The sequence below is a fragment of the Dermacentor silvarum genome, chromosome 4 (assembly GCF_013339745.2).
Source record: "Dermacentor silvarum isolate Dsil-2018 chromosome 4, BIME_Dsil_1.4, whole genome shotgun sequence".
NCBI lineage: Eukaryota > Metazoa > Arthropoda > Arachnida > Ixodida > Ixodidae > Dermacentor > Dermacentor silvarum.
The window spans coordinates 179,978,502-180,266,859 of NC_051157.2; the positions used below are offsets into that span (position 1 = coordinate 179,978,502).

The 288,358-nt window shown below is 47.8% G+C and overlaps 1 protein-coding gene and 1 pseudogene across 1 annotated transcript; one reads left to right on the forward strand and one right to left on the reverse strand.

Annotated features, from left to right (window-relative positions):
- The first annotated feature begins 60,525 nt into the window (after window positions 1-60,525).
- Window positions 60,526-238,711, forward strand: LOC119449083 (protein regulator of cytokinesis 1-like). Its single transcript, XM_049666243.1, has 11 exons — window positions 60,526-60,603; window positions 66,211-66,466; window positions 75,805-76,038; window positions 194,617-194,784; window positions 195,199-195,348; window positions 197,148-197,298; window positions 199,304-199,533; window positions 213,340-213,483; window positions 218,061-218,285; window positions 228,070-228,183; window positions 238,152-238,711. Exons 1-11 carry the CDS (start codon window positions 60,572-60,574, stop codon window positions 238,296-238,298), a joined length of 1,851 nt encoding a protein of 616 aa, XP_049522200.1. The 5' UTR covers window positions 60,526-60,571; the 3' UTR covers window positions 238,299-238,711.
- A 41,236-nt stretch (window positions 238,712-279,947) lies between these two features.
- On the reverse strand, window positions 279,948-281,186 carry LOC125945069 (uncharacterized; annotated as a pseudogene).
- Between the last annotated feature and the right edge of the window lie 7,172 nt (window positions 281,187-288,358).

Sequence of the window (288,358 nt, forward strand, 5' to 3'; positions counted from 1 at the left end):
CCTCCATTGCAATAGCGTGAACGTCGTTTTAGAACTATCTGCAGCAGATACAAAATATTCAGTACAGTTTCTCCACGTGTCCACAACCGTGTGATAGCACTCACGAAATATAAAATGGTGGACACGCCACATAGTCAAACTGCGTTGGGCTTTTATACGAGGTGGATGAAAATCTCTCACGTCAGTTAGTGGGTAAAAAGATGGGCATATTCATTACGCCGTCACATTCCCAGGAATATAGTTTTTACAGAGAGACTGTTCATAATTTAACCAAGCAATGCAGTAGGATTGGCGAAGCGAACCGCTGATACATTTTTTCGAATCCAGCGACAATAAATTGATGCAGGAATACTTTTATCGACAACAGCGACACGTGACTGTGAACAGATTTAACTTCTAAAGAGGTTCCTTCTTGTTTTCCAGGGCGCAACCACAATAGGAGCGGAACGCCGCTCATATTCCGCGGCTGCCCATTCTGGAGGGGAGACGGCTTTCGGTGCACACGTGAGGTCGAGAGAAGGAGAAGGGAGGAGAAACCAAACAAAAAATCACGTGCCATTCCAATGCTATGAAGGTGGATTAATTAACAGCGAAGTAGTTTAGCACACGACATAGAGGTGACACAGAATTTAGATAAAAGGATATATCAGCAAATTTTATTTCTCTTCAGCGGCGACGGCGGTCATCCCGAAGAAAGACACACGCACACACACTTTTATTTTGATCAGCGGCATACATTCGCGTGGAAGACTACCGCTACCTCGGGCACCCGAAGAAAACCTGACAAGCGCGACGGGACCGCCAACGCCGGGAGCGCGGAAGGAAACTAGGCATGCAAGCGCTTGGAACGACGACAAACACAGAGCGGCGAAAGCATACACATGACCGACTCGGGTCGCGCAGCGGCAAATCTTTGAGAAACCCTTATTACAGCGGAGTTGTTAAGGCCTCGCTAGGTTGGTCTCTTGTCTTGCGCAGCATCCCCGAGCTGGGAGAGAGTGAAAGCAGAGCATGACACACCCTCGTGACACGCCAAACGACCCTGATTGGTCGACCGCGTGACGTGATCCGGCGCCGACGCAGCTTTCCCCGCACCTGCTCTAGTCGGGGAGCGGAGGTAAAGGGCACGATCTCGTACGCGTTCCAAAATAGAACGGAGGCGGTCCGTTCTTTAAGTCACGAAATAGGCAGTCTGCAATGTTCGCGAGAACGAGAGAAAGCAAACAGCCAATGAGCGAAGTGGAAGCCTGCGTCAGGCTTTTTACGTCTGCTTGGGGACCGTATAATATCTTTAGAAGCGTTTCTATCATAGTGAGAAATATCTGACTGTAATGACTGAGTAGCAAAATGTGCTGGTGTTGCTTTTCAAAGATTCAATTTGGAATGCGGAACGATTGAAACAAATTATTGCGGTTAATGTCTTGAAATGGCGCTAGGTGGCATCGCAGTTTTCGAAACATGTAGTGGTGGCGCTACCCACTACCCCGTTTCAAGCAAACGGCGCGACTTTTGAAGCGGTTGGTTCTGTCGAGCCGTTGCATGCGGAGAGCCATGGCGGAAAACGTGTCAGCTTCTGCACCCGTTAAGGGACCGCGCGTTTCCGAGGTCCAATGGGAGACGGTGCTCGCTTCTACGGAGCAGCATCCCCAGCTGGCTTTAAGATCCAGCGAGCTGGGGTCGGGCTTCACTCTTGTCGACCGGCGACGGTTGTGGCAGCAGCTGCAGTGTTGCCAGGTCTGGCTATATTGCCACAGGGTGTGGCACAGCAAGGGGACTGGAACAGAAGAGAACGAGGTTCGTCTCGGCATCGCGCGTCGACGCTTACGCTTGCCTGGATTCTCATTCAGCGTATATTCTACAGCAGGGTATACGCGACAATTTGGTGGAGCTTGCTGGGTACGCTCAACTTATGCAGGAGACCCCACCGGGCAGCAAGAACCTCGCCCCACAATTGGAGCTGACTCCAGTTCACCGCACAAGCCGGCGAATCCGAGGCCTTGCCCCTGAATATGGAAACCTCCAGGAACAAGGGATGACTGCTACCACTGCGAGTTCTACGGAAAGGGTGACACCGACCTACCTAACGGTGCTGAACCCCCAAGTGCCGAAGGCTTTTCATGGCGACTCATATGAAGACGTCGAAGACTGGCTGGCGGAGTTCGAGTGCGTGGCTGCGTGTAACGAGTGGGACAACAACGCCAAACTCAGGCACGTCTACTTCAGCCTGCAGGATGGCGCTCGCACATGGTTTATGAACCGCGAAAGTGCCCTGTCATCCTGGCCGGAGTTCCAGCGCAGGCTACTGGAGACTTACTCCAGCCCCGATCCCGAGAAAAAGCGGAGCGTGCCCTTCAATCACGCGTTCAAAAGCCCAACGAGAGCGTAACGATGTACGTGGAGGACATGATGCGTCTCTTTCAGCGTGCCGACCCGAGCATGTCCGAAGAGAAGAAGGTGCGTCATCTGATGAGAGGCGTAAAGGAGCAGCTATTTGGTGGTCTTGTCCGGAATACGCCCAAGACTGTTGCGGAGTTCCTCACCGAAGCCACCGCGATGGAGAAGACGCTTCAGCAACGGTCGACCATGTACGACCGGCAACTCAATGCCGCCTGAATTCCGGATACGCCGGTAGGCTTCGGGTGCGACGTCGCCTTGCTTTGCGAACTGATTCGCTCCGTGGTTCGCGACGAGCTGCAGAAGCACCACGGCACGTCACCACCTCCAGTCAGCTCCCTCGCCAGCGTCGTACGCAACGAAGTGCAGCAGGAACTGCAGGCATCTATTTCCAACAGTGAAGCATCACCCCTGCCAAGCGAGTCTCGGCGCAAGACTTATGCAGAAACATTGCTGAGCCCCGCCCAAGCTTTCGCACCTACTGATGTTGCGTCGCCAGTCGAGTTTCAGGCAGCGCAAGCCGCTCCGACAACCCCGCTACCGTACTTCGACGACCGCCGAACACCCATGAGGAAATAAGAGGTTTGGCGAGCACCCGATCGACGACCGCTGTGCTACCACTGCGGCGAAGCGGGTCATGTGTATCGGGAGTGCCCCTACCGACGACTCGGACTGCGGGGTTTTTCTATCGATTCGCCTCGACCTAGGTTCGGCCAAAGGCCTCCCGACATCGCAGAATTCCTCGACCAGCAGCGAAGGCCAGACACAATGCAGCGGCAGTCGCGCTCACCCTCACCGCGGCGATATTTCCCTGCTCGTGATACCACCTCGAGGACGACGCAAGGGAGATCACCAAGTCCACGCCGGGAAAACTGACGTCATCGACCTTCCGAGGCGGGGCCGCTGATACTCAACGCGCTGAAGACCTCGTATCGTCCCGACGACCGCGGAACAACGAAAACACAATGACCCCAGAATCAGTTCCCGCGAACAAGATTTCACTGGACATACCTGTGTTGATCGACGGCAGAAAGATGAGTGCACTTGTAGATACCGGCGCCGATTACTCCATTATTAGTGGCAAACTGGCGAGCGTTCTGAAAAAAGTTACGTTGCCCTGGAATGGGGCACCAGTTTGTACGGCAGGTGGCCACGTCGTCACACCGCTTGGCTTATGCACCGCCAGAGTAGAAATTCGCGGTGCTGCTTTTCTCGCCACTTGTCTGGTTCTACACGAGTGTTCCCGCGATGTGATTCTTGGGATGGACTTTCTCCGGGAATATGGCGCCATTATTGACCTCCGCGAGCGCTGCATCACTTTCTCGACACTAAGGGCAACAGCACAGACCGACGCCATTGGACGCAGATCGGCACTTCGCGTTTCGGACGACAGCATCACGATACCACCGCGTGCGAGTGTTATGGTTCCGGTTAAGTCCGACGAGCTACAAAACGGTTAAGCCATTGTAGAAGGCAACGTTTCTATGCTGCTGACCCAAGGTATTTGTGTAGCGCGAAGCCTTGTGGAACTTCGTGATAGCCAGACAGCGGTCCTCGTTACCAACTTTACTTTTGAGCATCGGCACATTTTTCGTGGCACTGCCGTCGCCTACGCGGAAGCATCAAGGGAGATCGTCGAGCGTTTTGCTGCTGAAGTGGACACAGACGACGGTTCGCTCAGAGACATCGATGTGAACTCTGAGCTTATGGATGACCAAAAGAGCGCACTGCAGGAACTCTTGAATGAATTTCGCGCGTGCTTCGCTCGGTCTACTAAGGTGGGCCAAACGTCAATCACGAAGCACCGAATAACGACATCCAACGACGCGCGCCCCATCAAACAACAGCCTTATCGTGTCTCGCCGAAAGAACGTGAGGCAATTCAAGCCCAAGTCAAGGAGATGCTAGCTGATGGTGTCATTCAGCCTTCGCACAGTCCGTGGTCCTCCCCGGTCGTTCTGGTCAAGAAAAAAGACGGAACGCTTCGTTTCTGTGTTGATTATCGACGCCTGAACGATGTTACCAAGAAGGACGTGTACCCACTACCACGTTCGATGACTCTTTAGACAGGTTGCGGCGAGCTAAATATTTTTCGTCTCTCGATCTCAAGAGCGGTTACTGGCAAATTGAGGTAGACGAACGAGACCGCGAAAAAACTGCTTTCGTCACTCCAGATGGCCTTTACGAATTCAGAGTACTTCCTTTCGGTCTCTGTTCGGCACCAGCAACTTTCCAGCGAATGATGGACACCATTCTCGCTGGTCTGAAGTGGCAAAGCTGCCTCGTTTACCTCGACGATGTGGTTGTTTTTTCGGCGACATTTGACGACCACCTGAAACGACTGTGGCAAGTTCTCGAAGCTATCCGTTTGGCTGACCTCACCCTCAAGCCTCAGAAGTGTCATTTCGGCTACCAGGAGCTGATGTTTCTGGGACACGTGGTCAGCGCGGAAGGTGTGAGCCCCGATCCCGCGAAAACTGCCGCTGTAGCCACGTTTCCAACAACGACCGACAAGAAGGGTGTCCGACGCTTCCTGGGTCTTGGTGCATACTACCGGCGTTTCATCGAAAATTTTTCGAAGATGGCGGTGCCGCTGACTCGCCTCACGAGGGACGATGTATCGTTCGTCTGGGCCGCAGAGCAGGAGACTGCTTTCACCGAGCTTCGACAGCGTCTGGTGTCAGCACCAGTTTTGGCCCACTTTGACGAGGAGGCGGACACGGAAGTTAATACAGACGCCAGTAGCGTTGGCCTTGGTGCGGTGCTTGTACAACGGCAGGAAGGAATTGAAAGAGTGATCGCATACGCAAGTCGCACGCTATCGCGTGCAGAGACCAACTACACCACCACGAAGAAAGAGTGTCTTGCCGTCGTATGGGCGCTGGCCAAATTTCGACCTTATCTCTACGGCCGCCCGTTCAAAGTTGTAACCGATCATCACTCGTTATGCTGGCTTGCAAATCTGCGAGACCCTTTTGGACGACTGGCACGGTGGAGTCTACGTTTGCTGAAGTACGATGTGACCATCGTGCACAAGTCGGGCCGCATACACGAAGACGCTGACGCACTCTCGCGCGCCCCCATCGACACTACCGACCAAGACATTGAGGACCACGGCGCTTTCCTTGGGGCCGTAAGCGTTACTGATTTGTCTAACGGCAGCGCGCAGACGACGCACTACGGCCTATATTCGAACATCTAGAAGGACGAAACCCATCAATACCGCGGCATATCGCTCGAGGATTGTCATCTTTTTGTTTACGAGATGGCATCTTGTATAAGAAGAACTCCGCTGCCAGCAACAACACCTACCCCTTTTGGTCGTTCCAGCAGACCTCCGTTCTGAAGTTCTGTTCGCCTGTCATGACGAGCCTTGATTAGAGTGCGCAAATCCTATTACTGGCCCAGACTTGCCGAGTGTGTTAAGCGGTACGTCCAAGCCTACCGTGAATGCCAGCGCCGAAAGTCGCCAGCTGTGAAGCTTGCGGGATTGCTGAATCCGATTTACCCACCTGGCAAACCTTTCGACCAGGTCGGCATGGATCTTCTGGGCCCGTTTCCCCTGTTTATCTTCTGGCAACAGGTGGATAATTGTCGTCACAGATTATTTAACGCGGTATGCTGAGACAAAGGCCCTGCCTCGAGGCACAGCTTCCGAGGTTGCCCAGTTTTTCATACAGAGCATCGTCCTATGGCATGGCGCCCCATCGCACGTCATCACAGACCGAGGAAAAGCCTTTACAGCACAGCTCATTGAAGACGTTTTTAAACTCAGCTGCACGACCCACCGAAGGACAACTGCCTATCATCCACAGACAAACGGCTTGACCGAGCGACTGAAGAAAACGATGACTGACATGCTGTCTATGTAGTACGTAGACGTACAGCACAAGCGTGGGACGAGATACTCCCATACGTAACGTTTGCCTATAACACTGCTACGAAGAAACAACACGCTTCACGCCGTTTTACCTCGTTTACGGCCGTGAAGTGCAGACTATGTTAGAAGCAATGCTGCCATGCGACAACATCGATCATCTTAATCTCGCCCAAGATGCCGAACTTTTCGTGCAACGTGCTGCTTGCTTGTCCGAGTGCACATAAAGAAACAACAGAGCATCGATGCGCACCGTTACAATCTCCGCCATCGACAAGTCTAGTTCCAACCTGGTGATCAAGTCTTGGTCTGGACTCCCGTGCGCCGAAAAGGACTGTCTGAGAAGCTTTCAAGTCGCTACTTCGGACCTTACAGAGTGTTGCAGTGAATTAGTGACGTGAATTACGAAGTCCTTCCTGACGGAAGCCAGCCTCCCCGACGTCGAAAACCGCAATCTGAGATTGTGCACGTTGTGCGGTTGAAACCGTACTACAGCCTCTAATATCCGACGTTTCCAGCCACTTAGGTTAGATTTGGTTGTTTGTCGTCCCTCAGTGCCTTGTGACTATAACGCACACAAAAGTGATTGTGACTGCAGCCTATGTGTTCGTCCTAGGCCATCTCGGCGCTCTCACGTCAAGCCTGTGTATGTTTTCCTTCTTTTTCATTTTTTTTTTTGAAGAGGGGGTAATGCCACATGGTGTGGCACAGCAAGGGGACTGGAGCAGAAGAGAACGAGGTTCGTCTCGACATCGCGAGTCGACGCTTACGCTTGCCTGGATTCTCATTCAGCGTATATTCTACAGCAGGGTATACGCGACAATATATAGCCAAATTGGGCTACAGGAAAAAATTTTTGGCGTCGACTTGGACGAGTTGGCCATGTGGCTATATTTGGGCTACTGAAAATCTGCGACTTGGCTTTGTTTGGACTATAAGTGGCGCCCTAATCCACGCTCCAGAGGTGGCTCTGATCGGGTAGAAGCAAATCTCGAAGGCTATATTTTAGCTGGCTTAGCCGGCCGGTGTGGCTGTGCGTATGTACGTGCGCTAAATGACCCCCCCCCTCCCCTTCCCTTCCCTCTCTGCTAGAGATGGGCAAAACGGCTCACTGCAGTGAGCGGCTCGGAACGGCTCCGCTCACTGAAATGAACCGGTTCATTTGAGCAGCTCACCGGTTCACTTAAACGTGTAACCTGTGTTATGCATATTCTATAGTTATGTGGCTTTGAAAAAAAACCATATATGCATAATTTAATAACCGTGTTATTGGTATTTTGGCTATGTTTAGAGAATATTGTTACATATATTAAAAGCGTGAATATTTAGTTGTAATCATGAGAGAGAGAGAAAGCGAGAGAGGAAAGGCAGGGAGGTTAACCAGAAGTCAGTTTCCGGTTTGCTACCCTACACTGGGGTGGGGGATAAAGGGGTTGGAGAGAGTGCAAAGAAAGAGAGCGAAAAAAAAAAGAGAGAGACGCAGGCATAGGTAACAAAGGAGGCGTTCCAATCACAGACGTTCACACAGGCCAGTGGACTTCAGGAACCGCAGGAGCGCTTGCACGGCATTCTCATGCGATGTTGAGCCGCGTCGATGTCGCAGAATTCTTTTTCCGATAACGGCTGGTAGTCCAACTGGTTCAGCACGACGGAGAGCGATTGTCTCTGCACAATGTATTGTGGGCACTGACAAAGAACATGACGAATCGTTTCCGCGTCTCGAAAGTTGTAAGTAGTTGTAATGAAGCTTTCTTTTGTGATATTGGGGATAAAATGCTTATGATACTGTGACAGGCAGAATGCGACGTACTTTTTTCAGAAAAAAATATGTAACTTCATCGTCATTACAGAGCTTGTCCGTGTTGTGGTACTTTAAAATCAACTTTTGTCAAACTAAGAACGCAAAATGATTGTAGATTATGTTTCAACTTTATTCATTTATTTACATACGTACGTTCACTATAATATGAGTAAGCTGTAACGCCATGCAAAATGAATGTAGAAATCATTTCTTGAAGTACAATACAAAAATCATACGAAAGATCCACAAAACTGCCGCACGTACCTTTCGTTTTTTTGTTTGTTTTTTCTTGACTGCACGCGCGATACTGGCGATCATGCCATCATACACCAGGACAAAAAAAAACGAAAAAAAAAGAAATGAAGTTCTATTACAACACAACAGATCATTGGCCTCGTTTTATTGAAGTGCTAATGATACACGCTCAGAAAATGCACTGAAGTGGATGTCATGGGCGATATTTTCATGACTACCCTAATTAGCACAAATGAAGACCAGGACGTAAACTGTACGTTCACCTCTTGTCGTTAAAGGGCCCGTAAACCACCCAGAGGTCGAAATTTAGTTGTGGCGTTGCAGTTGTGCACGAGTCTACAACGAACACGTAGCCGCGATAATTTTTCGAAATGGTGCCGTAATAGCGGAGTTACACGCGTTTCATGATCGAAAAACGGCCCTCGCTCGTTTCGCTCTTTCCTTCGCTACTCTTCTCATCGGCTGGTCTCCCCTCCTCGCCAAGTGCTTCTCGAAAGATCACGTTGCATACGTCATCGCCAACGCGCTTCTCAAAACACTGCATACTTACGGTCACGTCCACGCTAGCGGCACATACACCGACGGCGAACCGTCCGCCAGTGCCGTAGAACGTCTGCCGCGCGAGAGGTGTCCAAAGTAGACGCAGTTCGGCCGGCGCCCCGCCCGCTGCACCATCAATGGCCCAATCGACGACCGCGAACCTGCGCGCCTCCGCCACCGGCAACGAAAACATCAGCTGCAGCCGGGAGACGACGGGCTCGGCTGTGCTCGCATCGCAGCCGACGGCGCCGCTAATATCAGCGTATTTTTCTTCTTTCTGCACAAGTATTGCGAAGAACGATAACAACGATAATAAAATATTGCGGCTTGTGAGCGTCGGTATTTCATTTCAAAGCGCCATCCGTTTTAGCTTTGAAGGGAACCAGAAAAGGCCTCGCGACGATATCGGTGCCGTCGAGCGATCAGCGGCGGTGAATGTGCCGCACAAATGAGTCCCGGTCTCATCCTCTCTACGTACGGCAAGGAAATCTCGCCGTTCGCGAGCGAGAACCGCTGTCGAACGGCGGCCCGCGAATGGCAAACGGCGTGCGATGAGTTACCGTGCCGGTAACGTGGACTCAGCGCTTCTCGGCTACCCGCGGTTGCTGCGGTGCCAGCCCGTGTTATGTGAAGCGTACCGCTATAGTAAACTGTGTTGCGCGCACGTCTGGAAAGACCAACACTGTCGCACTCTATTCGTGCAGCTAATCAGACGGCTAAGCACGACTGTGTTGGAACGCGAGCGATTTGGCACTTGCGTTGCGGGCTATAATTACTGATTCGCAAGGGCGCACAAACGAGCAACACGACGAGGAAGAGCAGAAAGCGCGCGTACCTGCTAGCATACTAACCGGAAGTCGTAGTTTCTTGTTCAACCAATGGACATCGTTTCCGCAGTTGACACCACCAGATTCCCCCTGCTGACATCATGACGACCGCAGGGGATACCGGAAAGGCGAGGGAAGGAGAACGCCATTGTTTTTTTTTTTTTTTTTTGGCGCTCCCGCAGCGCGTAGCGCTGCAGCGATTGGCATCGTCGATCTTGACGGCATTCTGAACTCGATGCGCGTTTACTTGCAATGTTCAAAAAATATCTGAGGTGGTTTAGGGGCCCTTTAAAGACACGGAAGACCATCTTCGAAGTGTTATTGGACCAGCGCACGATGTGCGATCGGTGAGAGACGTGCGACATCGTTCGAACAGCAGCAGCAACGAACGGTACCATCCTTTGCCAATTAAAACTTCTTTACTTCTCCCCTCGGCGGCATCGGGTGCCACACCATAAGATGCACAAAAAACCAAGGGGACTGCTGCGCACACCACACACAGCGAGCGAGTACCAGTAGCGCGAGTCGGCCCACACTGGCCACCATTCGTCGGTCAGAAATTGAAAAACATCGAAACCCAGCAGAAGACCCAGCTCTGAACGGTTCGGCACTGCTCATTCAAGGAGAGAGAACCGGCTTCCTCACTCCGAAAGAACCGCCGCTCACTTACTGAACCACAGCTCCCTCGGTCTTCAAAAGAGCGACCCGCTGCCGAGCGCTCAGGACCGAGCCGGGTCTTTTGAAGAGCGAGGGAGCCGAGGCGAAAAGAGCGGCTGGCTCCTGAGCGCTCAGGAGCGAGCCGGATCTGTTGATCCGCTCTTTTGAAGAGCGAGGGGGCGGTTGTTCAGTAAGTGAGCGGCTACGAGCGGCGGTTCTTTCGTTCTTCAGCCGAAGGCTAGGGGGTGAAGACGACTCTTGCGAGGAAGGGTGGGAGGGCAGTTGCTTTCTCGTACCGCTAATAGATGGCGCGGAAGTCGCACCCAGCAGGAGACCCGGCTCTGACGGAACGCATCGGCACGGCTCTCTTAACGCGAGAGAACCGGCTCCATTTCTCCAAAAGAACCGCGGCTCATTTTTACTGAACGACCGCTCACTCGCTCTTTAAAAAAAAGTTGCAGTGGCTTAGCTCGGCTATGCCAGGATATACGTAGCGTTAGCAAAGGTTCAGCTGATTATTCTTAGCTTTCCTGGTTGTCTAGGTTGTCAAGGATTAGCTTGATTGTCATGCTTACTGCTGCTCCAATGACACACACGCAGTATACGTATTATGTGGCACATGTATATAGCCTTCTTCTGTTCATTCCTCCTACGCTCAACCGCTAATTGCCAGGCAACTACTTCGGGATCCGATGAGTCAAGCTTCTCCGTTCTTCTGCGCTGTTGAGCAGCATTTGCGCTCTCCTTCTCCATGGCTATACCACACTGGCAAACGCCAGTCAGAAGCACAGCGGCTCCAGCGCAGTGTCAGACGGCGACTGCACAGCGAGCGAGCGCCGGCGCCAGTGCGTCTACCACGGCTACGACGTCACTCCTCTGGAATGCGCAGACCGGCGGCGGTGAGTCGCGCGCGGCGGCGGCGGAGTGCGCGAGAGGTGCCGGCTCCGGTGGCTCCGGTGCGCAAGTCGTGTGACATCACTGATCCTTGCGCATGCGCAGCACGGCTCTTGATGTGCCGCGCGAAACGGGCTTGGCTAGGCCAGTGTAGCTAACGCTACAAAAGAGCCACTCACAAGATCCGGCTCGCTCCTGAGCGACCCATCTCTAGTTTACTCTAGAGCGGCAGAGAATCCACCGCGCGGGGCATCAGGCACGGAAAGGATGGCTGCTGCACCTGGTAAGTTATTGATCCTCAAGCTGTTAGACAAAATAAGCTCTCGTATTTTATTGAACTAACCGAATAAGCCATAACATGGCCATAGCCACTTTTATGCATGCCATAAAATGCAATGCAACTGTCGGAAATGCTGCATGCTTTGAGTGTTGCAGCGTCCTGTACGGCCACCACGTGGACAGCGACCACGTTGGGTGGACACCCTGACAACTATGTCGTCGCAGTGCGCACACAGCCTCGAACAGGGCGTCGAGATGTTCCAGGTTCGTAGATCCTTTGGTGTCATTTTGCATGAAGGAAATAAATATTCTTTATGCTCTGTTATTATAACTGAATCATGAATCTGGAAAACAAACCAACTTCGGATGTAAATAAGAAATATGCGTTGTATTGAGGGCTCGGTATCGTATCTTGCCAACGATCAACAGCGGGGAAAAATGTTGGTTCGCCCTGAAAAGGGCTATTTGGTGGTAAGAGATGCATTTGAGTAGATGACGGAAGAGTAGTTCCAGCAGGCCTTTGTCTGTCGAAACGAAGAGCGCATAACTTGTACACGACGCTCGATAGTGCCAAAGGAGGCCATCAGGCTTGTGGCTCTTCAATAGAGAGGGAATTGTTGTGCAGGTTGCAATTCTTGAGAACAGCAGCTTCCGGCCATGAGCTGGTTGCGAGTAATCAGCAACTCATGCCAACAGTTCCACCACGACTATTCATTTCAAGTGCTGCGGAGGATCGAACAATCCACCACCCGCTCGCTGTCATGGCAGAGAGGACGACAGCAGCTCAGGAGGGCATCCTGGAGAAGGTGCGCTCCCTGGCATTATAGTCGTGTACAAGTTTAGAAGACAGGAGAGGCCCCGCCTAGATGACCGAAGCGCAGGAGCCAATTGCCTGCGCGACTAAACAAATAATCCTGCTCAAAACATTGTGACTGCTTCTAAAACGCGTATTTCTCGGTATAAATAAGATTTGGGTATCTTGATGAGTGGTTTGGTAGAACTATCATGATGGAAATGCTACAGCACATGCCGGTTCGCGAGAGAAAAATAAATCCTTGCCTTCTACAACGCTGTGCGTCGTCTGCTGCGGAGCAAGATCGACGGCACCGCCGCACCGGGCATGTAATTATAAAGCAGTCGCTGGATTAATAACATAAGATTCATGTACACTGTTTGTGGGTTTTCACAAGCTTATTTTTTTAATGTGTTAGGCTTATTTTTTAATTATTCTGTTTTTTGCGGCTGCGAACCTGGAATCTCGTGAGTTCGCGCACGTTCGCGCACGGCATTCCGTGCCAGTTTTCCGCCATGGAGACCAGCGAGGTGACATCGGAACGCGATCCTTTGTTGCAGAACGAGCCTTGTGTCGCCTCGATGACCACACCGCCAAGGAGCATCGGCAAGAACAAGAGCGGCCACATCCTGAACAGCGATTCACGCAACATGATTTTCCACTGCTACACGTTTTGGCGTAACAGGGAGCCTGAACGCAGCGTCGAGGACACGGGCAAGTTTGTCGCCGACATGCTCGGTGTCAGCGAAAGGACTGTGTTCAGGGTGAGGGAGGAAGTTAAAGCTTCGCATTTTTCGGGTGGCAAACAGGCGACGCCCTCGCGAAAGCGCCCACGCTATGCGGAGAAGAGAAGACGCAGCGCGAAGTTTGACAGCTTCACGTCGTGCGCGCTGAGGTCATGTGTGCACGATTTCTTTCGCCGCAACGAGATACCGACGGTCGACAAGATACCTACCGAGTTCTCGGACCGTATGGAACTCCCATCACTAAGGCAGTGTATTGTACATACGTGCGTCGCCTGCTTGCCTAGATCGGCTTCAAGCACGAAAAGAGAAGCCGCAACTCGCTGCTTATCGACCGGTATAACATCACCGATTGGCGGAATCGCTACCTCCGTGACGTGGAGCGCCACCGGGCGGAAGGCCGCAAGATCTTCTAGCTGGACGAGAGAAGGGTGACGATGGGACACACTCGGTCGATCGTGTGGACAGACACCATGGTGCAGAAGCGCGGACGCCTATTCGCTCGACCAAATGGCCTGACGACGCGTCTAAAACAACCTTCTGAGAAAGGTCAGCGCCTGATCGTGACGCATATCGGCAACGAGGATGGCTTCGTCGACGGCTGCTTGGATGTATTCCGAGGCCAAAAGACAGGCGACTACCACGAGGAAATGGACGGCAATCGCTTTGAGGGCTGGTTCAATGACGTTCTGCAGAAGTTGCCAGCTGGTATCGTTATTCTTTTAGACAATGCACCTTACCATAGCCTGCGATAAGAGAAATTACCGACGACGGCCTGGAAGAAGGAAAAGATACAGGAGTGGCTCACAAGCAAGAACATCACCTATGGTGAAAGGATGATAAAGAAGCAGCTGCTTGAGCTGGTGGCATCTGTAAAGTCACGCTTTCTGAGCTACATCGTAGACAACGCAGCTGTAAGGGCCGGTTGCATTGTACTGAGGCTCCCGCCTTACCACTGTGAATTTAATCCCATTGAGCTTGCGTGGGCGAAGGTCAAAAATGACATGGCTGCGGACAACAGAGACTTCAAGCTGTCCACGGTCGACGCCATCATGAGGCAGGAAATCAAGCAGGCAACGGCGGAAGACTGGAGGAAAAGCATTCAGCACGTGATGGACATGGAGGCAAAGTTCAGACTTGGCACGTCATCGAGTGAACACATTCAACCCGTCATCATCCAGTTGGGTGAAGATGACACTGAAGAAAGCGACTCCGACTGCGAGCCGTCTGGCATTAAGCCACTCGACGAAGCATAACGGCTTCTTATTAACGAAAGAACAGCCCTTATTAGGGATACCAAAATTTTGCCGGTGGGTTCGCAACAGCCAACCATGCATTTCCTGACCTCTCAAATAAATAAGCAGTTTCATTTATGGCGTATTCCTTATAATATAAGCTCAATTCTGATAAGCACCGTCCTGCACACATCGTGCAGATTTAAGAAGTGACATGGAAATACATTTAAATGCTGGCATATCTGAATTGAAACACAATTCTTAACCCTGATTATCGTTGGCGGGCTCAAAATGCTCATTGGGGCAGCAACCATAGAGTTTGACGCGCCCCATAGTGAAATAGCAGAAGTCGAGAGCACCTTTATGGCTCCGTTAGCAGTCTGCACTGGAAATAACAGTCATGTCATAGCCAGGGCTGGTGAAATAGCAGTAGTCAACACGAAACTGACAGCCACTGTTAGCTCCTTGCACGCCAAAGCACATTCATGTGGTTGCGTTGTTTATTTTGGTTATCTGGCTCACACAAGTAATGCGAATAAGAGAACAAATATAAGACATCATTAGCTTAGTGAAGCCCAAAATGCTCATTCAGGCAGCCACCGTCGAGTTTGACACGCCCCATAGTGAAATAGCAGAAGTCAGAGAACGCTTTATGGCTCCGTTAGCAGTCTACACTGAAAATTGCAGTCTTTTCATAGCCAATTTTTAATTTCTTTATCTTACTTGGGCAAGTAACGCGAATGGAAGTACAAACGTGAATAACTTTGCTAGGATTTTTTGTCATATTTACGTACCGTAAAATGCTCAGCAAAGTTCAACGTGTTTTAGTGAGTCACTTTGTTCATTACAAGCCGTAGGCAAAGTGACGGCCAGATTCAGACAGTGATATTGGTGAAGTAATAAACCGTGAAAGTTGCAAAAGCTCTCACAGCACTGCTTTGCTGGACTCCATTTACTCGAAAACTTCGTTTGTACTGATGAAAGCGTCAAGACAGGAAACGATACCGCGCTGCACAATGTTATATATGTGTACCACCACATGTAACGGGCAGCAAAACCATCGGTTTATTAAGACTGAATACAACAACATAGCAAAGTGCTGTTTCACAATATGGCACTCTTTCATATGCACTTCTGGCAAGCTGCCGTATACACTGATGCATGAACACATTAACAGGGTTAAGAGACGAAGTTACTGTGCAAGCCATGTGATGCTTTTAATATTTTGTGTCTGTCAATGTTTCTGTTGTCACAGCTGATAGAACTTTCGTTAGTGCAAGTTGGTAAATCACGTTGCGGCAACAGCACAAGAAACTAGGTCAGAATAGTAGGAGAAAACACAGCAAGATGGCAGACTGAGGAGGCAAGGTAGACGAGAGAGAGAAAGGCTTTAATGACAGCCAAGAGCCCAGCCCTGCTATTCACAGGACTTGGTGCTTTGAATGAGATGAGTTTGTGAAATTGTAAAGAAATACATGGGTGCAGCATGCTTACAAGAAGAAACGCAAAAATAAAAGGACAGAAATAGGAATAAACACATACGTACGGAACCACTCGCATATTCACACACATGCACACAAACGCGATCACGAAAACTAAGATCTAAAATACTAAAAAGAGGAAATAACAAATATACACAAACACGCAAGAAAACACGCACAAATATTTAACGCAGACGCGAGCAGGACTATTAGGAGTCAATTCACAAGCAGCTGTGCCTACTTTATCGTACTTTTTTAATGTACATATTGGCTCTGTTGCCTTCACTGTCATAGGACTTTTTTACTAGCGACATATCACGACAAAGCGCAAAGCTGTGTTGTGGGAAAGCAAGTCGAGCGCTGGCAGCACAACTTACACGCGATTGTGTCACAGCAGGCATTCTACAGCTGGCGCGTGCAGTGAGCGAAGAGTTCTAAGCCACACAGCGACGCGAATTCATGCCAAGCTCCCGTGTAAGGGCACCAGTGTATCAGTCATAGTTTTATATTGGTACTGAGGCTGACATTAAGGAAACAAACACTGCTCCCAAACGCCTGACCGTTAATAATCGAATGACATTCGCTCAAGCAGCGCGCGTTAGTCACTGACTGTTAGCATTGGGGGAAAGCAATCAATAGACGGTGCTACACAACACTCGAACGACGCTGCCAGACGCTCGGCTATCTTATCACACTGCTGTCAACGATCAGTCGTTTGCGCGCTGAGCTGGCCGCAACGAATCTTTGCGTTGGAGGTTGTTTTCGCAAATCTTTTCTGTTGAGAAACTCGTAGCTTTGTTTCATCCGCACTCTCTTTTCTCGTTTACCCTGATAGTGGTTTTGCTCCATTAGTTCGCCACGTCCGACGAGAAACGCAGGGGCACAGTACACAAACACACCCGCCGCTCAAAGTAGGTACCAGACTTTGGCAAACTCTCCTCGTCGTAACTTCAATTAGGAGCAAAGCAAAACACCATGGAACAAACACGCACAATTATTGTTTGCAGCGGTATGTCGCCGCGGGATCCTGTTTCGATCCAGACGAAGCGCAGCGCAGCGTCACCGATGTTCGCTGCAATCTTTCTTCGCCGGCTCACGGCTCAGAACAAACGCACGCGGTAGAAATTGCGCTTCGTAAGCTCGTAATAATATTTCCGGGATGACAGACCACCACAAACAATTCGAATTCACTCTGACGAAGGGAGACGCACACAGCTGACACGACTCGGCCCCGTTCAAAGCGAGGGCGGCCTTGTCAGGCATGTTGTCCATCGGCGGGGTCACCAGCTGTCCGGCTCATGACGTCACCTGAAATGCGCGCTTATTGATGGAGGCTCGTGTGCACCCGCTTTTGAGGGGCAAATGCGCTGCCTTATAAAGTTGTGCCCGACTCTATAGACGTAGCTGCGCACCTGGAGCAAGAAAGAAGAAAGTAATTGGTTGCTTATTTTCACCTTTTCAATTTCATTTTATTCATTTATTGTGATATATGAGTTCCGTTTATTTTATTTATTTATTGTAGCTCAGTTTTATAAGTTCACTTAAATTTTATGCATTCATTGTTGCTTGCCTTTGAGTTTTAGTGTTTAAGTTCATTGTTGCCTTGTATAAGTAATACAGGAGGATTTTTTTTTTTTGACGAAAGCCGTAATGCGTGCACCCATTCTCGTTTCGCAGTATTTGCCTCTTTCTATTTGTTAATCCAGCTACAAAACCAGCGTGCTTTTTTTTTATTTACACATTTCAACGGCGCCTAGTCATTCACACTGGAATCATAAGTAGTTGTAGATTTCTGTGTATGGGTTTTGTACTGTGATATTTATATTGCTTCACTGTGTTTCGTAGCGCGCTGCACTCATTATGAAGCGTGACCGCTTAGCTTTTGCAGTGTGATATTTTCATTTCGGCACAGTGAGGCTAAGGTGCAACAACTACAATGTGGTCTTTTTCAGAGCACAAAACTAGTCACTCTTCGTGTTGCATAGTTTCCCAAATGTAAATGGCCATCATCATTGCACCACGCCGGTGATTGGTTTCCTCTTGCCTTCGTTCCAAGCGAGTCATTGCAAGAATAAGTTTCATGTGTGACACGTTCTGGGTGCTGTGAGATTGTAGAGCCAATTATTCATGTGGTATGTAATTCATGACTGGGAGCTTACCACTGTCGTTGAAAAGAAAAGTGTACAATCATTGCATTCTACCGGTATAAACATATGGAAACTTGGAGGTTAACAAAGAATCTCGATTACAAGTTAAGGACCGCACAAAGAGCGATGGAACGAAAAATCTTAGGACTAACGTTAAGAGACAGGTAGAGAGCGGTGTGGATCAGAGAACAAACGGGGATATCCGATATTCTAGCTGACATTAAGCGGAAGAAATGGAGCTGGGCAGGCCATGTAATGCGTAGGATGGATAACCGGTGGGCCATTAGGGTTACAGAATGGATACCAAGTAGAAGAAAAGCGCAGTCGAGGACCGCAGAAAACAAGATGGGATGATGAAGTTAGGAAATGTGCAGGCGCAAGTTGGAATACGCTAGCGCAAGCCAGCGGTAATTGGAGATCGCAGGGAGAGGCCTTCGTCCTGCAGTGGACATAAAATATAGGCTAATGATGATGATGTAATTTATGTTTCATCACAGCTGGCAAGTGCACTCAGCCTTTTACAATTATGATTAACCTGTTGCTTAGCATCGCACTACAATTCCTGTCGATAAATGAATGGTTCTAGTCAGTGAATCATAACACTGAGAAGGGAACGGACATAGCTGTCAAAGTCACACTTTCTTGCAAGGTCACGTAGATGTAACTGCAAGTTTTATGTGCCGTAGTGAAATCGAATTGCGTGATGCTGATGTTTCAATGCTCTCACATGTTTTGTTACATGTAGCGTGTTGCACAGGGTCGACCACATCTAAGGTCAACACCTCATCAGCATTCAAGCCGGTAAAACTACAGCGTTTATGCTACTTCACGGGTGAAGTAGCGCTCTGCGGTTGCCTTTTAATACATGTAATTTTTTTAATAAACGTCTTTCTCTCTCTCTCTCTCTCTATGATGTCTTGAATACTAGTAAGATGTTTACCTTAGATGTGCACAACCCTGTACAAGGTTCGTGATGTACTTGTCATCATAGCGTGTGATAAAGTTGACATTTGTATTTTTGTGCTGTTACGTAATTTACGTCTACCCATTTGGCCACGATGTGACGAGTGTAATGTTGTCACAACACCCAGCGTTAGATTTTTTTGTGTGTTTGAATCTCCATCAATAACGCTTTACTTGCTTGCCTCGTCTCCGTATTCATGCTTGCACGGAAGTTTTGATACACCTAGCAAAATAGGTAGCTAGCAAGCATATTGCCTCATTCCTACGAATGTACACCGAACGTCCCGAGGCACAGGATGCGGCGGTTGCGATCATTTTGGTGTGTTTTATGAAAATTGTGCAAACCATTTCCTGATGGTGAGCATAAGCACAGGGTGCCGATCACCCTGCTCCTATCAAGTCTGTCATGACTATGATGGGTCAAGGGATGTTTCCATTTTTGTTCATTTATTTATTTATTTATTTATCTATCTATCTATAAATACACCACAGGTTCCAATCGGAACATTAAGTGATGGGGGAGGAAGTACAACAAGAAACATCAAGAAACGTAAAGCATAAACAGGAACAAGGGAACGTTATTAATGACTAGAAAAATTCTATGCAATACCCACCACCTCTTTTACAAGAAGAGTGAGTGCAAATTCTCGCGGAATGTTTCACGGTTAGTGATGGAAACAAGGCTATGAGGAAGATCATTCCAGAGTGCTTGATGTATCGGCCTGTGTTAATGCTGAGGAATTGAAAGTTTTAGTTCTACCAAATGTTCGCGTGAGGCTGAGGTGATTATGAAGACGCCTGGAAGTACGTAGTGGGGTTACAAGGGGCAATTTGTGCTGTGTTGTGCCGTGAATGTACTTGTGTAACAGACATAACAGAGCCATTTTTCTGCGGGTATATAATGCTTGAAGGCAACAGACTACATTAATTATAGTGACACTGGAATGCCGGTCGTACTTGGATGACATAAATCTGGCGGCTGTGTTTTGTACTGCTTCTAACATTTAAATTAGGTAATCTTGATGAGGTGACTAGATTGACGAGGCGAATTCAAGCGCGGACGAACGAAGCTTACATAAGCGAAATAGCTTACGTGTGCTAGCGGGTGAGTGACTTAGGTTGCGACGTAAATAACCTAATGTTTGGGATGCTTTTGCGCATATGCTCATGATATGGGTTTCCCATGAAAGATTAGACGTGAGATTTAAGCCCAAGTACTTAATTGTCTGCGCCCGAGCCACTGGAGAGCTGTTTATTCTGTACGCAAAATTAGAATTTGATTGTTTAGGAGAAACAGACTATTTTGCACTTCGACGAATTGAGGGTGATTAGCCGATTGTAACACCAGGAATATACAAACTTCAGATCGTTTTGGAGGCAGATGTGGTCGTCAGGACTTTTAATAGCTCTATATATAATGTAATTGTCGTCAAAAAGTCCCATGCAAGAGGAAATGTCAAAGGGTAATCATTAATGTAAATTAGAAAAAGCAGAGTACCCAAAACACTACCCTGTGGTACTTATGCACTTTTAATATTCCAGTCTGAGAAGATTAGCCATAAAAGGCATGCGCCGTGGGTGTTTCGTTTCATGACATTTGTTTGTGGATTCTCTTTCTAAAGAAATCGCAGCTTCGCCAGAAAGGCGGAGCATCAATTGCGATAGCAAATTAGTAGAGAGCTGTATGGAGTAAGTATAATAGTTTTATTGGCTGCATAAACTTGACCACATTAGCTTACTAAATGAATTAACAAGCCTAGTGTCAGCGAGCACAAGCAAACATGAATAGATCACACTCGATGACCACAGACAACTACTGCCGCTGGCGTGAGCAAGCGCGGTGCAGCAGCGAGCGAAGGTTGGTGCGGTTTATCGCTTCAACGAAAACTAAGCGGCGAAATCACAGCGCACACAAAGGTAAGAACCGTGTGGAGATAGCTTTCAAGATACGGTGCGCGAGACAGCCGGAGCCGCACAAAGTACAAGTACGCAGTTGCTGGCAGAGTAGAAGCCGCACTAGAGCACTGCATTGGCGGTTGTTATCGGCCCGGGCCCGGTGATTGTAGAAATTAACCTGCCCGAGCCTGGCCTGGTGCCTTAAAGCAAGACCCGAGCCCGGCCCGAGCCCAACAAAAATTTTCACCTACCCGACCCGGCCCGGCTCGATCGCAAATCACGCCCGACGGAGGCCCCAACATAGGCCGTCTAGAGCAAGGTGTTTGAAATAGCAACAACCCATGTTTTGTTGGCGCATGCCTCGCTAACAAGTACTTTAACCTTCAGTAATTTATTTTACAAAGGTCTTCATGGTGGAAAAAATGTCACAGTTTCGCCCTAAGGGCGAAGCAATGAATGCGATAGCAACACAGCAATGTCATACGAAGTAAGGTGAGCGGCTTTGGTAGCAATATGAATTGTATTAAACATGAGCTGATTAAGTAAGCAGGTGTGCTGCGGCGTACGTAGACCGACATGAAGAGAGACTCGATGACCACGAGAAGGCGCGTGTGAAACGGTGGCGTTGATGAGAAGCGCTTCCCGTGGGCAGCGCATGCGAAGGGACACACCTGTAGCGCTGCACTGCCGATCGGGGCAGCATTGCATGTGTAGCGTGCATTGGGAATTGTGGCCCGACTATTACTAACTGAATGAACAAGCGTGGTGTGAGCGCGCACAAACATGAATAGATCACACTGAATGACTGCAGACGACTGTCAAAACGCTGGCAGCAAGCCCATACGCTGCAGCGGGCCCGTATGTGCGGTCTATCGCTTCAACGGAAACTGAGCGGGGATAAACTTACTAAATACTTCATACCAACATCCTGTCGACTATTGGCCACCGGTATTCAATAAAAATTTTATTTACAAACTTTCTTTAAGCGATGAATGAACATCCTTCAAACATTAAATGCAGGGCATCTTTTTACTTCTTAGAAACATCCTAGCAACTTTTTTCCTACTTTTTGCTGGTCGCCCTAGAAACATCTTTTTAACATTTTTCCAACTTTCTGTTGCTTGACCTAGAAACATTCTAGTAACTTTTTTCCTACTTGCTGTTCGCCCTACAAACATCATTGTAACTTTTTTTCCAACTTTCTATTGCTTGCTCTAGAAACATTCTTGTAGCTTTTTTCCAACTTTCTGTTGCTCACCTTAGAAACATCCTGGTGACATTTATCCCCTTTTTCCAGCATTTTTAAAAATTGTCTGGTAGTGTTCTGATGCAACTTTGAACATATAAAAGTATGTACCTGTTAGCAAAACACACCAATCTTTTCAAACACTTATGTTTATTTTCCAACCCTTTCATACATGCGCTCAGAAGCCACAAGCAAGCAGTGACTACAATGTGGTCTTGATATCTCCCGTGTTCTTGATATCCCTCTTGCTGCAAGCCTAAAGGAGGAAAAATGCAATAATAGTTAGTCTTATGAATTGTATCTAGACGAGATAACATGATGCAGTCATCCACAAGAATTTGACTTCAAATGACCCACAATCAGAACGAAGATTTCAACTGACTGCCTTGCCACACATACTTTGAATGGCATTCACACTTCTGGGGTGCTTCTTTTTGGGCGAAGTCCTTGTGGGCATTGGAACGCCACCCAAAAAGTGGCTGAAGCAGAACTGCTGCACATAATATGCATGTGTTACATGTAGGAATCGTACACTTGTGTAAAGTAGCCGTAAATCAGTTGCAGTAAATAAACTCAACGTTTTTAGAACAGCTTCAGCGAGATATGCCGAACTCAATAAATGCGATGACATGCGTAAAGCACTTTTTGCCTAAACCATGGCTTTAGGTGGCAGAAAACATTTTTATAGACCCTCTAGTGCACATTATTCACAGTTTGAAAACTCAATTTGCTAAAACCACAACAAATTATATTAAAAAGTGACTATTTCAATATTTCCACCAAGTGCAGGGCAGCTTGAGAATGAAGCAAGCTTCCTTGTGAAATCTCAGTCAATCCGAGATAGTGAGCAAGTGGTACCACAAACCACAGATGCACACATGCTCTGGGCAGTAGTCAGCACTGTTACCATGTCACCGGAAGCTTGTGTATTAGGCAGGTGACAAGTAATATGAAAGAAAAGGTAAAAAGGATTGTTTGCATTTCAGATAAGTGACAGCAAAGAACAAGCTTAATCCAATGTCAACTGGAGAAGAGCAGAGACACGCTGAAAAAAATGCCAATTTAAAGGCGAATGCTCAGTGTTCAGCTGCACTGTCGTGGTGGCTTGCAACTACTGCACTGTGCGGATTGTGGTGAATTAGCAGTTTGCGTTACCACCTCAAATTTCTGTAAAATACAAAGGAGACCAGCTTCCTGCTTGAAGCCAACCTGCACTTTGGGTGCATATTAAACTTGTCACATTAAAAGGTTATTGGTTTGTTATATGCTTGAGGAATTACCTTCTCCTACTGTGGCTAGGGATTCAGCAGCTACCTAATAAAGAAGAAAATCTTGCTGTTTGTATGCTAATTTTGGGAGATGAAGCACGGTACGCAATACATAAGTGTGACCGATTAGAGGGAACAATATAGGCGCACAGGCAATAGTGTGAGAAGTGAGCTTCATAATACTGCATAATAAAAATGGCAATATACACATCTCGAGACCTCATGCTCCTCAACGATTATCTTAAAAAGACAATCTGACTAGATTAATATACAGTCTGTACATAGTATATCTGCAGTTACTCAAGTCAGAGTTATATTTAGCTCAGAGGAGGCTAGTTAAGGGTACGTTCATTAAACTGAGGGCCCTCCAGATGACCAAAAGTTCATTGCAAGTGATTTGCCACTAGAAATCATGAAAATGGCACACACAGTAAAATTATTGCATAATAAAGAAACATATCCTACAACACACAAGGCAATGACAGTTTTGTACGCACCTTTGCAAAAGCACGCAGATCAGTTGCTTTATAGTGGTGCTCTCCAGCTTGCAGCAGTGCTGCAGGTTCCTGTGTGATGCCTCCAGAATCCGCATAGCCTTCTACTGCAACAAATGAATAATTTATTGCAATGTGCATCTGGAATATGAATTTCAGTGTAATACTGATCAGTCATATCAGTGTAATACTGAATTGCAAAGAGCCTCACACTAGCAGCTACATTAGTGTGCGTCTCGTACGAATCTGTCTTCATTATATCTCAGGAGGTTACACGGTTATGTTGTAACAAGTGAGATTCCAAGCGGGAATGCAGCAAACATAAGACTACCAGGAAAATCACCGGAACTCAAATATGTAATAAAGCAAAAGAGCATTGGATTATGATATATATATATATATATATATATATATATATATATATTGAGCACATGAAAAGTGTTTTGAACCCTAGGCCTTGTTTGTATAGCGATGGTATTCCTTGTCGCTCTTCGTCAGTGGTTTGACCGACGCGCCGCCCGTGTTATGAACTGGAATAGCTGGCCGTTCACGATGGGTGGTAAAAGTGACGTAGGATAGAGCGCAAAGTATCGCCACGAAATCGCAGCGCTTACTTTATTACTGCAAGGCACAGTCATTACCTATGACTGGAAGAGCTGGCATACTGTTCTTTAGATGAATATGTATATATAGTAAAAGCCAGCGTCTGATTGAGATGTCTCAATTAAAAAAAAACCTCGTCATTGCAACATCGGCGTATATCTGCCTTGCAATATAGAACACGACAGGTTCTATAGTTCAATATAGAATACAGACAGGATCTCGCGATGCGGGCCTTCAAAGTAAACTGTATACAAAAAAGTCTTCATACAAGCTAATATGTGCGCAAGCGTCAAACATAGCTATCCTGTGCCAACGCGTGAAGCCCTTGACACATCGACGTATACACACCTGCTGTGTACTCGCGAAAACGCTTATATAAGGAATAATTTTCTGCCGGGAAACTACCCAACAAACAGTAACTTTCAGTGTTTCCATAATTGTGTTCCCATTCAGTGAGAGCAATCAGACGGGGTAGCATACTTCACAGGAAAATGCAAGTACGCGATAACATCAACAGAAGCTTTCGTAAAATTGCTTACTAAATGTGCACAGAAACATGGACAACTTACGCTCAGAATGCGCTCTGCTCTAGTTACACAAAGCTCATTACATGAACCATAAGCTACAACAGCGCGCACAAGCACCAAACTTGCTTACCTTTCAAGACGTAGTCAGCAAACGCTCCTTCGTCTCACAGGTGCCGTGGCACCAACTCTGTTTCGGGCGCAAACACTGTAGAGCTGCCGATGAACTACAGCACCACGAACGCACAACCTCCAACAAATTCTTCCGTACACTGTGATGAAGCCCCAGTACCAGGCTTTTCACGAGAGAGCGTAGTCAGGTGGGAACAAAGGCAGCTCGGACGGGCGCTGTAAGACACTGTTGACACTGACGTATCGCACGGAACACACGGGAAACACACGGCATTTCACGAGCCCGGGGGTTGTGCGATGGTTAATGCACACGATAAGAAGCACATTTCGCCTAAGCACTTCTAATATAAAATTCAACTACCGCCTCACTGCAACGAGCACTCAAGCACGGCCAACGTGGTCCATACACTACAGCAACTTGGATTGGATTGGATTTATTGGCAACAAAACACTGCAGCAGCGCCGCACTGCGGGTAACGAAAACGAACCTACCTCCCCGATTTGTATCGCTTCAGGAGCATAGCCTTCGAGATTCGCAGTTGGCACTCAAGGGAAGTCGTAGCTGAAGCATGAGCCGATCCGCGCGCCGTCCGTGCGGCTCCGTCTGCTTGAAACATGGAGGAAGGAAAAAAACTAGGAGGGAGCGTCACGTGACAATCTTGAAACCTAGTCATAAAAAATTTAGAGGAATGGGATGATGGGAAATAGGCCCTCACGTGATAGGTAAGCGGTAGTAGAGTGACCTAGAATATAGCGGTAGATTTTACTCGGCTCGCTTCGGTGACTTCGGTTTCGTCTGCAGCGGGGGTTTCGGAATATGCGCACATACTCGGCGTGGCAAACGCGTGCCGAGGTTAGTGAAGGAATTCGAGTGTGTGAAGCAGTTGAGTCTCGCCGCCTAATTAGCAGGCAGGCGCCAAGGCTGTTGCGAACGAAGGCGTCGGTTAACCGGCATTGCGCCGAACAACCCGGGAGGACCACCTCAAGGACGATTGGTTGCGTTTCGGTGTGGTTTCAGGGAAACGAGGGAACCTTTCGCCCTGCAAACGTGTGAAGGCAACCAAGCCGCCCTTCCGACGACGATTCGTTGCGTTTGACGACGTCTTCTGGGAAACAATGATGCCTTTCGCCCCCGCAAAATGTGCACGCGATTAAGCGAGCGTACAGGGTCCGAAGCGACTGTCCCTGCGGGAAAAAAATGCGTCCCGTCTTGTGCCCAAGGATTTTACTGGCGAGCCGGAGACTCCGAACATATTTAGGGCCGCGCCGGCCCGTAGCGCAGTCGACACTGTTGTTCGAGATCTCCTCAAAGTCTTCGGCCTATTAGCAGACCGGCGAGAACTCCCGTCAGCAGTAGGCGCACCTGCGTGATGAAGTGTTTTGTGCCAGGATGCCCTAAACGAACAGAAAATCGGCGCGATGGCCTGTCCTTCCATAGGTAAGCACAATGAACGTTTCTTTTATTTATGAAAATAGAACTGCAATATTCGCGATCGTTAGTGACTACGTGCTCGTGTGAAATATAACTGACGAAATAGTGGTGCAATACTATTCAAGCCATTTTTTTCCAACTTTGTCATAATTCCCACTAAGCGTTAAACATTTATTTCTCTTTAAAGTACTTTTATCAGCTAGCGTACACTCCTTAAATGGTACGATGTGAAACTATTTATTGTCGAAGAATTAGATTTCCTGCTATAAAAATTATTATTGACTGAATTTTGTATGTATTTCTTGTGGCTGAAAACAATCAAAATTTCAATAAAACTAATGAATTGAAGAAACCATGAAGGATTAGTCTTCACATAACATACCAAGTTTTGCAATAGTTTCCAAGAACAATAATTTTGTAGAGAATATTCTGCTCGTAGTAACTCGGCTTGTACGTGAGTGCAAAGTTCAAACATCATGTTGCAAAGTTCAATCACTCCCCATGTTGAGGCTAAATATCATTTTTTTTCAGAAGATATGATGTTGGTTGCCATATTTTAAACAACAGATTAATAACAGTTGAGATGAAATAACACAGTTTTACTTTAAGTTACAGGAGTGAACATCATTTTCATTCACTTATTAGTAGTACCCTGAAGGCCTGGAGGCATTACAGAGGGGGCATTACATTACATTATGTATGTGTTACGGCTATATCTTTGATATTTTTGTGTGAAACATGCACTGCAAAGTTACTACAGCTCCATTTCCCCCGAGATTCAGTTAGCTGTATGTGTATTTTACAAGCACACTTAGATCAAAGATAGTTTTCTACACAAGGGGATGCGGTGTGTAGGGAAAGCATGCACAGGTCATGTGAGGTCTTTTGCATGACTCTGCAAAGGTTGTGTAAATGCATTCCACAGCAAATGTTATTGTTGGACCTTAAAAATATCTGGTGGGTTATTCTTTAACTGCAGACGCTTGCAAAGGACGATGCCACAGCAATGAGTCAACCTTAAAGTGAAGCAGCTACATCCACGGGTACATAACAGCATCAAGTTGAGCCAGTAAGTTGGTGCACAGATGTATGCAGCCATAATGCATGTTTCCAGTTTGATCATATCTTTTTCATGACTGTGGTAGATGTCCCCCACCATTGCTGAAGTGAAATATGCTTTTCTTATATTCAGGCAGGTCTCTCTCAAGCCACAATGGATATGGACATCTCTGAGGGCTTGTCTGATTGATGTGCTAGCAGAGGGTACTGCTACATCTGCTAGCGCGTCCTTGACTGATTCAGACATCGCTGATGAGCCTTCCAAAATCCAACATGTCCTGGCATGTTGGATTGTCGTAATGATCACAGAGCTTGCTTAAGACATTTTCTCACATGTATGCCTTGGTTGATTCATGTTCTGATCTGCTTTGCAAAAATCTGGTGTTTCCCTTTAATTTATATTTTGGATTTCACCTTTAAAGTAATTATTTAAGTTTCAAAAATGCATATGAGACTGTCATACGGCTTTTTGTAAGATGTTTTCGACAGATTTAAAAGATCTATTGGTAATGCTCAAAATGAAGACAAAGATAGAACTGTTCAACCTATCATTGGCTACATTACAGCCCTTTTTTGACAGAGGTGACAAGCATACTGCGTTCAAATTTCATTGTTAACACTGGCAAAAGCAAGTGCTAATGAATGAAAGCCATATATGCTACATCATAATCTCATTTTAGTCAATCTAAGATAAGTACAAGATAAGGAAAATAAAACAAACTGCAGCAAAGCAGTGTTATGCAAGATGAAAAACCACTTTTTTTCAGTAAAGTTGGAATAAGGAAAACACACTCCTCTGAATTATACTTCAGCCATGTCCTCTCATTACACACATAATTAACACCCTTGCTAGCTCCAACATTTACAACAGTAATAAAATTTATAACATGCCAACTGTGCTGGTAAGCTTTATCAACTTTTTTTGGGACAGCAGATAAAAAATACAGTATATAGCCGCAGCCACTGATCTCCCTAACAATGTCCTGCTTGCTGGTCATTATTGTGCTTAAATTTTAAATGAAGCCAATGGTGTCGCTATTAGTCCCAGGTATTAGCTTCAACTGTGCATCTGGTGGTTCGTTTGCACGGTCAGCGATTTCAAGTTATGTTGCAGTAAGCAGTCCCTCCTCATTGCACTTGGTGTATTTTGTCCAGTCTCCCAGTCCAAGGCCCTCCAGGACGCTCAAGGGTGAAGCTTCTGCAGCACTGCCTACACACAACCCAGCGATACCTCGAACAGCAAGGCATACTATGGTGAGGATAATACTCGACCACTACAATTTTTACATACTTGTTTCCTTAGGTAGCTGCAAGTGAAGTGGCATATATTTTCGTGGCAACTGTTTAATAGCTCAAGCAAAATAAATGTCACTCAGTGAACTGCACTTGGAAACTAACATTTATGATCATGGCAACCATTTAATTAATACTGAAACATTCATATTTGTTCGCAGCGGTATGAGTTTCCTCAGGGTTTGCATTAAACACCAATTATCGGCCAATAATCCCTTTTCAATTTTTCTTTTCCATTCAAATGACACAATAACTAGAAGATCAACAGGTTTTTGACAATTTTCTATGCTCTTCATATGTTCGATCGGTCACAATGAGCCGTGATATATAAGCTCAGTATATTTTGCCCACTCAAACTAAAAGGCTTCTTTAAAACATCTCTCATTGAACTATGCTACATTGGCCTCTTCTGTGTTAGTTGTTTTGTACTTCTACCTTTCCTGCCTGGGCCCAGATGGGCCTGCAGTATTTAGCAAATAAATAAACAAACAAAATTAAGTGGCACTAGCAAGCTCGTGTGGTTGGCAGTTTTATACCCCCACAGTTTTTAAGTTCACAAAAGTGTAAACGGAAACCGTCGTGAGCAATGTAATGACCTAAAATTAAGCATTATATTCTTCATAGCTTGCACAAGAGTGTATGCCACAACAATTAATTTGTTCTGCGTACGTGCTTTGTGTCATGTTGGTCGCTCATGCACCTGTTACAGCGCGTGATATTTTGCAGCCACAAATAGCAGAAGACGCACCTGAAAAGGCCTTTCTGAGGCATGAAGTATGGCGTTACACAATTACAAACTGCGACCAAGAAGAAGATGAAGACTCTACGGCAATCCCATCAACACCTTTTTCAAAAGATTGCTCATCTCGAAAATGTCATAGATTTATCTGACAATCGCATTCTAGGAAATGAGGATGTCGCCATATTGCAGAGTCTTGGTGGGGCAAAAAAAGACTTGCTCATGCGTCAACTGCCACATAAGTCTGGTGCCAGCAATGTACCCGCTTACTCGCCAGAGCTCAGGCCATTTGCACTGACTTTGCATTTTTATTCCCCTAGAGCATACAGATATGTACGAGCTGTTTTCAACACATGCCTCCCGCATCCAAAGACACTGTGTAAATGATATCAATCCATTGATAGGGCTGCTGACTTTTCAACAGAGGCAATGACTGCATTGGCTATCAAGGTAAAGCACGGCTCTCCACATTATGCAATCTGGTTGTGGATGAGATGGCCATTCAAAGTAGTAGTGTGGGATGGGAAAAGCTTCCATGGATATGTTGACATGGGCATTGATGTCAATGATGACAGCTTTCAAGTTGCTTAAGATGCATATGTTTTAATGCTTGTTGCAATCAATGGCAGATGGAAGCTGCCGATTGGCTACTTTCTAGTGCATGGCCTTGGTGGTGAGCAGAGGCGCAATTTGATGCTGCAAGCTGCTAGCTTCACTCACGAAAAAGGTGCACACATTGTGAGTTTGACCTGCGATAGCAGTGCAGCGAATTTGTCATTGCTGCACAGCCTTGGCTGCAAGATGGACCTGACTGAGCTGGATGCTTCTTTTCCACATCCAGTGACAAAAAAAGCTTTTCTTTGCCATGTTGGATCCCTGTCACATGTTGAAGCTACTGCGGCACACCCTGTTTGATAAAAAGGCTATTGTGATACGAACAAACAGTTCATATTGTTGAAACACATTGATGAGCTGCATGAAATCCAGTACAAAAAGGGCCTACATTTGGCAAACAAACATAGACAAGCACATATTACCTGGAAAAGCCAGCCCACGAAAGTCTCATTGTTGACTCAAACGTTTAGTCAATCGGTAGCAGATGCTCTTGGTGACTGCAGAGCTCAAAAAAATTCAAAATTTTCAAATTCCTTGCCAACAGAAGAGTTTATCAGACATGTCAACAATGCATTTGACATTTTAAATTCAAGACATCCAAGCCAAGAAGAATAGAAACGACCGCTGTTTCCTGAAAATGTGGCTGCTGTCACTGCATATGTCGAAGAACTTATGGCCTACTTTTGCTCGCTTAGGGAGTCTGCAGCTGGTAAACTAATGACAGGGACCAACCAAAAGACAGGCTTTATTTGCTTTGTGGTGTGCTTAGACAACCGTCCATACAACCACTTGGTTACAGAAAATGGCCTATTGGCATATCTTCCGACTTCCAAGCTCAGTCAGGACCACCTTGAGTTACATTTTTGCTGCAATAAAATCATTTGGGGGCTGCAATGACAACCCAACAGCAAAGCAGTTTGCAGCAGCATTGAAGCGTCTGATACTTCGTAATGAGTTCAAGGACATTGATGGCGGAAATTGCTTTCTATTGGGGCACATCGAAATTCTCTTTGTACGCTGCTCTGAAAAAACCATACTCCATCGATGTAATTAACCTCACTGCCCCTCAGAGAAGCCCTGCAGCCAGTGAACCACTCACAGAAGCAATTTTACAGGATCATGGTTACTCTGCTGACCCAGGCAATGTGTCTGAGCTTGGGTGCCTACGGCTCGCAGTACTGGAAGAATTGCTACACAAGTTTTCTCGTGGGTGAATTATGTTCATGATGGCCCACACAATTATTTCCTTTATCCATCAACTTCAGCTGTCCCACCAGGTTTTATGCTTTTTGAGTGACTTTGTAAAGTGCATATATTGTTCAAGAGCGTTGTATGCAGATGTCAAACTTTTATAGAGGGAAAATGTGAAACCTCATTGTAAATTCTGCAAGTACATGTTTGTTGTCTTGCTGAATGCTGTAGCTTGAATCGCCTGCATGCAAATTATGCTTAAACAATTGTTCTGTTCAACCCAAGCTAAACAGTGTGGACAATGATGGTAGGTTATCTGGCCTAGCTTTCACTAGAGCAAACTGTGTGATGACATGGACATGCTGTGAATGCTCTCAATGGATTATGTGTGAACTAGGTATACGCTTGAGGATGACAATGTTTTTTTAATGTTTATCCTGTATGTCTTTTACCTGACTTTTGTGGAAATTTGCCACTGCCACCTGGAATACCATTGGTGTTACTATTTAAATAATTTAATGTGCTCACTCTGTTCACTTGCTTTACAATAGCCTTTTATGATGCCAGATTCACTGTAACCACAAACATTTGGTGTATACCACTCAATGAATGTTTTAAATACCGTGAAATATTCATTCATTTGAGGTTCACAACGTATAGAGCCATCGCGTCCTAATTGCGGTGTGTTGGCTCAGTTTCGACGGTGCTAACTTTTTTGTAGGTATGTGATACAACATAAGCTTTGTTGTACATTTTACTTGCAGCAAAATGCATTGTATTTTAATGTTGACATACTTTGTGGGTCTGACCTCACATCAATTGTTTCAACTTTGTGAACTACCACTCTTTCTTTTAATTTTGCATATCTATTGCTTACTTTTCTCACAAGCACAATCACCGAAGCCTTTAGATATTTGTGAGGACAGCGCAGGTATAAATATTATACAATTATAGCCCTGTATTGCATACAAGGCATTGTATACTTACAATGCCTTGTTTTTCTTACAATGCCTTGTATATAGGCGTTGCATACAAGGCATTGTAAGCAAAACTGCAGCTACATTCAAGGACAGCTGATCCCATTGACCAGTTTTATTAAAGATATCAATACTACGTGTGATATAGTTTACTTTGTATAACATTATTATACAAATGCCCTGTGGCATACAAGTATGCTAATACTGATACCGAAGAGCAGTGGCACAATAAGTTTTCCTACTTGCTGTTTATAATTTTCTTTTGTGTATTATCTTTGCAATGTACTTCATTTAAATTATAAATGTGGCTTCCTTCTGTATTTGTGTGAAATCTTCTGGCTTCTATAGGTGCAATAAACACTGAATAAAAATGAAACAATTACTGTTGTCATAAAAATGTGCTTTCCATAGTACAAGTACACAGCAACACAATGAATCCACAAGTGCAAATGAATGCTGCCATTTTTCCCTCGCCGCTATGTATTCAGTTTTCATGCCGTTTCACACTAGCAGAGGAAGAAGGGTCCCCCTGGCAGTGTTTGATTCTAGGACATAATTATGCTGTGAGGCTATACTCGCATTCGGAAACAGCTGAATAAACTCTAGATAATGCACAAATGCCGTCGATTTGCTTTATTATATAACGAAAATTGATTCCCGAGGCGCGTCTCAACAGCGTCGTCGCACCACAGAATCTTGCAAAATAGTACACGTAAATCTGAATAAACGGCGATTACTTCGGCGTTTAGAATGCGGGCTAATGCTATTTATTTCTCTCAAAATGAAACACGCCCACCAGAGCCTTTTATTAAGCGAAAATGCGACAAAAAGTGTCCTTCTAGACATCTCGTTTCTTTCTAGGTGCAAGACAGCGGGACGAAAAATTAGCAAGATAATACACACCACAGCTTAAGGTGCACAACGGCTGATTTGACGAAACTTGAGTACGTTGGAAAAATAGACCACACTCGGGCGTCTGGACGGGTTTCGAGCCGCGAGCGCTGGCAACTCCACTAACCGCGGTGGTAAGCGCAAGTGACGCCTTGAAAATTTTCTGCCTTCATGAGTCAGACGCCCCAGTCTTGCTCCACGTTTCAAGGCATCGCATTTGAAGCGAAGAACGACGCGCGCAGTAGCAGAAAACCACCACCCGCATACGGGCCTCCAAGCCAGTGACGGCAGGCGCCACTAAAAGTTACCACGTACCAAACAATCACGAATGTTCCGGCAACCTTGGGGGTCTTTTCCGCCCCATAAGGCACCGCGCACGGGGCCCCTGGGAGAGGGAGGGGTGGCTTCAGAGGAGATTGGCTTGCCGAGGCTAGCGGAATCAAGTGACGCTCACTCCTAGTATTTTTTACCTCCATGGCTTGAAATGACGGACGGTCTACGGGCTAATCTGAGACTTACCGAGCACATATCCGTGATCACCGCCCATATACACGTTAATTATGGCGCCAAGTGTAGTGTTTTCAAGAATATGTGCCCTCATCTTGAATTGGTGAGACCATATTTCCTCTTAGGGTTAGGATTAAAGGTGACAAAACGTGGCGATGGCTGGCGTGCTACAGCAGCTGAAGCTTCGGCTGAAGTGCAACAGGCGTACTGCTTGCACGCACGCGTAAACAAACAGATACGGCCATGTCAGCTACACAACTGACTACTCAGTAAACTGACAATCGTAAATTATTCACTTGTGTGCCCAAACAAGCATTTACGGAATCCTTGCTGCCGTACAAATTCCGCCAATATATCAACACAACGATCACCCGTAGTTTTGAAAAGAAAGGCCTCTTTTAACAGCGACCGCAGGTACTGCATTTGCGAGAAAGCTAAGTTTTGTGTATAGTTTCCATAAAATAGTAAAGGAAAGGTTTCTCAAGAAGCCGAATTCCAAAAAAAAGGCGGGGCGGGCCCCTCGCCCCCACGCTGGACGCCGGAAGGGTTGCGATGCGACGCCGACGTCCGCCAGGACACACCTGACCGCGACACACCGCCCAGGCGTTTAACGCCGCCCAGGCTCAAACGTTTAAAAAATCAAAGACGGTACTCTACAGACGTAAGTATCCTCCAGCAAAGAATTTCTGAACTTGTTTCTCAAGTGAAAGCAAATGTACTGTCTGACAGGGGCCGGAACGCCGCGACGGCGATCTGCTGACCGCCGCGACGGCGCTGGCGCACCCACACTGGCGACGAGCGTGCACCTTAGTATCTCTTTTTGTTCACTTCGCTTAAGATTTTTTTGTACACTTCTCGTCCTGTATTTTTTCTTCTTCTTTCTTTCTCTCTTATTCATTTACTTCGGGCACCTATCTTCGCGGTCGAATTGCGGGAGCGGAGTTATCTCGTGGGCCGAAAATGGCGAGGTTATTAGCTTCAAGTAATTCCGTCTCCCGCAATCGATTGCTGGAGAGGCCGGCTGGAATGAGACCCGGTTTAGGGAAACGAATGATCACGGCGCATACACGAATACGAGTTACACACGGGGGGCTCATTGGGGCTATTTATCTCGCCCACCCAATTCCTCCATGGATGCTCTGGATGAATTACACAACTACCTTGTCGCGCATGTGAAGCCTGAGGATCAGTAAATTCTAGCTGGAGATTTTGACTTGCCACATGTTAATTGGACATCTTTCTCTTTGCAACAACCTAACTATAAAATTGGTGAAAGAATGATTGATATAGCGTTTTCTTTTGACTTGATGCAAATCTTTGATGAATTCACTCGAATACAGGCAAAATCTTGTTCAATTCTAGACCTCTTTTTCATTAGTGGCTCAATCTCTGCTCAAGCTAGCTGCTCTGTTCTCCCTGGAATATCTGATCATCAGGCTGTGATACTTACGCTTTCTGATGTTGTTTTAAAGGAAAATTGCAAGAGGGTCTTGTTCCCAAACTTTTCACGAGCAGATGACACTTCAATATTCGACTTACTATCATTTGAATTTCATTCTTTTTCGAGTTGCACTACTTATATTCATTATTTGTGAAGCGTTTCAAGGACCTTATAAATGAGTGTGTCGAAAGATTTGTTCCACGCATTGTAAAAAAATCGAAAGGAAAGAACCCCACGATTTCTCGGGAAACGCTGCAGCTGCGAAGACGGCTCAAACGTTTAAAAAATCAGAGACGGTACTCTACAGACGTAAGTATCCTCCAGCAAAGAATTTCTGAACTTGTTTCTCAAGTGAAAGCAAATGTACTGTCTGACAGGGAACGCTATTACGACCAACAAGTTCCGATTCTCATGTCTTCGTCTCCCGAGAGGTTCTGGAGTTTAATTTCGCCTAATACTGTGACCACTGATGTTTTTGAAATTGACGGTGTAGAAACTAGTGATTCCTCTGTTATTTCTAATGCTTTCAATGATCATTTCAAATCTATTTTTATGAGGGATAACGGAGTCCTGGAAACATTTCATGTGGCAAACCCCCCCCCCCCTTTTGGATATTGTCATAAGTGAAGAGGGAGTTTTTAATTTGCTTTTTAATTTGCACCTTGTTCGCCCGAGACGTTCAGTAGTTAAGGACCTCGTCCTCGATCTCCCGCACAAGGCTCTGCACGTGGCTGCCGAGGTCCGCGGGGAGCGCCGCCGCCACCGCCGTGTTCTCCGAAACAGAGGACAGTACCTCTTCGTCCTCGGTGTCGGCGGTGTCAGCCGGTCGCTCCTCCGAAGTCGCCAGCATTCGATCTATCAGGTCGCAGAAACGCGCGATCACCGAATCGCCGTCCTCCGAAACATCCCACTCCCCCGAGCGGGGCAACTTCCCAGCACTGGGAGGATCCGACGGGCACGGCGACATGACGTGGGTCTGCCTAGTGTTAGGCATACCTAGGCAGGCCCAGCAGCACCATGGCGCATACTCGCTCGGTGGGCGGCGTAAAACAGCCAACGTCCAAAATTAATAAATAACCCATTTTAAACCCAACCCACGCGTCGAATGGCCTCCCTATACGTTTAAAAACAACACCAGCTAAAAGTTTAGAAGCCGAATCGAAAATACATTTGATTTGCATGAAAATCCAAGAGAGCGATGTGCCGCCCAACCGAGCAGTAGCACAGGCGCTCGCTCCAAGCCACCCGCGTTAACCAGCACTTCCTTTGCCTCCGGCGTTCGTAGCTTGATCAGCCACACATGAGTCATATACAAGGGCCCTATACAGGTCACGTCTTTAGTACACCCAGCTCTTGAGCGGGTCACGGAAATCTTCGAGACGGTATGGTCTCCCGGCCTCGTCACAGTGTAAAAACAAACACTCCTTCATAATTTCTCCTGATGGCAAAGTCGGTAGTGCTTACCGATAACCCGGTGGGGCGACAAAAGACCTGTTACCATGACCAGACGCGGCCGCTGAAGCGTGGACTCTTGCAGAGCTCGACATGTTGCGTCCGAACGCGTCCGTGTCCAGAAGGAGACTGCGCTATAGACTCACGCTTGCAGAACATACATTTATGGGAACCATATGGTTGCACTTTACCGACGCAGCGATCCGCTGTATCATCAGATTTCGCAAGCGTGGAACTGGCTTAGTTTTCATCCACCTGAGAGTCTACTTATTTTGAAAATATTGCCTATTGATAACTATAATCTACTGAAAATGCAAATCCAAGTGATGAGACATGTAAGCTTTTGCATAGAATGAAGCGATTTTGCATCACATTCGGGAGCTGAGTTTTTGCACGCACACATCTGTTGACGGACACGAAAAATACATAGAAGCCTAGCCATAGATAGCTTTGCTCTGAAACAAGGAAGCATAAGACGCCAACAACCAATCGGAAGTGACTCTACCAACGCCCACGTGACATTTGAGGGTGCGCGTGTTTCCAAATAAACGCATGCGCAGAATGGATTGCCCTGTCTGGGTCGCCGAACAGGTCGCCACCTCTCTGCCGTTAACGACTGGACATCCATTCCTAATCTTTCCTGGTTTCATCAAAGCCGTCAGGTTGTTCGACGCCAACCAAATATCTTTGGCTGCTCACAGCGTTCTCAATAACAACAAAGTATTTCCTCACGAGTTGACGTGGTTTCCCGCCCACATGGGCGCCTCCATCGACGGCTTCGCCAACCCCAATGAACTGGCTCACACTCAGGCGCGAAGACTGATTCACCGCCCCGGCAAACGAGACCCCTCCCACTGCGGGGGGGAGTGGTGGTGGCGCCGATGGGGACCCGTTGACCACCTTTCACGAGATAACTTCGCACTACAGACTAGACAGGAAATCCTTCACGGATCCACACAGAAAATTAACTAGGAGGCAGGAGATAGCCCTTCGACTCCTCCAGACTGAATCCTTCCCGTCTACGGCCACCATGGCCATGTACACGGACATTTCACCTAACTGCTTGACATGTAATCAACTCGCAACCTTTTCTCATATAATGTGGCCGTGCCCCCGCTTACGCGTGTCCACAAGGAAGCATCACGTCAACGAGATGGACTTCTTCAAGTGCATCGCAATGCTCAGACCTTGCGCATCAACTCCGGGTGGCCAAGGGAGCCTATGAAGTGATCGGGAACCTTAGGTACCCGACCCCATCGCGGGCGATGCCCTAGGCGGGTTCCTAGGAACCATCTTCCCAGGACGCAAATATAGTTCATCTGCCTGTCCGTCCGTCCGTCCGTCCGTCCGTCCGTCCGTCTGTCCGTCCGTCGATCGGTCGGTAGGTCGGTTGGTCGGGTCAGGTCGGGTCTTTCGGGTTGTGTCGTGTCGTGTCGGGTCGGTCGGTCGGGTGGGGTAGGGTCGGTCGCTCGGTCGGTCTGTCTGTCTGTCTCAACGGATTGCCCTGCCCTGAGCGTGGAGAGGCAAAACAGGTGGCGAGGGCAGTAAGAGACGCTACTGTATATATATATATATAGATATATATATATATTATTTAACAATACTGCCGATCTCACAAGAGATCATAGCAGGGAGGGCATACATACGAATTCGAAAGAAGTACAATCAAGTCTTTTGTACAATGCAGAACGCTGAAGTAATCACTACATGAAGATCAGGAGTAACAATGCGACAAGTAGCAATGCGACAAATCACGACATGGCTACAAATTAGGACAATTACAATGGTAGCGTGTGCAATGATGCAATCAGGTTATTGAAACACAAAATCCGGGTACAGGTAAAAAAATGCAGAAATTGCTCAGCCTGTACATCTATTTCTACCATAGTTAGGAACATATCTAAAGATGAAGCGTTAGTAATGCAAGGACTAAGTTGGTTCCATTCCCTTATGGTTTGAGGGAAGTATGAATATTTGAAGCAATTTGAGTTGGAAGTGTATTCATTAAGTGTTTGAGAGTGCCTGTAACGTGTTGATCTAGAACGATTGTATGGAATTAGTCTAGACGTGTCAATGTTTATGTCACCATAGATTAACTGAAACATAAACTTTAGTCTTGCTAGTTTTGCCCGACTTTGCAGTGTTAATAACCCAGCTTTCTTTAGTAATTCAGTTGGAGAATCCGTTACCTTGTAATTATTATAGATTAACCTTACTGCCTTCCTATATATATATATATATATATATATATATATATATATATATATATATATAGGGTGTCCCAGCTATCACGCAGCAAGATTGAAAAAAAGAGCAACGGCGTTACGCGAAGCAAACCTAGTGCGTATTGTTTCCAGTACAGTGTAGCAGCCGCCAGTAATTTTTTTGTTACTGATATTTAATTAACTAATAGTATTTAATTATCTAACTCGAGAAGTACTGTCCTAATTATTAAGGCGTCAATGAGGCGTTTGTAAGCAACAACGTGAGGCATCTAACTGCGGTATTTTCAGCGCCGTACTAATTCCGTACTCTCTTTTTTTGAGTGATAAAGAAAGCCCGCGAAACATAAAAAATATCACGTGACGACGCTCCCACCCGCATCATAAAGGAGCGCCCTCAAGTAAGCTGATTGAAAGCAACGGCTTTTGCCTGTCGCAAGAGACAACACATCACCTTGACAATACCGTATGGAAGGATCCGCAACAGCAAGTTTCGCGGCATAGCAGCGATTTCTTCCTGTCAATTATACGTCACGCTTCTTATCCGTCTCTCACGGCTGAGTGAGCCACTTGATAAAAATGGTCCTTGATAACGCGGGCGAAGCCATGCTCTGGGGTGCGATCTTATACGCGTTATAAAATGGAACGGAGGCGGTCCGTTCCATCGAGCCACACACGATTGGTCAATTTGGTCGTCACGGTTCAAATTGACCAATCGTGTGCGGCTCACGGTTCAAATTGACCAAACGTGTGCGGATCGATGGAACGGACCGCCTCCGTTCCATTTTGGAACGTGTACAAGATCGCGCCCCTGATCACGGACGAAACCCAATAAGCAATGAAATAGACATAGAATACTTCAAAATACCAGCTCTGCTCGCACCGCATCGAAGGAGTGCATGCGCAGCTATACTTCGCGCCAGAAGCTTGCTTCGGACCAAAGCCAAATTAAAGTAAGGGCGTTATTTTTCATGAGTACGTGCTTCCAAAACAGGTTCATGGCAAAAAAAAAAAAAGTAAAATAAACACACTCGGAAGTGACCCGGCCACGTGTAGAGAAAAGACAAAACCGATGCGTTCAATTAAGTGATGTTCTACTGCCTAATGTTCCGATTTGGCAATCGGGACGTGAGCGAACAACAAAGGAAAAAGTCCGATTTCAGGGTTGCTTTATTATCGGTGCATTCGTAAGCACCGTTGAATACTAGCTATCGCTTATAGTATGTGTTCGAATAGGTCCCCTTCTGCAGCCACGCAGTACTGGGCGCGCTTTATCACATCTTCAGTGGCTTTTTTGATGACCGAGGGTGGGATTCTGCTGCAGACATCCGTTATTCTTGCCTTGAGCTCATCTGACGTCTTCGTCTCGGTCACGTAAACACGATGTTTTACGTAACCCCACAGAAAGAAATCGAGCGGAGAGAGATCAGGTGACCTAGCCGGGCAATGGACAGGCCCGTGCCTTCCAATCCATTGTGTGTGAAAAGTCGCATTTAGTCAGTTTCATGCTCGACTGCTGCTGTGTGCTGGCGCCCCATCTTGCTGATACCGCAGAAGGGGAAAACGTGACAGCGGGACTTCGCTGTAAAACCTATCCACCTCCCTTCAAGGACTTCGTCCACGTAACGCTGTCCAGTCAGTGTCTGATCTAAGAATATTGGACCAATTATACCACCGTCGTAAATTCCACACTACCCATTGAACACATTGGTGCCGAGTGCGCTTTACCCAGTGTGGATTGGAGTTACTCCAATAGTGTGCATGATGCCGATTTACCTGGCCATTTCTGCAAAAATTGGCTTCATCTGTCCAGATGACGTTGCTAAGAAAGTTCGGTGATTCATCGGATTTTGTGAGGATCCAATTCGAAAAATCTAGGCGATTCTGCAAGTCCTTCGCTTCCAAGCATTGGTGCAGGTTAACGCGGTACGGGTGAAAGGCCGAGTCATTTAAAATCCTCCAAACTGACGACTTGGAAATTGGTGCCTGGGCGGCCATGTCTCGCACGCTAGCTTGAGGGTTTGAGGCCATAAGTGCCAGAACATCCGCGCGTATGTTATGACTCAAAGATGAAGTCCTCTGCCACTGTTTTTTGAAGCTGCCGGTTTCTCGCAGGTTTTCATAATTTCTGATGATTGTCGATGCGTTGGGTCTACCGCCACACTTCCATGACCGATAAATCTTTGCGGCCTTCTTGTGTTGCCATTTGCAGCTCCCAAAGCAAGCGTCATGTTCGCCTTCTGCTCATTAGAATAAGACATGGCGACTGGGGCGATACAAAACACACCTTTAAACCCTTGCGCGGATTTCATCGATCAGCTTCTGCGGTGAGAGGTTCTGCGCAGAAAGAAAAGGCACCCATGCACACTATCTGCGCTAAGACAGCAGCTATCGCAGCTCGTTTCCAACTAACACCAAACGCGATGTGCTCCTTCGGTCGGGGTCACGTGGTCGGGGTTAAGCACAAACTCGGTCACGATTTCTTTCTTTCTTTCGTTTATTTCATTCTGGCTAACTCAGAGAGAGCTTGTTCGAGGGCGCTGCTTTATTATGCGGGTTGGAGCGTGGTAACGTGATATTTTTCATATTTCGTGGGCTTTCTTTATCACTCAAAAAAATTGAGTACGCAATTAGTACGGCACTGAAAATACCGCAGTTAGATGCCCCACGTGGTTGCCTACAAACGCCTCATTGACACTTTGATAATTAGGACAGTACTTCTCGAGTTAGATTATTATCTACAATTATTCAATTAAATATCAGTAACGAAAAAATTACTCGCGGCTACTACACTGTACTGGAAACAATGCGCACTAGGTTTGCTTCGTGTAACGCCGTTGCTGTTTTTTTAAATCGTGCTGCGTGATAGCTAGGACACCCTGTATACATATATATATATTTGTGTGTGTGTGTGTGTGTGTGGTGTGTGTGTGTGTGTGTGTGTGTGTGTGTGTGGTGTGTGTGTGTGTGTGTGTGTGTGTGTGTGTGTGTGTGTGTGTGTGTGTGTGTGTGTGTGTGTGTGTGTGTGTGTGTGTGTGTGTGTGTGTGTGTGTGTGTGTGTGTGTGTGTGTGTGTGTGTGTGTGTGTGTGTGTGTGTGTGTGTGTGTAGTGGGTTATATCAGTGCTGTGCTTACATGACGCCCACGATTTTACCTTAAAAACCTCGTCAGTTCGATTGCGAAATAAAGCGCAGGAAATGTCTGCCAGGAGCGACTCCATTGTAGTGCGTCCATCTCTTGAACTTTTAGTTTCGACTGAACAAACGAGGATATTTCTTTCCGCTTATAATGGGGAAATGAATTTACAGTGGTATATATATTGCTTTCGCGCCTTGAATTCGTCGACTGCTTTGTGGACTGTTCTTACATGTTACTTATTCCGTTAGCAAAAGCTAAAGCATTGTACGTCGTGGAATTAGTGCACTGTCTAGGGCGATGTTGCGAGCTTACCACTTACCAGCGTGAAGAGGCCTGTCAAGGAAACTTGAGAGGCATCCCCACTTAATTTTATATAACTGTGTGTAATATACCGCTGTTGCAAACAAATATGCAGCTTTAGAAAAGGAAGATCAAGACAACATAGAGGTAATGAATGAAACCGCAACTAGGTTGATCTCAGAAGCAGCAATTGAAGTGGGAGGTAGGGCACCAAGGCAACCAGTAGGTAAGCTCTCCCAAGAAACAAAGGACCTAATAAAGAAACGACAGAAGATGAAAATGTCCAACTCAAGAGATCAGATAGATTGCGCTGAACTGTCAAAACTAATCAACAAGAAAAAAGTAAGGGATATTCGAAATTATAACGTGGAAAAGACTGAGGAAGCCCTAAAATATGGACGCAGCATTAAATCAGTAAGAAGAAAGCTGGGCATAGGACAAGGCAAGATGTATGCCCTGAAAGATGAGCATGGTAATATCATCAGCAATTTCGATGACATAGTAAGAGCAGCGGAAGAATTCTATACTGACCTGTACAGTGCCCAAAACAGCCAAGCTACTTTCATTCAAAATGGTGATGAACCGGATACAGAGGCTCCTTCTATAACTAGCGCTGAAGTTAGAAGGGCCTTGAAAGACATGACCAGCGGAAAAGCTGCTGGAGAAGATGGAATAACAGTAGATTTAATCAAAGATGCAGGAGATAACATGCTTGAAAAGCTTGCGGGCCTTTATACGCAATGCCTCACAACTTCATGTGTACCAGAGAGCTGGAAGAACGCCAACATTATGCTAATCCATAAGAAGGGAGACGTTAAAGAACTGAAGAATTATAGACCCATTAGCTTGCTTTCAGTATTGTATAAAATATTCACCAAGATAATTTCCAATAGAATCAGGGCAACACTTGACTTCAGCCAACCAAGAGAACAGGCTGGTTTCAGGAAGGGATATTCTACGATGGATCATATCCATGTCATAAATCAGGTAATTGAGAAATCTACGTAGTACAATCAACCTCTCTACATGGCTTTCATAGATTATGAAAAGGCATTTCATTCAGTAGAGATACCAGCAGTCATAGAGGCATTGCGTAATCAAGGAGTACAGGAGGCATACGTGAATATCTTAGCAAACATCTACAAGGATTCCACAGCTACCTTGGTTCTCTACAAGAAAAGTAGAAAGTTACCTATCAAGAAAGGGGTCAGGCAAGGAGACACAATCTCTCCAATGCTATTCACTGCATGCTTAGAAGAAGTATTCAAGCTCTTAGACTGGGAAGGCTTAGGAGTGAGGATCAACGGCGAATATCTCAGCAACTTTCGGTTTGCAGATGACGTTGTCCTATTTAGCAACAATGGAGACGAATTACAGCAAATGATTGAGGACCGTAATCGAGAAAGTGTAAGAATTGGGTTGTAGATGAATATGCAGAAGACAAAGATAATGTTCAATAGCCTAGCAAGGGAACAAGAATTCAGGATCGCCAGTCAGCCTCTAGAGTCTGTAAAGGAGTACGTTTATCTAGGTCAATTACTCACAGGGGTCCCTGATCACGAGAAAGAAATTTACAGAAGAATAAAATTGGGTTGCAGTGCATACGGCAGGCATTACCAAATCCTGGCTGGGAGCTTACCACTGTCGTTGAAAAGAAAAGTGTACAATCATTGTATTCTACCGGTGCTAACATATGGGGCAGAAACTTGGAGGTTAACAAAGAAGCTCGAGAACAAGTTAAGGACCGCACAAAGAGCGATGGAACGAAAAATCTTAGGACTAACGTTAAGAGACAGGAAGAGAGCGGTGTGGATCAGAGAACAAACGGGGATAGCCGATATTCTAGTTGACATTATGCGGAAGAAATGGAGCTGGGCAGGCCATGTAATGCGTAGGATGAATAACCGGTGGACCATTAGGGTTACAGAATGGATACCAAGAGAAGGGAAGCGCAGTCGAGGTCGGCAGAAAACCAGATGGGATGATGAGGTTAGGAAATTCGCAGGCGCAAGTTGGAATACGCTAGCGCAAGACAGGGGTAATTGGAGATCGCAGGGAGAGGCCTTCGTCCTGCAGTGGACATAAATATAGGCTGATGATGATGAATATACCGGTGTATTACCAAATCCTGATTAGGAGCTTACCATTGTCGTTGAAAAGAAAAGTGTGCAACCATTACATTCCACCGGTGCTAACATATGGGGCAGAAACTTAGGAGGTTAACAAAAAAGCTCAAGAACAAGCACCGCACAAAGAGCGATGGAATGAAAAATGTTAGGCCTAAACTTAAGAGGCAGGAAGAGAGCGGTGTGGATCAGAGAGCAAACGGAGATAGCCGATATTCTAGTTCACATTAAGAGGGAAAATGGAGCTGGACAGGCCGTGTAATACATAGAATGGATAACCAGGGGACCATTATAGTTACAGAATGGATACCAAGAGAAGGGAAGCACAGTAGAGGATGGCAGAAGTGCTACTGGGCACGGTATTCCGAATCGGCTCGCCGCCGACGCGCAGATTCACGCTTGGCCCATCGGCGCGCTTCAAGATGAGCGGCGGCTTCTTCGGGTGTCCGGACCTTGTTTGGTCGTCCCATGTCAAGGCTACATGTACTCGCCACAAAGTCGACGAGAGTTCTGCCGCCGTCGCGGCGGCTCCGAGCTTTATCTCCTCGGTGACGTCATGACCAAGCTGCACCTCCACACTTGCCGGGGCGTGACTGGTCGAAACCTGCCGAGCCACCGCAAGAGGCGAGACTGCAGTCAGGGACACCACGTGCGTTCGGCGCGAACGCGGGGAAACGGGGCGGGGTCGGCAGCAGCTCTGTGCGTTGCCTCATTGGTGCTGCTACAATTTATCTCTCTCTCATTTTCTCTTTCTCTCTTTTGAGCATAGCACGCGCCACGCGCATGCTTTCGTTCCCTCTCTTTAACGTCCCATATCATAGCAACAAGTGCATGGCACGGAGAGGAGGCGAAGTACACGCCACTCCGCGAGGTGGTTGCTTGGCAAAGCGTGGTGACGTCATCGTTCAGTGAAGTTTCTTGTACACGCTCCAAGGACTGACGGTAGGCTTAAACACCTCCGCTGTTAAAACAGTACAATTAAGGACGCACTTTCGATCGCGAACGAGCCACATTAGCGAAGCTCATTTTTCGAAAGCGAAACGAGGCTAGCATACATTACGATGCTGGCATCCGTATACGTCAGTAAGTGTCATTTTGTATCTCCCATAAAGACCACTCAACTCGGAGTATTCCCTCGCAAACTGGCTGGCGTATAGCTGTATTATCAACCATGAGATCAATTCGCGTTTTGGGAAGCCGCTTTGTATCAAAGTCCAAACACTCTTGCTCCAGGTTTGACGTCGCGCACATGGCTGGCTGGAGCGTAAAGCGCCTTGAGTGTGAGGTCATCGCTGACGTGCGAGCTGTTCTGGTCGCTTGTGTATTAGCTGGAGCGAACGGTATAGGCTCCCTTCAATGGTCAGGCGGCGCAGCGATCGGCTCAGCCATCAGCGCCGCCGTGTCAGTTTCGCGAAACACCGAGGCGGCCACTTCTACGAAGGCATGCTTCTGCGGCGCTCGTTTGAAACAAGTCGGGCGTTCAAAACTGTGGTTTTTAAGGCAATTGAAAACATTGAGGCCCATTTTCGACCACCGACACTCGAGAAAGGACGTCAACTTTACGACAACAACCATATATATCGTGTCAAAAAAGTAAACCGGACGGACATCGCAGCAAAGTTCTTGTCACACCAAATAAAGCACGTTTACGACGTCGAACTCAAAGTAAGTTAACAAATAAATAATTTATTCTGCTTAAGTGGGCAAATACGGCCGTAAACGTTTTTCAACTATCATTTGTAGCTTCAGTATACTTCGAGTGTGCCTTGTTCATCACATTTGTCGAGGTTTTGGCGAGTTGGAAGGTCACTTGAATGATTGTGGAGCTTTTCTATCCTTTGACAAAGTACCTCGAACATAGTCTGGTGTTGTCATTCGCGCTCCAGTGTGAGAGGTCATCACTGCTGAAACATAACAGAGAGCAATCAGCTGACACTCAACACCAAGACTGAATAAATGTGTGCTAGCGTGCGCGAGAGAAGTGCTAATTTGCGAATACTCGATGTGTGCTGCGGTGCACTCCAGCCTTAGTTCTGTTCTAAACGCGAGAGAGCATCGGCATGAATGAGCCCGGTTTCAGCAGTCGCGTCTTGATCCAGGCGCAGAAAGGAGCTGCACGTTAACTTATTAATGCACAACAAGAACTACAGTGCGTACAAAGGCCCAACGCGGAGTGCTTACGAAGCTAGATTTGACACATAACGACTGCGCATTTGTTTCGGAGCGAGAATAGCTCAACAATTATCCAAACCAATTTACAAGAGCGGGAATCAGATCACGCGTGTTTATGCAGTTGTCGCTTTATTGTGCGTTTTCACGGATGCTGCCTTGTGTTTTTTTTCTTTTTATCCTTTTTTTAAGTTTGCGTTTGCGTCTTAGTTCATCAGAAATTCGCAAGAGCCACTCTTGACGGGCCGAACCGCGACGATCCACCTTCAGCCGCCGGGTTTCTCCCCACAGTCTTGAAGGGAAGCGGCACAATTTGATGCCGACATCCCCTTCACGGTTGTCAAAATACCTAAAACAGCAGTATATGCGCATGTTCTTTTTGTTTACACTTCTTACGGAGCAGCTGCCGAGTGGTCGCGGTGAATCCATTGAAAAATTGGATAAGGAAGCTTTTAGGCGCGCCTCAGCGCAGTACGGACCAAGGTGAAATGGCAGTGAGGGCCTACTCGCGGGTGCTCACCGCCGCTGCTAGGTGGCGCGACATGTACAGCCAAACTGCATTGCAGGGTGCCTATAGCTGGTTTGGATGAGTGTACTGTTGATCCTACGGCATATTTCTTTTTTCGTAATTGCATGTTGCGTAGCGGCCCCTTTCCACTTTTATTATGCTTCATCGCATAATCGACAGTGCTGCGGCAAAGCTAACTTTGTGCAGTGATGCTACTGGTGCAAAGCCTGCTCATGCTACCGAGCCTGGTGAACAACTCGTTAGGAGTGGACCCCTCATTAACGCAGCCAATCATGTTAATGAAACGATAACGTTTATGCGGTGTTTAACACCCAATTATGCAACGCTCTTTAGACCCTTGCTGGTTTGTGTTTGGGTAAGGCTGCAAAATGATGATTAACTATGTCAAACAAAGTTATATTTTAGATGTGACAGAAGCAGGCTGTTCTCATGTCCTTGTAATGTGCAGAGAAGCACTGATGGTGACTGGGATGCAGTTATACATTTGCCAAAAAGGAAGTAAAACTCCAATTCAGAAATAAAAGTTAAATAGCCAAAATGCACATCAATATCGCAGGAATGCTCCCGGCCAGACTTCAAGGTAAGTGCCAAGCGTGTCAAGTTTTACGTAAAACCAGCAGATAAATAGCATTTGGCTTCTGCAGTGAGCACTAGTGCTGACAAAGCTGAACTAGTTATATTGTATTCGGCGTAACCAACCAATTCTAGCACAAAAATGCTAACATAAAGGAATAAACAGTAGCAGGAGGTTCGTAATGTTACCCTGCGAATTACTCCTTGATTTGCATCATTTTAGTTAGGCGCAAAAACTGGAAAATCGAGATGAACTGCAGCAACGTATGCATGGTACAGACAAACTAGTTGAAAAAACACCGCATATCCACGGGGTGAATGATGATGAGTGGGTGAAGCTCCGGCGGGAATCATCGGTAAACCGTGAATCTTCCGTGTAATTCGCCCAGTCTCGCCGCACTAAATCGAACGATTGACTTCCACCAATGACACGCGCCATATGTGACGTCATTCCTATTTTATAACAGCGCCCTTCATTATAATTGCACCATCTCCCGCTTAAGGGGACGCTAGCACAAACGCGTTAGAAACGTGCAGTACTCTCTAGTAAGGGGGAGAGGCCACAGCGTCTTACGCAGCCGTTTACACATGCCGGAACGTGCACCGCGTTTGCCGACGCCATCACATGACTGCTGAGAGAGTATAAGCCCCGTATTCATAAACGCTCCTCGACTTGATCTTGACGACAGAGAACGCTGGACTGTCGAACAGAGAGGTTGTGTTGCGTCTCGCTCCGACGACCTCGCCTCGCCAGTCGCGCCTAGCTCTTCTCCCGTGCGGTCGTGCCTGCACTTCGCCCCGGCGTGTGCTGCACGAGCCGCGTGGCTCACCATCGTCGGCGACGTCACCTGCAGCCGCGCACGATTTGCGCGTCCCAACGCGCAACCTCGTGTGTTCCCTGCGGGCTTGTATCGTGCGACGAGTGGATTTGCTTCAGTGTTGTGCTCCGCGAGTGGCGTGCCCAACCCGACATCTGTGCCGCGTCCCCGGCTGTGCCGCCTCGTGCGCGCATCGCGTGGTCGGTGCTGTGCGCGCGACGTGCGTGTAGTGTGTTTGCCCCCTGTGACGCGCGGTTCGCGTGTTGACTGCGGAGCCGAGCGGCATGGAGGGCTTCCGCAGGCCAGGAGAGCGCCCGCCGCGCGCGGGCCATCGTCGAAGTGCGAGCGCGTCTCTCGCGACCCTTGTGCCCGTGACGCTACAAGCGCTGCGTCGCGTGAGCGAGGCGAACTAGAGGTGCGCGCCGCCGAGATCGTGGACGCGTGGATAAAGAAACAGGCCACCACCACCCAAGCAGCTGCCGCCGCGGCCGCGCCCGCCGTCACCGAGACACACGTGGCGCCGGCTATACCTTCCCCTCAGGCGAGCCTTCCCCCCTCGGAGCAGGACGCCACCATTGCTGCCATGGCGAGCACCCCGCTGCCCCCATCCGACGACGAGGAGGCCATGGACTCCTCCTCCTCGCGCAAACGCACGCGCGAAGCAGAGAGCGAGGAGGAGGAGCAAACCGGTCGCCGCAAGATAGCGCCAACCTTTCTCTTTCCCTCAAGAACCACTTATCATCAAGCTGCCGCCGCCGACCGCCCCACCTTGCCCGGAGAGCAGGGACGACGGCGACGCCATCTCCCGGCGCCCGGGGGACTCAGCCGCCTCCTCGTCACCGCCCGCGGCACGAGATGGCGCCCCCGCCGATCCGCCGGCTGCGCCGGCTTTCCTGCTCCCCTCGAGCACCAGCGCCGCCCCTCGGACGCCCGGCGAGTCGTCCGCTGCCTCCTTCGCGCTCTCCCCGAGGGAGGGCGCGCGCATCAACACGGTCGCTCCTCCGGCTGCCGGTGAGGCTGGCGCGAGCCCTGCTGCGTCGTCTGCTACGGCGGATGCTCGTGACGCGCCCGAGTCTGTGCCGTTGGGGCTCGCGCACGATCCCCGAGCAGACACAGCCCCAGCCGGTCCGACGCAGCACGGCCTCGCCCACCCAGCGGCGAGGTTTCCTGAAGGATCCCCCCCACCCCACTCTACCGAGGCAGGAGGGGAAAAACAAGAAGCAGAAGAAGGCGGGGAAAAGCTCTGCACCCAAACAGGCTTCCCCCCCTGCTGCCCCTCCGGCCCCGAGGCCCACTCTGGCGGGCTCCGGCACACCCACAGCAAAGGCTGCTGCACAGGAGACCCCGTCCACCCATGCACCACCAGCTGAGGGCTTCCACCTGGTGCTGTCCAAGGCCGATCGCCGCCGCGCAAGGGCACCAGTGAGTGCTGCCATCCCGGTGGACCCCGCGGTCATTGGCACGGCCCACTTCCGCCCATCTGTGGTGGGTGGCACTTTCAGAGGAGCACCACGCCTCTCTCTTGCGGCGGTGCTCTCAGCGCGGCCAGGTGTTGCCGCTGTGAGAGTCAATCACAGGCGCAACATCGTGGCCGCCGACGCCACCACCCAGAGGTGCTTGGAGGAGCTGCTGGCCACCACGGAGCTCCGGGGAATACCGGTGACTGCCCGGCAGCCTGCCGAGCGAGGCAGGAGCACTGGTTTTGTCCACGGCGCCGACGGCATCCCCGCAGACGCGGACCTGCTGGGCGCCATCGAGTCGGGAGTCCCAGTGCTGGCTGCTACCAGGGAGGCCGACACCATCACCATCCGGTTCGCGGGGCCGGTCCCCCCTGAGCATGTGAGCCTCTACAAGCTCCGGTTCAGGGTGCGGCCGTCCAGACCGCGTCACTGCAGTGCCAGCAGTGTGGCCGCTTTGGGCACGTGGCTGCCTCCTGCGACTCGCCATCCAGCTGCCGTCATTGTGGGAGGTCTCACGAGCAGGGTGACAGCTGCCCCAACGCGGCCCACTGCCGCAACTGCGGTGGCCACCACCCCGCAAATACTCCTGCCTGCCCCAGGTGGCAGGAGGAACGCAGGGTGGCCACCATCTTGGCAACTGCCCCTGCTCCCCTCTCCCGCCGGGCAGTCCGCGCTGGTGTCCGGGAGGAGAACCTGCAGGCCAAGGCCACCTCAACGCCTGTGCAGGGCCTGTCTTATGCACAGGCACTGGCCGGCCTCCCACAGGCGCCCCAGCAGAAGGCAGCCCCCCCCCCCCGGACGGCCCCCCACACCGGCCCCACGGAAGCAGCGACGCCAGCCGCCTGCCACCCCTGGGAGCGAGCCCACCACAGCCCCAGCATCACTGGCAATGCCTGACCCGGACCCTCGGGACCAGATCATTGCCAGCCTGCAGCTCGCCCTGAAGGCCATCGGGGAGATGCTGCCTGCCGAGAGCCCCCTCCGAGCCATCTGCCTGCAGGCAGTGGCAGTCCCGACCACAGTTAACCAGCATGGCTGATCCCTCACCAGCCACAGCTGGGAAATGCCGTCGCCACCCGAGTGTTCTCCAATGGAACACCAACTCACTGCGGCGGCGGCATGCAGAGCTGTGCGCGCACCTCCTGCGGTGTGATTTCGACGTCCTCGCACTGCAGGAGGTGTACACTGTGGCCGAGGACCTGCGGCTGCCGGGATACACGGGCTACTCTGGCGCCACCACCTGCTCGACGCAGAGCTGCACGGACGCTCCCTGCCTGGAGGGTGCCCACAAGAAGGGGAAGCCGAGGACTGCCATCTACGTCCGCAGCAGCCTGGCCCACTCGGTGACCCCAGTCTCGGACGTCGTAGGCGGCGCCATGGAGTGCTGTGCTGTCACGGTACGCCTTGACAGACAGGACACGACCGTGGCGAGCGTCTACGTTCGTCCTGGACAACAGTGGGACCCCTCCAGCCTGGTGCGGCTTGCAGCACGCCTCGGCGGACATGCAGTCCTGTGCGGTGACTTAACGCCCACCACACCGACTGGGGCAGCCGCAGGTGCACCCGCCGAGGCAGGGACCTCTGCAACGCCATCAGCCGAGCAGGCCTGGTGGTACTCAACAAAGGAGGACCCACGTACGTCCGCCGTGGGGTGAGCACAGCCATCGACCTCTCCCTTACCACCGAGCAGCGCTCCTATGACTGGGCTACAACTCCCGACACTTGGGGATCTGATCACTTCCCCATCTTGATCACCCCCGGGTGTGGGAGAAGGCCGAGGTCACGAACATACCACGTCACAGACTGGTCCCTGTTCAGGAAGCGCTGCAGTGAGTTGGAAGATGGCTGTGACCTCCTGAGTGCCATCATGGAGTGCGCCCAGGCAGCCACAGTCCAGTGCTCTGCTCTGCCCGATACTCCTGCCCCGGATCTGCTCCTGCTCAACCTCCGTGCGTCCAGGCGACGCGTGGAGCGCCGAGCAATCCGGACGGGCAATGCAGAGCACTGGACCGAATACAGGAGAGCGGATGCCCGCTGCAGACGACAGGCCAGGCGCAGAAGGAGCCAGAGCTGGGGGAGCCTCTGCGCCACCATCGAGAACCGCTCCAAGGGCCCCCTGGCCTGGCGCCTCCTAAAGTCCCTGACCGGCAGGAAGGTCAACCGCCACCCCGTCCTCGCGGTGGCTATCTCGCTGGGCATCAGCGAGGCGGCCCTGGCGGAGTTGCTAGCGGACCACTTCGCCCCCCCGGCTGCCCTCGCTGCGGCCATCCTGCCGGTCGGACTTCCCCCTGCCAACCCGCCTACCTGCCTGCTGGAGCTGCATCCGGAGTGGGCGACCAGCCAGATCGCGGCCATCTGCCAGGACCCACTGACTCTCCACGAGCTGCAGACGGCCCTGAGGAGGGGCAAGCGTCGCAGTGCACCGGGAGCAGACGGAGTGACACTACAGATGCTCCGCAACCTGGCCACCAGTGAGCAACGACGCCTGCTCGACTGCTACAACAACATCTGGTGGTCAGGACAGGTGCCGGAGGCCTGGCGCACAGCCATCGTGGCCCCCATTCTGAAGAGCAATAAGCCGGCCAACGAGCTGTCCTCATACCGACCGGTCTCTCTCACCTCCGCTGCCTGCAAGGTGATGGAGGCCATTGCTCTGGCACGGCTCGAATGGGTGGCCCGCGCCTGCGGGTTCCTCGCGGACCAGCAGACAGGCTTCCGGCGCCGAAGGTGCACTGCGGACTCCATCGCAGACGTCGTCTCCACCCTGGAGGACGCCAGGGCCAGCGGAGACCTCGCCATGCTCCTCCTCATCGACGTCAAGGGGGCGTTCGATGGCCTCCCACATGCGGTCGTCCAGCAGGCTCTGGACCTCCTGGGCATTGGCGGCAACCTGCGGCGGTTCCTGTCATAGTTCCTGAACGACCGCACCCTCAGGGTCCGCGTGGGCCATGCAAGGAGCACTCCCCGTCCGGTCGCAGCAGGCGTACCACAAGGGTCAGTGGTGAGCCCGTTTCTCTTCAACCTCGCCCTGGCCCGGTTGCCTGCTGCACTGCCGACCGACCCTCACTACAAGGTGGAGTGCTCCATCTACGCGGATGACATCGCCCTGTGGGTGCGGGGACTGCCGCAGTCAAGCCGCCACGTGTGCCTGGCCCTCCAGAGAGCCCTGGACACCACGGCCGCCTACCTGGGAAGCATCGGACTCTCGGTTTCGACGGGGAAGACGGTGGCCCTCCTCGTCCACCCGAGAGCAGCGGCACGGCGCTCAGCTCCCCGGCTGCAGCTGGAAGGCGTGCGCATCCCATGGAGTACGACTGTGTCGTACCTTGGGCTGCGCATCGACCACCGGCTAACCTGGCTACCGGCAGTCGGGGCCATGCAGACCCAGACCATCAGGGTCCGCAAGGCCGTGTCGCAGCTCCTTGCCCGTGGAGAGGGCTGCTCGGTGAAGTGGGCCCTGCGGCTCTACGAGGCGGCGGCCACATCACGCCTGCGGTACGCCCTCCCGCTGGTGGCGCTGCCGCCACGCCGCCTCGAAAAGTTGGAGCTGCAGCACCGGGCGGCCATCCGACTCTGCCTGGGCGTCCCCCGGAGCTCCCAGATTGCCGCTACCCTTGCGGAGGCTGGAGCATGGCCCCTGTCGCTCCTCTTCCTGCAGCAGGGGCTGAGGCACGTCGACCGCCTCCACCATGCTCCTGATGGCAGAGGCCTGCTGCGTCGCCTCCAGTCCCGGCCTTCCTCAAGGATGGGTCAGCTGTGCCGCCTCTACGAGGAGGTGGTTGGCAACCCACCGCCGAATGCGGTACAGCTGCCCCCACCGCAGAGTCCTCCTGTCCCCATCGCCACGGAGCTGCCCGGGATTTCGAAGAGGCGCTCGCCCGCTTGCGCCCTGCAGCAGACGGCCGCCTGCCTCCTGGACGAGACCCTCGGAGACCACCTCCTGGTGTACGTCGACGGTTCGGTGGTACCGGACACCGGCTCTGCCACGGCGGCCTGCACGGTACCAGCCCTGCAGAAGAGCAGGCAGTGTCGACTGCCCAGACACGCCAGCTCGACTGCAGCGGAGGTGGCAGGCCTCCACCTGGCCGTCGACCTACTCTCCGAGGAGCTTCCTGGGGTACCAGCGGCCATCCTCTGCGACTCCAAGGCAGCCCTCCTCGGCCTGCAGAGGCCAGAAAGCGCCAGCCTTGGAGTCGCACTGCTGTCTACCCGGCTGACAGCGCTGCAGGACGCAGGCCACCCGGTGTCCCTGCACTGGATCCCCGCCCACGTAGGGATCCCGGGCAACGAGGCAGCCGACACCCTGGCGAAGGACGCCCACCACACCACTGTGCCCCTCAGTCGGGTCGTGACGGAGGGCGACTTCACAGGACTGAGGCTGCGGCGACACCTGGCGACCCACCACCCAGACAAACGGGTGGCACTGGGATGCCCCCCACGACCACTCCCCCAGCGAGGCCTGGCTCGCAGGGAGACCTCGCTCCTTCTCCGGCTGTGCATCGGCTGCAGCTGGATGGCAGCACGCAGCTACCGACTGGGACGAGCGACGTCCCCGGCCTGCAGCTCCTGCGGGGAGCCGGAGACGATCGAACATCTCCTGCTGGCCTGCCCGGCGTACCTCCAGCAGCGGGGCCCACTCCTGCAGGAGTTCCGCCGCCTGGGCCTCCCCTCTGGCAAGGAGGAAGATCTCCTCTTCCCCGGCCGACACCACCTTTCTGCACTTCGAGGCGTCGTGGAGTTCCTTGACTCGTCAGGGCTCTCCGCACGCCTCTAAGGACATTTCTACAAGCGGGAAGGCCTCACGGCCTCCCACCCTACCCCGGGCCTGACCGGCCTGGCACAACACCCCTGCAGACTCTGCAGCACACCAAGGCCTTCCATCTCGGCCTGATACGTGCCGCCTATGCCTGCCGGTTTTGCTTCGCCCAGCCATGGCGACTCCACTCTATCCCTTCTTTCGCTCCCACTTACCCCTCCCCGTTGGCGCTGAGCCGTGCTCCCTCAAGGGCTGCAGAAGATAGCCCCAACCTTTCCCTTTCCCTCAAGAACCACTTATCATCATCACTTGAACTTGACTTGCCACCGCCTTCAACGCGTTTCGAGCGCGCTGCCCAAGGCGGTGGGTCCCCGGTTCGATTCCGCGCTACGGACACAACTTTCGGATTTTTTTAGGGGCGAAGCTCCTTAGGGTGTGGTCTGTCCCTCCTCTGTAGTAGTCGTCGTAGTAGGTAGCCACGTCTACTTTTATGAGAAAAAAAATTCCGAGAGTTGTGGCCGTCGCGGAATCGAACCAGGGACCCCTCGCTTCTGAACGCGTGGCGCTAACCACTACGCCACGAAGCGCACATGGACAGACGCACCACGATGGCAATACATACCCAACATTAACGAAAGACTGCGCGTTTCTAACGCGTTTGTGCTAGCGCGTTACGGCCCGTGAAGAAGCTGGTGTAAGACGCTGTGGCCTCTCCGACTTACGCCCGTATTCATAAACGCTGATGGCGTCGGCAAACGCGGTTCACGTTCCGGCATGTGTAAACGGCTGCGTAAGACGCTGTGGCCTCTTCCCCTTAGAGTACTGCACGTTTCTAACGCGTTTGTGCTCGCGTCCCCTTAAGCGGGAGATGGTGCAATTATAATGAAGGGTGCTGTTATAAAATAGGAATGACCTCAAATATGGCGCGTGTCATTGGTGGAAGTCAATCGTTCGATTTAGTGCGGCGAGACTGGGCGAATTACACGGAAGATTCACGGTTTACCGATGATTCCCTCCGGAGCTTCGCCCACTCATCATCATTCACCCCGTGGATATGTGGTGTTTTTTTAGGGGCGAAGCTCCATAATAGCGGCACCCGTTCGTCCCCGTCGTAGTAGGTAGCCACGTCGTTTTATGAATTGCTCAATAGATGGCGTTGTGCGTCCGTATATGTATGTATACCCATATATACATAATATGTATACGTATAGTATAACCGGAAGCCGACTTCCGGTTCCACTTCCGGTTCCGGTTCCGGAAGCTTCCGGAGAACGCTTCCGGCGTTTTATGAAAAAAAATTCCGAAAGTTGTGTCCGTAGCGCGGAATCGAACCAGGGACCCCTCATTTCCGAACGCGCGGCGCTAACCACTACGTCACGAAGCGCACATAGACACACGCACCACGATGGCAATAAATACCCAACATTAACGAAAGGCCGCGTTTCTAGCGCGTTTCTAACGCGTTTGTGCTAGCGCGTTACGGCCCGTGTAAGAAGCTGGTGTAAGACGCTGTGGCCTCTCCGCCTTACCTTCAACGCGTTTCGAACGCGCTGCCCAAGGCGGTGGCAAGTCAAGTTCAAGTCGAGGAGCGTTTATGAATACGGGGGGTATACTCTCTCAGCAGTCATGTGATGGCGTCGGCAAACGCGGTGCACGTTCCGGCATGTGTAAATGGCTGCGTAAGACGCTGTAGCCGCTCCCCCTTACTAGAGAGTACTGCACGTTTCTAACGCGTTTGTGCTAGCGTCCCCTTAAGCGGGAGATCCGATGATTCCCTCCGGAGCTTCGCCCACGCATCATCATTCACCCCGTGGATATGCTGTGATTTTTTTTCATAAAAGTAGACGTGGCTACCTACTACTACTACATACTACAGAGGAGGGACAGACCCACACCCTAAGGAGCTTCGCCCCTAAAAATTTGGGGGACGCTTAAGCTTCGTTTTTAAGAGTGGAACGCGATAGCATTCAAAGATCCCTGACTGCTTCTCACGCTTCCCGACAACTCCAGCTTAAGCAACTACTGGTTACCGGGAAACACTGGCGGCGAACGCTATGCACGAAGGCGAGCTTTCTGGTAGAAACGCGGCCTCTTGCGTGAGGCGATCCCGGAGATACTGCACAGCCGCGCCCAAAAATTGCATAATTTTCAGGTTTCTGTTTTATTGCGATAGCAATTATATGGACACTCAAAAGCAGATTTCTGCCGTCGGTGTCGCCGTCGCCGTCGCTGTGAGGTTCCGTATGACGTCAATGGAGATTAAAGCGTCGCCGCGCGCCGAACGCTGTATGTGCGAGTGAAAGGGCGCGAGGGACGCGCGCTTTCACGGGGAGTGAACGCACGGCAGAGAACAAACGCGCGTTCTGCTCTGTGCTCCCTTAAGGGCTGCAATAGTAGGCGTCTCTTTCCTCCTCTACAATCACCATATATGTAGAGCAAACGTGCCTTCTTCCGACGCACGAAAGGCCGTGGGGGGGAGAGGGAGGGAAGGGAGGCGACGTTTAGCTGCGGCACCAAGTGCCTATTATTGCGATAGCAATTATATGGACACTCAAAAGCAGATTTCTGCCGTCGGCGTCGCCGTCGCCGTCGGCGTCGCCGTCGCCGTCGCCGTCGCCGTCGCCGTGAGGTTCCGTATGACGTCAATGGAGATGAAATCGTGGCCGCGCGCCGCCGAACGCTGTATGTGCGAGTGAAAGGGCGCGAGGGACGCGCTCTTTCACGGGGAGTGAACGCACGGCGGAGAACAAACGCGCGTTCTGCGCCGTGCTTCCTTAAGGGCTGCAGAAGTAGGCGTCTCTTTCCTCCTTTACAATCACCATATATGTAGAGCAAACGCGCCTTCTTCAGACGCGCGAGAGGCCGTGGGGGAGGGGGAAGGAAGGGACGCGACGTTTAGCTGCGGCACCAAGTGCCTATTTATATGAGAGGCTCCAGCAACAGTCACCAACGCCGCACGCATTTTGAGCTAACGCGGGCAAAACGCCGATGGCGTCGACAACAGTTCTGCGTGTTGTTGCTACCAAAGCCGCTCACCTTACTTCGTATGACATTGCTGTGTTGCTATCGCATTCATTGCTTCGCCCTTAGGGCGAAACTGTGACATTTTTTATATCAGAGGCTCCGGCAACAGTCACCAACGCCGCACGCATTTTGAGCGAACGCGGGCAAAACGCCGACGGCGTCGACAACAGTTCTGCGTGTTGCCGGTGCTGCTGCATGTCCAAGTTTATACAGCTGATAAAGCTGCTATCATTACTCCGTATAGCTCTCTTCAAATTTGCTATCGCAATTGATGCTTCACCTTTCAGGTGAAACTGCGACAACTTTTTTGTTTCGTACTTTAAATATTTCAGTCTTAGAAGATTTAACATAAAAGGCAAGCGCTGTGGGTGTTATGTTTCATGACATTTGTTTGTGGATTCTCATTCTCAAAATTTCGAGGAATACCTTTGCCAAGAATGCAAGACAAGGTATGAGCAACATTAATGATAGAAGGTTGTGGCATACCTAAATATATTCGGAGGGCCTGCTTGGTTGGGGATGATTTTCTCCGTCACCCGCCAACATCACACGCCGGTGGCCGACGCCAGATTTTCTGCGACATGGGTCCCTTAACGCTATCGCTTGCTTTCTTGCTTGCTTGATCCTCTTCCGTGGCGCTTACCCACTACGGGGGATTGGCCAAGAAGCCGGCGGTTATAAGGGAAGGGGGAGACGGAAAAAACTAGACGAAAAATTAAATCAGGGTGAAGTATAGCGTTTATGATAATTTGGAAAGAGATTAATAAGGAATACCGGATAAAATGTATCGCTTCTTTAATGTGATTGACCACGCGAATAAGAAGGTTGTTCACTAGTCTCGGCAGCATGAGCAGGCTTTGCACCAGCAGCACCTCTGCACGAAATTTCCAAATGTTAGTAGGTGTGCTGTGTTCGCGCTTCAAAAGGGGAATTTTATTTGTTTCTCCACGTGGAAAGAGGTGGTGGCTTCTTTGCATTAAAACAAACGAATCTCGGAGGTCTTGCTTTCGTTTTTCTTATTAAATTGTAGAAACAAAATCGTTTCCTCACCGCTGCTTTGTTGTTCCTCAAATTACGCGAGCAGGTTTAATTTTATTGTTACGAATAATTATTTTACCACTTGACACTGTTATCTATCTCGTCTGAGAAAAAAGAAGCAGGTGGTGTTTAAATCCACGCTCCAGGGGTGACGCCCTCTGGATAAACAATTGCAGATCTTCAAGGCTATTGTTTTGCTGGTTGCATACGAAGGAAGCGAATGCGGGAGCCAAAATGTTGCTTTCAGCGTCTGCAATATGGCAAACATGGCCTTTGAGACTTGCATGCCTGCTACAAAATTTGAGCACGATAAAGGCAATGGCAAGTGCAATATCTCATGCCCCAATGCCTAAAACGCCTTTTAGACTTCCAAAATTTCTTCCGCCGCTTTGAACGAGAAATAGCGTAGCCTTTAAGATTTGTATTTAAAATGAAGAAGGAAACGCACGTGAACCTTCATCATCATCGGCAACACAGCAGGCAGCTCGGCCATTGGTCGACTCGCCCTTGATGCTACTATATAAGGCTGTTTACGATTATTCGAATTGTTCGGTTTCCGTGTCGAGGGAGCTCGTATTCCCTGCCGGCATATGGGCTAATAGCCTTTTAGACGTGAAAAGGCATCCTTTGGACGTAAACTTGATCACCTTGGTCAGGTGACCACCTTCGAGGCCAGCCAACGCCTCCTCTAGAAAGAGGAGGCGTTGGGCCAGCGCAGCCGAGGTATAGTGCCTAGAATATACTTACTAGTGTGCCGACCGCGGGCTTTCCGGTGGCACGGAGAATGATGCCTTCCGCTGGCGGCCACCAGACGGCGATAGCCGTACGGACCGTGCTATGCCGAGTGGCGTCTCTAGCCAACGCGCGCGTGTGCGACAGACGCCAATGGGCTGTCCCAACCCGTTTCGCTCTGCGGAACGTTGGTTGATGTGCAAAGTGTAATCGAAAGAATATGATTTCGTTGCACTTACAAACGATCGTACGCACAGTTATCATTATAACGCTACACGATACCGGGTGTTTCTGCGAAAAGTACCAATAAATAAATACGTGGTTTCCGAAGAAGTGTAACGTTTTCCACAGTAAACTATATATGCGACACATGTCCACAAATGCTAAATTCACACCAAGTTGTATCTAATTACCAGAAATTAAATTAATTACCATAAATGGTAATTAAGCCGGGCACATTTTCATGTGCGAAACAGCGTCGACTAATTTTGAACGAGCGCTCAATGTAGCAATTATTAAAGTGTTTCTCACAAGCGACAGCCACCAGAGCTATAGCCTTCAATCTGCCCTCTTATATTCTCCCACTCGGCAAAACGTTCTGGGTAAGCAGGCACGCTGAATAATGAGACTTGCTCGTTGTTTGAGCGGTATCCAGTTGTACAATATGGGACAAAACAGGTGCTGTCTTTACGCCTCGTTTTCTGCGACGACATCTCGGTTCCGTCCGTGAACAGACACAAGTGCGAACCACGCGCACAGAAAAGAAGCCCATCAATGACATGCGGAGGCACCACATGCTACTTGCTCGAAAGCTACAACGCGCCGCAACCGGTTGACTGCGCTTACGAACGCGCATCCGAAGTGCATCCGAAGCGCAAGCGACGCGTGATGCGCCGCTCGGTTAGCACGGTCTCAAACAGTGTCGCCGTCTGGTGGCCTCCGGCGGAAGGCATCACCGGTGGTGCCAGCGTCTCCCATTGGAAACGCCCGGCGGTCGGCACACTAGTAAGTATATTCTGGGCACTATAGCCGAGGCTCACCATGGAGAACATGGCAGGACTTGAACAACTCAGGTGAGCGCGACTGCCGTACTTGACGTTTTTTTGCGCTGGGCCCCAGTTTGGTTTTTCCACCGACAGTAACGTCTCTCCTTGCGTCACCGCGTGCTTGCTTTGCTGTTAAAACTGAGTAGCGGAGGATGGCTAAACGTATTTGACACATAATGGCCGTGGCTTTCGTCGATTGTACAGATGGCTATCAAGCATGGTTGGCCGGCCTCCAGGTGCGCTGCGAGGTCGTTACGAACGCGTTCGGGAACATTTTGATGCGCCCGGGCAATAGCAGTCAATCTTACGCCTCGCTTCACTGGATCGTCGATGTGTAGCATAAATGCGAATGAGAAAAACCTCGAACAGACCAGCAACGGCCGACAATCTCGCCGTTGTGCGGGTTCCTGCGTTGGCCGTTGAGCAGTTTCGGAGTTCGCGGTTAGCAAGGCTAAACTAGTCCGGCACCTACCTTTTCTAGCTTGCATGACGCTAAATGAAATAATGCACTTGTGTGACTTGAAATTGCTGGAGCAATAATAAAACGGGCAATTTGGCACTCCGTCGGGCAAAGCTTAGACACGGCGGAACTGTCGATCATCAAGTCTTACTGGCTGCTATTGTTAGGTATTAACTTCGCTGCTGCTAGGTCTTGGTTTAACTACGCATGTAGGAAGGTATTCGGAGGTACCTTCCCTTTCGCGACATTTCGTGTCACTAGCGCTGGACGCGTCGGCGCCTACGAGCGACGGCGTTCCTGGCATGCCACAAACGCAGGCAGGCTAACCAAGGTTGGCATAGTGCCAAGAACGGTGTTGCTTGCCGACGCCGAACGCGTTGGCGACATTTCGCGCGACTAGCGCTCGACGCGTCGGCGCCTACGAGTGACGGCGTTGCTGGCATGCCACAAACGCAGCCAGGCTAACCAAGGTTGGCACACCGCCAAGAACGCTGTTGCATGCTTGCCGACGCCGAACACGTTGGAGGCTAGCCTCTCGATATCAATCGGCCAGATTTTTCTTTTTCTCCTAGCTCAGCGCGCCGCGGAGAGAAGAGAGGGAGATGGGTTGTGGTTGCGAAGAGGAACAGGCGCTATTTTGGCGGGGGTCGGGAAGGCAGTGGGCCTCTTCGATTATCAGTCCCTGACAGTACCGGACTGCTTGGGACTGCTGTGGTAGGTGGTGGTGGTGGTAAAAAGCATTTATTGTGTGTACAGAGAGGTGTGGGCCCCCCTGTGGGGCCCTGCATACTGGGTGGGATCCTTAGTCCGGGACCCCATTAGTCGAAGCCGCCAGCCTGGCTCTCTGGACCAAGGCCTTTTGGGCCTGGAGGTCTGAGCAACCAAGCAGGGCTGCCTCCCAGTCCTCTCGGGTAGGGTTGGGGTTGGGGGTAAGGGCTGGATTACTTTGGCAGGCCCAGACCATGTGGAAAGTGTCTGCCACCTCCCCACAGTAGTGGCACGTGCCGGTGACCATTGGGTCAAAATGTTTGAGGATTGCTGGGCAGAGCATCGTGTTTGTGAAAAGCCGATAAAGAATGCGTTCGTTGGCCTTCCCCAGGCCCTTGGCGGGCGCTGGGTACATGCGATGTTTATCCTTATAATATTCTGAAATCTCCTTAAATCGAAGCAATAGTTCTTCCTCTAGGTCATTGGGGTTGTGCCGCATTCGATTTTGCTCGGACAGTTTTCAAAGCGCCGCCCACTAGTCCGAGTGTTGTCAGAAGCGCATTCGTTTTTTCACGGACCGGAAGTTCCGGACTGCCCGCGGACTGTTGGAGCTGTCAGCAGATGTTTGCTCGGACAAGCGCAAGTAGCTAGCAGACGACGGCTGTCTTAAAAAGATGCGCGCGGTGTTTGACGCCATGTTGTGAAAGATTCCGTGTGCTTCTGCGTACTTTGCGCGCTCCAGACGGAAACTACTGTGCATTGAGTTATCGCTTCTGTTACATCGGTGCTTTGTGTGTAGCTTGCTGTAGCTTTAGTCTTCGTGTTTTTTTTTAAAGAAAGAAGGACAGCGATCAGGCGCACATGCTTGCTTTTCTTAATGGGTTTCATGAAATCTGTCATGCTCATTGCTATATACGTACGCAGTAAGCAGGTAAATTTTGCTTTTCAGGTAAGTGAAACTAGTGTACGTGCAAGGAATCATATATTGCATGCGGCTATTTCACGCCGGTAGCTGGGGTGGTATACAATAGGAGCTTCGCGGACTGCTGTTGACATATATGTTGATCCCTTCTGCTGCCAAGTTCGAGCGTGTGGTTTTTGACGTGCAGGATTAGTAGACGGTGTACACGCGCTCTCTCACGCGTCGGGCCTCGCAGACGGTCTCGCGAGCTTTAAGATGTAGGCGGGTGCTTCCTGCATGAACAGCGACGTGACACGACCATGATTTCGGAGTAAGATCTCCACAGCAATTTTAGGGCAAATAAATATATTTCACCACCACCACGATTTTGCTTACGTCCGTGAGGGAATTCAACTTAAATTTCTCGGGCAATAAGCTGGCAAGCGCGACGTAATAAACTGCGCTTTGCGAAAACGTTCTACGCGCTCAGGCTACGATTACACAACCATTAGACTTCATGGTTGTGTCGGTCACGTGGCCTCTGAGACTGCACCATTTCGGAGGCCACGCTAATAAAAACGCTGGGTAGGGGGCTATCTACGAGTAACAAAGAACAGACGACAGCAGCCAGGAGAGTGACTTCCGGTCGCGGTGCTTCGACCGAAATCTCGGGACAGTCCCCGACAGCTGGATCACGTGACTGTGACGCGCTCTTCTGTCAGGCCTAGTCAGACCGGAAGCCGCGGACGGTTTGCGGACAGTCCGGGATTTCATAATCGAAGAGGCCCAGTGAGTGGCGAGGAGGAGACCGCGTGCGCACGCGGTCTCCTCCTCCTCTTCCGGGTTACAATGGCTACGGCGCTGCATTTTCTTCGCACGCACCACAAATTGCGGCTGGCTTAAACAGCTTCGCTATTAAAGATAGGAATATGTTGATACACATGCAGTGTTTTATGCTGCCCAGTATTGTGTTTTTTTTTTTTTTGCTTAGTTGACATTGCGATTTCTGAACGACTTGTGCTCGTAATGCACTAGCTTGGTAGAGGGCCTGGTGTTGATTAAATGGTCTTAAGATACTTGGCTATCTCACTGTGTGAAATCGTTTCACTGCGTGAAATTCCACATTATGAAGAGGTTTTTAATAAAAGTACAAATTGAGCATTGGGAACAATCAAGGATCTGGTTCGCGTACACGACTCTTTGGAGAGTGCAAGTGATCGCTGCATAGCCAGGAATTAGCTTGCTCCACGATTTAAATTCTCATATGTTATGCCCACACTATGACCGTGGGGATGAAATTTAGTGTACTTTTGTGCCAGTTCTATATTTAATTGTGCTTAGTTGATGTTTCGAAATATTCTATAACTAATAGAAAAATATTCATATTTACAATTAGTGACTATCGAATTTGAAGCTCAAATCAAATGGGGCATTGTTCGACTCATTACTCAAAAATCTTGGACATATAACCCCTAGTATACACAGATATTAAATGGCGAACCAAGCCGCCTTTGCAAACTCGGCACATATACAAAAAGTTGGGACTGCCCCGCTCAATACGGTACATTTTGGTCGGAAAGCAACGCAGAAAAGATATCGGGGGGGGGGGGGGGGGGTGTTTGGCCTTTATCAGCCTACTGCAATGTCTTGAATGAGAAAACCATTGGTGTGATTCTGTGAAGCAAGACTTACTGCATACATCGTCCTGCATATTTCGCTTAACACGTTCGAAAAAAGATATTGCGCTTACTGCTGCATTGTTCTGGCTGAAAGTTGCCTTTTGGAGTCGACTTTGTTTAGTGTAATACTTCCGACAGTTGATTGCCTGGTTTTTAAGAAGCATGCGCAATTTTGGCTTCACTTATGGGGACGCAAGCTGCTGGCGTGGCGGTGCAAGCACAAACTTGTGTTGCTGCCTGCCGGCCGTTGCAGAGAGCAGTCGTTCAATTAGGGTTGCCCGCTCCTGGAACACGCGGCAGCCCTTTGAAATGCTGCCTTCTGCAGCTGCCAGCAGACAGCAACACAAGTTTGCGCTTGCACCGCCACGCCAGCAGCTTGCGTCCCCATAAGCGAAGCCAAAATTGCGCATGCTACTTAAAAACCAGGCAATCAACTGTCAGAAGTATTACACTAAACAAAGTCGACTCCAAAATGCGATCGTTCTGCGAAATTTGATCCAGAGCAGTGCAGTGGTAAGCACAAAAATGTTTTATTTAAGTGTTAAGCGAGATTTGCAGCACCCTGTATTATATGTGATACATAATGCAGTTGTGGGCTGTTATGTGAAGAGAACGGAAATTCGCTTATTTGCAAGCGAAATGGTCGCAGAATCAAATGTTTACAGACTGTACTTTTTCTTTGCACCATAATGGCGATGAGTACGTCAAGAAATGAAAATGCTGGCCATGTCTACAGTAAACTAAGTGGGATACCTGCCTCACTTGAAGAGCTAATGGTAACAGCAGCGACAGATAACTCCAGTGGAATGAGAAACGATAGTTTCTCCTTGTGCCAAGCTCCTAAAGCCTCGGCAAAACGATATCGCATTAAGTGAAGCTTGCTAAAGGGTCTGGCTGAGATATTGTAGCTGTCATTTAGTCAACCAAGGAATCGGTCATAAAATTTCAAAAAACCTTGCGACATTTGGAGCAGTGAGCAATACACTATATTTTTACATTTTAGAGTTTTACAACAGCTGGAATATATTCGTCTGGGTTTTCGGCAGTTAAGATGTCTTCCTGTATTGGTCACAAAGTATACCCAACTACATGGTGCACAACCTGATGCTCGACAATTTCCTCTAATAAAATTACCATTACCTTGGGTTTGGCACCTCTGACGCAAGTGAAGGAGGCAGTAGAAAGAGACAATAATCAGTATAGACTGACAGCATATACTTTGAAATTTATATTTTTGTTAATTTCATGGTGATTGGTTGATTATTGAAACAGAAGTAAACTTAATTCTTCTTTTCTTCCTTTTTTTCTTTATTTTTGCTGAAACTGCCGCAGAGTTTACGTCTATGCATAGGGCGTTCTGGGTCAGTAAAATCCTAGGAACTTGCCAAGTTCAGATTTTGGCTGCTTCAGAATACAGTGTAGCTTGTCTTTACCCGTCCTAGTGGCATCAGTGATGACTGCTTGGGACAGGGCTTGTATTGCCCTGTCCCAAGCAGTCATCACTGATGCCACTAGGAGCTGGTAGGAGAGCTTCAAGATGGAATCCCCACCATTCTCGTCTGTTCTGAATAATTGCACCTGCAGTTGTTTTTAAGTAGCAGAAGCGTAACTTCCTAATACAGCACAAGTTATTAATCTCTTTAGCGTATCTTTAACGCCTAAGTGCTCTTGACAATCTAATAATGTAGCGAGCGATTGCCACTTTTTGGCTTATGACGACCGCACCTTGTCATGAATTCCCCACTCTCTGAATGGCTTGTAGGTGTTCCATCATCTGCACTGTAAAGAGCCCACGTGATGTACGAAGCTATCATTGTTGAGGTGCTGGAACAAGTGATGCCACATTGAGGTGTGCTTTAGCCTTACTTGTTTCTTTCTGAATGCAGGACACAGATGAATCGCCACATCTGCGAAATGGTGAGAACGAAAGTTGGTGAATTGACAAACTTGTGGTCCGACGTGGGAATAAGTTACGAGCCCACGCGAAGCCGGCTCGAGCGGACTCACGCCCACATTGCCACCCTGTTGGACCAGATGCTCGAGGGCGAAATTCAAATGCGGGAAAGGCTACTTCGAAACATCACAGAATTCAGCACTCAAGTGCAGAAGCTGTCGGTAGAGCTGGCAGTTCCCAGCTCTTCGGTAAGTTCATGCATATTTCTTGCTGCTTCCTGAAGGAACACCATAGAGAAAGGTAAATTATACTGCTGCAATATTGTTTCATATTTCTATTGTGATTCCTTTCGCATATAAAATGTTGATTGGTCATCATCATCATCATCATCATCATCAGCCTATATTTATGTCCACTGCAGGACGAAGGCCTCTCCCTGCGATCTCCAATTACCCCTGTCTTGCGCTAGCGTATTCCAACTTGCGCCTGCGAATTTCCTAACCTCATCATCCCACCTGACTTTCTGCCGTCCTCGACTGCGCTTCCCTTCTCTTGGCATCCATTCTGTAACCCTAATGGTCCACCGGTTATCCATCCTACGTATTACATGGCCTGCCCAGCTCCATTTCTTCCGCTTAATGTCAACTAGAATATCGTCTACCCCCGTTTGTTCTCTGATCCACACCGCTCTCTTCCTGTCTCTTAACGTTACTCCTAAGATTTTTCGTTCCATTGCTCTTTGTGCGGTCCTTAACTTGTTCTCGAGCTTCTTTGTTAACCTCCAAGTTTCTGCCCCGTATGTTAGCACCGGTAGAATGCAATGATTGTACACTTTTCTTTTCAACGACAGTGGTAAGCTCCCAGTCAGGATTTGGCAATGCCTGCCGTATGCACTCCAACCCAATTTTATTCTTCTGTAAATTTCTTTCTCATGATCAGGGTCCCCTGTGAGTAATTGACCTAGATAAACATATTCCTTTACAGATTCTAGAGGCTGACGGGCGATCCTGAATTCTTGTTCCCTTGCCAGGCTATTGAACATTATCTTTGTCTTCTGCATATTCATCTTTAACCCAATTCTTGCACTTTCTCGATGAAGGTCCTCAATCATTTGTTGTAATTCTTCTCCATTGTTGCTCAATAGGACAATGTCATCTGCAAACCGAAGGTTGCTGAGATATTCGCCATCGATCCTCACTCCTAATCCTTCCCAGTCTAAGAGCTTGAATACTTCTTCTAAGCATGCAGTGAATAGCATTGGAGAGATTGTGTCTCCTTGCCTGACCCCTTTCTTGATAGGTATCTTTCTACTTTTCTTGTGGAGAACCAAGGTAGCTGTGGAATCCTTGTAGATATTTGCCAAGATATTCACGTATGCCTCCTCCACTCCTTGATTACGCAATGCCTCTATGACTGCTGATATCTCTACTGAATCGAATGGCCTTTTCATAATCTATGAAAGCCATATAGAGAGGTTGATTGTACTCCGCAGATTTCTCGATTACCTGATTGATGGCATGGATATGGTCCATCGTAGAATACCCCTTCCTGAAGCCAGCCTGTTCTCTTGGTTGACTGAAGTCAAGTGTTGTCCTGATTCTATTGGAAATTATCTTGGTGAATATTTTATACAATACTGAAAGCAAGCTAATGGGTCTGTAATTCTTCAATTCTTTAACGTCTCCCTTCTTATGGATAAGTATAATGTTGGCGTTCTTCCAGCTCTCTGGTACACTTGAAGTGGTGAGACATTGCGTATAAAGGGCCGCAAGCTTTTCAAGCATGATATCTCCTCCATCTTTGATTAAATCTACTGTTATTCCATCTTCTCCAGGCGCTTTTCCCCTGGTCATATCTTTCAAGGCCCTTCTAACTTCATCGCTAGTTACAGAAGGAGCTTCTGTATCCGGTTCATCACTATTTCGAATGGAAGAAGCTTGGCTGTTTTGGCTACTGTACAGGTCAGTATAGAATTCTTCTGCTGCTTTTACTATGTCATCGAAATTGCTGATGATATTACCATGCTTATCTTTCAGTGCATACATCTTGCCTTGTCCTATGCCTAGTTTTCTTCTTACTGATTTCATGCTGCGTCCATATTTTACGGCTTCCTCAATTTTTCCCATGTTATAATTTCGAATATCCCTTACTTTCTTCTTGTTGATCAGTTTTGACAGTTCAGCGAATTCTATCTGATCTCTTGAGTTGGACACTTTCATGTTTTGCCGTTTCTTTATTAGGTCCTTTGTTTCTTGGGAGAGCTTCCCTACAGGTTGCTTTGGTGCCTTACCTCCCACTTCAATTGCTGCTTCTGAGATCGGGCTAGTTACGGTTTCATTCATTAGTCTATGTTATCTTCATCTTCCTGTTCTAAAGCTGCATATTTGTTTGCGAGCACCAGCCTGAATTGGTCTGCTTTTACCCTGACTGCCTCTAGGTTGGCCTGTTTCCTCTTGACTAATTTCACTCTCTCTCTCTTCAAATTGAGAGAAATCCTAGACCTCACTAACCTATGGTCACTGCACTTAACCTTACCTAACACTTCTACATCCTGCACTATGCTTGGATCGGCAGAGAGTATGAAATCTATTTCATTCCTTGTTTCTCCATTAGGGCTTTTCCAGGTCTACTTCCTGTTGCTGCGCTTTGGTAGTGGGAAACAAATAAGGGCCAGACTTTGTTTAGTGTTATGCCTGAGCTCAAGCACCAGTACATATGTGTAATGTCAAAGATTTCAGTTTTTTTATACTTGTGCTATTTTTCTCCTCAAGAAAAGGAGTCTGCTTCATATAGAATGAAATGTATTTCTTCTTTATTATTGAACAATTGTAGTACTGCCAAGCTACCAGAGTAGAGTAAATCTTTCACTTCAATGGTACTCTTTTCTGCAGAGCAGTTTTAGGACACGAATGAAATCTTACACGATGACTATCAATGACACTTGATATAAGCATTTACAAAGCATCTTATCCTTGTATGAAAAATAAAAAAACTACAGTGTTCCTGTTACGTGCATTTTTTACCCTTTCCATGTTTCTGTTTACATGTATGGGTCAATATAAGTGCAAATGTGTTGTGCTTGATACGTTGTGTTATGGCGATATTGTAAACTTATTCATTTCAGAATTTGTTCTATTTTTGATTCTGTAGCATTTATTAGTATTATAAAGGAGATTTATTGAGGTTCGTAGCGACAGCCTGTCGTAGGATTCACCGAGCACAGACCTCTCGCTTGAGCTTGTGCTGCGCGCTTGATGCTGCCGATGCTGCTGACTCTGCGCCGACGTTCGTCATGTTCCTTACAAGGGCCCCGCGGAAATAAAGGAGCCATCCTGGCTACTTAGTTGTCTGGAAGAACGATAGAAAGGTGATATGGCTTGAGGCGCTGAACGTGAACGACTTCACGGTTCCGGCGTCGCATGTCGCACGGCGGCGTGAGCGGCTCAACCAGGTAATTAACGGGTGATGTTCTCTCGAGAACACGGTATGGCCCGTCATACTTCGGAAGGAGTTTTGAAGCGAGCCCAGGCGTGTGGTGTGGCACTAACAACCAAACGAGGGCCCCCGGGAGAAAATTGGGAGTCGAGTTCCGGGCGTCGTGAACGGCTTTTTGATGGTTCTGGTCGTCTGAGGTGAATTGGCGGGCCAGCTGGCGACATTCTTCGTCGTGTCTGGCTGCTTCCAAGATCGGCAGGCATTCGGATGGGTCCTGCCGGTAGGGCAGGATGGGGTCGATTGTGTGCGAAGGATTACGGCCGTAAAGAAGGTAAAATGGTGAGAATTCGGTAGTGGCATGAGTCGTGGTGTTGTAGGCCCAGGTGACAAACGGAAGAACTAGGTCCCAATTAGAGTGGTCGGGTGAGACGTACATGGCGAGCGTGTCACCAAGAGTTCATTGAAGTGTTCCGTGGTACCGTTAGTCTGTGGTTGATAGGCAGTGCATTTACGATGAACAATAGCGCATGCAGCAAGCAGTTGTTCGATGATTTCAGATAAGAAGGTGCGGCCTCTGTCGCTTAAAAGTTCACGTGGACCCCCATGACGGAGAAAACGGCGTAGTATGAAATTGGCAACCTCCTGCGCTGTAGCATTTGGTAGAGCAGCAGTCTCAGCATAACGTATTAAGTGGTCTACCGCAACGATGATTCACCTTTTGCCGGTAGGAGTCAACGGAACTGGCCCGTAGAGATCTATGCCCACGCGATCAAAGGGTCGGGATGGGCATTGTAAAGGCTGCAGTTCACCGGCGGAGTTGTGCGGTGGCGCTTTGCGGCGTTGGCACTCATGACAAGAGCGGACGAAGTGGCGGACGAAATTGTACATTCCCCGCCAGTAATAGCGGTGTGGAAGTCTTTCGTAGGTCTTGAAGACTCCCGCGTGACCACCCTGAGGGTCGACGTGGAACGAGGAGCAAATCTCTGATCGCAAGGTTCGCGGAATGACGAGTAACCATGTGCGTCCCTCTGGGTCATAGTTGCGGCGATACAGTAGCTGGTCTCGAATCGCAAAATGAGGAACTTGGCGCCGAAGCGTGCGTGACTGGAACTTTCGACGTATCCGAGAGAAGGTCATGCAGTCCAGGGATCATCATGCTGTGCAGCAGCGATAGCATCAAAGTCCAGAGATGACAATGTGCACTCGCAGGAGGAGTCGTGACTGGCCTTCGGGGGAAGCGGTGATCGGGATAGCGTGTCAACGTCGGAGTGCTTTCGCCCGGAACGGTAAACCACGCGGATATAATATTCTTGAATTCGCAATGCCCAGCGGGCAAGGCGGCCCGATGGGTCTTTTAGCGTCGACAGCCAACATAGTGCGTGGTGGTCCGTCACTACGTCAAAAGATCGGTCGTATAAATATGGGCGAAAATTTCCAAGCGCCCACACAATGGCCAAACACTCATTTTCTGTTACGCTGTAATTGGCCTCCGCCTTGGTTAACGTGCGACTCGCCTATGCGACGACGCATTGTGTGGCCAGGTTGACGTTGTGCCAACACAGCACCAAGGCCTACAGCACTTGCGTCAGCATGAAGTTCGGTTGGCGCTTGAGGGTCAAAATGGCGAAGAATGGGTGGCGTCGTGAGAAGACGGCGCAAGGTTCTGAAGGCGTCGTCACACTCTGGAGACCATGAGGAGAGATCTCTAGAGCCACCAAGGAGCTGCGTGAGAGGTGATATATTTGACGCAAAGTTTCGAACGAATCGCCGAAATTAAGAACAGAGGCGGATGAAACTGCGTAGCTCTTTAAAAGTGGTAGGTTTGGGGAACGCAGCAACCGCACGTAGCTTCTCGGGATCCGGGCGAATGCCCTCCTTTGACACGACATGGCCTAAAATTGTGAGCTGACTAACAGCAAATCGACATTTCTTCAGGTTAAGTTGCAACCCGGCGTTGGTCAAGCCAGTGAGTACGTGCTGGAGGCGGAGAAGGTGCGTTGCGAAATCAGGGGCGAACACCACAATGTCGTCAAGATAGCACAGACAGATTTTTCATTTGAGGCCACGCAGAACATTATCCATCATTCTTTGGAACGTAGCAGGTGTGTTGCAAAGTCCGAAAGGCATGACGGTGAATTCATACAAGCCGTCTGGTGTAACAAATGCAGTTTTCGGGCGATCGGCTTCTGCCATCGAAACCTGCCAGTAGCCTGACCGCAAAACCACCGAAGAAAAAAACTCGGCTCCATGCAAACAGTCCAGAGCATCATCGATGCGTGGTAATGGGTAGACGTCCTTCAGTGTGATCTTGTTCAACCGTCGAAAATCAACACAGAAACGGATGGAACCGTCTTTCTTCGTGACGAGTACCACGGGAGAGGCCCATGGGCTTTGTGAAGGTTGAATGACGCCCCGACGAAGCATGTCATCGACCTGCTCTGCAATGACGCGACGTTCCGTAGCGGACACACGATATGGTTTTTGTCTTAGCGGTGAGTGAGATCCAGTGTCGATGTGATGTTCGACTGTCGATGCACGGCCAAGAGATGCTTGCGCAAAGTCGAAAGAACGGTGGAAGTGCTGAAGGATTGCGAGAAGTTGAGATCGCTGCGAATGTGTCAGATCGTCGGCGATGAATGGGCTGAACACATCTGTCCATGCTGAGTCGGCTACGGAGATGGCACTCAGTTCATGAACGGCAGTAGAAGGCATTTGGTCGAGGACGGAGACAATTCGTGTCGAATCAACCGACTCGACGTAACCAAGGCATTCGCGGCGGAGCAGTGATAGCGGCGATGAAAGATGATTGCAAATGGGCATCGTGCTGATACCGGCGGCGAGTTCAAGAGCTGCAAAGGGCACAGGAAGCGCTTTTCGGGTAACAAAGTGATGAGAGGGCATGAATAAGACCGTCCCGTCGGATATAGCACTACACCAGACTGGTACGAATGCTAAAGAGCACGGGGGAATACAGGTGTCTTCTTTCACGAGAAGTTTAGCAGCAGAATGAGCATCGACCGAGTACAGGTCACCAAGCTGGAAAAGTTCAATCTCAGCCCGAGCGCAATTGATGATGGCATTTTGGCGTGAGAGAAAATCCCATCTTAGAGTAACGGCGTGGGAGCACGATGAAAGAACTATGAACTCAACCGTGTATAAAACGTACTGTATTGTTACACGGGCTGTACAAGCAGCGGTAGGGCGAATGGGTTGAGCACTTGCCGTTCGAAGCGACAATCCAGGCAGAGATGTCGTCACTTTACCAAGCAAGCGGCAAAACCTGGCATCCATAACTGAAATAGCGGCACCGGTATCGATGAGGGCGACTGTAGCGACATCTTCGACAAACACATCAATGACATTGGCAGGTAAAGGAGGAGGACTTCGGCATGTCGACACTTGCGCAGTTCTTGCCTCAGGAACTGCGTCGTCTAGTTTCCCTCTTCGTTAGAGCCGGGTCGCTGACGCATAGGGGAAAGCGATCGGCGACGTGGGGAGGGTGACCGGAAGCGTTCGAAGCGAGGACGGCGATCAGTCTGGGAGCGGGGGGGTAATGGATCGAAGGGTCCGTAAGGCGCATTTGGATCGGGCGGCACATAGGACGCTCGTCGATCGTCATCGAACGCCTGCGATCAGCGGCGGCAGAACCTTGCGACAGGACCGGGATACCTACATGCAAAGCATACAGGGCGATTGTCCGGCGTACGCCACGGGTTAGAGACGGCAGTGCTGGCCCAGGGAACGGGAGGAGGAGGGCGGTGCACAGGCTGCTGAAAACGTGGTACGGGCGCACAGCGAGGGGCCATTGCAGCAACCGCAGCATAAGTTAACAGTGTAGCCACGGCATCCTGCTGGTGAACAGCTGGCAGCGCTTTCGTGACCTCTTCATGGATCACATTACGGAGAGGAGACGGCAAATTAGGTGCTGGCAGACTCCGGAGTGATGGACACCAGAGACAGCTGTCGTGCGACTTTTTCGCGGACGAAATCCTTGATTTGGGTTTTCAGGGAGGCTTGTTCGGGGCCGTTGGTCAGACTGCAGAGTGACGCCGCATTAAGTGTGGAATGTCGCCTTGTCAGAGCTCGCTGCTTACGCAATTCATCATAGCTCTGGCACAAGCTGATAACGTCGCCAACAGTGCGCGGGTCCTTGGCCAGAAGCATCTGGAACGCGTCATCATCGATTCCCTTCATGACGTGCCTAATCTTTTCCGCTTCCGTCATGGCAGCATTCAGGCGCCTGCACAAATCGAGGACGTCTTCTACATAGCTGGTGAACGTCTCACCCGGTCCTGTGCGCGTGTACGCAAACGCTGCTCGGCTCGCAGTATCCTGACGGCGGGTCCGTCAAATACTTCGGTAATCGACGTCTTGAACGCCGACCACGTTCGGATGTCCCTCTCATGATTCCTGAACCAGACACTGGCGACGCCCGCAATATAGAAGAATACGTAAGCCAGCTTCTCCGAGTCATTCCATTTGTTGTGAACGCTCACCCGTTCATAGGATGACAGCCACTCTTCAACGTCGTTGTCGTCGGTTCCGCTGACGATGGGAGGTTCCCGCTGGCGAACGGTGCCAGCGCAAGGGACGGGTGGCGATGGAAGAGTCTGCTGGTCGGCGTCCGGCATGGCAGAGGGTAGCGTCCGCGAACGAAGTTCCAGGATGGTAGAGTGGAACGTTACCTAGCACCTCCACCACTTATAAACGAGATTTATTGAGGTTCGTAACGACAGCCGGTCGTAGGATTCACCGAGCACAGTCCTCTCGCTTGAGCTTCTGCTGCGCGCTTGATGCTGCCGATGCTGCTGGCTCTGCGCCGACGTTCGTCATCTTCCTTATAGTACATATATGTTACAATGCTTATTAGGGCAACTGTTTCGTTTATATGATTTATGTTTTTTACCCAAGGGAGGTGTGAGAGCCAGTGTTTTTCTTTTTTTTCTCCCTCCCTCGTGTTTATCGAACATGAATTAAATTTCTTTGGAATGACTCGTAGGTGGGTGCTGCTTGATATGACAGTATCGGTGACTCCAAGTCTGGAATTTTGAGGCAGGGTTTAGCACAAAATTACCCTATCCTACATTTGCCAACCTTTTTCTTTATTTTTAGTCCTTTCAAAAGCGAGATGCACAAAATGTCTATACTGGTTTAACCAGGTCGGAACATGTGATGTCATGGGAAGGTGGCGCAGCAATATCTTGCTTGCTTCCCACGATAGAGTAATGAGTTTGTCAACATTTTAGAGTTTGCTAATACAGCTTAACCTAATATTTTGTGTTTTGTCTAAGAGATATGCTAAGTTAGTTTGGACAGCTAGATCATTCCATTTAAATGCTTACGGTTAAAAAATGTAAGAAGAATGTCCGAAAAATTCTCATCCACCCGAATGTAGGACCAGGACGAATTTTTCCTCAACTGCGAAGCGTTCTTTCTGAGAAACCTGTTTCATTTGCAGCTTCTTGTTACATTCGGGCAGATGACAATTTTTCCCTTTCATGATACTTGCTCCACCTTGCGCGATTCTGCAGAACTTATTTGCCATCGCATGGGAAAATAAGCAGCTTTTCTTTTCAGCCAGGTTTGCCATTTCAAAGCGCATTTTAACATGCCATGACAGTGCCTTGAGTACTGCTGTCACGTAAATTGACCTCTTTGGCTGGTTGATACTAAAGCATCGCCAGATTTTGAAATGAAATTTCTGAACTGGCGCAGTCAGAGTTGCTCTCAATACCCTACAGAGCACACGATTTTCACATAAAGTACGAATGCACTAGACATGTTGATAAGGCTGTCCGAACCATGCACGGCTTCAAGAAGTGCTCGCACTATGCAGGAAAACTTCCAGCAGGTCTTATTCCGTGCATTGCACCGGTATAGTATATAGCAGAAGGCACACGGTCATTGCACTGCAATAGATCTACGGGTACAAGGCGCAAGAATCGCGCCACACAGATATCCCATCATACACACGCAAAGAACCAGTCTGTATTGGTCTGTCTGCATGTCTGTATACTGTCCGTTGTAAATAAGACTTCCGTTGGGTCTATATGTGCAATGGTAGGAAGGACACGGACGAAATGTTCGTGTCCTTTCCAATGCCCCGTGTAAGTAGGCTGGCACTGACGTTTCCACGTCTGTTCTTCCTCAGGTCGACGATTCTCTCACGATGCTCGAGAAGGAGAGTGTCATCCGGGAGAGGCTGGAGCAGCTTAAACAGATCAAGGCTTTTCGCAAGCGCGAACGTAAGAAGCTGCGCTCCAAGGAGTGCGAGCTGTGCACCAAGCTGGGCGTGCCAGCTCTGGCCCTTTCCAACGCGTCCACTCCTACCGAGAATGACCTAGAAGAGCTGGAACAGCACGTGGCTCAGCTGGAACGAGAGAAGGTTCGTTTTTTTCTAGCGTCGTGGCATCCAAGGGCTGGGTCTGCAAAGGGACCTTAAGTGTATGTGTGTGTGAAATTGCATAGACAGTAGTGCAGGCGTGAAGTGTCAATCAGTGTTGACCGTCTCACGAGCAGGAAAAAGAGCAAATCCAGTGGCAGGTTCTATTACAGCAAAGTTGCTAATGGGCCCTTAACCAGGTTTGACCATTCTTAACAGACAAGCGTAGCGCATCGCCACGTGCTGACAATTGTGCCTACAAAATATTGCACCACCGCACACAGCGAAAATGACCGAAATTTCATGCTAAAACTCCGCGTGCCCTTACTCGCTCGGGAGCCTCCCTCCCAGCCAGAGAGTGAAGGCTGCACAAACAAATGTAATCATAAAATGCACTCCCTCAACGTCGCTCATTATGGCACGTGACTTTGGTAAGCCATCCAACGCAGGACATGAAATGCTGCCACTACAAGTGCACCGTGCAGAAAAAAAACGAACAAAACCAAGAGAAGTTAAAAAACGAGGCGGTGCTTATCGTGTGACGTGGCGCATTCCCTCAACCCCAGCATGGCAGAAGGCAGGAAAGGAAACATGTTTGTTGTCGCTAGTCGAGGCATGGTGCGGGTGTCTCTAATAATAGTCGCGCTCGTCTCCTGACGGTATGGTAACAGGGCATTCAATTATCTTTTATGTCCTCCGATAGATGAAAACTTCAAAAGTTCTTTCAGTGAAACACTCCTAGGCAAAAATTTGCGATAGGGCCTGGTGAGAGACACTTCAACTTTTTATTGCCATAGCAATTATAGGGACACTCCAGGCGCATTTCTGCGATCGCCATGATATTCCGTTTAAACTCCAAAGGCTATAATATTATCACCGCGCTCTGTAGGCGGTATGTGCGAGGGTGAGCCGGCGATCACGGCTCAGTCTTTCGCACGCAAGGGGGGGGGGGGGGGGGGAGTGGGAAGGAAGCGTGCCGTCTTACGTCTTGTGCAAGCCTCCGGGGGGGGGGGGGGGGGGGCGTCTTACTGCGGGCGGCTGCGCGCACCGCGCCTGGTTCGCTGTATCTCGAAAACCATCTGCGACGGGGACTGAGTCTGCCCTGCGCTGTGTTTTCACCACTTAGTTCGTGTTGATGCAAGCAGCCGTAAAAATGTACGGCTCACTGCATCACTGTAATTTGCTCACTGCTGGTGCAGCGCTTCCTCACTCCAGCATTTTGACAGAGTTTCCGCGGTCGTCAAGTAAGATATGTTCATGTTTGCTTTTCTGTGCGTGACACCATTCTTGTTAATTTAGTTAGTATGTCTATGTTGCAGCACAATTAATTCCAGTCATAAAGTGTTATATGCGACACATCCTAAATATCATTTACTTTCATCAGGGCTTTTGCTGTTGATGCACTATCTTGGTGTACACAGTTGTGTACACAGCATACGGCCTATAAAATTACTATCCTTGATTCGTATAGCTGTTCAATAATTTGCTGCCGCAATCAGTGCATAGCCATTTGGGCGAAACTGCAACTTTTTGTTACCACTAGATGTTTCCTCATTTTCGGTGCATTTATGTCTTAGTGTTTTATTTGTCTCTGATTATGCAGCAGGACGTACTTTTCCTGACTCTACAGGGAAAAAACTAATAGAAAACGCCTTGGATAGGATTCCCAGCATAGCCTGAGGCGTGCGATATCTTCTTCCTTTTCCCGAGGAGGTTAATTTTGCTGAAAAGTAGCAACGCTAGCTGTCTGCATTACTTAGCGCCTCTACCTTTGCTAAACACGAGGAGACACTACGTTCTCGGCCTCATTAAAGGATGCGCCTCGATGTCTTTCTTAACTTTGTATGTGAATCGCAGAGCACACAAGAACAGAATGCTTTGTATTCCTTGTAAAGCAGAGATTTCAACATAGTGATGCTTGCATGCACTGAATTTCGTGCACACAATTTGGAATGTGGGCTGTTCTTAAATAATAGCTTCCTGTATAGAGCCTAGTAATAAAGGCAATCATTGGAGATTTGCACAATTCAGATAAATTATAGATATGCCTGGGAAACCTTGTGCTGTGTCTTTTAGATAAATATTGTGGATTAGTCCTTCTCAATGGGGACTAATGAAAGGAAATTCGATGCAACGGTCGGTTAGCCTTTAACCAAAAGCTGCTTAACCCTTTCAGACGTCATTTTATCCTGTTGATCGAAAACTTACTTTCACCACATTTTTGCGTCTTCAGAATAGTAGAAAGTGTACAGCTGCAGAAAAAATTAAGAATTTTCAATTCTTTAGTGAGTTTTGTCAAGTTTACACAATGTGGACTCCATGCCAGAACTCACTACAGGAACATCAACTATTTTGTGAACTATTGAAAAGCTTCAAAAGCACTTATCCAGTCACTTATGCGATCGTTATGCATCACATTGTGAAAAACAGTGAAAGAAGTGAATCCGCTAGTTGCAACGACACACTCGTACCGAGCAATAACACGCAACCGTCTATTTTTGCACATGTTATCCAAAATTGCAGCACAATTAATTCCAGTCATAAGTGTTATATGCGACACATCCTAAATATCATTTACTTTCATCAGGGTTTTTGCTGTTGATGCACTATCTTGGTGTACACAGTTGTGTACACAGCATCTAAAAGGGTTAAAGCTACAGAAAAGAAAAACATACAGGTTCATTAGAAATTGCAGCTCCACAGTTTCCAAACCCATACACACCCAGAATTTGTCCTGGGTGTGTATTTTGCGATGTTTAATTTCATGTTCCATGCTTATTATTGGTTGAACTGTTCGTGGGGTTGGCTATATAGAGTGTTTAAAATAAATAGCAAGATGTTTCACAAAATTTACCGACGATTACAATACTCCCTAATGTGAAATTGGAGCGCAGCTTTATACCTATATTCATTTCGCGATATATTGGCTCTTGCAGACAATCGGTACCGTGCGGCACGTTGCAAACAGAGCGAAGTGTAGCACAACTGACTCGCTAATCTGAAGATAGCGAGAGCCACTGCGGGGGTGACACGTGGGTGCGAATTCACAGCATGGCGAAAGCATGCGGTGAAATAACACCACTACAAGTGCATCGTGCAGCAAAAAAACAAGAGAATAAAAAGGCCGCATATCCACGAAGTGATTGATGATGAGTGGGCGAAGCACCGGGGGATCATTCGGTTAACCGTGAATCCCCCGGCGCCTGCAAGCGGACCCAGAGGCAGCGAGAGCGGGGGAAGCCGCGGCAAAACGCCGGAAGCGTTCTCTATCTGAGGTTGGTGGCGCCGATGCTCTGTTCAAGCGCGAGCTTCGCGATCCCTCAGCTCCGGGTCCGCTTGCCGGCGTTGCCGTTTTGCTGCAGCTTCCCGCGCCCTAGACTCCGGGACCGCTTGTTGCCTGCGTCGTCGTACTGCAGCAGCTTTCCGAGCCCTCAACTCCGCTTGCAGTTGAGCCGCCACTCTCGCCTTTTCATACATAGCGGGCGCGCCGTTATCAGAAGCGACCGTTATCATCCATGGCTGAACAGAGAGAGAGCGCGCTTCGGGAACAAACGCCCTTGCACCGCAGCACCCCTAGCGGACTCCATGCAAACCAGAGCTACGGACGAGAGAGAAAGAGAGCGCGCGTCGGGAACGAACGCCCTTGTGCACCGTGGCGCCCCTAGCGGACTTCACGCAAACCAGAGCTGCGGACGACGGGCGACGAGGGATGTACAAGGCTCGGCCCTAGGATGCTTCGCCACTAAAAGAGGCGGTGCTCATCACGTGACGTGACGCAGTCCCTCTGTCCAAGCATGTCGTAGTAGAGAGCAAGACTGCGGCGACAACGGCTACAAGGTGGCGCCAGAGTAGCGCGCGTCAGACATAATGAAGCAAAGCGCTGCATGAGCGGAGGTCTGTCGTCAGCGGCTGCCGTGACTCAAGCCCACACGTCACCCACGTGCTGCCTCTCGCAAATCCCGATTTGCGAGGCAGTCGCGACACAGTTCGCCACGTTTCCAACGTGCCGCATCAGACAGATTTTCCACACCAGCCAATATATTGTGAAATTAAAACATATATAGAGCCTCAAATTTCGCATTAGGGAGTACCAATTATTGTCGATTAATTTTTCTCGCATATTTCTAGGAAAGAATTCACCACTTTCAGCAATGGCGCTGACTCCGCCTTTGTAATCTTTGCCATTGGCTTCCAAGCTCGGAAAGCATACTGCGCTGCACAAAGCCGGTTTCCGAAGCCGGCGTCGCCTCGATATAGCATTCATAAGCTGCGAAGCATAGGCGAAGTACTCCGGTGTAGCATGCAAAGAGTGGGAATAGGCAAGTGTCACGGGACACAGTATGCACAGTCGAACCCAGTTATAACAATATATTGGTTATAACGACTGCATTTCAGTGCATTTACGATTTTCCGACCCTCCCTATGGTAACTGCTTCCAGATAGTTTTATTGCGATAGCAATTATATGGACACACCAAAGTGGATATCTGCCGTCGGCGTCGGCGTCGCCGTGAGGTTCCGTATGACGTCAACGGCGATGAAATCGTCGCCGCGAGCCGTATGCTGTATGTGCGAGTGAAAGCGCGCGAGGGACGAGCGCTTTCACGGGGAGCGAACGCACGTCGGAGAGCAAACGCGCGTTCTGCGCCGTGCTCCCTGAAGGGCTCCAGAATTAAGCGTTTCTTCCCTCCTTTACAATGCGCGTTTACATGAATGCGACACTGGCGCATCGCATAAACAGCGGCAATGCGTAAACAGCGGCAATGCGATATGAAGGCGCATCGCAATAATGCGCCAGGCGAGGGTAGATTTACGGGAGCGAGTTGACTCACGCACGTGGCGCTACGTTCTCGGGATAGTTAAATGTGCTACACGTAAACGGCGTCGCATCGCCTGTCCTAAATGCGCTTGGAAATGCGATGAATCACCATATATAAAGCAACGTTGATATAGAGAGCAAACGCGACTTCTTCCATCGCGCGAAAGGCCGTGGGGGGACGGAAGTGAGGGAGGGGAGGCGACGTTTAGCTGCGGCACCAAATGCGTATTTATATAAAAACGCTGAGAGGAGAGAAGGTGGGTAAGATTTCCGACGCTGCTCGACTAGTATCCCGTTCTGATCTCGTCGAAAACCTCTGAGCCGCCCCCAGAGCCACCGGCAACAGTCACCAACGCCGCGCGCGTTCGGTGCGAACGCGGGCAAAACGCCGACGGCGTCGACAACAGGTCTGCGCGTTGCTGGTGCTGCTGCATGTCCAAGTTTATACAGCTGATAAAACTAATATCATTACTCCGTATGCATCTCTACTAATTTGCTATCGCAATTGATGCTTCGCCTTTCGGGTGAAACTGCAACATTTTCTTTTTAATCGCCGTACTGCTACAACGAATTCTTCGAACCTGGTCACGGTAAAAAATGGTCACACGCGAAGCGCCAAAGCACGGAAGCGCAAACTGGGCGCATGGCAGCTTAACCGCTACGGTGATACGGCCTTTGTAATGAGCAAGTGACCGTCTCGCGCGAATTTCGAAATCCGCAATGGTCACGAGTTTCAAGGGACGCCTCCAGGGCGGAGGCGTACTGCGTACAGCATAGCATGGTGAAGGGCATGCGCCGGTGCGATATCGGATGTCACAACGACGTCACTCTCGTTTTTGCACAATTGTCCGCACAGCACCATCTGCAGTAAGTCTGTTTCAACGATTTGGAACAACCATCTCTGTCTTTCCAATATGGGAAAAGCCGCTCAAGCATTCCTGTCGACACTGCCCGAGTCGGCGAGAATGCTGCACCACACATTGCCGTCACGCAACGTTGCAAAGGGTGGGCGGTTACTACGCCGTTATCAGGAGATCACGATTCAGCAGCGCAACGTTTACGCGTTGCTGTTGCTGATAATGATTTGCAGTGACATTTTGCCTTTAGAACATCGGTGTTGTTGTTTTTTCGCCCAGCTTTTGTGTGGCTGGCCCGCAGTAGTAATTCTGAGACTTTGCAGAATAGCAGCATGCACCAGTAGTTTCCGAAGTTTACGCTTCCGGCCAACTAGAATGCTTTGCTCTCGCATGCAGAATAGTCATGTTCCTCTTGGTAGTAAAACGTATCACAAGTTCTTTAATGAGAAATGGCGGCTGGGCTTGCAGTTTCAAAAAGACAGGTGATTGGAACCAGGCGCCGTTTTGAATAAGCTACACTGCGCCACATTTCATTTGTTAGATGGACTTCTCTAACGGAAGTTTGCAGCTAGGTGCGGAAACGCACCAGGAACAAATATGACAATGACAATGTGGTTTTTAGACCAAAGTGCTGCCGAATTGTAAATGCTGTTGTCAGCTTGAGTGCAGGTAATTTTGGAGCGTTTTTAAGGACGAGTCCGTATATAACGAACTATTTATATAATGACCACTTTTCGCGGAGCTATCGAGTTCGTTATAAACGGGTTCGACTGTATTGCTTAATTATAAACGCGTGCACCCATTATCACCTGTCGCAGTACGTGATTCAGTACATCACAGTATGTGGAAACCCCACGGAGGCGATGATGGCAAAAATTCGCTTGGAGTGTCCATATGCAGTAAGACCTCGTTGATAAGATTCCGTTGTGTACTGTTACTCGACGGCAACAACACAACATAAAGATGACTCTGTACAGTCACGCTTATTTTTGCCGGTTCATACGTTCCCCGGAAATGCAATCTTTAGGCACCAACATTCAGTAGGTTGCCACACTGCAATTATGTGATGTTTTTCAGCTGCTAGATCTTGTGTAAGCAATAAACTGCGCAAGGCGCGCGCTATCGAGAACAGCAGCCGTCCACCGCAGCAGCTTCCCCGCAATACTCGCTCACCCGCCTCACGTGAAAATGCTGGTGCGCACCAAGTTTCTTCCGTTACCACCAAATCTCCTCCCGGATCGTCGCACATTGCATTCGCAGCTGTCGCTGCCACCCTTATTGCGATAAGCATCTTCACTTGTATGTCTCACAGGGTGTAGGACGCGCCGCCGTTCTAGTGTATCTTGCCCACCAACTTAATTTCGTTTATATTTCCCGTCGCAGTCTTGAAACGCTGCGCAATAACAAAACGATAGTGTGAGTCTGGGCGCTTGGGCCCTACCAGCTCGACGCACAGTTGGTGTTCCTTATGTTTCAAATTAACAGCTTGTTTTCCTCGTTCAAGAGCATGACACTTTGGCCAATTCTTATGTCGCTGCAGCTTTCTCTTTGAAATGCAACATGACATTGCGGCACCATTTAAATGGACCCTAGTTGTAACGGAAGCACAGTTGGTTGGGAAACTGTTGTGCCATTTGGAAACATTTTCCTGAACCTCAAATGACAGAAGAGAGTCAGCTACCTGCAAAATTCTTCACATAACATTCATGGCAATAATGTGTGGGATGTGTGGATTTTTTTCAAATAAGATGGGATGATACTGCTCACGGATGCCATCAAAGTTGAGTCTTCCTTAAGCTATCGATCTGTAAAAAGTACTACTGATGGTCTCAGTAAGAAGTACAATGTTCTCACGAGTCTGCATTTGCAAGATGACGTTGCAGCCGATGTCCGCATGTCGTTGAGTAACATTGTTCTTTCCAGGCCATTCGCTCGTGCACACTTTCAACACTGCGGAACAGCGTCATCGCCAAGCTGAACCTGCTTGGTGTTCAGCCAGAAGCGAAGCTGGAGATCCAGATTGTAGAAGATCAGGAGGGGTTTATTCTCTCAAATAGCAACATGGACAAAGCCAGGGCTTATCTTGAACGAGTGAGTCAGATTGGTTGGACTAATCTCTGTTCACACCATAGGAGAGAATTGTGTCGTAGAGGCTGCAATTATTACTCCTTACATTCATTTGAAGAACTCCTGAAATTACAGGTAAACTTCAATATAACAAAGTTGGTAAAATCAGCACCTCACTTTGTTATATAATCAACAACCGATCATTCGGACAGTTAGTCACGCGAAAGATAGCACTGTGCCAAGAATGCCGTCACTTCTAGACATCGATGCATCTTGCAGTATAAGCGAAATTGAAGTCGCCTCTGAATAGGTCGAGCACATCTTGTCAACCGCACTTGATAGGTCCTGACTAGGCCGACCTGGCACCTTGAAGCTGCCACCAAGACATTCTTGGAGGCCTTATGTATGTGGCTTCTCTTTTGTGCTTGCATGGTCAGCTGAAGCAGCTGGAAGAGGCGAGGCGCCGGGAGCTTGCGGCCCTGCTGGACCAACTGGCCCTGTTTTTTGACCGGCTGGACATCCCAACCGAAGAGCAGGACCACATTCGGAACACCAACAGTGACCTCACTCCTGCGACAATAGCTGCGGTATGATGCTCGGTTTCCTTCGGCGCCATTTAGAACAAGGCTGTCGTGGCAACTATAACTGTCCTAAAGCATCGATGACAATAGGGCAGCATCTGAAATATATGCATGCAACTCTCTGAGGAGCCAAAGTTGTGGTGGTCGTGTGGGAAATTATTAGTTTCATTGATTGCTTGCCCAAGAGTCCTTGCCCGAAATTCATGAGTGGGTTGGGAGGTGTGGTTCGATGCTTTTACGTTGCGCATGTGCTAAGGGTCTCCTTTTTTGTCAAGTCACTGGTCTCGCCTTATGAGGGCTACTGCTGTTCTTTGCTGTTTGTATCAGGGCAGCAGAAAAAGTGGTTGGTCTATTATCCATGTGGGCAAATAGAACACACCATCACTCCCCTCACTTTAAGTAGGCTCTCATACGTGCTCTCCCAAATCTAGGTAAGTTATTAGTACAGAGGTGTAGCTTGTCCGGTAGTCGAGTAAACGTGGGCGGCAGTGGCGCACCGATGGGTGGGGGGGGGGTAATTGGGGGGTTGTAACCCCCCCCCCGCGAGGCCGACTTAACCCCCCCTTTTCTTTAACCCCTTTTCTTTCCTTACGCATTTGAGTATTGCAACTAAGATGTAAGACGCGCAATCGTCTGCACACTCGCAAAAAGCGCATTTTTTGACAATTTCCTGTGAAGATATCGAAATTAGTGCTGTTTAGATGGTATTGGCAAACTTTCAACCCCCCCCCCCCCTGGCAGAGATCCTGGGTGCGGTACTGGTGGGCGGACCGGGCGTTGGGGCGTTTTGTCGGAACCGTAAACGTGAGCGGTCTGTATGGTGCTGCCACCAGGTGGCGAAGAAATCAAACAGACAAAACACAGCTAATATTGCAGTAACCATGTGTATTCTTTCTTCTCTGCTGGTGTAAATTTTCGGCCGCAATACGATTACGCCACTGTAGAACATTTACATCAGCAGCGAAGTAGAATGCATTTGGTTACTGCAATATTACGTATTTTTTGTCTGTTTGATTTCTGCGCCACCATACAGGCCGCTCACGTTTACGGTTCCGGCAAAACGCCCCAATGCCCGGTCCACTCGCGTTTACCCGATTACCGGACAAGCTAAACCTCTGTAGGTTTTGACGATTTCCGAACCCTCATAGTGAAGGTCATTTGTATTGCCTCAGTCGTGGAGCCTTGATGTAAATATTGGAGAGCAGATCAATTTTGGCTTGATTGTGAAGTTAACTTGTCACTTGTGACCTGCTTTACTGCTTTACTGCTAAATGTCGACTGTATTTGTTAGTTCAAGAAAGCACCTCGCATTTTATTTGGAGCCTTTCTTTTCCTTTCACTGTGCAACATTTGATGGACTCAACAACCAATGCTTTGTGGGCAAGTGGACCCATGAACTTGCTTGACGTCCAACCACTTGAAATGCAACAATCACTTATCTCGCTATCGACACCAGCTTCCCAATTTCACTGTAGGGTGCACGGAATTACAATAGGATAAGCCAAAATCGTTGGGAAAGCCTGCCTTGCACCACCAAAGAACAGTGAAAGATTGCTTTTTATCAGATAACTGCTTCCTTCAGTACAGTAAAGCCTCGTTAGTACGAACACCACATTAATGAACTTTTTTGGAATCCCCTGCTTGATACCTTATAGTTTTAAGGTAAAAATATTTCCGTACTGCGAACTTCGAAATGCCGAACTTTGGACATTGCCACCAATGTTTTTGGCTTTACAGAGAAGCATGCACCGTGCCTCCGTTAGACCCACTCTTCCATATTCAAGTTAGCTTTAGCCACAAAGCGAGCTTCTACTATGCGCTTTGTGTTCGTTTATTGTGTGTGTAGTCGTGCTTTCGAAGGGCGCTGCCATATCACGTGCAGGTCCGTTCGTACACTAGCTGAGGCTAGTGTACGAACGGACCTGCACGTGACAATCCCCACTTCGGGATCATTTCAAAACGGCTCGCCTGACTGTTCAGCTGACACACTGTTACCTTGCTTCGCAACGAAGCGCGAGCATTTGCGGTGATGACAGACATGATGCACGCCTTCTCGCCTCGTCGATTCCGCGGCTTATTGGGCTGCGCTGACGGAATATCGGACCACGCGGGGCCTTACGGCACACTGCGTCGCTGAATAGTGGAAGGGCGCCGCCCTAAACCGGGAATGACCCATTGCAACGCGCGCCTGTGTGTCATCTGCCATCCTTAGGGTTGGCTGGCATGGAAAAGGCGTGCGCGAAAGAACCTGTGTGCACGCGTCGGCGACAGCGGTTTTCCTTGTGACATGCCGTTGTCACCGATTCGCGTGATCGTCGCGCTGCTTTCGAGGTTTTTTCGGAACTCGTGGAGTGATTATCGTAGTCGATTGGCCTTTCGAGAGGCGACCGCCCCGCTTTTCGGATGCGCCGATGCTGCATGCCAGCGTGCTTTTTTCTTTTTTCCTCAGGCGCCGTCTCAGGTTTCCCCAACTCGTGGGCAGCGGCATCCGCTTTCTACGTCTTGTCGTCTGCTAACCTCCTGTTCCGGCTGCCGGTAACTGGATACGCGGAAATCTAAGAATCCCCACATTTTGGAATATTAGTTCGTAGCACAGAAACATTTTTACAATGAAACCATAAAAAGTCGGCGAGGAAGTTCGTTAGTGTGCAGTTCGTAGTAACAAGATTTTACTGTACCGGCCTAGGGTTGATTGCCGCTCTCTGGGTCTGCAGTGACATATGGTGACGCAGAAATTATGTTACCGCGTAGATTGGACCGCACAATTTGACATTTTCCAGTATCATCATGAGCGTCGGCACAAGAATATATAATAGCTCGATCGTACAGCCACCAATGTTTTCGGATTTACAGAAAAGCATGCACCGTGCCGCCGCTTGACCCACTCTTCCATATTCAAGTTAGCTTTAGCTACAAAGCGAGCTTCTACTATGCGCTTTGTGTTCGGTTATTGTGTGTGTAGTCGTTCTTTCGAAGGGCGCTGCCATATTCCATTATTCCCCCCAAATTCAGATTGACCTGCTTCAAAATAAATTTTATTCTGCTACAAACTGCTCTAAAGCGTAATTTAACTTTCACCAAAAGTTGCACCAAAATTACTTTAGGCAGGCCCACGCCTGCTTTCATTTCATGCAACATGCATAACTGCTAATGTTTTTCGTTTTATTGCAAAATGTCGCTTTTTTAGATTTATTGTTTCGAAATTTCATTTCTTTTCTGTCTAGTTTAAAGCCGAAATTGATTTGCAAAGAATATAAATACAGTTGCTGACGGAATTTTTCCGGAACCGTCACATATTCTGAAGAACCTGCAGCAGTGACACCAAATATAGAATGAACAAATAACAGCGGCCACAGTTTGGGCTGCAGTCATGCGAATATTTCATGAATAAACTGTATACGGGTAGAGTGCCTGTCCACAGCATCTGTACGCAACTAAGATAGCAAACGGTTAATAGACAATCAACATATTGACTAATCAATGTTTAGCTGGTTTACTTAAGTTGTAGGATTTTTTTCTAGTATTTTATTATTTTTTTTGTAAATTCTAAGATTGACAGGCAAGAGCGCCTTTCATAAGACGCGAGTCGATGCTTCTAAAGAGCACAGCATTTCACCTTGCTTTCATCGAATGACGTGCATTGTGTGAAATTAGAGGCCTCCAGCCCTCTGCCAGCATGCTCACAAAAACGGAAGTTGAGCGATCCTTGGTGTGTCTGCGCTGCAACTGGTGTCAGGACGTGCTTGTTTGGCTGTGTTCTCACACTTTTCGATGTTCTCCTTGCCTTGCAGCTCAAGGACAAGCTGTACAACTACGACCAGATGAAGCGAGAGCGCCTTCAGGAGTTTATTAACCGGGTCAAGGACGAATTGCTGACCTGGAAAAAAAAGTGCTGTCGACCAAACAGTGTCGACGACGACGATGACTGTGAAGGTGGGCTCTATTGTTTGTACGCACGGTTTTGTGCAAAACTGGAGAAAGGACATTGTTCTCATTGCTACTGCAGGAGTCGTACAGCTGTGCCAATATGCAACATTTTCTACGTGCCGTGTTGCGAAATGTAAATTTAAATGCAAAAGTTTTGAATGGAGTGTTAGGACACCGCAGCAGATGCGAAGGTCGTGTTTAAGTCCAAGGACGTACGATTTAAATTCATTGGAAGCACCCATGAATGTTACTGCTTTTGTTCTGTTATGTGCTAAAGCATATTGGTAGAGGACTCGCTGCAAATATTTTGGTATGCGGTGGCCGTAGGGTTTACGTCCTTAAGCCTTAAACCATTTATGTCCCTAAAATAAATAAGCTGTTTAACACAGACTTGTACGTAACGGAATACATGCAATTAATTACTTGTAATTCAATTGCTTTTTTTAGTAACCAGTTGCTTTATTGACGAGGCAAGCTGTAACAAGCCACATAGCTAGCGTTGACAACGTGAATTTAGGCAAGAACTGCAGTGCAGCGCCCGAGATCATGCCGCGCAACAGCCTCCCGAATGTGCATTTTCAGACATGCAGGCGCCGTATGCGCGAGTGAAAGCGCACGCTCTCAAAGAGAGCGAACGCACGGCGGAAAGCAAACGCGACCGTCGCGCGATAGGCGCTGGGGGTATGGGAGGGAGGGAGGGAGGGAGGGAGGTGGTGTGACGCTGTGCTGCTTCACCAAATGCTTATCTTGCAACCGGGCGCAAGGGGAACTGGCCACTCAATCTCCCACGCGAAAGCAAGAAAGCGGGAAGGCAGCGCGGGAGGGAGGGGGGGCAGCTTCTCCTCTGCCAACAACTTCTCCTCTGCACAACTCCTCTGCACTTTGTGGTGCGGTGCAGTCGCCCGCACCGTCTCTTAAGCATCGCAGATAAGCGATGATCTCCACACGGCTCTGACCTTTGTATGCGCAGTGCATTCGCCACTCAGTTTCCGTTGAAGCGACCGCGCGAACAATTCGCCCGCTGCGGCGGCTGCGTTTGCTGCCAGCGTTTTGACAGTCGTTGTCTGCGGTTATTCGGTGTGATATATTCTTGTTTGCTTGTGCGCGCTGACACCACGCTTGTTAATTCAGTTAGTCCAAATGTTTCCAAGTTTATGCAGCCGATAAAACTACTATCCCTACTCCGAATAGCTCTCTACTAATTTGCTATTCCAATTGGTGCTTCGCCTTTCGGGCGAAACTGCGACATTTTTGGCAACGCTCATAAAGCCAGATTCACACGATAGACGTGATCATGGACGATTCAGTCACGTGAAATGTATGGGGTCACCTCGCAGCTAGTATTCACACGACAGGTGATGACATCAGATGCAGCAGGCCTCAGATGGGCAATGGCGACGGAGCAAACGCGACCTAACCAAAAATCCCACGGTGATTTGGCTTTCCGCCACATCGCGAAGCACTTCACATGGACCGAGGGAGCGCAACGGGAGCGGGTGACGTACGAGTCTGTCCGCTCCACGTGCACTATTCGCTAACTACTGAACACAAAATGGCAACCCGTAAGGAGGAGGAGGTTGGGTGACCACGCAGGAGGGGAGAAGGGAGTGTCAACACGCAGAGGTGGGGAGAGGGGCGGGGTTCCCTAATAGATAACGACGGAGAACCTTGCCTTGAGGTGTGGCTTCACGGCAGCGCGCGCAACTCGGCCATGAATGTGCATATTCATGCGCATCGTATTCTCGCACTCCGACTTTACTGTTAAATATCTTGAATTTTTGGAGCAGGAAATATGCAGGCGCAAGTTGGAATCTGTTAGTGTAAGACAGGGGCAGTTGGAGATCGCAGGGAGAGGCCTTCGTCCTGCAGTGGACATAAATATAGGCTGAAGACGATATGCGCAAAAATACGGTAATGCATGCCACTTTTCAGTAGGCTGGGCGGAATCGGAACCCACGCCACACAGGTTTCTCAAGGCCGCGGGCCTGTGAGCAGCCAAAAAATTCTCAGGGTTAGCATGCACCACCGCGCCACGCATCTCGGAGGCCATGTGCGCACTTCACGGTGCCGCCGCTAAATGGCACCTCTTGTCTAGAGAGAAAAAATGCTAGGTAAAAAATATGTATAGTGTCATGTAGTAATGATGAAAACGGCAGCACTGTGAATGACGAAATGAGCTTTTTATTGGGCAAGCTTGTGCCCACAAAAATAAGCTACACTCGAAGAACGACAGCAGCGAACACAGTCGGCGGTCAGTGAACATCTGATCGGGTGAAGCGTGTCAGCTTTTATTCAAGAGTCATCGAAGGTTCCAGAGTAAACGCTGGTGCCCGCGTGTATTCCAGAAAGTACTGCACAATTGGCATCGCGCATACATGCAATCGGATTACAGAAGGTTTGGCGACAACAGACAGCGGATAGAACCATCGATCACATTCGAGAAACGACCGATACATGCAGGCGCGTCCTGCGCTGAACCATGACATTTGTTGACTGTGATACGCGGTCACTCGAGAAAGATAAACAAGTATGCGTGACAAGAGCATACCTGAATAAATCAAGTAGGTTAAGTGATTTGTCAACGCGCTGTTACAAAGGCGATGCCATTTAATCATCATCGAAGCGCCACAGAGGATCCTGGATGCGATACGCGCCTCGTACATGATGCATTTCAGCAGTGACATTACTGCGTTGCTACATTGTTCCGATGCTAATCGCATTAACATTGAAATTTACTGTTCCCACAGAAATTTTTTTCTTCAGTTAAATACCTGGTGCTGTGACAGGACCCAAAATGCTGTTCGTGTTACTTCTTTCAATTTAAGGAGCTGTAATTGATGGGACTTCACTGGAATTGGCAAACGCTAGAAAGCGGCACAATGTGGGCCTGTGAAGTTTGATTTTTATAAGGCAGTTTTTAAAAACCGTGCAGGGAGTTTTCGAAAATTATAGAACTAGCGTAAACATTGCGATTACTTGATTGAGCTGCTCCAAAACTGTCCTTACAGCCTGCCCCCTTTTAACCTGCTCCAAATTCAAAATACTTATTCTGTACCAAAGCCAACATTATTCTGCTCGGAAAATTGCTCAAAAACTGTTTCATTTTCCCCACCTCTGCTACCAGCTGCTCATACTTTTTTTCTCATTTGTAGATCTCGCAGTGAGTACCTTGAGCTTTATTAAAAGAACAAAACATAACCATGAACGCGGAAAATCGGGTGTCCTGCTGGTGTTGGGCCAAATTGGTTATATTATACAGTCGACTTGCAATAATTTAAGCTCACACAGCTTGAAATCCTGTTTAACTCGAGCAAATCTTATCTGTGTAGTGGTGCAATTGCTAAGTGACAGCCTCGTATGTGGGACATACTTTGATCAAATATCAGTGTCACTGGGAACCCACCAGTCTTTCTGACAGGTAGAGGTGTCCCCTGGCCCAGCGCTCAGCTATTTCTAGGGATTCTCGTCTAAAAAGCGAGCCCCGAGAGATTAGAAAGGTTTCTGGGCATCTCTTGTCTCACCAGGGCTGTGGTAATGTAGTCTAGTATTTGCCGCTGCTGTGGGAGGCCGACAAGTGCTGTCACTTTGTACACACCTATCGGTAAAAGAAGTACAAGCGCACTTATGACCTGGTGTTCTTCAAGTGCGGGAGCTCCACACTGCGGAAGGACACCAACTTGATGAGAAATTGTTGGAATGGCTGCAATTCTTTATCTCATTGTTATCTCACTCTTATCAATGTTATCTCACTAAAAGGTAACAAAATTTTACATGGTGGAGAACTTTGCCTGGAGGTGTCGCTTCACGTCGGCGTGGCACATGCTGCTGTGAAGTCACAGACGGAGGTGAAATTTCCAAAAATTCTGTGCCCGGACTGCACTGTATAATTTGCTTAAATTGCAGTGTGCGCTATGTGCGCAGAAAATATTCTGCACATGCAAGCTTTGCATCGCCACAAATATGCAACTGTGCAATCAATGTTGTCACACGGAATCTGCATGTTCGGCATGTTCACTTGCCGACTGCGGTTCAACTTTCTGGGTTTTGTTCAACTTTCCGGTTTGTTCACTGGGGCACACAGCTGTTGCACTTACTATTACAGTTCTTGGCCATCACACTTGTGAAAGAGCTAAACAAAAGCACACGGCACAGGTTCTTTTGGCACTGTCCAGACTGGCCACACGAGAAAACATGGTCATAACACGTTGTCGTCTGCTGACTTTGTGCATTGTAACCAGGACTTCGTGAATGTCAGGAAGCTATCCTCTTGTTCTCTCAAGATAGCTTGTTTTTGGGCTGGTTGGTTTATTATTGGTTAGGACATAATAGCGCAAATATCGCAGACACAAGACCACACTGGACAACATTACGGACACTTCTGGTGCCTTGTCTTTTGCGCTACAGTGGTCTTTCAAAGATTCTTGTGGTCTGTATCTGGAATGACTTTTGTTCATGTTAGCCATGCGCCTTTCCAGATATCACCGAGCAACACCTGGCAAAGTTAGAAGATGAACTGAAGTCCCTGAAAAATTTTTATGCCGACAACAAGGGCATCATAGCCAAGGCGGAGCGTCACGAAGCCCTGTGGTTGCGATCTCTCGAGCTGGAGAAGCTTGCAGCGGACCCAGCTCGACTAATGAACCGCGGAGGGCGCCTCCTTCATGAAACCAAGGAGAGGCAGCGGCTGCAGATCGAGCTCCCGAGGGTATGTGCCTGCAGCTGTGGGAATCGGGTGTTGTGTGTACGACTTGGGGATCGGTGCGAGTGATGTCAACGCTGGATTAACCAGCCAGCCTACGGCCTAACTCACTTTTTCTGCATCTAGCGTACAACACAAGACAAGGACAGAGTGAAGACGGGCGCTACGTCTGTCTTCGTTGCCCGTCTTCGTCGGTTTTCACTCTGTCCTTGTCTTGTGTTGTGCACTAGATGCAGAAATGAACCACCAACATGCCCAGAGTTGCGTTATTTCAAGTTGTTTATATTCCCAAATCGTACAGGAGCCATCAGGGGAGCTTGTTTTTTATAGCAGCCACCAGATCCTAAAAAATGCGATTACATCGTTCATTACAAGAATATCGGCCAAAATTGCCAATGCCCCTTTTAATGCGAATAGCGTTCTTGCCATGGTCAGGCCAAATTTCTTTACGGCTGTTAACATTTGGTTCGGGAAGCGATCCTAATTGTGCGAGCGAGAAACGCCAGCAAGGGCAGCAAGAAACGGCACCAAGCACGGCACACAAACATGCGTCCAATAAAAATGGCAACCTGCCCGGTTGTGAGGCATCCAGCATGCGAGAACATTGCAAATCGTCTGTTATACAGGGTTCGTACGGAAACTGCATGCTGGCTTTTTAGTGTCGCTCAATGGATTGTGGTGGATAGCGATACGCAATGATCGAGGAGAGACTGCAGGCAGACTTGTGTGCGTCTGCCGGGCAACGGGAGGGGAAGGCGGTTTGGCACTCAACCGGGTCCCTCCGACAGTAATATATATATATATATATATATATATATATATATATATATAACGAACTACTGACACAACAAGCACTTTTCGCGGAACTGTCGAGTTCGTTATTAACTGGTCCGACTCTAATACATTGGGGGTTAAAGGGATAAATGCGTAACAGGAACTGGTGGCTTCGTTGAGATGCAGATATTTTTAATCCAAATGAAAATAGACTGTCTAAAGCAAGGGTTCTCCATTTCTGTTCCACGAATGGCATCTTAGAGTTCCGCGAGCAATCGGAATGAATTCGACCCAACCCGTCTTTTTTTCCTTTCCCTTCCACAGTTTATTATTGTCGAGAAATTTTGCGTCATGTTTTGGATTTAACAAAGCCATCGCACGCCATATACGGTATCGTCTGTGAGCAGCGATCGAGGTGCAGTTTCTAACACCCGAGGGGAAATCAAGTCGGGAGTTCTGCGCACTGAAAGCCACTTGTCTGCCCGGTCGACTGTTGTTGCCGTCAGATGATAGACACGCGGGACCCGTTCACATGTTATTTGGGGCTCGGGCTTGAATGTGTTGGCATGTTGCAGTTTCAATACAGGCCTGTTTGCAGCCGCAATGCGTCGGAAGATAAAAATGCTGCACAAGTGTTTCTGTGTGCACGAAGGGCACCTCACTGCAGGCCAGTCGACGGGGCCATTTAGGCTTAGTATTGCAATCTCCACTTCGAAGGCCATTCCGCAACGCAAGTAACAAGTGGCATATGTTTGCGAAAAATAAAATGAAGTTTTGTCAGTCCGGCACCTTGTTAGCGTGAAAACGCTGTTTATGGCATGCTGTGTCTGGTTGGTACGCGCTGAATTACGACGCACGGACCAGTGCACTAAAAAAATAATGCGTAAAAGTACCTTGTCTATTTATTATCGTCAGCTCATTAAGCCATCGATGGTTTTAAACAATAATGATCAGAGCCGTTGGCTGAATATACAATGTAAATGAGCTGTGCATCCGTGAACTAAGACTGTTTTTGCGTGGATTTCTGGATTGTATGCACTTATTTCTGCGGGTTATACGCCTGGAATTTTTCTTCTTTCCTGGCTGTTGTAATTGAAGGTGCGGGTTATACGTGAGAAAAAACTGTGTTGAATTTAGTTATTCCAGCATTAATTATATCAATGGTCAAAGCATGAAACGCAACAAGCTTTGATCATAGTATATTGTTGGACCTGTAGCATTGAAGTCACCTTGTCAGTGTAGCTCTCGTAATGTTCATTTCGTTTTCTTCAATGCATTGCTGCATAATGCTCCTACATATTGAATGTTTATCTAGTTTTGCAGTCCATGCTGGACACTTTACTGACACCTATGCACTATTTTTTTTTCAGTGTGGTATTCAAAGATGTTTTCAATTTTGGTTTCAGCTCAGACAAGAAATTGAAAAATACATTGCTACCAACAGCGGCAGGAGCGATACATTCGCGCGGTGGGGTAGAGACTTGCTCAGCCACCTGGATTCCCAGCAGCGCAAGCATGCTGAAGAAAAAGAGCGCGAACGCCTCGAAAGGGTGAGGACACTTGCAGCATTTGTCTTCGTAATCATATTATTTACGGGCAACGCTGAACAAATTCCATCAGTGCGATTGCACAGAACTCACTCTGTGCATTTCGCACTGCACTTGATTTTTGATCAGCCATGCTTTCTACTAAATATTTGCTTCATGTGGTACAACTACAACCTGTGTACAGAAGGTAGCCTCAAACTATTATGTGCTTTCAGTATGCAACATACAGTTTGTGAACGCAAGTGATGCGCTGCTATTGCTGTTTGCAAAAACGGGTCACTCTCCACACACCTAGGTTTCGTACAACAATCTCTTCACAATTAGCAACGTAAAATCATGAGAGTTACTGTTGCATTGAATCGCACGATGCAAACGATATCGTTAATATGTGACGCACTTGGTTGTAAATGTAAGGAATGAGCCAGCTAACTGTAGCCTTCGTAGCATTACCTGTGGTGCAAAGTGCACGCCCACCCACCACGCTGTTTCAAAAAAGACGCTCATAGTATCCATCCATCGATCCTTCTCGTGCACAGTCCGCATGAAGGTTCGCATGAAATGCCACAAAGGTTAAAACACCTTTGTGGCATTTGTATGCTTTAGATGACTTTAGGAGACCGACCGCCACTGTGCAACACATACCGTACATATGCAGTCCACGTTCGTTACAACGAACGCACCTACAACAAACTTTCGGATATAAAGGACCATACTTCAACCTTAGTTTTCTCGGCCTACTTTATTATTGCAACGAGGTTCGCTTTTAACGTACCATATCACAACGTATTATCGGCTACAGTGAACAACATTAGTAGAATTTTTTTTAATCGGGCGTATAAAGCGCTTTTTTGCCGTGTCGTCATGGGTTGACAAGACTTTCGAGGGTCAGCCGCATCGCGGCTCTCTCTCTCTCGCTCTATCGCGTGAGGGAGGGAGGCGGGGCGGAAGCGCGCCGTCATTTTCGCGCACGAGGCACGGTAGAGAGAGGGAGGAAGGGAGGGATGGGGGGGGGGGGTTACTCCGGCGGCTGCTGTTACTGTACGGTCGCCGTATCTTGAAAGCGATCTTACCTTGAAAGGACAAAGTGCACTCAGTGTTGGTAGCTTCGTATGCGCCGTGCCTTCGACGTTTAGTTCGCTCGCTGCTGCTGCCGCGCTTCCAGACTGCAGCGCTTTGACAGAGACTTTTCGCCGTCATCGAGCCAGATGTGCTCATGTTTACCTGTCCACGAGTGACACCGTCCTTGTTGATTTAGTTAGTAAGTGAATGTTTACCACTTTATACAGCCGATAAAACTACTATTCTTACTTCGTATAGCTGTATAGAAAATACTGGCAGCATGCATGCGGCACTTGCACGTTCGTCACTCACTCTTTGCAATAACGTTGTTAGACATCGCGACCAATGTTTCGAAAGTGAAACGTTTCTGATATTAGGGACTTCGGAAAAAGCAGACATAGCAACCATAGACGGTGGAGGTGTTGTCGGATTGCGAGGGTCCGTTGTAACGAGAGTCTACTGTATATTCGCATAATACACACCTCAAATTTTGCTCTAGAAATTTTTGTTTTGTTTTCGCCTGTATAATACTTGCACCCCTAACTTTGCTAATGTGCAGTGCTACGATCGAATGGCTGTGCTTTACTTTTCCGCAGAGACTAGAATCTTTTACTGTGGTACATGTGTTTAGAGCAAGCGCACTTAAATCTCGATGTCCTTCACTGTGTTGGAAGTACTTAATAATTCCGCATGAGAAATGGCAAGATTACGTAAACGAAATTCTACAGCCCACTTATGTAGGCTGCACATCAACACGAACGACAACATGCCAGGGTTGCACAGCGGCTTGGTCGTAGGGCTTGATGACTGAAAAGCTGACAACAAAGCTATGACGAGAGAATATTGGCAGCATACAAGCGGTAAGAACTGGCTGCACGCTATCACGATTGCTTGAGACCTAATGGATAGAGCGACTGCGATAACGCTCAGCCTGTTCTTACCACGTACTTGGGCCAGTGCCGGCACAAAGGCACCTTGCAGACTCGAGAGAGAGAAAAAAATGTCACAGTTTCGCCCTAAGGGCGAAGCAATGAATGCGATAGCAACACAGCAATGCCATACGAAGTAAGGTGAGCGGCTTTGGTAGCAATATGAATTGTAGTAAACATGAACTGATTAAGTAAGCAGGTGTGCTGCGGCGTAAGTATACCGACATGAAGAGAGACTCGATGACCACGAGAAGGCGCGTGTGAAACGGTGGTGTTGATGAGAAGCGCTTCCCGTGGGCAGCGCGTGCGAAGGATCACACCTGTAGCGCTGCACTGCCGATCCGGGCAGCATTGCATGTGTAGCGGGCGTAGAAAATGTGGCCCGACTATCACTAACTGAATGAACAAGCGTGGTGCGAGCGCGCACAAACAAACATGAATAGATCACACTGAATGACTGCAGACAACGACTGTCAAAACGCTGGCAGCAAGCGCATACGCCGCAGTGGGCGAAGGTGCGTGCGCTCTATCGCTTCATCGGAAACTGAGCGGCGAATGCACAGCGCATAGAAAGGTCAGAGCCGTGTGGAGATAAGAGACGGTGCGGGCGAGTGACGAGCGCGGTTGTTGGCAGAGTAGAAGTGCCCCCCCCGCTCCCCTCCGGCGCTGGCTTCCCGCTTCCTTGCTTGCGCGTCGGAGATTGAGTGCGTTCCGTCTCCGTGATAGCGCGCGTCCCCGCACGCTTCCGCTCGGGCATACGGCGCGCGGCGAAGATTTTATCTATACGGAACCTCACGGCGACGGCGACGGCAGAAATCCGGTTGAAGTGTCCATATAATTGCTATCGCAATAAAAACAACTGGCTCTCTGCAACAGTAACTTTATGCAGTTTAGCGGACTTTACGCAGATGTAATAGCAGTGAGTGCGCACGCAATGCACGGCTGGGCGCGGCACACTGCTGTTACTGCACGGTCCAAGTGAAGAAGTTTGTCTGCTGGCAAAATGGAAGCGCTGATCAGACGCCGATAAACTTTGACATGCCGATGAGTAAGATGGTTGAGGAAAGAGATGCATACAGCGTGCTTGTCAAAACAACAGGTGTTGAAAAGCAGCGCTTCATCGTGATGCTTGCGATAACAGTAGACGGCCGGAAGTGGTTGCGAGGACGAGCTGTTGTGGAACCATGATGTGAAGGAAGTGGACCAGTGAACTGTAAGACAGGTCTGGTGCTTCTGATGCGGAGTGAAGTGCAGTAAAAACGAAAAAAGCTGTTACTGTTTTACACTCGCCGTAGTGGCTATGCCGTTGCGCTACTAAGCCAGAGGGCACGGGATCGAATTCCAGCTGCATTTCTATGCGCGTGAAATGCAAGTACACCCGTTTGTGCATTTGCAAAGAACCCTAGGTGGTCAAAATTAATATGGAATTCCTCATTATGGCGGCCCTCATAATCAAATCATGGTTTTATGACGTGAATTTTGATTTTATTATTTCGTTTTTTTATCTAAGAACATTTGCGCTTACAAAAAGCTATGTCTCTCTTACCTTTACCTCTATGATGCGTACTGTCTGGTATTATTTGCTCTGTCTTCTTTATGCCCACTACTACAAATCTATCCAGTCGATGGCTGCTGGAGGAACTGTCTCTCGGACTTCCAGTTGAATATGTCCATTTCGGCGGAGTGGTCTGGACTGCTTTGCAGGGTAATCTCGGATTGTGATCCCCTCTTGATCTGTCTTTGGCATAAGACATCCACGCTCCCAATCCTCCCAATCTGCCATTGGGACAGTGTTGCTCCAAAGAGCAGAAACTAGGAGCACTGCAGTTCTCCCATTTGAATTCAGCAATACACTAGGTGCTTTGCGCAGTCGGAGATTTCATTGCATTGGGCCTTTAACAAAACAGTCAATGTTACAACATAGGTCCAATCAGGAGTGTTTCAATAACGTCTGCAATACACTGTGTTGTTATCGTCGTTTGTACTAATTCTGATTTTTACGCAATAGTACCTCCGCACATGCAGCATCTGCAAGGGAATATGCATTTGTTTTTTCACTTGCAGACAGCAAACCCCTTCTTGGTGCATTGTAGTTGTATCAGCCACTGTGCTGTTGACTTAGGTTCGCTTGCTGACTTCACCTGTAGGAGAGCCGTCGCAAAGCCACTCCCACAAAGTCGAGCAACGTGAAGAGGGCCCTCTGTGGGACACCTTCCGGCACTGCATCCAGGATTTCCCGGCTTGGAACAAGCAGTGCCACCCTCGGATCCAGCAGGCGCGGAGCCACACCAGCCAGCAAGAACACCCTGGTGGCGCACGGTGGCACACCGGTCCGCGCTGGCACTGCTGCCATTGCAGCTGCGAAGAGCACCCGGCGGCGCTCACTGAAGGCCCAGGTACGACTGGAACAAGCACCTTCTCCAAGATTATTCGGATGAACGGGGGTGGGGGCTTTATTTGTGTACTGCAACCCTAGTGGCCCGTTTTGGGGAAGGCACTTGTCTTCAAGATAAGGCATGATTGAATAAAACGTGCCTTGCAAAGCCGGAAGTGGCCTCACTGGTAGTGTTATGAAGTCCTTATGTTTAATCACTTACAGCAAGAAGGGGTGTGGTAAAAACGAAATGCAGTAAAAATATTAACAATAGGTGGTCTGTACAGCGTTCTTGATGTTTTACAGCGCAGCTGTACGCCCGTTCTGCGGCGAGCGTCGGCTTCCCTCGTAACTCAGCAAAATGAGCAGTGAGGGATGAAAGAGCGAATGCGGAGCACAACGGCGAATGAATGATGGCAATAGCGAAGAGAGTGCGAGGAGGAAAGCGGAGGGGAGGGTATGGTGAAAGCGCGAGAAGAAATGTGTGGTGCCACGCCAGACTGGCTCTGCGGCAATAATGGCTACGATATGGTGCCAGCTAGTAGCGCGCATCTGTTCCCTGATAACGCCCACGATACCTTATATGGAAACAAAGCACTGTATGGGCAGAGGACTGTCTATGGCAGCTGCTGTGAACCGTGCCCACGCGTAACACACACGCTGCCTCTCGTGATCTCCCGATTAGCGAGGCAGTCGCGCCACACTTTACTCCGTTTGGAGATTGTCCGCGCCAGCCAATATATCGCGAAATGAAAACACATATAGAGCTGCGCTCCAATTTCGCATTAGGGAGTATCGTAATTGTCGGTGAACTTTTTTTTATTCTATGATGAAGTCCATGGTCTAATGCGTAGAGCATCGGGCTACTGTGCTCTTCAAACCGAGTTCGAAACCAACCGTAGGACCAAATTGGGTAACTAGGTATGCGTGACTGGGAATGTGCCACTTTGCAATGACAAAAAAAAGATCCTTTAAGATTCTCTAGTGTTCGGTGAAATCGAAAGCAAGTCAGTTCTAGTCCGCACTTATCCTGCAGATCAAGGAGTCGCTTTAAAGGTACATTAGCACACCGACTTGCAGGCTGCGGTAAGTGCAGGACGGAATGCAAGACGGAGGGGCGAAAAGGGTTTTTTAAAAGGGGGTTGAAATGAAAAGATTTGTGAAAAAAATTGGTGGAATCCATCTCGCAATGACTGTCGACGCTAATGCGTTTTAGCATGGTATCAATATAGCGATACAAGGTATTGCCACTGTCGAAACAAATTATGTATGAGGAGTGTACTGCAGCAGGAGTGCTCTTTCGCGCTTTCCTAAGAAGACTCGGCGCCATCTAGCGCGGCCGCAGCGAAGCCTGCACGTGGCCTCCGAAATGCATGGCATGTCAATGCCTACGAACGCTGAGAAACGAGTCACGCAGCAACCGGACTCCTCTCTTGCGCTTCTTTCTGGACACACTGCGCCATCTAGTGGCACTTCCGAGAAGTCTGAACATGGCCTCCTAGACTGAGAAGCGTGCCAGCGAATTCTGAGAATTGTTCTCTCGCTTGCCGCATACTTGGTGCATTTGTGGCACAGCCTGCTAATGCGTCGGGTTGCTGTTCATGAGGAACCCTTGTGATGTCGGTTCGATTCTGTGCAGCATCGAATACATTTTAAAGGATCTTTCTTTTCACTTAAAAGGGGCACATACCTAGTTACTCAAGTTGGATTCATTCATCGAATACACACCTACCCAGTCCCACGTCTACAGGGACCCGTGTCGGTGGGAAAGAGGTTCATCGAAGAATACTCGGTGACCCATGTTGGTCAAATGATTGGTTTCAAACCCTCTTCCATTAGCACAGCAGCCGATCCTCCAGCCATACAACCACTGACTACCCAGTGACCAAGGTAGGCGCCAAAAGTGGTTAGGCAGAAACGTACATAGGTACATACACAGCCCCATTTGTGCTGAGCAGTATATCGCCACAGCAGCGATTTCGCGGGGTGTCGAACTCCCTAATCCTCGCCCTGGTTACGGACCTGATGTGCAGTGGGAAATGCGAGAGGGGAGACTGGCTGCATGCATATTTCGGCGGCGGCAAGATGGTGTGTCGCTACGTTGCTTCAATGCTAATTGCATTAACATTGACATTCTTTGTTAGGTGGATTCGGCCGGAATTTCATTGGATTAGCATTTTAAGCAAGCTCACGCACTTGCCGGGGTCTGTCGACGCATGCGTCCGTGGCGTAATGATTTTAATGTCGGGCTTCTGTACTCGAGGTCCTGGGCTCGAATCCTGATGTCGGACACCTTTAATAATGTTTATTCAATTATTTGTTAAGCAGTACTTAGTTTAAAATGACGAGTTTACGGAGCCACGAAGCCGCTTGAAGCCAGAAGGACGAAGTTTATGCAAATCGACGTACTTCCCATAATTTCCATGCTGGCTGAAACACCCCGCTTGCAGCTCCCGTAGGCAATACCCACGAGTAATTATTGTATGAAACTCCGTATGACATTCCGTAACGGCGATTTTCTAGCAGTGCCATTTATGCTATTCCTTTTCAAGCTTTTTGCGCTTTGTCAATGGTCAGAGCGATGCTCCGAATGCGTTATCAGCGAGATCAGTCAGTCATGAATGGTGGATGATAAGTGTGTCGTAGAGAGACCAGAAGGCATTGCCACAAAATCGCAGCCTGTATCTCTACTCCTTTCGTCTATCGGTAGGAACAGCATGACGATGGTAAAATCAACGAATGCAGCGAATCTTCATCGGCAACTGCTAGATCGACTAGGCTTTGCTAGTTCAGGTTTCGAAGAGACGCCGGCGATGTTATAGAACGAATATATTGCGATTTCTGCAAAACTCGGCAGCCAAAGTACCACTTGGTCGCACAGTGGACAGCAAGGCGTCTAAAATATTGGTAATCCTTACACATAAAGTCTTATGTGGCTAGTGGCGCCCCCACAGAACTTTCGGAGTAGTCGGGCGCGTCCGAATTATTGGTGTCAAAATAATCAGTCAGGGACTAAATTGTTTGATCAATAGAGAAGGCACAATCAGTTAGCCATGGCAGTGGAATACTTTGCTTGCTACAACGAAAACTTCCTTGTAGGCTGACATGTTCTACAGTTGTCAACCGACTGTGCGGAAGACGGGCTCGTTGAGGAGCATTGTCCTTCAACTCCTCTCTAAACACACTGCAAAGGCTTGTGCAACTGTGAAGCAACTCAAGTACAAAGTAAAATGACTGCCCGCCACTGCACCCTCACTGCAGGGCATTTTCAAAAGCCTGTAGTCCGTACATTCTCAATAGTAGTACGGCTGGCATCATTGGCTTTTGCAGTGTTTCTTGCAACCATTGGCACTGTATTGACTGTAATGGCTAATATGCATTTCGCGTGTACAGCTCATGTACTTTGAGCAGTTTCTTGGTGCGGGTAGCAATGTTTTCTCTTCTTCTTGATCGCTGCAGCAGAAGAAAAGTGTCAACAGCCGACAGCTGTTCAAAGGCAAAGGAGCCGACGAGGCATCCACCAGCACAGCCGGACCTGTGGGTGGGCTCCCCTCCATGGACAGCTTCGCAGTGAGTGCGGAAATGTCTGCTTACATTAGCTCGGCACATTGTGCAACAAACCACTGTTAACTTGAAGCTTTAAAAAGCGGAAAACATTTCGAGATAGGCAAAATCAAGAAAATAGAAACTCGCCGGCCACGCGTGACCTCGTGAAGCCTTTCGAAAATGCCACCAGCAATATTCTCGGCCACTCTCACATGCGCCGGCACCAGACACATAGGTGTCTACGAGCAATGGCTTTACTGGCACTGTGTACATGCTTGGCATTGAGTCACGACGATTGATCCTAATGCAAAATTTGAAGCCAGTCATTTGAGCCTAATCGGTCCCAAACTGTACTCTCTTTGTGGTAAAAATGAACTCTGCTACTTTCTGCATCATAATTGATTCTGCACAATTTCACTTCGAAGACGAAGCTGAACTGCGGAAGAGCGCAATTGTCATGCCTTTCGTAGACGCCCACGAACGACGCGGCATTTATGCCTCTCATCGTTGCGCAAGCATGAAGCGAGCGTCCATCTGAAAGCATCATCTCGCTAAAACGCTGTCAGCTCGCCTGCTGGCATCTCTTGGGTGCAGCGCTGGTCGTGGCTGTGCCTATCATATTATGCTGCCGTAATCACATTTATGTGTCACCGACAGTGTCCTAAATGAGAGGCGGGGGATAAGTAGAGCTCTGTAAATACCGAGTAGTACATTTTGAATCGAATGTCCGAAATTTTTAACAAAATTTAATGCTTGCAAATTTTGGGCAAGAAAATAACGGTGCTACACAAACTTAGCATTCATTGCATAACAAGAATGTAGCAAACTGGTAACAATAACATAGGTATACATAGAAATCGCGATAAATAGTCCTATCTTAATAAAGGGAACGCCAAATTAGTACACCAGCACTGATTACAGCTCAGTTATTCTAGTGGAACATCAGGAGCATATATTTTCTTATCTTCCGTATCAGAATTGGTAATGCCCTCTCCAGGCCGTTTCCTCGGGAAACTGGGGTGCCGCAGGGTGGCGTACTAAACTGTACTCTCTTTATTGTGAAAATGAATTCATTACGCTCTTCAATTCCATATACGTTGACGATCGTATAATCCCTCAATTTGCGAGCGACAGGTTCAGCTTGGCCTGAACAGGGTGTCGAAATGGGCGAATGAAAATGCGTTCAAGTTAAATCCGCTGAAAAGCTCCTGCGTCCTTTTCACAAGGAGGAGAGGCTTGGTTCCAGACGCTAATATTGAACCCGATGGACAACGTATACCTCTGCACTGAGAGCACAAATTTTTGGGTGTCATACTTGACTCAAACCATCCTTCATACCCCACATCAAATATATTAAGAATAAAGGTATAAAAACAATGATTATTCTCACAGTTCTTTCGAACACAACATGGGGTAGTGATAGGAAGTGTTTGCTAATACAATCCCGTCTGGGGGGGGGGGGATTATGGGACTGAGGTCTATCACTCTGCCGCACCCAGCGTGCTGAAGATATTGGACGCTGTTCATCATTTAGGGATTCGCCTGGCCACAGGCACATTCAGGACAAGTCCTGTACCAAGTCTGTACGTGGAATCCTGAACATCCTTGCTACGCAACTGTAAATGACATGACATGTGCTACGTTGTTTAGTAATCGCCCCACATTCAGAGAACCCTTCTCTCTGCGTGTTAGGAGGCTTAGTGAAAAAATGGATGTCTCGCTTCTATTATCGGGAAGCAGTCGCGGAAAGGGAAAACACTTTCCTCTAGCTTACAGACATTTCCCTCTGCATCTAGCAATGTTTCGTGGTAAGGAACCACTGTTCAACACGTTATCAGCCCCAAAAATTCGTAGCGTGGCCTCTCTTGAGCAGCCGCTGTTGCGATGGTGGCCTTTGGCACAGCGCACGCCTCCAGGCCCTTACTCTCGAAGGGCCCTGATGAGGCAGTAGTGCTAGTGATAGTCACATATTATAGAATATCACCTCTTCGAAGCATATCATCGTACAACATATCAGTGTACGCCTCATATATCACTGTCATAATTTTATTTAAACGTATATTTTACGCATTCCACAGCGAATGCTTTTATGCCACTTTACAGCCGCTTTACATATCGGTAATAATATCACTTGACATTCACCGCTACATTGAATACATCATACCATTGTCTGGCGCTCTTTGGCCTTCCGTTCTGGACGCTTTTGCCGCTCTTGTTGCTGTGATGCAGCTCTTTTATACAAGCTTCGCAGTCGTAGCTTGCGTAGATGCTAGCTCGATCAGGTTCCTTGTGGTTCCAAGCAGCAGGTGATTATTCCTGTAATAGCAAACCCCCAAAATCGCAGCCAGTGCTGGAAAAGCACACATGCCTGGGCTGCCCGCAGATATGGCCTAAGCAGTGTGGGCATGACGAAAATTCGCCTCTGACCAATGCGTTAACGGGCCACGAGCCGTCGCGGAATGCTTGCCGCTGATATGTTTGTACAGGTGGCTCATCAGTAATCGGCCCCGAGATAACGCGTGCCAGTTAGATGCCTCTCGAAGTGGCGTGAAGTTCATCGGCGGGTCATCATCCCGACATTCCCACATGCTTTCATACTTAATGAAATGCACGCTGCTTTTGTTGACGTTCCCTCTGTCCGTGTCACGATATCATTTAGATTGGTCCTGTCGACCCGGACTAACCTTGTGCAGACAGAAGTGGCCCTGGTCGACGCAGTGCTGTTCTGCAAATCTGTTCTGATGCTTGGGCACAGTGTGTGCAAGCCCCGCATCAGGTTAACCTCAGAGAGCGCTCGGAGTGACCAAGTCCGCTACCATGTCAAGTTGAGATTTCGAGATATATGGGTTCTAGCACAAAATAGATAAGGGGTTTCGAGATAAGAGGTGAAAAGCACATGCGCTGACACCATGGTCAGTAAGAAATTAGTCTTAGAACCGATATTTATAGTTACTCAGAGTTCAATTTAACAAGGGCTTAGTGTAACTTAAAGAGCTAACGATTGCCCTTCTGGCCGTGGATTAGAAACAATAACAATAACAGACGGCACAACAGCAGTCAGGATTACCGAGTAAAGGCTGATAGGTGATATTCTAGTTGAAATGAAAGGAGTACTGACACATTTTACAAGTTGTAGAGACAGGAAGAGAGCGGTGTGGATCGGAGAACAAGCGCGGATAGCCGACGTTCTAGTTGACATTAAGCGGAAGAAATCGAGCTGGGCAGACCATTAGAGTCACAGAATGGATACCAAGAGAAGGGAAGCGCAGTCAAGGTCGGCAGAAAAGATGGGATGATGAAGTTAGGAAATTTGCCGCCACAAGTTGGAATACGCTAGCGCAAGACAGTGGTAATTGGATATCGCAGGGAGAGGCCTTTGTCCTGCAGTGGACATAAATATAGGCTGATGATGATGATGATAAACTCTACCACATAAAAGGACCATGGTTACCTGTGCCCAGTTTCGAAATGCCGCTGCTGTGGTATCAATATGACACAAAGTTAAATTTGTTAACGTCATGTAGCATAAGCCTAGTACAGTACTATATAATAGGAGTGTGCAAATACTCAGTCGATTAGCGAACGTTCGAATAATTAGATTTGCGAATCAAATATATACTATTCAATTTTTCGAACATTAGATATATTTAGTACAGTGCCACATGTCACGTGCATAGTGGTGCCCCTGAGCGAGAGTTTCACTTCGTTCACAGCACAAAAATAGCACTGAGCCCGCACCAACTGACACGATAGAAGACTTTGTCACTCCAAGTGATCCCTGACGTCGGCCAGCAGGGATTGCACACACACAGCGCCATAACGCCCAGAGTGGCGCCTTATCGGCCGGAGTCACCTCTGTCGGTTCAAGATCCATCCGGGCCAACAGGACCGATCGAAATAACACAACACGTACAGAAGGTACGGCAACAGAAGCAGCCCATATTTCGTAAAGTACGAAGATCGTGCCGTTTAGAAGCTGATAGGCACTTGTATCGTGTTAGAATTGCTGTAACGAACCTCACACCGCGTCAATAACATCAATCACTGATTATGCAGCCGTATGAAAACACTAGGAACAAGCATTCCGCAACGACTTGCAGCCAATTACCACAACAGAAACACTGCCATGGTCATTGGGCCTAATCGGTGCTGCTTCATCGGGCATCGGTGACCGGTGTCCAATCGACACAGGTCTATTCGCAGCAACCGCACGGCCCTTGGAAAGCCTCGCAAATTAAATCAAGTGCACGGGACGGCAACAAAGTTGGTGACGGCCGCCATCTTTGCGACACACCTTACGGCGGCCTCTCGATCTTCATGCCGTTCGTAAACTCACGACGGTCTCTGTATGCAGCTACGAGCAACCCGTCACAAAACTTAGCTTTGCATTTACACGGCAAGCACAAAAGTGTCAGGACAGGTTGCGCGCATTTACGTGGGTGGCAAGCTGGGCATGGGCGAGAGCTGCTCGAACTTACTGTGACTCTCCAGATTTCAGAATGCCACAGGTGGCAAATCGGGCCAAACCTTACAATGAAACGGTGCGGATGGTGCTTGCTCCTCATCGTTAGCGCCGGCTACGCGCAGAGAAGTGTTCGAGTCGCGTAATGCCCGGTCCTTTCGTCTGTCGCGCAGATTGGCCTTGCAATCACCCAACTGCCGTAAAGTTGGTTTAGCCTTTCTGTATTTTAAAAACTGGAAAAAAACATTCCAGGCCATAAATAAAGGACTGCCGCAAAACACAGGTCCACTATTAAACTGAGAACCTCAATAGTATTCAGTAGAATAAAGCGTCACTAATTCATTAGTTCTAGAGGCAAAAAAGTCCGACTTGTTTCTATTCAAATAAAATTCTATTGATGAAAATAATATTTTCAAGACCTATCTATACAACAACTGAGCTGTAATCAGTGCTGGCATACCGATTTGGTGTTTCCTTTAAATAAGAGTAGACCGCACTGTAAATCTTGATGTTTATGTACATAAGTTTTAAGGATAGCTTGCTATACTTTCATTACGCAGTGCTAGGAGACTTCTGAGCATGTGCAGCACTGCATTTTCCTGCCCAAACTTTGTAAACTATAAATTATATTCAATTTGAAATATACTACTCAATACTCACATACACCTACCGTACTGGGTGTTTCAGCGAATATTTAAAAATAACTTGTGCAAAAAACTTAAATGCATAATCGACTAGTTAACAAACATTTATTAATTACCCTATGGCCCATATTGCAATTTAAAAATTCTAGCCGTGGAGTTCAGTTACTTTTGTGCTTCAATACATTTCTCTGCAAAGTTCCGGAATTATCTCAAAACTGGTGTCACCCAGACAATTCATTCCAAGTGGACCCACCTTGCGAACTCCACAGCTAGAATTGGTCAACTGCACTATGGCCCATAAGACAATTACGTTAACGTAATTAGTGCATTTTTGTGAATTAGTCGATATTCAAACTCTCAATTCATTTCAATATTTTGTGCAAGTAATGTCTGCCTCTTCGAATAGACCAGCTCATGAACTAGAATTGTGCTATCTGCAACAGTCAACCTTTAAATTAGTTTTAAAGTGTTCGCATAAACACCCGGTATAATGGCATTGCTGCAAAAAAATGAAGACACTGAGCACATTATTATTTCTGCACACTGGTGAAAAACAATTCTTGCAAGCCTTTAGTGATGCACGCACTGACATTGCATGTGCAAAATTTTTCCGCAGAGGCTACTGTATGTCTAGATAGTCTGAAACTGGCCTTCTTACGCAGTCGAAAATTTCTTTGCACTTTGCCTTTAATGTTTACTAACTACTAAACGATAAAAGCTTTACCGGACAACTGAAACTGACGCTCTGCAAGTGCATGTTCTTCTTCCACCTTTAGTGATCAGTGGGTATTGTTCGAATTTGTCAAAGCTACACCCTAGCGCGGCATATACATCAAACGTTGACGATTGTCTGCAAAGCACAGTAACATCTCGTTGATACGATCCCATTCTACGATCACTGATAAGATCATGTTACGTACAACTTCCCGGTGCCAACGTTCTGTACATCGCCAAACTGCGATTGTATGATACGTTTTCTGACTGCTAGATCCGATGCAAGAAAGAACGCACGTTTGTAGCGCACGCAGTCAGCAACAGTAGCCGCCCGCCGCGACAGCTTCACCGCATACTCGCCCACCCATCTCACTTGAAAATCTCACGCCGCGTTCACAGCTACCATCGCCCACTCTATTGCAATAAGCATCTTCACCTATCGGTTTCACAGCGCGTGGAGCCGTTTGAAGGATACTGCACGCTTTTAGTAGGCAATAACCCAAACGCACCACTGTTCCCTACTGCAGGCGGCGCAATGTGGGCATCAGAAGCTGCGCTCCCAGCCAGAGAGTCAAGGTCGCATGCACAAATGCCTCTCCATAAAAAACATTAGCAGCTACGTCAATCACCATGACATACATGACTGGCTAATCATCCAATGTGGAAAGCGCAACGTTGTTGCCATAAATTCGGAGTGCAGAAAGAAAGGAATAGAAAGAAAATGGAGGCGGGGCTCGACACGTGAACATAATGAGATTCTTCAGCTCCGGTACGAGAGAAGACGGTGAAGCAACGGCACTCGCAGGTGCTAGTCGGGGCAGGGTGTGTCTTGAGTTTACACGAATGCTTGCCTGGTGGTGTCATGGTAACGGGACAGTTGAACTTTTTATCCTCTACTAAGGAAGCAGTTTGAAAAATTTAGTAAAAGTTTTCTTAGATAACATCAAGCTGAAATTTGCAATGGTGAGGAACTTTGCAAGGCTCACTCTGGCTGCTGCAGTGCTTGCCCCGACACATTCACAGTGCGTGGTTTTGTGTTGGGAGCACATTGTGGCTATGAAACCACCGCGCACTATGCTAAAATGCTGTATTTCATGTTGACATGTACAGTAAAATCTCGTTAAATCGGATTTCATGGGACCGAAATAATGTCCAAATTAATCTAATGCCGAATTATCGAGGGTATCAAGAAAACAATAAAACAGATGCTTATTAAGTAAACACACCTTTATTTACTGAATGAATAAGAAATTCAGCTTCAGTTTTGCGCAAAAGCGGTGCGGAAGCTGCAATTCTCGTCATCTCGTGACTTATTGGCTTTCGTAGCTGTAACGGCCTCGCGACTTCCTTCGCAGCCCGGCCGCGGCGCACGTCTTCATTTGAGGCACGCTTTTCACTACGGCGCGCAGATCCCATTGTTTTTTCGCCATTGAGCTGGTCGCCAACAGACCGCCCGTCCACCACGAAGTAGCCGGTACTCTTCATCCTCGACAGCTTTTCACCGAGTCAAAACGGAACTACGCTTTGCCGCAACAACTGCGAACGCTACCACTGCCGATATCGACGCGATCGTGGATGGCGCCTACGCAGTTATGGAGACACGCGGCCAACGCGGTGTTATGCGCGGCGGTAAACGCTAAAATAAAAGCTTTAAAGGAACAAATGGGCACGAAGAATTCTGGCATTGCTGTCATTCACGTAAGATTTCCGCTGATGACTATGGCGATGCGGACTCCGCCACTTCGTTTCGGGGGACGCTAACGCCGTTTTTGTTTTTTTTTTTTTGCGTTGTGCATTTGCGACGCTCCGCGCTCGTCGAGCTCCGAGGATTGTGCGAATTAACCGATGGGCGGCCAAATACGTCCAAATTCACGAGACTTTGATTGCACTAAATAGTGCATGCGCCTGCCGGGACCAGAGGACGAGTCTGAATTATCCGATTTTCCTAATTAACAGGAGTCTTGTAATATGCATGCATGCATGCATAGCTACTTGTAGGTGTCTCACAGTATCTAGCTGAAATATATTCCATGGTACTATTGTACAGCTTCCGTGGCTGTAAAACGGCATTTCCAGGGGGGCAGTGAGGAAGATTATCTTGGACTTCTAGCGTTATTGAGATTCCAGTAGCTGATGACATTGTGCTTTCGAGCACAAAGTTGCGGCCGCATTTCGATGGGGCCGGAATGCCTAAAACGTTCGTTTAGGTGCAGATCTCCAGGTGGTTGACAGTAATCCAAAGCCTTCCACTAAAATATCCCTCGTAACACAATGTGCAATTTTAAGATGTTGGATGCCACAATTTAATTTTAAGAGTAAGCTGAATACCAGGATGTCAGGTTGTTTGTACTCAATGGCTCTGAAAGTAGGTTCTTTAAAAAAATTATAAAGCGATCATCTTGCTTCCAGTTGGAAACATTAAATAAGGTCGAGGTAATCCTGAAAGAGCTCTAATGCCCCAATGTGTTATAATGAAGTTTGGTCATTAATCCTTCGCACGTCGTTGTCTTGCAGCACTTCCTCACACAGGAAAGTGGGAAACATCTGACCAGCAGTATGCTGGAAACACAAAAATCGCTGCCTGAGACTGCTGCACAAGCTACTGGAGCACACATGGACTCGACGCTCACAGAGGAGCAAGCGCCTCCCTCATAAAGGCTCTCCCCGCCAAAAGCTTTTTTCGCCGCCGCTGACTCATCGCTCTTCTTTTTCGTTCTTTTTTTCTTGTTATTTACAAATTCCAGTTGTCTGTTCGCCGACCCAACTTTGTGCAGACACATTTAAAAATTCTTGACACATGTACATGTTTCACATGTGTCATCCTTTTAGAACTTTAGTTGTTCGGCTTGACGGCGACTCTCTGTACATTAACTGGTGTAAAAGTTCGTGGATATATTTCGCATGTATCATCAATGTTGCATATAAAAAAAGTCTTTATTTTTTCTGTAACTTTACAGAAACGGTGACAGGAGCAAAAGGCATCAAGGCCTGACAGAGGCTCCTGCTCCGTTCAAAAAAATTTGACAACAGCGACAGCTTTCATGTAGCACAAAAGTAAATACAACAACGTCGTTTTAAGATATTGTAACAAACAAGACAGCTTTGTCGACTAACAGATTACGTGATAAATAAACACTAGAATTGAAATTAATCACTACTTCGTGACATGTGAGACATTGGTATTATGTAACATACACTCGATATAAACATAAAGATACATCACAAATTGTCAACATAATAACCAGGGTGGAATGAATACTAAGTAAGATTGTACGGTGTTAGATCTTTAAACAGCATGAAGAACATATATAAAATATAACAGGTAGCAAGCAAGAAAAATTAACATGTAATTACAGCACGCATTAGATATATAATACGAAGTGAAAATAATCAGTTATATTCGATTTCTTTTTCAATTAACAAGACCTTGAAAGATTTCTTAGTAAGCATATTGTACTCTGTAGATCCCAGACGATTCAGCAAGGCCGAGATTTGATAGGTTACATGTTGTCTGCCATAATTGGTTCTCGTCCGCGTAACTCGAAAAGCTTTCCTACGTAGTGGATACTGATTTTGCGATTGTGACCCGTGGACATCAGAAAGTTTATTATCTTTTATATATTGTAATAACTTATAATAGTAAATTTGGGAGGCCTTTAATAGGTCATGTTTTATAAACAAAGGCTCTGTTCTCAAGTGTTGTGGCCTTCCGTGATAATTTTCGAAAAATCTCAGCACTCTCTTTTGTAATATAATAAGTTTATTGTAGTTCTGCGTATATGTAGTGCCCCATACTAATATACAATACGAAAGCCTAGAATAAAATAATGAATAATATAGCACTCTCTTTAACCAAACAGGTATAATGTCACTTATTTTAAAGAAACAACCTGTAATTTTGCTAAGCTCTGCTGTAAGGTTAATAACATGGGTATTCCAGGATAGGTCCTCTCTAAACCACACCCCAAGAAACTTGTGAGCTTGTACCTGTTCCAGTTCAGCCCCACGGAACATAACTGTAATTTTATATTGACGCGGTTTGTTAATTGGTGCAAATAATATGTACTTAGTTTTGTTGACATTTAACTGTAACTTATTGATGTGTAACCAATTTGATAGCCGATCTAAATACGTATTAAATGAACTTTGCAATTCTGCTATCGATCTGTCTGCAAAAAACACATTAGTATCATCGGCGTACATTATTATTTTTGGGAAAATGGTATTAGAGCAAGGTCATTAATATATAGGTTAAACAGTAGTGGACCTAATATGGACCCCTGGGGGACACCATTTTGAATTTTTAGTTTCGGTGACATTACTTTATTGACTGAAACATATTGGTATCTATTTGTAAGGTAGCTTTGGAATAATTTTAATGCAATACCGCGTATTCCATAATCATGTAGCTTATCTAAAAGCACGTTATGATTCACCGAGTCAAACGCTTTCCTTAAATCTATGAATAGCCCGATAGTGTATAGCTTCTGTTCAAAGTTTTCTATGATTTGATGTTTAGCATTCAGTAGTGCCTGCTCACAAGATCTTCCTTTCCGAAAACCATACTGCGCGTCACACATAATATTGTATTTTTTCATGAAACGTTCAATGCGGATATTTATGACTGTTTCAAAAACCTTCGATAATACAGGAAGTACTGAAATAGGTCGATAATTATTGGGACTGTGATCTGTACCTCCTTTATGTATTGGGCATACTCTAGCTACTTTAAGTGCATCAGGAAATATACCGGATTCAAACATTGAGTTAGCAATGTAAGCTATGGGGATAGAAATTATGTCTGCTACATGTTTAACTGGAACTGAAAGGATATCATCAATACCAGAAGCGGTATCATTGTTTAGATTTCCTATTATGCTGACAACTTCATTCATTGTTGTAGGCGAGAAAACAAGTGAATTCAGAAGTCCCTTTCTTTCCGTGTTCGCAGTGTTTGATAGATTAGTAGGTAGTATATATTCTCCACTACGTATAAATTGAGCATTTAGGGCTGTAGCAGCTTCTTCATCACTTAGAGTACCCTGAGCTGTCGTTACATTTATGGTGCTACTAGCTTTTTTCCTATTGGTTATATCATTAACAGCCTGCCAGACCTTCCTTGAATTATCTGAAATCCGAGTAAATAATTTTTCATAATACTGTAGTTTTGCACGTCTTAAATCAGTATTTAGCTTATTTCGATAGTCTTTAAACTGAGCAAGTTTAGTCAGATCTCTACTTTTAACGAAGGTGTGGTATAATTTGTTTTTCGTCTTGATTCTACTCAAAAGCAAACCAGTAACCCACAGTTTTCTATTCTTGTTTTTACGATTCCTACTGCATTTAAGAGGAAAAGCCAGGTTGTAGCAATGTTTAAAGCTGTCATGAAAATAATTGTACGCTTTGTTTGGGTCCGAAGTTGTCATCACCAATTCCCAGTTTACTTTTTCAATATGTGAGCGGAACGTTTCCAGTGACTTTGAATTGACGCTCCGATAAGAAGAAGCAGATATTTTAGTGTCCTGAGCTTTTACAACCGGCAGGAAACAGAAGACTGGCAGGTGATCACTGATATCTAGCGTCAGCAGACCAGCAGTAGCATCCTGGCAAAACATATTAGTGATCAACACGTCAGGCAACGTTGCACTCTCTGCCGTGATCCGCGTCGATAAGTTGATAAGATTTTCACATGCGTATGATTTGATTATATTCTTGAATTCTCTTGTACTTACATCGTTTCCAAGCATGTTAATATTCACATCCCCAGTAATTAAAAACATAGTGCCACTGCTACTTAAAAAATGTAAGAGATCTTCTGCAAAATTAAGAAAATGTCTCTTGCTGCCGCAGGGTGGCCTATAGATAACACAGTAGTGCCCGCATTTTGTATAAATAACGAGACATTCTACGTTTTCATTCGTGACAGTATATTCGTGTAATAATTCATACTGGATACAACTTTTGACATACATGGCAAGACCGCCACCGCGAGAGCAGTTTCTTATTAGTCCTTCATATTTATATCCATCAAATTGTGGTGGACTATCCCGTTCAGTAAGCCACGTTTCTGTGAAACATAAAATATCAAACTTGCATTTGAAGTTCTCAAGCGCCTCTTGCAGTTTTTCACGCTTATTTCTCATACTTCGTGCGTTCAAGTGAAACACCGATATCCATTTTTTATAACTTATATCACCATAATATGCATTAAAAGAGTCATAATCATGATAAGAGCAGACATTATGGCTGAGTCCCATCATGTTTGCATCTGCGCTATTAACAGATGAACCGAAAGTACAGACATCGGGTAGAGTCATCCTTGTTAATTATAGTGCTTAAAAAGCGCAAGGAGACTGAGGAGGCGCTTCACAGTTTACTTCAAGTCCTCCAAATCGCGCACACTTCTGATAACCACTGCACGTTCACCATTTTTCTTTCGCACCAACACCTTACCATTTGTATGCCAAACAAACGCATATCCAGCGCTCCTTGCCCAATCCTTAGTTGTAAACAGAAGTTCGCGGGAAAGTCGAGTCATATTCTCGCAGATGTACAGATTTCCACTTTCTTTCTTTAACTCTTTTTTGTTTGCAAGCCAGGAATCACGCTGTTCCTGCCTTGCAAAGCGTTATATATAACAGCATATAACCAGCATATAACAACCTTGTTCTACAGCACGCAACCACTATAGTACACATCTCGCAGCACAGGGTTGCTAGATGCCTGTGTTGGTTGAGGGGCTGCCACATCTAGGCTGGAACCGACGGTACTTGGCCACGTCGAGATTCTGTGAACCTTGCACTGTTGCGTATGCCTCAAGCGCTTACGTTTCAGTTTTTTGGCGTGTTCCACTTGCCTTGCTTGAATCTATGCCTCCTTGAGGCTCAGCTGAGGGTTCCTGCAGAGCTTATTGGTGAGCGAAATAACCCGCAGTCCCACTATGAAGCAGTCGCAGACAGGACGTTCCTCAACTTGAGCGGAGGGGTAGTTGCACCTTTTATAGTTTGCAGAGTTCCGTGTAGTAGCTGACCTATGTTTCACCCGGTCGCAGAACTCTTCGGTGAAACTGCGCCAACTCATAAACTTCACTGACGGGATGGATCAAATGTACCGTGAACTTCTTGACTACGACCGAGTATTTTTGTCTAGGCCGAAATTTTGAAGAAGCGGGCGAGCTTCCAGGTCCATGCAATACAGCAGAATCTGAACTTGGATATCTCCCAGCGCATGGTGAAGGTCTGAAGCAAACGCGTGGTCCTCGAATAGGTTTAATTAGATCAACCAGGAACCGTCATTTTCGAAGTTGAGTTGGTTGAGGGGCTGCCACATCTAAGATGGAACCGACGGTGCTTGGCTACGTCGAGATTCTGTGAACCTTGCACTGTTGCGTATGCCTCGAGCGCTTACTCTTCAGTTTTTCGGCGTCTTCCACTTGCCTTGCTTGAATCCATGCCTCTTGAGGCGCCGCTGAAGGTTCCTGCAGAGCTTCTTGGTGAGCGACGTAACCCGCAGTCCCACTTTGATCATAATTTTGGCAGCGGTTGTCTTATGCGGTCTTTCTGTTTTTTTGTGCAGTGTTTTTTTTTTGTGCTTCAAGCGTTAAGAAGAAAACGACACTGTCGAACGTGGAGAGCCATACAAAACTGCCTTGAATTTTTTCTATCGGCACATGCAGTGAGGACTATAATAGAGCGTCGATAAATGTCGCCACATTCGAGCACCCCCCCCCCCCAAACGAAAGGAAACTCGTCGCCCATTTTTGCAAGTGAAAGAGGAAGAAAGTGCAAGGAGTGATGCGCCCATTTCTCGACTGCAAGAGATGCCCTCATGCTCGAGCAGCCGGTTGCAACGAGTCGGTACGCGGAGCAGTCATCTTCTCCGAGGACATGATAGCTGCAGAGTGTGGCGACTATGAAATTTCGCCACCCGACTTGCGTGTAACAGGCCAGCTGGCAATGACAAGCATTCACGGCGATTCTCTCACCAGCAGCTGCACCATGAAATAGTTGCAGTCTGGTGGCGCTCTTTGTATAATAAAGATTTTATTTGAATTGTTCCTCCGTTGTTTGTCTGCAACAGTTGTGATGCGACATTCGCTGGGTTGCATGGCATACGTTCTCTCTCTCCATCACTAGCTATACAACCAGAATCTATACAAGTTGCGATTTTGTGCACCTTTATTCTTTTCACGACTATAATAGAGCGTCGATAAATGACGTCACATTCAAGCACCCTCCCCCCCCCCCCCACGAAATGAAACTCGTCGTCCATTTTTGCAAGTGAAAGAGGAATAAAGCGCAAGCAGTGATGCGCCCATTTCTTGCCAGCAAGAGATGCACTCCTGTTCGAGTGCAAAGAAACTAATTTCCCCACCTTTTTTCGTAGCCAGGCATAAAAATCACTTTATATATATATATATATATATATATATATATATATATAATATATATATATTATAGAAAAATTCGAAACAATAACTGTAGCTCACAATGTCCGAGTACGCTATTTCTCCGATTCTTAACTTTTTTTTCCAGGAAAATTGAGAATTGCCTGTGTGGTGCAATGAGAAATAAAAGCCCTGAACCACCTTATACGTGTCTACATATCCGCCATCACTCAGACTCGGGTATACGAACACATTCATAAAGCATACAAACGGTGCAAAGGTGGTCCAGGGCTTTTCTTTCTCACCGCACCACACAGGCAATTCTCAATTTTCCTGAAAAAAATGTTTGAAAACATTTTTCAAAAAAATAAATAGCGTACTCGGACATTGTGGGCTACAGTTATTGTTTCGAATTTTTTATACGACATGTTTCTGGCGGGAGGCAATTCATTGTCATTACATTCACTCTCTCTAGCTCTACCAAGACAGTGCAGCCACTAAAGGGGTCGCTAATACGGGCACCATAGGAGCCTGGTGCGTGCGTGTTGACTCTCAAGTTCGAATTATCTGGTGAAGGTCAAGTGTAGGATCAAAATAACGAAAGTTCGGGCCCGTACAAATGCACGCAGGTACATATGGACAAGTTCGAAATAACCAAAAATCTAATTAGTGGAAATCTACTGTACTTGATGTGCTCGTTGATACAAGTCATATAATTAGTAATATAATGAAGGAATCAAGAGGATGACTTTCCGGGCTCAGTGATCATCATCACGAGCTGAACGCATGAGATCGGCGTTCGATCACCACCATCTTGTTCTTCCTGAGTACTTTTCCGAGCTACTGCCTGTTTGTTAGATCGCCTGTTTGTTAGACTGTTAGTACCACCAGTTTGTTAGGTTGGTGCTGGGTACGCACATCTCCGGCAACCAGGAACTCTGATCCCGCACATTGCACTCGACCATGCAAGCTGACACTGCCCAACCGACGCCACCTCTCGCGGCCGCCATTTTCCCCGGCCCGGTTCGCCAGCGAGAACCCCGGTATTTTCGGGTACAGAAGACCAGGACGTCGAGGACTGGCTGACGTCCTGCCAAAAAGTTAGTGGACCCAACAAGTGGGGCGACGCTACTAAGCTTAGTACCGTGAACTTTTGCCTGGCTGGCGTGGCGAAGCTGTGGTATACGAACCACGAATCGGAATTTGAGAACTGGTCCGCTTTCAGAGAGGATATATCCGCCGTTTTCGGTCGCCCTGGCATACGGAACGGCTACGCACATGGGCACAGGAACCCAATGAAAGTTTTACCGCCTATATCGAGGATATTATCGATCTCTGCAGGCGCGTCGATGCTTCAATGAGCGAAAGTGCCAGAATACAGCATATTGTAACGCTTTGGTTTAGGCGAAAGGAAGAGGAGGAGGACGACGAATCTTTTCGTGCGGAGCGCAAAACAAAACCGATGCTGGACTGTTTTTCCTCGACTCTCATTTATCATCTGTAAATAAACACGCCTCATCCGTAACAGTTTTGTGGTGGACGGTGCTGGGTACTCAACCACGCAGCACGGTTCTGCAACCACCTGATCTACGCCGAAGCCGCCGCCTTGCTGGACTGCCGCCGTTGCCGCTGGTGGTCGACATGTCTCGCAGTGAAAACGGAACCCGGACTGTACCAGTTCCTGCAGCTGCAGCCCCTGCCCTGGTTACAGCGGCCCCTTTCGGAACCTGCTACAGCCGTGGCGGGTCCCTGGCAGCGTCAGCACCTCATAGAGCCTCGCACATTCGGAGGCAAATCTGGCGAGGACGTGGATGAGTGGCTCACACACTACGAACGGGTGAGCAACTATTACCGTTGGGATGCGGCAACTCAGCTTTCCAACGTCGTGTTCTTCTTAACAGACACAGCACTCGTGTGGTTTGACAACCATGAAGACACCCTCACGAGCTGGTATCGGTTCGTGTCTGAATAACGGAGTGTTTTCGGGACTCAGTCGCGAAGCGGAAGCAGGCTGAGCAAACGCTGCTGCAAAGCGCCCAAGTACCAGGCGAGACGTGCACGACGTATATTGAGGCTATATTGAAACTCTGCAAGTCCGACAACCCTCGCGGAAAAGCGCTCTTCTAAAACAGCGCTTGCATGTAGGCTCCCAAGAGATGAGGTCGCACGAAATGATTTACCTGAGATGCCTCCGCCAGTTACGATGCTCAAGAACAAAATACAAGTGGTAATAGATAAAGTATGTGCAACGCCTTTAGTGGACACTGGTGCAACCATTTCTGTTATGAGTCGTTCCTTCAAAGATCGCATTGGCAGCAAAGTTACGTTTTCGTGGCACGAATCGACAAGATTTCGTGGTGTCGGCGGGAAAATACTTCATCCTCTGGGAGTTTGCGTTATTAACATTTTGTTGGCCGCAAAGGTGTTCCCAACTGAGTTCCTGGTTCTGCAGCAGTGGACGCAAGAAGTTATTCTCGCGATTGACTTTCTCCAAGCATGTGGTGCTTTCATCGACTGTGGCAAGGCACTGGTGAACTTTCAGTCAGCAGTGAAGTTGTTCCTGCCCTCGGTGACAAGCTGCTGCCAGCGGAAGACACACTGGTTGTTTCCGATGAACTGACAGTGCCACCATGGTCCATGCGGTCAGTTGCTGGGTTCGCTTCCGTCTCTGGCATATCCCCCTTTGATGCCATCGTTCAACTTCTCATCGGTCAGTGTGCTAAGAAGGACATTTTAGTGCCTCGCTGCATTGTATTGATTAGCAACCGAGCCACGTTTTTGTGGGCACTTAACTGTTCGCCAGTGCCTGTTATACTTCCTCGAGGAATGAAGCTCGCTGTCTTTCATTACGTCATCGGAAATTCTATTGCTGCAGTTAACGACGACGAAGGTCATAAACGCTTGACTGTTTGCGAATGCAGTTGCTCCTACGAGTCGCAGATTCTAAGCATGGTTAGTAAGAACCTACGGTCACACGAGAGACAAAGATTGGTCGAGCTATTGGAAACACATGCTTCTGTGTTTGACTTCTGCGAAAAAGATAAGAGTCCATCTTTACCCTGTTCTCGAGCTCAGCACAGGATTGATACAAGTTCTGCTCATCCGGTCCGACGAAAACCTTATCGAGTGTCGTCATCGGAGCGGAATATTATTGCCGAACAAGTTCAGGATATGCTACAGAGGGCGTTATTGAAGAATCGTGCAGCCCTTGGGCAGCACCTGTCGTTTCGGTTAAGAATAAAGACGGCTCTTGGAGGTATTGCGTTGATTATAGACGATTATATGCCCTCAACAAAAAAGATGTATATCCACTACCTCGGATAGACGATGTCATCACTTGTGTGCATTCGGCTTCCTGCTTTTCTTCACTAGATCTACGATCAGGGTATTGGCAGACCCGTATGCATCCTGCTGACAAGGAGAAGACTACATTCGTGATGTCTTATGACTGTATCAATTTAATGTTATGCCGTTTGGGCTTTGCAATGCCCCCGCTACTTTTGAAAGATTTATGGACGCAGTTCTTCGTGGTCTAAAGTGGGAGGTACGTTTGTACTATCTAGATGACGTCATTTTCGGACGTACTTTCGAAAAGCATAACGCCCGTTTAAACCTCGTTTTATTAGACTCCGTCGAAAAGGCCTGGCTTGGTTTTGAATTCCAAGAAGTGCCGGTTTGGCGAACGACACGTATTAGTCTTTGGTCACCTGGTTGACAAAGATGGTGTCAGGCCCGACCCCCGGAAAATATAAGCAGTCAGTGCCTTTAAAGGGTCCCTGAAACGGTTCGGACAAACTTTGTAGACATGTAGGATACAGCTACAGTAAAACATTCGCGTCACAATTTAAGAGAAGCGTCTCGTATTAAGAGAGCTAGGAACGATTACAAGTTGCCCTCCTCCCTAGCCATGCATTTCCTCCTCAACTCGTTCGCCGAGTGATCGGGGCTAAGCTCCGCCTTCGCTGGCTCTACGTCATGTTGTGACGTACTTGTCGTCTACTTCTGGTTGCCTTGGAGCCAGCGCGCGAAGGCTCTCCAACCTCTCCGCTAGCCGCCCGGCCGTCGATCCCCTGCGCGAGCGATCAAGCAGCGTGCGTGGCGAGCGTTCTGTCGCAGCGCAGAGCGTGTCCGGTATTCCGGTACCCACAGGCGGGCTGGGTGTTTTGACGGATATCCAGAGGCGTAAACTAAAGCCCCGCCATACCGCTGTGATGAAGGAGCTTCGTAGACGTACGTGAGCGGCCTGATCGGCATGCACGGTCCAGCCATCTGGTGGCGCAGGGCTTAACCAGCCAAATACAGAGCTAATATTCCTGTAACCAAGTGTAAAACATTTGAAACATAAAAAGACAACGGGTTCAAGATTACGCTCCTGCCAAAAATTTGAGCCAGCAGCAAAGTAGAAAGAACTTGGTTACGGCTATATTAGTTGTGTGTTTGGTTGAGCTTTGTGCCGCCAGGTGGCTGCACCGTGCAAGCAGTTCACGTTTGCCCCTCCGTTCATCACGTAAAACGTGGTAAAAGGGCCAGTACACTTGCGCTTGCGTTCACCTCAATACCGGACAAGCCAAATTCTAGTGTGGCAATCCGTCGACGTGAAGTGACGGCCGCAAACGCGTAGTTGCTGGCGCCGTTTTGGATACCGTCAGTCATATGCGCTGCAGCCACTCCGCTCGTCTGCTGCCTTGCAGCGGGGCACAATGTCGCAGCTTGACATGTCGCCGATCGCGACGTTTGCAGCCCACAACGCAAGGGCGAAGCGTGGTGCTTAAAAGAAAGAACAAGGCCAACACTGACCGCGCAGCTCTCGTCAACACGGAGCACGTTGTAACACAAGCAGACGACACTTCCTGTGGGCCGGAAGTGCTTTTTGTGTATTGATAAATGTCCTTGTGCATTATCTTTCTGTTACTTTCTTTTTATAGAAACAAATTAACTAACATCTAAACTATTACGAACACCATTTGTTCACCATAATGTTGCCCTGGGCAGCCAATCGGAAAGCTGGCCCAGTGACGTATTCTGGGCAAATCACGTCATCTGGGCACAAAACTCAGCCGCTTGGCGTGCTGCAATCGGTAGCGATGTACATTTTTAAAACCTTGTAATAAATTGCACGCTTTACGTGGAGCGCTTAGATGCGACAATTAATGATCAGAAGGACCTACTTAACGACTCAGTACGTTTGTACAAAATCGTCAGAATCGTTTCAGGGTCCCTTTAAACCAACTCAGTCACGGAAAGAACTCCACAGCTTCCTGGGTTTATGCTCGTACATTCAATGGTTCGTGCCTAGATTCGCGGACATTGTTTATCCTTTGACAAGTCTCTTGCGAAAAGACAGCCCATACGAGTAGACACCTGAATGCGACGCGGCATTCTCTCAACTCAAGTTCCTGCTGACTTCAGAAGCCATTCTTCGTCACTTCGATCCGTCTGCTCCTACTGAAGTGCACAGTGACGCCAGCGGAATTGGCATCGGAGGAGTGCTTGTTCAGCGCCATAATAATTAAGCGTATGTGGTTGCCTATGGGAGCCGTTCTCTCAGCAAGACTGAACGAAACTACACTGTGACGGAGCAAGAATGCTTAGCGGCTGTCTTTGCTGTTCAGAAGTTTCGTTGCTACCTCTACGTTGCTACCTCTACGGTCACAATTGTAAACGACCATCATTCCTTGTGTTGGCTTGTTACCCTCCGTGACCCCTCCTATCGTCTAGCACGCTGGGCTTTGCGGCTCCAAGAATTTGACTTGTGTCCTACAAACGTGGAAGACGTCATGCCGACGCTGACTGCCTTTCTCGCCTTCCTCTGTCGACATCAGAGGATTACGCGGACAACCTCGACACCTGCTTTGCTACTATCTGTCACGCGTTTCCTGACGCCACCGTCTTCCAGCGGGAACAGCACAATGACTTATGTTTGGACCCCCTGTTCGCAGATGCCTGCAGTCCCAAGGCCAGCGGTCGCTATTGCCTTCGCGATGGACTGTTATACAAGACAAATTATTCACCAAGTGGAACGCGGTATTTAGTGGTTGTTCCCCAAACCTGCAATGTGACATTCTCCGTGTCATGCATGATGATCCGACGTCCGGCCATCTTGGATTCATGCGCACCTTACATCGAATACAGCAGCGGTTTTACTTGCCTAAGATGTGACATTCCACTAAACAATACTTGTCGAGCTGCGACAAGTGCCAGCGTCCCAAGCGACCCACAAGTGCTCTGCAAGGCATTCTTCATCCTGTAGCGCCGCCTACTACACCTTTCGAGCTTGTTAGTATCGACCTGCTAGGAACGTTTCCACGATCTTCGAATAACAACCGCTGTGTCATCGTCTGCGTCGATCACCTAACTAGATACGCGGAAACCGCTGCGATATCTTCCTCCACAGCTACTTGCGTCGCTGCCTTCTTTTTACGCTACGTAATCCTTCGTCACGATCCGCCTCGCTTAATCATCAGCGACCGTGGTCACCAATTCGTCGCTGACACCGTGTGTCACAGACCCCGCGAACGAGGCGCAGGCGCCGGACCAAATTCCAAAGCCGACTTATCAGCTTCCGAAAATAATCCCACGAAAGCAAGAACAATTAAGAATGGGCTCTCTGGTGCACCAGCGAACGCCGGTTGCTGTCTAAAGACCGAGTCCGAGCCCAGAGTAGCCCAGAAAATATATTCTTCACACAAGGCAGTTACACACACTCTTGCGCACTAACGCTAGACACAACACAATACAAATCAGATGGGTATTAACAAACACAAGAAAATAATTAACGACAAGCACTAGAGTCCAACACGTAAAGTACAAAATTAAAAGGAACACTAAGTGTCCAATCGTATTCACCCGTGTTGGTCTTCGAGTCTGACGATCTCGGCGTAGCTCGGGGCAAATCGCGAATGAACTTCTTCCGGAAATGCAGACGCTCGATGAACTCGTCGACTAGCTTGCCGGGGGAATCCCCTTCTTCCGCAGACGGACAGTCTTCACGTTACATCTCTGTACCGGAGCCGTCTGTTTCCAACTGAACTCTTCTGATTCTCAGACACCGGTTTTATACTCTCCGCCGGGGTTCTCGAATCTTCCTATCGGAGTCATGCTCCCGTAGCATAGCCAAAGCCTGGGAATCTTCTAGTCTTTTCTCGCACCTTCAACCGCCGCCGTCGGAGCGTCGTAGAGAGGGGGGGGGGTGATGACTCATTCCATTGGCGCACGCTCACGCTGTAACAATCTCTTTCTCGACTCGCCCGGTGAGAAGGTGTCACGGCGCACGCGTGTGCTCTCTCCCTCTCTCCGGTTACCATCGCTTCGTCGGTGTTTTAGACGTCTAGTCTGCATTTGAGGCGTCGACTGTTTGAGGCGTATGCGCTCTCCCCCTCTGTTGAAGCTGCCGTGGGGCCGGCGTGTTCTTTCGCTGGCTTGCGTGACACGCGGTGCGTGGTTTGATTACGCGCTCTTTGGTGACACTGCCCCCACTTTAAGAATATTATGCAATAATATTTAAGAACACACAAAAGAAGCGCACGCAAGAGCCCACTACGCACGAGTCCGTAAGTCCATAAATCAGTCCACCGCAACTCACACGTCACTTCACTCGCGATACATCGTGTCCAAACAAACACAAGTCACACATGTTCACTTAGACTACACAATAACACATCCCTTGTGTAACCAGTACACTTAAATTACACAGTAACACATCTCTCGCGTAACAAGTACACTTGTGCTATACAATAACACATCCCTCGCGTAACGATTACACTTGCACTACACAATAGCACATATTTCGCGTAACAAGGCAAACGAATGCAATATAGCATGTGCAACAAGTATACAAAACTATTACAGGGTAATTTACGGAACAGAACAAACAATGCTATGTTCATGATACATGAATAAATAAACAAACAATCCACTCATCAAAACACTTTGCACCAGACACTAATCGTCAACGGTATTTAAATTTGAATTTCCTATTCTTGGTTTTCCCATGGAAGGGTTCCGGATTGTTATGAGTCCCGGTCGGTTTATTTTCAGAATCGGACGTGGAAAGGTGCTGGAAAGGGCTTGCCTGAGCCTTCGCTCGAGTTCGGAAGACAGCTGCCACATTGTTCTCGTCAGCTGCTAATGGCTTTCCGCGTGACTCTTCAATCGATGATGTTTCGATCTTCGACTCTTCTTCCAAAGGTTTCGGATCGTCTGGGGCGCGAACTCCCTCGATGTTTCCATGAATTAGGTCATACAGTGGGCTGTCCATACAAAGAGAAGTGACATTCCCACTGTAGTAGGGGGTCTCGACCTCAATCTTGGCTTCGGCAAGTTTCCTAGCCGTACCATCGACGAGGTAAACTAAACTGGTTTCGCCTGTGAGCTCTTCGTCTTTAACTAAGTCCCTTCGCACGATCACTGTGCTGGTGCCGGTATCTCGTAACACTGTCATGAGCCAATAGGAAGAAAGAAGAAGAAAAAGCAGAAGATAAGTAAACAAGAAGACACGAGGAGCCGGTGGCAGAAATAAAAAAGAAAGAAGTTGGAAAATAAGAGCGTCCACATAAGAATACAATATGAAAGCAGAAGAAGAAGCGTAAAAGTGCACGCGCAGCTACGTGGCCAATTGGAGAAGAGACACGTAGCCGAAGGGAGCAGCCCAGCTACGCTCTGGGACGACGAGGGGCAGAAGGAGCTGGAGGCCGGACAGGACGGGTGGATCGCGGAGACGGCGCCAACCCAATGGAAGCTATTCTTCAGCTGCCGCGGCCACGACCCGCGAGCTGAGCGAACGCCTCACCGGAAGCCGGAGCTACAGGCTGACGGCGCCCCTTCCCGGATTCCCTGCAGCTACGATCCGCAGGCTAGCGGAGTTGACTGGGCGATCCAGGTGCCTCGGTCACCCCACCGTCCTGACCCTCTGACTATAGGCCAACCGTGGATCGAACGTCGGACACAGCGACGTCGAGTCTACGACGCATCGGCGGGCCCAACGACGTGTCGCCGGAAGCCGCGACGACGAGGTGACGTGGCCACGTCGAGGGACGCCATGTAAATATTTTGGACTCATCAATTCAAGGTAGCTGAGGCCTCTGGGGAACTTAAAGAATTAACTGTGTTGTAACTTGATTGTTTCGTGCTGTTGTCTTTGCCGTTTTTTTTTTCAATTATAAATGTTTGTCCTAAACGAGCGACTTGTCCCTATCTGTCTTTAGTCCACCGATATCCGTGACAAACACCTTAATTTGTTTTCCGGCCATTTTTCCGGCAAGTACAGGCGTTCCGTTATCGGGAAATTCTGGGTGTTGTGTAATCACCGCATTAACTAGCGGAATTCTTTTTCCGTCTCGGAGTTCTACAAAGTCGTCATTTGCGTCTTCTTGATGTTTTGACCGGACATAGACACAGGATGTTTGGGGAGCTTCTTTCACTCTGCTGCTACAAGTATCAGCATTGTGCCCAGTTCGCCCACATTTAAAACATTTGACATCATTGGGGCGCGTAAAATTGCTCCGGAAGTTGCTAGCATGGTGGTCCAGTCGGTTACAGAGATAACACCTCGGAACAGGCTTCTGAGGATTGCTCCTGTCATTGGATGTCGGTTTCCTTGCGTACTCTGGCTTCTCTTTTTTGATCTTGGAGAGATTGGTGCCTCCCTGTGCTTCCAAAAATTGGTCTGCCAATTCCAACATATCTTGAAGCGATTTAGCTTTCAGTTCTTTCAGATAGAGTGACAGGCTGGGGTGGCAACTGATGAGGAATTCCTCCTTGATCATAAGCTCTCTAAGCGCACCGTACTCCTGTGCAGTCTCTGAAAGTTTGGTCCACCTATCAAAATAGTGGCTGAGCCGCGCGGCAAATTTCGTGGCAGTCTCACCATCGGCAGGCTTTCCGGCGCTAAACTTATCTCGGAAAGCATCTACGGTAAACCTAAATCTCTTCAGTAGAGTGGTTTTCACCCTTCCATAATTAGAGGCATCCATTGGCGTCAGCCTACCATACGCATAAAGTGCTTTGCCACTCAAACGCATGCCCATTGATCCTCTGGCCAATTCTTGCTTTTAACAACTGTCTCAAATCTGTGCAGGTAAGCATCCAAGTCATGTTTCAGTCCATCGAATGCCACAAGCAGTTTGCTTGGGTTCAGACCGGAAGCTACTTTCTTCCCTTTCAGTGCTATCAACTCTTGCCTAGGCGGGAGCGTCTGTGCGCTGCTGCAAACGAAGTCATTCGAGTTCTAACTCGTGCTGTCTTTGTCTTTCTCTCTCAGCTATTTCAGCTTCTCGTTGTTCTTTTATCTGTCGCTCCTTTGCTTCTCTTTCTTCTTTTCGCTTCTTTGCTTCTCTTTCCTCTTTTTGTTCCATCGCCTCTCTTTCTTTTTTTATCTGTAGCTCCTTCGCCTCTCTTCTTTGGCCCGTTCAGCCGCTAGCTTCTCTCTATCTACAGCTTCTTTTTCCTTCTGACTAACCCACTTCCGTAGTTCAGCTCCGGAAAGACCCATCTTCTCACCAAGGGCTACTAATTTTTCGAGATCCATGAGGCCCTTCAAAAATCTAGCCGCGTGCAAAATATATCTGCCTAGATTTCAACTATCGAACTGCTCTCTGCACACAAGTTAGCGAAACGTGGTGCAACACTCAAAATTGTTTACCCTGGCAATGTACACGACCTTCGGCTCTTTCTACCTATTATGGACACACAATTTGCACCAGAAAGGTCCTGTCGCGAACGCCAGAAATATTCTCACAGACCCCGTGAACGAGGCGCAGACGCCGGACCAAATTCCAAAGCCAACTTATCAGCTTCCGAAAATAATCCCACGAAAGCAAGAACAATTAAGAATGGGCCCTCTGGTGCGCCAGCGAACGCCGGTTGCTGTCCAAAGACCGAGTTGTAGAAACACAACAAAATATATTCACACAAGGCAGTTACACACACTCTTGCACACTTAGGCTAGACACAACACAATACAAATCAGATGGGCATTAACAAACACAAGAAAATAATTAACGTACAAGCACTAGAGTCCAACACGTAAAGTACAAATAGAAAAGGAACACTAAGTGTCCAATCGTATTCACCCGGGTTGGTCTTCGAGTCAGACGATCTCGAAGTAGCTCGGGGGATATCTCGAAGAAGGAACTTCTTCCGGAAATGCCGACGCTCGGTGAATTCGTCGACTAGCTTGCCGGGGGAATCCCCTTCTTCCGCAGACGGTCAGTCGTAACGTTACATCTCTTTACTGGAGCGGTATGTTTCCAACTAAACTCTTCTGATTCTCGCACGCCGGTTTTATACTCTCCGCCGGGGTTCTCGAACCTTCCTATCGGAGTCGTGCTCCCGTACACTCTTAGCACGGTAACGTTTATGTTAACCTATAATTGCAAGTTACTTATAACATAAAGGTTACTCGGTGACTAAAAAAACTTGATCTTTGTGTTTTCGTGAATTTCCGTCGCGGCTAGAGGTTACATGTGCCGGAGCGTATATTTTAAAGGTTACTGCAACGAGGGTCTTATAACCTTTAGATTCTAACCTCTAAAGGAGTTGCCATTCGTCGCTTAGGGGACCTACTGTATGGAATGGAAGTTTACTTATTATTGTGTCGTATTGCGATCCTGATGTGGTGTTTTTAGCCGGGACTAACCTATACGATATGTTGTGCGGCCGAGGGAATGAGGCTGGTTGGACTAAATTAATATTTTATTGATACCAGTAGGGTTCTTCGGTTTCGCAATGTAAAAAAATTAAATCTTGCACGAGCGTATGCTCAAGATCAGACAGCAGCAATTCATTCGTCACTGATCTCTGCTGCATACGTGCCATTATAATTTAGAAGGAAACCACAGAAAAAGTGCACATACATCGGAGAATATTCTGGCAAACGATGTTTTGGCATGAATTATCACTACGGTTCAATGTGATGGAAAGCCCCCCGCTACCGATACAGGCATTTTAGGCTTTGGTATAAAACATAGACTTGTGTACCTGCACAAAACCTAAAAGCAGATGCATTATGGTGATTGAACATATATTTGTACCCAATATTTTTTCCTTGTGTATCAATGCTCCCTATATTCGCGTTTGTTTTATATTCTCTTCAAACGCGACACCCACTAACAGCGGGCGCACACTGAAGGCCGCACGTGGGTGCACGCTAGAGTAGTGTAAAAGCTCGACGACCGACAGAATCAAAGCGTCGAGCAGGCCGAATAACTAATCTGCAGGGCGAGAAAGATGCTTGGTAATCAGACTTACTTGCATACTGCAACTGGATGTTTTGCCACCGCGCTTTCTTTTGCTTCTGTTCTTTCTTTTTTTGTATTTTGATGTATAAGAGGGAGTGGTTGCTAAATTACAGCAAATGTTGGGTTCATTAGAGAACGCCAGACACGCACCACTTTTGCCCGCTCACTAACACGCGAGAAAGGCGCCGTTTCATTCACATGACAGCGGGAGACAGCCGCTCCAGTAAGGTCTCGTAGAGAGATGGACGTGCGCTCATGGTGGGAGGCCACAATGGCGGCCGGCCAAATGAGCAGGGAGAAAACATACAAATACAAACGGACAGCAACATCCTGAAACATAAGAATATTAGCATGTTGATATATATGGTTCTCTGATACTTTGACGGAACTGTAGTTTGATTATTATCTTTAGTTGCGCCAGATGCGGGGCGTAATCAAACGCGCTTCAGCTTCAGCCACACATGAGCGCCGTCATATCTCCTCTGCATTGCGCAGCTCTCGCGATGCATGCCGGGAAGAGTATACCGCCGGTGGTGTCGTTTTTAGACGGTCGTGTCGACGTGTCGCGCTTTGTTTCATCGCTTTACCCACGTTTTTACGCTCTCCGATTTGGTGGCGTGCGCTTGCCAAGTGTGTTGTGTGTCTGAGTCACTCGTGACGGGTGGAACAGTTACCAAAAGGACTCCTAAAGGCGCGCACGCCGCTGAAAAGAAGCCATGACGGCGGGCGCGGAGCACGGACATTTTTGGCGTGCTGCTTGGCCGCTGCGACGAGACGTATTGCTGATGGCCAATGGTAAAAGTTCTTCGCTTACCTGAGAGTGGTGAGCATCGTTTGTGTTGTGACTTCTGTAATGAATGCCGAAGACAGCGATAAATATGACCTAGGTAAGCAATGCTTCCTGTTCAACTATTTATTTGCTGGTGCGTCTGTCGTATATTTCACCGTCAATTCATGCTCATGCTCGCACTATTCAGTTTTATTGAAGTGAACTACTTGCTCGCTTCATAAACACTGTTTTTTTAAATATTTTGTATCACTATCAGTCACCGTGTTGGTTATTCTTAGATCTCAAGTTGATGTTGCACTTTTGTGCGGACGCACAACATTGACCTCATGCACGGAACTGGTGTTTTGTGCTGATATTCAGTTTGTAATCACTTGATATTGCGTTTTGACTGTTAAACTGTCACATTATTGCGGTGTTGTCTTTTGTACTTGTACTGGAGGGGAGTACGAACTGACTTGAGAATTCCTTTTCGTTCAGTTTTTTCTTCTTAAATTTTTATTGTTAGCGACATTTCCTAGACAGAAGAGTATATTTACCTTAGGCCTGTTTAATTATTTGTTATGTGGTAGTTTTTTATCTGTTTGTGGTTTATTTATGTCTCTTTCATTACATGTTAATAGCTGTTGTTTGCAGGGCGACGCTAACACGTAACTATGAGATTGTAAGATTAGTTTTCTGTCGTTGTAGGCTCCACTACACAGCAAGGAGATCTGAAAATGAGCAACTGACATACTAACAGCAAAGAAACATGATTGTGCTCGAAACAGGGATGAGATCGGCCTCCTCGTGGAAGTCTAAAACTTATATGTCTTTGTATTTGAACATATTGTACACGAACCTTCAACTTTTCTCTTTTTCCCCCCATTCCTCGTGATGCTGTAGAAATTTGTGATGCCACGCAGCGCTGTACTCAGAGGTTTTTTCATTATTGCTTCATGGCCGTGGAGAAGAAAACAGACCAAGGCAAAATGTAATTTTGCTTGTGAAGGGAAAACTTTGAGTTACCTTGTTTTAATCCAAATAAAGTAAACTTGACATTTTCACTAAATGTTTTGTGTCAGCTTTCCTTCTCACAGCTGCTACTCACATCATTTCCAGAATGTGGGTGCTGCCGTCTCATACCTCTATAATTTTTTTCGATATAAGAAATGTTGCATGCAGAAATGCGTATTCATTCTGAAATGTGCCGCCTTTGCAGATGTGCTTTCCACTTGTGAAAATATAATTATTAGAAATCCCATTATCATGTGATTACGACATGATACTTTTTGCAAAAAACTTTTAACATGGTCCGCAGCAAAGAAAAATGTTGCGGGACGAACCTTTATACAATGCATTCACCAGTATACAAAAGCAACATACTGTGTATTTCATCAATTATTTTGTGTTTTGCACATTTAATCCAAAATTACCAATTATGTGCCAGCTGATTTCAAAAGGTACAGCTGTCTTGATGCATTGTGCATTCTATACTAATTCCTGCAAGCTGCCTTGTGTAAATGACCTGCGCTGTAAAATAGCAAGGTGGCAAAGGTTTATACGTTCTTAACCAGTCTGTCCATGAATATTAAAAAAAGATAATTTGAGACGAAATGTTGATTTCTGCTGAACAAGTTCTATAGTCATCGCAACAGAATTTCAATAATAATCATTACTACGAATGGCGCCAATGCTTGACTGATTATCATGTAAATAAACAATCGTGGTTAACGGCAGAGCTGGTGAATCAGCACTCCATATCCGGTTGCTGGAAGCATTCTGCCACAGAATAGTCTCAAAACACATACTGTGAACATGCCATAAAATGCATTGCTGTTACAGTTGAGATATTTACAGAATTTTGCAGCAAACATGCCATAAAATTCATTGCTGTTCCAACTGAGATATTTACAGAATTTTGCTGCAGGCTGTGCAGAAAGAATAAGACAGCAACGCACTTCATTGCAGATTCAATTTCTCGAAATTGGTGCCAGGCACAATTATGGCAAATCGGTATGCTTTCAGTACCGGCTGCCTTGAATATGCAATTACATGTCCCCAAAGAAATGCAAAATCTAATTAGTAAAATTTTGTTCCCAAATGTATTGACTATCGCGCAAATTCTGTCTGTCGCCGCTATGATATTTTCACAGCAATAAAATGTCATTTCGTCTTAAGACCTGAATATTTTTTTTTTAGTTTTAGACAATGAGTCATGCCTAAGAAATTAGGGCATAACCCCTGCGGCCATATTTAGGAACCTTTTTTTCTGTAATCTTTCGCATAGGCATCCAGTCTTGCAAATTTTAACCCGCACGTCCTTCTGCGCACGCACATGAATTTTGTGCATTGCTCCTTCGGCCATCCATTGAACTTCACTGCAGGGCACTAGCGTAACTCACTGAGCAGCGTTTTCAGAAAAAGTGTATTTCGGAAGATCAGTCGAAGCTCAAAAACTTTCCGTTAGCTACGTTGAAAGGATACCTTTTTCCGATAACATAAGCTTTTACGGCGCTTAGTCGTAATTTGCCTGCTGAGTTATAGCAGTGATTTAACATTGACCAAAGCACAAATATAACGCAGCAGAGAAGTTGTGACTAAGTGCCTTAAATGCCTATATTTTCAGAAGAGAGCATCCTCCTGACGTTGGTAACCGAAAGTTGTAGAAATTCGGCCGATCACTTGAAGCAGAATTTTTATGAAGTTCTGTTCAGTGAGTTACGCTAGTGCATTGCGGTGAAGTTTGGTGGTTGGCCGAAGAGTCAATGTCCTAAATTAATGTACATGCGCAGAAGGACGCACGTGTGAAGCCTTGCAAGACTCTATGCCTATACGAAAGGTTACATACAAAAAGGCTACGTGTATACCTATACTAAAGGTTACTATATAGTAACCTTTAGGATAGGTACACGTAGCCTTTTATTTTATAGGTTACAAGTTTGTGAGAGTATGCCCTTCATTAAAGGTTACTTAAATAAGGGTTACTATGTAACTTTCTTTTTTATAGGTGCACAAATTTGTGAGAATATACCCCTTTAGTAAACGTTACCGTGCTAAGAGTGTAGCATGGCCAAAGACTGGGAATCTTGTAGTCTTTTCTCGCACCTTCCACCACCGCCGTCGGAGTGTCCTCGAGGGGGGGGGGGGGTGATGACTTATTCCATTGGGGCACGCTCACGCTGTAACAATCTCTTTCTCGACTCGCCGGGTGAAAAGGTGTCTCGGCGCGCGGGCTCTCTCGGGTTACCGTCGCTTAATTCGTCGATGTTTTAGACGTCTAGACGCCGTTTGTGGCGTCTGCTGTTTGAGGCGTATGCGCTCTCCCCCTCTGTTGAAGCTGCCGTGGGGCCGGCGTGTTCTTTCGCTGGCTTGCGTGACACGCGGCGCGCGCTTTGATTACGCGCTCTTTTTTGACACCGTGGAAGAATTGCTTAGACTCTGCACTTTGCAGTTCCGCCACTCACCATACCATCCCCAGACGAATGACCTTGTCGAACGTACCAACCGCACCCTGACCAACATGCTGGCTATGTATCTATCATCCAATCACAGGAACTGGGATCACATCTTACCGTTTATTATACCTACACCTACAGTACAGCGAAGCACGAAACTACGGACTTCACACCTTTCTACCTGCTCTATACTCGGGCACCGCGCCGCTGTCTCTATACGATCTTCCCCTTTACACTCCATACAGAGGACTCAATTGCCGAAACTTTGTGCCGTGCTGAGAAAGCCCGACAGATTGCTCGTCTGCCTACACTGGCATCACAATATCGCTCGAAGGAGCGGTATGACCGCCGCCACGACTCAATTTCATTCGGAAAAGGTCACTTGGTGCGGTTGTGGACCCCTCAGCGCCGACGCGGGTTATGCCAAAAGTTCCTGGCTCAGTACACCGGTCCTTTCACAGTCATTGACCGCATTAGCGATTTAACGTATGTGGTCGCCCGTGTAAGGTCACCAGGACGCCGCTCGAGCGCTACTCAACTTGCGCATGCTACGCGCCTCAAGAGATATTACTCTATCACTCAGCCCTAACTCCCATGGTGGGCTTCGTCTGTGAAACGGGGAATGTAACGCCTTGGTTGAGGCGAAAGCAAGAGGAGGAGGACGAATCTTTTGGTGCGGAGCGCAGAACAAAACCGATGCTGGACTGTTTTTCCTCGACTCTCATTCATCGTCTGTAAATAAACACGCCTGATCCGTAACAATATAATGAAAGGTGTCGACGACGGTGTTTTTCAAATGCTTCTTGCGAAGTCCCTTGGCACTCTGTCTGAAGTAGTAACCCTGTGCCACCGCCATGGCGAATTGAGAAGGCAGCGGGCTATCACCCGACGTTCACTCATGACTAACCAACCACTCGCTGCACTGGACGTCATGCCTGATCACTCATACTTTTTCGCACAAATGAAAGACATTGTTCGTGAGGATCGAGGTGGCTCGTCAGTTGTCTCTCCTACCGTTTCTCAGCGTCAGGAGCTCCCACAGCAGCAGCAACTGCAGCAACCAATCCCGTCGGCTCCCATGCTCTGACACGTCATTCAAGAGCACATTTCCGAGGCCATGCCGACGCCCATTCAGCAGAATCCTGTCGCCGCGCCTCGTAGTTAAGCTGAGGCAGTAAAGCGGCAGCAGCTGCAACAGCCCTCGCCATTCCATGGTGTGTGGTATGCCGCAGCCCCGACTCAGCCGTCCGTAACATGGGCTGCTCCCATTGCTGCAAATCCCTGGCGAACGCGCACAACCGGCTGATCTGTTTTGCATGCGGCGGCCCTGGTCATATCACCCGACACTGCCGTCGTCGTGCGCCAGGATACTCAGACGCTCGTTCACAGAACTACATGGATCGTCCCCGCTCTCGTTATGAAAGTCCAGATCCCCAAACAATCACGTCTTCATGTGACTATCCGCAACCCACGTCTCATCGCTCACCTTCACCCCGTCGCCCATGCGTCGTCGACTAGCCCCTGAAAATGAGAGAAATTTGCCCCCGCAGTTCATGAGCCAAGAACTGCGCTGTCGAAATGCTCAAGTCCTCGAATTTTCCGTCGAATATTGCCGAAGTTTTTGTAGAAGGCACCCATGCATATGCTCTTGTCGATAGAGGTGCTGCCGTCTCTGTTATAGATGCCAAACTTTGCCGCAAGCTTCGAAAAGTGACCACGCCTCTTGAGATGATGCCCTTACGTATAGCGAATGGTGACCCTGTCTGGCCTATAGCCGCCTGCACTGCCCGACTTAACATCGCTAAAGAGCACTACATTGTTGAGTTTATCGTCCCTTCATCCTGCTCGCACGACATCGTACTTGGCTGGGACTTTCTATCACGTAGTCACGCCGTCATCGATTGTGCCAGATCTGAACTTGAGCTCTTCCCGTTGTGTGACCAGCCCTACGACCACACTCATCAAGCCGCCCCCAAACTAGTCGTAACAGAAGACACAGAAATTCCGCCGACAGCAGCTGTTATGCTCCCCGTGTTCTGCAACAGCATATGTGATGAAGCTGGATTCTTTGAACCATCACGCCTCCTTCTCAGTCGGAAGCCACTTTTCCTGCCTTATTCGACCCTCTCCATTTCATATGGAACAAGCGCTCTCTGCCTCACAAATCCTCTTCCGTATCCAATCAAACTGCTTAAAGGTGAATTTCTTAGATGCGTGCAACCCACTGATATCGGCCAAGTTTTTTCCGTGCGGCAAGATTCATCACGACGCGGCCTCGACGCCGTCAGTGCTCTTAACCCTTCTGATGTACCAGCGGTTGACCTATTCCATTCGTCGATTGCAGACGAAGTATCGCTATTTGAACGCTCGGCTCTTTTTCAGCTGCTCTGCCAGTTCCGCGACTCTTTGGATCTTGCCCAACGTGCCCTTGGCCGAACTTCTACCATTGTTCACTACATCGACACCGGCTCCAACTCGCCAGTGCGACAACGCCCATACCGTGTCTCCACCGCGGAACGTCAAGTTATTACGGACCAGGTTGACGATATGCTTAAAGTCGACGTTATTTTACCTTCACTAAGTCCTTGGGCATCCCCTGTGGTTCTCGTTAAAAAAAAGGATGGATCGATTCGCTTCTGCGTGGATTACCGGCGCCTAAACAAGGTCACTCGGAAAAACGTGTACCCTTTACCCAGAATTGACCTAATAAACCTGTTTACACTAAGATTGTTCAGACAATGGCAGCTACAGAGGGGCCAGACATTTATTTCAATAAAACACTCGAGATAACACAATTGCTCCCTATGTTGGTGTCTTCAAAATACATGTGGCTCCGGAGGAATGACTGCTTTGCAGACACTGTGTATGTCCGCCATCTTTCCGACCATAGAGTTTCCTACAATTATTACTACAGGGAACTCTGGCACTCAGCAATCATTCGGCCACCATGAGAATCTTCATCATAGAATCTTCATCTTAGCGCATGTATTTTTCAGATCTTCATGTTTGTTAATTCCGACGTTCTTGTGGCTTTGTTTATTACGCTTTATCTACCGTGTTCTAAATTTCAGAGCAATGTGCAGAAGGCTGCGAACACCCAGGATCGCTACAAATTGCAGCAGCTCAGCCTGTCAAGATGGACAAATTGAAATGCGCCAAGCATCTCGACGTGCTGACTTGCCCATGAAAAAAAAAACAGCGCCCAAGCACTCCGTACAGATGGTTAACCAGCAAAGCTGAAACGTGCGGCCCCGGTGTCTAGCAGTGGGTTAATCTTGACGCTGTATTGAAGCGTTTCTCAATTATTGGTTACATATTTATGTCTCTAGGAGAACGCAAGCGCCAATGGCGGTTGGTGGTGGTGGAAAACCTTTTATTGAGAAGGCCCGAAGTAAAGAAAATTAAAAAGCAGTGTTGTGGGCGGCCTTCAGGGTGCCGATTGTGGCGTCCGGGTCGTGCCTAGTCGCGACGTCCGCTGCCCAGGTCACCAGCCGGAGTTGGAGATCCGGCTCGGTGCTGGACAAAGCAGCCTCCCACTGCTGCGGACTGGTTAAGTGCCAAGAGACAGGGGGCAAGTGCGCCGGGCAGGAGAATAAGATGTGATCGTGATTGGCGCAGGAGCTGTCACATAAGCAGCAGGCCGGCGAGTACGTCCCCGGGTGGAAGAGGGCAAGACGTGCAGGGGTAAGAAAGCTGTGGGCCTGAAGGTGGCGCCACAAGTGTTGGTGGTGCTGGGAAAGGGATTTGTGCGGTGGGGGGAAGTTGAGACGAGATAGGCGATAGTGCAAGGTGATATCGTGGTACGTGAGGAGCGCGTCGCGCGTATCCATTCCCGGCGAGGGCGGGCTTGCTCGGTCAGTCGAATCGCGAGCGATGGAATTGGCCGCCTCGTTGCCAGGATGGGCCGCGTGAGCGGGCACCGAGATGATTTGGATTGGGCGAGCGGGAACAGTGTCGGAACGCAAGATACCGGAGCACCCGTACAACCACGTAGTTGTAGACTGCAGGCTTAAAATCACTGAAAATATATTCCGCGGAGGTTTGTGTGATGGCAAAGGCAATAGCTGCCTCTTCGGCCTCGACCGAGGTCGAAGTGTATACTGAGGCAGTAAGAGTGTGTCGGAAAGAGCTGTCAGTGACTGCAAGGGCATGGGCTGAGCAGTGGCGGTACGGGGCGGCATCTACGAAAGCCACGGCGGGTTGCCGTTCGTACTGACGCCAGAGCGCGGAGGCCCGCGCTGCTCTACGGGATGGGTGGTGTTCAGGGTGCATATATTCAGGGAGGGGATTGGGATGGGCAGTGAGGTGGGAAGAGGGGTAAGAGGGGAGAGTTTAAGGGTAGAGAGAAGTGCGCGACCACGCCGAGTGCGGGAGCGACGGAGGAGCTCGGCCGTGCGATAGGCCTCCGTCAGCTCTGTAAGGGAGTTGTGGACGCCCATCGACAATAACCGAGCCGTTTAAGTAGATGTGGGAAGAGAAAGGGCCGACTTATATGCCTGGGGAATGAGGCTGTTAACTTTGTCTTCTTCGGTGCGTGAAAGGAAAATATGCGGAAAAGAATAGGTGAAGCGGCTGAGAACGAAGGCCTGGACTAGGCGGCGGTGGTCATGTTCGCGCATGCCGTGGTGACGGTTGGCAATGCGGCGTATCAGGCCGATGGTTTGGTGTACATTGTTTGTGAGTCGAGTGATGAGGTGGTGTGCTTGCCATTGAACTGAAGAAAGAGTCCGAGGATGCGCAGGGTGGAGACGAGGGGAAGGGGTGTGCCGTGTGATGAATTCGGTTCGAGTCTTATTTAACCGGCCGAGGTGTTGCCTCGGGGCAGAAAGAAACAAAGCCAGCTGCAAATTAACAAACACAAAAACTACACTTTATATGAAAAACAACATCAAACAATACAGAGCAGGGACATGACATGATTTCATTGAACCTCAACGTGAGTTGGCTGATGTTATAGTAAGCAACTTTAAGTGCAACCCTGTGCACGCATCAAACAGTGCGAGGTTCAACACAACGCTCTTAAACTGAACGCAGTGGGCACGAAGGCTATACAGTCCCGGTTCTACTCACTAAAATCGTGAAAGAAAGTTCACCGGTGTTAAGTTCCTTCTAGAAATGGTCTGGATGACGAAGGTATAGGAGCGACACTCACAGACGCTCGAGGACGGCCGAGCCGTGCAGCTGTCTGGTCGTCGCAACGCCGCCCCGTCTCCACAAACCAAGAGAGACGCCACAGGTCGCCGGGAAAGCGCCTTGTGTCTGGGTGGAGGCCTCTGTGAGCCCGGGTCGAGGAGCCCGTCAAGCCCGTACCTCCGCACCCCAGCAGCCTTCCTCGAACGGTCCCTGCTTAAGACGTGCCCGGTAGACACCAGGCCATCGGGGAATCATCGATGCGGTTGGGTGAAGGCCTTGTGCGCTCGGGTCCTTCTGGCCCTACGCGCGTACACATTCGCACCCCAGGAGCCATTCTCGAACTGCCCCGCTGACGTGTCGCTCCGGACTTCTTCAGATTCCTTTTTTTTTCTTGCGCCCCTCAGAGCGCTCGCGCCAAAGTCACATGGCAAGTCGTCGTCGTCGTCTTCAGGCACACACAGCTCGCGCGGCGCCCTAAATTCGCAACTCCTTGATCATCTGTCGATGACGATTAAGCGCACATCATGACATAAGACCCTCTTTTCGAAGATTTTTCGGCAGAACAAACGCTGTACATGTGCGCGTGACATGTTTAAGGGGTTCACAAGTCTATAACGTCAGCAGTCAGCCCTAGCTCGAATGCGGATGATAGTTCCTAGAGTCCTATCTCAAGTAACGATATACCCACTGCACCCATCTAGTTACACTGCACACTTCATAACACCATGTTAAAGGGCCCCTAAACCACCCAGAGGTCGAAATTTAGTTCTGACGTTGCACTTGTGCACGAGTCTACAACGAACACATAGCCGCGAGAATTTTTCGAAATGGTGCCGTAATAGCGGAGTTACGCGCGTTTGATGATCGAAAAACGGCCCTCCCTCGTTTCGCTCTTTCCTTCGCTACTCTCCTCGTCGGCTGGTCTCCCCTCCTCGCCGAGTGCTGCTCAAACTGTCACGTGACAAACGTCATCGCCAACGCGCTTCTCAAAACACTGCCTACTTCCGGTTAAGGCACGTCCACTCTAGCCATGATGCTAGCGGCACATATACGGACGACAAAACGGCCTCCAGTCTGCCGCGCGAGAGGTGTCCAAAGTAGACGGCAGTTCAGCCGGCGCCCCGCCCGCTGTACGATCAACAGGCCAATCGACGACCGCGAAGCTGCGCGCCTCCGCCACCGGCAACGAAAACATTGGCTACAGCTGAGTGCACGGCTACCGACGGGAGACGACCGGCTCGGCTGTGCTCGCATCGCAGCCGACGGCGCCGCTAATATCAGCGTATTTTTCTTCTTTGTGTACAATTATTGCGAAGAGCGATAACAACTATTAGAAAATAATGCGGCTTGTGAGCGTCGGTAATTCATTTCGAAGCGCCGTCCGCTTTACCTTTGAAGAGAACCGGAAAAGGCCTAGCGACGATATCGGCGCCGTCGAGCGATCAGCGGCGGTGAGCCTGCCGCACAAATGAGTCCCGGTCTCATCCTCTCTACGTACGGCAAGGAAATCTCGCCGTTCGCGAGCAAAACCGCTGTCGACCGGCGGCCCGCAAATGGCAAACGGCGTGCGGCGAGTTAGCATGCCGGTAACGTGGACGTTGACTCGGCGCTTCTCGGCTACCCGCTGTTGCTGCGGTGCCGGCGTGTGTTGTGCGAAGCGTGCCGCTATAGACCCTGTGTTGCGCGCACGTCTGGAAAGGCCGACACTGTTCGCACAGTTAATCAGACAGCTAAGCATGACTGTGTTGGAACACGAGCGATTTGGCCCTCGCGTTGCGGGCTGCAATTACCGATGCGCAAGCGCGCACAAGCGAGCAACACGGCGAGGACGAGCAGGGAGCGCGCGTACCTGCTAGCAGACAAACCGGAAGTCGTCAGTTCTTGTTCGACCAATGGAGATCGTTTCCACCGTTGACATCACCAGATTCCCCCTGCTGACATCATGACGACCGCTGGGGTTACCGGAAAAGCGAGGGGAGGAGGACGGCATTGTTTTTTTGATTTTGTGGCGCTCCCGCGGCGCGTAGCGCTGCAGCGTTTAGCATAGTTGATCGTGACGGCATGCTGAACTCGATGCGCGTGTTTACTTGAAATGTTCAAAAAATATCTGAGGTGGTTTAGGGGCCCTTTAAACCAAACTTGGGCGCGAAAAACACACATATAATATGGCACACCAAACACAAATATTGCGACTGAAAATGTGTAAGCCGCCTATCCATTATCAAATGGCACCTGTAGTCCGTATACTCTCATCCGAGGTCGGAAAGAATGCATAATAATCTCTATAAGAGGTGGTTGTCTCATGATGTATAGAACCCCTGCAGTCCTTGCATCACTCTATTGCAGTAAACGGTTGTCAGACTACCGGGAGGCAGCTGGGTCATATCATTGGAATACTGGCAATAGCCAACATGAGAAGTTCCATGAGCTTCCCGAACAAGGGAATCAATGCATACGACTGGTCTAGTAACAGCCACTGATGCTGGATTGCCCTTGGTCATAGGGACCAGTCTAGTATTATTCACACGGTTGTTGTTTATGACAATGTTAGCCCTTATCATTTTGTCTTCTTTAAAGAGACTGTCCTCTGGCAATGGGCCGGCCGATTGGGCATCTACATTGCCGAAATTCTCGGAATTGTTTCTCCACAATACCTTCTCCTTTTCTGCAGTGAAGTGACTAGATCTCTGAAGATATTTCTCTGCATCAGATTCTGCTGAAGCGTCCACTTTCGTTGAGGTAACTGAGTGGTTGTCATCAATGCCTGGTGTAGATAGTGTTGCTACAGAGTCCATTCTACGTTTTCCGTTCTCACTACTATCCCATAATAAGGTATCTAGAAGCATTGGGTCTGAACCAGTGACTTCTGTAAGTAACGGAACATTTTGTTCCAAGCAGACTAGCTCCCTTATAGCTATCGACCCTTTCACATCATTTTTGTCACCTTGAGCGTCCCTGGACTCAAAACACAATGCAGCAGCTTCGCTGCCAGTATTAACCTGCACATACTTCTTGCGCAACAACACTTCATGCAACTTTAACCGCAGTAGCACCACCACCTCCTGTTTCTCTTTCACCTCTTTTCTAAACAATTCTTCAGCAATTCGTTCTTCCTCAATTGCTATCAGCTCTTCCTCGATTGCTATCAGCTCCTTCTGAAACCATCTTTTGAGTTCCTCTCCTGTGAGTCCGAACCTGACTCCTATTTGGGTCAACTCAACGGCATTCATACTGACGTAGGTACAAATACTTGCTTTGCAATTACAATCTTTCATTTACAGCTGGCTTTGTCCTGTCGCGAACGCCATTTGTGATGAATTCGGTTCGAGTCTTATTTAACCGGCCGAGGTGTTGCCTCGGGGCAGAAAGAAACAAAGCCAGCTGCAAATTAACAAACACAAAAACTACACTTTATATCAAAAACAACATCAAACAATACAGAGCAGGGACATGGCATTAATTCATTGAACCTCAGCGTGAGTTGGCTGATGTTATAGTAAGCAACTTTAAGTGCAACCCTGTGCACGCATCAAACAGTGCGAAGTTCAACACAACGCTCTTAAACTGAACGCAGAGGACACGAAGGCTATACAGTCCCGCTTCTACTCACTAAAATCGTGAAGAAAGTTCACCGTTGTTAAGTTCCTTCTAGAAATGGTCTGGATGACGAACGTATAGGAGCGACACTCACAGACGCTCGAGGACGGCCGAGCCGTGCAGCTGTCTGGTCGTCGCAACGCCGCCCCGTCTCCGCAAACCAAGAGAGACGCCACAGGTCGCCGGGAAAGCGCTTTGTGTCTGGGTGGAGGCCTCTGTGAGCCCGGGTCGAGGAGCCCGTCAAGCCCGTACCTCCACACCCCAGCAGCATTCCTCGAACGGTCCCTGCTTAAGACGTGCCCGGTAGACACCAGGCCATCGGGGAAACATCGATGCGGTTGGGTGAAGGCCTTGTGCGCTCGGGTCCTTCTGGCCCTACGCGCGTACACCTCCGCACCCCACGAGCCATTCTCGAACCGCCCCGCTGACGTGTCGCTCCGGACTTCTTCAGATTCCTTTCTTTTTTCTTGCGCCCCTCAGAGCGCTCGCGCCAAATTCACATGGCAAGTCGTCGCCGTCGTCTTCAGGCACACACAGCTCGCGCGCCGCCGTAAATTCGCAACTCCTTCATCATCTGTCGATGACGATTAAGCGCGCATCATGACATAAGACCCCCTTTTCGAAGATTTTTCGGCAGAACAAACGCTGTGCATGTCCGCGTGACATGTTTAAGGGGTTCACAAGTCCATAACGTCAGCAGTCAGCCTTAGCTCGAATGCGGATGATAGTTCCTAGAGTCCTATCTCAAGTAACGATACACCCACTGCACCCATCTAGTTACACTGCACACTTCATAACACCATGTTAAACCAAACTTGGGCGCGAAAAACCCACATATAATATGGCACACCAAACACAAATATCGCGACTGAAAATTGTGTAAGCCGCCTATCCATTATCAAATGGCACCTGTAGTCCGTATACTCTCATCCGAGGTCGGAAAGAACGCATAATAATCTCTATAAGAGGTGGTTGTCTCATGATGTATAGAACCCCTGCAGTCCTTGCATCAGTTACTCTATTGCAGTAAACGGTTGTCAGACTACCGGGAGGCAGCTGGGTCATATCATTGGAATACTGGCAATAGCCAACATGAGAAGTTCCATGAGCTTCCCGAACAAGGGAATCAATGCATACGACTGGTCTAGTAACAGCCACTGATGCTGGATTGCCCTTAGTCATAGGGACCAGTCTAGTATTACTCACACGGTTGTTGTTTATGACAATGTTAGCCCTTATCATTTTGTCTTCTTTAAAGAGACTGTCCTCTGGCAATGGGCCGGCCGATTGGGCATCTACATTGCCGAAATTCTCGGAATTATTTCTCGACAATACCTTCTCCTTTTCTGCAGTGAAGTGACTAGATCTCTGAAGATATTTCTCTGCATCAGATTCTGCTGAAGCGTCCACTTTCGTTGAGGTAACTGAGTGGTTGTCATCAATGCCTGGTGTAGATAGTGCTGTTACAGAGCCCATTCTACGTTTTCCGTTCTAACTACTATCCCATAATAAGGTATCTAGAAGCATTGGGTCTGAACCAGTGACTTCTGTAAGTAACGGAACATTTTGTTCCAAGCAGGCTAGCTCCCTTATAGCTATCGACCCTTTCACATCATTTTTGTCACCTTGAGCGTTCCTTGGCTCAAAACACAATGCAGCAGCTTCGCTGCTAGTATTACCTTGCACATACTTCTTGCGCAACAACACTTCATGCAACTTTAACCGCAGTTGCACCACCACCTCCTGTTTCTCTTTCACCTCTTTTCTAAACAATTCTTCAGCAATTCGTTCTTCCTCAATTGCTATCAGCTCTTCCTCGATTGCTATCAGCTCCTTCTGAAACCATCTTTTGAGTTCCTCTCCTGTGAGTCCCAACCTGACTCCTATTTGGGTCAACTCAACGGCATTCATACTGACGTAGGTACAAATACTTGCTTTGCAATTACAATCTTTCATTTACAGCTGGCTTTGTCCTGTCGCGGACGCCATTTGTGATGAATTCGGTTCGAGTCTTATTTAACCGGCTGAGGTGTTGCCTCGGGGCAGAAAGAAACAAAGCCAGCTGCAAATTAACAAACACAAAAACTACACTTTATATCAAAAACAACAACAAATACAGAGCAAGGACATGACATAAATTCATTGAACCTGAACGTGAGTTGGCTGATGTTATAGTAAGCAACTTTAAGTGCAACCCTGTGCACACATCAAACAATGCGAGGTTCAACACAACGCTCTTAAACTGAACGCAGTGGACACGAAGGCTATACAGTCCCGGTTCTACTCACTAAAATCGTGAAAGAAAGTTCACCGGTGTTAAGTTCCTTCTAGAAATGGTCTGGATGACGAAGGCATAGGAGCGACACTCACAGACGCTCGAGGACGGCCGAGCCGTGCAGCTGTCTGGTCGTCGCAACGCCGCCCCGTCTCCGCAAACCAAGAGAGACGCCACAGGTCGCCGGGAAAGCGCTTTGCGTCTGGGTGGAGGCCTGTATAAGCCCGGGTCCAGGAGCCCGTCAAGCCCGTACTTCCGCACCTCAGCAGCCTTCCTCGAACGGTCCCTGCTTAAGACCTGCCCGGTAGACACCAGGCCATCGGGGAAACATCGATGCGGTTGGGTGAAGGCCTTGTGCGCTCGGGTCCTTCTGGCCCTACGCACGTACACCTCCGCACCCCAGCAGCCATTCTCGAACCGCCCCGCTGACGAGTCCCTCCGGACTTCTTCCCCCCTTCTTCAGATTCCTTTTTTTTTCTTGCGCCGCTCAGCGCGCTCGCGCCAAAGTCACATGGCAAGTCGTCGTCGTCGTCTTCATTGCACACACAGCTCGCGCGGCGCCGTAAATTCGCAACTCCTTGATCATCTGTCGATGACGACTAAGCGCACATCATGACATGCCGTCAAGGGAGACTGTGACTGGAGAAGGCGACAGGGGGGCCATCCCCCGAGGCAGAAGGAGCAAACGCTCCGATTTGGCCGGAGAGCAGCTCAACCTGACAGATCGGGCGTGAGTCGCCACGGCGTCCACACCCGCCTGGAGAGTGGTCTCCATGTCGCCAAGATTGCCGGTGGTCACCCATAGGGTGATGTCATCGGCATAGAAAGCATGAGACAGAGCTGGGCTAGTGCGTAGTGCACGTGCCAGCGAAAAGAGGGTGACGTTAAATAGAAGAGGGTACAAGGCAGAGCCTTGGGGAGTACCCGTGTTGCCAAGGGAGAAAGAAGGAGATGAAAGTGGGCCGTACGAGATTTCGGCTGTGCGGTGGGCGAGGAAAGCGGTCACATAGGCATGGACACGGGGTCCGCCATGAAGGGAGGAGAGAGCGTCCAGAATGGCGGCGTGGTGTACATTGTCGAATGCTTTGGTAAGGTCCAGTGCCAGGATAGCTCGAGCGTGTTTGTGGTGGGAGGGGTGTAGGACATCCTCGGAAAGCTGGAGCATGACATCCTGGGTGGACAACTGGGGGCGAAAGCCGAACATAGAGTCCGGATATAGGTCATGATGATCCAGATAGGTCTGAAGGCAAGCCAGGATGACGTGCTCGAACAGCTTGCCGAGACAGGAGCTGAGAGAGATGGGGCGGAGGTGCTCGAGGGCAATAGGTTTACCAGGTTTGGGGGTGAAAGAGGCAGGTGCATGGGTCGAGGAGGAAGGAAGAGTACCAGCCTGCCAATGCGTATTGAGAAGGTCAGTAAGGGCTTCGAGGGAGGGGGTATCTAGGATTCGGAGTGCCTTGGTAGTGATGCGGTCCGCCCCCGGGGCCGAGGTGGTGCGGAGCGTGAGTAGCGCCGCACGAACCTCTCCCAGGGAGATGTCCGCTTCAAGGTCAGGGTTGGAGGAACCGGTGTAGGCCGGAAGAGCTTTAGGGGGGTCGGTGCACAGGTAGCGGTCCCGGAGGACCATCAGGAAGTCAGTATCGTTGAGTGAGGAGGAGTGAAGGAGATGGGATATATCCTTGCGCTGGGAAGCTTTGCTGTGTGCAAGGTCTAGCAGCACCCTGAGAAGTGACCACGTGTCGCGGAGACCCAGGTTGCCGGCCATGCGGTCGCCTGTCTGGCCCCACTGTTGTCGAAGAAGAGAGGAGCAGTGCTCCTCCATGTCCGACGCGAGCCGGGCCAAACGGAGGCGCAGGCGGCGATTGTGTTTCTGAGCCTGCCACCGGTGGTGGACAGCGTGATAGGCCTCGCAAAGGTGCAGTAGACGGCTGTCTGCCGTGGTGGAGTGTGGTGCTGCAGGGAGTGTGGATGTGGCAGCATGGACGTCTGCCAAAAGTGTCTGAGTCCAGGCAGAGAGATCGGTGATAGGAGCAGAGGAGGAAGTAGAAAGACGAGTGGAACGGAAGCGGTCCCAGTCAACTATCAGGGTGCGAGTAGAGGTGCGAGCAAGGGAGGGGAGAGGGAAAGTGGTGCAGAGGATGTAGTGATCGCTACCGAGGGAGACTCCCGTATTAGACCAGGTCGGATCGGCTACATTTTTGGCGAGGGTAAGGTCCGGATTGGTGTCTCGTTGGACACTGGATCCGATCCTGGTGGGGCGAGCGAATTCATTAAGGACGGAAAGACATTCGTTGTGGATGAAAGTCCAGAGTGAGTGGCCCTTGCGAGTGTTCTAGGGGTAGCCCCAGCTAATATGAGGTGCGTCGAAATCACCCAGAACGACCAGGGCGTTGCGGCCAGCGCAGGAGAGCGCATTGCGGAGGACGAGGAGTAGGGGGGCTGAAGGGGCTTTGGGAGGGCTGTACACATTGAGAACAAAGAGGCTTGCCTCAGTGCGACGGCGGGGAAGGATTTCAAGGAGGAGATGGTGCACCAGCATGGCAACGTTTGGGTGGGCCTCAGAAGAAGGATGAAAGGAGGTGTAGTCACGCAGCTTCACAGGAGCTAGGGGTTCCTGGAGGACAGAGGGGAGAGTGTAGGGAGGGATGTTCTGGAGGTGGAGCTGCAGGGTGCTCCGCTTGCCGCGGAACCCCCGACAGTTCCACTGCCAGAGATTAAGGTGCAGGGGGTGTCTGGCCATGATGGATGGCGGGGTCACCGGACGGAGTTGGGGTAGATGCCGGGGTGAGGGGGGCGGGGAGTGAGAGGTGCGCGAGGGTGGCCTCAGTCGTGCTCTGGCGGGCCTCTAGGACCGTGACCCTGGTGTCTAGGGCGGTAAGGTGGGATTCGATGGTGGCCACGCGGTTGTCGACACTTACGACGCGCTCCTCAAGTCGCGCGAAGCGCGCCATGACGCGCTGCTCAAACGCCTCCAAGAAGCAGGCTGTTTTGCGAACGATGTCACGCTCGGGCGCGACGTCGTCGGAGGAGGGTGATCGGCGTTTGTGCGGGGGGTGGCGGGTGGCAGAGGAGGCACGCGATGATGCAGCCGAGGGTGTCGTGTTCATTGGCTCCTCAGCTGGCGCCGGCTAAGGCGGCGTTTTGAAGGTGCGGTAGCTGGGCAAGGAGGAGGAGAAGGAGTGGGGGAGGACAGACGCGCTAGCGCGGCCTGCAACTGGCGCGACAGCTCCTGAATTTGTAGCTGCTGGGCAGCGATAGTGGCCTTGAGGGCCGCGGTTTGGGGATCCGACGTGTGAGGCTGTGATTTCCAGCTTACCGGTGATGTGGTGGTGTGGGCGGTGGACGCCTCGGACCTGGGCAGAGGCGGGAAGGAGACGGAGTGGTGGCGGCTGGCAGACCGGGCACCACGGGAGGCAGAGCGGCGGCGGGAAGGCCGAGAGGTCTTGTGGATGGGCCCGGAGGGGGGCGCTGGTGGGGGAGGCTGGGGCTTAGAGGTGGCCGGAGGTGACGACGGGCCGTTCCGGTCGAACCGGAGCTTGCACGGACGCGAGCCCGTGACGTGGGCTCCCTTGCACAGGATGCAGCAGGGAACGCAGGTCGGGGCTCGACTGCCTTGTGAGCCTGGCCGCAGCGGTGACAGAGGGTGGACTTGGGCTTCGTGCACACGTCCGCGCGGTGGCCAGGAGCCCAGCAGTTAGTGCAGGCCTCGGCTTTCGGGCGGAACGGGTAGCAGCGGTAGATCCCGCAGTTGAAGACGATGGCACTGGGGATTGTTGTAGTGCCCACGAAGGTGACGAGGATGGATTTCGAGTGCCCCATCTGGCGCGCGTCGGCGATGGCGTAGGGCATGTTAACATTCATGGATTGTAGATCTTGGACGATCTCGTCCTGGATTTGGGAGTCCACGCCGTTGTATATAATGCCGCGGAGGGCGTTATCGGGTGCTGCCATGTAGGTACGCAGGAGGTAAGAGGTGGGACCCAGCACGTGGCTCAGATGGGGTGCGGACAGTAAGGGAGTTGTTGTACGGATTGATCCGTACACGGTCGGTGGTGCGGGCGGTGGCATAGTCGATGGTGGCAAGCGTGCAGAGGATTTGTAGCAGGGCTCCGTTAGTGGTAGTACGGAGGTCAAGCCCCCCCTCCCGGTCTGAAAACGATTTTGAAGTCCTCTGCTGGGATGCGAGGGAGGGGTGCGTGACGACGGAGAGTGGTAGAGCTGGGGGTGGCGGCTGGTGGTGGAGTAGGGGTCTTGGATGGGGGTGAGGCAGGCGGGGTCGAGGCGATGGCCTGTTGGTGTTAAATTATTAACAAAATGTCGCTTTATGCATTGAAGCACAAAATTAACTGGAACGCCAATGCATTTCTCCGCAATGTTCAGGAATTAATATCTCGAAACTGGTGTCATCCTGAGAATTAATTCCAAGTGTACCCGCCTTGTGAACTCCACGGCTACAATTTATAAATTGCAATATGGGCCATCAGATAATGAGTTAAAAACTTAATTAGTGACTTTTTGTTAATTAGGTGATTATGCACGTAAATTTTTTGTGCAGGGAATGTCCGCCTCTTCGAGTAGACCAGCTCATTAACTAGAATTAGGCTATCTGCCACAGGCAACCTTAAATAAATTCTACAAGTGTTCGCTAAAACACCCTGTACATATATATATATATATATATATATATATATATATATATATATATATATATATATATACATATATATATATATATACATATACATATATATACCCTTTGCTGCCAATTTTCTATTTCTCACTGTATGGCGAACGCATTTATATTGACACTTCAGGCAAATTTTCGCTGTTGCCGCCGTGATGTTCCGTACTAAATCCAAACGCCATATAAATGAGTCACCCATACACTGTTGGAGCGGGAAAAAGCACGTAATACTGAGCCGCAATAGATAGCGGCTTGATGGGCATTATCTTCCCACGCGCTCATTTCGGTTAACTGTAGGTCGCGTAATCAAACGCGAATGGAAAGTAGAGCACGCGTCTTCTCCTCTAGCCCTGCCGTACCTGTGAATGACTGTGAGCGGCTGACGCTTATGCGGCCCGCGTGCCATATCTCATCATCATCATCATCATCAGCCTATATTTTATGTCCACTGCAGGACGAAGGCCTCTCCCTGTGATCTCCAATTACCCCTGTCTTGCGCTAGCGCATTCCAACTTGCACCTGCAAATTTCCTAACTTCATCATCCCATCTGGTTTTCTGCCGACCTCGACTGCGCTTCCCTTCTCTTGATATCCATTCTGTAACCCTAATGGTCCACCGGTTATCCATCCTACGCATTACATGGCCTGCCCAGCTCCATTTCTTCCGCTTAATGTCAACTAGAATATCGGCTATCCCCGTTTGTTCTCTGATCCACACCGCTCTCTTCCCGTCTCTTAACGTTAGTCCTAAGATTTTTCGTTCCATCGGTCTTTGTGCGGTCCTTAACTTGTTCTCGAGCTTCGTTGTTAACCTCCAAGTTTCTGCCCCATATGTTAGCACCGGTAGAATGCAATGATTGTACACTTTTCTTTTCAACGACACTGGTAATTTCCCAGTCAGGATTTGGTAATACCTGCCGTATGCACTCCAACCCATTTTTATTCTTCTGTAAATTTCTTTCTCGTGATAAGGGTCCCCTGTGAGTAATTGACCTAGATAAACGTACTCCTTTACAGACTCTAGAGGCTGACTGGCGATCCTGAATTCTTGTTCCCTTGCCAGGCTATTGAACATTATCTTTGTCTTCTGCATATTAATCTTCAACCCAACTTTCTCGATTAAGGTCCTCAATCATTTGTTGTAATTCGTCTCCATTGTTGCTGAATAGGACAATGTCATCTGCAAACCGAAGGTTGCTGAGATATTCGCCGTTGATCCTCACTCCTAAGCCTTCCCAGTCTAAGAGCTTGAATACTTCTTCTAAGCATGCAGTGAATAGCATTGGAGAGATTGTGTCTCCTTGCCTGACCCCTTTCTTGATAGGTAACTTTCTACTTTTCTTGTGGAGAACCAAGGTAGCTGTGGAATCCTTGTAGATGTTTGCTTAGATATTCACGTATGCCTCCTGTACTCCTTGATTACGCAATGCCTCTATGACTGCTTGTATCTCTACTGAATCAAATGCCTCTTTTATAATCTATGAAAGCCATGTAGAGAGGTTGATTGTACTCCGCAGATTTCTCGATTACCTGATTTATGACATGCATATGATTCATCGTAGAATATCCCTTCCTGAAGCCAGCCTGTTCTCTTGGTTGGCTGAAGTCAAGTGTTGCCCTGATTCTATTGGAAATTATCTTGGTGAATATTTTATACAATACTGAAAGCAAGCTAATGGGTCTATAATTCTTCAGTTCTTTAACGTCTCCATTCTTATGGATTAGTATAATGTTGGCGTTCTTCCAGCTCTCTGGTACACATGAAGTTGTGAGGCATTGCGTATAAAGGGCCGCAAGCTTTTCAAGTATATCACCTCCATCTTTGATTAAATCTACTGTTATTCCATCTTCTCCAGCAGCTTTTCCCTTGGTCATGCCTTGCAAGGCTCTTCTAACTTCAGCGCTAGTTATAGAAGGAGTCTCTGTATCCGGTTCATCACTATTTTGAATGAAAGTAGCTTGGCTGTTTTGGGCACTGTATAGGTCAGTATAGAATTCTTCCGCTGCTTTTACTATGTTATCGAAATTGCTGATGACCATGCTTATCTTTCAGTGCATACATCTTGCCTTGTCCTATGCCAACCTTTCTTTTTACTGATTTAATGCTGCGTCCATATTTTACGGCTTCCTCAATTCTTCGCACGTTATAATTTCGAATATCCTTTACTTTTTTTCTTGTTGATTAGTTTTGACAGTTCACCGAATTCTATCTGATCTCTTGAGTTGGCCATTTTCATCTTCTGTCGTTTCTTTATTAGGTCCTTTGTTTCTTGGTAGAGCTTACCTACTGGCTGCCTTGGTGCCCTACCTCCCACTTCAACTGCTGCTGTTGAGATCAACCTAGTTACGGTTTCATTCATTACCTCTATGTTGTCTTTATCTTCTTTTTCTAAAGCTGCATATTTGTTTGCAAGCACCAGCCTGAATTGGTCTGCTTTTACCCTTACTGCCTCTAGGTTGGCCTGTTTCCTCTTGACTAATTTCACTCTCTCTCTCTCTTCAAATTGAGAGAAATCCTTGACCTCACTAACCTATGGTCACTGCACTTAACCTTACCTAACACTTCTACATCCTGCACTATTCTTGTGCCATATCTAATTGTTGGTAATCATTGGTGGGTGCAATGATAAAGGGCGAGCCGGGTTGGCTCCTAACTTCATGCGCGCCATCTTCCTTGCCGGGCTGTCTTTCTGCACCCCTAGTGTTGCAGAGTTAAGAGACAGAGGTCATTGCAGATCACTGACAGAAGCCGTCAGTAGGGGACATAAAAATAGACAGATAACGATGAATCTAATTTTCGGAGTTGCGGTAAAAAGTGTGGCTATACGAACCGTTCGCCTTCGCTGCCGGCTTTCTTCATAATACTTGTTTTGTGAAAGCAAATGCTCGAGGTCATCCAGTGAGGTATTTACAGGTTTACATAATCCGTGCATTACACTATGCTTGCTATTTTAATTTTAGTTGAATGTTTACTACGATTTACATCGCCACTATAACTAACGTATAGGCTCGTGTAAGGGCCGCATTTTAAATGCGAAGCATTTCTTGGCGAACATTAGCTACTTTGACCGTATCTATCTATCTAGCCCCCTACGACTTTGTGCTCTCATGGTCGTTTTGTTGACTTGGTATGTGCCAAAATTGATATAGTATGACAGGAGTGTATGACGAACATGAGTGATAGCTCATCACAAGAATGTCCTGACATGCGTGATGGTGTCATGTAGGTCATGACAATGACCCAGCAAAAAAGGTTAACACTCAAAAACCACTCAAATGGGTTCGGACTTGCGTACTAAGTGAAGCAAACATTACAGGATGCTGGTAGAAGTATTACTCATGAGCATGACTCAGCGAAAATGGCAATGACTCAGCGAAAAAATATTAACACTCAAACACAACTGGAATGGGTTCGGACGTGGGCACTAAGTGAACGGAACACTAAAGGACGATGATAGAAATCGTGGTCATGAGTGTGACTCAGCAAAAATGACAATGACTCAGCGAACAAATATTAACACTGAAAAGCCACTCAAATGGGTTCGGACGTGGGTACTAAGTGAAGGAAACACTGCAGGATGCTGGTAGAATTTATGGTCATGAGCATGACTCAGCGAACAAAGTATAGCACTCAAAAACCACTGAAATGGTTTCGCACACGGGTACTAAGTGAAGGAAACACTAAAGGATGATAGTAGAAGTCATAGTCATGAGCATGACTCAGCGAAATTGACTATGACTCAGCAAAAAATGATTCACACTCAAAAACCGCTGGAATGGGTTCGGACGTGGGTACTAAGTGAACGCAACACTAAAGGACGATGGTAGAAATCATAGTCATGAGTGTGACTCAGCAAAAATGACAATGACTCAGCGAAAAAATATTATCACTGAAAAGCCACTGAAATGGGTTCGGACGTGGGTAATAAGTGAAGGAAACACTGCAGGACGCTGGTAGAATTCATAGTCATGAGCATGACTCAGCGAACAAAGTATAGCACTCAAAAACCACTGAAATGGTTTCGCACACGGGTACTAAGTGAAGGAAACACTAAAGGCTGATGGTAGAAGTCATAGTCATGAGCATGACTCAGGAAAAATGACAATGACTCAGCGAAAAGAGATTAACACTCAAAAGTCACTGAAATGGTTTCAGACTTAAATGATAGGTCATGACATGAATGTCATGACATGCGTGTCATGTAGGTCATGAAACAGCCGCCTACGTCTAGGTGCTCTCATGGTCGTTCCGTTAACTTGGTCGGATCCCCGCACTCTGCTTAGCATAACAACGATACCCACAGGGCGTGGGATCTGCCGGTTTTTTCCAACTACGAGTATGAAATCTGCCGTAAACCTCCGCGATCGTCTCCTCTCGACATACAATAGCGACGCGCGAAAGTACGCTGCGCACGACGAATCGCTGTTGAGCCCGATCACACGCGGCGCACGGAACGCGATTGCTTCTCGGTTGGATGGCTTTTTTTTTTTTTGGCTGTCAAGTTGGGGGTGCGGCCCTTACACGGGTGCGATCCTTACACGGATTCACGCGTTAAGAATCTTCCTTGGTGTAATTGTCTTCTACCTCGCTATCACTAATTCTGCTTCGCCTTTCCGGCCAAACTGAACTCTTTTTTTTAGTACATTGAGTCCAAGTATAAGCGCGGCTGCGCATCACTTCTAGACTTCTATTTATTCTGATTTTGAGTGAATCAGGCTTAGCATCATTTCGGCTACTGAGTGAATTCGATATACAAGGTGTTTCAGCTAACACTTTCAAAAGTGTTTAAAGGCTGCCTGTGGCGGATAGCACAATTCTAGTTCATGTGGTCGTCTACTCGAAGAAGCGGACATTACTTGCACAAAAAATTGAAATGCATAGTCGACTAAATAACAAAATTAACCAATTAAGTTTTTAGCTATCTTATGGCCCATGTTGCCATTTACAAATTCTAGCAGTGGAGTTCGGATCCACTTGGAACTAATTCTCAGCCTGACACCAGTGTCGCGTTATTAATTCTCTAACTTTGCGGTGAAATGCATTTTCGTGCAAGTCACTTGCTTAACAACGTCATTTTGTGCATCGAAGCACAAAAGTAAGAATAGCTATATAAATTTTGCAGTTTTACGTGCCGGAACCACGATCTGATTACGGGGCACGCCGTAGTGGAGGACTCCGGAATAATTTAGACCACCTGGGGTTCTTTAAGGTGCACCTAAATCTGTGTATACGGGTCTTCTAGCATTTCTGCCCCATCTAAATGCAGCCGCCATGGCCGATCCCGCGATCTCATGCTTAGCAGTCCGACACCATAGCCACTAAGCAACCACGGCCGTTTAGCACAAAAGTAACTGGAACGCCAATGCATTACTCCGCAATGTTCGGGAAATAATATCTTTAAACTGGTGCCATTATGAAAATTAGTTCCTAGCGCATCCACCTTGCGAAATCCATGGCTAGAATTTGGAAATTGCAACTTGGGCCAAATGGTAATATGTTAAAAACCTATGGTGAATTTTTGTTAATTAGTCAATTACGCATTTCAATTTTTTGTGCAAGTAATGTCCGCCTCTTCGAGTAGACCAGCTCATGAATTAGAATTGTGCTATCTGTCACACACAACCTTTCAAAACTTTTTGAAAGTGTTTGCTGAGACACCACATATTTATGGCCTCTGCATGTAAGAGGCGGTGTTTCCATCCCTAATCCGTAAATGTTGTAAATAATTAGAAGAGCTTTTTTTCCCTTTTTTTGTCACCAGTCGTTAGCATCGCCTACTGGAAAGAGAATCAATATTGAGACATATATCACTCACGTGCTTTTCACACGCCGTTAATAGAAGACTCTGCCGAAGGGATCGGTGTAGTCTGCAGGTTTTTTTCAGCGTCAAAAAAGCACGCAAAGTAATTTGAAGTGACGTGAACATACATCAACATATTCATTCTCTAGGCATAGGCTATCGATTTATTTAGCTTCCTTATTCTCTTTAAAAAATATAATAAACTTTGTCGTGTGTATATATTTCAATATATTGTGTCTGTGCATGGTGTTCTCAGCGGAATTTTTTTTAATATGTAAACGTTGAAGTGAGGAAACACGGATGCGGTAGCAGCCGCTGGTGCTTCTAATCCGCTTGTCCTCCTATTCTCAGGATTTGGTGAAATAAAGAAAAGTATCAATTTAAAGCAGTGCACTTCCGCGCCAACAATGATGCGCTAAGCTTTTAGCCACAACAAAAGTGAAAAGGTAGAGGCAACGCAAAAGAATCCTGCAATTATGTGGGTAACTCCGGTATTGACACTTTAGGGGCGGGGTTCCCCCCCCCCCCCCCTGGGAGAACACCGGACGGAGCTCGAGCGCCCCCCCCCCCCATAGGTGGCGCATATGATGGCGGGAACGCGTTCGCCGGAGCCAACGTCCGCTTTCGGCGGGAGTGTCTCAAGCGGCACTTTGGCTTCGGCTGCGACGAAACGTCCACGGTGTAATCGCGAAGTGGAACGCAAGCGCCGATGGCGGGCGGATGCTGCTAACCACGATGCCGAGCTAACTCGAGATATCGAACGCATGCGACAACGGCAAGCCGAGGGAAACGGCGTTGCGGGCAGAGCAGCGTCAACGTGGCAATGGCGGGAACGCGTTCGCTAACAACGTCACTAACGGCGCTACCAATGGCGCGCGCGCTTCGGTGCGACGTAGAAAACGACGTAACTGACGGCGCCGCCAATGGAGACGTTTAGTGGAACATAGGGCGAACGGTTTTTCGTTTCGCCTAGCCATATACAGCTTGCGATGTAAAATTTTAAGGGCAGTCTATGCCACTTGTCAATGTATTCCTCGATGGCGTAAGTTTTTCAATATCAAGCTTCTGTGCTAGTGGCCTAGGCTTTGCAGGAATTAACGTGACGGCGGCGAATGAGCCCTGCCGTCGTTCCTACTCAGAAGGCGGTAAGCCGAGCGGAGGCTGCGATGACCAGCGTCTCAAGCTCCTGGAACAACACTGCGTGTGCCGAGCTTGCGCTTCGAGCACGCGCTGCGCTTTATTGTTTTAGGAGCGAAGCTCCTTATAGCGGCACCCGTTCCGTCCCCGTCGTAGTAGTAGTACTGTGTAACCAGTCTGAGAAAAATGAGAAAAAAAATTCCGAAGTTGTGTCCGTAGCGCGGAATCGAACCAGGGACCCTTCGCTTCCGAGCGCGCGGCATTAGCCCACTACGCCACGAAGCGGACATGGACACACGCACCACGATGGCAATAAATACCCAACATTAACGAAAGGCCGCGTTTCTAGCGCGTTTCTAACGCGGTTGTGCTAGCGCGTTACGGCCCGTGTAAGAAGCTGGTGTAAGACGCTGTGGCCTCTCCGCCTTACCTTCAACGCGTTTCGAACGCGCTGCCCAAAGCGGTGGCAAGTCAAGTTCAAGTCGAGGAGCGTTTATGAATACGGGGGGGTATACTCTCTCAGCAGTCATGTGATGGCGTCGGCAAACGCGGTGCACGTTCCGGCATGTGTAAATGGCTGCGTAAGACGCTGTGGCCGCTCCCCCTTACTAGAGAGTACTGCACGTTTCTAACGCGTTTGTGCTAGCGTCCCCTTAAGCGGGAGATCCGATGATTCCCTCCGGAGCTTCGCCCACTCATCATCATTCACCCCGTGGATATACTGTGATTTTTTCTTCCTTGAGAGTCGGCGCCAAGGCACCGGTTGGGAGCGCCGACCAAAGCGCGCGTTGCAGCGTCGGTGGGCGCTACAGTTTATTTACCGGGGAGTACACTTGACCCCCCCCCCCACCACTCCCTTATCAGAAGTGTGTGTCATTTGGCCCCCTACGTTTGAAAATCGGTGCTTTTGGCTGTACGCTGAGAAATGCTGCAAAACAACAGCTGAGGCCAAATTTACTCTCTGAATGCATTAGCCGCGTAAGTAATCCTCTTTATTACGTATCCACTGTTTGGGCAGTGAGGATTGGCTTTCGTGCCTCGCCGCAAAGAGCTGTAGCAGAATACGAACGGGGGTGCACCATATTATAGAGAAGGCTGGCGCTGGCGTGTAATGGCACTTCCCACCATAACAAATTTCATGTTGCGCTTCTTCCATCATGCCTAGTTTCTTGGGATCACCAGAATCATATTTGAAAACAAACTTAGCTTGCTATATTTAGCCTAATTATAAAGTATTATAATCAGCGGTGCCCAAAGATGGCGTGCCTTATGGCATGAAATTCTTGGATTATAGGATACCACAACTATGGAATATATACAGGGTGTTTCAGCGAACACTTTCAAAATTTATTTAAGGTTCCCTGTGGCAGATAGCCCAATTCTATTCAATGAACTGGTCTATACTCGAAGAGGCAGACATTACTTGCACAAAGAATTGCAATGCATAATCGACTAATGAACGAAAATTAACAAATTAAGTTTTTAACTAATTGCCTAATGGCCCATATTGCAATTTACAAATTGTAGCCGTGGAGTTCACAAGGCGATCCGGATCCACTTGGAATTAATTATCGGGATGACACCAGTTTCGAGATATTAATTCCCGAACTTTGTGGAGAAATGCATTGGTGTCAAGTTAATTTTGTACTTCAGTGCATAAAGCGAGATTTTGTTAAGAAACTAACTGGAACGCCAATTCATTTCTCCGCAAAGTTCGGTAATTAATATCTCGAAACTGCTGTCATCCCGAGAATTCGTTCCAAGTGCATCCGCCTTGCAAACTCCACGGCTACAATTTGTAAATTGCAATATGGGCCATCAGGTAATTAGTTAAAAACAATTAGTAAACTCCTATTAATTACTTGATTATGCATTTCAATTGCTTGTGCAAGTAATGTCCACCTCTTCGAGTAGACCAGCTCATTTACTAGAATTGTACTATCTGCCACAGGCAACCTTTAAGAATTTTTGAAAGTGTTCGCTGAAATACCCTGTATATATATATATATATTGTAATGTGGAGAAGCAGACAGACAATCGGCCTTCCGCCAGAACGCCTTGTTTACTTCTGCCTGCTCTTCTTCGCTCAGCCCCTAGCGCCCGGTGTCCGAGCCCCCGAGCCTCCGTGAGTCATTCTCTTCATTCCACTCGGCCACGCTGCCGAAGATAGCTCGGGTGATTGGGAGAGCGTGCTGGTGATGCACATCTATAATCGACATGACTTTGGAATGGGAGTCGTCATCGTTAGGGCCGTCCTGTGCGCAACCAGCTTCTCTGGGGGTCGGCACTGACTGAGTGTTGCGCTCAGGTCGCACTTGGCAAAGCACGGCACACTGCACAGCATCTGGCCGCACTGATGCGCCATGCATACAGCGAAATCCTGTGCTCAACTATCGTGTGCCTCTTCGCGACGTTGCCGATGACGGGTCAAGGCTCGCCAATGCACTCGAATCGTCGAAGCTCGACAGTATGCCTACTGCCGCCGAGTCATCTATGTCCGAAGGCGGAGTCAACAGCGATGCCTGGTCAGAGCCAGCGATATTTTCCGCGCTTGAACCAGGGAACAGCTGTTTCTGCACTTTAGTCTGTGGTATCTTGTTCGTATAATAGGGCCATTTAGGCGGCACGATAAGGTCTTTGATAATTATGGTCTCAGCGATGCCAGCCGCCTGGGCTTCCTTTAGTGAGACCTCACTCAGTCCGTAGCGAATGGTCCCACGTTCAGCCAACGGTTGCTGAGAAATCCCGAGGTGTGGCTCCGGCGGGTCCAGAAGTTTATCGCCTGTGCAATTCATAGACAGATCACGGTTGTGGACCGGTAGCTCCCCATCATCGCAACTCAACAGACCCGCGATGTTCAGAGACGTAGACGGCCGTCACTCGTAAACTCGAACTTCGCTTCCGCCAACACTTGTTATGGGTTGAACGGCTCTTCTGGAAAGCGTAAGCTCGGAGGCCACCTAGCGGTGGGTCACAGCAAGGGCAGTGGTTTGCCGGGCCATTCCCGCCGGCTGCTGGAAATCGCGGTGCCTCATCTCCGCCAGGCTGCTTGTCCAGCTGCCCGAGGTACCAGGGCCAGTGTCCACGGATAGTGCGGTCGTTGTGGTAGTCGTGGGAGCCGGTTCTACCACAAAGGAAGCATCGACGGCCTACCTTGGTGGCTGAGGAGTCGAAGGAGTGCCGGGCATGATATTTTCGCCAAGGGAAGGAAGCGTGGACGGCGTTCCCAGGCAGGGCAGGTCCAAGACGGAGGGCCCGAAGCGCTGTCCCACCGTCTTCGGTAGAGCCGACGACGACAGCCGGTGAGCCGGCACCTACGGCGGGGCAGCCTGCGGCTCTACCTGTTGAGGCGTTGCTGGGTACACCTGCCGCAGGATCGAAGCGGTAGCTCTCCGGAGCGCCGTGCGCAGAACTGTGCTGATCAGACTCACCACAGGCATAGGGAAGCGGGCCAAAAGCAGCTATCAGAGCAGCGCTCCATGCAGACCAGGAAAGCTGCTTGATGCCTTCATAGCTTTCCCATGCCTTGGCGGCACCGCATAGTCGTTGTGCTGCAACCAGCCATCTTGTGTGGTCGGGCCAGGCATGACGATCACCCAAGGCATTGATGTTGCGGAGCCAAAGGGTGACGTCGTCTGGGAAGCCGCGAAACGTTGGTATTTCCACGAACGCCAGCGGCAGGGACGCCTGGACGGCGTTCCCAGGCAGGATGCAACCACCGTTACTAGATTACTTTGCAAGAGGTCATCTAGTAACGTTGGGATGCAACCGCCGACGGACGCGAATGCGGTCGTCATACCCTGGAGCTGTTGTGCCAGCTCGGCGATGGCGTGGACGAGGGCATCAGTACATCCCTGTCCGAGAGCCGCCGAGGAGGCTTGGACGCCGTCCCCGGACGATGCAGTGGGTACCTGCGACTGTAGGGTGGCGGGCTCCATACCGGGGGAAGCGTAGACGGCGTTCCTGGGAAAGAGGGACCCGGCACGCCGAAGCACCGTGCGAGGAACACTGAAGGCAGGAACACCTTAAGTCACGTTCATTGTCGGCTGCGCCATTGCAATGTGGAGAAGCAGACAGACAATCGGCCTCCCGCCAGAACGCTTTGTTTACTTCTGCCTCCTCTTCTTCGCTCGCCCCTAGAGCCCGGTGTCCGAGCTCCCGAGCCTCCGTGAGTCATTCTCTTCATTACTATATATATATATATATATATATATATATATATATATATATAAATGTCCAGAGGCCATCGAATTTCATTGTGTTATCACTGCTTATCCTAGATATGTTGGTGAAAACGAGGACTTTCGGTAGCTGGGCTAGTTAGTCACCAATAATTTTGGCAGCGGTTGTCGTATGTGGTCTTTCTGGTTTTTTGTGTATTTTTGTTTTTTACTTCAAGCGTTAAGAAAGCGACACTGTCGAGCGTGGAGAGCCATTACAATGCCATTGCAAGACTGCCTTGAGTTTTTTTTTATTGGCATGTGTCACTTCTTACGTTGTCTGTTAATTATATTTTTAGGCTGTTTAAACAGAGTTACACTAGCACACATTCCCTAGCAAAAGCAAAAAAAAAGTTGAGGGTCACTTTTTGGGGGTCACTTTGAGGGTCACTTTTTCGGTGATGTATACCGAAAGTTTGAACTGTGTAGGTTACTTATGTGCTTTGAATATATTTAATAAATACATGATTTTTCCAAAATTTTATGCGTTATACAAGGTATTAGAGTACGTGGCACACGGAACAGCCGACAAAAACTCGAGACTCAGATACACGTTTATTAGCGTCCACCTCAGCCCAGAACGTCCAAGATGGCAGTCCCTTCGAACGCGCTCACGCGCTCCCTGGCCCGATGCTCGTCCTCTTCTTTCTTGTAGGAAGAACGCGGGAAATTCAACACATTCCCGGCCGCGAAGTGCGGTCATGCCTGTAGTTCAAGCGGAAACAGTATTTGGAAGGCCCTTGTCGTCACGAGGCCGTCTCGTCGCTTTATCTTTCAAGAGTGAACGTGTCCATCTTCTCCTGCGTAGACTTCAATCACCCTTGCGAGTTGCCGCATTTGGCGTGGATGGTTTTCCTCATGTACAAGTACAACGTCGCCTTCTTCAACATTGTTCTTGCTCCATGTGTCACAGAAGTGTGCAGATCTAAGTTGGAGCAAGTGCTCTTTGGTCCATCGTTTCCAAAAGTTTTCGGTCAGGCGCCTTCTGTACTGAAGTCTCCGGAAGGCCTCCGTACGCGTTGAGATCTCTGTGGTCTGGATATTGCCTTGTGGTATCGCCGTGAACCTACGGCCAATTAACAGATCGGCAGGAGTCAGAGCGCACAGTTCGCCATCTTCCGACTCAATGAAAGTAAGCGACCTAGAATTAACGACTGCTTCAACTTTTGCGACTACTGTCATGAGTTCTTCGGAGTTCAGGCAGGCTCTTTGAAGAATCTTGCGAAGCGGTGTCATTACAGTTCTTACAAGCCGCTCCCACCACCCACCCCACCATGGAGCGTTTGGCACAATAAACTTCCATTTGATGCCCTTATTGCGCAGGAGTCCAGCGACATCATCTTCTAACGGCATTCCGAAAATCTTTTGTAGATCCCTTGACGTTTTCTTGAAGGCCCTCGCATTATCAGAATAGATGACCTGGGGAAGGCCTTGTCGGACACAAAAGCGTCGCAAGAACATCAAGAATGCTTTAGATGAATGCTTCAGAAGTTCTAAGTAAATTGCTCTTGAAGCTGCACACGTGAATAGATCAATGTAGTTCTTCGTCTCCCCTAACGGTGTCCTCACGAAGAGAGGTCCCACGAAGTCTACTCCGACCACTTCAAACGCGTGTGCTTGTGTTACCCGATGCATTGCGAGAGGAGCTACTGGAGCGTTGCCTGGTGAAACGGTGTATCGTTTGCACAAGTAACATTCCTTGATTACATTCTTCACCAGACTTCGTGCTTTGCATATCCAGAAGCGCTCTCTCAACTGCGTCAGCGTATCTCGCACACCTCCGTGAAGTACTTCGCAGTGCGCTTTGATTGCGATTAACCTTGAAAAGTGGTGTTTACTCGCCATTATAATCGGATGCTTCACACCTTCTGGAGCTTCCATCCGCATTAAACGCCCACGAACCCGAAGTAACCTATCTTCGTCCTGGAACTGGTTGAGACCTGCTATGAGTGACGTTTTGTCGATAGAACGGCCCTCTGAGATAGCTTCGATCTCTGCGTTGAAGAACACATATTGCACCTGTCGGATCCAGTGTTGTTCGGCTCTGGATAGCTCCTGTGCCGTGAGGGGACCAGTTTCTTTATTGCTGTCATTATGTCTGCAGCAGTTGACGAACTTCAACACCCATGCTGTAACTCTTAGCAGCTTATCGAGTCTGCTGTAACGCTCCATTACAATTAGCGGAAGCGTGGCATCAGTCGTAAGTGAAACCTGAACGGTGACATTGTGACATTTTCACGGTAGACTTCTTCGTTGTCCGCTGTTTGTAGTGGTTGTGATGTCCACATGTGCTGAGGTTCCTGAAGCCAGTGAGGCCCATGCCACCATAAGATGCTCGTAGATACCTGGTCAATAGATACGCCTCGTGTCAACAGGTCTGCAAGATTTTCAGTACTAGGACAATACTTCCAAGCGGCAGGCGAGGTTCGCTCGTGGATTTCAGTGACTGTTGCGAACGAACTGTTTCCATTTCTGAGCATCGCCGCTGAATCACGACAATGCTATCGTCGAATCCGTCCACATAGTGCAGCGTAGCTGGAAGCCCGTAAGCACGCTTGATATGAAGTTTATCAACCTTGCACCAATCAATGCGCCCAGAAGTTTTAGACGAGGCAATGTTACCGTCTTAATTGGAGCAACGCGTGACTTTGCGATGAGTAACTGGGGTCGTCTTGCTCGATCAGACACGACATAGGCCACTGCGCCGTATGCGAACGGACTGTCATCGCAAAAAACGTGCACTTCTAGCACGCGGGGCAGTTTCTCTTTGCCGCTATCAGTGCAACGAAGTAGCACTGGCAGCAGTGGGGACTCCACCGCTCTGGGGACTCCACGCGATGCCCAGTACTTTAACTGAGGCTTCACGAAGTACAACCATATTTTGGCTGGTTGAGCGATGCTCGTTTTCCAATGTGCTCATAAGCTCACTAGAGTTTGTCGTCCATTTACGAAGATTCATTCCTGCCGAGAGCATGAGCTGATGCGCCTCTCTACAAAACTGGGCCGCTTCGTCATTCGTATCAGCTCCCGTCACCAAATCATCGACGTAAAACGACTCACCCAAGGTCTCGGCGGTCGAAGACATACTTTGTGGCACTCTTCTCACGTGGTGAAGAATAGTTGCTGTCAGCAGAAATGGGCTGCATGTTGCTTCAAAAGGCACTCTGGTCATCCTCCATTCTTGTGCGTCTTTATTCAAAAACTTAGCAACATCGCCTTCTTCAAACCACAGAAATCGAAAGGCATCTCTGTCTTCTTCTTGAATCGAAATCTGAAGGAACGCCTTCTCGATATCTACCATTATGGCGATGGGATGCGTCCTAAAGCGGATTAATATTTTGACGAGATCCTAGTATAAGTTGTCGCCCTTTTCCAAGCACTGGTTAAGCGACTTGCATCCCCGTGCTCGTGACGACGCGTCAAAGACGACTCGCACCTTTGTTGTCAGCGCTTGTTCTCGGATAACTTCTTTATGTGGCATGTAATAAACCCTTGCCGGATTTCGAGGTGGGTCTTTTACAACTTCTGCATGACCGGCTAGCAGATAATCACGAATCGTAGCGTCGTAAGTCTGTAGAAGACCCTCCTTGCTGGACGAGCGCGTCAAAAGTTTATTTAGTCTGGTAATGGCGACTTCCTTGTTATCCCTTAGCTCAAATCCGGTTTTGCAAGGCAATGACACTTCGTATCTGCCACTTCGTAGCTCTATCGTTTTCTCGAAGTGCTGTCTAGTTGAGCTCATCTCAATTGCCTGGTTTGCATTATCGGATATACCGATATTCTCCAGCTCCCAAAATGAATGTATTAGCTCGTCATCAACATCTACACGCATCTTCAACACGCATACCATGACTCGTGAGTTGACTGGCTTTGACGACAAGTGCTCGGTGCTCCCTTGAAAGATCCATCCGAACTTTGAGTTCATAGCGATGAGTGTTTCCTCGTTTCCCGGTCTGGAGAGTTCACCTGTCATCACCGCCCACATCTGGTCTGAGCCAATTAGTACCCTTACTCCGTTTTCTCTTTCAATAGACGGGTGGATCAGACCAGATGCTTTAGGAGTCTGGGAAGAAATTTTAATAATAGTATGACACCTTGGAACGCTTGAATAAGTAACTTTCCACAAAGGTTGCAATGAACCCACACAGAATAAACATTTATCGCTCGTCACACCATACACGATTCCTACTTCAGCAAAATACAAACACTGCAACTCACATAGTTTACCAAGGAAACCAGGAAAAGCAACTAAATGCCTTCTGTTGAATTTCCCGCGTTCTTCCTACAAGAAAGAAGAGGACGAGCATCGGGCCAGGGAGCGCGTGAGCGCGTTCGAAGGGACTAGCTGCCGTCTTGGACGTTCTCGGCTGAGGTGAACGCTAATAAACGCCTAGCTGAGACTCGAGTTGTTGTCGGCTGTTCCGTGTGCCACGTACTCTAATATTTGGTGCCGAAACCCGGGACGTCCAAGATGGCAGCTAGTCCCTTCGAACGCGCTCCCTGGCCTGATGCTCGTCCTCTTCTTTCTTGTAGGAAGAACGCGGGAAATTCAACACAAGGCATTTAGTTGCTTTTCCTGGTTTCCTTGGCAAACTATGTGAGTTGCAGTGTTTGTATTTTCTTGAAGTAGGAATCGTGTATAGTGTGACGAGCGATAAATGTTTAATCTTTGTGGGTTCATCGCCGCCTTTGTGGAAAGTTACTTATTCAAGCGTCCCAAGGTGTCATACTGTTATTAAAAATGTTTCCCAGACACCTAAAACAACAGCACCAGTTACGAACTTCAACTTCCTTGAAGATAGGGTGAATTATTACTTTAATACGCTGCAAAGCTTTCACGTACTTAATTTAAATGTAACACTGTAAATAATTACTGAACCCTCGCCCCCCCCCTCTCCTATGTTCGTTCGCCGTACAAGGCTTGCAGTTTTTTCTCTGATGTATTCAGTGAACTAAACAGGATATCTTGTTCATATTTGGCGAAAATTAGAGGCACGGTATGTGTAAAGTTTCCAAATAGGTTATTTAAATGCACCTTCTTACAATAGATTACGTGCGAAAGTGGTCCGGAGCGTTATTACTGTGTTTAACGAGCAGCATAAAACTCGTACCGCTACCCTCACATCATTACATAACTGAGGTCAAATTTTCCTAACATAAGGCAAAGCTACGCCAAGTTTGTGTGCAATATTAAATGCATGAGGACTTAATACAGCTTTTGCAAAAAAATATTTCAGAAAACTTAAATCTTAAGCAAGCGATTGAAAATTCAAGCTGCCGTTGTCAGCTATGTTTCCGAAATTTCCAACAGTACTCTGTATATTCCAAACGTTATACTTAGAACGAATGGGCGCAGCTTAAGTGGAATGTGTGACGAAGTTTTAACGTTTATGGCTTACTTAGCAGCGTTACGAGTAATTATTGAACCCTCGTTCTAATTGCTTTTCTTTTTTTATGCGTGATATAGGTATATTGGGTTCGCCTGGTATCCTCAGTGAACTAAACGAGCCAGCTGCTTTCTGTTTGGTGACAATAAAGACCAGGTAGTGGGTGATTTGTAGGCAAAGTTCGAAATGGGTGAATAATTGAGGCTATGGTAATCAATTACATATGAGAGTGCTCTATTACTGCGTTATGAGTGTGTCTAATGAACTGGTCGAAATTTAACCCGTTGCCCTGGCACAACTATAAATGCCACGGAGACCAAATTTAGCTAAAATCGGTGAAACGCCATGAAAATCTCTGTGCAAAGTTAAATTATTGCTTAATCAAAGACAGCTTATATGTGAAAAACGACAATCAAGCTTTACAACGTGTGATATGGCCGCTATCAGCAACGATTACCATTCTCACGATATAGCTGTAGGTTACAACATGTTTATATATTTCGTGGAAATCGGAGGGGTGGCCTTGTTAAGTGCCATGTCTCACAAACGTCTTCCAAATAATCACTCAACCCTGGTTTTCTTTCTCTTCATTTTCATGCATCTTAAGACGTTCGTAGTTGGCTTCTTCGAGGTCCTCGGTAAAGAAATCAAGGTACCTTGGTTATATTTGGGAAAAATAAGGGGCGCGTCACGGGTATTGTGTAGGTTATGTGTGAAAGTGAGGGGGAAAATTACGGCATTTGCAGTAAATACACATGCATGTGAACCGGAGCTTTATCAATGTATTTTATGAACAAAGCAAAATTTATATCGCTGCTCTGGGAGATCTGGGTAAGAAACCGAGAAACTACCAAAATAGCGGGGATGCTACGCCATCAGCTATGGTTAATGTTCTCGCAAAGTAAAATATGTGTTGATGAATTACTGGCTTTCAAAAATTCCTAACAATAAGTGCTCTAAAGCGTTACATGTGATCAAGGTTTCAAACGGAACTGAGCAACCTTTTATGGTGCAATTACAAGAAACTAAAATCTTATTTGAACAACTGAAAAAAAAACAGCTTCGCTGGAAAGTACTTTGCAAATCTGCAAGGTCGCAAACATCTGCTGACATTTTTTTTTTCGTTTTTTTTTTTGCTGATGAATATTTAAAGTCTTTTATGTTGACTGTACTTTGATGTGTATAACCTCGACAATACTTAGCTAGCGATAAATCCATGCTATAGAATTATACACCAATAGCATAATTTGTTAAATTATTAAAATTGTAGCAAATGTCTATTTTTATAAGCGCATTACTGCTGCTACTCTGCGGGTTCAGACTTCTGTCAGGCAGTACTTGCCTTTTGTCTGTGCATCTAGAGATTTTATTTAATTTCAGGAAATATATTCAAATTGTACTTCACCACAATTCACCATGTGTAATTGATAATCATGTGTATGGCTGGTAATTTTAAACTATCCGACAGGCGCATTTACTAGCGCTTTCTCTTAATGCAACAGTCATTTTAAAGGTATATATATATAGAGAGTGAGGGGGGTTAGATAGGTTGTGGTGTGCCCCCCCCCCCCTTCTCAAGAAATAGTTGTACACCATTGGCTTAAGATTCTGTGTGAAAATCCAGTCGTTAGGCAATTTTATTGTTTAATTATTGATTACACTACTTTGTTGAAAATGACGAATTTACAAAGTCACGAAGCCGCTCGAAGCCAGAAGGACGAAGTTTAGGCAAATCCATATACTACCCATTATGCTTATGCTGGCTGAACTGCCCCGCTTGCAATTCCTGTAGACGCTAGCACCACAGTTCACCTCTAGCAATTATTGTATGAAACTCTATGTTTGTGACACACTGTATGGCAGTTCTCTTTCGGGGCACCATTTGTAGATGCGCAATTGGTCTCTTCTTGTAGCTTTGAGCAACCTGTCTCAAGAGAAGCTCGTGAGTGTACAGCGCAAAGGCTAAACGTGACAAGGACAAGCGCGAGACAAGCGATTTCCATGGTAGACACGAAAATGCCGTGCAACTTCTGCGCTGACCATCCAGCTGCTCACGCATTTGCATATACGGCAGGCAGAGCAGGGCGTGTCGCGTTAACTTGGGCCAGTGGCCCTCCCGATTTCAGAACATTTTACAGGTAGCAGATGAAGGTGAATCTGACTGTGAAAAGAATAATGTCGATGAAACGATGTAGGCGGTATGACGACTATGGCATGAGGATAATTCGATTATGTTTCTCAAATAATAATTGTGACGATGACCGGATGTCGATAACATAATGACGATGGCTACATGACGGCGATGGCGTGGCAATGAGGCCTGAAGAGTTTCGGATGACGAGGCTGGAATAGCGATGATTAAACGACGAAGATGACATCATGAGCAGGAACCTAGTGGCTCAAGCTAGTAGATTGTTTGAGTCGTTCGATCGGCGCAAGAATGTGCAGATAAATAGACTCAAAACGCCTGAAGTAGGCAAATAATGCTAATTGCATTCGCAGTTTCGTAAACATTTGCTACGGTAAACATCGATTACCGTAGCAAATTACTCGGCAGCTATACGAAGTAGGGATAGTAGTTTTATCAGCCGCATAAACTTGTAAACATTCCCTTACTAAAAAGCCGGCAGATCCCACGGCCTGTGGAATCGTGCGAAGCAGTGCGCAGGGAGCCTGCCAAGTTAACCAAACGACCCAGAGAGCACCAAGACGTAGGCCACTCTTTCATGACCTACATGACACGCAGGTCATGGCATTCATGTCATGAGTCCTAAGGAGTCCCTTTAGCTACACCTATGAGTCCTTAGTCATGATCATGACTATGACTTCTACCACCATCCTTAGTGTTTCCTTCACTTAGCACCCATGTCCAAACCGATTCCTGTGTTTTTTGAGTGTTAATCTTTTTCTGATCAGTAATTGCCATTTTTTCTGAGTCATGCTCATGACTATGACTTCTACCACCATCCTTCAGTGTTTCCGTCACTTAGTACTGACGTCCAAACCCATTTTAGTGGTATTTAGTGTTAATCTTTTCTTGCTGAGTCATTGTCATTTTTGCTCAGTCAGGGTCATGACTATGACTTCGAGCAACAACATAAGCCTTTTCCTTCACCTAGTACCCCATCGGAACCCATTCCATTGGTTTTTGAGTGTTAATCTTTTTTCGCTGAGTCATGCTCATGACTATGACTTCTACCATCATCCTTTACTGTTTCATTCACTTAGTACCCACGTCAGAATCCATTTCACTGACTTTTGAGTGTTATTCTTTTTTGTTGAGTCATTGTCATTTTTGCTGGGTCATGCTCATGACTATGATTTCTACCATCATCATTTAGTGTTTCCTTCACTTAGTGCCTACGTCCGCACCCATTTCAGTGCTTCTTTAGTTTTACTATTTTTCGCTGAGTCATTGTCATTTTTGCAGAGTCATGCTCATGACTATGACTTCTACCAGCATCCTTTAGTGTTTCCTTTACTTAGTACCCACGTCATTTAGGTGTTTGTAGTGTTAATGTTTTTCGCTGGGTCATTGTCATGACCTACATGCTACGCATGTCATGACATTAATGTCATGACCTAGGTATCATTTATGTTCGTCATACACTACTGTCATACTATGCCAATTTTGGTATCTACCAAGTTAATGAAATGACCATGGGAGCACCAAGACGTCGCGGCTGTTTCATGACCTACATGAGAGGCATGTCATGACATTCCTGCCATGACAAATCATTTATGTTCGCCATGTACTCTTGTCATATTGTGCCAATTTTGGTACATACCAAGTTAACGAAACGACCATGAGAGCCCAAAGTCGTAAGCGGCTAGATAGATAGATAGATAGATAGATAGATAGATAGATAGATAGATAGATAGATAGATAGATAGATAGATAGATAGATAGATAGATAGATAGATAGATAGATAGATAGATAGATAGATACTGTCAAAGTAGCAAATGTTCACCAAGAAATGCTTCGCACCTAAAAGGCGCCGACCGCAATTGACCCATGCTGCAATTGAAGTGATGTCAAGTCACGTGATCCGCAGTCCTGTCACGCAGATTGGGTTTAAAGAGATGACCCAAAGGACCCACTTTGCAACAAATATGGCAAAAGCTTGGAGGAGAACTGGACAGCGAAACTTTATATCGGTAGAATATGCCTGAAACACAAGTCAGGACAACATAACTTCACTATTTTCTTCATCTTCATAGGGAACAAAGCACTTGATTCTATTCAAACATTCTTTTGATTCAAGGTATTTCCCACACCTTCCTATACAAACTTACCTGTAATATCAGGGCTGACATACTATTTTGGTGTTGCCAAAGTTACTGATAGCTAGCAGCATTCTTGCGCCGCTGCGAGGGTAGACTCTACGGCCGAGCTTATGCGGCACCTTGTTTTCTTGCACAATTTTTTAAGCATTAAAGTGCAATCAATTTTCTGACAATCAATTGAGTATTGAGCTTTTCTTCCTCCATTTGATTCAAAATCTAATACAGTGGAGCACCTCTATAACAAATGCCTCTACAACGAAATGATCTGTACAAGGAAGGAATAATTCTGTTCAGTTCTATTGTGAGGTGTGTCGTGTGCTACCTTTACAGCCAAGTGACCTGCATAACGAGTGGTTTCCGAGGCCCCAGGCACTTCATTATAAAGGCGTTCAACTGTATTCGGTATTCGCACATAACTGATTTTTATACCTTATTTATAAAACGCCAGTAGAAATCAAATAAATTCAGCTTAATGTGCAAGCAGAAAACGTCAAATAATAAACTCTGCTTTTTGGACAGAAAGCTCCAGAAATAGGCTTTTCTTGGCAATTGTATGATGCGCCTCGAAAAATTTCTCTCTTTGCATACTTTCCAGCTTTCTAAGTAAATGTTTAGCGAAGAATGCAAAGATATATTTAGCCTCTCTTATGTACTGTTCTTTGAAAACTTGGCATCAAAATTAATATAAGTAAAATTGCTCAGCGTCAATAACCTGACAGTTTTTGCACAAGAATTAAGTGTCTTGTTCGATTTCACTAGGATTATATTCTTCCATCAGATATCTGTTTGATTCAACAAAGCATTATTTCGCTGCGATTACCAAAAAAGAAAGCAATGAACGATTATGTACCAGCTATTGTTTTTGGTGCCTCATCTTCTATTTAAGAATGAATGAATGAATAAACCTTTATTTGAAGCAGTGACTTGTCAGTCGATGTGGGAGGGTTCCTTATTCTAGGAATCCGCTGGTTTGGATCGCCCTTCTGGCCCGGGCGACGAGTTCGCGCTGGTCGACCAGGTCCTGCTTGGAGATCGCAGCTTCCCACGTTTCAGTGAGGAGGTTTGGGTCTGCGTCTGCTGCTGTGTCGCTGTGATGCTTGCTCGGGTGTTCTTGCATTGCAGTAGGAGGTGCGCCAGGGTGTCTGGCGCGTTGCAGTGAGGACAGGTGTAGCTGTATGGCGTCGGGTGGAAATGATGCAGTAAGCTTCCGTGGGTAAAGGTATTGCTCTGGAGCCGCCTGTAGTCGGTGCCTTCTTTTCTCGTTAGTTTTGCATTTCGATGGGGGCGAAATGCGAAAACACCCGTGTACTTAGATTTAGGTGCACGTTAAAGAACCCCAGGTGGTCCAAATTTCCGGAGTCCCCCACTACGGCGTGCCTCATAATCAGAACTGGTTTTGGCACGTAAAACCCCATAATTTATTTTTTTTCGTTAGTTTTGGATGTGGTGGAGGGTATATACCCTGCGTCTAAGGCGATAGTGCTTGGTAAGTTAGTGGTATTGTTTCCGTTTCCTCCGCTGATTTGGATGGGTTGGACATGTCTACAATCTCGTGCGGGCAGGCCCGGTTGACGCTTGCGCGGGCCGCGGTGTGTGCCGCTTCATTCCCCTCGAGTCCCTCGTGTCCCGGAACCCACATGATGCAGGTGTAGGGGGGAGGAGTGTCGCCACGTTTCAGTATGATCACTTTGATGGAGATCCTGCCCTTCATGTAGTTGCGTGCCGCTGTTTGAGAGTCGATGAAGACCACTATGGCATCCTCGCTTGTATGGGTGGCGAGCGTTATAGCGACCTCCTCAGCTGTGTCCGTGCGTTTGGCGAGAATTGTCGCCAACGCCTGTGTCGTCCCCCTGTAGTCTGTGACGCTGTTGGCGAAGGCGTTTCGGCCCGGATACTTGGCTATATATGACTAGCGTGCACAGAAATATAGGGCTATGCACGCGTCAATGCCTCACTTGATTTCTTTTTCTTTATTTCGCGCAGTGTGCGGGTGCTTGAACGGCTATAATTGTGCGAGGTCACAGCTTCCCGGCCCATCCGCCATGCGTGTAGAGAATAGAGGCGTTGGCTGTCGTCGTTCGGCCAGTTCGGCTGCGTTGGCCGAATGACTTTGCCTTTAGCGATGCGGCCAGCGGTATATGGCACCCAAACCTTTCTTGGGCCCGCAAGGCGCCGATGTTCTATGTGTGGGTGCGATTGCGACAGCGGTACGACTGGCGTTTCGCTGCATCGCTTTCCACTTTACGAGTTCGAAACGGCCACCGAGTTGAACTGCGCGGCATTTGAAAATTCTGTTCTAAAGACGCCTAAGCCTAAATCAATTTCACGCCTTTAACAACGAAAATGACGTCAGTTCTGTTCTAAAGGCTATGACGTCGCCTTAATTTTGTTCCGTTGGAAGTGTTCCCTCGTCACACAGATGGCGCTAAGCCCCAAGAACTGCCGAAGCACCATATTATGCTTTGAACGAATGGGCTTCTATGGAAGCTTCTTAAGCAGGTACATTTACCTTGGAGCATGTTCAGCCGTTGCTAAGAGACCTGGTGCCCCCTTCAGCGATGTCGTACACGGATACGCAAAATATTGTCTTCTCTATTGACTGCGAGGGAGAAAATAATAAATCGTCTCTAACTGGCAGCACGCGCGATATAAAATGTAATGCTTCTCTATCCTGCACACTACACCGACCCACTAATTGGTCGTGTTGCTAAGTGACATGCACCGTTATTAAGTGTGCAGTGAAGAAGAGGAAGAAGAAGCGCTCTTGCATCTGCCGCTGTGCACGCGATCAGCGTTCGTGGACTATCTCAATTGTGTGAGACGTCATTGCCGTCTAATAAATCGTCGCACTACATTTGGTGGAAGGTGGTGAAATTAATAAAATGGCTTTGTGTGCATCGCTATGGGTATATGTTTTCATTTCGTGTGGCCATATACCGAGCCCTGTGCAACGGGGCTCAAAAGTGTGCTCTGTCAAGCAGTAAGTTATCAGTGTGAAATGCTGATCATACTTGCTTCGTGTCGAAGTCATGCGTAAACAGCAGAAGCTATTGCTTTACCTGCGAGTGTCGTGAAGCTTGCCAAATATAGAAAATAATTTTAATGTACTCATCGATCGCGGTCTTCTAAAATCACATGGCGATCGAGATGACAAAGCAGGTTAAGAATGCAGCGCAATGTATGGCGGTATAGCGCGCGACAAAACCTGATACTCGTCTTTATCGAAGCAAAGCATAGCTTACTAGATATCTTCTAGTACCTTCCATGTAGTGCCTCAAGCCTTAAATAAGCAGAAAAAACGTCTATAGTTAGGCGCACCTCGCAGAAAAAAGCTTGGCCTACTCACTGCACAACCTTGCAGCTCCGTTGAAGCAGACGATGCCTCAGGTTACTCTCGCTAAATTATCTCCGTTTTATATGTTTGTGATTTGAAATGTGATCGCATTAACGAAGGCACACTTACCCACCTTCAGAAGCGACAAGACAGCTGCAGCGCTTTCGGAACCAGCCGCCGCAGGGGACTCACAACCAAGTTGCTCACAACCGCAAACGAGCCGTTCCCGCAGTACCCTCACCAACATGACCATAACAAAAACAATGCAGCCGCCTACGTGCGCTGGAAATTCTGGTCTTATTCTAAATTCATGTGTCATAGGGTGGCGTGCTCTGAATTTAAAAGGCGGATCTTAAAGGCTATGCTTTTGCTGGTTGACGGTGGCGAAAGCGATTTTAAGAGACGGAAACACGTCATAGATTTGGGGGTATTAGGTGGCGTCCAAATCCACGCCTCATAGGCTGGCGTCTAAGACCTCCTTGGTGGCGTCCTCTGGATTTTAAATGGAGATATTAAAGGCTATGCTTTTGCTGGCTGAGTCAAGGTAAATACACCTGGTAGCGAAGCTTCCATAGAAGCCCATACGTTCAAAACATGGCGGTTCATCGGCGGTTCATGGGGCTTAGCGCCATCTGTGTGAGGAGGGAACACTTCCGGCGAAAGAAAAAATAATGTGACGCCATATCGATTAAAAACAGAAGTGACGTCATTTTCTTCTCAAAGGCGCGAAATTTGTTTTCGGGGGCCTGCTATTAGAGCTGTTTATTCAAATGCCCCGCCATTCGACGTGATGGTCGTTTCGAGCTTTCAGCGCGGAAACCGATGCAGGAAACGTTCAGCCATACGGGTATCGAAACCGCACCCTTGCGCAGAACATACTTTGTTTAGAGGCCGACGAACGCTTTGGGCGTAGAGTGCACGTCATTTCGTCGGGCGCCAAGCCCGTCGGCCAGCGCTGCCCCACGAAAACAACTAAAGTGAACAATTTTCTGGCGGTCGCAAATCACTACTTTTGACTGAACAGGTTAAGAAACAATGAAACTACACGCGTCACCAAATTCAGACAAACGTCGACAAGCAAAGCAACACAACATGTGAGGGGGGCGTATTGTAACAGGCGAACTTTACGAGTGACACTTTCTGCACACTTCCAGAGCTGCATTGCATTGCAAGTGATAGTAGCGTCAACGCTCGCCGCTATCGATGGGCGCTCTTACGGTTGGCGCTGAAAAAAGGTATTTATTGATAATGATCAAGTAAAATAGAGTTGTTCTTTTCTCGCCATGCGTATATAAAATTGATTAGGAATTTTATTTTCGTTGAATGGATCTAACTGTGTAGCGCTTTAATTAAAAATCGCTTTTTTCTTTCGCAATGTTTGTTCTCTCCAAACATAGTCGCGCTTCAATCGCTGCTCCCATAACCACCCTTGCTGATGTCGGTGACAATGAACCGCTTTTCGCCCGAAGCTTCGCGACCATTTAGACCAACCTTGGCTGAGTGCGGCGCAAGCGATTTTGAGAGCCGGAAACACATCATAGACATCGGGTTTTGCACACCACCTATTGCCGCGGGCTGTATAAACGTCGGTGGACTTGTAATGGTTGCAGTTGCAGCGGTTGCAGCACTTGCAGGTTGCAGTGCTGGGTTTTAGGTTTTTGTCGTAGTCTCGTCCTTCTGTGAGGCTTACTATGGACGACGTGGCGAGACTTCCAGAATTAAGGTGAGCACGACTACTGCACTTTACGTTTGGGGCGTGGCGCGTTGGCCGGCCGAGACTCAAATATTATCCGTTAGGTTTTCCAAGCGACAGTAACGACTCTCATTGCATCACTGCTTATTTGCTTCACTCTTAAAACCCGTTAGCGGAGGCTTGAAAAGTGTATTTACCACTAATGACGGTAGTTTGTCTTTGCCGATTCACTGGCATGGTCGGCCGGCCTCCGGCAGTAATTCCGTCCGGCAGTGTCGATAGAAATAAAGATGACAGGCGCTTTCTGCTCAAATGGGGCGTCGTTTAAGTCTTTTGTTATCGTCATGCCGGAGTCAGTTCGGTACGACGTCATCACGATCGCGATCGTAAACTCTTTGACGCGCTCGGGCAAGGGCTGTAGCAGCGTGGCTGCACTTTGCATTCACCCAGAGCCTTGCAAGAGACCAGCGCCGCCACTTCTGAAACCCGCGAGATGTGCTGCTTCTAGTGTTTGCCATCGACTGAGCACTTTCGGAGTTGGCGCCCCGCAAGGCTCAAGTAGTTCGTTAGTGTAGCCTGACCAAAGCGCACAGGTGAATCGCAAATGGACGAAGCAACTCATTACGGATGTCGGCAAAAAATTGAAGCTGTAGGCAAGGTTCTGACTCGTGGCTTTTCTTTATTCTCCTTGCCCAATGTTGAAGAATAAGAAGTAAGCGCAAGTGACAGTACAGTCCTAGCCGAAAAAGATTAGCACCAGGGTCTGGTGGGTGGAGAGGCAAAATCGCTACAGGCGGTGCCGTTGTTATGAGTGCCAAGAACATTCCATTTTCCAAAGCAGGGGTGGCCGGCAAAAAGCGACCCATCTTAAAGTACGCCTGTTAAAAGCTATATTATGCGTTACCGTGGCTGCACACGTGAACCCGTATTGTTTTGTTCTGTGTTTCTTAGTTCTTTTGCGCAAGGGTTGCGAGCGCAGCGCTGTTTTTATCGATGTTCTCTCTAAAACCAACGATTCGCTTGGCGATGCACTCTCAAAGGCCATGTGCGGCAGTGCCTACGTGAAACAGCAGCACCTACCATCGCTACTAACGCTCACGCATAATGAAAAAAAAAAGGGGGGGGGGGCACGTGCGCCGCCTCATTGGTGCAACGCTTGCCCTTCAAGTGAGGCATATGATAGCTTTCGAAATACGGGCTTTAAGATGGGTCGGTTTCCACCCACCCTCCTGCTTTGGAAAGTGGAATGTGCCTGGCGCTATCGCGCGCTCAGGAACAGCGCCGCGTGTCTCGATTTGGCCGCTTTGGCCACCAGTCACTTTTTCCACTGGGACTATACTATCGACCACAAAAAGTTTGCGGACCACGGGATCTCAAAAAGCTCTAAATATCGGAGCAGCCTTTAAAAGTAACCAGTACAACCGTACATCACAATGTTGTTCGCATGTACCAATAGAGGCTGGAAATGGAAATACCAGGCTGCGTTTTGAGGCTGCGGAGATATTCAGCTTTTTGTCAGATCCCTTGGTCCGTAGACTTTTTGGTCGAGAGTACATGTGGCAACAGTAAATACGTGCGCGGCTGCATAAATGCAGGCGAGCTGAATTTGACCCCGCCTCTTCCCCCCCCCCTTTTTTTTTGTCATCCAGGTAGCTGTAGTTGGGTGCAAATATGCAACAATCTTGCAAAAGCTCCCGCAATTAAAGAAATGGATATGTTAATAGTTTCAGCCTGTGCGATGTCATACTTGGCAGTTTCAGTTTTTAGCATTACGGAGCATTTTCAAACAGATGCATTTTTTTCTGTGCGCAATTTAAGTCTTTTCGCGCTTAGAATAGCGTTTCACATTGTGATCTCTGAACAACCTGTGCTCGCAACACACCAGAATGGTCAGGCCTGGTGTTTATTACATGTTCAAATACTCAACTCTCCCAGCGGCGATGAGTTGCCATACAAAATAGTTTTCAAGAAATCCCATTATTTCTTCCCCCTTTTCTGCCTTATTTATGCAAGCAGTGAAATGGTGAATCTGTAGTTTCACATCGCCATTTATCACTTTAAAAAAACAAGAAAAACTGACACAAGTTGCGATTCAGCTGACTGCCGCACACTTGCATTTTGCTTAGAAGTTTAAGAAAAAAGAGTAGCCTTCTCTGTACATAAGTCGCGACTACTACTTGGACGGGATGCAATTGCCATCCGTACGCTTTCCTCAGATAGGGCCTACGGAAAGTGTGGGGGGGAGAAAAAAGGTCATGCTGGCCTGGTAGTGGAAGCTGGGACCACAATATAACCAGAATAGCTGCTCTGCTATCTGGCATGCCGCGGAATCAAGTGTTCAGCACTGACATTGTCGATCAATCTGCCATGCCTCTGCCATCTGCGAAACTGCTGATTACGTCAGTGAGTACAGTGATTGTTATAATCGGGCACCAGTGCCAGGTTTCTTTCCAATGGCAAATTTTCCTTCGTGTCGGAGGGTTCTTGTCAGTTACTACTTCCGCAGTAGCTTAGTGGCTGTGGCGTTCCACTGCTGTGCTCGCGGCTCCGGCTTTGATGCTGGTCATGGCGGCCGCATTTCCGTGTGGCCGGAAGGCAACAATGCTCGTGTACGTCGATTATTGCGGGATCCTGGATGTTTAAGGGGTGGCCTTGAATGTTTTAACGTGTACGTTAGACAATTTCAGGTGTTTGGTTTGATCCAGAATTTCCCACTAAGGCGTGCTTCATAATTGGATAGTGGTTTTGGCCCGTCAGAATTTTCTTTTCAGTTATTTGGGCAGTTGTGACATTATGCTGTAACTTTATGCCGCGACCGAGTGGCTATGAACTTTGATGAATCGTTGGCTGTGTACAACGTATCTTGCACAACGCATGTCCTAAATGTAACCACTTACCAAGAGGTGTATCACGTGTGATATTTATAGCTGTGATATTTTTCTAGGTTTTCTGCAGTTAGTGTCTTCATGTATTGGCCACAAAATATACGCAACTGCACGTTGTTTCGATATTGTGCGAGGGCCAGTCAGATGAAAACCACAAATGTGTAACAAAAACAAGTCAGTTTCGCTCGAAAGGCGAAGCATCCATTGCGATAGCAAATTAGTAGACAAATATATGAAGTCAGGATAGATTTATCGGGCGTATAACCTTTATACATTCGTGCACTAACTAAATTAACAAGCATGGTGTCACGCGTGCGCAAGCAAACATGAACCAATCTCACTCTATGACCGCGGAAACTCGCTGTCAAAACGCTGGAGTGAGGGAGCGCGGCGGAAGAGAGCGAATGGACCTTCGTGCTGCCTCTCGCTTCAACCCGAACTAAGCGGCGAGAACCCAGAGCACACGAAGCTATCAGCAATCGGCGCGCTCTGTCTCTATCGCAGATCGCTTCCAAGATCACCCATGCGCTAGGGGTGATCGCCACCCCGTACGCAGCTGCCACCTAAGTAGAACGCCTCTCCTCCTGGCGCTTTCCGCAAGACAGAAGACGGCGCGCTTCCTCCCCGCTTTCCTCCCGTGCGCGCGCAAGATTGAATCACCATCGTGAGCTCACCCTCACACGCTTTCACTCGCACATACAGCGTACGGCGCGCGACGACGATGTTATCACGCTTGGATTCATACGGGACATCAAAGCGATGGCAGAAATTGCGCCTGGAGTGTCTAATAATTGCTATAGCAATCAAAAGCTAAATGACACCAGTGGCTTGTACGTTGGCAGACGGTTTTACAGCGCAGCTGTATATGGCTAGGTTCTGAATTTTTGCGTCGGTATATAGCGGCATCGACAGAAGATTTCCCCGTACCCTATACAATCTGCGCACCGGCGGCGCTTCCTTCGCTCCCGATTGGAGGGTCTGAAAAAGAAAATAAAACGAAATAGTATACCCACCAATTGTTGTACCTCGTTTCTCTTTTTTGGCGTAGTCATCACCCTAGCGGCGTTATCAGTATTTGCACTTGCTACGGGCAGGACGCGCGTAGTTCGCTTTGAAGAACGTGCCCTCAAAGAGCGCCGACGTGAATAGTGCGAATGGGCGCGAAAGCGACGGGAAGCCGCTGCCGCCAAACGCGCAGCGGCTGACTGGTCGGGGCCATCGAGTAGCTGCTCTCTTACCGACGAAGTAGAGAGTGCCCGTCTGAAGCGTCGGCGGCAGCAGCAGCGAGAATGTGTGCGGCGACGGCGGGCGAATACGACCGACGAGTAGCGGGCCGCTGATGCCAAGCGCAAGCGTTCAATGCTGCACGGACGTCAATGTGCCGACCCCACGTCACCGGTCATGCATAGATTTAACGTTTCGCAAGAACGTGTCGCAGTACAACCGATCGCAGTTTACAACAGTGACCACAAAGCTATGGTCACTGTGGTAGCGAACGAGAGGAAGTAAAAGACGATAACCACGACGTTACGAGTACGTGTCTTGATTCAATCAGTATAGAAATAACTATACAAATCAATATAGTCATCACAATAGTCATCCCAATACAGCTTCGCTGGTTATCCTTCTTTAGAGTGGAAGGGCACTATTTTTTTTTATTCAGGTACCTACATCGCCCAATTGGGCATTATAATAGGGGGTCGAAAAAATAACCAGAATGAAAAAAAGTCGCCGCTTCGCCCGAAAGGCGAAGCATCAATTGCGATAGCAAATTAGTATAGCCATACGTAGTAAGGATAGTAACTTTATCGGCTGTATAAACTTGGACACATTCGCTTACTCAGTGAATTAACAAGCATGGTGTCAGCGCGCACAAGCAAACATGAATCGATCACACTCGATGACCGCACACAACCGCTGTCAAAACGCTGGTATAAGCAAGCGCGCCAGCAGCAGCGAGCGAAGGTTCGTGCAGTTATATCGCTTCAACGGAAACTGAGCGGCGAAAGTACAGCGCATACAAAGGTAGGAGCCGTGTTGCAGATCGCTTTCAAGATACGGTACGCGCGACCGCCCGCCGCCGTGCAAAGTTCTTTCAGGGGTTTTACGTGCCAAAACCAGTTCTGAGTACGAGGCACGCCGTAGTGGAGGGCTCCGGATTAATTTTGCCCACCTGGGGCTCTTTAACGTGCACTACAACGCAAGCACAAGGACGTTTTTGCATTTCGCCTCCATCCCGGTCGCCTCCATCACGGCCGCCGCGGCCGGGATTCTATCCCGTGATCTCGTGCTCAGCAGCGCAACGCCTCAGCTGACTTAGTCACCGAGGCGGGTGCCATGCAAAGTGCTCGCAGAGCAGAAGCCGCACCACCTCCCTCCCGCGCTGCCTTCCTAATTTCATCCTTTCGTCTGCGAGATTCCAGTTCCCCTTGCGCCGGTCGCAAGATAAGCATTTGGTGCCGCAGAACAACGTCGCCCTCCCATGCACCCCACGGCCTTACGCGCGACCAAAGACGTCGCGTTTGCTCCCCGTGAAAGCGCGCGTCCCTCGCGTGCTTTCACGCGCCCATACAGCATATAGCGCGTGGCGACGATTTGATCGCCCTTGGACTTTATACAGAACCTCACGGCGACAACGACGCCAACGGCAGAAATCGTCTTGGAGTGTCCATATAATTGCTATGGGAATTTAAAAAAAAGGCAAGCAAAGGCGCCCATTCTCTCTCGCGCACTCCCGTCGTCGCGTTCACACGTTCCGGATGCGTCGAGAGCCGGCGTAGACACGCGAGAGGCGCACTATGCCCTCTCCCGGTTCTCCCTCGTTCTCGCGACGGGAGCACACTCCTCCTCTTGGACTCGCGGGAAGAGGCAAGGTTTCCGACGTGCGAGGAGGAAATTCCCATAGCAAATGTAAAAATGTATAAAAGAGCGACACGAGGGTCGACTCTCTGGCGCCCCGACATCTAACCAGCCGGATACGGATACTTCCGCAACCCATTCGGGACCTCGCTGCCTGACCATCACCTGCAACGACACAAGCCTATTTACTGCTTATTACAGAGTGGACTTCCCCCTACCAGTGTTACTTATTGCTCGCAGCAATAAACATTGGTAAAGTTGACACCGCTGGTTGCCATGTTCGCCCGAATCAACGTAGCTGCGATTACACGCGCTACGGATTGGAGAGTACTACGGAACGACTGAGTGTGGCTATATTCGGCGTTTGCCTTCAGCCCAAAGGCCTCACGCAGAGCGTACCGTCACACATAATGGCGGGGCTTTTTCCGATTCACCAGCTGGCTTTCTAGCATGGTTGATGGCCTCCAGGTGCGCTGCGAAGTATTCACGAGCGCGTTCATAAAAATTTTGACACGCTCGGGCAATAGCTGTCATTCCGATGTCTCGCTTCATTCGAGCGTCGAGGTGGAGCATAAATGCGAATGAGGAAAAACCTCGAGCAGACCAGCCCCGCGACGGCGAAAATCGCGCAGCTGTGTCGGTTCCTGCGTCGGCCGTTGAGCAGTTTCGGAACTAGTCCGGAACGCATTTTCATTGGACACGCGCAAAGCTGAATTGCAATATTACGTAGCTACTCAATACGGATGTCTGTAAAGTATTAAAGCTGTAGGCGAGGTTCGGACATGTTGCTTGCATGATGCGCAATGAAATATTGTTAATAAAACCAAGCAGCAGTAGCACTTTTGGCAAGGTTCTCACTGATGGCGAAATCGCGTGGCGTCTTCTTTCTTTTTTTTCTTTTTTGCTGCGGGTTGCTTTTTAAGCGGTTCCTTTTTAAGCAACCCGCAGCGGGTGCCGTGCAACGCGAAGCTGCTTAAAACCAGCCGTAATTTGTGTTGTCTATCAAGAAACTACCAAGAAAGAAAAAAACTTCCTTACCGAGGCGGAATTCGAGCCCGCGTTCGTATACCCCCGTCCCAAAGCGAGCGTCGTAACCACTAAGCTACACAGCCACGCTTGTAGAACATGCATTCATGCGAACCATATGATTGCGTTCGAGCGTAGTAGTCTTCGTCCACAGCTTCCGCGTTCGTACGCTCATGCTCTGCGAGGTGAAGAGGTTTTGCGCACTGTGAGAACGAGAGAGAGAGAGAGAGAGACGCATTCAAGGAGCAGGTCCCCTGAAACGCGGTGTCGGTGTTGCAAGCTGCGCTATGCAACGCGCAGTGACGGCCGTAAGTCCGAGACGCGCGAAAAGAAATTATCCTCATCATGAGTAATAAGATGAGAGAGAGAGAGAGAGATGCAACTTTTATTGTTGTCAGTAATCAAGTTCGCGCGCACTTCCGGAGAATGCTGGGCTACGATCGCCCAGCTTCGCTGTTTAAAGCGTTGCCCGGCAGAGTGCAAGGTTTTTTTTTTTTTTCTTAGCGGCGATATAGAGTGGCTTCTTTTACAAGTACTGCTCCAGGAGGGCACATGTAACCGGCAAACGGAGGCCTCAGGTAGAGTGTACTAGATTCTCTACCGCAGAAAAGCGCCTGAGATAATAAAGCTGGCGGCACACGGTCTCAAGGGCACCCAAGGGGCGGCGAGACGATCAAAGCTCGAACGAGGGCGGTCCATGGCTTGGGACCGCCGAAGCAAGAGCGTACCCAGGGGTGTTCGCATCTTATACAACCCTGCGAGCCCCAACGCATGGACCATGTTGTAACACCAATCAGAACCTGCTGCACATTATACTTAGGGTTGTTCGTTTTCAGGTATAACCCGGTTATTACACCACGAACATGTTTCAGGATAAACATGGTTAAACCCGATTTGTCCCCGAATTGCAAAACCGCATACCAACCTTTCTTTTTTCCTTTTTTTTACGCTGCGCGGAGTTTGTGGTGCACACGCGCTAGCTACCCTGCCTCGGGACAACGAAGTTAGATCCTGTTGGCTTAAGTGAACTCCAGTGACCTGTAGTTAATTTCACAAGCTGCGTGTCTCGGCACGCCACGTAGCTTCGGGAGGCCCAGTGTAAGCTGCACGCAGCTTGCACTGGGCCTCTTCGATTATTCGTCTCTGGCAGTCCCAGACTGTCCCATAGACTGCCTACGCAACGCTCATTGGCTGAAAGCACCGTCTGGGGCAGTCCGGGACTGTCAAAAACGGATTATCGAAGAGGCCCACTATCAATCGGCCTTCTAGCGCAGATGAATGCATGCATTGACGTGATAAGAGGTTAGTCTCTTAGGGGAGAGGGAACTGACGACGACGCGAATCGTGCATCTCATTCGTTTGGAGCGCATGGTTTAGAGCGCATGTTTAGACGCACGACCGTCTAAGAGCAGCGCCACGTTACTGACAACATGTTCTCAAGAGTTTTGCTCGAAACGCGCCACAAAATGGAACTGTGCTGTTAAACAGCACATCTCAAAGACGAAAACCAGCTAATGAAAGCCGAACTTCGGAGTATTTGCTAGAAAACCATGACGCCCCCCCCCCCCCCTCGATTACCAGCTTGAAACAGATCCCTAGTTTCAGCGCATTCGCGTTAAGGAGCTCGTGATACCCTCTGATAAACAAAAAAAGAATGTCATGTATTACTTGTAGAGAACATTTGTAAATTTAACCCCCGAAAAAAAACCAGTACTTCGGAATGGTTCGCAAATATTTCTCCCCTATTATCAGCTTCAAAAATAGCACCCGATCTTTTCCCTCCGAATTAAAAAAATACAAAACCCTAAAAACAAACCCTAATTATACAATACTAAATATATGCATGGCTGAATTAATTTTGTCATTTGTCATCCAGGTAGCTGTGGTTGTGACAATATGCAGCAGTCTTGACATTGTTCCAGTAATAAGAAAAAAGCAAGCAATTCGTTGATACAAATTCTATGTCCAATGCTGCCCAGTATTGGTCATTTTTTTGGTTTTTTTTTCTCTTAGAACTGGACTTGACATCGCTATGAGAACAGGTTGTTCAGAAATCGCAAACTAGGGTGATAGAGGGTCTGGTACTTGTTACACGGTCTTATGGTACTCGGCGATCTCGCTGTGTGAAATGCTTTGAACATGCAACATGCAATTTTTCTTTGCCGGCGGCCGCATTTCGATGGGGGCGAAACGCGAAAACACCCGTGTCCTTAAATTTAGGTGCACGTTAAAGAACCCCAAGTGGTCAAAGTTTCCGGAGTCTCCCGCTACGGCCTGCCTCATAATCAGAAGTGGTTTTGGCACGTAAAACCCCATAATTTCATTTTTTTAATTTTTCTTTGCATCTTGGGGATAAAAAAAGGGGAGAAACAGTGTATCTGTACAATTCACTTGAAAATATTGCACTTGCATACAATAATGCATATAATGCATGCAATATTCACATCAAGTGAAGCTTACTAAAGGGTCCAGCTGGTTGAGATACTGAAGCTATCATTTAGTCAACCAAGGAATTTGTCATCAAATTTCAAAGACGCTTGCGGCAGTTGGAGCAGTGAGAAATGCACTCTATTTTTACATTTTCGAGCTGTTTGAACAGTTGGAATATATTATTCTGGGTTTTCTGCAATTAAGATGTCTTCCTGCATTGCACACAAAATATACCCAACTGCATGGTGTTGTGATACATCATGCGTAACAATTTCCTCTAATACAATTACTGTTTCCTCGGGTTTGACTTCTCTGACAAAAGTGAAGGCTTGTGTAATTTTATTTCAGGAAAGTAAAACGTACAAACACGTAAATAGATAATGGGGCCCTACAGAGGGACACTAATCAGTATAGAGTGACAAGTATACTTCGAAAAGTCTTTTTGTTTCATAGGCATTAGTAAGCATAACACAACTAAAGTCAAGACTCCTTTTTTTTCTGACTCCTGCATAGTTTACATCAAGCTCAGACTATGGCTCTTTTAGAATACAGTGTAGTTTGTCTTTACCAATAAAGTATATCCCCACCACCTGCAGACGTCATCACTGATGGTGCGAGAGCTTCAAGATGGTATCCCCATCATTCCCGTCTCTTCTGAATAATTGCACCTTCTTACAGAATAAGAATGTGCACTTTTGTTTGGTGTTGCAGAAGCGTAACTTCCTAATAGAGCACAAGTTATTAATCTCTTTAGTGCCTCTTTAACCCCTAAGTTCTCTTGACAACCTGATATCGTCACGAGCGATTGCCACTTTTTGGCTTATAGCGACCCCACCTTGTGATTAATGTTTCGCCACTCTCTGAATGGCTTGTGATGAGAAGCTGTAAAACGGTGTTTTCCCTTCCGCAACATAACGTAGATAGCAGTAGGTGTTCCATCATCCGCGCTGTCACGGGCACACGTGATGTAGGAAGTCGTCATTGTTGAGGTGCTGGAACAAGCGATGCCACAGTAAGGTGTGCTTTAGCCTGAACTGTTTCTTTCTGAATGCAGGGCACAGATGAATCACCACATCTGCGAAATGGTGAGAATAAAGTCAATGAATTGACCAACATTTGGTCCGACGTGGGCATAAGTTACGAGCCTACGCGAAGCCGACTCGAGCGGACTCGCGCCCACATCGCCACCCTGCTGGGCCAGATGCTCGAGGGCGAAATTGAAATGCGGGAAAGGCTACTTCAAAACATCACAGAATTCAGCGATGAAATGCAGAAGCTGTCCCTGGAGCTCTCAGTTCCCAGCCCTGCGGTAAGTTCTGACATAGTTTTGCTGCTTCCTAAAGCAACACCATAGAGAAAGGTAATTTAGACTGTTGCAATATCCTTTTCTATTTCTATTTTGATTCCTTTCTCATATAAAATGTCCCTTGTCAGCGGGGAATAAAGTAAGTACCAGACTTTCAGTTTAGTTTTATGCCCAAATTGCTGGCACCAGTACATATGTGTACTCTCGCAGATTTCAGTTTTTTTATACTTGTGCTGTTTGGTGGCCAATAAAAGTAGTCCAAACTTTGTTAGGTTGACAGCTTGCTTCATCTAGAATTAACTGTATTTCTTCTTTATTACTGAATAATTGAAGTAGTACTGGCATTATTTTCTTTCTTTTCCACTTTTCTTGCATGAAGTGAATGTCCAAGCGCTCCAAACACTAGATAAAATACTGCAAGCCACCATATTGGAATAAATGGTTCACTGTAATACTACTAGCTTCTGTAGAGCAGTTTTATTACACCAATGACATGTTACACGATGACTACCAATGACACGTTGTACGGCCATATGCGTAACATCTTATCCTTGCTTCAAAAGCGTTAATGCGTTGCGTTATAGCGATATTGCAAACTGATCAGTTTCAGAATTTATAATTTTTTATTTTGTATCATTTATTAGTATACAGCTGTTCCAATACTCATTTATGCAACTGTTTCGTTCATTGGACATCTAACTTTCCCAAGTGCCTAATCTACAGGGGAGGTGAGAGCAAGTATTTTCCGCCCACCGTCATGCTGATCGCATATGCATTACAGTGAACTGAATTGAAATTACTATGGAGGCGGAAGCTCCGCTATGTGGCATCTTGCTTTTCTGCAATCACTGCAGCATCCAGGAGGGCGAAACGGCAGCATACGTTTTTATGAGCGAGCACTGTCATACATAACCTCATTGCAACCCAGCGCGAACAAATTTTGCTGTGTGGTGACAGTGTCCATGACTCCAAGTCTGGCATCGTGAGACAGGCTTTAGCATAATTACCATATCCTATATCTCCGAAACATTTCTCTAAATCCTTTTAGGAGTGAGATGTACAAAATATTTGGCTACGGGTTTCAGCAGGCAGGAACATGTGCTGTCAATCTGTGGTGTCATGACAAGGTGGTACAGCTATGCTGTTTCTGGCTCGCCATGATATAGGAATGAGCGTAGCCAGCATTCCGGTTTCCTAATACTACTTAATATTTTCTTTTTGTCTAAGAGATACGCTAAATTAGTCGGTACAGCTAGAGCTTTCCATTTAAATGTTGGCGGTTAGAAAGTTGATTATTAGGCAGCGAGGGTAATGTCAGTCTTCACATTTGCTGCCAACTGCAGGTCCTGGTCAGTTGTGTTTTCAGATTCCATGGTGTCTCCTAGCGTTTGGTACATGTATATATGGGCATATATTGCACGAAAAGGTGCAAGGTTGGTTCTTTGTTTGCTTCTCAATGCCGCCTAGTACTTCTTGATTAGTGAAGGATCAACTAGCGCCAACCAGCAAGGAAAATCCGTAACACCACGATGAGCTGGCAAGTTAATTTTAGAGACTTACGTAATATAACGCGAAATAACAAGGAAGGAACGACGATAGTGACAGAGTGAATAGAGCGCGCTTTTCATTCTGTCTCTATCGCCGTTCCTTCCTTATTTTTTCGCGCTGTTACATCAGCTGCCACGAACCGAATTACATAGCCCAGCAAGCAACCATTCTGTAATTTTAAAGACTTGTCAGCTATGCTCTTGCATTCTTCCTGGTTGATCGAGCCCCTGGTCGTGGCGAGACATGACCTGTTAGTGATTCATATTTGGGAATTATGAGTGTGCCTTAACATCGTATTTCCAGAGATGGAAGCAACATTTCAGTTGTAGCAGATTTCGTAGCAGAGCAAATGGTACTTTGGAGCAGCTATTTTTTGTTTTCGGATTAGATGGATAATACGTCATACGACTCCTGCTTTTAAAAGCATCCCCGAAGCGTCTCACATATTTATTATCAAGCATACTGCAAAAACAATATTCAACACAAATTGCAAGAAACAAGCAATTAAGATGGATGGTTATCGAACGCGCATAAAATGCACTATATGCTTAAAATGCCAGTTCTTGAGGCAGAAATGAGATCAACCCGATAAAGGTGAGCATGACTATGTAAAATAAAGAGTCGTATATCACAGTTGCCGCAGCAGCAATTGGTCATCAGTATTAGATCGAATTTCCCAGTGCCGTTTTGGAACAGTTATTAACAAAAATAAATTTGGGGCAGCATGGAGAAGCACTTCCATCACTGTATTTCTGTAGTTTTGAAGGACAAATTGTTTTAGTCAGTTTTCTGTTCCTTAGTCCCTGTATAAAACGAAATCCATGGTAATATTGAACTGAATCAGAATTCACTTAAAGCTTGCTGTTCATTCAACCATGCAACCTTGAAACGATAGTAGTAGTAGTTGTCTAGTAGTAGTTGTCTTCAAACTGATCGAGTTCAATCTGGTAGTTGGCCAGTTGCGTACAGGGGACGGGCGACAAATGGGCCAACAATTTAATGGTTGTCACTGAACATACGGTTTTTATTGCAATTGAAGTGCTGTTCCACCTTCGCTGCCTTGGCCATGAGAGGTGCTGGCTAACACAAGAAACGCTGGTACAAATAACCAAGAAAGTTGACTGTAGGGCAGCCATCGTGGTATCTTAATGGAAAAGCACCACATGTGTTAAGTGCTATTCTACTGAACACCAAGAAAACATAAAAAAGTAAAAGCAAATGTATGAGTGTACTGAATGCAAAATGAAATTTCTTTTCAGCCAGGTTTGACACTTCAAAGCGCATTATAACATGTTTAGCCCCGAGCACTGGTGTCATGTCAATTAACCTCTTTCGCTGGTTGATACCTGAAGCATGAGCCGAGCTTGAAGCGATCGATTTTTGTGAACTGGCGCGATCAGGATTACTCTAAATACCCTACAGAGCACAGGATTTTCACGTTAAGGAAGAACGCGCTGGATAAGTTATTAGGAGTGTCCAAACCATAAACTGCTGTGCTCGCCCTGTGAAGGACAACGTCCTAGTCAGCGCATTGCACCGGTATAGAATATAGCAGAAGGCACGCGTTCGTGACACTTAGATCTACAGGTACGAGGCACAGAATGACGACACACACGCACGCACGCACGCACGCACGCACGCGCACGCACACACGCACGCACGCACGCACACGCACACGCACAGATACACACACACACACAGATACATACATACATACATACATACATACACACGTACATACATACACACACACGTACATACATACATACATACATACATACACACACATACATACATACATACATACATACATACATACATACATACATACATACATACATACACACACACATACACACACACACACACACACATACACACAAAGAACTGGTCTGTGTTGGTCTGTCTGCGTGTCGCCATTTTCAGCTGAGGACTACTGCCCTGTTCTGTGTCCAGATTGTTCTCTTTGCAGTAAAACCTTCCTTGGAAAAGAATGTTTATGCCTTCTGTATACTGTCCGGTGTAAATAAGACTTCAACTGGGTCTATTGGTACAACATAGAAAGGACATGGTTGAACATGTTCATGTCCTTTCCACTGCCCCGTGTAAGTAGTCTCGCTCTGACGTTTCCACATCTGTTCTTCCTCAGATCGACGATTCTCTTACGATGCTCGAGAAGGAGAGTGTCATCCGGGAAAGGCTGGAGCAGCTTAAACAAATCAAAGGGTTCCGCAAGCGCGAACGTAAGAAGCTGCGCTCCAAGGAGTGTGAGCTGTGCACCAAGCTGGGCATGCCGGCTCTAGCCTCTATCCAACGCATCCACTCCCACCGAGAATGACCTACAAGAGCTGGAACAGCACGTGGCTCAGCTGGAACGAGAGAAGGTTCGTTTGTTTCTAGCATCGTGTCATCCAAGGGCTGCGTCTGCAAATGCACCTTCTCTGTATGTGTGTCAAATTTCAGACATGAGTGTAGGCGTGACGTGTCACCCAGTGTTGACCGTCCAACGAGCAGGAAAAAGAGCAAATAGAGTGGCAGGTTTCCTTACAGCGCAGTTGCTAAAGAGTCCCTCACCAGGTTTGGCCATTTTTAACAGACAAGCGCAATGTATCATTACATGCTGACAATTGTGCCTGCAGGTATTGCACCACCGAGCACCGCGAAAATTACTGAAATTTCACACCGAACTCTGCACCCCCTTCCTTTCTAGGGAGTCTACCTCCAAGCCAAACACTCCTCAAGGTTGCACGCACAAAAGTATTACATGAAATATACTCCCTACAGCATCGCCCAACGTGACACGTGACTTTGGTAAACCATCCAATGCAGGACACGAAATGCCACCACTACAAGTGCACCGTGCAGCAAGAAACAAAGAAAAAATGGCCGTGGTTTAGCTCTGGTTAAACCTAGTCGAGTACCAATAGCTACAGACCCCCGGCTGCGCTTAGGCTTCGCTTTTAGTTAGACATGTTATTAAACTTAGTGGTTTCCCACTAGACTAAGAAAGGAGAGACATTGTGGTCAACTGACGGGTAAAGACAACGGCAGGAGCGATGGCCGTGCAGCGACCGCGTCGAGGCGAGTTGGCAGAGAATCGAGGCTCGTCATCATGGAGGAAGGAAAAATTCAGTACTTTCACTTCAATTTACCAAAGGGTTATCCGGTTTTGTGGACGAAAGGAGTTGCCGGCGGAATCGAATATATATATATATATATATATATATATATATATATATTGATAAGGCTACTCAGTCGCCTACGGCCAACGAGAGGAGAAATGTGACGGGCGTTCCGATATCGCTCTTTTTTTTCGTGGTTGTGTTTGCATAACGACGGCCTTGCAACTATAGATTTATTTCGGAAACAGCAACAGAGGGTCCAGACTGCTCATATGTAATACAGGATCTAGTTCGTTAACTTGTCTCCGCCTGTAAGTTACCGAGACGAATATTACATAACGATTCAAGAAGCAGCGATGTTAAACGACTTACCGGTATTGCCGTCCTCAGTCGCAGCAGAATCCGGCTCCCATTTCGATGCAGACTTGTTCCGCATGGCTCACGACCGAAACCTAGCTTTCGGGCTTACATCACCTCTCGCAAACCCATCACTTCACCCCAAGTTAAATAACGCGAGGTGTCGAACCGCGATAAACTGGTTTTAGCTCAAAATAAGCAACCAGCATATAACTGTACGAACCAACGAATCCGTGCTTGCCGTGTACGCGAAAAATACCGGTAAAAATTTTAAATCCAGGCCAGAGGTCACGTGGGAGATCGATGATGATGCTACGTTATTTTGCGTTTATAATGGCAAAAAAGGACAGAGTTGGTACTCAATAGTACAATCTCTAATTAAGAATAGTAATTTTGTACTCTGTCATGTAATAAAAAAAAAACGCTTCGATGAGCGCGTGAGAAAGTTTGTCGGTTAAAATTGCGCTTATTACGGCGCCTCTACCGGGATCTACTCAACTCAAGAAGGCATATTTTCGAGGGGATGTACTAGGCTTGTTTTGTTAGCAGCGATCTTTTCGCCCTCTGTGGCCATTTGGTGAACTCGCGAGTTTCCGGGGCCTGGCCGCGCGACGACCGCGAGCTGAGTCGCCGGAGAATCGAGGCCCGTGGTGTGACGTCACGCAGAGGGTGCGGCGAGTGCCCAACGGCAGGAGCGGTGGCCGCGCGGCGACCGCGACGAGACGAGTTGCTGGAGAATCGAGGGCCGTGGTGTGACGTCCCAGTTCGGCCACGGCTCAAAGTGCGGCGACGGCGAAGAGGCGAAAACCTGGCGTAATGTAGCTGTCGCTACAACAAAAAGGCGAGGCTCATCACGTGACGTGACGCAGTCCCTCGGTCCCAGCCTGTCAGAAGGCAGGGAAGGAGCTATGCTTGTTGAGGCTAGTCGAGTCACAGTGGGGGAGTCTTGATTGGCAGTCGTTCTCGCCTCCTGGCAGTATGATAACAGGGCATTCAATATCTTCTCCAATAGTTCAAAACGTTAACATTATTTCACTAAAACACTCCCTAGGCAGTGCTGCACTACTTCCAGTGTGTAAGGAAAATTTGCAATAATACCTCGTGAGAGCGCCGTCAACGTTTTCGTTACCACTAGAAACTTGCTCATTTTATGTGCTTTTATGTCTTAATGTTTTATTTCTGTCTCTTACTAGGCAGCAGGGCGTAATTTTACTCAATAAATCGGATAGCAACTAATACAAACACCTTTGATAGGATGCCGAGAATTACCTGTGCGCGCTATATCTTGTTCCTATTTCCTAGGAAGTCTATTTTGCTGAAAAGTTGCAACGCTAGCTGTCTGCACTACTTCGCACCTGTCCCTTTGTTAAACACAAGGAAACGCTACGTTCTCGGCTTTATTAAAGGATACACCTCGATGTCTTTCACTTTGTATGTGAACAATGCACTACACTAGAACAGGATGCATTGTATTTCTCGTAAAGCAGATATTTCAGCATACTGGCACTTGTGGGCATGCAATTTGTAATGTGGGCTGTTCAGGAATAATAGCTTGCTGTATAATTACAGGGGTCCAGTATAGAGCCTAGTAAAGACAATCATCGGAGATTTGTAAAATTCAGATAAATTATAGTGACGGCTGAAGAAGCTCGTGCTCTGTCTTTCGATAAATATTGTGAACTAGTCCTCTTCTGTGGGGAACATGCAAGGCAGACGAAGTGTGATGCGACGGTCAGTTTGCGTTAACCAAAAGCTGCTGATATCCACAGAAAAGAAACTCATACAGGCTCGTCAGAAATTGCAGCTCCTCAGTTAAGGCAAAATTTGGTCCATGCCAATATTTTGTGATGCCTTATTTCGTGTTCCGTGCTTATTATGGGTTGAACCGTGCAATAATGGAAGAATCGGCTATATGTAGTGTTTAAAAATGCATCCCTTCATCTGGAAATCTATCCGGCCACCACCGTCTTTCAGGGTCTGTTACTCTTCCAAAGGAGCTTACCCTGATGTTGGGAGGTGATTGGGAAAAGGCGACCAAAATTAGCAACTTGAAGGGTGGGAACGTAAAATTTACATTTAAAGAGACCTTCAGAAGGCCCAGTTGGTGCATACTTGACATGATTAAAGGTTGCAAGACTCGAATACACCACGAAAGAAAGAAAAAAAGGGAGTGGATACAGGCAAGCGCTTGTCCCGTGACCATTTCTTTTCTTTTGTGGTGTTTCTTTTTGCACTCTTTCATCATGTCAAGTAGAACTGAAAATGAGTCCTGCCAAAATTCGTAAGAATGGAAAACGAATGAAAGTTTTATGCTGTGCTAGTGTAAACATGAGCGTTTCTTCGCATAACGCTCGTTCCATAGTGCATCGTTGTCTTTTCAATGTTACCAGCCTGTCACATCATAATTCCTCATCCCATGTGTCGTGTGCTACATCACAGAACTTGCGCAGTTCTCTCAGCAACATTGTCGTATAGGTATGGGAATGTCTCTCGGGTTTCCCGAGGCTGAATTATGCAGTTCCCCAGTATCCTGTGCCGTCCAGAAAAAAAGAGTCATAGGAAGAAGTAGGTTTCAAGTGATGAACAGTGTTCGAAGAAGTAATCTTTTCTCAAAGCTCTGATGGGACAACTCGCCTTGTTTTACCACTGCTGACCATCCCATACTGTAGTCACGAAAGCTGTAGCAATTTCTCCAATTCCTGGTTAGCTGCACTCAGTGCTGTAGGTAAATGGACTCTATCCTATACTGTTCGCTATCGAGAACAGCAGACGCCCACCGCAGGAGCTTCCTCGCAATACTCGCCCACCCGCCTCGCGTGAAAATTCTGGTGAACACCAAGTTTCTTACTCCGTTAACCCCAAATCTCCTCCTCGGTCCTCGCACACCGCATTAGCAGCTATGGCTGCCACCCTTATTGCGATAAGCATTTTTAATTGTCTGTTTCACATCATTTGGGACGTATTGCCATTAGAAGCATGCCGCACGCTTTTAATAACCCAAACACGCCACCGTTCACTGTTGCAAGCGGCTCAAAGGGAGGGTCGTGTAACCCACTAGCGAATTGTAGGCATTGCATTTCGGTCTTGCCCACCAGCGGAATTTGATTTACATTTCTCTTCGCAATAGGAAAACGACAACGTGCGTTACTGGTCGCCTGGGCCCTACCAGCTCGAAGCGTGTCGCATGTTTTATAGCAACAGTTTGTTCCCGCGTTCAAGAGCATGCCATTTTATGTAGTTGCAGCTTGCTCTTCGAAATGCTACATGACATTGTGGCACCTTTGTGATTGGCCATGGCAGAAACAGAAGCACAGTTGCTTGCCTACACGAACCTATTTTTCCCTCTGGTGAAATTTTCCTGAACCTCAAGTGACACAAGATAGCCAGCTACATGCAAAATTCTTCACAGGACATTTATGACCATAGTGTGTGGGATCTGCATTTAAGAAATTAGGATGCGAGGATACTGATCACATATGTCACCAAAGTTGAGCCTTCCTTAAGCTGTCGATGTGTAAAAAAGTTTGTTTCACTAACTCTGAGCAAGTACCATTCATGAGCATAGAGCGAAGTGCAATGTTCTCATGAGTCTGCAGTTGCAGGTTGACATTGCAGCCGATGCCCGCATGTAGTTGAGCAACATCGTTTGTTCCAGGCCATTCGCTCGTGCACACTGTCTGCACTGCGGAACAGCATCGTTGCCAAGCTGAACCTGCTCGATGTTCAACCAGAGACACAGCTGGAGATCCAGCTAGTGGAAGACCAGGAGGGCTTTATTCTCTCCAACAGCAACATGGACGAAGCGAGGGCATATCTTGAACGGGTGAGTCGATTGGTTGGACTAATCTCTGCTCACGCCATGGGAGAAAGTTGTGTTGTACAGGCTACACTTATTGTACGTTATATTCAATTGAAGTGCTCGTGAAAGTACAGTTAAATCTCGATATAACAAATTCAATAAAATTGGCACCTCACTTTGTTATACAGTCAACGACCGATTATACGGACAACTAGTCACGCGAATGATAGCACTGTGCCAAGAATGCCATTGATTCTAGACGTCTATGCATCTTGCACTATAGTCACATAACGTGAAGGTATCATTGAACAGGTAGAGATCATCTTGACAGCTGCACTTATGGGTACTGACTAGGCTGACATGACACCTTGAAGCTGCCACCAAGACCTTCTTGGAGGCCTTACATGTGTCGCTTCTCTCTTGTGCTTGCATGGTCAGCTGACGAAGCTCGAAGAGGTGAGGCGTCAGGAGCTTGCTGCCCTGCAGGACCAATTGGCCCTGTTTTTTGACCGGCTGGACATTCCACCCGAAGAGCAGGAGCGCATTCGGAACACCAACAGTGGCCTCACTTCTGCGACAATGGCTGTGGTATGATGCCCGATTTCCTTTGGGGCCATTTAAAACAATGCTGTCGTGGCAACTAGAACTGTGCAAAAACATTGACAAAGGGCAGCATCTGATTTGTGTCCGCACCTCTCTGAAGAACCAATGTTTTTTACAAGTCTGGAGGGTAGTAATGTGTGGAAAATTATCAATTTAATTGATTGCTTGTGCAAGTCCTTGCAGATATTCATGAAAGTTGGGGTTGGTCAGGAGGTGTGGTTTGAACTTGCTCCACTGAATATGTACCAGGGTAGCCTAACGATTGTATGACTTCGATGTCAAAAGAACTCTCGTCATCAAGTTCCATTATTCCGCTGATGATGACTGATGATTATAGGCTGATGATGACGATTCCGCCTGCGTTGCCTCAAACATTCAGCCTTGAAGGAAATCATGGACTGTACGTCAATTCCGACCTTATTGTGAAGTCAACTTGTGGCCTCTTTCACTGTATTTTCACGACGATAATAGCATCTTAGCAAAGAAAATTGATTGCACACGACTGTAATGGCTAGCTCCGGAAACCACCTCGCATTTTATTGGGAGCCTTTGTTTTTCTTTTTCGGACTAACACACCCAGTACTTTGTGGGGAAGTCGACCAGTCGTGTGGTCGACCTAAGGCACTGGTCGACTACATCTCACTACGTGTTTGACTTTCAACCCTCGAAAATGCGTGCATCCTTTCTACTTATACCAGCTTCCCAATTTCACTGTAGAGTGCACGGAATTGGGATTTCCAAAAGGTTTTAGCTTATCCAATGCTACTTCCGTGTACCACCAAAGAACATTGAAATATTTCTTTACCAGATGACTGCGTTCTCTAATGCAGCTCTTGGTGCTAGTTCATCTTAACTGTGACTGTGTGCGTAGAAATAGGTGCACAGTAAGTCTCTCGGCAGCTATCTTATGGCACAGACAGCAGACTCCCGCTCTCGTGTGCTTGACAATCACTCGCCGTGGTGGCGTAGTGGCTATGGCATTTCGCTACTAAGCCCGATGACGCGGGGTCGAATCGCGGCCACGGCGGCCGCATTTCGATGGGGGTGAAATGCAGAAACGCCCGTATAGCGTGTATTGGGTGCCTGGTAAAGAAATCTAGGCGGTCAAAATTAACCCGGAGACACCCACTACGGCATGCCTCATAATCAAATCATGGTTCTAGTACGTAAAACCCCGGAATTTAAGAATCGGTTCATTTATCAGTATTTTGTGAGCCTGGTGACAGAACACTGCAAGCCTTTGTTATCGTGCAACACGCATAACTGCCAACCTTTAGTTTTACTACACAATGCGTGGTTTTCAGACTGCCTTATTTTCTTACTGATGTCCAAAATTTTCTGTTATATCTATTTGAAAGCCGAACTGTTTCGAAAAGAATAGTTTTTTTTTTGGGGGGGGGGGGGGGAGACGTCGCATATTCTGAACAACCTGCAGCTAAGGCGCCAAATATAAAACCAACGAGTAACAACAGCCAAAATTGCGGCTGCTACTAAATGAATATTAATAAACTGCGTAGACGTTTCTATTTGTGGTGCAGGTCATTTTTGTTCTGTGTTTGTATGAGCTAAGTGCCTGTTCAATGTCTGAACAACTGTCGTTAAATGTGACTTGGTGCTTCTGATGGACAAAGAGCATTTCTCTACGCTTGTGTCCAACGACGAGCATGATATTAAACTGAAGGAATGCTCACAAAAATGCTAAGTAGACCGATGCCGTCGTGTCTGCGCTATAACCGGTGTTTCGACATGCTGCTGACTGTTTCAATGTTGTTTGGCCTCGGCAGCTCAGGAACAAGCTCGCCGTATACGAGCTACAGAAGCGAGAACGCCTTAGAGAGTTTGTCACCCGGGTCAAGGACGAGCTGCTCACTTGGTACAGGAAGTGCTGTCTGCCAAAGAGTCGGATTTACCTCGACGACAATAACGACTCTAAAGGTGAGTGCTGTTGTTTGCACATGTGGTTTTACGCCAAGCTGAACAAAGGAGGTGGTTCTCATTTATACTGGTTGCGGATATTCTTTACTCCAGGGATTCTCAAATTGGATTCCGCGGAATCCAGGGGTTCCGCAAACGACTTCCTAGGGTTTCGCAAGTGGTCGGAACAAATCCTGCCCCATCTTGTTTTTACCCCATTCACTTCCACAATTTCTCTGATAAAATTTTGAGGTTCCGTATAAAATCAAGCCTCATGCGCAGTTTACTTTAGGTGCGAGTGAAAGCGTGTGAGGGTGAGTCAGAGATGCACGCCGTCCTCCTGCGTGCCTAATGTTGGAATTGCAGTGCAGTGCTGTGCACACCACACGGTTGTGTGTAGAGTGGTCTTACGGAACGAACAGCAAACTTTAAGCTACGAAGGCTCACTGCTGATTGTTTCACCTCTCTCATAATTGAGGTGCAACTACTCCGCTGGCGCAACACTGGTGTCGGCACTCTTCCTCACGGCAGCACTGCGAGACACCTAATGGTTACGAGGCCACTGTTTCTGCTGCGGACCAGAAGTTGTCTCACGCGCAGCGTCGCGCCAGCATGTCGCGTCCGGTTATTCTCAAACTGTCTGAGCAGCTTCGGACGCGCTATACTCGCCTTTCAGGCAGCACAGCCCAATTTTTTCCCAAAGCGTGTGGGCGCTTATTTGGATATTCTCCGCGACTGTGCCGAGTTATGTAACGTTTTAGACGTTGTGCATTCTTTGGCCTATATTTCTCATAAGGAGCGTTGCCTAGCGTATACACAAACCCTATCCCTACAAATACGGATATAGCAGACACCAGTGCTTGCGACCATTCCTAATCATCATAATTTACCCGTCGCGCTAGCCCTATGGCTAAGACATTTCACTGCTTAGCTACACTTTTAGGGTTTGATCCCGGCCGTGGCAGCGGCATTTCAATGGGGATAAAAGTGGGGGAGAAACTCGTGTACTTCACTTTTTCTGCACATTAACAAACCGCAGGGGGCCTAAATTATTTATAAGTACTCCACAACTGCGGACCTCATAATGCGATTGCAGTTTCGGCACGAAAAACCCCTGGTAGGAATCGCCATGTACCCATCCCGCCTGATGAACAAAGGTGGGCGGCTCCATTTTAACTTCACCCGCCGGGGTGGCTCACTCAGCTAAGGCGTTGCGCTGCTGAGCACGAGGTCGCGGGATGGAATCCCGGCCGTGGCGGCCGCATTTCCTTGGAGGCGAAATGCAAAAACGCCCGTGTACTTGCGTTGTAGTGGCCGTTACAGAACCGCAGGTGGTCAAAATTAATCCGCAGCCCTCCACTACGGCGTGCTGCATAATCAACTGGTTTTGGCACGTAAAACCCCAGAAAGAACATTTTAACTTCCGTCTGGCCTCTAAACCTCGCCAGCATTGTATGTCCATGGTTCGTCTAATAGACGAATGTGCGCAATGCCACTAGCACATTGATTTGTTGCTATGGGAATACGTATAAGTGAAGAAAACTGTTAGCTAAGACGGCAGTAAATTTCAATATTTTAGGCTGCCGTGTCGCAGGCTTGCTGATCCATAGCCTTGCTACCCATTCTTTCTTTCTCTGAGGATTTGGTGGAAAGAATAGACTTATCTTGTTGCAGACACGTCGTATCTAGGGCACATAGCGGATGTGCTTACTTTTGTACTTGACCATGGGGCATGCGAAAGAGATATATACAAAAGTACACGGCATATGAGGTATTGGCACTACCTAACGAGAAAACAGGGCCATACCGCATCGTCGTCTGCTGACCTTGCACGTTGTAACCGTGGGCTTCAAGGTTGGGAAGCTATCTCGGGTTGCGGTCTAATCTTTACCTACCCTTTATAAAGGCTAGAGATGAAGTCCTTTAATAATGAAGCATGGTTGGCACTCACCCGCTGGCATCAACTACTTCTGCTTTGTTTATCTCTGGAATGTATTTTGCTCATGTTAGCCTTGTTCCTTTCCAGGTGTCACCGAGGAACGCCTGGTAGAGCTGGAGAGGGAGCTTAAGTCCCTAAAGGACTTCTACTCTGAAAACGCAATGATCATCGCCAAGGCAGCGCGCCATGAAGCCCTGTGGGTTAAATATCTCGAACTGGAGAAGCTCAGCACGGACCCATCCCGCCTCATGAACAGAGGTGGGCGGCTCCTACTTGAGACCAAGGAGAGACAGAGGCTGCAGGCTGAGCTCCCGAAGGTGTGTGCCTGCTGCTGTGGGAATTGGGTTTCGTGTAGGAAGGTAGCACAGTGTACGCGGCGTTATTCAGACAGTTGCAGGCCTGAAGCACAGAACGGCCACCCACCCCATTTTGTAGCTGGCAGGGCACCAGTGTTAGGAGAGAGCATTGTCGTGCCAGTTTCTCGTAACAAACGGGATAAAAGCAATGTGAAAGGTCAACCACAACAAAATTTTAGACCGCATAAAAAGGATAGGGTAGATAGCAGGGCTAGGCAGTATCGAATATGCATATACTATCTTGAGATACTCTTTGGGTATCGTGTATCTGTATCATGATACATTCGGCAAGACATGTAACTATATTGTAAATACACCATAACAAGTATCGTGTATCTTAACATGCAAAACAGTCTGAAAGTAAAATCCAGGATGACACTCAGATTCACTTAAGCAAGCAATTGACCGCTGCTAAATTTTATTATAAGAAGCGATACTTGATGCTAACTCATTTTCAGTAACCAAACAAGATTCAGAAAATTTAATGCTCTGTGGCACGAGCATTATTATTATTATTTTACGAAATATTTCTTTAATTATAGCCACAAGGCGGAATGTTGAAACTGCAGAATGCAATTCAAGCCATTGCTTTATCGTAAGCTTTTGCTAGAAACTTTGTGATTAGAACAATTTTCTAGAAATACATTCTGAGCACTTATCGTGAAGTGTATTGCTGTTCCAGTTTATTGACCCTTTTCCCGGAGCATTTTGCTCTAGAGGGACGAGATGGCGCTTTCGGCGGCGCGCCATACGTTGCCTCAGCGAATGCGCACAAATACGAAACCATTACTGCTTCTGCCCTGCCGCTGTGCGATCAGTTGTCGGAAATGCCAACGACTTTCCTCGAGGATAAAAAAAAGATAATTCATCCACCAGCGCTGTATAGCTAACCTCCAAAGAAAGGACTTCAACTCCAGAACGTCGGCACCTGAGAGGGAGTACAGCTCGTTACAAAAGGAAATAGCGCCACTTACTGGCATAGTAAGCTTCTCGCTAGTTACCTACACACATCAACGCCTACTCGCACGCAAGCTTATGCCCACCTTATCGCCAACGCATCAATAATAAGTGAATGGGCTCACACTTGTACCAATGTGCTGAAGCATGAGTGACGGCGACTACACCGACAAGACACGAATGTTTGAAGCTGAACGTTTCGTGATGGTCCACAGAGTAAGCGACAGACTAGCGATAATACGACTTTGCGACAAGCTACCGCAAAGTACAGAACATTTACATTTCAAGTTTTGTGCGCAGCTTGAGCAAATCTATCGCAGAACTCCCGCGAGCGATTAGGCGGAAAATAAACAATCAGATAGTGGCCGCACCGAGGAACTTTACTGAGTCAGAAACATGACAAGTCACCGCTTCAAAATGTTTGCGAAATAAAGAACGAAGAGCACGCTGATCCCGATTTAATGCATAAGCGGAAAGCGGACAGCTTGGAATACATTTCTAACCCCGCTTTTAGTATACAAAAACCGTATACGTATGGTTGTTTGTTTTCGGGTAAAACCCGATTTTTAGACCCGAACATGTTTCAGGAGAATCGGGTTAAACCAGATTTCTCCTCGAACTCGAAAACCACATCCCAAGGCTTTATTTTTCTCTTTTTTACGCTTACAATGAAGTTAGATCCTACTGGCCTCGAGTGAACTCCAGTGACCTATAGACTTCATTTCAGAAGCTGCGTGCAGCAGTGTGTACGCTACACGGCTCTCCACCAACCGCCCATCGAAGGCGCCTAACTCTGAGCAAGTAACTCACCGTGACATTCTACGTGGGCCGGCTAAAGAAAAGCGACAATAGGCACTGACATTGTTGTGCCTAACTAATGGAAGCTGTGATGTCGAGAGAACTTTCTGTCAGCTGAGATACGTTAAAGATTGAACAGGTGTCGGATGGAGACCGACATGTTGCGCAGGCAGATGATAATGTATGTTAACAAGGATGTGTAAAAAATCGATGACCAGCTTTTCATTTATAAAATGGTAAATTTCCTAGATGGTAAATTTCCTTTACTGTCATTACCACTTAATAATTTCCGAACAAACGCCGCATTTCAGAGTATTTGCTAGAAAACCCTGCCCTGATGTACCTCCAATAACCAGCTTGAAACAGATGCCAAGTTTTAACGCGTTAGCGTTAAGGCGCTCGTGATATTACGCAATGTATTACTTAGTACATTTGTCACTTTAACCTGAAAAAAAACCCGAGATTTTGGAATTATTTCACAAGAACCCCGATTTCTCCTGATTATCAGCTTGAAAAATAGCACCTAATTTTTGCGCCTTGCCGAGCTACACACGCAGTTTCGACAAGGCGTATTAAGTTCTGAAAGCACTTACATGTCCTCTAAAGCTGTGGTCAAAGCTTCATGTCGTGCACAAAGCCACCGTCTACGATATGCGTCGAAACGGAAGTTTGCTGCGCCGCACCGGCGTTACGCGCTTGCATTGTAAACGTGGAGGCAGCTGAGGCAAGCAATGGACGCGTCACCACGTGATCAAACATGGCAGCGCCCACGGGAGCGCTGCGAAAAGGGTCACTAGCATTTACATACATTTTGCACTGTGGAAAAATATGTAATCTAGAACAGCAGTACATATAGCTTAAGATTTTGAAGGATTTGATTAAGTAATGAACCGAGTCACTGCTTAAAATACCCGCACATACGTTCCGTCATTAAATTACAAGCCTCAAGCTGGCCCTCAGCAAGAGAGCAAAGTTTTTGTTTAGTTAGTGTGCTGGCTGCGGTCGCCGCTGCCACACATGTGCCTGCGTGCCAGGACGCTGTTCGAAATCAGTTAATCTCGAAGGCACCATTTTCGACATTCTACTGAACCTGAACAAAATCTGGTCAGCCGTAGCTAGGCCACTAGCAATGATCTGGATAACTTGAGACGGAACAATATGGCTGCTATCACAATTAGTGAGCACCGTAACGAGGCTTATCAAAGGTATGCCGAGCCTAATTTCCCTATTCTATCACTCCCTTCATAATTTTACTATTTCAAATGCAAGTTCTTTTATATCTGCCCTACTATCCCTAAACCTCATTGCCTTCAACAGGGCAACTACCTCCTCATTTACCTCTATATGGATACATTTACAGGACTGCAAAACATACTGAATACATTGTGCTTTTATGACGCTACAGACGGTCATTGCCAAATTTTCCCCTATAACACCACATTCAGAGAATTGGATACGGATACCCTTATGTGTTCTAATAATAGTGCTCGACACTTAGAAGCATAACGACCCTAGGTTCTTTTATTCAATTATTTGTTCTTCAGTACATAGTTCCATAGCTCGTTTTCTCTGCGTCACCCTTATCCACAATGTTGTGCCCTGAGCTCGGTTTAATACCCTTTCCTCTGCTGTTCTCCACACGTCCGTGAACGTCATATTTACTCCTTAGTTTCGTGACATATTCTCGCATTTCCTGCGTGGTCAGTAAGCATTTTTAGAAAGTTGCGAACATTTTGCTACAGCAACCTCTCACGAAAATGCGAAAGACGAGTTTGTTGACAAGTCAAATCCGCGTGACAATACGATACTTTCCGCACCTTTTGCAAGCATCTTGCAGAAACTTTCAGAAACGGTACGCGGATTCCAGGCCGTGCATCTGGAATGCGCCATCATCGATTCCTTTGAGAATGTGCTGAATTTTATCAGCTTCGGGCATGGCGGCGTTGACACGTTTACAAAAGTCAATGACTTCTTCAGTGTAACTCGTGAAAATTTCTCCAGTCTGCTGTACTCGGGCGCGCAACCGCTGTTCAGCACGCAGTTTCGGGCAGCAGGTCGACCAGACACTTCGGTGAATAGATGTGGTTATCTCATAATAATTTTTTCACAGCATTTCCATCGAGCTTTCAACTTTTTCGATTAGATTACCCTGCGTTTCAGCTAATCCCAGCACTGAGTCATTCTTAGTGGACTGAAACTGCATCAAGTCTGTCTACTCGCGAGTGGAAGTCATCTAGCCTGCTTTGAACAGAGCTTATGGCTGGCATTACCTCTCGCAGAGTGGGCTGCGGCTCTTCAGAATTATTCATTGCGCCAGATGTCGTTTTTCTCCTGGCGCACTCTGAACACACCTAGCTGACTTTTATGTTCTTTTTTGCAACGCCTGACCACTGCCCAGTGTGATATACGCTGCTGCATTCACAACAGCACACGCTTAGTGCATCCCGTGGCACCGGTTCGCGACAAGCTGCACAGTTTCAAATTCTGGATGCAAGGGACATGACAAACTACACAGAACAACGCAAAAGGCCCTGTCGCAGTCAGACGGGGGCGAAACAAAGCAAGAAAGACGTGGCTATCTCCAAAATTATGCCTTACCTACAAAACAGAAGGCATGTTAGCTTGCGAGCCCACACCCCGTCAGACTGCCATGTAATAGCAATTGCCATGTAGCTGGACCTGGTCAACTCAAGCAGGCTAGGTGACTATTTGTCATCGCCTCGTTTCAAAGGGGTTGCAAATAAACCATCAACAGCATCGTATCGTACCACGGGTCAAGGGATGTGACATTTGCGCTGCGTAGTCTCGATACGGTACACGTTATTGGGCCTTCTCGCAAGGTACGAACCCTCTAGTGCGTGCTGTCGAAAATGGAGCTCCTATGGAGGCGCTCCTCCAGCTTACGCTGCGACTGTGCAGCCTGTGCCGCGCAGGCCTGTGACTTTTTCTTTCCGGGCTTCTGTAATTGGGGGTTCGTGCTATATGCGGAAAGTGTCACAACATAATCTATTAACCTGACCTGAAAAGAAATAGCATGATTAGCGGTTCTAAGATTCTCTTAGCAATTAGATCATGGCAGTGGCGCATCGAAAAGAGCATCTCATAGGGAGCTTTCCTATTCTTCCGTCTTTCTGCACATTTTTCATGAACCCCGCAAGGGCACCTTGAGTATCAAGGTGATGGTGCTTGGCGCCACCACGGACCCTTAGCCCCCATACCAAAGCTGTCATGCGCACCGTGGCGAAAGGTTTTGAGGTGAAGGGTAGAAACCATGAACGGTGGCGGTCGGGGCCATGGTCAAGCTCCGGCCGACGGGCTCTTCGTCTGTTCACCAGGCGGCGAGCCCCGGGACCTTCCTGTGAATAAGACGGTGAAACACAGGTGACATTCTAGGAACCGTCAGCATGCCCATATCGCATGAGTATTTCTTCTTCCAAAAAACCCGATCGGTCCCTGAAAAGGGGCCGCACCGAAGAAAGCTTTGACAGAACTCGAACTGATTGTGATCACTTTCCACGTTTCCTGATTATTCACTCTCTTGTAGACAACGACTCAGTCGCTGCAATGTCTGTTTTTGTTATCGCTAGGACCCTTCAGAAAATGATAGGAAGAAACTATGAAGCAAAGAAACTGTCATCCGGTGATCTTCTTGTTGAAGTGTCAAAGAAAGATCATTCTGACATCCTACTCAAGCAAAAGCAGTTTGCTCATTTACAGGTGTCCATTACCCCCCACCGCAGTCTGAACACAGTTCAAGGCGTAATATCAGAACGTGATCTGATCCGCGAAAAAGACTCGGACCTCCTTGATGGCTTCAGAGATCAAGGTGTCACTGCCCTACGCCGCATCACCATAAGGCGAAACGGCGAAGATGTAGTGACACCCCATATCGTCTTGACCTTTAATCGTTCCCGTCTACCAGATGCTGTGAAAGCAGAGTTCATTCACTGCAAAGTACGCCCCTATGTCCCAAACCCGAGAAGATGTTTTAAGTGCCAAAAGTACGGACACGGATCAAACACATGTCGCGGAAAACTCACCTGTGCAAAGTGTGGTGCTCGCGAGCATCCTACTGAAAGCTGCAATGCCACCCAAACAGAATGTCCCAACTGTCATGGGCCGCACGCTGCGTACTCGCGAACTTGTGAAAGTTCCAGAACGAGAAAAAGATCATTCAAATAAAAGTAACGGAAAACATCAAATTCCCTGAAGCCCGGAAGAAGCTCTCGCTTCTCTCCGGAAGATCCTACGTTGACGCAGCGTGCCGGGGGGCCGGGCGGCGTCTAGTTACGGTGGGCACGCAATACAGCTCTTTGCTGATGCGCGCCTTTCTCGGCCCCCCAGCAAGCAGCCATCGGCTGCACCAACCTTTCAAGTCCCAGAGGTCAACTTCGCACACACCTCTGGAACAACCCAGACAACAGAGAGGGAGTCAACCCTTCCTGACAAACCCTCATCCGCTTCCGAGGCTCCGCCGGAAGCAATGGAAGTGACCCCGGGATTCTCAGTGTCTCAGACGCTGAGAGAATCCCCCAAAGAGAGGCGGAGTTTTCTAGACCGCCTCAAACAGAAAAAACATCCGCCAGTCAAGCCGCCTAATAAAGGCGGTGACATTTGAATAACCCGTCCCCTTATCACACGCAAAAATAGCTGCTGAGAGCATTATACACTGGAACTGCCGAGGGCTACTCAGAAATCTGGATGACATATATGAAATACTTGCACAATACCAACCTAACATACTTTGCCTACAGGAAACACACTTAAAGCCAACACACAGAAACTTTCTAAAACAATATGCAGTGTACCGGAAAGACAGGCAAGGCACTGCCCACTCATGGGGTGGCGTCGCTATTGTCGTGCAGAACACTATCCCCTGTCAGAGTATCACCCTAGTTACCGATTTAGAGGCAGTGGCAATACGGGATCTAACTTTTGGAAGATTAATAACTGTATGTTCCCTATACATTCCTCCGGACCATCACCTCTCCATCGAAGAATTTGAAAAACTTATTGACCAGCTCCCGGGTCCATTCATGTTGGTTGGAGATTTTAATGCACACCACCCACTATGGGGATGTTCAAGAGCCGATTCCCGAGGTGCGCTAATCGAAAAATTTCTATTGTCTTCCGGTTCCTGTATATTTAATAAGAAAGACCCAACATACTTTAATATAGCACACAGCTCATACACAGCAATAGACCTTGCTATTGGCTCTCCAATGCTCTTGGCAACCACTGAGTGGGCTGTTATCGATAATCTGTATGGAAGCGACCACTTTCCTGTTTGCTTAAAACACACAGGAAACATAAATATGGGTTTAAATTATCACAGGAAATTTAAAGAACAGGCTGCTGATTGGAAGAATTTCCGAGAACTCTCTAAACTGCCGAGTTCCTCAATCGTAGACCTAGGTATAGACGAATTACAATCCATGATCACCCTGCATATTATAGAAGCCGCACAGAAATCAATCCCACAGACATCAAATAAGACACAATACAAACGTAGGCCATGGTGGAATGCGGAGTGCAAGAATGCCCGTGAGAACCAAAACAAAGCATGGTAAAAATTCCTCAGATATCCTACAGTTAACAATTTAATAGACTTCAAGCGTGCTAAAGCAAATGGCAGGCGTATCCGACGTGCATCGAAACGGGAAAGCTGGCGCTCATTCCTTTCCTCTCTAAACTCCTATACAGATACACATAAAGTGTACAACAGACTTAGAGCACTTCAAGGGCGCAGTGCTCACCCAGTGCCTCTGGTCAGCACTGCTGGTGATACACTGGAACACCAAGCAGATGCAATAGGAGCACATTTGGATATATCTTCAGCTCAGCACATTATACAGACTCCTTCATGCGACACAAGCTAGCGGGGGAACAGAAACCTATCCGTGATAAAAGGCCATCCACAGGAGGGTACAATAGCCATTTCACTATGGAGGAACTGAAGGCGGCTCTGGGAACATGTGGCAACTCAGCAGCAGGCCCAGACAGGATTACATATGGCATGCTTAAGCACATACATGAATACACCCTTATAACCATCCTCTTTCTGTTTAACAATATATGGTCCTTTGGGCGCCTACCCAAAGCCTGGAAAGAGGCTGTTGTCATACCCATTCTTAAACAAGGAAAGGAAGCCACACTTGCAGCTAGCTATAGGCCCATTGCCTTGACTAGTTGCTTGTGCAAGGTGTTTGAGAAAATGATAAATCGCCGCCTTGTGTATTTCCTTGAATACAACGGCCTTCTTGACCAACGTCAAGCTGGATTCAGGTCTGGCCGGTCGACAACTGACCAGCTTGTAGCAGTTGAATCTTATGTCAGGGATGCCTTTATCCACAAACAACACTGTCTTTCTGTATTCTTTGACCTGGAAAAAGCTTATGACACGACCTGGCGTTATGGCATTCTCCGTGATCTGCATTCTCTTGGAGTCTCGGGAAACATGCTTAATACTATAGAAAGCTACCTCTCCGAACGTACCTTCGTGGTTCGTCTTGGAAATGCTCTATCGAAGCGGTTCATACAGGAGAATGGCGTTCCTCAAGGTGGCGTACTCAGCTGCACGCTTTTCATAGTTAAAATGAACTCCCTAAGCAGTGTGTTGCCCAAAACAATCTCTTACTCTGTTTACGTAGACGATGTCCAGATCAGTTTCAAATCCTGCAATTTGGCCATCTGTGAATGGCAAATTCAGTTGGGGGTAAATAAACTCTCAAGCTGGGCAGATAAAAATGGGTTTAAATTCAACTGTAGGAAAACCGTCTGTTTACCTTTTTCTCAACAGCGTGGCATTAGGCCGGACCCCAACATCACACTGAACGGGCAGACCATAACCGTTAAACAAGATCACAAATTCCTAGGTGTTGTGGTCGATAAAAAGCTCACCTTTGTTGCACATATCAAGCAGTTGCGATTGAAATGCTTGAAAGCAATGAACTTACTAAAGATCCTTTCCCATCAGTCATGGGGTACAGACCGTAACTGTTTACTGAACCTTCTGAATAGCGTTGTACTGTCACGTATTGACTATGGCTCGGTAGTGTACGAATCAGCGTCAAAGTCTGTGCTAAAGATGCTTGACCCAGTGTACCACCTTGGGCTCCGTCTGGCCACTGGTGCTTTCAGAACTAGCCCAATAGTCAGCCTGTATGTTGAGGCTAACAGATGGTCACTGGAACGGTGAAGGCAGTGCACAAGCTTAGTGTATGCCACTAAGGTGCTCTCTCACGCAGAACATCCATCTGGTGAACTCTTGCGGGACACAAATAACACCCAGCTGTTCTTGAGGCGATCATCAGCAACGCCACCATATCCCATTAGGGTCGCGTTACACATTGAAAGCCTGCACATACCGGTCTCCAACCTCCAGGTGGTGTCCCATAAAGACGCCATTGCGCCGTGGGAAATACACGCTGTTAACTGTGATATCTCATTTCTTGAGGTGGGCAAACATGGGCATCCGCTCGCAACAAATCAGCACTTTATGTACTTGCACGCAAAATACAGGTGTGCCGAGTATTACACTGTTGCATCCAAGTCCTCAGCTGTCGCATGTGCCGCACATGGCCCTCAATTCTCCGAATCAAAAACAATGAACGAAAATACAAGCATATTTACTGCAGAATTCTGTGGCATCCTCCTTGCCGTAAGGCACATCCTACAGAAGAAACAACCAGCCTCCATCATATACACTGACTCCCTCAGTGCGGTGACTGCGTTGTCATCCGGTAAAAAGCATAAAAATCCAGTGACTAATTTCCTTCTAAAATGTCTCATGTCGGCTCATAAATCCAAACTTAAAATCACGCTATGCTGGGTACCGGGGCACTGCAACATAGCTGGCAATGAGGTAGCTGACAGACTTGCGCAGTCAGCTGCCCTTCATATTTCTATTGACATAGACAATGCACCCTACGAGGACCTTAGGCCACACATTAGAAACAGAATTCGTAGGCAATGGCAAGAAGAATGGGATGCAGCAATCGAAAACAAGCTATACACAATAAAGCCCATAATAGGAAGATATGCTACCGAGAAATGCGACAGATATAAAGAGGTTGCACTATGCAGGCTTAGAATAGGACACACATATGCAACACATTCACATCTGTTAAACAATTCTCCAGCTCCGCACTGTCCAAAATGTGGTGATCGACTGTCCGTCATTCATGTTCTAATCATGTGCAAGAGGCTAGAACCAGACAGGAGACGGTACTTCCCAGAACTATACAGAAATCAGATACCTCCGCACCCGTCCTTATTTCTCGGCGACTACCAAATGTTTTCACTAAAAAGAGTTTTTAAGTTTTTAGCGAGTGTAGGCTTCCTACGCGCCATTTCATATTACCATTGAACTCAGCCTTGTCTCATTCCCGAGGAAATGTCTGAGATTTCTTATCTTACATGTCAGGCGCTCCGCACTCCTTGCCCTGACAAGGACTGTTGCTGAGGCTGCCTGACCTTGTAAATGTCATGCGCTTTGCCCATAATCATCAAATGCAATCATTACTCAATTATTTTAGGCCCTATACACCACTGTTTTTTATCCTTCTCTTTTACTGCTTACTAACCTGAGTCGACCATCAACCTTGTGTTTGGCGCTCTTCGGCCTCAGTTGCCCTTGCGCCATAAAAATCTACCACTAACTAACTATTTTTCATGAACCACGCTTCTTTTCAGCATTGTCACCGTTCCTTGACGAAGGCAGCAACTGCTGCTATCCTGACGAAGACAAACCTCCTTGTCGAAACAGTGGCTCCAGCGACATTCCTTGTTACTACCACAATATTCGCTGCTAGTATGCCTAAATGTGCTTACTGACACATAGAAACAAAGTACATAGCACGATGTACGTTTCACATTGCTACGTCCATTCAATGCGGACAACCTATTCAGTGCATAATATGCACATTAAGCACTGAAACTGAGTATGGGACAATTAAGAGCGTATGCAAAGAAACACGTAGAAAAATAAAATGTTCGCCCACTTTATGACTGGATCATAAAGTAGTGCATTGCATAATTTATAAAGGCGGCATGTAAAAATCGCTGGTTCCGTAGCGTACTTGAATTAATCTCATGCAAGCCTGACAGGCCGCATATGCTGTTGCGAAACTGCGATATAATACTTGTAGCACATATATTTTTGGAACTTAATAGAAGAGTAAATTTCAAAGGAACGAAGTCTGCTGGCGGGAGATGAGAAATTTGCAAATAGACATCTGTGAACTTCCAGCAGCAGCTATAGTGGAGCTATATTAAGATACTTCAATACATGAGTTAATTCTTTAAGATACACATGGCAGGTATAGTATTGGACACATCTGTTTTGCTAGTATCGTGTATCTGTAACTGAAACAGCACTTAGCGGCTCAGTATCTTGTGTCTGTATCATGATACCTTTGCAAAGTATATTTGCCTCGTAGATAGGCCAGCCTAGTTAAGGTAGGGTAGGTATAGAGGGACTTCTGTGGAAAATGTGATGTTTGAATTTTTTGAGAAAATCCCCTATACTTTTCAAACTATTCTGTCTCATGATTTATTGGGAACAGATTTTGTTGTTGCAATATCGCTAGTTCATTTCTTATTGTCTGTTACTGTTAATATTTTCGTGCTTTCGGTTGCAATTAGGCATACCCAAATGAAATGTCAGATCTGACATTTCTCTGACCAGAAATCAAGTGTAGTTTTGCTCCATGCAATGCATAATTCCTGCTTCTGCGAGGAAAGGAAAATGCAGAGGTGCCGGCAGAAGTGTTCTCATCCACGCTAGACAGAAGATGCCAGGGGCTCAAACTTTTTGTCGCTATTGTAATTTCTATTTTGAAGCTCTGAAAATGAGTCACTACAGCTTTCCTGGTATACTCTTCACTTCAGGTGAAGAAACATTTAAAAATAACGTTAATTCCAGCATCGAAAAAGGGTGGCCGTTATCGTTGCAGCTACCCAAGTCTGCGCCATTTTAAAAACTAGGACAGCCAGACTTCGCTAAGGTATCCGCCAACCGCTCCTCCCAAAAGTTTCTTGTGTAGCTTCCACCAACTCCAAAATGGTTGAATGAATGACATTATAGTATGCGGCACTCTGTAGACGAAAGGCAATTCTTGGATGAGACTCCTCCTTGTTATTGAGAGGGCTATAATGGATGGGCATTTTCAGTTTATTGCATAGTGGTCACTGTTAGTTGCATGGGGTGTGGTGCGTTTGAATTGAATCAAGCCATTCTACTTGCAGACACCCTTGTCGAGGAGCGCCAAGTCTCGCTCACTAGGTGCACTTTGTTACCGGTGCACTTTGTTACCGCTGGCTGTGTGCGTGTAAAAGTTAAGGGCACCATTGAGAGTACACGGTGAACTATCATTCTCAAACCCTGCTTGAAGTGGGTGTAGACTTGAAATTCGTCTATAGCAATGATGTTTTTCATCATTGCAACGTTTAGCGTGAAAACAACGCTTCAAACACTACGGCATAAAAGCTGTTTGCTGTCAGTCAACCTTTTGCAGATCGTATCGACTTCGGTCTTTCTTCAACTCTTACTTTTCTCAGATGGTTTTGACAAAAAAGCTTAGCACGCATTTTATTTGTGACCAAAGTCTGCCTTGTTAATCCAGCTTTGCCCACATTGTAGTTAGCTCTATTGCATTTGCTGATGCAATTGAGCAGCATCATGCCGTGAAGAAACGGTTAGAGGAACATGATAAATGTCGCAAATGGTGTACAGTAAACCCCCGTTGACACGAAGCCGTAGAAACCTGAAAAAGTTTCGATAAGTGGGGTTTCGAGATCACAAAAAAACGGGAACATGGAAGTTTGCGGGCCGCGCACAGACCACATGGAGCCTTTCCAAAATGCTTCCACTAATATACTCTTACTTTCACGTGCATCGGCAACGGAGACGGCAGTGTTTACGAACAATGACATTACTGGCATTGCGCTAAGACTGCATGCTTGACAGTCAAGAGAAACACTCCTAATGAAATATTTGAAGTCAGTCATTCAAGCGTAACCAGTTCCAGGGTTCTAAAAAGATGGCGCTGCTACTTATAAATCTGCGATATCACATACTGTGGGGGCTTGCACGCTGGCGTCTTTTGGGTGAAGCGCGTGGCTATTCTCAGGTGATTACTTTCCGAGATAGTTTCCCTTTCACGGGATTTCATGTGACTAGCTCCGAACGCAACAGTGTATGCGGGTGACAGCGTTCCTAGCGCAAAGCCAAGCGCGCATTCATGGCACAGTTCTAGGAACGCTGTTGCCTGTTCACGCTGGCTCATCCGTTACTCGTCATCCAAAATGCCAACAATGAAACCATGTCCGAAAATGATCGCCTGCGAATACCGCCCCTTATCGAGGCTGTTCAAAAGTGCCGATCGTCTTGCTCAAGGTCGCAATAATATGCCGCGACCACATGCGGTGTCACTAACAGCATCCTAAATGAGAAGGGAAAGGATGTTTACTCCCAGCTCGCCACTGCTGCGTTAGGCCGCAACCAAGCGGTGGCAAGTCACCTGATCAAGTGCACACGAGCGGTGATAGAAAAAGCGCGGCCAGGCGCGCCGTCTGACTCGGCTTGCCAGCTGCCGCCCGGTGAAAAGAAGGTTCAAGTGACGCTGCTTCATTGCCTTTTAGCTGGTTTATTGGAATTTGAGATATCCGGAGTCCGGCACAAACAATTTTGGAGATAAGAGGTGAAAAGCATATGGGTTGACGCAACGTTTGGAAACAAAATTCACCTTAACCGATATTTCGAGATAACAGAGTGAATTTTGCTGTTACAGCTTTGACTATATACTGACAGGCAATCCCCGGCCCGCACATTGCTGGGCCTTGAGAAGTAACACTTGCAAGGTCCATTTTGTGTTCTCCAGTGCATTGCTTCTTAGTTCTTCAACGTACTAAATGTATCAAGTTTTTCAGCCAGTGCTGGACACTTCGCTGACACCTCTGCACTATTTTTTTCAGTCTAGCCTTCTGAGCTGTTTTCAATTTTGGTTTCAGCTCAGGAAAGAAATTAAAGACTACATTACCACCCACAGCGACCGGAGTGAGACATTCGCGTTGTGGGGTAAGGACTTCCTCGGCCACCTGGATTCTCAACAGCGTGCACATGCTGAAGAAAAAGAGCGCGAACGCCTCGAAAGGGTGAGGCCACTTGCAGTATTTGTCTTCATAGTCATATTTACACCCAATGCTGAAGAAGCTGCTGAAGTAATGTAATGTCACATTGCAATTGTTTGTTGGTCTGTAATGATTTCTACTGAATACAGTTAAACCTCGATTCAACGAACTGCAATATAATTTTTATATAATGAAGTACATAACTTGTAACTCCTTGTAACATACTTGCTTTGTTTTGGTTTGGTTTGGTGCCTAGAGTTATGGCTCAACCCAGTACGGGGGATCGGACATGGATCGGGCTGCAGTAGGTAAAAAGAGAAGAAAATATTAAATGGTATTGTGGAAATTAAGAATGACATATTAATGAACACTAATCGTTAATATCAATTTTAGGCTATATTTCTTTTAATTTGAAGGTAATATTATTTCATATTCAAGGAAAAGAACAATCAACATAACATGGCATTTCCCATAATTTGCTTACAAAATTAAGTAACGCATCGCATACGCTCCGATTGCAGGATAGGACAGGAATAAACTTTATTTGTCCAATGGTTATGGCTGTTGGTGCCCGGGGCTAGGCTTCCAGGGGTCCATCGCCAGAGAAAAATCTTCCAAGATCCTCGTCAATGGCCCTGGCCCGCTGGACGGCCCACTACTGGTCCTCGGGTGCCTCGCTGAGAATAGCGGCTTGCCATTTCTCAGCTAGGCGCCCCGCTTCAGAGGGTCCTATTGCAGTGTCCAGTGCCAACGTCCCAAGAGATAGTATCACAGGAAGCGTAATGACCCCTCCAATTTGGTGAAGGGCACCTTCCTGAAATCTTTTTTTTTCACGTCGAACCTAGGACATTATATAAAGAAAAGCTCCATAGTTTCTGATTGACTTAAGTAATAACGTTTAAGGGAAGGAGCCAAACCAGGCCTGTGGGAATAAAATTGAGGCATTCTCGTAAATGAAACTTCGAATATTCTTGGTAAACACCATCTGCTGTGCCAAGGGAATCCAAGATGCTGAAAATTGGTGTTATTCAACACACAAGATTTGGTATATTCCTTTCGGACAAAATTTTTAAATTTTGTAGCAGTGATATGTGCCGAAGGTCTTGGAATTCTCAGTACCAGCCTTATGCTGCCGCTAGTGCGTCTGCTGAGTCGTTTAAACTGAGTCTCATGTGTCCTGGTACCCATAACAAGATAAGGCGTAAATGTTGATAAATAGATGAATAAAATTCTTCATTATCGGATACAGGTAGATGAATTTCGCACTGATAGAGTAGAACAAATGGACAACGAGTTCGGTGTGATCACCGCTGAAATAAATGTGGGAAGTTTTCGTAGAGCTAGAATAACGGTCAATACATCTGCCTGGCATACTGGTGTAAAGTCGGGCAGCTGAAGAGAGAAAGACTAATTTATTCATGGCAAAAAAATATCCATTCCTGCCTTCTATTCACTGACAGAAAATATATGTCGCTAGTACTGCACTTATTTAGAGGTTCTCAACATGGTCATCTAACAAACGTTTCAGGTATCTAATAGGTAGAAACATTGGTAGCGCATTTTTAGGAAATATATAATCAAATTCAATGCTTACTGTTGCAGTAGGTAAATTTGCGAAGGCCACATCACGGATTAACACTTATAATGGTTCTGATAATTTCTGCACAAAAATTACCTTGAGACAATGTAATCGAAATCATTGATTCTCAAACAAGGCATCCGGCTCTCGCATATGAACACGTAGTAGGAACCTCTCTTGGGAGAAGCATAGATGTTCAGTAATGATTGGACTGTCAGTATCGGAAATCAAGTTTTGATTTCAACACAAATGAGTTTCATGGCACAGATCATTATTCGCTATAAATTTTGGAAGGCCAAGACATAGATGTAATGATTCGTGTTCTAAAAGAACGAGAGGGCATAATTTGTAAGTAGGGCCTCGATCCAGAATATAATACGCAACCAAACTAAAATGGGGTGGACACCCATAAAATAAATCATCCCTGTATAAATCATAACCCTGTGCATTCCAAAACGACCACTGCTGGCTCTCCGTATTATTCTAGCAGCACGCGCTCGTTTAGCACGTGCTAAGCAACAGTACTCTTCGTGCGTGGTACTCAATGTGTGTCCGGAAAATAAGCTTTTCTGAATGCATGATCCCCATATATTTTATTGATTGTACCTGTGAAATTATCTTTTGACCATATGCCAGTGTTATTCGGACAGAAAAGGTTAAGAGGAAAATATGATTTGCACTTTTGTTGACATTTAGTGACATTTCTGTTCCTTTGACCCACATTTTATTCTGATTCTAGTACGACTACAAAGTTTTATATAGAGTAGGTATATCACTTGACACCGGGAAAAATGATATCAGCGTTAACGTATACCTACAAATCATGGTGTGTCGGAATATGACTTGGTAATATATTTAATACAGATGAGAGTACTGCGCCTTGAGGAATACCCTTTGTCTGTAAGTTTGAGAAGAAACACCGTTTTGACACCAATAAAATGCACGTCACACACTTTCAAGTCTGTTGATCAAGATGACATGCTCAACGCTCACATACGCCTTGAGCGAGTTGAATTTGGCTGTCAAAGTTCACATGAGTACACTGAATCGGGCACTCGGGCCTGAGTCTTATTTGAAAGGCACTCACTATTTCGTTCTCGCTTATGCAACTTTGGTATGACTATACAAAAATCTAATTTAACTATACAATATTTGAAGTCGCGGGCACACTGCTTTTTAAGTAGCGGAATTAATTTGGCAGTTTTGCAGTCTGGATAAATCCAAGCATTTCCTAGTGAAACAATGTGCGAAGTTAAGCAAATCCTCGGGAGACCATTCGAATATTATTTTTATCATTGCTGTACTTTTGCAATCAGGAGCTGAAGCTGGCACCGACTTCATGACTTTCACTATTGCTTCTAATGTTACGGCTATGAATTCATTTGCATGTTCAGATGCCGGCATTTATTTCGGTAGAAGTATTATAAGTCGACCCTCTAAGCCTTTTACAATCTCCTCCAGTGGCTGTATGATTTCAGCGGAAGTTAAACTAAGAGATCCTGCATTTATTGGTGCTGAAACAATCTTCTTGGATCCTAGAAACCTAAATAGGGCATTTTTTCTTACTGGACTGATATATAACTGTAATGTTTGGCGTTATTGTTTTCCTCCGCTTTGTCACCTGTCTGCCTGCATGCAGCTACATGAAATGTATGGTCATTACAATTACGTGGGCATTGGTTATACAGTTGCTTTTCCAGGCTTTCTTCCATCTTCTACATTCGCGTTCAGTCAAGATTGCACCAGGGTGAATTTGGATTTTTTATAGCTGTCACTTATCACGTAACACAAATTAGGTGCCTTTACTGGATCGTGCACTTAACCCTACCTGTTTATTTAAAACTCATCGCAATGAATCTAAACAGCGGGATCCTCCTGCCAATAAAAATAGAAATTTGCACAGGAACGCTTTGAGCAAAACCAGGATGGCGCTTTTTGTGATAAGAGATTAATGCCATCAAGCCACAATTCAAGGCTAGTCATATAGGAGCGTTTGGTACAATTTACGCCTATCTGCTGATGCAGCAAAAATGCGGTATTCATCGCCGTATACGCACACATGTAGTACGTCCTGTTGCAAAGGGGCAGTACTTAGTAAAATATTAAACAGCAATGGCGATAGCACTGATCCTTGGGGGGAGACCTCCTGACTGTTTGTACTTTAAGACAATCCGCACTGAGAGCAGTAAAATTTCTTGCTGCTTAAAAATGCGGGAACCCACGTGAGAAAATAGTTTGTCAGGCCTGCATACTGACTTGCGTTTATTAGACTTGCATGCTCTACACTATCATACGCTTACTTAGTGATAACCAAGGTGACTAAGGCAGCATACTTTTTTTGACGTAGAGCTAGCTGAAATCGACTTTCTAGGTCGACATGGGCACACCAAATGGAGCACCCACGTCTGAAGCCAATTTGGGGTGGGCTCAAAATTGTTCTCTATCAGCCAATTATCTGTGCTGTCGTCCAAGGTTGTTTTCAATGAGTTTTACTAGGTTAAATTAACGAGATATTGGCCTAAAGTTATCCAAGGCGTTACCAGAACTTTTCTTTCTTTAATAATGAAATTACTTTCGCCAGTCTCCATTCCGAAGGAATCCACGAAGGCTTAATATTATGGTTTACCATGGTAAGCAATGCGTGAGGCGATATCGTAAATGAAGTATTTATTATAGGCGTAGTAATGCCATCAGGTATTGACGCTGAATTGGGCAGCTGGCTTACATTTGTCAGCACCGAAACTGAAACTTCTTCAAAGTCTTCACCTTGAGTAGGTGGCGAAGCGTGATAGGGCAAAATAGACTTGATGCCATCCTGTGAGATTTCCTCTTTGTCTTCTTCGTCCGACTAGCTGCTGACCTCAGTCTTCACATTTGTTTCACTTGCATTAGTAATTCTGAAATTGACTCATTATCTTGCCATTTGCGATTATACATGCAGTAACTGAAGGGGTGTTACATTGCAGTTCAAACGGCCAGTGCACTGTTGAAACTCAGATTTGATTGCTTACTTCACCTGCAGAACCGTCGCAAGGCCACGCCCGTGAAATCGAGCAGTCGGAAGAGGAACAACAGTGGGACGCCCTCCCGCAGTGCGTCCAAGATGCCCCGGCTTGGGTCAAACAATGGCACCCTCTCGTCCAGCAGCCGCGGAGGCTCACCAGCTGGAAAAAACACCCTGGTGGCGCATGGTGGCACACCGGCCCGAGCTGGGAAAAATATCCGGCGGCGCTCGGTGAAGGCCCAGGTATGACTGTGACAAGCACCTTCTCCAAGCGTATTCGGAGGAGATGCGGGGAGTTATTTATATTTACGAACTCCAGCCCAGGGTTGTCTATTTCAGAAGTGGCACTGACACTTAAAGATCAGACAGGAATGAATGAAAAGTGGGGACGAAGTGGGGCAAGGCAGGACTCAGGCTCAACGGTATTATGAAGTCATTTCAAAGGACATGCAACCTGATAAATTCAAGAGCATGTCCGGAAAGTCATGCTATGGTGGATGCTTTGGGCGAGTTGGCAATGCACAATGTTGTGCGCATACAGTGCACACAACGACAAGACAGAGCAAGAATGACGCTGAATAGGAGCGCCAGTATGCGTTCCATTCGTTCCTTGTATTGTTCTTGTATGCACTGTACACAGGTGTAAAAGAACGTGTACTTTCTGTCCATAAATAGCATTTAGCAGAGAAATTTATTGATTGTTGATTGGCTAATAGGTAACTTTTATAGGGCCGGCACTGACCTGGAAGTAAGGAAAGCACAGACATCCCAGTGTCTGTATACTTGCACTGTGTAACCCATTAGTGTCCTAGTGGCTTTGACGTTGCACTGCTAAGCAACTGGTTGCGAGTTCGATTCGGCGGCAGCCATATTCCGATGGCGGGAGAATGCAAGAATTGGCTGAGGTTTAACTCCTGTAAATCTAGTTATCACCTGCGAATGGTCTGTTTGGCTTGGTTTTGCAAAGACTACGGGCACCGTGTTTAGTTAAAGTTAGGCTTTATTGCCAATCTGATGGTGTGTGATAAAGGTTTAGGTTACCGATCGGTCCCTTGATGCCAAATTGGCCGTCCCGTCAGTTCATCAGTCGGCTAATCTGCACGAAGGGAATCCGAGGCGACAGCAGACGTTCGGCCACATCGTTCAATGCATTCAAGCGGGCAGGCGTAGGCAGGTAGCGATAGCAGTTGCTAACGCTGAGAAAGGCACTTTCTGCTTGACGAGAAATTGCCTACACGTCCGATACACATTGGCATTCCTCGAGTGGGAGTGTCCGTTCAGCCATTTCTAGCCATTTCATCGGTTCAGTCACCGCGGCCAAGTCATTGGCGTGCCACAGTCTTTCACACACCTTAAACACGTTGCCGAACGGGTTGTCCATGAAGTCACGGTGAAACCTGGACGTCGCAGTAGAGCTTGCCGCCAGCCGAAGGGTATGGTTCGTCAAACGTTCGTTGTGTGTGCCGTTGCTTGTATCACGGCTTCGTCTCCTTGTTGTTCGTATTGCTGAACGACGACAGCGGCGGCTGCAGTGGCTTCGATCTTAGCACGCTTTAGCGCTTGGTAAGCTTCTCTATTACGTGCTAATCTGGCCTCCCCTTGCTCTAGTATTTCAGCAGCCAACTTTGCTTGAGATTTCGCAGCCTGCCATTTAGCTATATCTACTGAATAATTGGATTCAGCCTGTGGCTTGCGCTGAAGCGCACGCACAGACGGCCCAGCCGGCACGCCATCCATGGCACAACTGAGCGACCAAGTGCCGGCGAAGTAGCCGTTAAACCCTCGCCTAGTCACGTGGTATTGCAGTGGCGAGGTTCCGAGTGAGAGCAGCTGCGGCGCCTCTCCGCGGCGGATCACGTGGCGTGACGTCACACCTGCCACGCTTGCACTACGGTGGCTCAAGGTCACTGCGACGCGATGAATGACCTTGCGAGACATGGCGTAGAAGAAGAGAAAAATGTTTGTGCACCGTGCTCCGGTTGCACGGTAAAGAGCCCCACACGTGGTCAGACCTTATCCGGAGGCCCTCGCTACGGCTTCCTTCATAATTCACCGAATTTTCAGAAGGTTGCCTCACAATGTTTAGTGCGAAGCATTCTTATCGAATGTATATGACCATTTTCATGGGCCAATGCCGAAGGCAGCATAGTCTAACACGCCATTTTATTCAAACATTCACCAAGGACTAAATTTGGAGAGCACATGCAGCTACTATGAAAGGCCCAGATACCGGTCAATATGACGTTCAGACGAGGCAGAATAATCACAGGTAGCTTGCACACCCGCTCTCGGATTCAAGGTATAGCGCACTTAGGTACTCATTGAAGACTGCAATGACGCACATTAGGTTTGCTTTGTCCAAACCAGTGAATACACCAGTAAAGAAACCACAAGTGGTGTTAACACCGATTGACGCTCATTCCGCACAGCCTACGCACGCTTGTGGAAGCATCGAAAACTGCACAGGTCGCACACATTTCAACACATTTTGGTTTACACTGCCATGCGGACCCAGTGTAAACCAAAATTTGTGCACCTGCGTGCATGGCCTTGCAGATTGAGTGCAAGTCGGCTCTTATACCGACCAACACATGGTCGAAACCACAATCGTAAACTGGTGAATGTTGAGTAATTACGTGAAGTGATGTATGTATATATATATATATATATATATATATATATATATATATATATATAATTGTACATACAGTTTATTTCCGTTAATTCGACCCTGATGGGACCGACGGAATTGATCGAATTTTCCGGCGGGTCGAGTTAAGGCGGGACGCGGGGATTATATCGCGAAAGAAGCTTTGGAAACGACGGGTTTTGGTAGTTGCAACGCCCAAGCTACGCTAAATCAAGATTGCTTGGCTGAAAACGCACTAAAAGTGCGTGAAAAAAGTAATTTCGTCAGTGCGCAAGGCGAGCAAACAGATTGACATCGAGCAATATCACCGCAGTTAGCAGAGCTATGTATTAACCTTTTCGCCACCGAGCGCCGCCATCTTAGTCTCGTTCGAAAGCTGTTTCGTCGTTCCGCTTCTGAATCTTTAGGTCGTCGCTATCTTGTAACAAAGGCACAAGCCTAAAAGAAGCGCGGGTCTGCCGGAGGTTGTCATACGCGCCCTACAATGAAAGCAGGCCTCCAATTGGCTGCCGCGCTCAAAGGCGTCTCCCCATTGGTTGCTGCTACGGTAGTGAGCAAGCTGGCAGCCGCAATTGTCTGCTTCGCAACTCACGCCGGCGTCTTCAACCTGGGAGCTCTCAGAATTCTGAACTGTGCGTGTCAAGTGGTGATGGATCGTCGCTCGTTTGAGAAGAAATTTTGAACGAATCATGTCTTCAGAAAACGGAAGCGCGAGCCTCCTACGGCGGAACAAAGCGGGAGAAGCGGAGCGCCCTACTGAACATGTCCATAATGTGCCACGCTATCTTGCACCGTGCGACTCCAAATCGCCCTTTGCCATCGACACCAATAACGCAGCCGACGGAAGACGCGCCAAAAGAGGCTCCAGCGCCTCGGCGCAAGGCCGCGCGAATCGGTACCCTAAATCGCATCGTTGAAGGCGACGCGCGTCGAAGGTCGCCATCGCCTGCAAAGATGGTGTACTGTATCTGACGCATCGTGCGACACGATCATGCAGCCTGCGAGCGAGCTTGAACCGTCGACAAGCTACATTGTGACAACCGAAGATTCACCGGAGGAATCGTCGCCGGTTGCACCATACGCGCCTTGCGCTTCTGCCGTCACCGCTGACATGAAACGCGGCTCATGCATGCAGCGTTCGCGACTCCCTTCGCGTGGTTTCTGCACCTGAACGGAAGTTCAATTTGATGAACCAGCAAGGCCAAGAGCAAATTGCGGCACCTTGTGGCAGTGAGTTTATTCTTGTGCAGGTTTCCAGCGGTGAACTCTAGTTCTCTGCGCCCAAGATGTAAACAGCGTTCCGTGGGCGTACACTGCGATACAAGGCTGCGTCTGGTAGTGAAAACGGTGCTGTCATGCGCTACTTGTGGCCCAATTGAGTCGCAGTGCTCCTCTCAAAAGAAGGAAGGTGCAAGGATCTTTAATGGGAACATTTGTTCAATGCAAGCTGTTAGAACAATAGGGAAAGGGCAGAGAGCTCTGAACTATTTCTGGGCCACCACGAATGTGTCCCATCGTTGTTTACACCATAAAACCTTCCAGGGCCACTTGAAGAGGCTGTTCAATTGGCCTGCTGCGGAGGAGGCTGCAGACGTCGTTGTGGATGCTGTAGCAGTTGTGAAATGGTGTACAGCGAGATGGAGGTTGGGTTCACTAAAAATGTCACCATTATTTATGATAGCACCCGGATCACGCTAAAGCCCCTGCTTTAGTTCAGCCCGCTCTGGGCTCCCCCATTGGGGTAAGATGCATAACGGAATTCCACACATGGCCTGTGTTGGACAGTGTTGTCCTAATTTCTGCCTTGAGTGCAGCCTGGGGCCAGCAGAGACTAACCCCACGTACCTTCAGTGGAGGCTGCATTGCAGCTTTTTGGCCGTTCATTGGCCAAGAACGACCTGCGATACACAACAGTTGTCTCTGGTGGAGACAGCCGTGTTTCACAGGCGTTGCGAGATGAGTAGCCATGTGGGTTTATATCAGTCGCAAAAGACTGCATAAACCATGTAAAAAAAAGAATGGGCACTAGCTTTCGATCCATTGTGAGCGAGGCCAGGAAAGGGGAACCACTGGTTGGCAAAGATGAGATCACACAACAGCTGATAAAAAAAAGCTCACCAACTACTATGGCCTGGCTATCGGCAAGAACAGCAACGATGTTCCTGCAATGCACAAAGCTGTCATTGCGACGTATGATCATCTGACATTTACCGCCAGAGACCCAACCATGAGCTGTGCCCCCCTGGCCCTCTCAGCTGGCTTGATCAGAGAGCAGCAGAAGCGAAAAAATCACAGCCTGCTCATAAATACAAGCTTATGAGCCGAGCCACGCTGCCCGTGTATCAACGTCTTTCAGACATCCACTTGCTGGAGCGGTGCACTGGTAGGGCCCAGAATGCAGCCGAGAGCTTGCACTCGGTTATTTGGTCAGCACTTTCGAAGGATGAGCATGCCTTACTTTTTTCGGTAGAGACAGCAGTAACCGAGGCACGCTCTTTATTTCCCTGAATTGGATTTAACGACTACTCAGAAATGTGTGCCACCTTGTGTATACGTACTGGTGTCCTTGCCCTCCAGAGGGCACAAAAAAGAATCAAGAATGCCCGAAGGCGTCCTAAGCCCACCAAACGAACAGGCAGAGGTTCAAGATGCTTAACAGTAATGATGCCAAATATTACAGCCATCGTGCGTTTTAATAAATATGCACTTCTTGCAAAACTGTGCAGCTCGATTTCTCAAATGGCTTTCTTTTCTAGGCCACCTCGCTGGCGGACAGCATAGCACAACAATGACTGGACCAATTTTGATCCTATTTGTTTTGTTATGATCCATAAACTGTACTGTACATCAAGGCAGTCTTGAACTGTTTCTTTCCATTCTTATAATTTCCCAATAATTGCATGGCCGTATGCAGTAAAGCACAGTCACGTGCATGTAATGTTGAGCAAAAATTAGGGCACTGAAAAAAATCGAACTCTCTTAACGGTAGGTTAGACATTTGGGCAAACACATCAAGCATTCCCAGCTCCCTGCCATGTTTCGTTACTGTACCAGGCTTTCCACATGAAAGGAGCTTATAAATTCTTATAAAACAAGAACTAATGAAGATAATTTAAGGAAATTTTAACAATTTCTCTTTATTGCAATGTACAGTGCCAAAGTTCACCCTTTTATGTGAAGAAACAAAAACAAAGTTGGTTAACATATTTTTCTGTATCTTGTTTAGGGAGCGAGAAGGGGATCAGAACACACCGCTGATTCATTTGGTAGTATTTGCCCGATACTAGCTCGTCCCTGAACCAAACGCGTACCTGCTTCCTATATGTCCAAACTAGAGCTATAACAAAGAAATCTAACGCGCACCCGATGTTTTAGCAAGAAAAATGAAATCGGGCGTACGATGTGTTGCACAGTGGCGGCTGGTTACTTAGTCATCTTTGCCTTAATACAGCCGTGTTATGTGGCAAAGCATACAACCGCGGTTTTCGGTCGAATTTTTGTTGAAGAAAAGACGCTGGTTAGAATTAGGTAAGTACCACAGTCAGACATTGTGAGCTACTGTTATTGCTTGGGGCAGGCCGGAAATAGGGGTCTCTGACGGGAGATTTACGTGTGTTCAGTGCATTAGCTGTCCCATAGGCTCCGCCGAGACAGACACTGTCACTAAAGGGGTCACTATTGGAGTCACCACATGGGTCAGGCACGTGCATTCTGACTGGACAAGTTCAAATTATACGGCAAAGGCCAACTTTAGGTTCGAAATAACGAAAGTTTTGGCACATGGAAATGCATGGGCGCCGGCAGAGGCCATCAGTCGGGATCGAATTAACTGATAAATTGAATTAATCAGAGCCGAAATAATGGAAGTCTACTGATGCCTGCAGTATTTACAGGGTTTATTATTCAACACATCAATAAACCACACTAGGGGTGTGCAGATATTCTAAATTTTGAGTACGAGTCAATAGTCCATGACGAATTGAACAGTCAGTACTACTCAATTCGAGCATTTGTTACTTTAAATATAATATTCGTGTCTTTCGTACACAAAGGATAACACTTACTGCAATGTCGATGGGTAGAAAGCAGAGTGCAAGGACTGTTCCGAATGATTCTGCTGCATGATAGCTGCCGTTTCGATAGAGCTAACTTCGCACCTTGTATCTGAAAAAATCGTCCAAAAATTTCCTACACGTTACAATAGGTCTGTGGCATTGGTAGCAGCTTACCTTCAGACGGAGCATAATCGCCATCGCGATATGGTGGCAAAGCACGTTTTGTTGAAGTTTGCTGTTGGCTTATTTTGTGCTCAACTACGATCACTTTCGTAGGTCCTACGTATCACTTTTGCGACATTTCGCGTGACTGTGCATTTGATGCGGTGGCATATAAGGCCACCAGCGTTTCTCATGTTATGCCAAACTCACTTTCTACGCTTAGTGCCAGGAACGCTCTCGGCCACGCACTTCGACAGGTCCGATGTATATTCACGTAAATTAAAGTGGTAGTTGGACCTATAAAAGTGATCGCTCGATAACACCACCTTATGTCGTTGGTATGTGGCCAATGAAGCGCAAATGACGACGCCCTGCTTTCATTACAAAAGCTCATTGAAAAAATCGCCAGCACTTCTCCTGTCGAGAAAATGGGGGGGTAAGCGAAGCTTGTGTGTGTATCTGACCTTCGTCAGGGTAACGTTCGGAAGCCGTCGCCTCGGGATTCTCTGATCGTCGCTGACCTTGCCGCTTCGGAAGCCCTCGCCTCGGGATCGACGGCTCTTCGCTGACGGCGAGCCCTTTCCCGAGCGACTTCACGCCAGCGTTCATCAAACGCAGCTTGCTCCTTTGCAGAGCGCACCCCGCGTGGCCTTCCCATCTGTTCGCCGAAAGTGATCTGAGGCGAGGGAAGCCCAGAGGAGCGCGCGCCAACCCTCTTTCCTTTCATGTTCCTAGAGCCTCGCGACACACCGAACGAATCTGATTGGTCGCGCGCGTGTCACGTAATCACGCATGCTGCATATCCAATGCGGGTGCGCGCCACACGTGATTTTTTTTTCTTTTTCTCTATTTCTTTCTGTCTTTCTTGCTTTCTTTCTTTCTTGTCCTTGGTATGTGCCATTGAGCTGAGGCCCTTTCTGCACTATCATCAGGATCGGCCCACATGACAGAGGTATGTGCCATTGCGCTTGGACCCTTTCTGCACATCGCCAGGATCGGCCCACTTTTTAGCGTGACACCTCCACCACTGCGGACACTTGTGAGCCTATCAAGCTTCGCCTAAAAACAATCTTTCACAATATGAACGTAAATCCTGCACGTCCCGTTTTCCTTTTAATCATGAACGTGTGAACATGCTATATTTCTCTTATAAATGGGGCACATATTACACTCAGATGCACTTTCACTGTCGTAATTTGGGTGTGCGTTAGATTCGTGTAAGTACGGTCATTTCTGATCAATAATTTCTTCATTCAATCACGATGGCTTGCTTCTAGGCATCCTAAATAAAGATTTTTTCTGATTTATTATTTGTCCAATCATGCCATGTTTGCATTCCTATAAGTGATGCGGGATGCTGTAGCGCCACTTCTCTGCTTCCTCGAACACAACAGCGCACGTGCACCTGCAAACATGTTTGTTGTTCTATTGTTTTAATACTGTCATTGCCACGGTGCCCTAGATGTGGTTGTTTATAATTTACAAGCTCCTCAGTTATTTGCATGTCTATTGTGAAGGGAATCGCTCAATTCAATGTATATAAGCATGCTTTTTTTTAACGAACCTTTCTTTCCGAAGCCTCCTGGACTTTCCTGACCGCGGCTGCTGCCGCTGCTGACGCTGTCTTCGATCGAACCTCGGTGTCCCAACACGGCAGCTCGATGCTCAAACCATTAGGCCACAATCGCACACTTTTTTCGTGCCAACGCCAACTAGGTCTTTGAGATGATCGCCAGATGTGTCGGATTGTTTAGCATGGGTTTGCGAGAGCACATGCGCCATTTTACTTTGCACGTTTTATTCCTGCGTCCTTCGTGTAAATTTATAGCATTTGATTTAATTGCTTCACACAGATTCCAAGATGCGCTTTGGATCTGCATAATTGTGCCAACAGACTCCAAGAAATTCTAGTATTTCATGTCTGCTCAGAAATAATATATTCTATATTCGGTTTCATATTTTGGAAGGTGCTTCTATCGAATTGGTTGTATTTCATTAGATTAAGAAATTTCAGTATTCCTGCACCTGTAATATGTACTTAATACCGTAATACTATTGTGCTTATACAGGTTTGAAGTAAGTCTTATCCTTAATGACCTGTTCTTATCTTTTAAATAAACTTGAAACAGGTCTTACCTGTGTATTGCAATGTTAAATTTTATTATCCTATGTCATGCCCAAGGCGCTGATCTCACGAGACTTTGGTACAGCGACCTTCAAAGTGCGTCCTAGGCAGTGACAAAGCGTGAACATACTGAAAAAAATTGGCCACCATCCCGCCCTGCAAACGTGAATGTCCAGCGAAGCTGTATCAAACGCCACACATGGTCGAGCATTGTATTCACGCTGTTCTTCAGGTGTCTTTAATTTCCGTGGTCTACCCATGGCAATCTTAGAATGAACTGAATGAGTTGCTAGACTTGTCTCCCTTTTATATATGAAAGCGTGGTGACGTCACAAAGTATAATATATATCTGCTGTATGCCTGATTGGAAAGAAAGATATGCCGTTTTCCTTCGATTGTTAACCTGGAGTTTTGCGTTTATGCCACGAAATTTCCCGACCAACGAGACGTATACAGCTTCGCTGTAAAATGAAGTGATTCTTTAGAAGATATGGCCTTATAGCAGGCAGGGCCACTGGCACAGTGAGGTGTGGTAGGCGAGCACCTGTCAGCAAACTCAGCGGTTGCGCGCTCGAAAACAAAGTCAAGGAAGGGAGAAACTTGTAGTAAAATGTTTCATCACTAGAAAAGGCACAATCAGTCATTACACGCCAGTAGAACACTTTGCTTGCTGCAACGTTTACTCGTAGGCTGACTTCAACTGTTTTCATTCAAATGTGCGGAGAAGGTGCTCGTTGTGGAGCATTGGCCCAGAACTCCTATCAAAACGCACTGCAAAGGCTTTGGCAAGTGGGAAGCAATTCAATTACGTAGTAAAATGACTGCCTGCCTTTGCACCTTCGCTACAAAACATTGTTTGCAGTCTCTACTCTCTCAGTAGTATGGCACCATTGGCTTTTGCAGTGTTTCTTGCAACCATTGGCAGTGTATTGACTGTATTGGCTAATAGTTATTTAACGTGCGCAGCTCATGTACTTTTACAGTTTCTTGGTGCGGGTAGCAATGTTTTGTTCTTCATCGTCACTGCTGCTGCAGAAGAAAAGTGCCAATGGCCGACAGCTGTTCAAGGGAAGAGGGGCCGAGAAGTCTGGTGCATCCACCAGCACAGCCGGACCTGTGGGTGGGGTGACCACCATGGACAGCTTCACGGTGAGTGTTAAAAAAAACTCCAAATCAGCATACATAGGCGTGACACATCTTGTACTTACTACTCGGGTAGTTTCCTTGCCTTATTTTGTTGGTTATTTCAAAGTCAGTGATGGATATCCTTTAAAATAAGTTTATCAGAATAGCTGACAATTTTCTATGGCAGCAAAGCCAAAGCTACGTGGGCGAAGTTTCTGCACTTGTGTTATAATGCAAAGTAGTGCCAGCATTTTGATGACCATTTCAGTTTGTTTTACCAGTGTGTCCAGCACATGAGCGTTTTCTTAAGTGTTTTCGTGCGAGTCCTTGGCCAAGGACTGTTCACCTACACGTGCAAACATGCAAAATTCACTGCGATGGAGTTATATGGCAAGCGATGCTATACTTTGTATTGTGAAGGAGTGTAGCAAGCACTTTTAGCGAAGCAAGCATTTTTATCATGAAAAACCCGGGACCACCCAAAACCTGCATTCAGAAAGGCTATGTAAGGGAAGACAAGTGATGTCATAACTCCTGTAGCATACAGCATCGCTGTTCTCAGTTAATCTTCGCAGATATTAACTTTTACGAGATTTTGTGCGGCGACTTGAGATGCGTCAGTGTCTCCGGGCAACAGAACTTCTCACACAGGCCAAGGACACTGTTTTTGCACAATGTAAGGAACGCTGTCACCTCTTTACATTGAAACCTCGCTAATACGAACACCACATTAGCGAAGATTTCAGGTTAGCGAACTTTTCAGAAATCCCCTACTGACGGCTTATAGTTTCAATGTCAAAATATTTCAGTACTACGAATGAATATTCTATAATTTGGGGATTTCTAGATTCCCGTGTATCCTTCTCGGCCGGAGCGGTAGGTTAGCAGACAACGCGCAGAAAGCGGATGGCCGTGGCACATCGGTTCGGAAAAGCTGAGATGGCGCCGAAGGATAAAAAAGGCGGGAGGGTAGTAGAGCGGTAGCTCTACTACCCTCCCGCATAAGTAGAGCGGTAGCTCTACTACTCCATGTACAAACCCAGAAAACGCCTGGTTCATAAAATCGGACCTAAAACTCAGCTAAGGTGAAACTGGGACTTAACCTACCAGTACCGGCTGCTGCTGCCTGAGCCCCGTGGGCGCCCATATCTTGAAAGCGATCTGAGATGTGGACAAAGTACGCGTTTGCGCGGGCCTCAGCTTCAATGCGATCTGCGATGCGTACAAAGTGCACCGAGTGCTGGTAGCTTCGTGTGCGCTGTGCTTTCGACACTTAGTTCCCGTTGAAGCGAGACGCAGCATGAAGGTCAATTCGCTCGCTGATGCTGCCGCGCCGAGCAGCGTCTGTGTCCTTAAAATAAGCAAAACCGTGCTAACACTCGGCATACTTGGTTTAACCGCGTTCAACCACGGGAAATTTTGTCCTATTGCTGAGGCGATGACGCATAACGTTTTGCGAGTGCACACCATGGAGGATGCTCCGCCCAGACAGGTGTTGCCTAGCAACAGAGGCGTGTCTCTTCCTTATTTTGCCCTTCTTTCTGCGCACGCTTTTTTTCTGCAGCGCTTTTGCCTGCGGCCTTAGCAGCTACGCGCGTACAGAAATGCAACCTAACCCTCGTGCTCGCGGCGATGCCACACAGTGGTACTTTGCAGACGGCGCTTACACGCGCTTGCGCTTTCTGATAGTTCAGGCAGGGCCCCTCGAGTGGGACACTTGCTGTGTCCATGCCAACGAATGTGAAAAACGAACACAATTCCCTGACGATTGCGATACTCCCTAATTCGAAATATGAGCGCAGCTCTATACGTGTTTTCATTTTGGGCTATATTGGCTGGCGTGAACAATCTCTCTCGTGCGGCACGTTGCAAGCGGAGGGAAGTGTGGCGCGACTGCCTCGATAATCGGAAGATCGCGAAAAGCAGATCGCGGATGATGCGTTGGCGCGATTCACAGCAGCCGCCGCAGACAGACCTCCGCTCATGCAGCGCTTTGTTTCCTTATGTCTGACGAGCTCTACTGTTGCGCCATATCGTAGCCATCGTCGCCGCAGAGCCCGTCTTGCACGTCACTGCTCTTCTTGCGCATTCGCCATACCCTCCTTCGCTCTCCGCCTCATGGTTACGCTGCGCCCTCATTATGGAGGGAGTGATCCTCGCGCTCTCTTCGTTGTCGCCGTCTTTCATCTCCCGCTGCGCACCGCGTTCCTTCTTTCATCCTTCGATGTGCTCGTTTGCTCGGTTACGATGGACGCCGACGCTAGCCGCAGGAACGGGTGCCTAGTCGTTGCGCTTTAAAAAAAACATTGCGCTTTCGCAAAGGCAGCATGGAGCTTTCTCTTTGGAGCTTCATGTTGACATGGAGCTTCCTCGCGGTTTTCTCGGCGTCAGCGTCTTTTTCAAGCGCGCGCCATTCTTACGATACCGTGCATTGGTGGAGCGGGATGGTGGAATCTGTGGAAAATAAACAACAGCGCGGGCCGTGAGCCAACAGAGACGCTTTCCTGGATAGCTCATACGGTCACAACTATAAACTTATGGGTTGATGGGTGGAATGGTTAATTTTGAAGCTTTCACTATACCAACCTTTCAGCATAACGAACAATTTGTCACGGTCACCTGAAGCACATAAGATTTCACTGTAATAGACATCAACACATCTGATTCTACAGGCGAAACATTGCGAGGGTGTTTGTATCCCAGAAATTGAACACTCATCGCAATGTTCCGTTAAAGCTCACCTGTAGACTCTGATGTGTCTGGTGCTACACGCCAAATCTAGTGAGAAAATTATTTACACAGCAGTGACCAACCGAGAATACCGATTCTGTATGCTATTGAATTATTAGAATGGAGCATTTCTTTTACATACTGATCCTTATTGTGTTTACGCACCTGACGGATGGTGCCGTACACGACCAGGATTGCTGGCGTCCAGGTGGCCATCACCTACATGTTGGACTTGCGCGGGGGGTATAAGTTTCACACAAAATTACTTACCTCGCAATCTTATGCAGCCAAGCAAATTTTTCCTCAACAAACCGGTGTCTTTGTGTCCTTCTGATAGATGAATTCAGATCAGCTTAGGAACGTCACTCATGCTTGCTGCAACACACCGGTGCCATCTTTATTTAAATGACCAGGGAAGCCAGACATGCACACCAGAAAAATAGACACAGCAAAAAACGACAATTTTCCTCAGCAAGCTTCTTATTTGGTGTGCAAAAAATCTTGAAAAAAAATCATTCGTACGTTTCGTTTTACGCTACGTAGCTTACAGATGTTTACATTCACGGACTATATGCCGTCGCGTAGTAAAAAAAATTCACCCTTGGACTCCGTAGATTAGGCTGCGCTGCCAGTGAAAATTGTCGTCAGATATAGTGCATTCTTAGAAATCAATCATTAACAATACATCGGTGTTACGCGGTGAAGCATAAACTATCTATAGCAGTGAAGCATACCAAGAATGTAAAGCGGCCATTTTCTCAGAACATAGTACGCACGTTAATTATAGCACGCGCGCGCACCCACTGTCCGACGTCACAGTACTAGCACTGAGACGCCTGATAAGTGTACTGGCAAGCCTTCAAGGTTTCCTCGGACATAGCTGCAGCGGTTCGAGCCCTTGAGGACAGTAAAAGGCATGGATTAATTTTTTAACTGCCTAATAACTATATTGAGTAAATACTCGTAGCTAATATTCCAGTAGATTAAAACAGTACTGCCATATTTTACAAGCTATATAAGCTGTCATATAGGAGGATCACAGTTAACTGTGCCGAATAAAGGTTGGAAAACGCTTGTTAGTTTAGGTTTATGCAAAATAGTTTCAAAATGCTGAAGCTTTTGTATCATTGTCATGACAAAAGGCGAAATTTGTGGCCCCATTTAGCTTAAAGCTAAGTACTACAATAGTGTTGCTTGTAAAAAACAACAAAAACGCTTTACACGCTTGTGTCTGCACAATGCTGTGTCTCGACTGCAGGGATCACTTGGCTCCTCGGCTCAGTTGTATATGTTCCTGCTGGAGCCTTTAGCACAGCAAAGTGGTACCATTCCACTGCCATTTTACTGTCACCAGGGGCGCGATCTTGTACGCGTTCCAAAATGGAACGGAGGCCGTCCGTTCCATCGAGCCGCACACGATTGGTCAATTTGAACCGTGAGCCGCACACGATTGGTAAACTTGAACCGTGACGATCAAATTCGCGCCCCAGTTTCATATAGTTACCATCACCTCGACGAAAGCTAATGGTTGTAGACATCACCAGCACAGTGCTTCTTAAAGTCTGGGAATGATGACTAGTGCAAGTATTTGCCCAAACTTTGCCCCTTTGGCTTCACACAACCAACCTCCTCGTCACTTCTTTTATCGTTTTACTGGCATCAGGCGCGGATCCAGGGGGGGTCCTGACCCCCCCCCTCAGATTTCTGCATCGCCCCCTCGCTGACAGGGGGATGGCCCTGTCGCAAAAAAATGGCTACCAGCATTCTTCAAAAGCATTTTTCGCGAGTACCAGTGATGTCAGCTATGTAGAAGTAAAGCTAGCTCGCTCCCAAGCTTAGTTGTATTCCATCAGGCTGTGGTGTCGCGAAGTTGCCTTAGTTATTTGTTCTCATGAACACCTTAGAGCTCCTGGCACCGGCGGTGCCTTATTCGTCCCGTCGGTGGCGTCGAATGAACGAGGGGACGTCCCTTTTGCCAAGCATGCCGATGTCCGCGCGAGCGCCTTCGCACCTGATCAACTTAGTTGCCCCTTGGGGTGTCATCGGTGGCCTCATTGGCTGTCATCGGTTCCTCGACCAACCTGCTTAATGAAAGAGATCACTTGCTGAAGTGTTCATATACACGGTTTGTCCGAAAAGTAATGTCAGTGATTATATTGTAAAGCGACTATACGTCGCAGCGCGCTAAGACTGTTTGGGATTGGTGGAGGGGGAAGTTAGCTTATAAGCACGCGCTGTCGCTCAGTCGTCTGCGACCATCTGGAGAGTAAGGACAAGGTTTTTGTCAACTCATTTTCATTTACCGTGCAAGCCTTATAGCAGCGCTCGTTGGAACAAAGGATTGCCATCGAGTTTTGTGTGAAACTCGGCAAGTCTGCAGTGGAAACTTTTCCCATGATAGAGACAGCTTTTGGTCATAATTGTTTGTCAGAACGTCAAGTTTACCGGGGGCACAAGGTCTTTTTAGAAGGTTGTGAAGAGGTCAGCGATGAAGCCCGCGCTGTACCGCCATCAACGACCATCATCGACGAAAATGTGACGCGCGCGAGAGATCTTTTGTACTCAGACCCTCGTTTGAGTGTCCGTTTAGTGGCACAGACAGTAAACATTCGAAAAAGTGCCGTTCACGAGATTTTGACGAATAATTTTCAGATGCGAAAAGTGGTGCGCGAAGATCTTGCGCAAAATGTTAACGGACGACCAACAATCGAGCCGAGTTGAAATGTGCCAGGAGGTTTGGGACTTGTGCGAAAGTGACCCCCACGTTTTGGACAATGTCATCACAGGTGACAAGACGGGTGTTTGAATACGACCCCGAAACAAAAAAGGCAAAGTGCCAAGTGGCACAGCTCGGCAACCCCTCGCCCCAAGAAGGCCACAATTAGCAAGTCAAAGGTCAAGACCATGCTGATTGTGTTCTTTGACATCAGTGGCCTCGTCCACCAGGAGTTTGTATTCCATGGCAAAACCGTGAACGCCACATTCTACGTGAAAGTGCTCAAGCGACTCAAACGAAGGATTCATCGCACCCGGCCTGATATCGGAGGCGATTGGAAACTTCACCATGACAACGCACCATGCAGCATGCACCGCCTTCCTCGTGACCCACTTCCTGGCCGATTGAAAGATGTCAACGGTTCTCCAGCTGCCCTACAATCCTGAAGTGGCTCTCCCAGGCTTCTTCGTCTTTCTCCGCTTGAAAATTCCCATGAAAGGACATCATTTCGCGACAGTTGGCAAAGTCGAAGAGGCTTGCACCAAGGCTCTAAAGGACATTACTAAAGAGCCCTACCGTGACGCCTTCGGTGGTTGAGAATCTAGCTACAAGCAATGTAATGACGCAGGAGGAGCCTACTTTGAAACATTTTATTGTGTTGTACCGGTCTGATCAATAATTTCTTTTTAGTCGACTCACTGACATTACTTTTTGGACAAACCCTGTATCGATAATAACAACAGCTAAACTAAGAACTACGCATGGGCAACTTTTTTAACTGTAGCACTCATTGTGATCACAGTTACACGTTGACAATATCCAATACGAGCACAGTACCGTTCGTACGGTACAAGTTTTTCATTGTAACTTCGCAGTTTTATTGCCGTACATTAAGCATAGTAGGGTCAAAGCCGCTGGATCCGTTTATCTGAGTGGGCGTTCTCGCGGAGCGGGGCGAAATCTCGAGCAGCGGCTGCGAAGTGGCATCAGCGGCCAACGCCAGCGCGCGGGCCAAGGGTGGCCTCGCGTGGATAGAGAAACGGGAGCAGATGCGCGCCTTGTGTAAAAGGATGGCGTCGCGTGGGAAACAAAACATGAAGACGCTGGCTCGCGCTCTCGGCTACTACACCACATCGTTCTTCTTGTAGGTGGCGTCGTGAGTCTGCATACGCGGTTATTCGCATATCATAAACAACCAGCGTAGTGGTTGCCGCGTTGGAGCTCCAAAGCGAACGAAGGTGTCCCAGCCGAACAGAAAGAATCTCCTTAAGGAAAACAAGGTGTCCCAACAGAACTCCAAAGACGGACCCGTGCTTACGCATTTATAACGAACCTGCAACAGATCATCCCAAATTTTATTTTAAGAAACAATACAGGCCAGATATACCGGGTGTTCAAAATTAAGCTTTATATTTTTCTTAAAATCAGGCACTGGGAGGCGCGTGAAGACCACCTGCGCAAATAAGTTATGTGGCCAGGGGGACACAAAGAGAGATAATTATCGCTGTCAGCAGCCGAATTGACTAAAATTGAATAATGAACTTTTTATTGACTGCAGTAAGAAACACGACTGCTTCTAAGTTTTCAATACAAACATACCCACTTACTGCAGTCGCCAAAACATAATTGTTCAATTTTAGTTAGTTGGGCTGCTCACAGCGATTATTATCATCTCACTTTGTGCCCCCCTGGCTGCATAACTTATTTGCACAGGTGGTCTTCGCGTGCCTCCCAGTGCCTAATTTTAAGAAAAGCATAAAGCTTAGTTTTGAACACCGTATATTATCAGGCACAGCCGCCAAGCACATGGCTGTATTGGGTAATGTACTTTTCCTATAATCTCGGATAAACCGATATCTGGCTTCGCTACAGGTCTTCTTCCTCTTTCTGGGGTTCTACGTGTCAAAACCAGTTCTGATTATGAGGCACGCCGTAGTGGAAGGCTCCGGATTAATTTTGACTACCTGGGGTTTTTTAACGTGCACTACAACGCAAGCACACGGGCGTTTTTGCATTTCGCCTCCATCGAAATGCGACCGCCGCGGCCGGGACTCGATCCCGCGATCTCGTGCTCAGCAGCGCAACACCTGAGCCACCACGGTGGGCTACAGGTGTTGCTCTAGCCGTATAAAACGCGGGTTTATCGTGAGCAGAAACGGTGAATTTCTGTAAATAACAAAGGCTACTATCATCATCATCATCATTGACAGAAGCTGACCCCCCCCCCCCCCTCTCAGAAAAAACCTGGATCCGCCCCTGACTGGCATATAATGATCGCATTCAGTGCAGATTCTAGCAGTCATAGACGCATTGCGTAATCAAAGAGTACAGGAGGCATACGTGAATATGGCAAATATCTACAAGGATTCCACAGCTACCTTGGTTCTCCACAAGAAAAGTAGAAAGTTACCTATCAAGAAAGGGGTCAGACAAGGAGGCACAATCTCTCCAATGCTATTCACTGCATGCTTAGAAGAAGCATTCAAGCTCTAAGAATGGGAAGGCTTAGGACTGAGGATCAACGGCGAATATCTTAAGAACCTTCGGCTTACAGATGACATTGTCCTATTCAGCAACAATGGCGATGAATTGCAACAAATGATTGAGGACCTTAACCGAGGGAGTGTAACAGTGGGGTTGAAGATTAATATGCAGATGGCAAAGATAATGTTCAATAGCCTGGCAATAGAACAAGAATTCAGTGTCGCCAGTCAGCCTCTAGAGTCTGTAAATGAGTACTTTTATCTAGGTCAATTACTCACAGGGGACCCTGATCACGGGGAAGAAATTTAGATGAATAAAATTGGGTTGGAGTGCATGCGGCAGGCATTGCCAAATCCTGACTGGGAGCTTACCACTGTCGTTGAAAAGAAAAGTGTACAATCACTGCATTCTACTGGTGCTAACAAATGGAGCAGAAACTAGGAGGTTAACAAAAAAACTCACGAACAAGTTAAACTGAACAAGTTAAACTGAACAAGTTAAACTGAACAAGTTAAACTGAACAAGTTAAACTGAACAAGTTAAACTGAACAAGTTAAACTGAACAAGTTAAACTGGAACACGTTAAACTGGACACGTTAAACTGAACACGTTAAACTGACACGTTAAACTGAACACGTTAAACTGGACACGTTAAACTGCACACGTTAAACTGCACACGTTAAACTGCACACGTTAAACTGCACACGTTAAACTGCACACGTTAAACTGGACACGTTAAACTGGACACGTTAAACTGGACACGTTAAACTGGACACGTTAAACTGGACACGTTAAACTGGACACGTTAAACTGGACACGTTAAACTGGACACGTTAAACTGGACACGTTAAACTGGACACGTTAAACTGGACACGTTAAACTGGACACGTTAAACTGGACACGTTAAACTGGACACGTTAAAATGACTGCTCTAAGAGCGATGGAACGAAAAATTGTAATCAGATGACGGTTTAAGCACGTAAAACTCATAATTTAACAAAACCTATGCAGGTTTAGGGACATGCAGATACTCATTGCAGTGAAACTGTTGAGGGGACTTCCATTAGTTTTCATGCGGCCACGCGACAGCATGTTCTATCAAATGTGAAATAGCAACACCACCTGCATCTGAATCGCGAATTCTTGCTTTAAAATTATAATTGATAATTACATTTCAAAAGGTACATTGCATTTGTCTCACTTGAATAGACAACCATCTGTGAATTTCTTTATGCAGTACGTAATTTTTGCTTCTGGCTTAACATTTTAATGCTCCTAGTTGGAGGTCAGTTACGAGTCTCTACAGCTGTGGCTGTGAAAGCTAGTGGCGTGGTCCAGCAATGCAGCATGTGTTTATGACATTATGTTGGTTTGTTTGCACTGAATATCTCGGTGAAAAAGACAGTTGGTTGTGTTAAAAAAAAGTCGGAGTTACGCCCGAAAGGAGAAGCATTCATAGCGATAGCAAAGTATTACACAACTACACTAATTAAGGTTCTTAGTTTTATCGGCCGTGTAAACTGCAGTAAACATTCGCCTAAAGTTAGTAAGCATGGTGTTGTGTGCGCACAGGCAAACATAAACAAATCTCGCTAAACAACCACAAACACTAGCTGTCACAACGCTGGCTTCAAGAGTGCGAACAGAGGTGAGCACAATCTGCAGCTCCAAACGTGCACAAAGACGGCACGCATGCAGCCACCAGACATCTCGACTTTCCCAGTCTTCGCAACCTCCGGACATTGCCTCCAAGATAGGGCGCACGCCCTGTCAAGGCCGAACAAGAGGAGGAGGTGCACATTCATCTGCCCCTGGCCCATGTGCACATTCGCTCATGGTACCGCCAATGCGATCATGGCAACACAGGCGACGATGCCTAAAATCCCCCTGTAGTATCCATATAATTGCTATTGCAATAAAAAGAGGAACCCACCAGCCTGCTTTCAGCTGCCACATAATTTTGACGAATAGTATTGTCGATAAAAGCCTGGAATATCCCCAAGATCCCAATGAAGTATAATGAAATTTGGTCATTAACGCTTTGTATATAATCTTCTTCCAGCAATTCCTGGCCCATAGAAGCAGGGTACAGCTCACCAGCAGTGTCCTTGCCGAGACGCCAAGGCCGTTCCAACCAGAAGCTGCGCTTCAAGCCATGCATCATGATTTAGACTTGACACTCACGGAGGAGCAAGTGCCTCCCCCGTAAACGATTCTTTTTTGTGTGTGTAAAAATCTTTTAATATATCCCCGCTTTTGTAAGTACACAACACTGCATGAAACATGGATACGGCATCGACACTTATGCCGTGTTTGTGTGAAGTGTGTTCTTGTCTGTTTTACATATGTTTCATGTATGCACAGCGGTCGCATGAGCACATTCCCGCATATTCAATCTGCTAAAATCTACTAACTTATGGACGCCTTATTTATGGCAGTGTTCGCTTTAATCCAATACTGCCAATGTAATACAAAAGCGTGGCATGAATTCAAACATTGTGAACACAGTAACGTTACATAACAAGAAGTGGGTGCAGGGCGGTTTTACAAACTTGGTATTTCTTTTAAATATCCTCAGTTTTAAGCTTGACTGTGGTTCTTTTACCTAGGGCTGCACCATAAAAATTGGAGGACGCTTAAGCTTCGCCTTTAAGAGTGGAACGCGATAGCGTTATCGGGCCCCGTTCGCATCGCATTTTTATTTCAGTGGGCTTCACTGCAACATGAAACGTGGCAAAGCCAGCTTACAAAGACCAAGCTTACACTGACCCCTTTAAAGTCGGCTTCACTTTTAAACAGAAATGCATTGCTGGGAAGACGTTTTTCCAGGGGCAATATAAGTCGTCTTATATTAATGTGAAGGCCCTAGCGCCTTCATTATTTTAATAATTGTTTGCTATTGCCCCGTCGCGCACGCGTGTCCAAAACGCATTAGGCAGGCGAAGTCCGAATTTGACCTGCCGAGGATGCTAGCGCCATCTGGATAGCATTTTCGCAAGTAATGTACCCGAGCGCACCGTGTTAGTATGGTATAAATGCTGGAAAAGGGGTTTGAGTTTCCTCCTAACAGAATTATGTTTTCTCGTACATTCACATTACAACACGATGCCACCATGTCTGTAGGTTGTGGTTAAGTCGTACTTTACCATTTTTGTGATGGATTTCACTGGGAAATGTCATTTTTTTTCTCACCAAAACCCTGCACCACGTGGAGGGCCTGCGCGGTCGGGGTGGCTGAGAATGATTTTCTCCGCCACTGACGCCGGCATCCCCGCCGACGCAGACACCGACGCCAACGCCGGGTTTTCGGCGACACGGGGCTGTTAACGCTATCGCGTTAAAATAATGTTGCAGCATGGAATGGCTTTTAACATGAGGCTGTTGGGATAGAAAGCCCTGTACAGCCATCAATGCCAGGTGAACACTTCAGGAGAAAACATATTACTGTTGACAAGATAAGTACAACAGCAAAAGCACCACACAAGATGCGTGCACCGTAGAGTACACAAAAGTATTGAACAAAGTCATTAATTTAAATGATGCAATAGCGATGATATTGTCATGTTAACTATCTCTCACTAGAGGCTGATGTGTTAGGAGCATTTTCTATAGCACGTGCCTTCAAGGGGTCCTGGTGAGGCAGTAGTGCCACAGGTACTGACACGTTTTAGTATAGATGCCTTTTTAGTATCTTATGTTGCTCCTCATGAGTCATTCTCATCATTTCAATGCATGAATATTTCATGCACAGTACAGCAAATATGTTTCAGGCTTCTTTTCAGCCATGTTACATCTACCCTTTTCCATTTATTGTTCCCATGAAAACTCATTATCACTTGCTTGGAGCTTTTTGGGCAGACTTGGCCCTTGCGCCAAAAACCCCACATATATGTTAACTACCGAAACATGGTTGCATTTAATAACATGTATCTCGGTATGGGAGGCCGCTAACAAGGTGATTTGCCCCTGAATCTGCCATCAGTCTTTCAATATAGGCATTGCAACTTATTGGATGGCGTGTATATTTAAGTGAAACTGTATTCATACTCTGAAAGTGCAGTGTGTGATATGTGTTCCAACGGACACGTGTATAAATTGTATGAGTTGTCCAAATATTTTTTACGTATTTACACATAAACCTTTTGTTTATCTCCCTCACCTTGTATTGACTATCATATGTACTCATTCTAAAGAACATTCGAAGATGTCCAATTAAATGGCGCTGAGCTGTCCTTCGAGTTAGGACCTCCTCGCGGGCAAGCGATCGCGTTGAGACACTTGGCTCGTTTTAATTTGGCTTTACCAAGGCGCAGTTAAAATGCAGGCGAGAGCTTGCGCGGACATGGAACGCGCCGATGTAGCACGGGCTTCCGAGAACGAGGGTGGCGTGGACCTTTTCTCGTTGCTTTGCTGCCACTTTGCAGTTTGCATTTGAAATTGCTTAACGAGCTAGCATTGCATGTTCCCAGTACTTTTCCGTGGCCAAGCTGCGCGAACTTTTGTCTTTGAGTGCAAGTATGAAGGTCACGCCGTTCTCGGGCCACAAATGCCACTTTAGTGGCTGTGGGCCCCCAAAGTGGCATTTATGTGGCTGCACTTATCCGTCGTGATGAAACATTAGCAAACAGTATTCTTTGTTAACATGCAAACATGTCTTTGATGTGGCAAATACCAGCTGGTGTGCTTTATAACTCGTTTTTTTCGCCCGGCGCACTGAGGGCCTGAGGGCATTGCACGGCGCACTGAGGGCCGACAACAGCTGGTTCCAGCTGTTGTCGCCATCTTGGTCACTCCCCGCACCGGCGAACTTATATAATCTATTGTTTAATTCTTTACTTGCATACCTACAACGCCTAATGTTGGGCATTAGAGTAGGGGGAGGGAATATTATACATATTTTCAAATATAGATGGTTGATGGTACAAAAGAATACATCTAATACATAATACAACACAATACTATTAGTGAAAAATACAGTACTTAATACAAGATTACACCGAAGGTTATTATGAAATACACTATAAATACAATGTAGTACATAATACAACAAAATAACATTTTCTTTAAGTACAGCGATTAAGGCAATATTGCACTTGAGGTTAATAAAAGCCGTGGACAGGAAACGTTAATCTCCCATTCTGTCTGAAGCAAAACAGATTTTTGAACTAAACATACAAATGTTTCGACAACAAATTTTCAAACACAGATGGCGTTGCTGTGACAATTTCAAGAGGCAGTTTATTCCAGTCGTGTACAGTTTTGGGAAAGAACAATCTATGTATATCAATTAGCATACACGCTTACATTGTAAATTGTAGGCAATGCTTGACTAGCATTTCTTGGCAAGCGAGTCATCTGTATGCATATCTAGTCATTTTGCAGTGGAATAAGTTCCACGCTGATTCTACACTGACTTGATTGTTGTATTACGTAAGTGCAATCCTACAGGAGTTTGGGAACTAGAGTACAGCACTCGTTTAGGCATATTAAACGACATAGTGATGAAGTTTTAAAATTTATTATTTGGTCCAATACCAGATCTAGTTACACAATTGCCAGTAACACCCCTTTTCGGGCACAGGTATTCTTCTTTTGCTTGTCAACATAGCCAAATTTTCCAATCGTGAAATGATGCATTTAGATGCTCCAAAATCCAATTTTTCTTGTCCAAAATGCACTTTCAGCTGGTTCAGAAAGCTATTCCAAAATGACTTCGGCCAGTCGCATTGCTGTTAACATGTCTGTGCGTACAAGAGGTAGCTAATAAGATTTGCCCATGAGTCTGCCATCGCGCATTTTATATAGGCATTGTTCAATGGACGGAGTTTTTTATTTAGAAAAACTTTATTGATACGTGTCCTATGAAGTATGTATCAATAGTATGATTTGTGCAAGTTTATTTTTACATATATACAAATTTCTGTTTTCGGTTTGTCTGCCTAACCTCGTAAAAACATCCTCATGTAAAAATTATACTTATGTCCCATTATTAAACATTCTTAAAGAAATTTTCATTTATATGCTGGGCAATGATTCTCTGACCTGGAGCTGTGACGTGAAGCAATGTTTCAGTCTGGCATGGCTTTGTACAATAAATGTTCTGTTCTGGTTGTTTTTTCTGTGCGTGTGTGTTTCTGCAATAGTTGACATTTTATGGACTAGATGGCATATCTTCTCTCCCTATCACTAGATATATAGGTCCCCTATATATGCAACAGGAATATGCGATAACGATGTCAATAAATGTCGGTTACACAAATTTAGTTTAAGGTATTGGAGACCGCATTGGAAGCAAGTCCAGGTGTTAGGATGGTGTTTTGTGCATATTGTAGTCACGATTACGAAAATTGTTCAGTTAAGGACAGTCGCAGGGCTTCACTTTTAATTCAATGAAATCCCTCCATGCATTGAAACCGCGGTTATCCTCCCAGCAGATGCCTTTGTTTCTGCATGAAAAACGTTTCCCACTTTAATTGTCGAAGTTATGACGCTGATGTGATTGCCGGACGTCCCATCTTTGAAAGACTAAGAATAAACTTTTCAAGCCTTCCTACTTGTTATGGCTGTTCGAATATACTAATCGAATAGTGACATTTTAATAGTTCGATTAGTGAATCTGTCTATTTCGATACTCTGTGTACACATGTACATACAGACCTGGCTGTGGTCAGTTCCTTGACACAAGCAGCTTCTCCATGGATGCACTGTCTATACAAGGCTTGTCCAGGCCGGCAGCACCAATAGAAACACTTCTCGTATGCGACTCGACGAGAGAACGGCGACAAAAGCAGAACACCTGTGGGAAGCACGAAAGCGTGAGCGAATATCGGTTCGATTCGTGCCTGGGAGGCATGTAGTACGTTCACACAGCTGTTCACAGCTTTGCCTGCACGCTAGTTTAATCGCGCAGACAAACTTGCAAGCATGCTCGCGGTATAGTTGCCGACTCGTTGCCAGCGGACCCAAACGCATTTACCGCCAATCAGTATAATCCACACATGTGATCTCGGGACTCGGACCAATAAGTCACTCGCGGCAAGCTTTCCTCGACAGCTGAGGCCTGTTGTGTCAACTAACGGCGATTATTCCTGGTGCCGCTTACACAAAGGACAACGCTCGTATAACAAATTGGATTGCATATGTAGGGTTTTAAGCTTATCCACCATAAAATTGACCATTGCTTCGATGGATCAAATTACTTTCATCTAACCATTGTCAGTACGTTTCATTTAAGGACATTGTTTCCTTTGGAGCCCTAGTCCACTCAGGTGAGCCTCATGGTTTTGTCTTAGCTCCCCTGCCTTTTCGTATTGTCACATTCTAGTGGCTGAAGAGCACCGTAGCGAAAACTGTCAAAGGTTCCAGGGCAATCACTGGTGTCAGCGTGCCTTCCAGAAAGTACTACACAATTTGTGTCGCGCCTACAATCTCATTACACAAAGTTCGCCGAGAACATTGTGTCCGATCTTGAAATCCTATGGCTTAAATGCCATGCCGCACCTCATTCGTTTCTGCTAGGCGTTTGCTATAGACGCCCTCATAGTACTCCAGACTTCTCTTTCAAGCTGAATAACATCCTAAGTGAAATAACGACCAAACACCCCAACATGCATGTAATTCTATTTGGAGGCTTTAATTTTCCTGATATCGATTGGTCAAGCCGGCCTGCACCAGCGGCTACATCAAGGGAATCAAACGAGTTCCTTAAGGTTGTCCTCAACTTTAACTTATCCCAAATGCTCACAGAACCAACCTGTGTTACCGGTCACTGCCAGGATATTCTAGACCTTGTCTTAACAAGTAATCCCGAGAGCGTGTCGTCTATCGCGTATCTTCCCAAAATCAGCGGCCATAAAGGCATTCACGTCGACTTCGCAATTAAACCCGTTTTCACCCCAACTGTTAAAAAAAGTATTCGTTTGTATGATAAGGGCAATTACGAAGCAATTAATCATGAACTGACGCAATTTTACCCCCCTTTTGAAAGTGCCCTTCCTTGTCATAACGTAGGCGAAAATTGGCTGATTTTCGAAGATAAACTACGCAATTTGGTTAGCAAATACATTCCCCAAATTAACGTTAAATCTAATTGAGCACAACCCTGGCTAAATAAAGCATGGAAACGATTAAAAACAAGAAAAAACGTCTCTTCCGTGCAGCTAAGTCCCATAACACCCCTGATGAATGGAATAAGTACAAAGCCACCGAAACTGCTTATTTGGAAGCCATAAGTCACGCTAAACGCTCATTCTTTTATTCTGATGTACTGAACCGGCTTAAGAATAACCACCCAAAAAATTCTGGCAAGTCATAAACCCACAGGACACGCGCACAATTACCTTATCGAATGGGTGAGGTGATGCCCGGACCAACGCTGAGTGTGCCCACGTGTTTAACGCCGCCTTTGTATCAGTTTTATTGCGATAGCAATTATATGGACACTTCAACCGGATTTCTGCCGTCGCCGTCGCCGTCGTCGTCGCCGTGAGGTTCCCTATAGATAAAATCTTCGCCGCGCGCCGTATCCCCGAGCGGATCGGGTGCGGGGACGCGCGCTATCACGGAGAGCGAACGCACTCAATCTCCCACGCGCAAGCAAGGAAGCGGGAAGCCACCGCCGGAGGGAGCGCGGGGGGGGGCGCACTTCTACTGCTGCCAACAACCGCGCGCTCGTCGCACGTCCGCACCGTCTCTTATCTCCACACGGCTCTGACCTTTATGCGCCGTGCATTCGCCGCTCAGTTTCTGTTGAAGCGATAGACCGCACGTACCTTCGCCCGCTGCAGCGTATGGGCTTGCTGCCAGCGTTTTGACAGTCCTTGTCTGCAGTCATTCAGTGTGATCTATTCATGTTTGTTTGTGCGCGCTCACACCACGCTTGTTCATTCAGCTAGTAATAGTCGGGCCACATTTTCCAACGCACGCTACACATGCAATGCTGCCCGGATCGGCAGTGCAGAGCTACAGGTGTGTCCCTTATCGCACGCGCTGCCCACGGGAAGCGCTTCTCATCAACACCACCGTTTCACACGCGCCTTCTCGTGGTCATCGAGTCTCTCTTCATGTCGGTCTACTTACGCCACAGCACACCTGCTTACTTAATCAGCTCATGTTTACTACAATTCATATTGCTACCAAACCAGCTCACCTTACTTCGTATGACATTGCTGTGTTGCTATCGCAATCATTGATTCGCCCTTAGGGCGAAACTGTGACATTTTTTTAATCAAGAAACTGAACTGTCATTTTTCTATTCTCCAAGCGAACTTTGACTGTATCATGCCATCAATTACATTTTTCCCATCCGGCATTTCATCCCTAACAGACAAGAAGAAACTTTCATCATCAGCTGGTGCGGACAACATTACGTCAAAACTTCTGAAAAACACTAAACACAATTGTGCAGCATATCTCTGTCTACTATTTTCACAGTTAGTTTCAACAGGCATATGCTGCCTCCACATTGGAAACATGGAAAGGTGGTTCCAGTCCACAAATCGGGCAACAAACTCCCCCCCCCCCATTAAAATATCGCCCCACCTCATTAACCAGTGCACCCTCTAAAACCCTTCAACATATCATCTACACACATATCATGGACTTCCTTGATGCTAACCATTTTTTTTCACCCTCCGCAGCGTGGCTTCAAGACAGCTTTTTCCTGCGAAATGCAGCTAGCTATGTTTGTTCACGACCTACATGTTAATCTTGACTCAAATTTCCAGACTGACGCCATCTTCCTAGATTTCGCAAAAGCTTTTGACAAAGTTGCTCATGAACGTCTACTACTAAAACTTGCCGCATTACATCCTAATGGCGATATCTTGGCATGGATTAAAGAATTCTCAAGTAACCGTTCACAATCAGTCTATGTCAACAATCAAATATCTAACTCTATATATCCCCGTAACCTCAGGCGTCCCTCAAGGGTCTGTCCTTGGTCCACTTCTATTTCTAATTTACATTAATGACTTACCGATGCATGTATCCTCTACAATCCGTATGTTTGCTGATGTTTGCGTAATTTATCGTAAAATTAACAGCGTTTCCGATAACACGTCTCTTCAGAATGACCTGGGAAGTGCGCAAGAATGGTGCAATATTTGGCTAATGGAACTAAATCCTAATAAATGTAAAACTGTCTCCTTCCACCGCCGTAAACATCCACTTGTTTTCTCGTACCAAATTGTTGGCGTTTACCTTAAACTAGTTCCTTCCTACAAGTATCTCGTAGGAACCCTTTGTAGTTGTTGCGGAACGCCGGCCACTCGGTCACGTCGCCAAAAGAGACTGAGCCGCGATACTCTCAACGAAGCCTTTAAGGGCGAGAGACGAACACAAAAGGTATCATGATAATGATAACGGTGCGCGCACTTCTTGGCGCCAGGCGCGGAGGCCACAGCCCACGTTCCATTCTTTTCCTTCGTCGTCTGCTGCTAATCTCCGACATCCTCCGGGGCCTCAAATGTGGTGACATCTAGTTCTAGACGATGTAGTAGCTTCTGCACTGGCCTCTTGAAGACTTTGCCTCCCTGTTATCGGATTAAACAGGCGCGCACAAATCCGTCGGTGCCTGGGTACACCTCTTGAACTCGGGCTAGAGGCCAGAATAACTTGGGCGTGTTGGGAATGTCGACTGTTAAGATGTCGCCGACCTTTAAATTTCTTGAGTGATGCGTGGGTGAGCGATGAGCCGTTCCGACCAACCGTTCCCACCAGCCTCCCCACCATGGGGCCGCTTCTACGATGAACTTCGACTGAATTCTTTCGTTCGCAATGTAAGCCTGGAAGTCGTCTTGTCGTAGTACTTTCCATATTTTTTGTAGCTCCCGCGACGTTCTCATAAAGGTTAAGGCATTGTCGGAGTAAATAGTACTTGCAATGAAACGCCGGAATGCCAACAGGAACGCAGGTGAAGACATATCCGAGACCAGTTCCAAATGCAACGCTCTTGTTACTGCACATGTGAAGAGTACGATGTACATTTTCCTGTCGGAGTTCTCGGATGACTTCGCATACAATGGTCCGGCAAAATGAAGTTCTGTAGTGTTGAAAGGTTTCGTCTTTTCGTCCCGACAGACTTCAAGCGGCGGATACGGCGTCACAGTGGGTTTCGTGCTAAAGCGGACGCATAGAAGGCATCGGTTGATTGCTTTCTTTGCCGTTTGTCGTGCTCTTGGGACCCAGAATCGTTCGCGTACGTTGTCTATTATCGCCGTTACTCCTCTATGCATGACTCGACGATAGGCATCCGCAAATACGAGCTCGGTGAAACCATGTCGACTTGGAAGTAGCAATGGATGCTTCATGTCTCGGCTGTCTGTGAGGTTCTGTAGTCTTCCTCCGACGCGTAGAAGCCCGTTCTCGTCGAGAAGTGGGTGTAGTTGTGCTACCCATGATTTACTGGGCGGACCTTGCCTTTCCAGCAACCTCTCCTCAGGAAACAATCCAGTTTGAACTTGCCGGATCCAATATCTCTCAGCTGCCAATTTTTCTTCAGCTGAGATGACTCCAACTTTTTAAATCTTGCACTTAACGTTGGAGACAAAGCGCTGCACCCATGCTGTGACACGGAGAAGCTTTTGCAGTGAACTGAACTTCGTGGCATCTAGCAGTAGGGTTAACTGCACTGTGTTTCCTGTGGAGTGAAGCGTCGTTGGTTTCGTCGCTGTTATCCATAAGATGTCGTTGATTTGGGGCTCCGAATGCTTTACAGCTGGCCATTTTTCTGAGTCCTTACTCAACCAAGCTGGTCCTTGCCACCAGTCTACCTCGGTAACCAGTGCAATTAGGTAAACACCTCGGGTCAGCCTATCAGTAGGATTGGTTTCTCCTGGACAATGCCGCCAGTAACATCTTGCTGTAGAACCAAAAGGTATTCTCTTCCTACGCCAAACCTCCATGGCTTCTTCCTTGAAAGAAACAGCAGGACTTTTGTCAAACCACAGAAATTTGAACAGGTCACGGTCCTCTTTTCGTATTTCCACTTGCAGGAACGCCTTCTCGATGTCTGCTGTCATAGGCACTAGGTACCATCTGAAGTGACGGAGAACGTGCAGTAAGTCCGGGTTTAGGTTCGGGCCAGTTTCGAGGCATCTGTTCAGAGATCTCTCTCCTTTGGCGTGAGAGGACGCATCAAAAACCACGGGGAGCTTGGTTGTGAGTGAGTCCTCACGAATAACCTCCCTGTGCGGCATGTAGTACGCAGGGCCATCTATCGATGCCTTGTCAAGTACAACTTCAGCATGGCCGGAAACAATGTACTGACGAATCGCCGTATCGTATCTCTCAAGCAATCCTTCGGGCTTCGAGATGCGCTTAACCAGATTTCGTAAACGGTTGAGTGCGACGCTGTAATTGTCTTGTAGAAGCTCAATATCTGGTTCTTTACACGGCACAGCTACTTGGTATCGCTTTCCAATCTTAGCAATTTTGCGTTGGAAAACAGCCAACGTGTCTGCGTGCTCATGAGTTGCTTCTTTTGGCGCAATTCCCATAGCGTCCAACGTCCAAAAGGACTCCAGTGTGCTTTGGTCTGATCCTTTAACTTCTCCAGCTTGCACTCGGAGAACGCAGATCACTTCGGATGTTTCGTTTATGAAGCTCGTTTTCATGGTAGGACCTTGTAGTGTCCAGCCGAGTGTAGTCTTGACCGCGACCAATCCTTGCACTTCCGTGCTGCGTATGATGTCGCCGCTCAAGATGTTCCACAGCTGATCAGATCCTATTAGCAGGCTAATGCCTTTCTCGCCACATCCTCGAGGCACAGTTTGATCGTCCGCCAGCCGGTAACATTGCTCGCGTAATTTTGCTGCGAAGGAACATTCCATAGCCGTGGCTGGGATGTCGTGGCAAATTACTGGCATGGCTATCGCTTCAATGATGTGCTCGGTGTCATCAAATTGACTACGCAGACGAACTTCGACGACATTGCAATTTCTCCCACGAGAAGGAGCGTCTGACGCAAACGTGTTCCCCGCTAGGCATGTCTCCCTAATAATTTTTAGTCCCAACCGGGCCACCAGGTCTTCCTTAATGAACGTGCGTTGAATGCCTCCGTCGAAGATACCTCTGATATAAGAAGTCTCGTTGGAACCGACGATCCAAGAACGAAAAGTCTGTGAATTAATGGCCTCGTCAAGTTAACAGCTTGTAACGGCAGTCGACCGTGGACTCTCTGCCTTCATTGGCTTGGTAGCTTCAGATACGACGTTATGTGACTTCTCGCCCCTTGTCGCTCGAAAAGCTGGGTCGCACATCGTTGAAGCATGCCTGCCTTTGCATGCCGCGCACACCAACTTCCGCCGGCACTCGTTTGCGCGGTGGCCCTTTATAGTACATCGGTAGCACCGCATAGCTTTAGCTAGCTGGTTCTTTTTCTCTGATATGGTCAGGGTAGCGCTGCATACCTCGGTTGCATGCCTTGTAGATTTGCAAAAGAAACATTCGTTGCGGATTTGCTTCGATTCTTCCGATGCATGCAGGACTGATTACGATGGCACATGCTTTCTGTGGGACCCGCCGCCTTTGAAGGAGGATGCCGATGGAGCACACTGCTCTCTTGTTTCGACCTCTATCTGTGTATATCGCAAGAGCTGCTCGAGTTTCTTGCAAGACGTTGTGGTTGCCTCCCCTGAAGCAGAGGGTGTCGTGCCTTGTGCGTCATCCTGGAGACGGCTATGGCGGTGGAACGCCACGACGATTTCTTGTGGCAGGGATTGAAGCAGAACGTCGTAGAGCATCGCCGCAAAACTGCTAGTTGGAACTTCTAGGACGTTGAGGCAGCGGACATTCAGCTGGACTCCGTCGTACAGCCTGCGCAACTCCCTCGTATCCGATGGAGACGTCACGGGCTGCAGTTCGCGGAGCGCTGTGAAGTGATGCTGTACAATCCGGCCCCTGTCCCCGAACCTCTGCTTTAGCAGATCGATGGCACTCTCATAACACGCTTCAGTCGTTGGTAGTCCGGCAATGGCAGCAGCTGTCTCCCCTACCAGGTAGTTTCGGAGGAAGTGGAATTTATCAGTCGTGCGCAGAGTTGTATTCGCGTGGACAGCGCCGTTGAATTGCTCCCAAAACGACGTCCATTGACTCACGTCCCCATGGAAAGGCTTGGTCAGCGTTGGGAGACGAGGTCCGAAGCTCTGTGACGAAACTGTCGTTGGGGCAGGTGGCGTATTGGGCGTCGTCGAGGGAGGAGTCTGCACCGTGCTGCCGATTCTGAGATCTTCGAGTCGGGCCCGGAGGCGTGTCAGGGTCTCGAGCGTCTGGTCATCATAATGCGCTGCAGATTCGTACTCTCTTTCAAGATCCTCGACGGGAATCACGTCCTCAAGCACGGCATTGATCTTCTGAAGCTCGTCACGGCTGGCGACGAGTTTGTCTATAACCTTGCTGAACGCCGTTCGGTCGTTGCAGCCGCTCTCCAGCAGTATCGTCGCCTCATTATTTTTGTTGATTGGGTTCGTCTAGCGGAGCGTTTAGCTTTCAGGCGGTCCATATTTCGTTAGGATTGCGGCTTACTTGCTCGTAAGGTAGCCGGTTCCGCGCGTTGCTTCCCTGGGTGCGGTTCCGATGAGGATCAGGTTGCTCCGGCTGCGGTTTCTAGAAGAAACTAGTCGGCGCCGTCGCTCGTTGTCCACATCGTTGGGATCCGCTCGTTGTCCGTGGGTTTCGGCACCATATGTTGCGGAACGCCGGCCACTCGGTCGCGTCGCCAGAAAAGACTAAGCCGCGATACACTCAACGAAGCCTTCAATGGCGAGAGACGAACACAAAAGGTATCATGATGATGATAACGGTGCGCGCACTTCTTGGCGCCAGGCGCGGAGGCCGCAGCCCACGTTCCATTCTTTTCCTTCGTCGTCTGCTGCTAATCTCCGACAGTAGTGATTTAACCTGGGAAACGCACATTGCGAAAGCCATTTCATCTGCTAACAAAACGCTCGGTTTTTTTTAAACGCCATTTGCGCCACGCCCCTCAAAATGTAAAATTACTAGCCTATCAGTCTCTCGTCAGGACAAAATTAGAATTCGCATCCCCCATTTGGAACCCGCATCAAGTATATCTCATCAATCAACTTGTATCGCTTCAAAATCGAACTACAAGTTTCATTCATTCTAAGTGCTCGTACGAAGTCAGCATATCGGCACTGAAAACAGAATCCGGTTTATCATTGCTTGCATCTTGTCGCCGCATTGCCAGTCTTTGTCTTTTTCACAAGTTTTTTGCAGCTCGCTCGGCAAGCCACCATATATTCTCCTCCCAGCACGCATCTCCAGACGCACCGGTCACCCGCAACAAGTTGCGCGTCCGCGTACGCGCACCGTCACTTTTATTGCGATAGCAATTATATGGACACTTGAACCGGATTTCTGCCGTCGGCGTCGTCGTCGCCGTCGTCGTCGCCGTCGCCGTGAGGTTCCCTATAGATAAAATCTTCGCCGCGCGCCGTATGCCCGAGAGGAAGCGTGCGGAGACGCGCGCTATCACGGAGAGCGAACGCACTCAATCTCCCACGCGCAAGCAAGGAAGCAGGAAGCCAGCGCCGGAGGGAGCAGGGGGGGGGGGGGGGGGGGGCGCACTTCTCTGCCAACAACCGCGCTCGTCGCTCGCTCGCACCGTCTCTTATCTCCACACGGCTCTGACCTTTAAGTGCATTCGCCGCTCAGTTTCCGTTGAAGCGATAGACCGCACGTACCTTCGCCCGCTGCGGCGTATGCTTACTGCCAGCGTTTTGACAGTCGTTGTCTGCTGTCATTCAGTGTGATCTCTTCGTGTTTGCGCGCGCTCACACCACGCTTGTTCATTCAGTTCGTAATAGTCGGGCCACATTTTCCAACGCACGCTACACACGCAATGCTGCCCGGATCGGCAGTGCAGCGCTTCAGGTGTGTCCCTTCGCACGCGCTGCCCACGGGAAGCGCTTCTCATCAACACCACCGTTTCACACGCGCCTTCTCGTGGTCATCGAGTCTCTCTTCATGTCGGTCTACTTACGCCGCAGCACACCTGCTTACTTAATCAGCTCATGTTTACTACAATTCATATTGCTACCAAAGCCGCTCACCTTACTTCGTATGACATTGCTGTGTTGCTATCGCATTCATTGCTTCGCCCTTAGGGCGAAACTGTGACATTTTTTCGTCTTCATTCTTTTTTCGTGCAGCAACAGACTGGAACGGCCTTTCTAACGAAAGCACAGTCATAACCTGTCCGTCCACATTTTTGAACACCGTAACAAATTGCCTTACAATGTAATAAAATATGGCTTTCATTTTTTTTTTCATGTATGTACACACCACTTATGTAATGGCCCTTCAATGGGGTCTTTAAAGTAATAAAATGAAATGAAATGAAAACTGTGAATCGCGAAAGTAACTTTTTATTGGGCGAGTCTGTGCCCAGAGAAAGCGAGCAACAGTCGAGCACAACGATAGCGGCGAGCACAGTCGGCGATCGTCGGAAATCCGATGTGCGTCGGCTTTTGTGCATGACTAGTCAAAGGTTCCAGGGCAATCACTGGTGTCAGCGTGCCTTCCAGAAAGTACTACACAATTTGTGTCGGGCATACAATCTGATTACACAAGGTTCGACGAGAACATACACAATAGATAGAATCAATGATAACATTCGAGTAAGTTCCAATCATGAAGGCGCGTCTTTCGCTGAGCGATAACATTGTAATTTGTTAGCAGGTGTAGTGCATCCTAGAGGAGGCGCTGGCAGGTGAAATGCAGTCCCCGAGAAAAGGATAGGTGCACGTGTCGATACCCCCTCTTAAAAAGTATCGTCGAGATGCTACAAACACGACACCAAAAATTAAGCACACGTAGTAAATAAAATAAAGCCCGAGATTTCGTTAGCGCTTGTAGAACAGCTTAAGGCGTACGTACAATATGGACCCTTCAGGTCGCGAGTGGCGCCGCTGTGATAGCGCTATGCCACCTGGTAAGAGCTCATAGTCCAGTGCACCAAGATGTCCGATGATCTTGTAAGGTCTGAAAGAGCACCGCAGAAGTTTCTACGTCCTCATCGGCGCATCCGTGTCCAAACGCAAACACCGTCACTGGGCTGGTATTCCACGTGGCGTCGTCGCGAAGAGAGAGAGAGAGAGAAATCACTTTATTCTACTATTTTAAAAAATTCATCGCCCTCAGTGCAGGGCGTCGTTTGCGGCGTGCTTCAGCGCTAGGCCGATGAAGTCCGCAAGGAATCGTTGGTTGTGACGGGTGGTTGAGGCGGTGAGCCACTCGGCGGAAGGGATAGGTGGGAGGGATGAAGGTTTGGGTAAGGGGGGTAGTTTTGGATGGCATTGCCATAAGATATGTGATGTGTTGGGAGGATAGACACCACAGTGGCGACAGCGAGGTTGGTCTTCAGTAAGTAAGCCTTGGAGGAGGTGCTTCCGTGCGGAGTGAGCAGGGGTAAGGGGGGTGTTCGTCTGAGCTTGTCGGATGAGTGTTCCCTGTGTCCTTGTAATGTTTTGGTGTAGCGTAGGGTATATCTTGCGCTCGTCCCTAAATGGGTGAAATTGTGGTGGAGGTGTTGGTGAGACGAATAGATTTGGTCGGGGGATATTGGGAGCCGAGGAGTATCATATCGCAGGCAAGCTGATTAGCTCGTTCATTCCCCAAAATCCCCTCATAACCAGGAATCCAGACAAGCTCTACGCGCCGATGGAGACATTCATGTAACTGTTGTGTGATATGTTTAACTAAGTCGTCATGTATGAGTTTACTACAGGCTGAGATTTCTCTGTTATGCGAAGCATCATAAATATTGGAGCATATTCTGTATTGACCCTTTTCGCGGCGATCCCGTGGGCGCTGCCATATTTGATCACGTGGTGACGCGTCCATTGCTTGCCTCAACTGCCTCCGTTGCCTCCTTGTTTACAATGGAAGTGTATGACGCCGGCGCGGCTTAGAAAAACTCTGTTTTCGGAGATATCGTAGACGGTGACTAGGTGGACGACACGAAGCTTTGATCACAGCTTCAGAGAACATGCAAAAGCGCTTTCGGAGCTGATTGAGCTATGTCCAAACGGCGCAGGCAGTTTATATGGTGCTTCTTCTAAAAGCGGGGCTAAATATGCATTCCAAGCTTTGCGATTATGAATTCAGTCAGGATTAGTGTGTTTTGCTCTTTGTTCTTTATTCGGCAAATATTTTGAAGCAGTGTCTTGTCAGTTTCTTACTCAGTGAAGTTCCTCGGTGCGGCCACTATCTGATTATTTTCTGCTAATCGCTCGCGGTTGTGCTCAGTTCCGAATCCGACAGATTTGTTCTTGCTGCGCACAAGGCTTGAAACGTAGCTGTTTTGTACATTGTAATACCTTGTAGCAAATATATATTACAGCTAGTAACTTGCTTACTATTGTGGACCGTCACGAAACATTCAGCTTTGACCATTGGTGCGCCATAGATGTAGTCCGTCATTTATTGTGTGTGTATACAGTGCGCATATATTCAAGTGTGCGTTCATTCACTTATTCTTGATACGTCGGCGATACAGTGGGCGTAAGTTTTCCTGCCATGTGGACAGATGTGTATAGATAACGTGCGCGAAACTTACTATGACAGGAAGCGGCGCTACTCCCTTTGTCATTGTTTAACGAGTGGTACTCACTGTTGCCGACGTTCTGGGGATGAAGCCCTTTCTTTGAAGGTTAGCGATACAAGGCTGGCGGATGAGCAAATTTCTGTATCCTCGAGGAAAGCCGTACATCACGAAGAGCCGGTAACACGTTCGGACAGTTGCAGCAGCGGTCCGCGAACTTCGCCACACAGATTCATTCTCTTCCTTAACATGCCAGTCACTATTTTTGCAGCCAACTACTGCACACGTCTTCAATCCACATTATTCAATCTAGCATGATTGGAGCACAGTGTGTTAGCGAAAACTCAGTTGCATTTCCGGCAGCTGCTCGCACAGAAGCAAGGTAGAATCGGTAATGGTTTCGGATTCGTGCGCGGTCGCTGAGGAGAGGTATGGCGCGCCGCCGTGAGCGCCATCTCGTTTCTCTAAAACAAACTGCTCCGCGAAAAGGGTCAATAGCAACATAGCTAAACATCTCAGTGAGCACAGGTATTTTTTCCCGAACCAGCATGGATTTCGCCAGAGCTTCTGTGACACACAACTGGTTGAATTCCATTTCGACCTTGTGTCTGCAATTGATAAAGCATTGGTGGTGGATTGCGTATTCTTAGACTTTAGAAAAGGGTTCGACCAAGTCAGCCATGGTTGCTTATCCTACAAGCTAGCCCAAATTGGTCTTCCTGAAAATGTGTCTAAATGGCTGGAAAGCTACCTTTCTTCTCGTAGTCAGCTTACCATTGTCAACGGTTCGAAATCTTCATCAGTTCCTGTCACGTATGGCGTACCGCAGGGTTCGGCGTTAGGCCTTTTGATGTTCTTAAATTTCATCAAGATTCAAGATTCATTTTATTTTTCCAAGAGAAAAAGGTCAATGACATAGGACAATGAATTGCTTCCTAAATACGGTTTTGTGCAGATGACTGCATTGTTTATCGCCCAATTAACACTCCAGCTGATATCAAAATTCTTCAATATGATCGGAATAAAATTTCTGATTGGTGTAGTACCTGGCGCATGGCTCTAAACACAACTAAATGCAATTACGTTCGTTTCTCGAGGAAAAAGCTAGACTCGCAGAACTCCTATGATATCAACAATGTCAGCTTACCGCGTGTAAAGGAGGCAAGTACCTTGGTGTATACTTTACGGATACTCTTTCATGGAATGAACACATAAAAAAACCGCAAATAAAGGGAACAGAACCTTGCATTCTTGGCTCGCGCTTTCCCGCGTGCCCTGAAGGCGTCAAAAAGGTGCTGTACATGTCATACGTTCGTCCTATTCTCGAGTACGCGAGTGTACTGTGGGATCCTTATCAATAGAACATGCATGATACATTTGCTAGAGCAAGTACAAAATCGAGCAGCCAAATACATCGTCGGTGACCATCGCGGCACAAGTAGCGTCACCGCTATGAAGACTAGATTGCAACTGCAGACTTTGAGCGATCGTAGGCGTTATCTTAGGCTTCCATAATATTTTTCATGGGTGCTCTGGCATAGAAAAAACTAGTTACATGCTTGCACCACATTACATTTCGAATCGCCGCGACCATGCTTTCAAAGTTCGGGAGACAACTTTCAGAGCCAATTTGCTGAAGTATTCATTTTTTCAGCGAACTGCATCTGAGTGGGACAAGCTTCCTGAAACCGTTGTAAGCATCACATCGAATTGTCAGTTTTATATGTGTGTTCAAGCTCTATAGCACTGCTTTTATCTGATCCTGTACTTTTGTTTTCTGTACTGTAGCTCTGTACTTATTTGTTTTATACGGGTATGATGCGTCGATACTAGGGATCTTTTGCTTTTGTTCACCTGCTTATAAAGCCTTGTTTCGCTTGTGTGAAAGTGTGACACGGTGCTTTGTGTGTACATCTAGAAATGTTGCAATATGTGTGCCTTTGCTTGGACACTAGCATCTGTATAGTAATGTGTGCCATGTGGGTTGCGCCCTATGTATCTTTTGAAGTATGCTACTCGCTGTGTCCACCTAGCCTTATTAATCGCAGGGTGCATATGCCTGGGGAGTGGTGAGATTTTAAGCAGTGACCTAGTTTGCGGTGGAAATGACAGTCTGACTGGTATGGGCGTAGGTGATGGATGAAAGCCCACACTGTGAAGTATGTGTCTACCCTGCGCAGTCAGTTTGAGTCGGAGTTCGTGCCTCCGTTTGTGAATGTTGATTATTTTGGTGATGGTGTTGTGACATCCCGTGTCAGTAAGCAGTTGCGTGCTCGTGCTGACGGAGATTGGTGTCAGGCAAATGGGTATCGGAGTCTGGATATAAGTAACGCGTCGCGAAGGCGTAGCATGTCTGCTTTTTTTAGTCCACGGTTTCTATTAGATACCATTCGCATCATCTCAAGAACTTGCTCTCCTTGTCTAAGCAATGGTTGTACTGTAGCGGCGGGGCCAGCGTCTCTCTGTACATAGAGCCCTAGAATCCTTAGACATTTGGGCTGGGGTATGGGTGTGTTCTCACACATAATCGTGACGCATGGGGTTTTCCACCTGGGGTTGCGTACTAGAAGAAGCCATGATTTTTCCGGAGCACATCGGAGTCCAATTTGTGCCGCCGCAGCGTGGACGTTGTTGAAAGCCTGTTGAAGGGTGTCTTGCATGAGACCTGGGGATCCTCTTTTTATCCAGATCGTGATATCATCAGCCTAAATTGTGTATTTGATTTCTGAAACTTGTTGTAGTGTCCTGTATATTATGGACATGGCAAGGTTGAACAACGTGGGGGAGATGACTGATCCTTGCGGTGTGCCCTTCTGAGGATGCGGGTAAGCCTTTGGCGTCATGCTACGCTAATCGTGAAGGTGCGTTCTTTCAGAAAGCTACGGATGTAATTATATAGTTTTTTTTTCACATGCAGTACCTGCAAGTTTTTGCAGCATAATGTCGTGTCTCACATAATCGAAATCCTTTCTAATATCTATTGGAAGGATGGCTCTTAGTTGGGTCATGCTGGGTTCTCGGGTGATATCTTCCTGTAGTTGGAATAACACGTCCTGTACGTGTAGATATGTGCTGCCGGTATCCTATACGGGAGTGCGGCAAGTATGTCCTTCTGTCTAGATGTGTACGGAGCTTATTGAGTATTACACGCTCTAATTTTCCCACACAGGGACAAGAGGTAAGAGAAATTGGCCTAAGATTTTCAACCACTAGGGGTTTTCCTGGTTTCGGTATGAACACTATGCCAGCCGTCTTTCATTCGTGTGGGAGCTCATCTGTATCCCATTCTTTGTTCATTTCTTGAAGGAGGATTTCATAATCATCACTGGTGAGATTTCGAAGCTGCGATGTTGTTATATCATCGGGCCCGGGAGTTTTACTGGATTTGGTCTCAGCTATCGCTTGCTTGAGCTCCTCAAGTGTAATTGCCCCACTAAGATTGGGGTTCGTGGGCTCTGGGCATGTGTAATTGGCATACTGAGGTTTACGTGCTGTGGCTATGAGCTTGTCATATAGTTCTTGGAATAGATCCTCCGGTGTTTGGTAGCCATCAAGCAGCTGGCGGAGTGAGCTTATTGTTTCGGTTTTGTTCTGTACTGGGTCTAAAAGAGCCGTTATATGGTGCCAGGCCGACCCCAGGTGTGGTGTATTGCTCAGATTGTCACATGTACTATGCCAGCTTTCGATGGTGAGATGGTCTTAATACGCAGCAATCTCTTCGTTTAGTAGCCCTATGCGCCTTCGGAGTCACCTATTCGTTTTGTTTCTTTTCCATCGTTTTATCAGGCCCTTTTCGCCTCCGACATGTGAATAAGATGCGTATATATGTTGGGTGTTTGTTATGCTTCGCTAATTTCTGTGGTATGTGCTTTCACGCGCTTCTTCAGGGACTCCCTCCATGACTGTAGTGTATGCTCGGTTATATCTCCCAAATGTTCTTTCCTAAAGCTAGCCCACTCTGTTAAGTGGCGCTTTCGTATTCTTTGTTTCTAAAGCCTGTGTGCAGTACTATTTTTATCAGGGTATGGTCACTGGAGAGCGTGTCGTGTGTATTGGTCCAAGATGCATTTATGGAGCCTTTAAGTAGTGTTAGGTCTCGGGTGGTGACGCACTTTACAGCGTTGCCGTGTCGCGTGGGTGAATCGACATCGTTTAGCAACGTGAAGTTTTCCTGTTGTATGATCCTGTTGACGTAGGTGCCTTAGACAGACAGACATGAACTTTATTTGGTCCTGAGGAACTACGTGGGGACCCCCTGTGGGAAGTCCGTAGTAGTCGCTGGCCGCGTCCACGTAGGGGCAGGAAGACCGTGGTCCTCCGCCCTTTCGCAGGCCCTCTGGACAGCCTGGAGTTGGACTGAGAGTACGCTGCTTTTAAGGGCATTGTCCCAGTCCGCTTCTTTGTTTAACGGTGCGTTACGTAACGCAGGGCATTGCCAGAGCATGTGAGCCAATGTACAAAAATGCACACCACAATCTGGACAGTGTGGTTCTATATTTGGGGTGATGCGACTTAGAAAGTCCCTCGAAGGAAAGGACCCCGTTTGGAGCATTCTAAAAGTCATCGATTGAGACCTGTTAAGCTTAGGATGAGGTAGTGGAAAACTCCTCCGCTCTAACTGGTAGTGAGAAACTATTTCGTGGAATGTAAGTAATGGGTCGCTGTGCTTAATTTCGTCCGGCCCCCCAAAAGCTTCCATACCGCCGCGGCGGGTAAGATCTCGCGCACGGTTATGAGCAAGCTCATTGGGGTTTGGGAAATTACAAGAATATTCGGACCCATTTGGGCTGGAAACCACGTAATGTAGTGAAAACCAGTAACCACCCTATTTCTGAGGATGGCCGCAGCCTCTCGGGAGATGGAACCCAATGCAAAGGCATGTATGGCCGCACGAGAGTCTGTGTATATATTGGGACGCACAGGGTTCCTCATTGCCAAAGCTATAGCTATCTGTTCTGCTACATCGATGGAGATATGACGGACAGAAGCCGCGTTGATGAGTGTGCCGTTCGTATCAACTACTGCCGAAACAAAGTTGCTGGTCTGTCCACTTTGGGCCGCATCTACGAATGCTGCCAAGCTTGGGCTATCTGCGACTGTCTTTAAAATATCCCGGGCGCGAGCCTTGCATCCCCCAATGTTATACTGTGGGTGAACATTCCTAGGAAAAGGACTAACAGCGAATGATGCCCGGATTGCTTCCGAGAGTGATTCCTCATGGTCGTCGATTAAGCTTGGAGCTAAGTTGACTGAGTCTAGTAAACGTCTTCCGGCTTTGGATGTAGATAGCCTGACAATTTGTGCTATTCTTTGGGCCTCTATCACCTCCGAGACGGTATTATGCATGCCCAGCTGCATAAGCTTCTCTGTACTAGTGGTGACTGGTAATCCCAGTACTCTTTTAATGCTCTTGCGCATGAGTGTGTATATTTTGTTCCTTTCTGTCTTAGTCCAATTTAGTGCAGATGCCACATAAATGATGTGACTCATCAGGAACGCGTGATATATTCTGAGAAGATTGCCCTCTCCGAGTCCCCCTTTTCTATTCGAGACTCTAGAGATGAGCCGGAGCATACTCTCCGTTTTGGAGGTGATGTGGGCAATTGTCTTTGCATTACAGCCTCTGGCGTCCAGTAACAGGCCCAATATCCTGATCGAGTTGACTCGAGAAATAGCCTGACCATTCTTCGTGTGTAAGGCAATAGGTATCTGTTCCATCGGAACCAAACCCCTAACGCCCTGTCTCGCCGGCCTGTACAGCAATAACTCAGACTTGGTAGGTGAGAGGCTGAGCCCTATTTCAGTTAAGAATTCTTCCGTTACATTTAGTGCTTCTTGTAGCGCCTGTTCAACGTCTGCGTCTGATTCATCAGGACACCAAATCGTAATGTCGTCTGCGTATAAAGCATGGCCAATGTTTTGCACGAAGGATAGGCGCTCCGAGAGTCCCGTCATGGTAATATTAAATAAGAGAGGGGAGATTACTGCCCCTTGCGGAATCCCTCTTGCCCCCAACTCAAACTCATCAGATTTAATTTGCCCAATTTTGATGGTAGCAACTCTATCCTTAAGAAAGGATCTAACATATGTGTGGAATCTCCGTCCCAAATTCAGCTCCGAGACCGCCTCAAGTATAAATCTATGTGCGATGTTGTCAAATGCTTTAGCCAGATCCAGGGCGAGTATTCCCCTCATATCTCAAGTCCTGCGGTCGATAATTTGGCGTTTGATGAGAAGCATCACATCTTGTGTAGAGAGTGCGGGTCTGAAGCCTACCATATTGTAAGGAAATATTTCCCGGCACTCGATATACTTTGAAATCCTATTGTGAATAGCGTGTTCTGCAACCTTACCCGCACAAGAGGTGAGCGAGATCGGGCGCAGGTTTTCTGGAGCTAGAGGTTTCCCTGGCTTAGGTATGAGGACCACCGAAGCAGTCTTCCAGGACTCAGGAACCGTGCCCGATTCCCATACCCTGTTCATTTCTTCCGTCAACTTGCTGATGGACTTATCATCCAGGTTGCGAAGGAGGTGGTTGGAAATACCATCCGGGCCGGGGGCCGAGCGGCCATTAAGGTTATGTAATACCTCTCTGATCTCAGCCTCTGTAAAGGGGACGTACAGCTCCCCCACCTCTTCCCCCCGGTAGCTGGGATAGTCCTGATGACCAGCCGGACCTATCCGGAGATATCGATTAGCCAGCTCCATGATGAGGGCCGTCTCTGAACCTCTCTTCTCTTTGTGCTTCCGCACTATTCTATCAATTGCAAGCCTTTGGTTACTTTTTGCTTGCGAGTCGTCAAGCAAATGTTTAAGGAGGTTCCACTTTCCTCCCGTGCACATTCGCCCATCCACCGCCGAGCAAATCTCACTCCATTGTTTCTTAGCTAGTTCTGCGCAGTACTCTTCAATCTCTCTATTGAGTTCCGCTATTTTCTTCCGGAGTCTGCGGTTGAGTCTCTGTGTTTTCCAACGTGCCTGAATGGAGCTTGGTCTCCAGAAGATGCGCCAAATGCGAATCCATCCTGGGGACCTCAACCTCCGTGCTGACCACCTTAGTAGCCTGCTCGGAATCTTTCTTCAGTCTTTCGAATAAGTCACCTAGGCTACTGTATTCTTCGGTGTCCTCTTTTCTGATTTTACGGAAAACATCCCAATCGGTGACTCGAAACTCCCTAGGAGGCGCGGCTTTGACCTTGACAGAGATGGTTATGACGAAGTGGTCACTACCCAAGCTCTCCTGAAGGTTTTGCCACGCCACCTCGGTTATGTTCTTAACGAGTGTCAAGTCCGGTGTCGTATCCCGCGCTACAGACGTCCCCATCCTTGTGGGGAACCGTGGGTCCGTGATTAATTCCAGGGCGCAATTGTACGCCACTCGAACGAGAGCAATTCCTTTCGTGGTTTGCCTTGTATAACCCCATACAGTGTGCGGTGCATTAAAATCTCCAGCCGCGATTAACGGGGAACCTCTAGCTAAAGAACATGCTTTAGCTAAGATGCAGTGAAAAGTCTGTCTCTGCTGTGATGGTGGGCTGTATACATTGAGTATGTAGACGCTCTGCTTAAGCCGGCTATTAGGTATGATTTCTACTAGGAGTGCTTCAGCCCTGGATCTGCCTAGTTGCATTCTATGCTCCTGAAAAGAGCATTTCTTACTAACTAGTGTGGCTATCCCTCGTTTGTTTTCATCCCGCCCCGCAACGGCTCGATAGCCCGCCAAGGACGGAGATTCACACAAAGTTTCCTGTAATAATAATACGTGCGGTTTGACCGCCTGTGATTTAATATACTGTTGTAGTGGAGCCTTGCGCCTTTGGAAACTGGCGCAATTCCACTGCCAAACTACCATTCATTAGTATTCCCCGCCATGGTGCCTATATTACATTAGGATCTCCCTAGGGGCGCTACTACCATCCGTGCCAGACATGGTCTGTACTGAACCCTGGTTCGTGGCGTTTGGTGTACCCACGATCGCTAGTTTTGTTTCGACCACCCCCATTCTCAGGTTGAGCATGCTAATACTCTCCATAATCTTCTTCATTGACTTCTGGTTATTCTCAAGAATTTCGTCACTAGATTCGGTGTCCATAGAATCCGACTCGTCCTGCGGAGGAGGGGCCTTGCGTTTGGTCTTGTTAGCCTGTGACCCTTGCTCCTGGGTGGAAGGTTTCTGAACATTAACATTTTGTTGGGCGTTTGCCTTTCGAAAAGCATCGAAGTCGGCCCTCATTTGCTGTATTTCCACCTTTAGACGAGCATTTTGTTGTAAGAGAAAAGTGACCTTCGGGTCCTCCCTTTTCTCTGGCAATGCTACCTGCGTTACCTTTTTCGGTGTCGTTGTCTGTGGCTTGACTCGATCCGCCCAGGTAGGTTCCTCCTTGGTCCGCACCTGGGAGTTGGAGCACCCCCTGGAACGGGAGCGCCTCCTGGAGAGACTGCGTCGACGAACAGCTGGTGTGACGGAGCGCCCCTGTCTTGGCGCGCTTGACACGCTGGAATTACGTGATCGGCTCTCCCGAGCCACCTGTGTGTTCTTGGCGCGCCTTCGGCGCCGCCGCCTCCTTTGTCTGACAATGTATGGCACTTGGAAACGCTCCTTACATTTTGGTCCACTGTAGGATGTTGTCCACCGCACAATGAACATTTTGGGATGCACTGATGTCCCTCCACGGGAGATGTTGTTCCGCAGCTTCGGCACCCCATCTTATTTGGGTTAGGGCAAACATCCGCTCTATGGCCGAGGCCTCCACACCCGTAACAAACATCCGTTTGCCCTCTGAATAACGTGCAGCGAAACATGCTGGCGCCACACAACACGTAGTTTGGCACTTTCATGCCATCGAACAGCACGACAACCGTGGTAGTGGTCTTGATTCTTCGAGTCTCCAGGGCCCCAGGGCTTCGGTGATTAACGATCATCGTTTCGAGTTGGGCGTCGTTGATATCGGCGTCGACTCCTCGTATGACTCCCTTGCACGTGCTGTCCGGGGCGGCTATGTAAGCCGACACCTTGTACGTTCCTTCTCTCAGCCGAACTTGTTGAATCCCTGCGTAGGCATCTGCGTTCTTCTTGTGCGGCTTGCAAACCACACAGATATTGAGCTGTGTTGGGACAGATGATATCGCCCTCAGTTTCCGCCGGAGCCAAGGCTGCCGCCATAGTCAGGGCTTGCGCGAAACGTATCTGACTGACCTTTGTTACATTCAGGCCATCCCTCGGTCTGATGATGATGCGTATAGTGTCCCTCGGGAGTTGAGGAAGCCTTGAAGCGGCCGCGAGGCGTTTCGCTACGTCCTGCGGAGTGGTGGAGCGGCTGTTGCCCCTCCCGCCAACACGTGCTGCACTGCCCGACGAGGTGGAGGCCTCAAGTCGAGTCTTCTTGTTTCTTCTTAACGCCGTGGTCCATACTGGCCGGCTTGCTTCTTCGTGGGTGATGTCCACCCCTTCAACCATCTCTACTTCGGGCATCCCGCCCCACTTCACCTAGGCCTAACCGCGTCGCCTCGCCGTGGTCGAAAGATCAATAAACTCACAAAATGGTGAAAAGTCCACCTACCGATAAAATTCCGATATCGGTAGGTTCCTTGCGACCTGCTGCGTCGATAAATACACAGTTGTCGTGGTTCCTATTCGGAAATCCAGTCGAAAACATTGATGAAAGCAGGAGCCGATAAATCCACGTCCGCACTACTCGGCGCCTTCTTCTTCTTCCCGACGTAGGTGCCTTTTTGGGTATTTTTGAGTGCCCCTAAGACTTATGAGCCACGTTAAATATCGAGCAATTAAATGTGTGAAATGTCTTGCAGGGGGCATATGTGTCACTTCCGCGAGAAAATCTGCTTTCTGTATTGGTGAACTGTACACATTAGTTATGTAGAGTTGAGAGTTACTTGGATTATTTGTTTGTGTGGGATATATCCTAATGGTTAGGCTTTGCGGTGTGTCATGAACATGTGCGTTGGGCTGCTGAGCACGAAGTCGCGGGATCGAATCCCGGCCACGGCGGCCGCATTTCGATGGGAGGGGGGGGGGGGGGGGGGGGGGAATGCGAAAACACCCGTGTACTTAGATTTAGGTGCACATTAAAAAAACCCAGGTGGTCCAAATTTCCGGAGTCCCCCACTCCGGCGTGCCTCATAATCAGATCGTAGTTTTGGCACGTAAAACTCCATAATTTAATTTTTTTTTGAACATGTGCTGCCGTGAGGTCTTTACGAACCATGATAGCGTCGGCGCATTTTCTTTGTGGGTGCAGAAGGTTGTGTAGCCTGACAAGTTGGGTGTGTGGCTTGCTTCCTAAATGATTAAAACGTCCAGGCGACGGTCCTGTGCGGCAAAGTACTGCGTGAGAAAGCCTCGCTTCTTAGAGAAGCTCCTCCAGTTCCACTGCCACACAGTGAGGTCGTTCGCCATTGCGCTCTCACTCATTTTGGATAGCGTTCGGTGAGGGGTATGGAGTGGTGCGCGCTGCGCTTGTTTGCCTACGTGACCTAGCAAGTTCTGCTTCGTCGTAGCGTTTCAGTTTGCTGCTGCCCACGTCCAGTTGTGCTGTTATTGGCTGGAGTGCCATTTCTAACTGCCGCACGAGTAGAACATCAGATTAACTTCCTGGTAATAATGGTGTCTATAAGTGATTCGATCTTTGGTATAAGGCGCGTCATGAACTCGTCTAAGGCTGCCGTAATCTTAGCATCTATCATGGAGTCGAACTGTTCTAGGCGCTGATCGAGTGCCTGAATCGTTGTAGCTTGGCATTGGGCTCGTTTTGGTGCCGGCAATTGTGTATCTACATCAACCTCTTGTGCAGGCAGTGCAGTATCGGCAGTAGAATTTGTCGGGTTGTCTGTGCTTGTTGTGTCCATGCTTTCTGATGGCGTGTCCGCTGTATTGGCTAAAGCTCGTGCTTCTTGTGTATTAGGGTATGGCGGCGTGACTTTCGTTTTCATGAGAGCGTGACGACAGTCGAGTGTTGCTTGCTTTGTGAGTGATTTTATAGTACGGGTTGAAGAGGGGCCTTGGGAGGAAGTGGTGTCGAGTGGCTGACTCACCTTAGCTTCCCTTGTTGCATTGGGGCTTCTAGAGCGAGCCTTCACAGATGCTATAGAGGTGTTACGCACTATGGCTCCCTGGATAGTGTGGCCGGTTCTGCTGCGGCTACTACTCATGGAGGAAGAAAAATATAGAAAGGAGCATTACGTCACGCAGCCAGCCCTGGCAAGCGAATGTTTCGTGTAGCCAGCAGTGGTGACCCAACACGTGACCTCTTGCGTCGAGATCACGAAGAATCGAGATTTGCCGAGACGTTTGGTTACCGGTAGTTTTTATTCGGTACGCGCTCGGCCGGCAGCTGCTCACATGCAGGAAGGAAAAAGATTGTTCCTTGTTTTTTTTTTCCTTGGCTTTGTATGTGCTTATTTCAAGAGTTTCAAATGGTTTCGAATGGACATTGAAAAAAAATCAACCGGGAGTACTAAAACCTACCACGCGCTCTGACGTATCCTCCGTGCTGTGACGTTTTTATCACGTGTTGGGCCACCACAGTCGGCGACAATCGCGTTGCGGTATGCTCCCTCCTATATTTTCCTTCCTCCGTGCTTTTACTGGTGCTCCTGTTGCGGCTCATGTGGTGGCTCCTGTTGCGTCCCGGGCTCTGGCTTTCCTCTCGAACGATGACGACTTTGTGGGTAGGTGCACGTGATGTTTCACCTTGAACATGGATCTCTGGATTGACATGTTGTCTATGTATTAGTAGCTTGAGGTAGGCTGCCCGGCGCACCGCTTGGTCTGCTGCCCTACGGGTCTCGCTATCTGGATCATCTGCCGCATGGTCCTTTCCGCAGTTGGGACAGCCAGGTGTGCAGTCGTGTGTGCTGTTTGAGTTGGTCACTGTGTCTCCACAAATCTTGCAACGGTTAACATTGCTGTTGGGGCAGACATCAATTCTGTGGGCGATAGCTAAGCAGGTGGTGCAAAATTGGGCTCGGGGTTAGTGTAGAACGGAGCGAAGGATGCCCTCTCTGTAGATAACTTCATGTGGGATGTGCGTGCCTCTAAACATGACGAGGGTAATTGCGGTGGCACCCATCATGCGTGCGGAGAAAAGAAGAAGAAGCCGTTCGATCAGGACCGCACATGGGCTCCCGCCTCTACATCACTAAACTTCCGGATAACTGCCATCGACGCCGCCACAACCAGCATCACTCGACTCCTTACGTCCAGTAGAACACGTGGACACCCAAATCTACACTGTGAGTCTCTTGCTCCAGGAATTACCTGACTCTCAACTTCGTAAGCGGCGTCCGCCCAGTTAACCCTAATGACGAGTACGGCCGATCGCCATCTCTTGCCGCACTCCAGAGCTAGGCCTAGGAGAGGTTAGGCTTATCTCCCTAGAGGTCTGGCCGAAGACCTTGACCCATTCCGATGAACCAATGGCCACCAACGACGGTACCGAGATTAATCTCGAGCACACACAAATCCCACTTACTGATGAAGCTGACGGCGGAGACTGGCTCACTGTTAAGTACGGTCGGAAAAAAACATCAACTCCCACCAATCCCCCTCTTCAACCCCGACACCCATCAGTCTCCCAAGTAGAGCGACTCCCACCGCTGCCCCGAAACGACCTCAAGGTCATCATCCGCCCCCGAGAGGGACTAAACCTTGCCACATGGACCACGCCGCAGGTTGCTGAAGGCATCAAGATGGCATGTCAGCACCCCACCAATGAGCACGTACGGACCCTCACGGTAAGAATTGACCCAGTACAAAACATCGCTATTGCTAGCACACCAAACGAAGAGCTAGCTATGAGCATCCGTCACATCAATACAATTCATCTGGGCGGTCGAGAATTTGCGGTCACGGCATACGTAGCGGCACCCGACAGCTCCGCGAAAGGGGTTATTCACGGCATCCCCGCAGGAACTCCCACAGAAGTCCTCCTCAACGGACTATATGCACCTGGTAGAGAAATCTTACACGCTCGGATGCTTGGACAGACCTCCGCGGCAGTTATCACATTCACTGGCAAGACTGTACCCTTCTACGTGCGATATTACAGCGGTGAAGTACGCTGCAAACCATACAGACCAACGACACATGTCTGCCGCATCTGCCACCAAGTAGGCCACCGGACCGATGTATGCCCAACGCCAGAAGTCAACGTGTGCCCCCAGTGTGGTACACAAAACCCCACTCAGGACCACCCCTGCCACCCCCGGTGCGCCCTATGCCAGGGGTCCCATCCTACGGCTTCCAAGGAGTGCCCTGATCGACTGAAGAAGACACCCCTAGCATCACAAAGGACCAGCCGCCATGAACACTCACGATCGAGGTCTCGGTCACGCCCATGCCAGCGACGGAAGCGTTCCGGCTCCAGGTCTTGCTCATGTACGCGGAACCAACAGGGAGCGACCCGGAACCCCAGCGGACCTGCTCCGCCGGGATCACAAACGGTGAGCTGGTCAGCACGGCTATTCCCGTCTCACAGAGCCCCGCAAAACAACACCCTCTCACCACATCTACACCCAGTACCCACCCCACACATTTCTTTCCCCAAAGACAATACTGATATTCAACAGCAAATTCTAGCTGAGCTAAAGGCTATCAGAGAGGAGAACAAACGCCTCCACGAAGAAAACAAAAACTTCGCACGCACATTGCAGAATTATACGCCAGTTGTACCGCCAGTCAGGAGTCCGCACCAATAAGCACACCCTCATCACTATCATCTTCGGAGAGTTCTGAACCCATGCTTCTCGTGGAATCAGCAAAACCGACAGAAATCGCACAAGTCGAGGAGAAAGTCGATGCACTGCAACAGCAGATGCTAGCCATGCAACAAAGTATCCAGCAACTTGGAAATGCAATCGAAGAAACACGGCTCGCAAACGATCAGCGACGTAAGAAGGTGAAATCAATGGCACAGCAGGAAGTAGAGCAGGGACACCCTGCCGATCCACCCGTAAGGCAAGATGAATAGAAAAACCAACCACAGCAACGAAAACCAACTCTTAATCTGGCAATGGAATTGTCGCAGCTACAAACGCAAGCATGGATCATTGAGACAGTACATAATTAACGCCAACACGGCACCGAGCGTAATCGCACTGCAGGAAACAGGCACACACCCAACTCAAACCGGCTACAACACACATACTACCACGCCTGAAAGCCGCGTGGCCACACTTACAGCTAAAACGCTCACTACAATACAACACACAGTAGACGGCAGTGACGTCGACCACAACCTAATTGAGATCCTACCCCTCCAAAGAGGCCGAAAGAGCCTTTTCATACTGAACATCTACAGCCCACCCAAGCAGAAGCAGGCCAAGTTCAACTACTTGATCACCAAATCGATTACCATAGCCAAAACCAACAGCCTCCTTATAGTAGGCGACTTCAACGCGGCTCACCAGGCATGGACCTACACGACAGCCACATCAAAAGGCACTGCACTCCAGTATATGATACAGCAGCACTGTCTCACCATCCTCACAGATCCAGCATACCCTACACTTCTAGGAAGCAGCGTCTCCAGAGATACGTGCCCTGACCTCACCCTCACTAAAGGGATACAACAAGCCACCTGGCACAACACGGAGGAAACCCTGGGCAGTGATCACTGCATCCTTGCAACCACATTGTACGTTACGCATGCACGCCGCCCGCTAAAAAAGATAACACTCACAGATTGGACAGCTTTTCGCAAAGAGCGAGCGGATGACTCCTCGAGGGCTATTGCGGATCTCGAACAGTGGGTACGAGAGCTCCAGCAACACGTAAACAGACATTCAAAACACATCACACTCACCACAGATATTATGGCAGTAGACCCGCACGTTCTTCACTTGTGGGAGGCCCGTCGAGGCCTTGTTAGGAGACGGAAGCGCCAAAAACATAACCGGAAACTGAGACTACGTATAGCGAAACTCACGGCAACCGCAGAATTTTATGCTGGGGAGCTTACCCGTCACAACTGGCGACAACTATGCAACAAGTTGCAGGGCAATCTTTGCACGGCCAAAACATGGTCGCTACTACGCCATCTTCTTGACCCCTAGCAAAGCAAAACAGTCAGCCAGCAAACAATTCAACGTCTCCTCCACAATCATCCGGGTTCTGACGACGACATCCTGGAAGAGTTGAGGGTGCGGTACATAGGAGATTTCAAACCCACACAGGGACAACCTCCCACGTACAGCGGAGGCGACAACCACGACCTGGACAAGCCAATCACCATCTCCGAGGTGCCACAAGCAATCCATGCACTCACACGAAACACCACCCCAGGCAAGGACAAAATAAATAACAAGCTCTTGCGCAATCTGGATGAAGACACCATTCAATCTCTTACTGACCTATTTAATCATCATTGGGAGGCGGGTACGCTACCAGCGGATTAGAAGCACGCGGACATCATCCTCATTCCAAAGCCAGGCAAACCCTCCAGCTTAGAAAATCTCAGACCAATATCACTGACTTCATGCCTAGGTAAGCTTCTGGAGCACGTCATTCTGAACCGACTTCAACCTTACCTAGAATCCAGTGACTTCCTGCCCGAAACGATGTTCGGATTCCGGCCCCACCTTTCTAGCCATGACGTTCTCCTTCAACTGAAGGAACAAGTCCTTGAACACATTTCACCACACAACACCGGAGTGATCTTAGCACTAGACCTTAAAGGCGCTTTCGACAATGTGGCTCACAGTACCATCCTAACAAACCTAAGTCTTACCAACTGTGGTCGTAATACTTACAACTACGTACGCGCCTTTCTAACCAACCGCACGGCCTCAGTAGGCAGTGGCTCACTCAGAACCCCGACGTTACCTACTCACAACAAAGGAACCCCACAAGGTGCCGTTCTATCACCCACCCTTTTCAACATTGCTATGATGAAGCTACCTGATAAACTCAATGCAATACCACGAATCAGGCACGCAATATACACCGATGATATCACTATCTGGACCACCACTGGTTCTGAAGGAGAAAAGCAAGACGCACTCCAACAAGCGACTGACGTCGTCCAGCATTATGCAAGAAGCAGCGGTCTCCGATGCTCCCCCGAGAAGTCGTAACTATTAGTCGTTCGACAGAAATCCCGTAGAAAACTCAATGAAATACCCCACATCACACTCACCCTCGACGGCAAAGAAATACCCACAGTAAATCGCATCCGCATCCTCGGCCTCCACATACAACACGACGGCGGAGGCGCCTACGCCATCCAACGTCTCAAGCATACCACTTTCCAAGTCATGCGAATGATCAGCCGCATCACCACCAAACAACACGGCCTGAAAGAAGACGACGTGACCCAGCTCGTCCAGGCCCTGATAATCAGCCGCATCGCCTACGCTGCCCCGTACCTTCCCCTCACTCCCAAGGAGAAAGATCAAATAGACATACTTCTGCGGAAAGCATACAAGCAAGCGCTCGGCCTACCACCGGGAACAGCCACACTCAAGCTCGAAGCCCTAGGAGTCCATAACACAGTAAGAGAAATCATAGACGCCCACCTCACAGGCCAACGAGAACGCCTAGCCCTCACACCAACAGGCAAGAAGCTCCTAGCGCGCCTAGGCTACCCAACACAGGGCCGAGGCCACGAAAAATCAATCTATCTGGCTCCCAACATCCGGGAGCATATCAAGGTAGCCGCCATCCCCAGAAGCATGCACCCGGAACATAATGCCAGTCGTCGCAAAGCTCGCGCAAAGACTCTTCAAACAAGATACGGTAACCTCCCCAACATACTATACACAGATGCCGCGCAATACCCCCGAAAAGCAGCCATGGCAGTCAGTGTTGTCGACCATAACCTTCAAGAGGGGGTCTCGATGACGGTCCGCACTGCCAACACCCTCGAAGCGGAGGAGACAGCCATCGCCTTAGCCATCGCCTCTAGCCAAACCAAGGAACACGCTACAATTATTACCGACTCTCAAGCAGCTTGTCGTAGCTATGCCAGAGGCAGAATATGTTCCATCGCCGCCCGACTCCTCAAACAAGCCTCTCAATTACCCGACGTTGAAATAGTATGGACTCCAGGACACGAGTCCCTCCGTGGAAATCAGCGTGCGCACGCTGTAGCCCGAGCTCATGCCACCCGGGCGCCACAAGAGAGGGATACGGCCGCATCTATGGAGCCTGTACCTTTACAATACCACGCCATATTAGAACACCACAGATTGAACAGACGACAATACCCACCCCTGCACAAGACCCTCTCACGCGAAGACGCAGTAGCATGGCGACAATTACAAACCAACACATACCCCCATTTAAGCAGATTACACGCAATACACCCTGCACTGTACTCGTACAAATGCCCCCTTTGTAACGACTACGCTTCCCTATATCACACCACATGGGCATGCCCCAATATACAGGTAGCCCCGCATATACCCAACCCCACATCCGAGCAGTGGGAGGCCGTGCTGACTAGCTCGGACCCTCGTGACCAGCAACAACTGGTGCGGCGGGCCCGGGAGACAGCAAGAGCCGCAGGAGCCCTGGACTGAGGGCACCTCCCAACACAAGCAGGAAGACGCCTGCTTGTTTTGTTGTTGTTTTTTTTTTCTTTTAATAAATGTTTTTCCTCCTCCTCCTCCTCCTCCTCCATCATGCGTGCGCTTGATATTTCGTAGTTGGGAGCCCGGAGTCCTTAAGTTAGATCCTCCGATGATGAGTTGGGTTCTATATCGCGTACAATTCCCTTGCATGAGTGAGGTGGCGGCATGGCATAGATCCTCGAATGGTACGTTTGATTGCCGTAGGTGAATCATTCGGCGTTTTGCAACTTCCTGGCTGCGGCTACATCGGCACATTCTATCACGCCCAAGTTCTCGTTGCGTATTCCGAGGGTGGTCAAGCTTGCTTCAGAATTCGTGAGGCGTGCCAATAGGGCCCGACTAGCACGCATATCTTGTGGACGGAGGACCGCTAAGTTAAATCCTGCTGGTGGCCGCAAGATAAGAGTCAGAGAATTCTCGGGGTTGGGCTTCCCCTTGGGTGTGAACGGGGCTTTCGAGGTCCAGCCGTCGGCGTCTGTGACGAGTTTAGGAGCCATGCTGGATTGACGCGTCGCGCGTCGGAGCCGCGCTCGCAAGTAGGCGTCTCAGCGTTCCCTGTTCTTCGGCAGGGTTAACCCAGGCGGTTCTGGTGAAAGGTTGCCGGAGAAATGGTTCGGGCAGCCCTGCTGGCTTTAGACTTGATCCACTGGGTCTCCAGATGTAAGGGAGTCTCTGCAAATAAACTTCGGTGGAAATCCTGTCGATTTGCGGAATAAATGGGGCGAAATGGACGGAGCGATGTGGAGTCACGTCTGTTCGCTGTGGCTACCGGCGTCGCCTCATCTGCGCTCGAACTTCGCAGGTGGTGTTCAAACTCCACGCGGATGCAGCATGTTGGTGGGACGCAGCACTCACGACAACTGTCGTCGTGAAGGTTGTAGGCTGTCAGTCCTGTGCTGGTAATTTATGCGCAGGCGGGCGACTTGCGCTTCTTCGGCGCGCTGCAGATAGGCGGCGACGTCGAAATTCTCTTCGTCGGTGACGTGTGGCAGCATGGCGTCAAAAGTCGTCGTTGGGTTTCTTCCGTTTCTTCCGTACCAGCTTGAACGACGTGAACTGTGTTGTTCCTTGCACTGCCTTGTTGTAAGCGAAGGGTACGTACGGAAGGAAGGCATCCCACGTCTTCCGTTCGACATCGACGAACATCACCAACGTGTCAGTGAGCGTTTTGTTCAGGCGTTCCATTAGAACCTTCGACTGCGGGTGGTAGGCATGGCTTGGGTGAGCTCTGCTGTAAAGGCCACTTCTCGGTCGGTAATGAGTACTTCTGGACCACTAAGTCGCAGAAGGATGTTATCGACGAAGAGTTTCGCTAGTTCCGCCGCACTACCTTTGAGCAGGGCTTTCGTATTAGCGTAGCGGGTAAGGTAGTCGGTGGCCATGACGACCCACCTGTTTCCGTATGTTGACATCGGAAAAAGCCGGCAGATCCCACGCCCTGTGGAAATTGATGTTATGCGAAGCAGTATGCGGGGAGCCTACCAAGTTAACGAAGCTACCATGAGAGCACCAATTAAGACGTAGGTGGCTTTTTCATGACCAACATGACACGCATGTCATGACATTCATGTCATGAGTCCTCAGAGGAGTCCCTTAGCTACACCGAAGAGACCTTAAAGCGAAAGCCTTGGTCATGCTCATGACTATGAGTTCGACCATCAACCTTCAGCCTAATCCTTCACTATGTACCACATCCGAACCCATTCCATTGGTTTTGGAGTGTAATCTTTTTTTCGCTGAGTCATAATTTATGCTGAGTCACATGTTCATGAATATGACTTCTACCACAACACTAGTGTTTCCTGCACGTAGTACCCACGTCAGAACCCATTTCAGTGGCTTTTGAGTGTTAATCTTTTTTCGCTGAGTCACTGTCATTTTTGCTGAGCCATGCTCATGACTGACCTCTACCATTATACTTTAGTGTTTCCTTCACTTAGTACCCACATCAGCACCCATTTCAGTGGCTTTTGAGTGTGAATCTTTTTTTGCTGAGTCACTGTCATTTTTGCTGAGTCATGTTCATGACTGACATCTACCATTATACTTTAGTGTTTCCTTCACTTAGTACCCACGTCAGAACCGATATGAGTGTTTTTCGAGTGTTAATCATTTTTTGCTGAGTCATTGACATTTTTGCTGAGTCATGTTCATGACTACGACTTTTACCACCATCCTTTAGTGTTTCATTCACTTAGTACCCACGTCAGAACCCGTTCCATTGGTTTTTGATTGTTAATCTTTTTTCGCCGAGTCATTGTCATTTTTGCTGAGTCATGCTCATGACTATGACTTCCACCACCATCCTTTAGTGTTTCCTTCACTTAGTACCCACGTCAGAACCCATTTCGGTTGTTTCTGAGTACAAATTTTTTTTCACTGAGTCATTGTCATTTTTGCTGAGTCACGCTCATGACTATGGCTTCTACGTTTTCCTTCAGTGTTTCCTTCACTTAGTACCTACGTCAAAACTCATTTGAGTGGTTTTTGAGTGTTAATCTTTTTTCGCTGACTCATTGTCATTTTTGCTGTCATGCTCATGACTATGACTTCTAGCATCATCCTTTAGTGCTGCCTTCACTTAGTACCCACGCCCGAACCCATTTCAGTGGTTTTTTAGCGTTCATGTATTTTTGCTGGGTCATTGTCATTTTAGGCGGCTGTTTTATGACCTACAGGACACGCCTGACATGTCATTCATGTCATGGCCTATCATTTATGTTCGTCATACACTGTTCTCATAGTATGCCCACTTTGGTACCTACCAAGTTAACGAAACGACCATGAGAGCACCAAGGCGTACGCAGCTGTTTCATGACCTACATGACACACATCTCATGATATTCATGACATGACCTATCATTTATGTTCGTCATACACTGTTGTCATAGTGTGCCAATTTTGGTAAACACCAAGTTAACGATAGATAGATAGATAGATAGATAGATAGATAGATAGATAGATAGATAGATAGATAGATAGATAGATAGATAGATAGATAGATAGATAGATAGATAGATAGATAGATAGATAGATAGATAGATAGATTCAGTCTCGGCAGTCTCGGCATGTCCTGACATAATGGGGGGACGTCGGCGTTCATGCGTGGCCACTAATACTTCTCCTGAATCCTCGCAAGCGTAAGGGAAAAGAAGAAATGCACTGCCATTTGGTTATCGTGAAGGGCGCGTAGAAGATGCTAAAGGCACAATCGGAAGGTAGTTGGCGCGGACTGGTGCGAAGTTTCAGATGGAAGCTCTTAGCGCCCGTTCCTGCGTTGAGCATCGGCGTCCCTCGTCCTACCTCGGCGTAACCGAGCGAACGAGCACAGCGAAATATGAAAGAGCGAACGCCGAGCGGGAGATGAAAGACGGAGAGAGCGCGAGGAGAAATGCGGAGGGGGCGGCTGCAGCGGAAGCATAAGAGGAAAGCGGAGGAGGTGAGTATGGCGATAGGGTGAGGAGGAAAGCGGAGCGTCGCGCAAGACGTGTTCTGCGGCGACGATCGCTCCGAGATCGCGCCAGAGTAGCGGGCGTCGTCTGTTCACCGATGACGCCATCGATAAGGCATGCGGCGAGCGCGTCAATACAAAATCAATTGCGCCCACGCGTCACCCGCGCGCTGTCTCTCGCGATCTCCCAATTAGCGAGGCAGTCGCGCCACACTTCGCTGTGTTTGCAACGTGCCGCACGAGACAGACTGTAGGCGCCAGCAAATATGTTGCGAAATGAAAGCACGTATAGAGCTGCGCTAAATTTCGCATTAGGGAGTTAATTAAAATTAAATTATGGGGTTTTACGTGCCAAAACCACGATCTGATTATGAGGCACGCCGTGGTGGGGGACTCCGGAGATTTTGACCACCTGGGGTTCTTTAACGTGCACTTAAGTCTAAGTACACGGGTGTTTTCGCATTTCGCTCCCATCGAAATGCGGCCGCCGTGGCCGGGATTTGATCCCGCGACCTGGTGCTCATCAGCCCAACACCATAGCCACTGAGCAACCACGGCTTTTTTTTTTTCTTTATTACCGACTTGGCAAATACACAAAAACAACATGTCAAATAAATAAGAGATTAAAATAACCAGTCGTTAAAAGACTGTAGCGACATGTTAAAATGGCTTCAACGAAGCCAAACTGTCCAACACTTGAAGCCATTCCGGTGGGTCACTTTGCATTTTCAACACTTCCCGTGTGTAAACAACATTTTCAACAAAATAGTATCTGGCTGACCTCGCATGTACATCAGCATTGTGTACAGCCATTCGAGTTCTCCATACGCTTTGCATACACAATAACATTAACATGTCCGCCGGCACACCGTCAGGTTCTGAGCATGGCAAGAACCTTATTCCAAAAGCACTAATCGGGAGCTCCTTTTTTAAAGTTCGCTGCAGAATGTCCCAAAGAAAGCGGGCATCGTGGCAGTCAAGAAAAATATGTTCAATTGTTTCTTCCTTATTGCATATAAGGCAATTGACGGACCATGGGACAAACAAACCCTTGCTCCTTAGCCATGGCTTAACCGGCAGTGTGTCAGTGTGGAGCTTGAAAAAGAAGGATTTTGTGTTAGCTCTTACAGGCATATTCCTTACTCTTTTGAGAACATCACGTTCAGGCCCTAAGTTGTACATAGAACGATACACTGGCATAGGTACAAAAACGTCAACAAGATCCTTATATAATTTTTTTCGTGACACTTCAAACAAGTACTCCCTAGAAAATCTCGCATTTAGAAGACGAATCGCCGTGATAACTTCACGCAGATAGCCTTTTAGTGCCATCGGTTTGACTGCCTGCGACGATACAACAAAATCGGGCAAAGCGTCACGTAATCTCACTTGGATCACCGTGCGCAGAAACCCATCACTTTGGTCACGAAAGAAAACAAATCTCGACACAAGTTGCTTGAAAAATAAATTAGTTAAACTGAGTCCGCCGTTGCGCAAAGAGTGAAACAAATTAAATCTGCTCATGCGTTCCCATACTGAACCCCAAATAAATTCCCCAAACACTCTGTGTATTTTTTGAACTGAAGATCGACTCATGCATAGCACCTGCAAGACGTAAAACACTTTAGCTACTAAAAACATATTACACACTTTGGCTCTTGCAAACATCGAAAAGTTGTGGCCTCCCCATTTGTTAGTTTGTTCTTTCATTCTGTCCCTCTCATTCGTCCAGTATTCTACTGGCTCTCGGTAGTTGCCGAGTGGAACCCCAAGATAAGTGCCGGGTAACACACTCCACTGCATTCTGCAAAACAATTCTGGCGTATCTTGCCAGTCCCCGTGCCAAAATCCTAAACACTTTGGCCAACTTATGGCACTACCAGAAGCACTACAAAAATATTGGGCTTCCTTCACTACTTCTGCAATGCTTTGCTTATCGAGACAGAACACTGCTATGTCGTCAGCATAGGCTAACACTTTTATTTCTCTGCCAAAAAAACGTGTACCCGCGAATACTATGGCTCTGAAGTATCTTTAAACAGAAAGGTTCTAAATAAAGAGCGAAAAGCAAGGCCGAGATCGGACACCCTTGTTTTATGCTAGACAATACTGGAATTCGTCTGCTGAGTCTGTTGTTGATAATTAGGTTTGTTGTACAACCATCATAAACCATTTTCACCCCATCCAAAATGACTGTTCCGACATTCATGTATTCAAGAAGCAGAAACAGGATCTCGTGCGACACCCTGTCAAAAGCTTTGGCTAAATCCAGTTGTAGCATAGCTACACGATCTTGCATCAAATCACAGCATTCAAGTATGCTTCGCGCTGTGTGTATATTTGTGAAAATAGTCCTACCTTTTATACCGCATGTCTGATGTGTACCTACTATGGATTTCACAACACTCTGAAGACGTTGGGCGAGCACCTTCATGAATACTTTATAATCAATGTTAGCTAAACTTATTGGTCGGTAGGCCTCTACTGATTGAAGCTTTATGGGGTCAGTAACTTTAGGTATAAGTACCACATGTGTCTGTCGGAAGGAAGGAGGCGTCCATTTTTGTTCATAACACTTCGTTATGACGCGATACAGAGCCTGTGCTACTTCAACCTTGAAAATTTTATATATCGCTGCCCCAAGACCATCTGGTCCAGGCGATTTTCTTGCACTGAGGTCATCGATAGCCTTTTCAATTTCTTCTACAGAAATAGGCCTTTCAAGAGCTTCCTTAAGTTCACCATCAATTCTCGGCATCAGAGGCAAATAATCACTTTTAAACGCCGAGATATCGCTTGCTCTCTTGCTTAGCAGCGTACTATAGTGGTCCACAAAAGCACGTTCTATCATTTCCTTGTCGTTTGTAAGCTGCCCTTGATAAACTATTTCTTTTATTTCCTTACTCAATGCGTGTCTCTTCTCATCACTTAGCGCTCGCTTGGTGGGCGCTTCACCCAACCATACTCGTTCTGCGCGTGCTCTCAAAACGGCGCCGCGATATCTCTCTTCATCAATGACTTCAAGTTTCGCTTTAAGTTCTTTGATATCGCTTACAAATGTACCAGCCGCACCTCTTTCCATGTTCAAAAGGTATGCTAACGTGCACTGCAGTTGACGTTCTTCTTGCTTTTGTTTGTGCCGCAACACGCATGCTCTCTCTAAAGCAATTATTTTCGCTTCGGTTTTAAACAGTTCCCAAGCTTCTACAACATTTTCCGCATTTTGAAGGAGAACATTTTCTAATTTCTCTTTTATTCTTCGTAGAAACAATTCATCCTGCAATAAATTGTCATTAAGTTTCCATAAGTGCCAATTAAATTTTTTCTCTTTGCTTTTCGTACCTATCGTAACCATTACCAAGCAATGGTCAGTGAAACTGATGCATTCGACACTGTAGCTAGAAAGGAGCGGAACTAAGAGAAAAGGGACATAGATACGGTCTAACCTCGAGTGGCAGTCTCCTTGAAAATGCGTATATTGCACATCACTGTCAGAACCAAGAACACTTCCAACATCCTCCAGATCAACTTCACACAAAATTTCATGCAGAACAGTTGCGCTTCTATCTTGACTGAGCAGCTTTTTCGATCTATCTATCGGCCGGCACACACAATTAAAGTCGCCAAACACTAGAACGTGCCTGTCACACACCAAGAAAGACCTCATGTAAACAAAAAATTCTTCGCGTTCACAAGCATTATTAGGTGTATATACACACACCGCCCGCCAAAGCAGTCCAGAAAAAGAAAAATCACAAATAAGCATACGCCCTCCCTGACATGAAGTAACTTGCTGCTCTGTTATCCCAATACTGTTTCTAATAAAAAGAATGCAGCCACCAGAAGTACCATTCGCATGGCAAACGCATACGTTGTAATTCGTTCTGAAAATTTCTGCCAATCGATCCGTTTTTTCCTCTGATTCAATTTTTGTTTCTTGGACTGCCATCAAATCAATGTCTTTTTCTAATAGCATGCGGCTAATCTGACATTGTCTTCGCCGCTGTGACAGCCCTCTGACGTTTAATGTCGCCAAATTAACGAAGCGGAGTGGTGATGTTAATTTCATTTGCCATTGTGTTAGCTGCAATTAAGGTGGGCCCCTACTCACACGGTTCGAGGAAACATAGCGGCTGTTGTATACACTGATGCTTGGTGTTGCTCTTTGAAGGCGACAACTGCAAAACGACGTCCTCGTAGAATCACTCCCGATCAAAGATCGGGTGCGGAAAGTTCTTTCCGTGGCACTACCTCCGCTAAGGCGGAGGCGGCGCATGTGACGGCCGTCTGTCTGGCGGCACGTTGGGCTTGACCTTCAGCGTCGACCGTCGGACTGTCGGTGTTTTTGGTGTCGGTCCTTCGGTCTCCACGCCGTCGGTGTTTTGGCTGTGGTCCTCAACATCGTCACGCAACCGCTTTCCGGCGCCCTTAGCGTCGGAAGTCAGGTCCATGTCCTCACTGACGCTAACTGGCTCGTCAGCCACTTTGGTCGGAGGTGGCGTGATTTCTGACGACGCGCCCGTCACGTCAGCACCAGCTTCCGTCACTTGAACCTTGGCAGGTGGAGGCGCAGAATCCGGCACATTGCCTTCATCCATCCCCTTCAGGTTCACCTTTGCGGTCTTCGTACCCAGTGGTGCAGACTGAGCCGCCGCCCCTTCAGCTGCTCCTTTGGCGGCCTCTTCGGCGTCCTCTTGATCCATGAGAAGCTCGGACGAGTCCTCGCTCCTGCCTGGGCCTGCAACGTTGGCGTACGTTCTCACGCACTGGGTTTCGTCGTGGCCAAAGCGACGACACAGCCCACAGCGTGGAACCCGGCATTCTCGTCGAATGTGTCCAGTGCCACGGCACCGGAGGCAGAGGGGTGCTCAGCCCGGGACAATGACGAGAGCCAGGTCTTCCGCAACACGAAGTTGGTGTGGTAGGTCGTCTGCTGTCATTCCGGGCTTGAGTTTCAGGACCACAGACCGTGTCGTGGTTCCTTTGTCGTTGCAGCCCTGGACTCTCCACTTCTCTCTCGTCACTTCAGTTACTCTTCCGAACGGTGCCAAGGCTGTTCTGACATCTTCGTCAGGAACACCATGCAACAGCCAGAAGAGCTTGAGCCTGACACCCTGGTTGCACGGGTCAATGACTACGCAACGGTGTTCCTTGACAAGGAATCCTTCTGTGTCCAATATCTTCTTTTTGGCCGCCTCGTTCGAAAAAGTTACGGCCCACACATGATTCATCTGATAGGCCCCGAGGGCCACCACTTCCGACAGCAGCATGAGTCGCGAAAGCGCATCCCTGAAATGCTCGACACGGTAAGGCCGAGCTTTAACTTCGCCGTGGATAAAAATAGTGTTCAAAACACTTGCACCTGAAGGCAGTTGTGGTAGAACCATCTGGTAATCCGGAGAAGGTTTTTCCGTTGACCGGGAACCGCGGCCGAGGGCCGCTGTAACCGCTCCTGAGGAGCAAGACATTCCGCGACCGTTCACTGTGATGGCCGGAAGTGGAATCCACTGAGCAACCACGGCGGGTCGATTAAAGTTTACCTAAGTACAAGATTTGTCTATGAAACGCGTTAAGCATTGACCGGCTACTTAAGTCGTACGTTAAGGGTAAGTTCCATTTGTGAATACGGGCCTATCACTCGCACAGGCCATTCCCAATTCTGTAGATAAGTGTGTGCGCATGTGTTTCCGCTTCTGCTATCCGCCGTGCCAGAAGTCTAAAAGAGCTAGCTCGCTAGAAGTATATGCATGCGGTCGAGGTCTAAATTGTCACGCTGCTGTGTAACACGCTCGGCGAGCTTCGTCTGCCCCCGGAGAAATTGTCACGCTGCATGGCGCAGCCGAAGGAGAGGAAGTAGAAGTGTGCGCGAGGAGCTGGCCGCTGCCTGTTGGGCTTGGATAACCGAGCTGTCCCTTGCGCTACGCTAACCATCCATCATTTTTGTAAATAAATCCATCCCATCCGTTACAATTTGGTGGAGGTGCTGGTACCTCTCCCAGTAAACGCAGTAACGAAGAAGGATGTGTACCCTCTGCCACGTATAGACGACGCCATTGACTGTTTACATTCAGCCTCGTACTTCTCCTTTGTCGATCTGCGCTAAGGCTACTGGCAAATACCGGTGCACCCGCCAGACAAGGAGAAGACTGCCTTCGTAACGCCGGACGGACTCTTCGAGTTTAACGTAATGCCTTTCGGTGTGTGTAATGCTCCGGCGACATTCGAGCGATTCATGGACACCATCCTGCGGGGACTTCGATGGGAAATATGTATGTGTTACCTGGACGACGTTGTCATTTACGGCAAGACATTTCACGAGCACAACCAATGACTCGAAGTTGTGCTTGACTGCATACGGCGGGCTGGACTGATACTTAACTCCAAAAAGTGCCACTTTGGCGAATGTCAAACGCTTGTTTTGGGTTTCCTCGTCGACAAAGACGGCATCCGCCCAGACCCCCAGAAGCTTACGGCCGTTCGTGGCTTCAACCAGCCGAAGACGGTGAAAGACCTCCGCAGCTTCCTGGAACTATCTTCATACTTTCGCCGTTTCATTAAGGACTTTGCTCGCCTAGCTCATCCGCTCACGTCACTCCTTCACAAGGACTCGCCGTTTAGATGGACTACTGAATGTGAGTCTGCATTCCGTCAACTAAAATTTCTGCTCACCTCAGCTCCAATTTTGCGCCACTTTGACCCAGAGCCCCCAACTGAGCTTCACACCGATGCTAGTGGTCTGGGTGTTGGAGCTGTACTCGTACAGATACACAGCGGACGCCAACAAGTCATCGCCTACGCAAGCCGCACTCTTACCAAGGCTGAGCGGAATTACACCGTAACAGAAATGGATTGCCTCGCGGTAGTCTTCGCCCCCTACAAGTTTCTACCATACTTGTACGGCCGCCACTTCACGAAAGTGACAGACCACCATTCTCTTTGCTGGTTGGTTGGACTACGCGATCCATCTAGCCGATTAGCTCGGTGGTCATTACGGCTTCAAGAATACGACTTTTCTATCACTTACAAGAGTGGTCGCTGTCACACTGATGCTGACTGTTTATCTCGCCTTCCGTCAGCAAGAACGCGCGATACGGACGATGACTTAGATGAATACCTCCTTGTCATCTCCGCCGAGTTCCCTGATGCCACCACCTTCAAGCGTGAGCAACAGGATGAGCCTTCTATTCGAGCTATTCTTGACGCCGCTCGGTCACCTGCACGCGGCTCACCTTTCATTATTTTTGAAGCTTTATTGTATAAGAAGAATTATTCTGCTGAAGGCGCTCCACTTCTGCTCGTGGTTCCCCAGACCTTGAGGCAGTGGCGCACCGACGGGGGGGGGGGGGGGGATTCGGGGGTTGTAACCCCCCCCCCTGAGGCCGACCTGACCCCCCCCCTTTTGTTTAACCCCTTTTCTTTCCTTGCGCATTCGAGTACTGCAACTAACATGTAAGACGCGCAATCGTCTGCACACTCGCAAAAAGCGCATTTTTTTGACAATTTCCCGTGAAGAAATCGAAATTAGTGCTGTTTACATGGTATGGCAAACTGTCAAAGCCCCCCCCCCCCCCCCCTGGCCGAGATCCTGGGTGCGCTACTGCCTTGGGGCCTATGATACTTCACGCCATGCACGATAACATCACGTCAGGCCACCTTGGCTTTGCTCGGACACTTCACCGACTGCGCCAGCGTTTCTATTGGCCCAAGCTATGGAAGACGGTGAAGCAGTACGTTTCCAGCTGTGCCATTTGCCAACGCCATAAGCAGCCAACGATGCCTCCTGCGGGTGCCTTGCAGCCAGTTAAACCACCGACCTTGCCATTTGAAAAAGTTGGTGTTGACTTGCTAGGTCCCTTCCCCAAGTCTACCTCCGGTCATCGCTGGATTATTGTGTGTGTGGACTATTTGACCCGGTACACTGAGACGGCGGTGCTCGCTTCATCTACAGTAGCAGACGTTTCATCGTTCCTGCTGTACTCTGTCATTCTCCGCCATGCTGCTCCACGCGTTGTGATTAGTGACGTGGACGGCAGTTTACGGCAGACGTTGTTGAAGAACTGCTACGTCTTTGTGGATCTGATTACCGGCTTCGACCCCTTACCATCCGCAAACAAACGCACTCACTGAGCGCACAAATCGTACGCTGACCAACATGCTTGCCATGTATGTCTCCACCGATCACAAAAACTGGGATTCAATCTTGCCATTTATTACGTACGCTTACAATACTGTCAAACACGAAGTGACCGGCTATGCGCCTTTCTTTCTTCTCTTATGCTCGCAACCCCCAAAGCTTTATCGACACCATCCTTCCCTGGTCCCCACATAAGACTACTCATTAGGCCAGACTTTATGCCCTGCCGAGGAAGCGCGTCGACTGGCCCGCCTCAGGACTCTCTCCTCTCAAGATCGTGCCAAGACTCGTTATGACGCTCGACATATGCTCGTCACATATGCTCCTGGGGACTTTGTTTGGCTTTGGACACCTGTGCGGAAAAAGGGGCTTCGCACGGAGTTTCTGTCTCGATATACTGGCCCATACGTCATACTGAAACAACTGAGTGACGTGACCTACGTCATCGCGAGAGTGACTTCGCACAACCGGCGGTAACGTAACACGCAAGTCGTGCACGTCGCCCGACTCAAACTGCACCACCATCGGGCTATGTAACTTGCTCGGAGAACTTCGTCTGCCCCCGGAGAAATTGTCACGCAGCTGTGTAACTCACTCGGCGAGCTTCGTCTGCCCCCGGAGAAATTGTCACGCTGCACGGCGCAGCCGAAGGAGAGGAAGTAGAAGTGTGCGCGAGGAGCTGGCCGCTGCCTGTTGGGCGTGGATGACCGTCCTGTCCCTTGCGCTACGCTAACCATCCATCATTCTTGTAAATAAATCCATCCCATCCGTTACAGTATTACACATTCTCTGCAGTATACCGGGTGTTTTTTTTTTTCGAATGTACTTTGCATGTATTCGCGGGCTTCTTTCACGCTCGGAAGAACTCTTATGTAGCACGTATTGAGCAATAGAAACCAAGTCGAGCTGAGTTTCGCCGTCGCCAGCAATTTGACCTTCATTTGACCACAGCTGCGCCGTAGCCTTGGCAACGCATCAAGTTACTCGATGCGCCGAGCTCCGTCGCCGCCGCCGGCTTGGTGCATGCGCTCTCCGCAGCTGGGTCACTGCCTGACCACGTGACTCGCCGCACGCCTGGCTAAGAGGAGCGCCACGCTCGCCTACAAAAAAAAATTGTGTGAGCTTGGCTCGAGAGGCTCCGAAATGCCAAGCGCGAGAAGCTAGCGTGAGAAGCGCGAGAAGCTACGAAGAGCGAGCCGTTCGGCTCGCAAAACGCCGGAGGCGGGACCACAACCGTAGACAAAGGCAGGCTTTGGACGAAGAAAAATACCAAGTTTTTTCTCTGCATATCCAGGGTTAGCTGAGCTAAGCCGCAGCAATGTTTTTCATTTTGCTCTGCAATTTTCTCATTGACACTTTTCATCTATTTATGATAATTGAAACGTTGATTAATTAATTAAAACTGATTATCTTATTAGGCGGAATGCAAAAATAATCTGAGCATATCCAAGAAAGACGGTGGCCCCGCCGCTACAATACAGCACTTGCTTAGACAAGGAGAGCAAGTTCTTCAGATGATGCGAAGGGTATGTAATAGAAACCGGGGACTAAAAGAAGCAGACATGATACGCCTTCGCGACGCGTTTCTTATGTCCAGACTCCACCACTTGCCTTCCACCAATCCCCGCCAACAAGATACGGCACGCATCGATGCGTTAATTCGCAAGGCTACCAAGCTAGCATTGGGACTCCGCGTGAGCACGAGCACACAACTGCTTACCGACACGGGATGTCACAATAACATCACCGAAATACTCACCATCCACAAACGGAGGCAAGAACTCAGACTCCAACAGACTGCGGAGGGTAGACACATATTTCACAGTGCGGGCTTCCAACCATCACCCACACAAGTACCAGATACACTGTCACTTCCACCGCAAACTAGGTCACTGCTCAAGATCGCACCACTCCCCAGACACAAACACCATGTGATTAATAAGGCTATGTGGACACAGCGAGTAGAATACTTCAAGATGTACATAGGGAGCAACCCACATGGCACGTATTATTATACAGATGCTAGTGTCCGAGACAAAGGTACTGTTATAGCGGTGGTAGGTCACATCCGTCGGACGATACACAGTGAATTAATTTCAAACACTGATACGACCACAGCAGTACTACAAGCGGTAGTATCAGCGGTACATCATCTCCCACTGTTATCTCCCAACACTTATCAAAACACTCATCATATTTACTGATTCAATGTCAGCATGTAGAAAACTCATACATGACGACTTACCTAAACATATCACACAACAGTTACAAGAATGTCTTCATCGGCAGGTAGAGATTGTCTGGATTCCTGGTCATGAGGGGATGTTGGGGAATGAACGAGCTAATCAGCTTGCCTGCGATATGATACTCCATGCAGGTTCCCAACATCCCCCGACCAAATCTATTCGGCTTGCCAACGCCTCCACCACAATTGCACCCATTTAGGGACGAGTGCACGATATTGTAACGTAGTAGTGACGGTTAAGAAAACAGTCGTGAAGCTGTGTATGGCTGAACTGATTATTTATTGGGCGAACCTGTGCCCACAAAAACAAGCTACACTCGAAGCACAACCACAGCGGCGAACACAGTCGGCAATCGTCGAAATCTAGGCGAAACGCGTCGGCTTTTATACATGAGTCATCGAAGGTTCCAGAGTAATCTCTGCTGCCCGCGAGTCTTCCAGAAGGTACTAGACAATTCGCGTCGCTCATACAATCAGATTACATAAGCGTCGGTGACAGCAGACAACGGATAGAAGCATCGTTAACGTTCGAGAAATTTCCCATTCATGCTGGTGCGTCCTGCGCCGAGCGATAACGTTTAACATTTGTTAGCCGGTGAAAAGCGATCACCAGTGAAAGATAAACAAGCACACGTGACAATATACCCTAAGCTACACCAAGACATTACAAGGACACAGAGCACACTCATCCGACAAGCTCAGACGAACACCCTGCTCACTCCAGCACGGAAGAACGTACCTCCTCCAAGGCTTACTTACTGAAGACCAACCTCGCTGTCGCCACTGTGGTGTCTATCCTCCCAACACATCACATATCCTGTGGCAATGCCATCCAAAACTACCCCCCTTACCCGAACCTTCATCCCTGTCACCTACCCCTTCCTTCGAGAGGCTGACCGCCGCATCCACCCTTCACAACCAACGATTCCTTGCGAACTTCATCGGCCTAGTGCTGAAGCACGCCGTAAGCGACGCCCTGGACTGAAGGCATCGATGAATTTTTTTTATCGTAGAATAAAGTGATTTCTCTCTCAAAGCCACAAGAAGAGACCAATGCGCATCTACAAATGGTGTCCTGAAAGAGCCCTACAGTGTGTCACAAACACAGAGTTTCGTACAATAATTACGAGAGGGAACTGTGGCGCTATATCGCGTCTACGGGAACTGCAAGCGGGGCGTGTCAGCCAGCATGGGAATGGTGGGCAGTACATGGATTTGCCTAAACTTCGTCCTTCTGGCTTCGAACGGCTTCGCGACATGGTAAACTCGTCATTTTCAACAAAGCACTGTGCAGTAAACAATTAAACATTAAAATTGCCCGACCACCGGATTCCAACACCGAACCTCTGGCTCAGAAGCCCGATGTTGAAACCATTACACCACGGACCCTTTTGAACTTTGAAGTGAACGTTGGGTGCATAACATTCACAAAAAAGACAAAGGCACCCTAAAAAGATTCTGGAACCATATAAAAGCACTCGGAACTCCAACTAAAAACTCGCAAACGGCTATAAGGAATGAAGACGGTAATATCTACGAAGGAGACGATGCCCTGTGGTACATCACAGACGTTATTAGGGATAACTTCGGCACGAGAAAAAGCGTAGTTCAGACAGCAACAGATCCAGCAACAGCAGAGATGCCTGAGAGCTCAAAATTTAGCATAGAAAGCTTTATTAGAAAAAGGCAGCAGAAAATGTCCCTAACAACACGGCAGCAGGACCCGCTGAAATCCCAATACAGCTAATCAAAAACCTCTGTCCAAAAAGCAAGGCACTGCTGACTAATGCCATAGAGAAAGTGATTAGAACAAAGAAAATTCCCGTTGGATGGCATAAAAGCAAGATGAATCTCGTCTACAAAGGCAGAGGAGATAAGAATAAGACGAGCTCGTGCAGGCCAGTTACAGTAACGTCGGTGATAAATAGAATGGCAATGCAAACCATAACATTAGAACTGTCGAAGTGGGTGGAGAAAAACTATGTATTGGGGGAACTACAGAATGGGTTCAGGCCAGGCAGACGCTTAGAAGACAATATGTTTGTACTAACTCAGTGCATAGAGATTTCAGTAGCTCAGAAAAGACCTTTATCGATAGCATTTCTAGATATTAAAGGAGCTTTTGACAACGTAGACAGGGAATTGTTGTGGCATATTCTTCAGCACGAAGGCATAGATGACGATTTCGTGGAGCTGTTGGGGGAGATATATAGAGACAACCAAGTACAAGTGGTATGGGAAGGTCGAAAAGGTAATGAAATGGTGGGAATTCACCAAGGATTGAAGCA

What these genes read in the sequence shown, in the direction of transcription:
- LOC119449083 (XM_049666243.1), top strand. Translation starts at nt 60,572, where the DNA reads ATGGAGAACATGGCAGGACTTGAACAACTCAG. An exon ending in TGGCAGTTCCCAGCTCTTCG is followed by an intron (nt 66,467 to 75,804) that starts GTAAGTTCATGC and finishes GTTCTTCCTCAG; the next exon opens with GTCGACGATTCTCTCACGAT. An exon ending in CGAGGGCATATCTTGAACGG is followed by an intron (nt 194,785 to 195,198) that starts GTGAGTCGATTG and finishes TTGCATGGTCAG; the next exon opens with CTGACGAAGCTCGAAGAGGT.